The sequence below is a fragment of the Pyrus communis genome, chromosome 5, assembly GCF_041283825.1.
Source record: "Pyrus communis isolate YQ-2024b chromosome 5, ASM4128382v1, whole genome shotgun sequence".
In the NCBI taxonomy this organism is placed as follows: Eukaryota; Viridiplantae; Streptophyta; class Magnoliopsida; order Rosales; family Rosaceae; genus Pyrus; species Pyrus communis.
The window spans coordinates 10,973,024-11,184,308 of NC_142569.1; the positions used below are offsets into that span (position 1 = coordinate 10,973,024).

Here is a 211,285-nt window from a genome sequence, read left to right on the forward strand (position 1 = left end):
CCAATGGTTGCCGAAGATGGCTGGAAAATAGCCTGAAAGGTGACTAGTCCGCGGGAAAACTGGAAAACTCGCAGGAAACTAGGTAAACTTTAAACGTTCATAACTTCTTCAATACTCGACGAAATTAAGTGATTCAAAAATAAAAATCATACTTCCCGACGAGAAAAAGAGAATGGTACCTTTCTCGATGGCTAACTCACCGTGGTTTGGCCGAAAAAAAGCTCGAAATGGCTGTCTTGGTCTCGGGTTAGCCACTTTCGAGCTGTTTTTCAACCAAACCATGGCGAATTATCCATCAAGAAAGGTACCATTCTCTTTTTCTCGTTGAGAAGTATGATTTTCATTTTTGAATCACTCAATTTCGTTGAGTATTGAAGAAGTTATGAACATTTAAAGTTTACTCAGTTTCCAACGAGTTTTCCAGTTTTCCTGCAGACCAATCACCTTTCAGACTATTTTCCGGCCATCTCCGGCAGCCATTGGGCTTCCAAATAGGTATAATCTTGTTCTACACTTTCCTATCTTCATTTTGATATATTATGGGTCAAATTTGGTTAAGATCCGGTCAAGAGTTCTAGGACACTTAACTGAGTTTTTAATGAAATAACCAAAATAATGGATGGTGGACAATCTCATAGACCATTTTCTATTGATTTTCAATCTCAGGGACCAAAGTGACGTGTTATGCAAATCTCAGAAACCATGGCTAAGAAGCCATTCAGAAACGAAGACAATGTTGAAAACGTGTTTGGCTTTCCATCACTACGGAAACGGCAACAAACGAGGACAATAATGAACAAATTAAAACTAAGACAATTAGAAAAAGGAACCAATTCCAAACACTCCTTAATTTAGACAGGGCCGACGGCCAAATAATTAAACTTAACACACTGTCACTTTTTACCATGATTTATTGATAGTGAAAACTTTTGGGCTAGGATTCTCGTAAATGAATTAGTAAAGTTATCATTTTGTGATTTAACTCAAATTTCAAATTTTTTCGGTGTAAATATATCATAGTATAAATTAATAAATAAATAACCCAACCCTAATCTTGACTTTAGGAATAAGATCCTCTCTTGATCCTTTTTATGGGGATTCAGATAATCAATCAATTGTGTTTGTCATCGTACATTGTGCAGTTATAAATTATTTAAAATTTTTTAATTTAAAATTAAATAGAAATAGTATCTAACGAAAACTAACCGTACGATGTACAATGAACAAACATGATTGATTGATCTTTGAATTCCCATAAAGAGGATCCGGAGAAGATCTTTGTCCTCAACTTTACGGTCATGTATACGTGGCTGAACTCTCATCATCCTATGAAAAGGTTATAAAACACTAAACAGAGTAAATGTTAAGAGTAATACTAACTTTGTTGTAATTTAAATATCAAGTTCAAGTCCAAGTACAAGTAGTCACTTAATACTATGGTGTAGTAGTATTTATCTTTATTTGTAATTGAAAGGTCTTAAGTTTAATCTTTGTTAAAGATCAATTTAAATCATATTATTATTAGTCCATTGTAAGACTAAGCTTACTTCTTATCCGTTAATGTAGATAATATCGTAAATTCAACCTTAAGACTGAGTCTAAGTCCAAAAGTGTCTGCATGAACAATTAATGCAATCAATGACTATGTACGTAAATATTATATTCGTGTTGACCTACACTACCAGAAAACTTGTTTGGACCAGAGTACATAATCACTTTCGGACTTATTTCTGCCAAAGATAGCTCGATCAAACATGGATTTCCAACCCAGCTACCTGATACACATGCCTGCATGGACTATAACATCCAAAATAATCAGCAATCTACACCCTAAAAATGTGACATTCAGTTCAGGTCATGTTTGGGAGGAAGCTAGCTACTTAGCATGGGAGCCATGTCTGTTGTATCCAAGTCCACATCACAGCAACACATGTCCATAAATGAGAGGTTGGAGGGGAGAAATCACATCAGATGAACAACTTATCGTTATGTTATTGAGTCGAATCGAGATACGACTAACATAACATCCTTATTTCATGTTAATTATTATTCATATTTAAATTTCACTGTAGGTATAATAACTTATATGAAACGAGTTAGACAAAAGCTTAAAGAGAGGAGAGATAAAAAGAGGGTTGCATGCACGGTTCTCTTCTTCTTTTTAATGGGTCGTCATGTTGCTTTACTTCGTGTATGTTCTGTTTTTCTTACGTTTTTAGTATGAATTGCGATTCTCTTTAGGTATTGCGTTTTGCCATGCGTAGTGGTCATGTTATCTTCTTTGAGCCATCTAGCTCTAGGGTTTGTTAATAGCAATTATGTACTCAGAAGTCTTAATCTATAAGAAATTAATAATATATCTAAAAAGTGTCACATACATGTCAAAGATCTATCTTAAGGTAAGGTGTCCGATTATATATTCTGATTAATAATGGAACCGTGTTGTTAGTTTACTTGCATGACTAATTTTGCAGTTGAATAATTAAGCTAGAATATTGAGATTAATTAACAGATTAATTAATCACTTGAGTGTGCAGAAAACTATTGAAACGCTGCCAAGAGGAAGCTTGCATAAATACTCCTACAACGAATGTATCCCCAAATTGTGATTGAATACGACCCACTGATCAGAATCATTTCCTAACTCCTCATTAATATAACCCTGAGATTGCTAATTGGAAGATTCTCAATTATTTAATTAGTGATGTCAAGCGCTTTTAGCTTTGTGATTCGATTCTTTCAATTGGCATAATCCCCTAGCTATATTTGACCAATTTTCTCTTAAATTTATTTGTACACATGTCATTCTAACTTCAAATATTAAACTTTATAAGAGATTTTTTTTTAATAAATACAAGTGATATTGAGGGAGGAGAATTCAAAGATAGAACATTGGATACATGGATCAATACACTGAATTAGCCGAATAACAATTATATATATATATATATATATAATTTCTAACTAGTCAGAAGTTCTTTGTCAAACTATTTGATCACTAAGGGTGTGTTTGTTTCACCTTCTTAAGTGGGATTGGACTGGCTAGGATTATTGTCCCATGTTTGGTATGCTTGGGGACTAACTTAAATGAGACTAGCCTGGACTCCTGTGGACTCCGGGCCTCGTTAGGTCGTCCAAATTAGTCCCGCGTTAAACCATGGGATTGCTAAGAACTCATTCCTCACAACATTGCCTCATTCGCCGTTCCTCATCTCTCTGTCTCTCCCTCTCCCTCTGTCTCTGCTCTCGCGTCCTGTCTTTGCTCTCGTTCTTTGACTAATGCTTGCTTCCTTTCCTTCTCTCCTTGCCCCGAACCCAGATCACGTCCTCTCCCTCTCTCTCCTCATCTTGCTAGATGCCAAGCCGATCTGCACGACCCAACCCAGATCACGTCCTCTCCCTCTCTTTCCTCGTCCTGCTAGAATCAGAGTGTCGTTGGGTATACAAGGAACGCAATTGCAATTTCGATTTCGATTTCGATTGAAATTGAGTTTCTAATTGTTTGTGTTTTGGGAGCTTTATCGATTCAAATGGAGGAGAAAGATGTGGTTACAAGTAATGGAATTTGGACAGAGAGGTTTATCAATTGAAATGAAGGAAAAGCTATGATCGGAATCTATGGAGTTTGGACAGAAAAAAAAAAAAGAAAAAAAAAAAGAAAAAAAAAAGGAGAGGGAATAGAGGTTTCAGGCAGGAAAAAGAAATAGAAAAAGAAAAAAAAGAATTATTTTTATTATCCTACTTCTAATCCGATACTACACCAAACGCTTCACTAAGTTAGTCCTGCTTAGTCTAGTCCAAGCCAGTCCAGCTTAGTCCCTGAAGCTAGTCCAGTCTGAGATAGTTCGGTGCAACAAACGCACCCTAAGTGATTTATTTCCTAGTCCCTAAGATCTCCAAATCGTGGTTAGGGAAATAAATAATCATAATAATCTCCAAATTAAGACAAATACGAAGTAATTAGATGCAGATCTGTAGTCCAAACAATTCAACTTGAGGGTTAATCTTCTAACCAGAAGGGAACAAATAGGATGACAAGACGACAATGATCGGTTGACGTCCAAGTTTGCACTAAATCTCTCCAAAAGAATTTCCCATGTCGGCAATTCTGGCGGATTAGGTCCAACTCCAGGGGCTATAATCCAAACATAAATTGTTAAAGTAAAGATTAACCAAATAATTGCCTTGCCACAAGTAAACCAAAGATTCTGCTAGTTACTTGATTAAAGATATTTAATTAATTAAACATTGCATCCCAACATAAATAATCTCAATTGGACAATTCTTACCCAATTTGTTTTGTCAATGCCAAATGCAAAAGACATGAGCACCAATTAACTCTTTTTCTGGATTTGGAGGTGAACCAAAACCTGGCCCAACCAAATTAACCCTCTCCACACAATTTTGCATGGAAAAAGAGATATATGCTTTCCATTCTAGTTCTTGTGTCCTTCATGAAAATCGATCCTACTTTTTTTGGTTTTGGTCATCCTACATTACCAGTTATTTTTGTACAAGTTGTTTACGATATAGTACACGAGGAGAAATTTTTTCCTGTTACGTCACTTGTGGAGAAAGAAAGGGAGGGCGCACTAAATCCTGGTACATACGCTATTGGCCTGCATTTATGCACTAATACACAATCTTGTGGAATCCATCCACACATAATGGACACTAAATCGTATGAATATCAAATGCATCACGACTGCGTATCTAATAACGTTTTCCTTAAACTAGCATGGACACAATAATAGAACCTTGTGTATTTCGATCTTCGAACACGATTAACGATCAAGATTATATAATTGACCCTCTCAGATTACGTCGAGAATATCTCCATTCTGAAAGTTGAAGTAGCAACCGATGTTAACATGAGAAAAAGATTAGTTTAAATCTGATCTGTTCATGTCATAATCCGGACATAAATATTGATTTAACCGGCCGAAAGCAGCCCCAGAATACTGCAAGTTTGCAAGAACCCACTAAAACGCTAACTTGGTTTTTCTGTTTCCATGAAACGTTCATGTTTGATCACCAAACATGTATTAGTAAGTACAAAAAGCACACCTAACTGTTCAAAATTGTACAATCGCCTGACAAAGCTTGTTTCCCAAGAACTCTAAAGGCTCCTTGAGTGTCTAGGATCAGATTGGAAGTCACGTTAAAGGAAGAAATTAAATTTTTTTGCCTAATTCGAAAGTAGAGGATGAATTAAAGAACCACAAATCGGTGAATACTTTTAATACCTAATGTCAATCTATAGTATCTGATACATATTGTCGGTATTTTTATTGGTCCTACAACTAATATTAGTCCTTGTCCATTTGTTATGATTCACATCCAATTGGATAAAATGACAAATGAGATTCTTGGGAAAAGCCCAGATTTCAATTCCACAAAAGCAGGATATGGAAGGTCATCAGTTCACCTGCCCTAGCCTGCTAAGTCTAGCATGTTAAACTACTTGAAATATTAAACCGATGGAGTATGTCGCCAACTGTTGTATCTCGAAGTCGGACCAGGTGCTTTCAGATCATCTGCGACAGCTCCGCTGCCTCGACATCCCACATACTCTGAAGAAAGATGAGGTTTTGGTGAAAACTGAATAAGCACGTTGAGATTCAGAGAGGCACGGCGCGGCCTTTTCTTCCCGAACAAATTGACTTACAAACCTGGTGGTTCTATTTGGCCTCAAGCCTCACCAGAGATATGCAAGGGTTGGGATGGTGGCGGCATTGCAGTGGTTTATGGTGGAATTCCATGGAGAACGTGATGCCAATGTTCGATTGAGGTTTGCTGAAAATATAGCTCTCCGGAGCTTCAAAGAATAGAACTACTGGGATAAAGCATCGTAGGTAGTAGTTCGGTAATAGCAGCGAGATGTGTAACAAAAGGAGCTCCTGGTGTATTCTATTGTATTGCAGTAACCTACTGTGATGTCAAGTATGACGTATTACAGAATATCGATAATCAAATCAGAGGAAATGAATTAAGCATGAATTCACATGGATGCTGTAGAACTGAAGAAATAACAGATTAAAAGGAATAAAGCAAGACCTAGCAGATCTTCTATCCTTTATGCTTAGGCTCTTGGGTTGGGTCGGTTTGCTGATACGATGTCTTTGTTCGTCCACATCGGATGACCTGCAAAAATTCTGGTCATGTAACCAGTAGAACATATATTCGGCGCTGTAAGGCAATCACTTCAAAGCCTGCATTACTGTACCTATAATAAGATAGACAGCCAAAAGAAGCACAACAATCTTATGAATCAACGGGGCTGCTCTTATTATTCCTTTTTCTTCAATCTTTTGAGACTCGAACAACTAAGCCTGTCGGTGTCTTGGAAGTTTTGAGATGACCTGAGCCAATCAGATCACGGAGGTGAAATCTCATATCAAGCAGAGAAAATCGAAGAGCCTTCTTCTCTAAAGGGGCCATCATCATTTCTTTGTATCTCCTCCGGTTTAGAAGAGAGAGAACTTCCTTTCTTCCCTGAGCAAAGAGAACACTAGATTCAAAATTTGGACAATTTTCCTGTTCAAACTTAAAAATTTGCAGGAAAATGCCAGATAAAACTCAATCTCCCTAAGTGTTGAATGGCCATGGAAGCTAACATCCAATACTCATGTACCAAATGCTATGTCTCTAATCTACCAGCCTAAGAGTTTACAAAGTTAACCTTACATCAAGGGTGAAAACTTCCAGTCGGATAAAAACCTTGACTTTTACATGAGGTATAAATTGCAAAAGATGCATATATATCTTCAGTGAATTTAATCTACAAATATACAAAGTTAACCTTATATCAAGGGTGAAAACTTCCAGTCGGATAAATACCTTAACTTTTACATGAGGTACAAATTGCAAAAGATACATGTATGTCTTCAGTGAATTTAATCTACAAATATACAGTGAGAAATTGATTATATACCTGAGAGAGTCCTTTTAGTACTGAACCAATATTTGGAATTGCGAACCAGTAAACGTTTGGATCAATAAGTTGCCGAGTCTAGAAGTAGATTCCATAGTTAGAAAGCTGGACATCATAAAAGATATTCAAAAGGAACCCAATAAACATAACTATGGGGAAGCATTCCCTATAAAAGGAGCTGCATGATAAACCTTAAGAGGAAAGATATAATCAAATCATGTTTAGTGTAAACCATTTCACTAGTTTCCGACTAAGCAGACAACATTACCACAGAATGTACCATAATCAATGAGGGAATTAAAACAGCTGCATCATAATATACTAATGAATAAGTAAAAGTTCGCTTACCAGAAGGCCAGAATTGATCAAAAGGGAGATGTGTTCATCCTTCACCTTTCCTCCACCAGATAATAATGTACACTGTGGCAAACAATTTTTCAGTTGGATTGTAATTTATTGTATAGTATCTAAAGAGTGACTTGTTCAATCATTATCTTGTTTTAGCACGTTAAAGTGCCTCAAAAGAACCCTTCAACTCTGAGAAGTACATTGATACAGCACTATTTTAAGGGTAAAAAAAAAGCAATAAACAGAGATGAAAACAAATACAAGTTCCAGGTAGTTTGATATTCCAATCACTCACAAGATCTTGATGTCCAATACTGGGTTCGAGCTTGCAATCAATAACGTGTGATTTAAACCACTTAAAAACTTCAACAATATCTTCGTCCTTTTCTTCAAATCTTTTCACAACTTTTTCCATCTACATATATATACAGACAGAAGAAGTTCATCAACTTTTTCCATCTAACTTAGAAAATATATGACAAAATGCAATCATGCTTCTGAATAATCATCTAAAAACTCATGTAAACAAACCTGGCGAAAATAGTCATCCACAAACATTATTGCATGATCGTCTTGTCCAGTATTTAATTTAAAAACCCGTAGCACTTTCTCTCTTTTTAGAGTCTGCACAAGAAAATAAAAGTAACCAAGATTAGTCATAAGAAACTCCTGAACGCCGGAGGTGCCAACTATCTTAAAGCAACATTGTTTCAAGCACCTAGAATCAAATACTACCGTTGCTGAAGATAAAAAAAACAAAAAAAAGGTGTCCACTTTAAACTTGGGAATCACATGTTCTCCCTAAAAAATACAAATATATGACAAATTTTAGAATAACTTCCATATGTTCTGATCAATAACTAAGACCACTGATTCAATTCATGAGCAAAAGGGGTTCACAGCAACATAATTAACTCTTGTCAGAAAACACAGATTAAATATGTATTCAAACACATTTCCAGTTATCTTCTTTCAAGTTCTCACAGACCTCTAGATCCCGGTCCACTTGTGTTCGATCCTCCACACTGCTATACAGCTGTGACCGCAAAATGAAAGGCTGAACTGTTACCTGAACAAAAGTCATGAATCAAACTAACCGTATTCAGAAAACATAAATAAAATTATCTTAAACCTAGCCAAGCTGGCTAAAGCAGTATGCTCCCCCTCTATACCCAAGTTCGAATCCCCTGTATATTGGATTATAATATCGCTCGAATAAATCAAACAAAAATAAAATTACCCCCAACGAATATAACTGACTAACCACTACTATGAACAGTATCAAACACTCGGGAAACAAGAAAAACAACCACAAATTCACAACTATTCAATCAACTCAGCAGCTTGTGAACTCTGAAACTTGAAAAAATAATCATGTCAAAATAAGAAATTTACAATCCTAACCTTTTCGTTGTTTGGAAACTGAGCTCGCATTATCCGAAGCGCCACCAACGTGTCGCTGAATGTAAGATTTTCCTCTGCATTTCCCCAAAAATTAAAATTTCTGATTAATATTAACTACCCAAATGCAATAAAACATTTCCCAGATATTCATATACCGAAAAATCATCAATTAAAAGTGTAAATTATATAAATTTTCATTCCTTTTAGATACCTAGTGACAGAATCTGATCGAAATCGCCGGTTGGGGCTTCAGTGTCTGTCTCTCGCGGGCGTTTTTTACCTTTCAAAGAATCTGAAATATTCGCCATCTTTCTGCTTATGGGTAGGATTTGGGGAAAATTAGAAAAAAAAACCTAAATCGAATTTGTCTAATTTTGGGGGTTTGCGTAAAGTCTGAAGCTTTTTGGCGTGCTTGCTTATGTTATGTCCATTGGAAGAAGGTTCGTAAGCTCATGTCCAACCTAACGTTGAAAATAATTCGAAAATCGTCTTCAATCGAAGATTAGGTCAAAGAGCTTGTGGGACAAAAAAGCTACAGGGCCAACCAGCTAGCTCTCGTGGACCTCACTGGACAAAAAAAGGCCATAGGGCTAATCGGCTGGCCCAAAGTAGCCAGCTCCGGATCAGGCCAGAATTTTCATTATTTATATCGGTTATATCCGACAGGAATGATAAGCCAAAATTTCAAATACAACGGTTAATTACCGTTGGACTCTTTTTTTTTTTTTGGGCCAATTTTTTTTTTATGAATTTAATTTGTAGTTTTTGAATATAAGTTGTAGTTTTTAAATGTAAGTTGTTGTAGTTTTTAAATTTAAATAATAAATTATGTTTGGCCATTTGGCCCTCATTTGGAGACGGTTTTTTGTGACAAAGCTAAAACGAGCTCTATGGCCCTTTGGCCCTCGGTTGGAGATAGAGGCAAATATGGTCATGTATTGTTCATTAAAATATTAATTTCTTGAAGGGCCAGAGGGCTAAACGAGCCTTTCGGTTGGAGATGACCTAAGGTTCGGTTTTTTCTTTTTTTGACTGTTTTAACCTCGCGCAATATGACTAACTGTTTTTTTTTCTTTTCAAGTCGTATGATATTTATTGAATAGGGAATAAAATGTACAAACAGGGGCATAAACGGGCTTCGATAAAAATCTTGCCGGAGATTTCAACCCGGTCGAACGAAAAAAAGGCATCATGTACCTAACAACTTAACGGCTAATATTACCCTCTAATAAAAGATCTGAAATTACATCAGGAGGGTCCTCAAACTAAGACACGGGTGAGCTAAAGTTAGGCCTAATCTAGATAGGCGATGAGCCACTTTATTGGCATCCCTTGGGACGAAAGTAGTCTTCCATTCCAACATTTTGTAGAATCCTCCGTGTAGGTGTCCAAAAGGACCATTATTGGCCGTGACCTTGAGTTGGATTGCCAGATTGCCGAAACAACCATAAGGGCATCCCCCTCCATCTCCACATTTGCAGCGGGCCATTGTTGCAGAAACAAAGCTGCTTCACGAGCAGCAGTCACCTCGGCCAGTAACGGCGTTGTGATGCCATCGAACTTAGATGCAGAAGCTGCTAAGAATTCTCTTCCACATTCCTAACCACCATCCCAACGCCTCCCACATCCCCCATTTCATCCCAAGCACCACCGAAATTACATTTAATCCTACCTTCCTCAGGCCACTTCCATCTCTGAACTTCGGCTGGGATAGACTTAGGCTTTACCTCATTCCATTTCTTATATTCAAGCAGCCATGCTTGAGCTTGAAGTCGAATTTTCGGCAGTGGCAATGCCACTCCTTTCCATAAAAATTCATTCCGAGCCTTCCAAATATGCCACATCATATCTAAAATCAAATCAAAGATCTCCCTTGATAACAACTTCACCAAATGTGACAACCACCCAAGTAAACGTTCTTCAATACTCTGCAACGGATGAATATGCTGGAAATTTTGAGTAGAAATTTCATTGTCCCACATTAATCACTACCAAAATGTTCTCTCACTTTATAAGGCTTTGTCCCTTCTAGAAAGTGATTGAAGTGATGGACATAAAATTGAGTTCAACCCTGGAGTTGAGCTTTGAGGTGTATTGTTTAATTAATAATTAATATATAATTAATTATAAAAAATGGACCCTGGATTTTGGGGCTCGAACTCTAATAATTAAATTCTTTAACTAATTATTTTTAATTAATTTCGAATTTAATTAATTAATTATTTTTTATATCAGCATACCCATCTTTTTAGATGAAGTCATAAGTGATAAAAGAACGCAGAGAGCAAAGCACCCCTCTGAGAAGATGTCTCCCAACAGACACATCTCATTCTCATACATGTTGCGAATTGACAGAAACCTATTATATACACATCCATCTGCATGACATTTAGAACATAGAAAAATCAAATTCTTCTTCTACAATCCCAAACATTCTTGCTGAGAAAACCACAAAGAAATTCACCAGAAGTTAAGTTTTCTAGTGCCAGAATTCTTACTTAGATTGTTGAATCCTGATAAAGCAGACGTCCATAGAACTACAAGTATTGAGTAGGGATGAAATTTCTGTTTCAAGAACATTGCGATACGCAAGCCTCGATCTTCAATTTGTCTGTTTAATATTATTTCGTTTTGTTCATACTCTATTAATTATTTATTCACATTTATTATTTATTAGCATAAATAAATTTATCACAAATTGTTGATATATCTTCAACAGAATACACTAGAGCATGCTAGATTGTCTCTGGACCTTTATCACAAAACATACAATCCGCCTTCGCAAATTCACCTTGGAGGGCAATGCATTCCAACAACCTCACCAAATACAAATTTTAACCTTACCTGGGACCTTAGCTCGCCAAATAGCCTTCCAAAGAAATTTAATATCCGCATTCATTGAAGAACCAATCGGTTCTTCCCACAAATGTCACTATAAGAACGAACAAAGAAGTAAGCACTTTTAGTTACGACTAACTGTTAAATTGACCATAATCGAAATGTCACTTTTTATTTTATTTTTATAAATGATAGCGTAACTAGGTTAAATTGACCATCTCCTTGCCAGCTCCGCCGCTCTTCCGCTTCGTCTTCTTCTTTCCTAGCGACCTGCGACCTGTCTTGCACATCTCGCCGACGCGACGCCGTCTTACTCTCAGTCTCTCACCCCCGTGACCCGTGACCCGCGCATGACCCACAACTTCCTCTTGCCGTTTCAAGTCTTCAGTCTTGACCCACAAATTCCCTCATTTGCAAGGTTAGTTTCTCACCCAGTCACCCTACTATGAACTATGATGCGTTGTGCAGATTTTTTTTAAAAATTTTTTAATTTTTTATATTTCATTGGTTCTGATCTGTAGACATTTCTATTGGGTATGCTATATTGCTATAACCATTGTTTTAATTTTGGTTTATAAACATTGGGTATGCATGCACTGCAATAGACTTTGTGTAACCTTATTCAGACATTTCTAATTTTGGTTATAAACATTGGTTCTAATATGTAATTTTGGGTATGCATTGCAATAGATTTTTTAGACATTTCTATTGGGTATGCTATAAACATTGGGTAATTTCATTTCTAGACTATTCGTTGAGGTATTCATTGGTTCTGCACTGCAATTTGTTTCGGGTATTCATTGGTTCTACACTGCAATGTCTTTGTGCCTCTGTTTGTTAATGCCTGATGATCTGATATTTCTGTTAATAAGAAAGAAAAATCCCGCCAAGTGCCAGTATCTGATATTTCTGTTAATATGCCTAATGATCTGATATTGGTTCTACACTGCAATGTCTTTGTGCCTCAATCTCTCCCTCTGCTTTCTTTAATACATGCACAAATTCTTATACACCTTCATCAATTAAATTTTACGTCAATGCGCAGCTAGGGAATGGGACTTGTGCAATTGGCAACTTATATTTTTGTACCGCAATTTTTTAATGATGCTCCAGAATATATATTTCAAGTTTTGAATTATTTAAAAAATTATAATAAATAAATGTAAATTTAAGATATAAAAGTTGTATTTACATTTTACCTTTTTTTTTTTTTCAAAGAAGAATATTATTAGATACGGACATAAATGTTTACATCAATAGCTAGGGTATTAAATAACCACTCTGGCTCAAAACAATCTCACAAGTTTTGCATGTGCATCGTACCTTCGGTTTATTATGTGCATTCGTAGCTTTTGCATGTGCATCGTACCTTTGCTTATTATATGTTTTGTATCTTATAGATGAAGTCAAGTACATCAAAGGCCTTGAGCTCAAGCTCAAACTCAATGAGATCATCACATAGCTCCTGTGAAAAAATAAACTCATCTACTTCTACTCCATCGCAAGTAAGTTGTCATCTCTATATTTTCTCTATGGTTCTTATGTCTCAATTTATTTAATAATTAATTGTAATGATTCTTACTCTTATTTTTTAAGGACATTGTTGGTGAATCAACTCCACCTCAACCCCCCATGGTGGCAACTCAACAAACTCCTCTTACTCATGGTGGATCCACAAATTTATCCGATGCAACTCCAAAACAAGGTGGCTCAAGTGATCTAGTAAGTAAAGAAGACACTCTATTGGATTCACGAAAAAGTCATTCAAGATCTACAATTTGGGAGCATTTTGATAGGATAATTGAGGGAGGTAGAGTTAAAGGGGTGTGCAAGTATTGCAACAAATCGTATATGGCTGACACGGATAAAAATGGTACAACTAGCATAAGAAATCACTTAGCTAGATGTAGGAGCTATGGTCATAATAAAGAAATATTTGCCGCAAATAGGCAAAAGATCTTAACCTTTGCCGGCACAAAAGATAAGTTGGAAGTTATTGGTTTTTCTCTAGTGGAAGTTACTAAGGCTTGTGTTGAGATGATAATTATAGATGAGTTACCTTTTTCTTTCGTCGAGGGAGATGGTTTTCGTCATTTTTGCATGCATGCATGTCCTTTGTGGAGAGTACCTAGTCGTAAGACAATAGCTAAACATGTACTTGGCTTGTTTTACTCCGAAAATGAGAAATTGAAAAGTCAGTTGAAGACATTTAGGGTGTATCTAACAACGGATACATGGACTTCTATTCAACAAATAAATTACATGGTTCTCACCGCTCATTTTATTGATGATGATTGGATGTTACATAAAAAGATTTTGAACTTTTGTGTCATTCCAAATCATAAAGGATAATCCATTGCTCAACTTTTGGAGGAGTGTTTGATGGAGTGGGGCATAGAGAAGGTGTTAACTATTACGGTTGACAATGCTTCGGCAAATGATTCGGGCTTAAGGGATTCAGTGCACCGAATAAATGGGTGGGGATTCCTAATGCACTTTTGCATGATGGAAAATATTTGCACATGTGGTATGTTGCTCATATTCTTAATTTGATGGTGAATGATGGGATAAAGATGTTGAATACCTCCATACAAAGCATTCGTAATGCGGTTAGGTATGTAAGATCTTCCCCTCAAAGGTTGGAGAGATTTAAAAGGTGTGTTGAGAAAGTGACAATAGAAAGCAAAGGGCTTGTGATTTTAGATGTCCCTGCTAGGTGGAATTCCACATTTTTAATGTTAGAATCGGCTTTGAAGTTCAAGATGGCTTTTGATAGGTTGAAAGTAGATGATGGTCCTTACCTTCCTTACTTTACTAGAGAAAATCATGATAATATAAGGGAGGGGCTACCTTCGACTCATGATTGGAGTGAGGCGAGAATATTTGCATCCTTTTTGAGACCTTTCTATGAAGTCACTTTAAAAGTGTGTTGTTCCAATACTCCAACAATTCATACTACTTTTGGTGATTTGTTTAAGATCAAAAGTCTCCTCCTTAAAAACAAAGATAATGAATTCTTGTCTATGATCTCCATGTTGATGCAAGAAAAATATGACAAATATTGAGGTTCAATTGATAATATGAATCAATATGTTTTTATTGCACTTGTGCTTGATCCTCGCCATAAATTGGAGAAGGTGGTTGATTATTATGAGATACTATATGGCGAGGATGAGGAAAAAGTTGAAATTGCAACCAATGCGGTGAAAATTTTGTTGTTTGATCTTTACAAGATTCATGAAGAGTTGTCTTTTGATACACAACGAAGCACAAGTATTGGTGGTAGTTCTCAATCGGCAACTACAAGTGGAGATCCTTTATCAAACATGACAGAGATTGAAAAAAAGTTGAAAGAGAAAAGTGAAATGAGAAAAGCAAAGAGAGCCCGTATTGTGCACAATGATTTGGATAGGTATCTTTCGGATCCTAATGAAGGGGAAGAAGAGGCAAACTTTGATATCTTGAATTGGTGGAGGGTGAATGGGCTTTCTAAGTATCCTATTTTGGCACGAGTTGCAAAAGAGATTTTAGCTATTCCCGTATCAACCATTGCTTCGGAATCCTCCTTTAGCACAAGTGGACGAATAATTGATCCATATCGTAGTTCTTTGAGTCCAAAAATGGTGGAAGCTTTGATATGTATACAAAATTGGCTTAGGTCAATTCATGTAGCATTACATCATGAGCCAACCATTGAGGAGATTGAATTTTGTGAAGAAGTTGAGAAAGGTAATTTTACTTATTGCATTTGGTTTTGTTAGACTATTTTAATTACATGCTAAGTTGCATGCTTGCTTTACATCATGTTGTTTCATTTTTTATTTGTATGTAGAAATGGCAAGTGGAAACTCAAACAAAGGTGCTATGTTGCCTCCTAGGCCGTCTAAGCGTTGAGCTTGAGCTTGAGGACTTGGAAGATTTTATTTGTGCCAAGACATGAAATGGTGAAACCTTGAAGGTTTATTTGACTTGTGTGATGTTTATTTTAAATTTGGACTTTTTGAAGACTTAAACTTTGATGTTTATTTAAGTTTGGACTTTGGAAATTGGAAGACTTGATTGATGATTCTAGTTGGAACTTGGAAGACTTAAACTTTGGATTCTCATCGTGGTTTTGTTGTTGAATATAGTCTAAGGTTATGATAGCAGTACCACTTCTCAAATGACATATCTTTCCTTTTATGTCAAATGTAGATGTGTAAAATTGATTTCATACTTGTAGGCTTTCATGTGGATGACTCTGAAGAAGTGACTTTGAATGTGAACTTTCATATTTCCAATTTTTTTTTTTTTAAATTTTGGAGGAAGAAAAAAAAGAAAAAAAAACCGAAACCAAACCGGAAAAACTGAATTGAAAAAAAACCGAACCGAGAAAAAATCGAAAAAAAATTGAACTGAACCAAAATTCCGCTAAGAACCGAACCTAGCCCTAATAGCAATTATGTTTAAGCACACCGATTTAGAGAGAGAAAGTTGAAACATTGAATTTCTGATGAAAGATAACTTTCCATTCCATTCCGTCATGTCTACGTACCAAACATTGCCTAATAGTTAAGGGTATTAAGATAAAGTTGCGGTGAATTCTAATTTCATAATCATGTCATACATAAAACTATCAATTGATAATCCTACCACTTAAGCTTGATGGTAAATTACCTACCAACTTTAGTTTCTTGGTAAATTACCAAACCCACTTCATTTTAATGAAATCTATACACAATACGAGAAAAGTTTTCATGATAAATGATATATTGTTCGATTGGGATTTTGAGTGGGGTGCTTATAGTATATTAATTTTTTTAGTCGAGTGATAAAATTTATGAATTAGATAGTTAATTATTTAAAAAAGAAGAATCGGTGAAGATGGAATATGCACAAAATTATATGTGCATAACTGTTTTTCGCCGCTGTGATAAAGCATCATTCATAATTTCAATACAAATTATTATAGTGACTCTCTTTATAAACTATATTTATAATACATAGTTTAAAAAGATAATGTCGGTGACATTTTCTGATAAATAAACATATGAATTGGGTGAAAGTCTCGATTTACGCCATCAATCAACTTCCCATTTAAAATATTGCCACTTGAGTCTTGACACACACACCGTTTTCCAATCCCTCTTGCCAGCCACCGATGATTTGTCAAAGAGCAAGCAAAAAAGCAAGGGCTTTCACTTTCACGAGCGAAAATCTAACATTCCATGTGAAGTGGTTTTTTTTTTTTTTTTTTTCAAACGATTGATATCGTTTATGCAAATGAAAGAAATGAATTTAGCTTCACAATGAGTTAACAATAATATGATTTAAATTGAAAAGGAATCCGAAGTTGGGAGATTCGAACCATTAAAATTTGATCCAACGATTACAAACAGGAACCCACTTTAAAAGTTATAATAACTTTAATCGTTGGATCAAATTTCAATGGTCTGGATTCTCGAACTTAGTGAATTAAGAGGAAATGATTTGAAGATGATCTATTTCCATTTAAATTCGCCTTCGACAAGAATCCAACTTAAACATGTAGCTAAGTGAAGTACAGACTGTACAGTACCACACGGACCATATCGTAATGTGACGTGTTGATCCCGCGTATTCAGGGGGTCCCGTCCCTACAAACGACAACGTCGATCTGTAGTGTGCTTTCACCCTCACCGTCTCTCTTCTCTCTCCCTCTTCTGTGGTCTGTGGATCTCCCTCTTTGTTTATTACTCCAATAGATCTCTCTCCCAGACAGAGTCAAATTCTCAAATCCCATACCCTTGTTCAATATTCTTTTGTTTCCCCATTTATGCTTCCCACTCATCATTCATAAGAAGGACCCCATCTCTCTCTCTCTCTCACTCTCTCTTGCTCATTTGGGAAAAATCCATTGCAACCAGGTACGTCCTCTGCTCAATCCTCATCGAAAAACGAGCCCACATCTAACGGTTCCGATCGGTCCGCACTCTCCAATCGCACTCACTCACTCTGTTTCCCACTGCCCATGTGCAATTTTTGAGTCTTCATCCAAAAAGATCTGATTTTTTTTTGCTGTTTTTCCATGAATTTTCATCTGGGCAATTTCAAATCGGCACTTTCCAGCTCTGGGAATGAACACTGCGACGATTTTTTAGATTTCACGAGCTGGGTTGTATCAATCTCTGTCAATTCTTGTTTGTTGAACTTGAAGGTCTCCCATTTATTATATACATGTCAACTGTCGACTGTCGGTGCTTTTGCGTCTGTTAACTTGTGTTTCTCGCTTCCGATTTTACCCTCCTTCCTCTTCATTCTCACGCTTTGTATTGGTGCTAATCGTTTTTATATGCCATTTATTTCAGACATTTAAGCCGCATAGAGAAATCAGATAGTGGTACTTTTTTTTCCAGATTTGTTCCTCTTTGAAGGAACTGGGTCAGATTTGAATTCGCTTTATATTGCTGGGATTGAATTTTTGTTGCTTTTGTACTTGTTTCACTTGCTTTGGTTTGGTTTATGAGTTTCTTACACTAGCTTTTAGCTGTTAGTTTCTGGTTTTCCTTTTCTATTTTATTTAATGGCATTAAAGTATATCTTAAATCACAAGTTAATAACTTTTCCTTTATCGTATAATATTGACTGGATTAGGATTTCTTTGTTGTGAATCTTGTGATTATACTAAATTGAGTTATAAGGTTGCTTCCTTCATAGAAGGGAAATAAAGTAGAGCCGAATAGATATTTCATTTGGTTTAGTTGAAGTGATGAGTTGAATGGTCTTAATTTTATATGTTAATTTTCGATGTTTGAATTCGTAGTATCGCGGATCATTTTCTTTACTTACTGCCATTGTATCTGTATTCTATGGAACTAACTAGTTTAATCGCGTTTTGGTGACTGAAGCTGTTTCTGAAGTGAGACATCCACCGATCGTCGTACTGGAGTGAAACTGGAGCTTTATTTTGAACTCTGCATGTTGAAGTCGAAGTAGAAGGGTGATTGCTGTGTTGGTTTGTCAAAATGTCACGGGGAAGGGCTGACGGGATCCCAAAGAAACGTTTGGTCACCTCAGTTCTTGTTTTGGTGATCATTTGTGGTCTCCTATACTTGTATTCTAAGAAAAATGGTTCCTCCGGTCTCGAGTATGGCAGTAAGATAAGAAAATTCGGTTCTACTTACTTGGGTGCGGATGAAGATGTTGACGAGTCACCTCCCAAACTTGGTGAAGATGAAGAGGATGGTGTTATATTGAAGAGCATACCGGTGAGTTGCCTTGGCTAACATTTACTATGTCGTTTCACTTCATAGTATACTTATGAGTAATTCATCTGGGTTATCTATTTTTAAGGCTAATATAAGTATTTTTCAATGATGAAGGTTTGTGATGATAGACATTCAGAACTGATTCCTTGCTTAGACAGAAACCTTATTTATGAAACAAGGTTGAAGTTGGATCTGTCTGTGATGGAGCATTACGAGAGACACTGCCCAGTGCCTGAAAGGCGATTTAACTGTTTGATTCCACCTCCTCCTGGATATAAGGTGAGATCCTGCTTAAGTCTTTACATAAAATGGAACTTTGTACTAGAACTTCTGTTGAATTATAGTATGAAGTTTTCTGCTGTTTTTATGCTATAGATCCCAATTAAGTGGCCTAAAAGCCGAGACGAGGTATGGAAAGCAAATATACCTCATACGCACCTTGCGACTGAGAAGTCTGACCAAAAGTGGATGGTTGTCAAAGGTGAAAAGATTGGATTTCCTGGAGGAGGTACTCACTTCCATTATGGAGCTGACAAGTACATCGCATCAATGGCTAATGTAAGTCAGTGGCCCTTGACAGTGGAGGCAAAAATAATTAGTTAGTAGAAAGCTAGTAAATATGTCTTCTTTTTTTTCATGATTAAAGCACTGACTTTTCTTGGTTTGGATTGGCAGATGCTCAACTTTTCTAACAACATTTTGAATAATGGAGGAAGGCTCCGAACGGTCCTTGATGTTGGTTGTGGTGTTGCTAGTTTTGGAGGATACCTGCTTTCTTCTGATATTATCACAATGTCCTTGGCACCTAATGATGTTCATCAAAATCAGATCCAGTTTGCATTGGAGAGAGGAATTCCTGCGTATCTTGGTGTTTTGGGGACCAAGAGACTCCCGTACCCAAGTAGATCTTTTGAACTGGCACATTGTTCTCGCTGTAGGATCGATTGGCTTCAAAGGGATGGGATACTTCTCCTTGAGTTAGATAGGGTACTTAGACCAGGAGGTTATTTTGCCTACTCATCTCCTGAAGCATACGCACAGGATGAAGAGGATCTTAGAATTTGGAAAGCAATGAGTGCCCTTGTGGAACGGATGTGCTGGAAAATAGCTTCTAAAAGGAACCAAACTGTTATTTGGGTCAAGCCGCTGACTAATGATTGTTACATGGAAAGACCCCCTGGTACTCAACCACCCCTCTGCAGGTCTGATGATGATCCAGATGCTGTCTATAATGTGAAAATGGAGGCTTGTATCACACCATACTCTGAGCGTGAGTACTATTTCCTTCATTTTCTAAATAATTTTTATATTTCTGTGCTTTGGTAGTCACCTTGAGCAATCTCAAATTAACATGCCAGAACCCTTTTTTAAGTTGATCACATTGTTGATTTGAGTTAATTTAATTTTGAGAATTATTAATCTAGAAAATGGACGCACCTGGAAATATAGATTGCTAATACTTCTGCAGTATCTAAATAGCATTGAGAGTTGACAAAAGCACTTATATTTGTTGGTCTGTTATTTTCAGAAAACCATAGAGCAAGAGGAAGTGGTTTAGCTCCTTGGCCTGCTCGATTGACTGCACCTCCTCCTCGTCTTGGTGATTTTGGCTACTCCAGTGATATATTTGAGAAGGACATGGTAATTCTTAAAACAGACTGCATTTTTTTCCCCTTCTCTGCCGGGGTAATATTCGCCATTTAAGATTACAAACATACAAATACTTGGTGTATGACAGTATTAATGTGGTGCAGGAAGTTTGGCATCACAGAGTTGAAAATTACTGGAATCTTTTGAGCCCAAAGATTAGTTCCGACACAATAAGGAATGTGATGGACATGAAGGCAAACCTAGGTTCATTTGCAGGGGCTTTGAAGAACAAAGATGTTTGGGTTATGAATGTGGTGCCAGAAGATGGACCTAACACACTTAAAATAATATACGACAGAGGACTGATAGGCTCAGTACACAACTGGTACGTTGAACAATCTTTACGAGTTAATTTGCTTTTTTGTTTTTTTTTTGAGAATCAATCCCCATATGATTGGGACAAACAGAAAGATGACGCTGAGGATGGGACTCACTGGTGGTTAGGCAAACTAACCAACGAAAGAGTTCAATTAGAAACTTGTAGAACCTTGAACTGTTGATGGTCGTTGGTGTTTAGAATGAGAAATTCCCACCTATATAGTTATGCTGCCAAATATAGATTTTCTATTACGCTTAAAATGTTACTAGGCAAGACCTCAGGCTTACTTTCAATATCGGGAACGAGCAAAACCTTTCGTTGTATTGCATTAGGCAAAGTTCATGATGTAAAAACATGATATCAACTTTCTTTGCTATTGTAACATTGCATCAAATACTGATATATTTGTTTGGTGCAACTTGTGACAGGTGTGAAGCCTACTCAACCTACCCACGAACTTACGATCTACTTCACGCTTGGACTGTCTTCTCCGACATTGAAAGGAAAGAATGCAGCGGCGTTGATTTGTTGATTGAGATGGATCGCATCCTGAGGCCCAAGGGTTTCATCATTGTGCGGGATAAGCGGAAGGTGGTGGAGTTCATAAACAAATACATGAAGGCGTTGCACTGGGAAGCAGTGGCAACCGCTGATGCGGAGGGAGGCTCCGAGCTAGATGATGATGTGGTGTTTATTATCCAGAAAAAGATTTGGCGTACGAGCGAGAGCTTTAGAAATGTAGAATAACGCGATATGATCCCGGCATTTCACAGGGCTTAAGGTGGTGCTGGGTTTATTTATAATTTTGTTGCATTTGGTCATGTTGCATTTTTCTTCTCAGCTTTTCCAATTTTCTTTGTTCCTCTAATTGATCAGAACAGATCCTACGTTCTATTTATAATTCATTGGGAAATTGTAAGATAGTCACTTTCTGCTATTGATTGGAGAAAGGTGGAGGCACATTCCATCTGCCCATGAGAGGATTGAATCTGTAATCTTTAGCAGTATATATGAAAACTAAAACGGAAAAGTATACGCTTGTTTTTCCCTATGTGCTCGAGTTCAAAATTCCGTCATGCAGTTCAGATTAGTTTAAAATAGAATATCGTTTGTCCCTATGTGCTCGAGTTCAAAATTTCGTCATGCAGTTCAGATTAGTTTAAAATAGAATATCGTTTGTATAAAAGAATCGGAACTAGAGAACCGAATCATCATCGATCCTGCCGAAAAACATTTCAGAGGCATGGAAAAGCCAGAGTGAGAAGGAAAGGCACCTTGTGTTTTCAGGTCCTTTTCAAGATTTACAAATATAGCTCATTCATGCCTTGTTCAAGAACCCTTGAGGAAATGCTAGAACGGCCCTCAAGTGGCTTAAATTTGACTACGAGTCACGAAAGAGTAAAGATGTAAACTGATGCAGTTCCTTGCAAAGTTATGTACCCTTGATATGTCAAAGTTACACTAACGATGTGAAAGATCAAGCCCGTCCCGTAGGTACAACTTTCTCTTTCAATAATATGATTTACGGGTAAATAAAATTCTAAAGTTAGAAGCAAGGTATAACGTAACAAAGAGTCCTACAAAATTTGTTCTGAATAGTCCCACCCTCTGTTCTCTAAACGAAAATTTCCACATCCTTTCGATATCTCTTTTAAGGCCGAAAATTCTTTTGATCTTTCCAAATGGGAGATTGCTTGATTTCCAATTCAAGCAGATTTCAACTTAGATGACGTAGAGGCCAGGTGGGAAAGAATCCGGTGTCCAACAAACAGCAAGAAAACTCCCAACAATCCAAGCGTTTTGAGAGTTGTAAATAGATCCAACTGTACATGGAACAAACAAGTAAGCAGAGAATCCTTTGAAAAGCTTAATCCATGTGCAAGGAAACAAAAATGACGTTTACTAGTATGCCTAAACTTAACCAACAACTTTGTATGGCTACCTGAGAAACGGCATTGAAAAGCCAAAATCGTGTTCAATTAGCATGCACTATGTTACGAACAAAATATGGAATCTTTGAAATCGAACCATGAAAACTCGCCCTACTATATATCTTAGTGTTATTTTTTCGGTTACCCTATAATGCTTAAAAATGAGGTTGTCAGGATCATTGGGGATATGAAGCAGATGGGAACCTTCCCGACTGAAAGTGCAAGTAAACACAAATGAATGGCATACCTTCAACCAGAAAAGCACATAGAGCAAAAGAACTGCAGCAATCCCAACATGGAATAGGATACCAAAGGTGGCGGGTACTGCTGAAGTAGGGAAGTTCTTCAGATTCACCCCCAAACGTAATAGCTGTTTCAGACAAAGCACGGTTAATTAAAAATACAAAATGGGTAAGAACTTAAGAATGTTGACAGCCACCATCTCTTTTGGCCCTTTTGCACTCTAGAGAATGTCAGTTTATAAACTCATCACCTCAAACCGACTTGGACTTTCCAAGGGAGGGATACGAGCATAAACTGTAACTAATTTTCTGAGCCAAATGACAACAGATAAAGGATTCGCTTAACAAAGACTCACCCCAACCAAAAATCCAATCAATGGCAAAAGCACAAGGCCCAAGAAAACAAGAGATAGCTCCTGAGAAGGACGCTTTTCTGGAACCCTAAAGATATGGGCTATCTCAGCTTTGGGACCAAACTTTGAGTAAGGATCAACAGCCAGAGAAGGAGGGCGGGAGGCTTTCTCAGGTGCTTCTGGTAGATCCAAATCAATCTGGCCAATAGCCAGTAAGAAAGAGTTTTCCTGTAAAGGAAAAAAGTTTGCTTAGCCAATCGGAGAATAAAAACCAGAAACAATTTTAAAAACTTGAGGAAAGCTCATGCTTACCATTACAGCATCGCCAACAGTTAATTGAATGTCATAACTACCAGACAGATAGTAAAACTTCTCAACCAATCCAAGAAAATCCTGTAACAAGATACCAAAACCAATCAAAACAAAAAATTAAAGACCTCTCCATGGGGTAAAATCCCTCACCTAGGATGGTGAAAACTGCACCTTTATATTATTCATGTGTTCAGACAGTAATCATGGGTTTATCACAGTATCACCTAAATAGATAAATTAAAAAAGAAAACTCTAAAAGATCTAGTTTTCCAAAAGAGCGTTGAATGGCTCCACATAGAATGTTTGCAAAAATCAGAACATACATGCATAGTGCATCTATGCAGAAAAAAAAAAAGAACAAAAAAAGAAGCCATACGTAAGTTTGAGGATGAAATCAAAGAAACTTTACCAGTATTTTCTCAAACTTTTGGCCAGAGCTGCCCACCACAAAGATATGTTCAACCTTGGTCTCATGCGTCAATTTAAGAAATACCTGCGGCCCATCGAACACCTAAGAGAACTGAATAGAGAGCATTTACTCAAGAATAGACACAGAAAATTACAAACCTGATGAGGCTTAAAAGCATGCCCAGAAGGAGTGGTCAATTGAAAGGATAAACGCAGCTTTTGGAGGTGGTTTGCTGATAGCGAGACAGTATTTTCTCCAGCAAAATCTAGTCTGGTAAATCGGCAACATATAAGTAACTCAGATGTTTCAGAAAATTTCAGAAAAGAATAAGCACGGCCTTGGCCATGTACAATTGTAAGAAAAAAATTATAAATAATAACAAAAAGCCACATGGGCTATGTGATTACAAGCATCAACTTGCAAATGAAAATTCAGAAGAACAAATGATATAAGCAGGAAACATAAACCAAATAGAATTTGAGTACGTACTTTTTCTGGGTTTCTATGCTCCCAATATCACTATCAAGTACTGCAATCTCTGCATTTTCAATTTTGATAACTCCTGTGATAAATATCTGTACTTGAGTAGAACCTCCAGTTGCATAAACTTTTTCTTCTTCAGAATCACTATCTTCAGAATCATACAGAACCACCTACAAAAATTTGGTAAACTCAGAACAAATTGAGAGCAAATGGAAGTTTGTCCAAAAGAACTAACCAAAAAGAGAAAGGTACCTCAAAGACAAATGTGTAAGTTCCAACGTCGACACTTTCTGGCAAAACGTCCAAGAAATGGGACCCACTTTCTTTGTCAAACTTGAGTTCCTAAGTCACACACATGATAAAGCAGTGAACCAAAGGTCATTCATGCAATAAAATTGTGAGAGGAGGATATCCAAAACTAATCATGAGATAGGAGAATGTCTAAGACTAAAGAATTGCGCATAAACTAGATACACCAAGAAAACAACGGAAAAATAAAAAGTTATTACTTACCTGGCTTGCAATTTTGGAAGCAGCTTTTGAACCAGAACTGAATGCTTTCACCAACTTAACTGTCAGAGGTGGTGCACTTGAACCAAGCACGGTATTCACTTTCACCTGATTAAAATTTGCGGTGCAAAGAACACACGAATAAACCAAAGTATATTATTTGACATAAACAACATTACTTGTAACTATATCTTTTCCTCAGTAAAAAATCAATCCACAGCAGGCTGATTTAACATTGATTCTGTGCAGGTCAATTAAAAGCAATAAACGAATATGAGCATAACTTAGTACAGGACTTTATGTTTGAAAAAGAGAACAAAAAAGTCAGCTTGAGGGAAAAGGTAAGCAGTGAAGATTTCACAAGACAATACATATACACATAGATATATAGACATTTATATGTATATCAAAGAAAAGGTATCTCTTTTGGTAGTAACCTAGGAGATAGAAGCAGAACACAGTCGTGCATATATAGATATATATAAAATACCCCACAGCAATCAGTTTCAAAGAAGAAATGTTGTGTTGATAAATTGACAAACCTGGAGCTGATCTTTCTTGGTCAATGAAAGCACTGTAGCTGGAAGTGATAATATCAGTGGGATAGAAACCCTGCACCAGAAAAGAGTGAAATAAAACACAAATTAGGGCACAAAAAAGAAAATTCAACAATAAATGTTGCATTGCACGGTTACAAATGCAAAATAATTGGGGATTCAATTCAATAAAAGAAAAAGGTTTAGCACTTGCTTATTGCTTTCCAAAGAAGCTAATGAATCTATTTGGTTGAAGAAGTCTTTAGCATTGCCAGGAATGCCAACTCCAAGGAAGAATTTTGCCAGACCCAATATCTTGTCCCCTGGAACCTGCAAACTCTAAGCTAAAGCATTAGTATGAAAATAATACCAACCCCATTGTTCTCCAAAAAGAAACTGCATTGCAATGGGAGAGCAGGAAAGAAAGCGCCATTGAGTATGCTTCCAATCACCTTTATGTTTCCAGATGTCACAGTTGCAAATGCTGTCAATCCTCGAACAACTGATGCAGTAGTTGAAAGAGGACTCTGATGCTCACGCAGATCAACAACTTTTTCATCAAAGTAAATGGTCCCATCATCTACAAAACATAGGTATATGATTTCACAAAAATAACAGATATACCAGAAAATTAAATGACAAAACCAAACTGAAAGCAGGATCGGAAGAAATATGTGTTTTAATCATAGGAAAGATTGTGTTGTGCAATCAAATTTCAATGTCAAACGGTGTTTCATGAAAATGAAACAAACAACCTGTGCATACACATCAAAATGCAGGCAGGATAACAAGACCATCTCTATCATGCCAAACTTGCTTGGGTACCACTAAAATAACAGATATAAAGTACCATGATAACCTGGACAAAAGATACAATTAAAGGCACAATGACCCAAATTACCACCTAACATCACAAAAGTTTCTGCACCAAACTCCTAGTAAAATGTGATTACTATATATTATGAAAATACAGAAACTACATACAACCTAAAACCTACAACACCCAAAGTTCTAGCATAAGAAAGTGAAGGAGAAAAAAATAATAACCTTATAAGGAGACATCTGCTGGAAAAAAAAAGAAAAAAAAAAAAAAGAAAAAGAAAGAGGTACACATACCATATTTCTCAATGCTGTCAAAAAGCTTCAAAACATCACTTTTCAATGTATCAATCTGCACATAGACAACATTATCGAACATTAGCAAACAAATAAAACAGATAATGAATTACAGAGTAGAAGCGTGTTAAAAAAAGGTAAAAAATAACAATAACAGAGCAGAATCATATAATACTAATAACATCTACAGAATCTGACTAAAAAGCTAAAAAGAAAAGAAAAAATAGGTCCACGGATATTGGTAATGATTTGGTCAGTAAGTGAAGATTCCCAATTCAGACCAAAACCACAGAAGTTAAATTAGCATGGAATTTTCTCCTCCATATTTAAATGGCCCACAGTGGTTGAAGTTTAAATTTAGACACATTTAAAGCTTATTATGGGTGCTTAATGCTTATCCAAGTTTAAATTAACACACACATGGAAGCTATTTTACCTTAGACTGATCAATTTCAGAAGATGCTAATGAGATAACTCCAGAAAGTGCTTCAAGCGCTAAACCTGAAAGAGGGATGAGAAAAACAAGTAGTGAGTATAAGCCACTTATTAATCCCCCTCTAGTTGAATAAAGATCAAGGATTTAACTCATGGGAGCAGATTTAGGGTGTTGACGGAAAGTTCCAACTCACATCACCAACTGATTAGAAAAAGTTATCCATCAGAAAATAGACGCCATAACGTATAAATAATTCCTGAAAAGTCATTACCAGCAGCATAGGTACTAGCCTCAGGATTATCAGAACTGAAGCGCCACCTTCCATCACTCTGGCTGAGAGACTGTTCAAACATTCAAAAAAGCAATATTTTTCTTCTTTTAGGTGTGAAAAGAAATAGTGACTGCAAACAGCCACCCACCGGGGGGCGGGGGTGGGGGTGGTGGAGAACTGATTGAGAGGTCAGAATCAGAACACCCCATCGACATTACAAGAAAACGTTGTGACCAGATGCTAAGAATTATATGACATAGCAAGTTCTGCCAGCACCTGTAGATAGCAAAAACTGAAACTATTTCATCTACAAAACCACTAATTGTTGTGGGAATTACCTTGATAGAATGGAAAACTCCACCAGCATCAGCAAGAAGTACATCGACTTCAGAACTTTGATCCTGCAGCAAGAAAGAAAAAAGGCAAAAAATTTAGGGAAATAGTTCATAATCTATAGATGTAGGGGCTCAAAAAACACAAATGAGAGGCCCTTGCACAATAGTTAAATCAATTAAAATAGTAACAGTATTCAAAATATTTGTCTGCTTCCCTCAGAGTTGATATTATTTCATAAATCACCATTGATACATGTTGAATCTGCAGTCAAACTAAGACCTCAAACAAAAAAGAAGATCTAAACCTGAGTTGGACAGTGCAGCCAAAAGGTAGTTCTTCAACAATTTACCTTAACAAGTACCAAGCTTCCGACTGAGTAGTAGAAGTCGTGCAATGAACTTGCACTATTGACAATAGTTTTAAGTCTTGAAGCAATGCCCTAGACAAGGAAATAAGAATTAATCACCCACTTCATTATTCTTCCACATAACTCATAAGCAGTTAATTTCATGTTGAGAACAAAGCAAGGGTTCTAAAACTTAAACAAATACCTCCAAGACTTCATTTTTAACCTCGCAATCCAAAATGCTGTTAACCTTTAAGGCAAAGAACAAATCCTTTGGGGCAGAAGACGATGACCCAAGTTTGTCCACAACGGACTGACAAGTAGCCGCGCGTATATCGGACTTCTTATTGATCCGAAGAACCTCCAACGATCTTAGGGCTTCATATGCCTCTTCTAAACTGTCAACAATTTACCAAATCGAATAATTAGAATCAAATTTGCAACCAATATCCAAATAAATTACTCTAATCGTGCAAATGAAATCAAATTCCACCAGAATTGAAAGCTAACCGCGCATTACAAGTAAAATACAGGGAAAAAATAGAAACTTTAACTTCAAATCTCTCAGAAGGCGGCATCATATAAAAATGAAACAAATCCGTTTTAATTATTCAATTGGATCATCCAAATGCATCCACACCATTTTAACTTCCTCGGGAACGAAACAGAAAATACGATAAAAAAATCAAACAGACGGATCATTTCAAGGGTTTAATTAGGGGTTTAATTCACCTCCCGTACGATCCATCGGCGGGCGCGAAGAGCTCCGAAGCCGCAGATCGGTGAGAGTCGGAGATCGGCTGGAAGACAGAAGCAGCAGCATGGCAGATCGCAATCGCAAAAACCAGCACCAGAAATAACCCGAGGCTTATGGTAGCCATTCCTGCAACAGTAACAAATCAACAGCTTCAGATACGCAAATTCACTCGCACATTCGTGCACGGACGCGATCCGGAAGACGCTATGGTTTCAGATCGAGAGGAGGAACGTACCGAGAGGCGAGAGCGTTGGAGAGAGAGAGAGAGAGAGATGGTCAGTGGTGGTGAAGTCTCGGGGCGCGACGACTACTGCTCGAGTGAGTACCGAGGACAGTGAAGACTTGGGGCATCCAAGAACGAGGTCGTTTTAGTACGTTTGTTTGGCGTTTTTTGGAAGGGAATAGAGGCCCGCGCGTATAATTATTTTATTTTCTTTTTTCTTTTTTTTTTCAGTACTTGCTTGCGTATAAATAAACAATCCGGTTTTCTGATTGGTCAAGGGTTGTCATTGTATTTTGAGTAAATATAGAAAAATAAAAATTTGTGTTCACGTGTCAAATTAGGATGAATGTAAATAAAACAATGCAATTTGTGTTGCTAATACTATAGTCAATCGGTATTTATCTACACTAGTAAGTATGAGAACTCAAATTCGATTCACATGGATCGTAAATACGATAGTCAAGTTAACTCATTGTATAACTTAACCGAATCATTGTTGCATAAAAAAATTTCAATATTTTTTTAACCAATCGTGTGTAGACGAGGGTGTGATAGACTTGGGGATCATTTGGAAATACCTTTCAAATAACTACGAACGCTTTCAAAGAAAATGAATTTGGGTTCCAAAAGCACTTTAAATGTTTTTTCAAGATTCACTTGTATTTTTAGCATATATTGGTTCTAAAAACATTTTCATGAAAAGAGTTTTCAACTATTTTAAATGCACTTCCAAATGAGCCCACAAACGTTGGATAAAACAAATGTAACTACAAAAGCCCAAGTTCAATTCGAGAGGTCTCATTCAACTTATGAATAACAAACTCAATACTAGACCTATTGTGTAGCTTAATCTAATTATCGTTGTGTTTCAATCTTAATCTTTCATAAATGAGGGTGTTTTTTTTTTTTTTTTTTTTTGTCGAAAATAAATGAGGGGGTTAGACATGGCTCCAACAAATTTACGCACCCAAGTTCGATTCTCCCTCCCCGCAGTTTAGATTCATTTTTAAATAGACTCCAATTTAGGGTTTTAGTTGTGACAACCAAATATATGAGTAGATGAAGGCTGAAAGTAAATTATTAATAGAAATCTACTACACGAGCAAAAACTTAAACAGATTCAGTTACAGTCCTCAAACAAAAGGTCCAACTACACAACACACCTAGTAAAAACTACAAACTCCCAAGACACTTTAAACGACGACGTGAGAGCAGCTGAACCATGTCAAGTACTCAATGCTTTAGAGGTGACTGCTGGGTTGGCAACAATCCAAAGCGCTTCTTCAGAAGATATCTTTGCCTCGAATATTTGTCATCTGGGGAGAAGCGGGCTGCAGTTAAACACGGGAAAGAAACATATTAGTAACGAAAAGAACCGGGAACATTTTTCTACGGAACATTAAGTAGAGCAACAAACAACAGATCATCACAGAACTCAGTACTAGAAAACGACTCAAGGATTACAATTCATCCAACGAAAATCAGAAAACACCATATCGTGGCACAACCTCGTCCCCAATCTCAAAAGTTTGATGACCACTTGTAAACCAAATCATCAGCAACACAATCCATTTCAGAATGAGTTTGCACTTCGGGAGCGGACACACAACACACAAAACACAACCATTCAGAGCAAGACATTGATAATTTCAAAACAAACATGTACGTTGCAGCAATCTATCTTATAGTTTTGCATTTACAATAGCACCAGTAGGAAGAAAAAAAACCCGAGGAAGATTACAGCCTCATGCATCTAGAAACATCCAAAGATTCAACGAAAATGACCAGACAGGAACTTAGGACTACTTTTGATTCCGTCTCGTACCATCACACCAACAACAAACAACGAAGATCCCAAATACATTCTATATAGACAAGTTAAGCCTAAAATCATTATGCAAGAACGCGAAAACAACAGGGTATGATATCCTCACAAGTCACAACATAACAATCAATGCAAAAACCTACTCAGACAACTAACAACGCATCAAAGAGCAAAACCAGGTCGAAAAAAGAAAAAGACGGAAACATCTTTACCTGGATGGGCAGATTGTGTAGCTTCCCCAAGTGGCGATTCCTTCTGCATTCACAAAAGCAAATGAAAGGTTCAATGAGTACATCAAAAACCGAAAAACCGGCAACTCGCTACGTGTTCTAACAACGACCTAAAACATTGATCATCATCACATACCTTGGTAGTGTACACTTTGTTGCCATTCTCGTTTATGTAGTACTGAAGATACATGGTGCCTGCTTTTTTCTTCAACCTGCTGAAAATTAAAAGCAATTCTCCATAAAACCCTAGCATAAATTCTTACAAAAAAAAAAAAAAAAAAAAAACCCAATTGAAATCAATCCCTTAACTCCAATCAGTAAAAAGTACAAACCCTTGTGAAATTCTCAATTTTTTATTTTGCTGCTAAAAATTTTCGATTTTTATCAAAAAATTGTTTAGCAATCTTGAACTTGGAGGTAGAAAATACGAATTTTAAGCTAAAAAGATCAGAAATTGTTCTGAAATTCGTACCTGAGAGCTCCAAAAAGTAGGCGGAGGAGAAACTGCTGGGTGTTCGCGCTAGGGTTTAAGGTCAGCGAAGACTTGAGATTTTGCGGAGATATATGCTGGATTAGTTTCCGAAATTGCCCCTTAACTGTTGCTTTATGCCTAAACGAAGCCCAAACTCTTGACCCAGAACATAAAGCCCGAACTTAATCCAGTTTGCTTTTATTGAAAATGCTTAAAAACTGAAGCCCAATAGGCCCAATTTAATAGTAAGAGGCTAATAGCCATATTTTATGGAATTGTGAAAATTTGATGAAAATGTGAAAATTTTCTCAAAAATGTGAAAATTTGAATGAAATTTTAGGTCATGTCAAACAAAATATAAGACTTTCTCCAATATTTAACCGGTATGCATAATATATTGACGAATTTCGTTGATTTTTGCCGAAATTTAAGAGTTTCTCCAATATAAACTTTAGCCCTTATTTCCATATCTCTTTGAGTATTTTACAGAAATATCGACTGTATCTAAAAAAATTAACCACGTATATCACATTCACAAGTGAAAAGAATATCTTATTCCCTTAAAATATTTTTTAGTTTTATTAATCCATTTATCAAAGATATGCCTACCATTTGTATGACAGTTTTGACTGGTTGGCATGGATTTTGCCTAAAGGGGCAACTTTGGCCTTTTGCTTCGGCAAAAATACCGAGTGGAGTTGCTCTAAGTAGTCATAGAAAATGGCATATTTTTTAATTCGGATATGTTCATAGTTAAATCCGCCTCATGTAAACAAAACAAGACCTTGCCATTAATTTTTGCAAAACAATGAGCCCTGCTAATAGATGAAAAATGAAATTATCGATAGGCGGATTTCTCGTAATTTGTTGATTTTGTGTAGCAATTTAGGGTCATCAGGTATTTGATTCGATTGCCACCAAAGTCGATTGGCATCTCATGATCTCATATAACTTGTTTACTTTGTGAATCAGCTTAACGTTAGCAGGTCTTAAGTTCGAATCGACACAACAACAACAAAAAATTAAAAAAAATTGAGAGTGGGATAAAGGGGCAAGATGGTCATATCACGTCACCTCCATTGGACAAATTCCAGTTGACCTTTCAAGCAAACTGCCTCACCTTCGAACCCACGTCTCCGCAGACTCCCTCATTTGAAACCTTCCCCCCACCATTTTCCCATTTCTTCAAATTCACATCAAATTCTCCCCAATTTCAAGTCCCCAACTCCTTCACCAAAAATTTGATCCGAAAAAAAAAATCAAAATTTCGTAATTTTCTCGAATTATCAGCCGCATTGCGCGATCAGAATCCGGAAAAGCTCGAAGCTTTCTGCCCCCAATTCGATCCCGAAACGATGTCGTTCGAGGAGGAGGAGGAGGAGGCATTCGAGCACACGCTTCTCGTGGTCCGCGAGGTCGCGGTCTTCAAAATTCCGCCGCGGAGCACTTCCGGCGGGTACAAGTGCGGCGAGTGGCTCCAGTCCGATAAGATCTGGTCGGGTCGGCTCCGGGTCGTGTCGTGCAAGGACCGGTGCGAGATCCGGCTGGAGGATCCGAACTCCAGCGAGCTGTTCGCCGCCTGCTTCGTCCACCCGGGCCAGCGCGAGACCTCCGTCGAGACCGTGCTCGACTCGTCGCGCTACTTCGTGCTCAAGATCGAGGACGGCACCGGGAAGCACGCCTTCATCGGACTAGGATTCGCGGAGCGGAACGAGGCGTTCGATTTCAACGTGGCGCTTTCGGACCACGATAAGTACGTGAAGAGGGAGCACGAGAAGGAGAGCAACGGCGGCGAAACCAGCGACGACTGCCACATCGATATTCATCCCGCCGTCAATCACAGATTGAAAGTAAGAAAATTTTGAAAATTTTTACTTTAATATCATACTTTTAGTGAACATTTTCGTTTATTTATGTAAATCTTTGGGATCTGAAGGAAGGTGAGACGATAAGGATAAATGTGAAGCCGAAGCCGAAGCCGACGAGTGGGGCCGGGATGTTGTCCTCAGCCGGGCTATCCGGGACGGCCAAGGCGAAACCGATTAGTTTGGGGTTGGCTCCGCCGCCGGGGTCCGGGAAAGTTAGGCCGGCTCTGCCACCACCTCCCAATGACCCTGCTGCTGCTAGAATCAGCTCTGGTGGTGTTAAGTCGCCGGATAACACAAGACGTGGATCCGACCCGTTATCGGATCTTTCCCAGATTGAGGTAAGCAATTGCTACTCGTTGTTTCTATGGAATGGAATTGCATTCTTGTTCAGCCGAAATTGTTGTTCATCTGTAGAATTTGGAATGTCTGAGTTTTGGTAAATATTAGCTATAGCATTTGCCATAAAAAAACTAAAATGCTAGGAATTCCGTGGAGACTTTCAGCGTTTGTGTTTATGATTCGTGCAATATCCTAATCTGATCTAAATTACGGGAAGCGGGATTTGAACTTGAGTGCGTAGGAGGGCATGTTTTATTTTGATTGTATCCTTGTTGATTGTGTGGAGACCTTCAGCATTGATTGTTTGTTGATAGGCAGGAGGTCTCTGCTGTCTATGCATATTACTGACTTTTGATCGTATCTGTGTTGTTCGAATGGTAATATCGAAGTATATCTCGAGTGACTTATGGCGCATGTTTGTCATCAATGTCCCTAACTTATTTGATACTGGCCTTTGTCAGTTCCTTATTCCTGGTTTACCTGGAAAGTTGGTTCCGAGTCCTCTTAGAACGGCTAGCTGAGAATGAGAAGCTAGCCGACATTATTTTCTGCCCGCAAGTTATTGTCATGTGTGTTTCACAATCAGCTCACTTCTTGCACAATTGCTATTGTTTTTCTTTTTGTTTAAGCTGCTTTCTACTGCAATAATATGCGTCTTTGTTTTAATGTCGATCGATACAATTTTCACCCATATAAAGGAAAAAATTGCAAACTCTTTCAGTGCAAATATGAGTGGTTCATGGACATTTTACTTATCATTGCCTCTCGGAGAACCCTTTTTCCATAATTCCGATTACTGATGCGTTTTCTGATGATACATTTCCAGAGGAGTCTTCCTCCAGCGACCGGATCAGCGTCGGCAAAGACAAGTGCAGCAGGATGGGCAGCCTTCTGATTGTGTGAGCATCCGTTAATTATGATCGATGTCTTCGATTATTATTATTTTTTTTCTATTTTTTAGGGAAAAAATGTGAGAGGAAGGAATATGTGAGAAAAGAAAGAAAGCACAAGGTACCAAATACATCCATACGTGGAAAATAATGTTTCCGGGCAATATATTTTCGAGCTTCTTTTGTCCTTTGTGCCGGCACATTGTCAACTTACAGTTTCATGTTTTTGCCTCTATAAAATACAGAAATGTGTGCCTTGTCTATTTCATTTGCTTGTTCTTGGTTGGATGTTAATTCTTGCAGTATTTCAATTTGACATTCTGTTGTACTAAAATAAGTTGGTTCGTCGTTTTCCGTTCATTAATTTTGCAATGACAGCGCTGTCTTGCCCATTAACCAAGGGGAGGAGTGCGCGAGGAGAGAACGGAAGTGTGAAAATCACTCCCCTGTCGTTTTCGTTGAAATATTAAATATATATTGCCAAAAGCCCAAGTAATTGTCTTTATTCTCTACTTTATTAAGTGCTTTTTATTGTGGCCTCCTTTCCGCTAGTGTTGCGGGATATCAAAGCAAGAGTGCCTCGCAGGTTACTTCTAGAATTAAAGTCCATAGATTCTTCATGGCTCTTTCAGGTCAACAGTGTCCTTTTCACAAACAATATTTTAAACTAGCTTTTTAGCAAAAAATGATCCTAAGATTGTCATAACTAACTCACTTTGGTCCTTGAGATTTAAAATCGATAGAATTAGTCATTGAGATTGTCCAACGTCGACCATTTTGGTCTTTCTATGAAAAATATTAGTTCGATTGAAGAAACCACCTATTCAAGTAGAATGGTTGACAAAAATACCCTCAATTTAATATAAATTTTTCAAGAAATGATCAAAATGATTGACAGTAAACAACCTCAGGACCATTTTTATCAATATTAAATCCTCAGGGCTCAAAGTAAAGAATTATACCAATTTCAGTGACCGTTTTGGCTAAAAAAAAAACCTTCTAAATTATTCTAATGTACAGAAGAAGGATTCGAACTCAAGTCCTGGCCAGTTGACCTAACTTATATATGCTTCTGGGCAACGCTGTTAAATGGAACGAGTAAATTATCTAGAGAAAATGCATCTAATCAGTGTGGTTTTGTTCAAAATGGTGCCAGAACGTACCAGGAAAAAGAAACTATGAAATTTCTGGTCATCTTTGCCCTACGGAAGATATTAACAATGGTAACGGATGGAATTAATCGGCACACTCGAGCGATGACCCGATGGTTGAGATTACTAACGATCAAACTCTGGCTTTAGAACCCAAACTGCTCCGTTTTGGTTTTTCTCCAGTTTGGCTATTTCCTTCAACAGATTCTTAAACAAGGGAAGATCCTTTGATGGTATTCTGTCCTTAAAATGCTGCACTATGCTTGAAGAATCCGTACTTCCGCCTCTTTGTTGGATGAATGTACAGATCTGACGAATCACTACTTCAGGTTGCACTCCGCCTAAGTTGTGACCCGTCCTAGAAGGTCCAACATCAAGGGATTTTGCTCGGTTAAACTGATGCTCAATTCCGGCTTCCACAGCTCTTTCTTGGTTTCCTCTAATTTTTGCCAGTAATTCAGCAGAAGATAGTGCCTTCCCAGCAGGAGCCCCAGCCACAAAACCATTTGTGCCGTTGCTGGGGCCTTCATCTGATCGTTTGGTATTCTTGACCAACTGGGAGTTCAGAGTAGACCCGAATTTCCCACGGACAGCTGATGGTGCACCTGCCATTCCTGATTTCCCAGTCCATGTGGGGACAGACACGCCATCACGGCTTCGAAGCATCCGTGACTGGCGCAACGCTTCTGCTGCTCTTTGTGCAACTCGGGAAGCTTGCTCGTCAAGCTTCATCTTCTCTTCATCATGGGCATTCATGATTACATCATGGTTCATAGCACTCTGAAGTCAAAATTGGAACAGCATTTTAAAAATAACGACGGGAACACAAATTACGGAAGAAACCGAACAATTTCTTGATTATTTCAGACAAAAGTAATAACAAGTTTATTTCAACTTAAGTTCCACAGCTGGAATATCAATTAAAAAAAAATGTGTATGCAGTAAACAAAGTGAAGAAACTTACATGTATCCCTTGGGCGTCAAAAAGGCACCTCAAAATATTTGTCTCTTCATCTACTTCACCGTCACTCTGGTCAGCCTTTTCTTTCCCATTCCTCCTGGATGGTCCAGCCTCTGAGTTATTTGCCTTGTCAGCCACAACACCATTGGTAGACCGTACAGAACCTCTCTGAGAATCTTGCTTATCGGGTTTATCATTCTGCACACCAACGACGTTGGCATCTTCAGATAATTGACCGAACAGATTAGCTGTTTCAGTAGACCCATTCTCTCTGTCATCACTCAGAGTGAAAAGATCCTTCATGTCTCTAGCTTTAAAGATCCTTCTCTGTTGCGGGTTCTTCAATATCTTATTGGTCAGGAAATGCTTGTAAATTTGTCTATGATATACCTTCTCCTCTATGGTTCCGCGGGTGATCAATCTATATATGGTTACATCCCGCTTTTGACCAATACGCCAAGCCCGCTCTCTTGCCTGTTGAAAGCACCCACATTACAAGGTTTACAAAAATATCAACTGTTAAATCCTGTAGGCACTATTTCAATCAGAAATATCCTAGAAGGATCCATCCTCCTAAATGTTCATGATTTCGCAAAGGGGACATATCTATGATTCTATGGTAAACTTTTCAAGGAGAGAAGATAAGATTCCAAGTTCAAACATCTGCATCAAATTGAAAATTAAAAGAATAGTAAGTCCACAATATACCTGGATGTCAGTTGAAGGGTTCCAGTCGGGATCAAAGATGATCACCCTGTTTGCACCTGTCAGATTTGTTCCTAAACCACCCACTTTAGTTGTTAAAATGAAAACAAACACATCATTTGAGTTGTTAAATTCATCTATTAAAGCCATCCTCTGTTTGATGGGAGTAAGACCATCCATCCTCCGGTAACTATAACCATCAGCAACCAGAAAACTTTCAATAATGTCAAGCATTTGCTGAGTTTGTGTAAAAAGAAGAACACAATGCCCTTGATCCTTCCAAACTTTAAGCACTTGTGAAACAACTTTTAATTTCCCACTACGTTCTAGATTCCCATAATCTGGATTCTGGCCGCAGTGTTCCCTCTCAAGCAGATCAGGGTGGTTGCAGATCTTGCGCATGACATCAATTCCATAAAGTGAATTCCTATTACCATCCATAATCTGTTCCACCTCAGAACTAGCAAGAAATGCTCTATATGCAGATCTTTGCTCATCAGTGAGGCTGCAAAAGATGACATGTTCAGTCTTCTTAGGAAGCTGCGCGTCCACATCAGCCTTCATGCGCCGGAGGAGATACGGCATGATCAAGTCTCGCAAAACCACAGCACACCTGCCCAATGAAAACTTAGACTGGAAATACGAGAGTTTTCAAGAATATTTTATTTTACTTGTCTGCAAGGGTGAACCTAATCAACCTATAAACAATTTAAAACTAAGATAGTTATGGAATTTCTAATATTCAAGGGTATACAAATTAATACATAAGTACTCTGTACAAGTCTTGACATACAAATATAAGCATTCATCCAGGCCTGAGAATTTAAATATAAGTTGGGTCCTTTTGTATTTACAAGATATAAATGCAAACCTGTATGCAGTGGATACTTGTAATGGTGAAGCATTCGCATAGCCACCAACAGATATGGGAACTGCAAACTCAGCCTCAAATATGGGCAACACCCCCAACTTTCCAGGGAAAACAAAATCAAACAAGGACCACAGTTCAGTCAGCTTGTTCTGAATTGGTGCACCCGTCATTATAATACGATGTACTGTTTGTAACTGCTTACAAACTAGAGTAACTTCTGCATTTGGGTTCCTGATTCGGTGTCCTTCGTCCAGAACTGCATAACCCCAATCAACGTCAAGCAAACTTTCCCCTACAATACGGAGTTGCTCATAAGTTGTAACTAGCAACCCAGATTCCGACCTCAAAACACGGTTGATCAAGGAATCCCATTTTTTGGTGCTTTTAGATGATTCTGGTCTCTCATAATCACTGTCCGATGAACCTTCACTATCAGAATCACTTTCATCAGACTTTGATCCTTTATTTTTAATGGCAGGCTCCCGAGCTGAATCATGAAGTAGCTCCACATGAAAGCTCGGGTACCATTTTTTAGCCTCCCTTTTCCATTGGCGCAAAAGAGTAACTGGGCAGACAATAATGCTTGGTTTATACATATGACTGAAATGCAATGCACCGAGGAACGACAGAACCTGGATGGTTTTACCAAGACCCATCTCATCTCCAATAATTCCACCTGCTCTTTGGCAATGCAGTTCCCATAGCCACTGGACCCCTACCTTTTGATAGTCAAAGAGTTCGTTAAAAATGTACTCCGGAATTTTCAGCCCCCCTTCTAGGGTAACATGTGGATACTCATCATCATCTACATCTCCAACATCATCTTTGTTTTCTTCTTCACAGCTGGGAGTGTTTTCTGCAAGAAAAATAACACGTCTCATTACTTTACAGATTTCTATAGTCAAGCAAGGAGAAAACATTTAACAGTGCCACACATCTACCTAACACCACCATAAGCAATGACAACATTGAACATACCACTTTCAAGCAAATTATTTTCCTCAAGAGAAATGCGCTTTCTCCATCTTTTGTCCGGCAAAGGACGCTTCCTTTTCTTTCCTGAACTTTTAGTCCTCTGTGTACCATTTTCTAGGGATTGAGGAATTTTAAGCGGTTTCCTTAGCCTCTTAAAAGGATGAGTGGGTGGATCAAGCTTTGGTAGAGCTTCTGGATCAAGCAACTTGGTAGCTGGGCGAGCTTGAGCAGCCTCTGAAAGTGACTGAACTGCTCTAGCAACACTGGCTGAAACAAAATCATCACTCCTGCCTCCTTCCGCGGGAACATTACGGCCCCGAGATGGCCCTTGTTCTTGAAGGCCGCGCTCAAAGCCCTTTAGCTTATGGAAAGGAGTTAAAATTCCTTTCCGAACTAATTCATCCCTTTCCTGGCATATCAAAAGCGTCAACTTAGTTATCCTCGTAGTAGTTAATCACCGCACATTAAAAATCTTACAAAGCAACACAAGCTGAGAAATATTAAAGAACCCTATTCAGTTCAAGGGTGTCAACTCACTGTTTCAACAAAGCCTGCAGATGCTGCATCCAACACAGCATCAAAGTCATCATCCTCATCAAATGAGACCGTTTTGATCCTTTTCTTTAGCTTTTTTCCGGATATCTGAACTTGTTTCGACTTCCTCTTGGGTGCAGGCTTGTCCTTGACAATATCCAATAAGACTTTGTCACGCGCAATACCCTTGGATGGTCTTCCCTTGCCTAAATCCGAAAGCTCCTTCTCAAGTTGCGCCTTTGTTTTCTTTAGACTTCTTAACCGGTCAGTAGCCAGGGCATGCTGGAGGTTATCTTCCTTATTTCCCGCCTCTGTGCCATCACCACCATCACGATCACCCTCTTCACTCCCCGCTTGTTCTGGTTCAACAGTGGACTCAACGGCATCAATTTCAAACTCAACTGCCCTCAATTTGTTATACAATTTGACCCCACTGGTAACCGATGGATCAATACTTTCGGATTTCTCAAGGCGTTCCTCCTCCTCATTACTCCCTCCAACTTCACCAACATTACTACCATTGCCATTATTATGTACCTGCAGTTCAAAACAACCTACTGTCAAATCCTAACATCCAATTAACCATTCCATCACTCTCCCCATCTTTTCGGAGCTAAAAAAACACAATTTCGAAACTTTCGATCATCTACATGCAATGCAATGGGTAATCAAGATTAAAACGACGAAATTCAATCAATTCCACATACCCCTGATAAAATGTCCCTCTCGATATCCTCGGGATTCGCCGCCGTCGCCCCTTTCAAACTGTTGAGCAAAATTGCATCTTCGTCTTCCTCCATTCTATTGCAAATGTGAAGTACAGGGCAATTTTATCTGATAATTTCAATTAGCAGAAGCAATTAAGCATGCATTCGAATCAAATTAGGCAGAAAAATCATACACAAATCAACCACAAAACATCAAACGGAATTCGAATTCGATCAATTACGTACCGAATTCAGATATTACAGATTCGCAGAAGCGAAATCCTCTCTCTCTTTCTCTTTCCTTTTGTGAGAGGGTTTTGCAGCTACTGCTCGGTTGCGGTTTCTATGGCGCGTAAGGGGCACACGATTATTAACCTGCGCACCCTCGCAGTCGTCTCCGAGAAGTCAACTTCCTCGACTTTCTCACTTTCGCGGCGAGTGCGTGACTAGTAACTACCGGTCCCGCGGGTTTTTTAATGCATTGTAAATACACGACATGTCGTTCACTGCTGTTATAGTCCTTAAATCATCGCTTCAGTAAATATTATGTTCTTAAACTAATATTTTTTTCAATAAAATAAGTCCTTCAATTTATATAAACTGCTATTCTCAATCTACTATTATATTCAAAGATATTTTATTTAATTTTTCATCAACAAGTCATGTGATTTATACATAATACATTTTGAATTATTGTAATTTTCTCGCCTACAAGTCTTTAATGTTCTATATTGATGGCGAACTAATTTCTAATTTACATGTCAATGTTAAATCTGTACATATTTTTTAATGTAAGTCCTTAAAGTCATAAGAAAAAAACTATCAATGTATATGCTTCAAAGTATATCACATGTAATTCAAGTGGGATAGAACTTGGAGAATCAGCAACACTCCTTACTAATCATCAATCATGACTAGGCACATGTTCAAGTTGTGATTAAAAAATTCACAATTTTGACACATGTCCAGCCTTGATTGGTGATCAGCATGGATGCTGCTGAATCTTCAGCAGTCAAGTCTCGTTCATTTAAATGTCTTACATTGACGAAAAATTGAATTAAAATAATTTCGAATCTAACACTAGGGTTGCAATTGATAGATAAATTTTAATTAGTTTAGGACTGATTTTTTCAAAAAATTAGTTTAGAAACTCAATTTTCACTTGAATAATAATTAAGGGACTAATTCACTCTTTACTCTATTAAGAAGGCACAAGAATAAAGAATACTTACAAACCAAATAGGACAAGGAAAACTGGAAAACTTTTTTTTTTTTTAACAATATTTACATTACGAAATAGGAGAGTGAACTAAGTCTTACAATAAATTTACTATAATAATATAGTTCAATTTCATCTTAAACGATAATCAAACCTATAAAATTTTTATTTACAGATGAAAAGGATACTAAATACTATTAAGTGGCAAATACTATTTTGTTTGATTTTTAATTTTTATGACACTTTTTATTCAATACCTAACACGAAGAGTCAAAAGTCAACATAGTAAACTATGTCAAGTGGGCCCTTTCCAACCAGTTCTAGCCCAAATCTGGTTGGCCAATAAGTTCTGAGCTCGTGGCCGTTTACACACCAGATTTCTCCTCTCTCACGAGACTGACAATACGTGGTCACTTCTTTACTCGCCACGTGTGACCAAGGCCAGAACCAACTCCACCGTCGGCGCCTATTTATCGGCCAACTCGCATCCATAAAACGACCGCAGAAAATACCATCGCCTCTGTGCTACCTGATTTTGCAGAGCAAACATGGCGGAAGAGGCATCGAGCGGCATCAGAGTCCAGGGCATGCAATTTGCGTACGACCCGCAGCCCCCGCTCTTCTGCGATTTCAACCTCGAGATAACCCCTGGATCCCGATGCCTTCTCATCGGCGCCAATGGATCTGGTAATTGAAAAAACCGGGTTTTTGGGCTCGTTAAGGCTGCTTCCGGCTCATAAGTGCTTTTGTTAGAAGTGTTTTTTCACTAACATGTCGAAATTGTATTAAAATTCAAAACCCAAGTAGTGCTTCCTGGAAAAGCCTCGGAAGTGCTTCTAGTGTTAGAAAGTACTTTTGGAAATTCAATTTTCCAGGGATGCAGTGCGAATTGCACTTCGGAGCTGATTGGGTTTGGATACGGCGTGGTCTCGTTTTGCAGGTAAGACCACGTTGCTGAAGATTCTAGCTGGGAAGCAGATGGTGGGAGGGAGAGATGTGGTGCGAGTGTTGAATTGTTCAGCTTTTCATGACACGCATTTGGTTTGCAGTGGCGATTTGGCTTACTTGGGTGGCTCTTGGACCAAAACTGTTGGCTCTGCTGTAAGTCGTTAAACGAATTCTTCTACAATTTAAAGGATTTTGCTATTGGCTGAAATGAAAAGCACTTCAATTTTGCTTTTGTGGCTGAAAAGCACTTAATTTTATGAGCATACTGAAACTGAAAAGATTTCGTCTTTGCAAAATTTTCAGGGAGAACTTCCCTTGCAGGGGGATTTCTCAGCTGAGCATATGATTTTTGGAGGTGGGGTAATTATAATTTTGCTGAAATTAAAAGCACTTAAATTTTGGCTAAAATGATAAGCACTGAAATTTTACTTATTAGTTATTATGTTCTTGTTTTCTTTCAATTTATGAGCATGTAGATTGTTCTTCCTTGTCAATATTGTTGAAATTTTCGATTGAATTGCTGTGTTTGCTCATGATTTTTGGCAGTCGAAGGGACTGATCCTGTTAGGAGAGATAAGTTGATTGAGCTGCTTGATATAGACCTGCGGTGGAGAATGCATAAAGTATCTGACGGGCAACGGCGTCGAGTCCAAATCTGCATGGGACTTCTTCATCCCTTTAAGGTATAATGAGATCTCGAATATCGGTTTGTAACGTTAGATGACTGCTGCTTGTGTGCTTCATGTTTTATTCATGGTTACGTCTTGTGTCCGAGTCCGTCTGTGATTAAAAACTCAGTAGACTGTATTGACATTGTTCTGACTAGAGGAAGTTGACAAATCTGCAGGTTCTCTTGCTTGATGAGGTAACAGTCGACTTGGATGTCGTTGCTAGGATGGACTTACTCGATTTCTTCAAGGAAGAATGTGAGCAGGTACTGACATTATTTATCATCGACAAATTATATCATGCTTCTTGCTTGGAGTATTATCCAGGATCACCATTATGATCGTGCAAATTTTGATTGTCGGGTTAAGTAGTTTAAACATCGTTTACTGATTCATTCGACCTGATTGCTCTCTGTTGTGACATATTATTCATCCTTTTGTGTAAATTATAGAGAGGAGCTACAATTGTATATGCAACCCATATCTTTGATGGGTTGGAGACATGGGCAACGCATCTGGCTTACATCCAAGACGGTGAGCTAAAGAGGGCTGAGAAGTTGTCGGAGGTTAATGAGTTGAAGAGTTCGGTCAATCTGCTCTCTGTTGTTGAATCCTGGCTCCGCGCCGAGACCAAGTCTGACAAAAAGAAATCCTCAAATCCCCCTGCCCAAATGAAAAAGGCCTCTCCTTTCGCTAGTTCTCCATTCACGTCATCAAGGCACATGGCGTATTACCGCTGATCTCAAAGAAGCTGTGAGATAATATCAAATTCGAAGTCAGATGTACAAGTAAGAAAAGCAATTTCATTCATCAGCAATTATTTCCCCTTTTAGATTGTAGAAATAAGGTTGGCAGTAAGATGAAATCCCCAGTTGTAGCTTTCGGGTTTGTTTCTACAAGATCAGCCTGCAATCCCCTTCCTGATCTGGCTTTGCCTTCCGATGGTATAGAAAAAGCAGAAACAGATTCGTTCGACGAGAGGGGACGTGTGATAGGAGCATCAACATGCGAATGGCACATGGTTTATAGGATTTGATAGAGGACATTGTCTTAGACATTCTTCTTGTGTCTTTGAAAACATTCACTAAAGGGGTGACTTGTGTCACAAGTAAAACACATGCGATGTACAATGGCACAGTTTGCGATATAGAGAAATCTGAATGTGATACGGCTTCAATTTTTAGTTATTAGTCTCAGTTTTACTCTTTACTGAAGATTATTCTTTCCACCTTGGGCCTCACGATGCGAATTTTTCGCGGTTTTCTTTGGGAATAATAACTAAGTTATGTGATTGCGTTGCTTAAATTTCCAACAGTTGAGCTTTTCTAAGAAGCTATTAGGTTCATAAGAGGAGGAGCTGAACCACCTCACCCATCTCTCTACTACCTGAGCTTACAGGCATCATAAGCGACCAACTAGTAGCTTTCTTGGGTTTGAACAGGCACGAACCCAGCTAACGATTTGGGGTGGGCTACAGTACACCCTAGGCACCTGGGTCCGTGTTAGGGTTTAATGTAGTGATCGAGAGCACTGTACCTTGTTTTCTTTTTCTTTTTTTGGGTCAAACGTAATAAAATTCCTCCATAAGAGCAACTCCAGTGTTGGAGTCCTCCCCCAGGCTATGCACTATTCAATCCATCTTATGAACAGTAACTACCCTTAATGAATAGTAATAGCCCTGGCAATAGCATTTGCATCTCCACCGTTACACTTCAATAGCTCTGGCAATAGGCAATAAAATATTAGTATTTTTTTTTTTTATAAAATAATACAAAATAATTTTAATTGTAATATCGGATAAGATTTTTAATCGTTCTCGTTGCGCCACGTGTCATTATCCGAAGTATTATTAAATAATACAAAATAATTTTATTTGTAATTTCGGATAAGATTTTTAATCGTTGTCGTTGCGCCACTTGTCATAAAATCCGAAAAGACAATTATTGGGAATGGATTTTCGATAAATTTTTTAATCATACTCGTTATGCCACGTGCCATTATCCGAAAATACAATTATTGGTAATGGATTTATGATAAGATTATTAACCAATCACGTCGCGTCACATGTCATAACTTGTTTACAATCTTTGAGGATAGATTTCCATCATATTGTTAACGAATGACGGCATGCCACGTGGCATTATGTACAACCTAATCCTTTCTGAATCCTCCATATAATCCACCATTCATCCTCACAAATCTCACACCAATTTTATCAAGATCTCTATCATTATTCATAGTTTCTGCTTCCTTCTTCACAAAAATCTGTACCATTATTCATAGTTTCTGCTTCTTTCTTATAATGTCTTCTTCTTCCTCAAGGATGATGTGGGAACTTGATCAGGAAGAGGAAGAGGAAGAATTGTTTAACTAATCAGAAGCAATGTTCAATCACCAGGGGGCAAAAAATGAGAGGGAAGAGGATGAGGAGCGTAGAAGGAGAGATGACGAAGTAAGAATGGGCAGAGCCTCACATTCCCGTCGAGTCATCCAAGCTGTGGCTCAGATCTGCAGGCCCAGCCGTTCCGGAAACCTTGATAGAAGCAGGCAACGACAAGGTATGGAACTCTTGGATGATTATTTTGTCCCTAATAGTGCATTCCCTGATACGTACTTTAGACGTCGTTTTAGAATGGAACGACATTTGTTCAACAAAATCATGATTGCTGTTTGCAACCACGATTCTTACTTTGTGCAAAAGAATGATGCTTTTGGTGCTATGGATCTACTGCCTGAGCAAAAAATTATTGCTGCCTTGCGAATGCTTGCATATGGAGTATCTGCAGACCAAGTGGATGAGATAACGAGAATGGGGAAATCAACCATTCTTGAGTCCCTGATGAGGTTTTGCGGAGCAATCGAATCTATCTACACCGCTGAGTACCTCCGCAAACTTACAAACATGAACTTGGAACGGCTGTTGAAGAAGGCCGAGATGCGTGGTTTTTCTGGGATGATTGGAAGCATTGATTGTATGCACTGGACGTGGAAAAACTATCCAAGTGCATGACAAGACACGTATGGGGACAGAAAATGAGCAAAAAGTATCATTCTGGAGGTGGTGGCATCTTTTGATACATGGATTTAGCACGCCTTTTTCGGGGTCCCGGGAGCTCAAAATGACATCAACGTCCTTGCCCAATCCCCAGTGTTAAATGATGTCCTGCAAGGAAAGGCACCAAAAGTCACGTATGAGGTCAACGGACGTATGTACGACGGGCCATACTACCTAGCTGACGACATTTACCCGCGATGGTCAACATTTGTCAAAACAGTGCCACGTCCGCGAAGTGCAAAGGAAAAACACTTTGCAAGCTGTCAAGAAGGGTGCAGGAAGGATGTGGAGCGTTGTTTCGGTATCCTCCAAACTCGCTGGGCGATCGTCAAGGGTGCTGCCAGATTGTTTGATGTAGAGTCACTTCGATCCATCATGATGACGTGCATCATTCTTCATAACATGATTGTGGAAGATGAATACGATTATGAAGCCGTTGATGAATATGAGCCAGACACGATGAACAATTCAAGAACACGTATATATTGTGCTCATGACGCCACCGATGAGCCCGTGCAACATGAGTCATTACAAAGGGATGAACGTTACAATGAAAGGCTCATTCAACAATATACTGCATTTCAAATGCCAGACATGCACAATGCCCGGCAAATTGACTTGATAGAGCACCAGTGGGCATTGAAACAAGCTGAAGATAATTAAGTTCATTTAGTGTGTTTTTTTTAATTTGGTATGTTTATGTTATTTTATTTGGTGTGTTTTATTATTTGGTATGTTTATGTAATTTTATTTGGTGTGTTTTATTATTTAGTATGTTTATGTAATTTTTTTGGTGAGTTTTTTTATTATTCGGTATGCTTATGTAATTTTATTTGGTGTGTTTTTGTCATTTCAATAAATATTCTCTTAGTATAAATAACTTACCAAATTAATTTGAATAAATATTCAATAAATTGGAAACAACATAAATAATACAAACAATAAATAATAAATTACAACCCAAAGTGATTGGAAAATTATGGGCTCCGATTACAAAAACTACTATATTCATCATCACTTAACCAATTTGTGGTGCTAGGATGATCTTCTCTTGTGATGCTAGGACCATCTTGGCTTGCTATCGCTTCTCTTGCACGCCTCATTCGCACCACGTCCGCTTTCTCTGACTTCCAAAAAAATTTAGAATTTGGAGACTTCCCTTCTAAAGGCGTGTTCATAATCTCACGATCTCGTTGAGCCCGTCTTTCTTCTCTAACATGTTCCCTTTCTTGCCTAAGTAACTCTCTTTCTCTCTCATTAGCCTGAAATTCTCTCTCAATAGCTGCAGCTTTTGCGTCCTCTCTAGCCTTATCAGCCTCATATTTCGCCAGTTCCCTCGCCAAAGTCAATTCACCTTGGTGAGTAAGTTCTTCCATGAAGTTTGCATAATCATTCTTGGAAGCACTCCCTTTTCTCTTTGAAGCCTTCTTACCTTGAGGCCTAATTGGATAATGGGTCGAACCCGACGCTTGTTCAGGGATGGGTGTTTCGGGCACTTATTCTGCATCATCTTCATGAACATGCGAGACATAATCGGGTGTAGAGTGTAGAGGGGTGCTGTTCATGTGCACTTCTGGACCGACTGGCACAACTCTAAATTTAGGACAATCTTTGACAATATTCCAACATTCCCACTGGTTGAATGATTTATTTTTGCTTTTGGTTTTGGCAGCGTACCAAGCTTGTGCTTGAAGTTCCTACACAATGCGGGAGAAGAAATAATTATAATGAAAATAAGTAACAAATAAATAATACAAACAACATAATTATAATGTAAGTAGGTAACAAATAAATAATACAAACAATAAATAATAAATTATGTAGGTAACAAATAAATAATACAAACAAATAATTATAATATAAGTACGTAACAAATAATTATAATGTAAGTACGTAACAAATAAATAATACAAACAAATAATTATAATGTAATTTTGGGTATCAAATAAATAATATATTGTTACCTGATCCGAGTAATTTTCCCCACTTCGAATATTACTACTAGCTTGTGCCAATGCATCTCTCCACGTACTAAACGATTGGCTAGGTAATTTCGAACGACTGGGCATCGATTCTTTGGTTCTTTTCCCACCAATTTTCTCAAGATAATTGGTATGAATAAGACTCCACCTTTCTCGCAACTACATCTCATTACCTGTAAGCGAACTATGAGTAACTTCAACCCAGCTAGTACACAACGCAACATCTTCAAGAAGCGACCAATTCGTACCTGCACCAGTGGTCATTTTGTTGAAAAAAAAATGGATTGAAACTTTGAGACAAAGAAAGGAATGTGATTGAAAATAGTTGAGAAAATATGAAATTGTTGTGTAAGGTAGATGATAATAAGAAGGTATTTATAGAAAAGTAAAAACAATTTTTTTTAAAAAAATTTCAGATTTTTTTTTGAATTTTTTTGAATTTTTTTTAAAATTTTTATTCAATTAATTAATTTTTGCCGTTGGATATAAAAAAATTTGAATTCCAACACTCCAGATTATGCCACGTGTCACAACGGTAACTTTTCTTAATTTTAAAACTATTTTTTCTTTTATTTTTTATTTATAAAGCATATTAATATCCACCGTTGATCTCAGATCGAACGGTGGATATTAAATAAGACTTTTTTTTTTTGACAGTTGAGATCGAACGGTCCAAATTAAATATCCGTTGAGATCGAACGGACCGTGGGAAGCCATGTGGCTTCCTAACAGTAACTGAAAAAGCAAATTTTTTTTCTAATTTTGTGTCGGCGACGCGTCCCCACGCGTGAGTGAGGTGCACGCGCTTGACAGAAAAAAAATTAAATAAGGCCTGACGTCAGCACTGGCGTCACAGGGCCTCAGGCTCTCGGGCTGGCAATTCTCCACGGGCCCAGAGCTCGGGCCTTCACCTTTACTCAGGCTTGCCCACGCTGAAGCCGGTCCACAGGGCCTCGGGCCCCTTTTCTCTCCCCCGTCTCCTGAGCAACTACCCATGCTGGGCTTGCTCTAAAGATGGCTATTAGAGCATTTCCACGTCTAAAAAGCCCCCCGGGCAATAGGCTATTTAATCCTTTAAGCGAATAATAACTGCTTTTAGTGAATGAATAGTAAATATCCAATTGCGTCTTCACAATAGGCAATCTGTTTTAAAATATTATTAAAATTTTCTTATAAAATAATAAAAGATAATTTTTAATTTTTAATTTTGGATGATAATCAAAGGTTGGTTGAAAGTATTTTATAATATTTGAAAATATTGAAATGCGGTGTAAGGTGGAAGAACATGGTTAGGTATTTATAGAAAAAAAAAATTATTATTTTTTTATATTTTTGTATTTTTAATTATTTTTTATGATTTTTATTTGCATTTTTTATTAATTTTTTAATTGTAGCTGATATCAGCTTTGCATCACATGGCCTACGGGTTAGGTTAGTCGATTTTAGCCTAGATAAGCAACTAGACTCCCCCAGAGTCCAGTGGATAGGAATGGGGTGGAGGAATTTTGGGGGAGGGAGGGGATTTAATCCACTATCTTCTAGGAGATTTGACAGGGGTGAAAGTGCTCTTACGAGGTAAGGAAAACTCAAAAGAGAGGCACCCCAAAACAAACAAGTAAAAGCACAACTAAACTTAACAGAAAATACAATGAACATGCCCAAATAAGAGAGATCACAACAAATTTTAAAATAAAAACCCTAGAGCTGAAATAAGAAAAATGTCGCCTCCTCCCAACTGTTGTAGCATCAAGAAGAAGACCAATGAACTAAATGGATCAATGGAAAATAGGGTGGGCAAGTCACCCGAGCAATGAACACTGCCATAATCCTACCAGATAGTGTAAATTGTACTTTAAGAGCCACCAAACAATAGCAGAACACTCCGCCGAAGGAGATTCTTGGATGAAGCATTCGATGATTTGAGTGGCCAAGGTTGATGATTGAGGATTCGTGAGGAACAACAAATGGAGATGAATGATGCATACAAAACTGAGAGCAAATTTTTACTTGTAAGCTCAAAATAAACCAAACATAAAAGCTCAGAGCATAACACCACAAGATAAAAGAGGTTACTGAAATCAAGGAAGAGAAAGAAAACAAAAAAAGCTGAAGAGAAGGGCCTGCCACTGACCCACCAAAGGAAGGAGAAATTTTTAGTTCTGACGGGAACACGGGTGGTACACCACATGTTTTTATGCAAGTGGTGGAAAATTTTAATTTTTAAGTTATTAACCTTTTAACACACATAACCCATCATTTATATAAGGACATGTGATGTACCACCTCGTGTGACGGTCGCACTGAAAAATCTCTCGGAAGGAAGAGGTCGGCAACTATAGAGATAAAAAGGGTTTCTTTCCCTGAGTATTGTACCATGTTTAAAGGTAGCACCAAACATGGTAGGATTAAATCACACTAATTTTTCACTGCAAGAATACAAAGTATGATACTTCAGAAAAAACTCAAGAAAGCTTTTTTGCTTGAACCAAAAGTGCTTTTGTTACAATCACTTTCTGATGGCGATGCTTCGCCAACTTTCATCCGCATCCACAACCACCGGGAAAATGGTAGTAAGTTTGGAAGTAACTTGCACTCTGCTCTTCTTTGATGCACTGGTGGCCCTTAATGCAAGAAACCTTGTTGCACTTTACCCTTTTCGTACGGAAGGAAATATATGCTACCTTTTGTGATTTCCATTTGAAACCTTGAAAATACATCGTGTCATTCCTTGATATTGACAACAAAAATGAAACTAACGAGTGCTAAAGATTAGTCGTTCACACAGGTGATCGACCATTTATGCAACTAAGAGCCACTAGTGCATACTAGTTTCACATACATTAACTACTCACGGTTATTCGCTTGCATGAGCCGAGCATATATTTTTAGAATAAAAAATAAAAGAAAGAAAATTTTACCTAAATTTTGTTGCAACTTGCGACGAATATTCAATTTTGAAGTCTAAAGGGTTATATGTGCATGACAGAAGATTTTTCAAAACAAGTGTGTATGATATTTACAACGCTAAAATATACTACTGAAAAAGTTATATTCGAATTATTCATGTTTTTGGAATTGAAAAATAGACAAAATCAGAATATAAGTTATTGATTGAAACAAAATTTTAACTAAAATGTCACATTTGGAAATGAAAAATAGTGATTTTAGGGAATAAACACGAGACGTCAAAATATAAAAAGTAAATATTTTCGAACAACCGAGTTACAAATTCCTTGCAAATTCACATTTATTGTTTTTTGGGACAAAATAATTGGACTTTGAGCGTTTGAGAAATAAAAAAACCGCTGTCCGCGGGAAAACTTTGAACATAGACATATGGACAGAACCCGGCCCCCCCACGCGAATCTTAGCGGATCAATTTCTCGCGAGATCCAACGCAACAAAAGATAAAATAAAAAACTAAAAATTTGTTAAATAATTAATTAAATTTGAAAATTAAAAAGGAAAATTCGAAGGAAGGAGAAGCTATATATACCAATATAAAAATGGAGGGAAGAACAGAAGAAGATGTGTCTCCCTCTGCTGTCTACAACACACAAAAGAGAGAGAAAGTGAGAGGAGAGAGAGAGGGGAGAGAGTTTATTTAGGGTTTTCGCGGATCGCACCCGCCGCTTGTTTAACGCGGTAATCCGAATTCTCAGCCTCTTGTTTTTGTTCCCAAGAATATTTTCCCCAAATTTTCATTTTCAATTTTTTTTTTTCAAATTTTTTATTAGGATTTGCATGCAATCGATTGCATTTTGATGCGTTTCGTGATCGAAATTACAATGCAGATGGCTGGGGATTGAGAAATTCACGTTGCGAGTTTGGCATGGTGGTGGGCTGCATTGCGAGCAGGAGGAAATGGATTCGGCACGGAGTTGGCTGTCGAAGCTTCAGCCGCGTGAAAAGCTGAGGAGCTCGACGAGGAGGAAGGAGCCGTGCGCCGGCGGCGATGTAGGCGGAGAAGAGTCGAATATGGATGAGGAGGCGCTTTCCAATGTCACGAAGCAGAAGGCTGCAGCGGCGAAGCAGTATATTGAGAACCATTACAAGGAGCAAATGAAGAATCTCCAGGAGCGGAAGGAACGGTAGATATATAATTTGAATTGATGAATTTGCATTTTTGTTTTCGGAAATTGGGAAAATCATTGAATTTGTAATTGTAATGCTAAATAATGCAGCTTTGTGATGATTTCTTGTTGGATTTACTGATATAGGCAGAGAAGTTTAACCCAGTTTTTGTGGGTTTTTTCGATTTCGAATTAGTAATTATGCTTCTTTATGGCAGACGAAACATGTTAGAGAAAAAGTTGGCTGATGCCGACGTCTCTGAGGAAGATCAAAACAACCTTCTCAAGTTTCTTGAGAAGAAAGAAACCGAATACATGCGCCTTCAGAGGCATAAAATGGGTGTTGATGATTTCGAGCTGTTGACTATGATCGGCAAGGGCGCATTTGGTGAGGTATAAATTTTCTGAAAAGATCTTGTACTTTATTGTCTTCTTTAGTTCGAATAGCTTTACAAGTGTTTTGGGTCTCTCTATATATGGAGAACGCGGAGGTTGGTGACTAAATGACATGATTGAGCTACTCAAAGAAAAATGTTACATAAAGGAGAGTTTTGTAATGAAACAAAAAGTTCAGTTTCAGCCTCCTAGCTGGCACAGCATAGAGATCTTGTCTCATGGGATTGATATAAGTTTTTGACCAATGTTGCTTCATGGTGCAGGTTCGTGTATGCAGGGAAAAGACGTCTGGTTCTGTATATGCCATGAAAAAGCTTAAGAAATCAGAGATGCTTCGTAGAGGCCAGGTAATCAGTTTAGTGTCCTGCCACTTGAATTACTGAAGTAATTTGAACTGTATCTAATGCCAGTTGCTTTATATTATTTTTAGGTAGAGCATGTCAAGGCGGAAAGGAACTTACTTGCTGAGGTGGACAGCAATTGCATTGTCAAGCTGTACTGTTCATTTCAAGATGATGACTATCTTTATCTTATAATGGAATACTTACCTGGAGGAGATATGATGACATTGCTCATGAGAAAGGATATTTTGACTGAAGAGGAAGCTAGATTTTATGTTGCCGAAACAGTTTTGGCAATTGAGTCTATCCATAAACACAATTACATTCATAGGTTTGTGGTACAAATTCACTATTTACACTGATTTTTTGAAATAGATTTAAGTAAATCTAATTTTATTGGACTGCGAAATAGAGGTTAACCTAGTCTGTTTTGCATATTACAGGGATATTAAGCCTGACAATTTGCTACTCGATAGATATGGACACTTGAGACTGTCAGATTTTGGGTTGTGTAAACCTTTAGACTGCAGTACAATCCGAGAAGACTTTTCAGTAGCACCCAACGCTAATGGTGCTGCACAGAATGATGAACGTCCTGCAGCTCCAAAACGAACACAACAAGAGCAACTGCAACATTGGCAGAAGAATAGGAGAATGCTCGTAAGTTATATTGTAGATAAAAAAAGAACTGTTTATTTTTGGACGTACAACATTGTCATTCATGACATTTTGGTAGGATGTTGCAAAGTTATCGTTCGTTTAACTCTTGATATATGCCCATTGCAGGCTTATTCCACTGTTGGTACACCTGACTATATTGCTCCAGAAGTTCTGTTGAAAAAAGGTTATGGGATGGAATGTGATTGGTGAGTATTATGATTTTCAGCAAAAGGGTGTTTGAATGTTTAACACTGATGAATTAATAACAAGCAATTGGAGAATCATGTGGCATAACAATAACTATTTTTACTGCCTTTCATATTGTAATGGGATCATTTTGAAATTGCTGTACCATATCACCTTTATGGGCCATAAACTGAAGAGCCACTTTGTTTTTTGATGCCTGGATTGACCGAGTTGTGATTTTTGTTGATACACAGGTGGTCACTTGGTGCTATTATGTATGAAATGCTTGTGGGTTACCCGCCCTTCTATTCTGATGATCCAATGTCAACATGCAGGAAGGTAAAGTTTAGAAATATTGAAAGTTTTATTTTAAGTTCTCTTTTAAAAAGCCTCGAGCATAATTCCCTTGGGCTTTTATGTGTGTAGCTTGTGATGTCTCATGTCACCATTTATTCTCACCCGTTTGCCTGATAATGTTTGCTGTCTTGCTCGTCTCTTGTAGATTGTAAACTGGAAAACGCATTTGAAATTTCCAGAAGAAGCAAGGCTGTCTCCAGAAGCGAAAGATCTTATTAGTAAACTCTTGTGTAATGTCAACCAGAGGTTGGGAACAAATGGCACAGATGAATTAAAGGTGTTGTATGGTGTGTCCTGTTCTAAGTATTTTCGATTTGCTCATGAACTCGTTGCATATAATGGGAATTACCTTGCTGCTGATTCCTATTCCAGGTTCATCCTTGGTTCGATGGGACTGAGTGGGAAAAGCTTTACCAAATGGATGCTGCATTCATTCCTGAGGTCAATGATGATTTGGATACTCAAAATTTTGAAAAGTTCGATGAGGTATACATGGTCCTCAGTTTTTTGTGGATTTTGTGAGGCTATTTGCGGTGAGCATATCATGTTGCTCATAATTTGATGAATACTGATTTTTGGTATCCAGGCTGACAATCAAACTCAGAGTTCATCCAAAACTGGTCCCTGGAGAAAGGTAAGCTTATGAGTTTTGTTCATACTTAGCTATTGTCACTAATTTGTATATAGAATTTGTATCCATTGTTTGTTATTTAACTTGCCCTACAAGCTACCCCCCACCCCACCCCTAATTCATTCCAAAATTTCCCCTTATATTTTTCTCTCTCCATTTTGCAGATGCTCTCCTCCAAGGACATTAATTTTGTTGGCTATACGTATAAGAACTTCGAAATTGTTAACGATTATCAAGTGCCTGGGATGGGTATATCTCTATCTTCCATGAACTTGCAGGAGAACTTATCATTTGTTATATATTGGTATCATTTAAAAGTTTTTATATATACATGTGTGCATGGATTTGGATGGTTCATGCAATGTACGGGTAAACCCACAAAATGTTAAGGGGTCAAACTGGTAAACAAACAAAGCATCTACTGACTGGCTGGTTTCCAATTATTTTGAGTGCTCTTTAGTATGGCAATTTTCTGTTTTTTTGTAAACTTGGGTGCCTTCTTTCTGCGTAGCCTCGTTGAAGAAAAAAAGCACCAAATCAAAAAGACCATCTGTAAAAACACTTTTTGGTACGTACATCATTCATATCGTATCTGTCTTCTAACATATATTGCTGCCCAGCATTTAAACTAGGATTGGGCAAATGTCTTTGCACATGTCTTTACATTTCTTACCTTTTGTGTTCACTTGATGCAGATGAAGAGTCAGAGACGTTGGAGACATCAGAGACATCCGATAATGGTAGTCAACATGTGCAAGGGAGCTTTTTGAACCTCTTGCCTCCCCAATTAGCAGCATCCCAAAACCGGGAGGACTCTTCCTGACCTCGCCAATCCATCAGACGGACTAGGAGCTTGTTCCCATTTGCATTTCGGCTTTCAACTGACAAGGGATACAATTCTCGATGCTGCCTTCTGCGCCTGTATTTTTTTTTCATGGCTATACCGGCTGGAGCTTCGGGGTTTCGAATGAAAACTCAAGGGGCTCTTGGGGTCTGAAGAAAGGTAGTGAACTTTGAAGCCACTAATTCTAATTGAGCATCTTTCTTTGACAAAGCGTCCTCTAAGTTTCTGTCTTGAAAGATGAAAGTACAACTGAAGCGTAAATATTACCCAAACTCATTTTACCACTGAAGTGTAATTTTCTTCTTTCTTCTTCCTCTTCGATGTCATTCTACCGAAATATGTACAAAAAAACACACGAATTTGTTCGATGTATACACGTGTTATTCGCTTTATTAATTAACGATAGCAATACGATTTGTTCACTGTATATGCATGTTTTTTTATTATCAACAACTACCGTTCATAAAATTTGAATGTTTAACCTCGTCTAACATGGTCGAAACTTGGTACCATCATACCAAGCGGTTGTTAAGTTGATCTCTCTCTTTCCCTTTGTATTTTGTTCCAAATTGTTGGTTTTATAAATCAATTGGTCAAATAGGGAAGTATACTTCGACAAAAAAAAAAAAAGAAAAAAAAAAAGAAAAAGAAAAAAGGGAAGTATACCAATAGGGTTAGTTACGAACGTTTAATTAAGAGTCCGAGAGACATAACATGTCAATAAAAAAGTAGTGAACTGTGATTTATTGCAACTAGTTAAGTACCCTCTTATACTGTAAGATTGTAGCAGGTTTTATTTGTGGGTATTTTCCCAATCAATTCATTGCGAAGAATGATGCACAACTTTCATCATGCTTAGATAATTTCACATCATGCTAAAGTAAACAAAATACGTGTGACTACGTCGTGTACTATATATATATATATATATATATATATATATATATATATATATATATATTTAATTTCTTTTATTTAATTAATTTCATCTTTCAGTCGAAAACGTAGAGCGCAGGAAGATTCGGTCGAATGCAATGCACGTCAACCGTGAATCACATCCGAGGCCAAATGAAATTAGGGCATAATTTGAAAAATAATCTCCAAATAGGTATATTGTTATTATTCCTGCTGGTGGGTCCGCGTTTGCTCCAAGATTGCCATATGGCGACAATATAGACGATACAGTCACATCATTTAGCAACCATTTCTGTATTAATTAATTAAATCGATCAAACGTTTAAAAACCGTTTTACATTAAATCTCTTTTTTTTTTTTTTTTGTTTTTAGTCAAACATTAATCTCAATTGACTAGACAAAAAATGGCACACAAAGACCTTTTGATTTCCTGCTGAAGTGGGATGGAGTTCAACAAACTACAATTTTCCAAGGAGTTTACTATCCACACTCTTTTTTACTTTTTATATATTTTTTTATTAATTTTTATTTTTTGATCTTCTTTAATTCATTCGATCTGGTGGTCAAAAATTAAGAATGATGTGTGAGAAGTAAACAGAGGTATGTGGATAGAATATCCCTTTTCCAAATAGCATGATAAACTCAAATTATTTTTTGTAATATTATCTTATTAAATTTTACAAATAGCGCGATAAACTCAATTTTTTATCATGACCTAATTGTCCTATAAACAACATACTTAAAACTTCCAACAACAAAAAATAAACATAAAACTAGCTCTAGTACAACTTTTTTAATATTTTATGTTGGTTGTAACAGAAAAAAATGGTGACAGAAGTCCAATTTTGAACATGTTAAAGACATAAGTTTACCACATAAGGGAAACTTAAACATTTATCTTCCATCAATATTAAAATTGCTCAACTAATTCCTTAGTTTGATTCTGCAAAAACAAAGAAAATAAATCTAGCTAGGATGGATCCAAAGTGGTTGACTAGGACATGGATCCTGGATCTTGACAAGTTTGATGGCTTCTGATTGCTAGGGAAGTTTTGCCGAATTTCTAGTATATTTTATTAGTTGATAATTTTAGTTTCGTTTTTATGCATATTTGGCCTTCCTCATCTATCCGGTTGATGGCTAGCACGCTTTGGTTTCGGTGTTCACTAGATATCGGGGTTGGGGTGTGTTAGAGACTTTCCATTCAAGGTTTTTTTTAACGAACAAAGATGAGTAGAAACTCCTATTTAAAACTCTTAGTGTTTTAATCATAGAATTTTGTACTTATGATCAGAATCATTCATACTATGGATCACATTGTAAAGATCATCTATGCAAAAAATAAATTAAAAAACTAAGATTGTTTAGTCAATCTATTGTAGCAAATACATAGACGGTTTATAATGTTTTTATCAATATTGTTCATTTGTTTTTAAACAGTTTGATAACTAAACGACCTTAATTTTAATTGATTTTTTGCATAGCCGATCTTTATAGGATGATTTATAATATGAACTGTTCTGATTATAAAAACGAAGTTCTATAAATTGACAACAAATAATTTTGAGAAATTTTAAATATGAGTTCTTACTCATCTTTAAGTAGTCAAATATTATTCTTTTTTAACAATTATTTATCTTCACAGCGCAATAAAATTGATTTTAAAAAAGAAACACAGCATTCCCGAACTAGCCTCAATCCAATCCAGGAAAGCAAAAAAAATTCGATCCGTATATTGACCCATTCAAACTAAATTTTGCGAATAATTTAATTTAGGTCTGTCGCCAAAAATGTCATCATGTGGCCCAATATGCTCTACATATAAGGAACAATAAGAAACAAATTTTGAACATACATCTAAAACCTCAGGACCTGCAGTTGAGACAATCCAATTATTTGATAAATTATTTTAAAACAATTCAATTTAAAAAAAAAAAAATTAGGAATCTTAATTTATTCAGAGCAGCCATCGATCATTAACAACTACCTGATGCGTTTAGCGGGTCAGTTGTTTCTTTCCTCATCTTCTTGAATTGTAATTTATCTCCATATAATCGCATCTTAAATGTATTCCAAATCCTCGAGCAATATCTTTTTTCTTCATATAATTCACAACATATATATAACTTCGAGATGTAATGAACAAGGAGTGTGTTAGGTTTACGTATGATTTTCATAATTGCATGTTATTTCCAATTTTGAGATCAGAATTTCATAAACTCATGCTGAATTCGATATTTTATTGGATTATTTCATAATTTTAAAATTATGAGAGTTGTATGACTTCATCTATATACCAAGATGAAAAATTATATCATCTCCTTGGCTCTCTAGTTCTCAAATTCTCATTTTTTGTATGTAGTATATTCAAGGGAGTTGTAATTGACAAGATAGTTATCCATTGAGTACATTGTATTACATATCTAAAGTCAAGAAATATATTTTGACAAAAAAACAAGTTAAGAAGTATATATAAAGTTATGCAAGTTTCTGAATTTCGAGTTGGATTCAGATTATTAAACTAAAATATCCTTAATATAATTACATTAAATATTCTCCAAACCATTTAACTTGTAAACAAAGGAAAAACATTGATGGATAGTTGTTGACCCTAAAAACCATCAAGCCTATATGGTGTGCAGGGCGAGTAACTAATGAGCTAACTACGTCATTCGGTTATGTGCGGGGTGTGCCAACTCGACGATCGAGCTCTGCCGGGGAGCAAAATATGCTGATGTCACGTTGAGCGCGCTGCTGATTTCTTGATCTTACGACTATGGCCAAGGAAGGAACACGTCTCGACCTTCGGTTGCTAGAGTTTGAAGACAAGGCTACTAGTTTTGCGAAGTTCACAAATCGTCAGCGTCAGGTTCAGTCACGGTGATTATATTCGTAAGAGTATAAGCACATCGAATTGGTACCAGACTATATGGACACAAATACTCGAAAGAGATGTATGTCTTGATGGTAAATGTGGTTCGGCCGTCGGAATGCAGAACTCTAAAGTGTACTTGTGAATATCCAATTATAAAACAACTCGATGTTTAACGTGCCAAGCCTAGTAACCCGTAACATCTCACTTCGCCGAGAAGGCTGATGAGATGACCTCTACTAATAAAGACTCGAAAATCCTTGTCGACCGAGACTTGGATAAATAACCAATCGGTCTCGAAGCAGTGATGTTTATCCAAACTGAAGGTGCTCATTGATTGACTGATTCTACGGCTCCAGTGCTGTTTATCCAAACTGAAGATGTTACCGGTTGCCTTCACAGTGTTGTTTCTCCAAACTGAAGATGTGTTGGCGAGAAGAAAGGGGAAGAAGATAAAATCTCAAAGGTTGTTGAGAAGCTTTGTGCAGGGCAATTTGTGTGTTGAATTGGAGGGCCCCGAATGATGCACTTCATTCTCTATTTATAACAGCAAAACCCCTTATAACCGAACTAGAAATGTACTCGGATAAGAACTCCTCAACCCAATCTAATTAGGTTTCGACCATTCCTAGCTCCAATAGGACTTTGAACCAAGCTCCATAACAAACCAGATTCATCTCCTGATCCCAAGCACCTTCGGCTTCAAAACTCCTTGTTTCACAAGGAATCGACTACTTCACCTTTTATCTAAACTAATCCTCTTCGCAACAGGATTCGGCTGGCCCACAAGAAAATTCTAGATAAATGCCATTGGGCCGAGAATAATCCCAGGCTTGGCCCAAAATAACATTTTGGGCCCAAACAATAGTTTTCAAAATAATTAGGCTTTAATATAGTATAGTAAGAGTGATATTCTAGTAGTTTATACTAAAGCTAAGTGCTAACTAGCTGTTCTTGGTCTGGTATTAACTCTCTTTTTATTGTTAGAACTGGTCTTGAAGTTTTAATTTCTCCTACACCACTTATCAGTAAAAAAAAATACAAATCGTGAATAGTACTACCGAGAAATCATATGCCATCAAATGTATTTGCAGGGCGCCCTAGAACGTTGCTCTCCTTCCCTACACTCAAGTTTAAATTTTCATTCTTGTAATTTAAATAAATTAGAATATTGCTCAAATAAAGAGAAAATTTAGAAATCAAACAACCAAATCTCTATTAAATAGTTTTCATTAGTTTTTAAATATTCTTAAAGTCGTTTTTGTACTATTCCGCACGGCACATCCTGAGTTTGATTCATGACACTGATGAATCATACTATGGTGTAACACTTCGGTAGTGCTTCATGTGCGTGTCTAGTGTAAGACTTAGAAAACTAATATTCTGGCAAATAATATAGAAGAAAATCACTACCTGAATGACGTGGGGGGTTCTTGGCTTGTTGCATGTTAACTTTTTCTGTACGTCTTGGATATGCCGGCCATCCCTTCCATACCGAACAACTGCCAAAATTCTGCTCTGTAATGCGGCCACCCCCTTTAAAAACAAACTCTATCTCTTCATTACCACTCCCCTTCATTGTTTTCTTTCCCTACCAATCTTACTGAAACCAAAATTTCAAATGGCTGATGGGACTGTGAATATGATCCAATCCCACCAACCTTGGATTAATTACCCCAACCCTAATGTCAATGGCTTCCAAAATAATCCCAACTCCGATCCCAAGCCCGTCGAGAACCGGTTTGTAAACTTGGAGAGGAGCGAACTATCTCTGTGGGTGGAGCACATCACAAAACAGCTCATCGACGACTTGCCAGAACCCGCCACAGCCGCCAACACCGCCGCCAATGACACGTTACAGACGTCTGAGGACTATTTTGTCCCGTCATCACTTTCCACCGACTTAAATAGTCCGAGGAAAGTCCCACAGAGAAGCTATAGTGAGCATGAGCTTCATGAGGTTCAACTCCTTGCAGATAATAATAACGTACAAGCAAGAGGAGGGAATGATATGAGTAAGCTCGAAGAGCATGGCTTAACCCTAATCACCCTTCTCTTCGAATGCGCAGTTGCCATCTCCATTGACAACCTCCCCGAGGCCCATCGGATGCTCCTCGAGCTAACCCAAATGGCCTCTCCGTACGGGCCATCATGTGCTGAGCGCTTGGTGGCCTATTTCGCCAAGGCCATGGCTAGTAGGGTTATCAACTCATGGTTAGGCATTTCCTCTCCATTGGTCAATTACAAAAGCGTTCATGGTGCTTTTCAAGTCTTCAACACCATCTCCCCTTTCATCAAATTTGCCCACTTCACTTCCAACCAAGCCATCCTCGAGGCCTTTCACCACCACGATAGGGTTCACATTCTTGACCTCGACATCATGCAGGTATATATGTTCGAAATTTCGATAGTACTTTACGGATAATACTTGCCTCCTTCCATTAGAATTAGACATTCCTACAGTCCTACCAATCACAGTTTAATGTGCTCATAATATTTTATTTTTATAATCTAGAATGCACCCAAAGCAATTATTATTATTATTATTTTTTTATCAAAACCCATAAGCAATTTTGAATAATTAAATTGGTAGTGTAAATGAAAGCAAAAAAAAAAAAAAACGGTTTAGTCTTTCCTGGTATTTTTGCATTTCTTTTATTATTATGTCATTTACGTAGCATGAGAGGGACTTCAATAAAAAATCTAAAATGCATATGGTTTGAGTCTATAACAATTAGGGATCAAGAACCGCAACTAAACTATCCCTATATTTAATGAGTTATTTTTGCATATACGTCAAACTGTAATTTTGCATGAACGAGTTATATAATTTTAACCAACTTCGATGTACATTGTGTGCAGGGTTTGCAATGGCCAGCCTTGTTTCACATTCTTGCCACACGCATGGAGGGTCCTCCGCATGTGAGAATGACCGGCATGGGCACATCATCGGAAATCCTGCTGGAGACCGGAAAGCAACTCTCAAGTTTTGCAAGGAGACTCGGACTGTCATTCGAATTTCTTCCAATTGTCAGGAAAGTTGGTGCGGTAGATGCTTCCATGGTCCAAGTACAGCGAGGGGAGACCCTCGCCGTGCACTGGCTGCAACACTCGCTGTACGATGTAACTGGCCCCGATTGGAAAGCGATGAGTTTCATTGAAGAATTAGCACCAAGGATTATCACGCTAGTAGAGCAAGACATGTCACATAGTGGCTCATTTTTGGACCGTTTTGTTGGGTCGTTGCATTACTACTCGACGATGTTCGATTCACTAGAATCATACTTGCCTAGTGACCCTAACCGGCACAAGGTGGAGCACTGCCTGTTTTATAGAGAAATCAACAACATATTGGCGATTGGAGGGCCGGCGAGAAGCGGTGAAGACAAGTTCCGGCAGTGGAGGGGTGAGCTTGGGGCCAGAAGTGAGTTCATGCAAGTAGGGATGAGTGGGAATTCAATGGCACAAGCACAGTTGATATTAAATATGTTTCCTCCTACACATGGTTATAGCCTTGTGCAAGGAGATGGCACTATTAGGCTTGGGTGGAAGGATACTAGTTTGTATGTTGCTTCTGCATGGACATGCTCTCATGCTCCTAAGATATAATTACCTAATTTTTTTATACAAGCGATATTGGAGAGGGTCTGAAGGAATATCGAACGTAGGATTTATAAGGGTTTTTTTTTCCTTCTTGTGAAATGGTTGGTCATTGATTAATGACTTGCTTTTACCAGACAATCTGACATATTAAGCTGCAATATTTTCAACAAACTTGTTCAATAGTTAATTGAATGTAAATCACTTACTTATTTTAATTCGTTTCGTATTTAAAAAATCGTAGAAACCTGTTGTTAGGAGTCCATAAAAGGTCATTATGCACTGCTAGAATCCAATAACATCTCGCAATTGTTCAACATTCTTTTATTCTAATTAAATCGGTTAAATATTATTTATTTGGATGCAGGGTGCCCTGATGCCGGCAAAAAATGTTGCTCATGAAATGTAGTTCAGACAAGTGGTCCTTTATCACAATGGTGAAAAGAGTTGAGCCCTTACATGAGGACGTGGGCTCAAATTCCGTCGGTGGTTAAGCTAACTTCTAATCTAACAAAATCTATCATCTAAGAGGAAAAAAATGTAGTTCGGACAAGGCCAGTGTGCAAGATGTTGTGAAGATGGTGAGACACCACCAGCAGGTGTGCGTCCCATCGACATCGGTGCTTGAAAATTCGCTTCGCAATCGTTTTCGAAATAAAATCACGGCAGAGACAAAATTCGTGATGGTCGATAATTGAGAAGAAAACAATACAATGTAATACAATACCACATCCGAGGTGAATCTCAAAAGTGAAGGCTCACATTTGTTTGTGTTTTGTGCTTTGCTGCCCATGTAACCAGACAATGGCAGCTCACGGAAATGTTTCATTCAAAATCTTATATTCTATGAACCCTAGTAACTATGACTTTACAAAATATGACACCATGCTCGGTTTCTAGAGAGAGAGAGAGGGCTAGCTACAAAGAAAACATAACGAAAAAATGACCAAAAAATTGTAGCTGTTTGCCCGTGTCACCAACTCGCCATCGCTTGGGTGCAAAATTTCGATAAACAAGGTTGATACCCCAGGAAAACATCTATGACTTTACGGTCTGCAAGAGCAAAGGGAGAAGAAATCCTTCAGTTTCTAAATCAAGGAAAGAGCCTCCTCTACCATGCTCACTCCTCTAGAAATCTTTTCGAAGAAGCATTTATCTGGAATTTATTTTTGTGTTTTCTTTATCTGGAGAAGGGGAATTATAATCAAGTTTTCGAAAATCTCACAATCCCCAAATAAAACATATGCCCTGGTTATGCTTTGCTTTAGATGAACACATACCTTCAGGTACTTTTTGTGAATCCTCAATGCCTCATTACATGCCTTTCTAGCATCCAGATTTCCAGTTATGCCACCTAAGATCTGGAGACCAGTACAAGATTAGTTAACAGTGAACGAAAAAGTAACATGAATGTGCATTGGAACATGAGAGAGAGAGAGAGAGACCGAGACAACATCATCTAGACCCTTAGCCTCCTTTAAAAGTTGCTTATTTTTGGTCTCAAGAACACTTGCAACAAGAAAGACGGAAAGTGCACCATGTCGTTCTGTGTATCCCGTCTTCACAATGTTTCTCTCGAACTTGCCATATTGCTTTAGTTCTTTGTCATTTACATTTGGTGGTGTAGCACCCCCACTCGGACCTTCATACGATGAGAAAATGTTTGGGTTGTATTCCATGGCCCACATCAGCTGAAACCAATCTATATTACTGTCTTAAAACAAGCTTATGAAGGAAAGCAAAGAATGAAAAAAAAAATACCCCTCAATACATTAATTACATTGAGATCCACAGGACCTAAAGTTCGAATTCACATCAGAAATTGACAACGTGAACTCAAACTATATCTCATCCATCATCCTGGAAGTATCTATTTATCAATAAAAAATAATAAAAAAATCCAGTATGGCAAAAGTACAGTTTTCCTACTCACCTCCCAAAGATACAGTGCATCCACAAAGGAAAACTCTCTTCGGAACAGGACCATTAGCATGCGAAAAGCAAATAAATACTCCCCGCCATCTAGATCCTCTGTCAATTAGATGGAAATGGAGTTTTAGCTAAGTGTGAAGGACCTGTGTTGGTCGACATGCAGAGAGGAAATATTACCAAGGTGCTGATGAAGTTTAGGATCAATAGTTTTGATTACTTGGGAGAGTGTACCCAGCTGAGATTGCACCCCTATCGAACTCGCACTGCACCTAAAATTTTCTCGCTGTTTTCAAAACAAAAGCAGGAATCTGAATTATACCCTAACAGAAGCATATCACAAGCACAAATCATCTAACAAATCATTGAAAGAAAATTTGTCATTGGTAAATAATAAAAATGAACAATACAAATAATCAGCCTCAAGGCCCTCAAAAGACAACTTAACACTTCTTAGTTTCTTGTCATGCATGATCTCTATCAGAAGGGAATTAAACACACTGTCGATGAAACCAGATGAGTCTTTAGTAGATGTTGGAATCCGATCCAGTTCAGCAGAACAAAGTTAGAACTCCTTTTCCAGTATAATTTAAGGTTAAGTATGCCACATTTAACTTGACTATAAGTTTAAGAGTTGATTTAACCATTCAAACTTGCCTACTTGTAACTTGTATCTGACTTTTGACGCCTAATGCTGAATCATGTTGCCTTTATTTACTAGTGCAGCGCCTGACAGATTCAGCACAGCCAACATTCATGTATCTGTTGGCTAGAGAACTTCCGCTAATTATTTTTTAGGAATCCATTTACAATGTTTTATAGAGAGTCAATTTCCTAAATACTTTCTAGGTCTGCCAATCATCCATCTTAATTCTTAACACTCTCACATCCATTCTCGGTACACCTTTCTCAACTGTCCATTCTAGTCTACATGATCAATTTGAGTAGTCAGGACTCAGACTACAGAAAGAATAAGACAACCGAAATTGCTCTAGTCAAATACTAGATCCCAGTTTAAACTGGTCACACTATCCTACCAGTTCGGAATCACTCATAACAAGTTCATGGATAATGGACAGCAAAAAGTGGCAGTTAACACTGCTCTATCAAAACAAGCAACCAATAATAGTACCATCAAGGTAAGAAGAAAGACATACCAGCCTTCGCATAGCACGTTCGAAACACCAATAGGCATCTGCTTCATTTTCAATAAGAATTACCATTGGCGAGCATATATCATTCATTCCTGCTCAAAAGTGTCCATTATAAAATGTCACTTAATACTGTTCAACTTTGATAGAATATCACTTGAGATTCAGAGACATTCACCTTGAACATAACCAATATCATTGTCCACCCAAGCATAAATTGAAAGAATGTCCCAAAGTTTTGCCTGATTAGCTTGACTTTCATAAAAGACAAGTGATCGATCTGTGCGAACAACATCCAAACCTACAAGCCAAACCCCCCAGTTGAGTAACCACTTCTTATGGTTAACATAAGTTAAAATAACCATGAGATACCAAAATAGATAAAAGTTCAGAAAAAAGTATTGAAAAAGAAAAAATCTAAAAGTGAACACTTGGTAAAATAAGCATAAGATATTCAAACGTGTATGGTTCACAACTTATCCAAATTATGTAGTTTTGCAACACATATGCAGCAGATAAGTACCAATTTGATGCAAGAAAAGCTTCCACTGAATCACTTTCTTGTCTGAAGAAGCATGGTTTGCACCCCCTGTCATATTGCCATTTTCTGATTCTTCTGTTGGTTGGCCATCGTCCGTGATGATTGGTGTTGTAATAAATTTTCCACTGCCAATAACTGGAACCATCTTCTGGCATTCAGCTTTCAAACTGTTATACTGCTCCCTAAAATTGTATGTTATACATGAAGTCACCATATTAAATTAAAATAATGTAAGATGGAGTCGATGGACAGCATGCCAATGGGACTTTTTTGTTAAGGGAAATAATGTAAGGGGAAACTAGAATATTAAAAACCACCTAGTGATGCCAGACTAGAAATAAAATCTTTACCCCTTCCAAGCCTCACTAATCTCACATTTCACCCGCACCCCTCTTTATCTACCAAAAAACTACAACACAGACTTAGATCTAACACCCAAAACCAAGTGAAGACAAAAAAACCATAAAACCCCATCTCGTAACCATCCATGCTCCCAAAATATATTACTCTAGAGCAATTCAAACTTAAAGAACCAGGATCTTTCCATGGATCCAACATGATGAGGTTATGTTCAAATTGAGAGCCATCTTCTACATATTAGATTGCAAAAAACAAAAATGTATTACCTCCGGCGCTGCCTGAGCTGATTTCGTTCATCGAAGGTGCTATTTGGATCAAAGCAACCTAACAAGAACTCCCAAACTACACCTTTGATTGCAGGATGGACACCCTAGAATAACAAATGAAGTAAGAAGATATATACTATATATCTTACACATACAATTTGAAATTTGAGTGCACCAAAGGAGCATTATATGGTGTATCTAACATCAGCAACGCTAAAAATTATATATGATGTGTTTGCTATATCCTACATGCAGAATTTAACGTCTACTTTTTTTCTTTTGTTGGGGACACAACTCAATATCACAAGTGACGAAACGCACATGGAAACATAAAACAATCCCCCACCTCCAATAATAGATCCTAACTCAAAAAGAAGTTACAAATGAACGGATGGTTACCCCTCGTTGGATTCGTCTAAGCACTTTAGCTATATCCAAATGACCATCTTCAGAGAAGGCAGCATGCCATCTTCTTTCACTAAGAGTTTTCCCCGCCTGCAAAAGGCGATACTTATAAGCATAAATCACACGAGTTTATCACAAGTACAAGAAAGTAATCATGTTATGAATCTTGCGATTGAGCATTGGTGGTGCATAACCATATCTTTTCAATGGAAAAACACTAGAAATTATCTTAGCAGCAATAATTAAACTGTTGGTTGAACTCAATTCTGTTAGACAGAGCTAAAAGATAAATTAGCAACAAAATGAAGTGAAAAGGGCATACCCTGAGCCTAAAGCGCGTCTTCGGGATGTCAACTTGGCATTCTGGTTTAACAGGATAGAAAGCATCCAACTCAGCTGTTGAAGCTTTCTTCATAAAAAACAACGCCATTTTCCCTCGCAACCAAGCATCCAAGATACAACCAATTCAATAGCTTTTGCCTTTTCTTTGTCCGGGCACCTAAGTTCAAGTACAGCGTCGGTATCACTTAAACATAAACACTAAGAAGATCACATATACTCGAAAACGAAACGAAACAAACATATGGGATCATCCCACAAAATGTCATTGTCACATAACCAAAAATACCAAACTTCCCCAACATTATATCATTTTACATAATCTTACCTCCAATGGAAAGTTTTCACATTTCAATATCTCAAACCAATTATGATAAACCCAAAATCCCCATTGCCCTTCAATGATTCATAATTCGTTCGTGATGAATAAAAAACAATAAACATTTAAGCATCTCAAGATTAAAACTTTATGACAAAATCCCAGAAACAAGAGAAACCCAGATCCACAAATCATCTTCATGTTCATTCTACACATCAAATGCATTCAAAACATCAAAAAAAAAAAATGTAGTTTTCTAATACCTTCACTAACTGGAGTGTTAGAAATTCAAATTAGAATTGTAAACGCTGCGACCCGTTTGAGCTTTTCTTCAAGATGGTAAAAAAAATTCACAAAGATTGGAGAGAACGAGAGATGAGAGCGAAGAAGGCGCAGGAATATTATAGGAAAGGAAAGTTTTGCATCCATGTTTTTTTTTTCAACGGTAAAGGATACCTTCTATTCTTTTGAAGCGTACCACTTTTGCTTTATGTCAAATTTTTGATCAAATTTAAGTTATTAACGTTGTTTTGTTTATTTAGGTGGGAAAAAGTGAAAACTATCAGAAAATGTGACAAATTTTACGGGTCGAGTTTGTCAACGCAGAGGTTCAAAATTAAATTGAAAGTCAAAGGACAAATAAAGTGGTTATGAAATTTACAAAGCCTTAAATCTTTCTCTTAAACTAATTAAGGCTAGTTTGATTGTGTTTTAAAAAAAAAAATATTTCTGTTGTGTTGCGGAAGAATGTAATATTAAAATAAAACAGTTAAGTATTTGATAAATATTCTAATTTAAAAGTGCTTGTAGCGCAAAAAGAAAAAAAAAAAAACCATTTCCAAGTATTTGATAAATTTTCATGTAGATGTGATATTATTTCCTTTTTGTAACCCATTGATCCTGCAGGAAATTGAAGGTGGCTGTCTTTTTTCCCCTAGAGTGCAAGGGTATTATTTGATATTTAATTTTTTTTTATTAAATGATATTATTCACTAGCGTTAAAAAAAAAAAAGGTAGTTTTTTAAAGTTAGTTTGAGCTGCTTCTGCTTTTTAACTTTTAATGACTGTTGATTTTGAATAAAAAAAAAAAGGATTTTATTTTATTGTACCAAACATGTTTAACACCCCAGATTAATTGTTTTATAAAAAATTTAAGCAACCGAAAAAAAAAAATTTTGCTCGAAGTCAATGCCAAATTTTTATTTTATTTTTTTGGTAAACGAATCTACGCCAAACTTGTACTTATTAAAGTATATAAAAAATGTTAATAAATTTGACCAACCAAAGAAAATTGATACATTTTAAAACATTAGGGAACAGAAAAAAAAATCGAGGGTGCAAATAAAATGGTCTATATTCAACTAGTGCATACAGAAAGCACTTTAAGTGCTTTTAGAATTCTAAAATCGTTTTCAATTATTTTTCTCTTCAACTAGTTACTAAAGGTTAAGAATAAAGAAGCATTACTACTAGTACTACAGTTTAATGATATTTTTTTATTCTTCTATGGTGAGAGATCTATATTTGACTTATTTAATCAGTTTGATATCTAAATATGATTAGTTTATTGTGCAGTTAGCCAAAATACCTCTAATATCGTTGTATAAAAAAATAAAGTATAAAAGGACTTGATTGTAAAGAGAGGAATATGTAAGGACACAAATGAAAAAGGACCATTCTACTAATATTATAGCCAATAAAATTCACGAATGTAGAAATTCCCACCACAATCTCGACCGCAGCGGATCCCCGCTCAGCTTCAACAAAACCCTATTTCTTCACATCTCAAACCCTAGCTATCCCCTCTTGCCTCTCACTAATCTTGTCCGACTCCTCTGCCCCGATTTGTCCGATCGTCTGAGAAAATGCCGTTCAAGAGATACGTTGAGGTTGGACGAGTTGCTCTCGTCAACTACGGCAAAGACTACGGCAAGCTCGTCGTTATCGTCGATGTCATCGACCAAAACAGGGTAAGATCTTGCTTTTTTTATTTACGCAAAATGCCATTTTTCCTCAATGCATTTTGCTTCAAAGTTTTCTGCTTTACGATTAAAACGCCGAGTAAAGTAATGGGTATGTGTTTGTTTAAGAAGATGTTTCATGAATATATTGTAAGCAATAAATCAGATTTTGTGAAATATTATAGGCAGCATTTTGATGAAATTTTACAAGAAAATAAGCAGATTTTGAGTTTGTAAGTAGATTATTCAGTATTAATTATTTTGGCAAGGAATTGACAGACTTGCTGTTTGTTTTGCAGGCTCTGGTTGATGCACCTGACATGGTGAGGACCCAATTGAACTTCAAAAGGCTATCGCTCACCGATATCAAAATCGACATCAAAAGGGTTCCGAACAAGAAGACTCTGATTGCTGCAATGGAGGCTGCTGGTGAGTTTTGACTTTTGAATGAATATGGAAAGATGAGAAATTAAGATGTATCTAATTTTATTTTCTTGTTACCAACTGAATTGAGTTTTTTCGGAATGTGGTTGGTAGACGTAAAGAACAAATGGGAGAAGAGCTCGTGGGGCAGGAAGCTGATAGTGCAGAAGAGAAGAGCTGCACTCGACGATTTTGATAGGTTCAAGCTTATGTTGGCAAAGATCAAGGTGTGTTATTAATCTCACATTTTTCTTTTCAAAAAACTGAGTTTCCTCGTTCCTCTTATTTGTTTAATTTCTAGTTTTGTATGTTCATAAGATTTTCATTCAATGTGTGAGAAGTTGACAAAACCATTGAGGGTAGGCTTTCGGCGCTCACCTTCCCTTTTTTACACCTAATGTTAAGACACTGCCACTTAGGTATCGCTAGCTTTTAAATCTGGAAAGTCTGCCGGGATTGGCCTGTGCAATTTCTACCGGGAGCTAAATTATTTCTTCAGTTTCAATTGCATGGTAGTTGTTGCTCAAACCCCTCGTAAAAGGGACAGAGCTGATGCAAAGTAAAGGGATGAATCTTTTGATGCAAAGTAAATAATTGAAGTTTTAGGAAACCCGATCAGATGACCGCCTGATCGGGTTTGTACAGAGGGCTGGAATTCAACTGAACCCTCAGTTGTTGGTTCACTGGTTAATTTGTTTTTGTGAATGTTGTTTTGGTTTTCATGTTTTTACAGAGGGCTGGAATCATCAGGCAGGAGCTAACGAAGCTCAAAAAGGAGAGTGCAGTCTGAACGCAGTCCCGTCAACATATCTCGGCGTGTTTATGTTTCGATTCGTAGTTACGAGTGGAAATTTTGAACATTGTATGGATTTCTTTGAAATGAAACACATCCGACGAATTTTCGATCACAAATTAATCCTCCGTTATGTTAAATCATAGTTTTCATTTTCTAAGACCTGTTTGATCTCGTTTTTAGATGGAGGATGCGACTCCTCTGATGAGCCTTTGGTGGTGCAGAATTGGTGGCATGTTTCCCCTGCTGCTTTGTTTCCTTATAAAGACCTATCTATGAAATTGCCCTGATCTGAATGTGAAATTTCCAAATCAGTGGATTCTTCTTTGTCGGCGATTAAAGTTAGAACATTGCTTGGCTCCTTGTGTTAAAGTATGGTTCCTCCTTGCATGCAAATCACATCTTAACGCAAACAGCTACATTTGTAAATTGTGATTTCTGCAATGAGGAGTGGCTAATTACCAAGTGTTTTCCTAAAAATTATTTCCCCTAACGACGTGACTAATCATATCAAAACCAAAAAACCCATATTATAATTTATAAGCATGTTTGGCTAAACCTTGCAAAAATACTCAAACTTAGGGTTTAGGGTAACATTACACAGCCTACACCACCTTCTTTCCTTTCTCAATTATTTTAATTGAAAAAAAAAATTCAATATAAGAAATCTATAGACAAAGGTATAAAGCAAGAGAAAGCAAAGAACATAAAATGGTGAGGGGGATGTCGGACTGAAAACAGAGCATCTGAGCAAATGTTAGAAGGCACTTGGAAGTTTACTAACACCATAAGAAAAGCAACCGGCTGGTTCGAGCTGCTTGCAGAACAGCATGGACGACCGTTACCTCGACGACGATTGGTTTGTAGTACTCCATACTGATCCTCCTTGAGTTCCATGAAAGTGCAAACGAGTGCCAATCCTGCTTGAAATTTACCATTGATGAATGTTGCACGACCAAGCATGAAATTTAATGTTGAACAGGACTAGATCCACTGATGAGTGCCACGGAGCATCTTGACATAAATGGTTCTTTTCACTGGACGAGCGACTTTGACCAAGGATCGGAAGCTATCTCGTATGCAGCTGGATAAACAAAAAAGAGTCATAAATCAGTTAACAAGCATGATTTTGCTGCTCTGCACAACATAGTCAAGCAAAACCTCCCCTTTTCAACTATTATTCATCATCTCTAAGAAAATATTAGAGAAGCATAGACTCTACACAGCAAGTAACGGGCGGATTCACATTAGAACCATGTTTTGAGTCGGGAACAAAATATTTTTTGTCCTATAATTACAAAAGTTTCATGATGAACATAGTACTTTCAGATATTTACACTCTTTTCCACTGGAACTCCATGTAAACCTCTCACCTGGAACTTAAAAAGGAGCCTCGAGTGATTCATCCCAAACTTCTACACTTCCATTAGAGGCATTCTCACCATCTTCTTCCATTGACAACCGTATATATTCTCTGTGTGCAAAGCGGTCCCACTCAGTCAAAGTTGGATCCTCACGTTCCTGCATGCATCAAAATGCCAGAACACCATTATTGTACCTGAAAATCACCCAGTATTTCTCAATTTCTCATACATAACCCTTGCAAAAATACCTGACGAATAAGAAAAGGATCGCGACTTTCAAATGCTATGAATTTATTAAGGTTGAAAAGGATATTGAAGACATTCCCTGAAAGTTTGCAACCTTTCAAGTCAGCTAGAGTGAGATACTCTTCCCTCTGCAAGAAAGATGTCAAAATTAGTCATGTCCAATGTGTGACTGATAGTAAGATACAATTTAGTAATATAGTAAAAATAACAATGATGACGAGGAGGATGATATTTGACCTCTGGTGCAATCATGTCAACTATTTGGCACAAAATATCCTCGAATAGAACAGGCTCTTGGCCCATGCATTCCATACGATGCAGCTGCTCCTCATAAAAGAACTGCAACTCATTGGGCGTAAGGACTCCATTTCCATCCAAATCTATACATCTGAACCTACAATATGAGATTTGAGTAAATAAAAGGGGAAAAAAGCAGACAAAGTAAAAGATGAAAGAACACCAGGTTGTTGAATCAAGGCTTGTCCTCACAGCAATGTTTATGGTTACAGTTCACTATAGTATATGCATGACTTATCTTGAGACTTGACTCATGCTAAACATCTCATATATTGAGTTTTCGTTACAAAAAATGTCATCCTGCTCTCCTATACAAGATTTTCCGTGTTTTTGTAAATTTGGAGTGCAGGATGACTGTTTTGAAGTGCTAATAACAGCTTCAAAATGAAAAAGTGATTCATAATCTTTGAGCTTCAATGCATCTGATAATTTCCACAGAGAGTGGGAGGTTACAATTCAAGCACATGAGAAAAATTCGCAAAAAAAGGGGCAAGTTTCTTTTTCAATTTACAATTATAATCTTTCACTACTGAGACGTTTATTTTTAAATATACTGCTGAAGCGGACATTTCAGAGAGTTAGAATATTAAACCAACTTCCCAGATTTGGATTATTAAAATACAGATTTCACGCTTTTCATGTTTAGATGCATCTAACAATGACTACATCCACTTAAAAACAGAGCACTGACTGCACTTGTAAAAAATAAGAATTCCATGACAAAAAATTACAGAATGTCAGAATGGAAAAAAACAAAGAAACAAGAAATGTATACCAATACTCAAGGCTGGGCTCACACGACTTATCCTCCTCTGACAACATGAAGTAAACAAAATCTTCGTAACCCATCTTCCCTTCAACCTTGCTAGTAAACTTTCTCGGAATCTGGAATGGAATTGAGCAAATACACAATCAATGTGGAAACCTCATTCAGGTAAATAATTTGTTCCAGAAGTTTGAAGAGGAAGCTATAAGATACACCAACCTGTGAAAATATTCTATCAACAATCCTGTAGGTAAGAGCATGATTACCATATCTAACAAGATTCTCTTTGTCGATTAAGAAATCGTGGTCCGTGTCCAGCTCCCAAAATTTGCAATATATGACATAAAAATGTTCATAAGAGAAGTACCTGAAATTTGGTAGGAAAGAGAACATCAATAACATAGTTTAGAAGTTTAACACAATTTAGTAAAGAAAATGAAATCTGGGTTCCCTTTGGGAAATCTAGAAAAAATGCTGGTAGGCTGTTCTTATGTTCCTTCTAAATCTTTCATCCACTATAACATCTTTCAGGTTAAGTTAAACAGTCAAACCATTAAAACACAGCTAAGTTCAAAATCAAAGCTTCCAAGAGTACTATTTACTCCCCTACAAACCCCACATCATTATATAGACTATATTAGTAGGGGCACACGTGAAGTAATGAAACGCTAATCGGTACTTGAATATTGATGTTCCAATGACAATCAAACCTTAGAACTTTGTTAATGTCATCTTCCTCATCTGCATGTTGCATGGCAGCAATTAAATTTCCTCGTTTTAGCTCCCTGAGAGTAAGGCGACCATTTCCTGATCTGTTTATGTAGTAAAATATTCTGTACATTACAGTTTCAGCTGAGGCATTGAAAATGAAGCTTATGTAAGCAAATAGTAGTATGAAAAAAAAAGTGTGAGCGGTCAAAATAATCACTTAGAAAACTGAAAGGTCATCTCAAAATACAAAAAAAAAAAAAAAAAAAAATGTGCGCCTAATGCCACAATATAATTAACTACTTGAGTCAACCATATATTTTGTAACAAATTCAGTTAAACCCCTATTGTCACTTTTCAGATTTCTATCCTCACGATCTTAACTGGACATCTATCAATATTGCACCAACTTAGCAGTATAAAACAAATACCATATCTTTCTTGAAATTCAGGAGTTCCATGTAAAAATTCCAACCCTGGATGGGTTGCCACAAGCTCTAGAAGAATGGGTTTGAAGTCTAGCTGCATTGAGAATGAGGACAGACAATTGAGAATATAGAATACAAAGCCAATATGTGTGAAAACAATGGTACATAACTGAGAGAAATAGGCACTTAAGTAAGAAGAAAGGGCTTCAATCGAAATGCAATTTTCATAGACCATATAGAGAAAATAGCGTTCAATCGAACCTGAGTAAGGTAATTACGATCAGATTGCTTTAGAATTTTAAATATTTGAGTTGTTGTATCCATTGTCAGCATATTTCCATCGACCCAATATTTGATGAATGCATCCCTACAAACCAATTTTGTAGATCAACATATAATAAAAATATATAGAACAACAAGAAGTAAAAGATAGATAAATGTATGTGGCTTGTTGAATCATGGTTCTATAAGTAACAGAAGCTTGTCAACTAATGAATAAAAGAAATATAATAAAAGGTAGAAGGATCACAAATAAAATTTACACTGGGTATGGTGATACAACCGGCTGAAGGACCTAACTTCCCAACAAAAAAAGACATGACAAGAAGCATTTCATACTTTTAATTCACAACTCATATATTGGGGTCCCATTAAAACGAGATCTAATTGCGTTTAGTAAGCTTAATTACATTTTCTGCATACCTCGTCACTATCCCGCTGCAGCTAGTATCAATCTTTCTAAAGAGGGCAGAAGAGAAAAATGTTGGCAGCTTGCATAACTCCTTTGTAACCAACTTAAACTCTGCATAACCATAAAAATAAAATAAACTCCTTGCTTTGAAAATATTCAGTTTCACTAATCTCTGCTAGTGGATGGGTAAGGGGTGATAACGAGATGGAATTTGTGTTTTTTGCTTTTCTAAAGGTGAATTACAGATCAGATACACATCTCACCGTGCAGTTGCAATCCATCCATCTGACCAATGAAGAGGTCATCAATTCTAGAAAGACATTGCTCCTTAAGTTCCTTTGGTGGTGGTGGACCGTTTTGAAAATAGAACTGCAAATCATATTAAACTACAAAACTATGAGAATTAATTCTTCAATCTTGACATCATAAAAAGAACCCAGTATGTTCACAACTAAATTTCTACTTCAAAATATTTACAAATATAACAGCGGTACATTGGTACTAGTAGTAGTAGCAGTAGTAGGGCAATTAGAATGGAGTTTGACCTGAGGAATAGATTCTCGCACTGGTTCACTAACCAATTTTAGCGGAGAGCGAAGAGAAGAAGGACTAGTCTTCAGCTTTGAAAAGCGCGGAGAACCAGAGGAACTTCTCGGCGAAAGTGGAGGTGTACTTCCAGCCGGAAACATGGAAGGTAACGCATTGCTCCCAGCAGTATTTGCACTTGAAGAGTTCCCAAGGGCATTGATAGGAATTCCTGCTATTGCATCATCTACTAGAGACTTCACCTGTCAAATCCAACCGCAAAACACCATCAGATAAACATCAACTTTTCCAATACCTGAAATTACCCAATATACAGTTCTTCTGGTAATTATGTCTACCCGAATCACACATAAATACTACACAAAAACAAACCCTTGACTTCAATTACAAGAACTATTATGAGTAAGGGAAGAGTAATAACAGGCATGAGGCCATAACCAATAGCGACAGCTCTACCATAAATAAAGTACTAAAGCTAACAATGGAAACCATATAAATATCCAAACACGAGCTACAAGCTATAGCTTTGAGTCCCAGAAATGCACATTGATAACAAAAACTGCTGTACATGAAGACAGAAAAGTGAGCAAATTACCAAACGGCCGGTTTGCGGAAGCGAAAGCCACTGTGTGAACAAATCCTCAGCAATCTGGGGACTGGTTTTAAGTACGAACGGAGACAATTCCGGCAGCTGTAAGAGCTCAGGATCCAAAGAACCAACATCCCCTGCTACTGCGTCTATATCCATCGAGAATTCACCCCTTCAATTCCCAAAATCATCAGAATCACCGACTCTTCACCTCCTACCACAATCCCAACCCACTCGCTTTCGATCAATTTTCAAGCCGAAATTTTGAATAACCTTAGGTCGGAACCGAAACGAAACCGACAGTCGAAACAGCCACTGAGCTTTTGCTCTGAATTGAAACGGAAACCCTAGGCCGGAATCCCAATTGAGATAGAAAGATGGAAGAAGCAGTACCAGTATCTACTCTCCGATGCTCTGTGAGAACGAACGAGCGAATGGACGCCTTCTTCCGACTCTGAATTCTCACTGGTCACTGCAAGTGAACTCAGACACCGCCGCGAAACCTCGCGGTTTTGGGCGGTTCCGGGGAATCGGAAAACCGCGCTTTGAAGAAATCGTGTCTGAAGTGAAACTTCGGTAAGACTGAGAGGGTCTATCTTGGGCACAGAGAGAGAGAGAGAGAGAGAGAGAGAGAGAGAGAGAGAGGGCTGAAAAATAGAGGGGGCGGCGAGGAGCGAGAGGATGGGCGCCACGTGGGATTTTATGTAAACGGAAACTGCCGCCGGGACCCGGAGACTCGCTTGTCCACAGTCTGTTTGACTATTTAAGTTGCCGCGGGGTGAACCCAAAGATCTCTCTTTCTATTTTCTCAACTTAAAAGGAGAGAATAATTGGTTAATATTGTTTTTTTTTTTTTTTTTTTTGTTCATTTTTTGAGTTGTTTATAATGTTCACATAAACTAGAAGTATATTAAACACATAAGAATCTAGAATTGAAAGAAGTTTTATTGGTATTTTATTAGTACTAGATCAACGGGATTGAATTCATCAGCGGAGTCAAATTTTTATAAGAATAAGAGTAGGGGAAATTGAAGAGGAGATTTGGGAGTGGAGAAGAGAAGAGACGATATCATCCTAGTTCTTTAAGTGGCTTTGTGTCTATATTGGTGTACTACTAATAGAATGTTACTATAGTAAAATGTATGGCACGAAGACAAAGGAGGAGCATTGTAAAATGAGAAGAGAAAGATTGATGCCGTTCACATAGAAGCTGCAAAGAATAGGAAGGGAAAAACAATACGCAAGCTAATAAAAAGAGACGCTATAGGAAGCTAACTCAGTAGAGATAAAATTATATTCCAACTTGGTCTCCCCGCATCCAAATCACAACCTATTTATATAATAAAAGGAACTTAATTAGACTAGTACATGAAATAAATAAGGAAGCTCAATAGGTACTGCTGTTCCCAACGTTATTAATCTCCTTGGTCATGGAATCTGATGGGTTTAGTGATCATCCCCCTATGACATTCCTTGAAAAAAGAATATAGCACCTCAGACTTTAATTCTCTCAACGACTCTTCAGACTGTCCCCCATCAAAGATAGTCAAGCTAGCAATTTCAAACATAAAACATGAATTATGACAGTATAATGTAATTTGATTCTTGTGTCTGTCTCAAAGAAATGTATTTTCATGGAAATAAAGCTTTTAATATGACATAGCGCGCGAAATACAAATTTTGATGAAATATGATATTTATTTCCATAAGTATCGAAAATTTCATAAATGAAGAAGCTAATAGTAGAGTTATCATCTTCCAAATTATAATTGATATATTTATATATAAATATGGATAGGGAATTGTTATTAGCACTCCAAAAATCTAATTTCGCACTCCAAACTTTCTATAATTAGAAGAAAAAAAAATACATGTGTTAGGAATGAAAATTAAGATTTTTGGAGTGCTAATAACAGTTCCCATGTGGATAACCATATAATGGTTTGTCTATAAATGGCACCTCTACATTAATATAGAAAGATAGGCACACTTTTTTTATTTTTTTGAACAAATGATATTATCTATACTAAACGATCACGTACCTCGAAATTTGATTAGATTATTATTCATATGCCATGCCTCAAGCCTCTACATGTGGCTTTTATCATTGAGTAAAAGCATCTCCAATTGGCTTCCTAAACTAAACTTCTAACTAGAAATGAGGGAGATTAAAAAAAAATCAACTCTAATCATGTTTCCTGTCCACCTCCTAAAATAAAGATTCATCTACGGGAGACACAAAATGAGGAAATTTTTCAATGTGACCGGCACATTAGGTGGTACATCACATGTCACTATACAAATGGTGGGATTTGTGTGTTAAAAAGTTAATAATTTAAAAAAATAAAATTTCCCACCACTTACATAAAAACAGGTGGTGTACCACCCGTATTCCGATCATAATGAAAAATTTCTCCTCCTAGTGACTCTTTATAATTAATGCTAATTGATTTAATTTATTTTAAATAAATAATTAAATCCTATTGTCTAATTATTGACTCATAGTTATTATAACTCTATATTTATAATTAATTTTTGTTGGCTAATAATAATTCATTTAACATAATTTTTTGATAATTTAGCTAAAACTTTGGTATAAAATAGAGAGCATGATTGAACATGCTGTAACGTAATTAAATTAGAAGGAAGGTAAGCTACTAGTGAGAGAAAAAAAGGTCGGGAAATGTCATATATATACTTAGACGAGATTTATTAAGGAGACTTTCTCAAAAGTAAGACTCCATAAACTCTCTACCACCTATGTTTTTAGCATACCGTTTTATAATGTTAACATAAAAATTAACATTGAATTGTGAGATGACAGAAAGTTCATAAAAAATCTTACATTGAGAGAGTTTCCTTAGTATTTTTCGGTCCGCCATACCTAGATTTTCTAATCTTGCCGTGGAAATAGTAACATCATTATCATTTCGTCACTAATCTCCATTTGTGTCATTGACCTTTGTAAAATGTACGTAAATTACAAGGAACATCCCAAATATTAAGTTAATTAAAATAAATAAAATATGAATAAGTCCCCCAATGGACCAATCCACATGGACACATGGAGGGATGTGATTGAAATTTCAGAAACCATGGAGGGTCTACTTCGTTATTTTACCGCCAAGTCCCTACCTATATAACAAACAGGAAAACACACCGCAGAAACCTCCTCCCTCCTTGGACCTCTCTCTAAGCTCTGCAACTCGAAGAAGAAATCTCTGCGAGTCCGCGTGCTCTGATTCTTACAGCTTTTTGCACCATGAACATCTTCAGTAAGAAACCCACCGCCAAAGGTTCGTGCTTTCTTAATCTCTTGCTCAAATTATGTTTTTGATTAGGATTAAGCTGAAATTCAATTATTCAAGCGCTCTTAATTTTCGTATTAGGTCAGAATTATGGGTTTAATTCGTATTTTCTTAATTTGTTCGTATGGGTTTGCGTTTTTAATTGCAGAGGCTCTTCGGGAGAGCAAGAGAGAAATGACTCATGCTGCTAGAGGTAATTCATATATATATATATATATATATATATATATTCATTTCTCTACATTTGTGATCATAGTGATCATCACCATGATTCAAAGCTCCGGGCTTTACGGTCAAATACACAGCACATAAATTGTACTGTTTGTGTCTTGTACGTTATATTGATGGATTTTTCGGTAACTGATTTATGCTCCTTTTGGACTAATTGAGGCATTGGGGTTTAGTTTTGACTTTGATCTGTTTGAATAGACACTATAGACGGGCTATCGCTCACTCGTAATCTATATCCTATTTTGATCCAGCTGGCCTATAATTATACACCCGGTTGTTTGTCTTGTATCTCACCTTGTAATGAAGCAGCATTTCCTTGATTATAAATCTTTGATTGTGGTCCTTTTATTTATGTTTTTCTTCCACATTTTGCTTCAGGGATAGAGAAGGAAATCGGAGCATTGCAGTTAGAAGTATGTCAAGAGACTCCAGTCAACAACCCCTTTTCATTTTCGTGTTTTCATGAACTTTTTGTTAATATATTTTGCTGCCATGTCAGGAAAAGAAGCTTGTCGCTGAGATAAAAAGAACTGCTAAAACTGGGAATGAGGTATATTTTGTGTATTTGACCATTCTCGTTAGTCCATGAATATTCGAGTGACTGTTGCAATTGAATCTTATAAGAGGTAGTCAATTTCCTTTGCCTTTTATTCTGCAGGGAGCAACTAAAATACTAGCCAGGCAGCTAGTCAGGCTTAGGCAACAGATAGCTAACTTACAAGGAAGTCGAGCTCAAATGAGAGGAATCGCAACTCATACGCAGGTGAACTGTCAAATTTCTATCTCTATACGAGATTTCTTCTTTGAACTTTATATGTCGGATTTGCATGTTATGCTCTTGGTTAACTTTATTCTATCATGCAGGCAATGCATGCTCAGTCCTCGGTTGCTGTTGGCATGAAGGGTGCTAGTAATGCAATGGCAGCTATGAATAAGGTTTGATTGTAGCATTGAAACAGTATTTTTGTGTAGTTTACATGTTATAAATAAGATTTAAGATTGCATTTAATGACGAGCTTTAGTTTAAAAGGCATTTTGTTAACACTGGTACTTGTGTTAGATGCAAGTAAATTCTGATAGAAGTATACTTTGTTACGTTGCTTCATATTTTCATGGTTAGGAAATTCCAGGGCTTTTTTAGCTGCTGATTTTGTGTTACATTGCAGCAAATGGCTCCTGAAAAGCAAGCAAAGGTGATACGCGAGTTTCAGAAGCAATCTGCGCAAATGGATATGACTGTAAGATCGGTTCTATCTTTCAATATATTGGCACAGAATTAATTTCCTCTCTGCTTTTTGTTGCTTACACAGATCATAACTTAGAGCTTTGTTCATGCAGACTGAAATGATGTCCGACACCATAGATGATGCCGTGGATAATGATGAGGCGGAAGAGGAAACTGACGAGCTGACAAACCAGGTAAGTCCTACTTGCATTATATACTACTTTATCGTTGAGATGGATCTATTCACAGATGACGCCAAAGAAAAGGAAATGAAATCTATTTTAAGGATCTATACATGCTATGCATCTTTGATTAGATTAATTCTTATAGTTGAAGTTTTGTTAGAGGCTGTGGAACGAGTTCATATGAAACTGAGAAATTGTTTAGGATCTCATTCTTCATAGATATTGTTGACTATTGGTCTTCGGTACCAGGATTGACAGAATTTCTTTTGTTAAACTTATTCAAACAGGTGCTCGATGAAATTGGCGTTGATGTCGCCTCGCAGGTTGGTATCAATGGTTTTGCATTTTTGAGTTTTTGTTAGCATGTACTCTATTCCTGGCCATTCAATCTGATGTGCTTTGTATTTGATCTATTGACAGCTATCAGCAGCTCCCAAAGGAAAAATTGCATCAAAGAATGCCGCGGGTGTTAGCAGGTACAGCCTCCAATCCCTTTGTCCTTGTAATTAACTGTCTGAATATTTTCACGATACATTGCCAAAATTGTTGATGGTCTGCTGTAATTGCACGTAAAACCTATAATGTTGACTGCATGATTTATAAACACCAGCGGAAAGAGCACCTCAAACAAATTGATGTCATTCATGATACGCAGTCATCATTGCAGTTTCATCTTTTTGTTTTTAGTTTGGTTATAACTTATAACTAAAGAGTTCTTCAACTTCTTACAGTTCCAGCGTTGATCTCGAGAAAAGATTGGCAGCTCTTAGAAATCCATGAGCCGAAGATTGGAAAGCAGAAATCTCTTATTTTGTTTATCGCTGGAGTCCAATATTGGCTTCCCTCAAGGATGCACATTGTAAATATTTTGTTAATGATGGTCTCATTAGCGATTATCTGCTCCCACTGCGCCACTGCATACAGAGAAGCTAAGGTTACACAACGACTTTGAAAGAGGGACGATGCCAATGTATGAATTGATTCTTATGTCATGAATGGAAGAGTTTCTCTTCCATATATTTTTAAGTTTACAGGACTAGATGGTTTCGATAACTATTCCGATGTTACCGAACAATGAAACATCGATTTTTAAAGCATCATATTTCGTACATATGGGAGTCTTACCATACATTCAAGTGGCTGAGATTTAGCCGGCAAATATAGGTTCGATCAAGATTTGCTTCTCCGGAGTACCAAAAGCAAGCATGACATCATTGTGCACATAAAGTCCCAAAGTAGGGAACCCTAAAAAGAGACTGGCCTAACTTAAATGGGATACGATAGCTTCTTTATGGTTGAACATTCTTGCCAATACATTATCCTTATTCTGTTCCGGATTGTAATCTCTAATAAAAAATATTGCTCCACGAGCAAAAGCCCGTCATGATGAATCTTGCAATGTATTGGTGATGAGTATATATACGCAGTTTGAGTCGTCGGATTCTCTGAGCACAATTCCATCCGTTAGAAATACATCGATGTACTCTTAGAGTTTTCGTTTTCAATACCTTGCAAGTTGCCTTGAGCTCTCAAGTAAATAAGGTCAAACTAGTAAACAAGGTTGTTGGGCTAGTAGACCTAGGCTCAAAGGAAACACCTGTGCAATCTGGTTTGTGGAAGATAATGAACTGCAACAAATTTCCGACCGTTCAAGGTCGGGCTAACACTGTCGAGTAAGTTTTTGAAATGTTATGTCCATTACAAACAACAGAAACCGGTCTCAGAGCACGCGTATGATAAAAGAAATAGTAATTAGTACAGCTAAGAGGGAAAAAGTGTACGTTTCTGATACAGTTACAATGGCCGGAAACTCTTCGGAGAGGGGAAAAAGTGGGAGGAAAAGCCTGGAAATGCCGTCATTTGACATGCAATAGGATCTGTAACTGCGGTGCTCAAGTGATATCCCATGTACAGAAGGGAGCGAATTTGGTCTTTGTTTTTTGAATTTTTTTTTTCAGTACTCATCGACAGACAAGTATTATCCATTAGATGACTCAGCATAGATCTATAGTGAGATGCTTTCCATTACTTCCTGATTGAAAGGAGCTCAAAGCTCCGGAGAGGATCATCTCGGCTGCCTCTTGCAGCTGCAGAGCGCTTGGGTTCGTAACCTCTGTTCCCGGTAGATGGGCGGCTACTGCTTGAGACTAATCTGCTTGTGCGACCGTCACTGGGAGTGTGATCACCTGAGGAGCTTGGCTTACTGCTGGCCATAGCCTTTCTTGAAGTGCTGCCATACCGAGAGGAATTGCGTCCCCTTTCAGAATCATGGTGCTGAAAAAGCAACAATAGCTCTCCATAAGAATTTTTCTCACAAAAATTGCACGATTTCAACTCGAATACTTGGGATGAATAACATGCAAAATTAAGGGTGAGAAGCATATCATGCAAGTGAGAAGAGACGAAACATTATTCCAACGAATTTAAACTACCAGGACCAAACCAGAGATGACTCACGTAAACAAAGCACTAAATTTTATAGTTTGCAATTCTTCTAAACTTGGGACCTTTCACCTAACTAGGCCAGGATTCAACTTTGCTTTTGTTAAAATTTTAAAACAAAGAAAGGACGTAACAATTAGGTCATAGAAAATCGGTAAAAAATAAGTGTACGGGTAATAATTATGAAAATCAAGATATCAACTTTACATTTTGGACTTAGAAACTGATAAAGTTTTCAATGCGGCAGGACTAAGTTCTTTTACTTGGTGACTTCTCAAGATCCAATTTTCAGAATGAAAGCAAATCGGCAAGACTAAACTCATGTAGCTTAACACATTCACAAACTGTCCATGCACAAAGCAAGGGAATAATTAACAATAAAATACTGTCAGATATCAAGTCTTTACCGCATCTCTGGGTGAAGGTACATCGTCAAAAGACCTGTGTTTCAAATGATCCTGACGTGGACTAGAACCTGAGGTGTTTCTCCTTGAAAATGCTTCAACTGCACCCGAGAATCGATCTCGAATCTCTTTCCCAACTGGATAAGACAATTGCATAAAAGGGTTTAATAATTGTGGGAAACCAAAAAGGAGACTGCAGAGTGTAAAATTGTTGTGGAAAGTTAAACAACAGCTGAAGAAACACTGAAAAATCATAGAAAACTAAGTCCTCGAATACGAAATAAATCTTCAAGAGTAATTGGCATCTCCTAGTTCCAGAAATCAAAGCTTAGGACTTAGTAGTGATAAGTTTGAGATATAAGAGCTAAACAGGACATCAAAGTCAAAAGCACACAGCAAATCCATAACTTCTTAATTAAATCAAGGTCAATTATCCAATTTGGCACCTAAATGAAATATATTCTTTGAAGAGTGAGCAACACCTGATCCTCTTTCAGGTCTTTCCATAGATGGCCCTGCGCTTAAACCCGCTTTCCCACTGGCATGCTAAAAACAGAGAAAAAAACCAAGTAAATAACATTCATATCAGATCAACACTTGAACATAACATTTCCAAACACTAACCCATCCTCTAGAGCTGCCACCAATCTGAGGGTGCTTCAACACAGTCCAGTCAAATATATAGTCAAATTGATAACCTGCAAGTAATCATTATATTAACATCCTGACCCCAAACACAAATAAAGAAAACACTAACCATTACAAGAAAAAAAGTTTATGAATCTAAAACAAAATACCCAAATTTGTGAATATTACCTTCTCGAATAAATAAGTCTCTGAAAAGCCTCTTTAAATAAGAATAATCTGGCTTGTCTTCAAACCGCAATGATCGGCAGTAATGAAAGTAGGATACAAATTCAGCTGGATGAGATCTGCACAGCACCTGTTAAACATATCTGTGGCTATATTATCCATGTTGCAACGTTAACAAGAATTCCCAGCAGAAGAGGGTCAATAACAGCAGCATGTTGTGTGCGAATGTGCATCCACAAGGAAACATATGCTTGAATACATATGTATGAAGTTATAAACAAACATAAAGCGCTGAATTATCAGACTAGGCTTGGTTCAAGTAGCCTCTTAAACACATTTATTGTCCAAATCCATGCAAACATTGAGCCAGTCAAGAACCCAACGAAAATAAATGGAAGTGCCAGTCTTCCTGGTCGAGACTTTTTTCATATCTGCCCCATTTCTAATCTTTGGTCGATCTCAACCAAAATATATGTAAATACACACACACACACACACACATATATAATATAACACGTGTAGAATGTCCACTCTTGGAACATAAGAAGTTGTTAGCAATAAGAATGCAAGGAGAAAGTTGTTACCTCTATAGGAGTTGTCATTTTCTTTTCACTGATTTTGTCGTACTTTTGCTTCTTTGTACCAGCTTTTAAACCTTGCCAGGGAAGGCTGATTGGAGGAAAAAGACGAAAAAAACGAGGAATAAAAAAATAGAATAAGATACAATGTGGCATCAAATACCCAAAATCAGGTATCAAATGGCCAAAAAAAAAAAACACACATGAAAAACAAATGCCAAGGACTAACCTTCCTCTTAAGAAATACATCAGCACATAACCAAGAGATTCCAAATCATCTCTTCTGCTTTGCTCTGAATTTGAAATAAAACACAATGAGAATAAGTAGCTCATGGTAAGTTGGATATCCATTACTGATATAATTTACATAGCAATATATAATGAAATAAAATATCTCTCACCAATTCCAAGGTGGGTGTTAACACTTGCATAGCGAGCAGTTCCTGTGAGGTTCTTGTTCTCCCTAACAAATGAAAAAGAAACAAAAAGTAATGAACTTTCATAGCGACAACATCAAAGCCAACGGTGGCACAGAAGAATAAAAAGTACAAGAGTAAAATATTAAAGTCAAATCTAACAGAAATGGAAGCGGCACAGAGATATGTCGATAGTACATGAATCACGACAGACAACCCACAGAAGCATATTTGACACGAGCAGTGACTTTACAAAAAAAAACACTTTACGAAAAAATATTATCATAAGCTGCCACTTTACAAATAAAATTTACCTGTACGGTATGTGCTTATGAGTCTGAAGATCCCTATACTTCTTTGCAAGGCCAAAATCAATAGCATACACCTGTGACAAGAAATGTCAGATATATTACAGTTCTAAAGAAAAACGTGTGAATGGAGTGTTAAACAAAGAAAGATTTGAAATCTCAACCCTAATACCATATGAGATCCCCACTATCAAAAAAAATTCCAGCAGTAAGTGTTCCATTAGTGCAGTAATTGCTATAATTCGCACAGTAACTGCAATTAAACAAGAAAAATTACCTGATTGGCTTTACGCGCTAGGCCCACTAAAAAGTTGTCTGGCTTTATATCACGGTGAAGAAAACCTCTTGTGTGCATGTATTCAACCCTGTTAATCTGAAGGATGGCATAAAAAAAATAAGTAAAAACGAATATCCTGGCCATTTTAAACATATAAGTTGAACGATAGTTAGTAGCACTTACCAATTGATCTGCAAGCATCAGCACTGTTTTTAATGTGAACTTCCTATTGCAGTAGTTGAACAAATCTTCCAAACTGGGTCCAAGAAGGTCAATAACCATGATGTTGTAGTCACCCTCAACTCCAAACCACTTGAGGTGGGGTATTCCAGCTTCATCATAAAATGACAATGGTTAGTTGTTCACTATCAATTATTGGTAAGAAAACTTATCTGAGAGAGAGAGAGAGAGAGAGAGAGAGAGAGAGAGAGAGAGAGAGAGAGAGAGGACACTTACTTCCTCCTTGAAGAAGCATATACAATTTTGACTCATAATGAAGCTGGGGATGCTTGGTCTTCACAGGTTCCTGGAATTTGGAAAATAAACTAGCTCGTCAAATGCATACCCATTATGACTATTGAATTATATGTGCATGGTACAAATACGGGCCGTAACAAGGTTTTACTCGACTGGAACTTTTTGATATCAAAATGCATCCATGTTAAATCTAAATAATAAAAAAAGATATGCTTCCCATCCAGAATTTTCATCCATAACATAACTGAAAAGAAATGAAGAACATAAAGCATGAAGTAAGCTTCGAATGTAACTCGCATAGAACTTGTTCACTATGAAATCTAAAGTACCATTGCTACTCTTATTCACAAAGATTCGAAAGAGATTATTTACTTTGTTCTTTGACTTTCTCTAGTGATTAAAGAAATATTGAACAAAACATAATTTTAATCAACACGTTCATTAAACCGAATAAATCATACTGCTTCAAGAGCCAAACATAATGAATTACCAGAAGCTCACACTCAACATATTCTAGTAGATTAATGAAGCCGCCCATTTATAACTCAGGCACAAAAATATACAATGCTTGCAAACATTTAGCCATAAACCAAACATCAGAACTGAATCTACGATTTGAGGATCGATCACATACCAGCTTAACAGCCACCTCCTCCCCACTTTGTACATTTACACCTAACACCAGAACAGCAATTTCATTACAAAACACATAAAATTAACACAATGAATAATTTTCAAGAGGAAAAAAGGATATCAAGCACTGATTACCATACCTAAATAGAGTTCTCCGAAAGACCCACTCCCAATCTTCCTCCCCAGCTTAAACTTCCCCGCAATCACATGCTCCATTATGCAACAATGTCCAATACGATTCGACCCACAAGCTCAAACTGGCTTTATTTCACAGCAATTTGTGCAAAATTCAGCCTTTATTGTTTGCATAACCCCCAAATCTCCACCAAAAATTAAAACCAAAAGATTTTCAATTGACACCTCCGATCAAAACCTTCGATTTTTCCCCCAGTAACTCGGCCTAAGAACCACTCCGAGCATTAAATTACCATCAAATGGAAAATAAATAAGAAATCCCAGAAAATCCAACTGGGAAATCCGATTTTATCGACAACAACGACACAGAAAGAGGGCTACTTTTTCGAAAATCAAAGGACCCCCTTTTTCCCAGCTGCACATCCAGAACGCCTCCAATCCCAAATCGACGATTGCAGACGGCGAATTCGAATCTTGAATCACAAGACCATTGACCTACATTGACCTCGAAGCCCTCGAATCACAAGCCAAAACACAAAAAACTCTTCGAAAATTTGAAATCAGCTGCGAAATATGTAAAAGTAGCAAATCAAATAAGGATCAACTGGGAGGTTTTTTGTTGGATCGGACAGAGCTAGAAACAAATCATTTATACATATGAACAGAAAATAGGGACAATGGCGGAGGAAAATAATTTCTAGAGAGAGAAAGGAGAGAGAGAAATGGGGGAGGGCAGAATAAGGGAAAAGGAGGTTGGAGACGATTATATTTGTTTTTTTTTTTTTTTTTTTTGGTTTTGGAAATTGCAATTTCTTTCTCCATTTTATTTATGAAAAAAAAAAAGTAAGTTACAAGATAAAGAGGTAATAAAATATGAGGGGTGAAACAATCACCTTAGGTCAAAGGCAAAGTTTGAAAAGGAAATTCAAAGAATAATACAAGAAAAAGAAATTAAATATGTGATGCATAAAACGTAATTATACAATGTTACTATTCGATTGAATTATAACATGTGAATTTGTTTTTTTTATAAAAAACAATGTATTAAAATGGGACAAATAAACTTTGCCATCTCTTTTAAAATAATACATTACATGACTTATGTTTTTGAAAATTTTAAAAGTTTTCCTAATTTTTAACAAAAGTGTCTCTTAAAATAAAATAAATTTACAAAATCGCGCCTGCACTTTTTCTTATTTTCTGTCTGGTTTTTTTTTATATGTTTTTTGGGTAAAAATTAGTTTAGTTTAGATAAGATGGGATATTCTCTATCTTTCTCTCTCCATTTTCGCCTTGTTCTGATCTGGAAGAAGGCCAGTCTGATCTGATCTGGTATTTTGCCATTTTGTCTCTCTGGGTGTCACATATGGAGTTTATGGCCTTTTTTGGGTCAGAATTTTAGGCCATTTTGGTGTTGGATTGCTGCGTCTTCTATGTTGCATCTCCAAGTCCACCACCCAAAAATTAGACTACTTGATAGTCTGGACTACTGAAGATATTCCGTAAAACTAATCATTAAGCTTAATGAGAAAGGATAAGAGCATCTTTAAGAGAGTTGACCAAATTTATCATTAAAACATGAATTCTTCAATGGTGGTTGGGGATGAACGAAGTGTACACTTCTATGTACATTTCTTCTCCTTCATCCCATTCCTCTTTTCTCCTGTGTATTTGGCTCTTTTCTCCTATGTATTAACCCTATAGTTTTTGTTTGGTTTTTTTAATCAAAATTATGATATGAGACTGGTATAATTCTTCATTTTGGTGTCTAAGTTTGTTCACTTCAATCATTTTGGTCATTTGGTAGAATTTTTTTGTTAAATAAGAAATAATAATAATAATTCAATTTAATAAACAACGGACTTGAATGATTTGATAAAAAAAAAAAGAATATTTTTGTTATTTTATCCTTTTAACAGATTTTGCACGAAATGACCAAAATAATTGACAGTAGACAAACTCAGGACAAGTTTTATCGATTTTAAATATCAGAGAGCCTCCACCTTCGCCCTCTCCATTATTCCATATTCCTCATTTGCTCATGAATCTCCCAACTACTAAAGCAAAAAATTATAACCAAAAACTAAGAACCAAATAATTATAATTAAAAATTGAAAGCTAAAATAACTATCATGCAAGTCCTAAAAATTCGAGTGATTATAGAAAATAGTTAATCATATTATAATTTCTAGTATTTCGTAATTTTAACTTCCTCTATCCATGATTGATTTTTCTTGACAAACAAAAGTAACAATAAAAGAAAAGCTAACAAATGGTAAAGAAAATTCATGGCTAAATTGATTGATTTCTTTGTCATAATTTGAGGATGATGTGAGACACCAACAGGAGCCAGCCCACTCGCACTTCGCCCCTTCCGCCGACATAAAGCAAAATCAAATCAATTGACTTATGCTTTCGGTGCCCTTAAAATTTTCAGATCTTACTTTTACCTCAAAACTATTTTCCACCACGTTATGTACTTTTACTCTGGCTCTTCTTACGAATCTAGGATTTCATAAGAATTTAATCCAGACATAAAAGCATAAAAAAATTAAGCAAACCATCCGAGTTCTTTTACTTTGTCACCAAGTAATCCGGATATATATTATGCGTCTGAGTGTGTCCATACACACACGTGCGCGCGCGCGCACACACACATACATACCAATACCACAAGGACTTCTCTAGCTAATTTAGTTTCTTATCTCACAAGTAAGCACTTAGATGTGTTAGGAATCAATCCTTAGTAAAAATGTAAATAAATCCTAGAAAAGCACGTAAAATGTTTCCTGGAAGAAATATATAACTGGTGTTTCTTGCAAAAAAACACTTAAATGCTTCCTAAAAGAAGTACATAACTGATGCTTCTTGTAGAAAGCATTTAAAATGCTTTTGGAATCCAAAAATATTTTCTCTAAAAGCACTTTCAGTCATTTTAAAAGCACATTCCAACGAGCCTTTAATCTCAACGGGACAATAGCGTGAGCACAATCCTACAAGAAGACTTGAAAACCCTAACTTATTCTTTAACCTATAATAAATTCGTAACTTGATAAACTTTAACCTATACATTCATAAGTTCGTATATCAAAAGACCAAAACAAACAAGATCGTCTTTAGGCAGCAATGGATTCGAAAGCAAAACGCCAGACTCCAGGAGATAGGATCAGTAAATTACCGGACGCGATTCTCTGTCACTTACTTTCATTACTTCCAACTTTGCATGCTGTACGGAACCCGAGTTTGTCTACAAGATGGAACAACTTATGGTGTACCAGTGCTCCCATTAGCCTACAGTTTGATAGCAGAGATTTTTCTTATGCACCTCAGCAAGAAAGGAGGTTTATGAGGTTTGTTGACGGCGTAATGAAATTATGCGGCTCATCGTGCAACATTAGAAAACTATGTCTTCGTTGTCAGTCTTTCGCTTTTAAAGATGAAGATTTCTCTCGTATTCATAGATGGATATCCACTGCCATCAAGAACAATGTTATTGAACTTGATCTTTATTTTTTCAGTATTAATTATGATTTCGTCAAGAAGTTAGTTGAAATGCCTCCGAGCTTTTACGTGTGCAGATCATTGGTGTGTCTGAAGTTGGACACAAACTATATTACCTTTACATCAGGTTGTTTCCCAAGTCTCAAGTACCCCCATGTTACATCTCATAACAGTATTATCGGCGGAAGCGTAAAGATCTTTCTGAACTGCCCTGCGCTTGAAGATTTGACTGTAATTGGAAACATGGGAAGAGATGTTTTGGTAGTTAACATCTCTGCACCTCAACTGAAGACGTTAACAACAGATACTCTCGAGTGCGAGTTTTTCGTTGATGCCCAGAGACTTGAAAACCTCCATGTCAATATGAATTGGGCTTGTTTGTCGTCGAATTATGTTTCGGAGAATTCTAAATCCTTGGTCAAGGCCAAAATTCATCTCAAATATTATATGCCTCCAAAATATATGTATCAATATCCATCCTATGTTGACAATATATCTACGTTACTTGCAGGTACTTCAAGTGTTAAATATTTGACTCTTATAGTTCCTCAATATCTGGAGGCACACTATCTGCCTGAATTTGAGAATTTGAATCAACTGGAGCTAGATCTTCGTTGCTTTTGCTGGGAACTTGTAATAGATTTGCTCAAGAAATCTCCTAATCTGAAACACTTTCTCTTAAACCTTCATCGTACAGCATGGGATCGCGATTACAAGCCAGTCGATCCATCAATGCTTGTGCCAGTGTGTCTCTCGTCACACCTTAAGACTATCTCCATGCACGGATTCCACGGAGAACAGGAGGAGGTTGAAGTGCTGAAGTATTTGTTAAAGTACGGTGAGGTTTTGAATAAGATGACGATTTCTCCAAAGAATTTCGTAGGTAGTTCGGCATGTCATACAAAAGAGGAGTTGTGCAAGGAAATTTTGTTGTTTCAAAAGGGCTCAGAGACTTGCCAAGTTTAAGTTATCTAGAGTGGAAGCAGTTCTAGGTTTTTCTAGTAAATGGGTTCATATAGTTCTCGAAATTGTAATTTGACATCGTATTTTGTTATTTTGAATGCAATTATGGTCCAACATTTTTTTTTTTGAAAAAAAAAAAATTCTAATCAATGCATGTAAACTAGAGATTTAAATATCGTACCTGTTTTAAGAGTTCTGAATATTAGACAGATCATGTGTTTCTTCCTTTCTCATGTTACATATTTTACATTTTTACGTGGACGTGTTGTCATAACAAACATTATATGATGTCCTATTTAGTAAAAACTAAATTCTAAAAAATATTGATGGCAATTTGGAAAAGAATATAACGGCCGGCGTCATAATCTTCATCTTTATGTCAATGCTATCTGGATTGACATATCTGATTTTGGAATCTTCGTGTTTCAAGGTTTGTGTCCATTTACCACTTTTTGTTTTTTCTTGTTCTGTTTTTATCCCTTTTCAATCTTTTTATTATCGATCTCATTTTTTTTTACCTCTAAATTCGAATGATTTTTTTTTTCTTCTAAATTATATAAAGTTTCGTAGAATGAGAAACTTGTAGCTTTAATGGTAGAGCATTTTTTAATTCCCACGCGATCTTCGACAATTTGAAGGCATCTGAATGGAAAAATTTTATAACAAGAGAGTAAATCCTTAATGTTATTAGGTGATTAGATGCGATTAATTATTTAATTGAAAAGAAAAACAAATGTAGTTGGGCATCAATCATGGTATTAAAAGTTGGCGAAGTTCTTAACTTGCACGCATCGAACTATGAAATCAAACACAAATACAAATTGCCATGCTGACCAAAATATTCAGATTACCAAATCTGACTTGTGATGTTTGTGCAGATAACTAAATACAATAATGGCAGGATCAGGAACTGTTTTCTCTTCTGCTTTGGAAGGGATGAATCATGTTAAATCCGAATCCGGCGAGATGCTTGCCAAGCCTTTCTTGGATGTGTGCAAACACTTGCTGCCTGTTTTAGGTATGAGAGTTTGATTTTTAACCCGAAAGCGGATTGAATTTAATGTGTTTTGATGCTGACAAGACCATATTTTTCTCGATTCATTGTTTCGATTCCAGACAAGTTTGGAGCCGCCTTTACCCCTGTGAAATCTGATATTGGTAATAACATATCGGTAAGGTGCTGTCTTTTTTCTAGGAAAATAATGTAACTTTTTGGACAAGCAATCTGTTTTGGTTTTTTAATGTTTGCAAGGTTTTTGATGTTCTTCTGTACATTACAGAGGTTGGATTCTAAGTATTCATCGAGCCCGTCAGAATTTAACCTCTTGTATAGCATGGTTCGAGTTGAGATTGAAGCGAAAACTGCGAAATCCTCATCTAGTTGCACTAATGCTCTGCTCTGGCTAACAAGGTATGTCATGTTCATGTTGCATGCTTTCTGCCTGCCAGCCAAACCTTGTGTTTTTGAGAATTGAATGTGCTTAGGGCTATGGATTACTTGGTGGAGCTGTTTCGGAATCTACATGATAATCCAGACTGGCCAATGTCGAAGGCTTGTAGCGAAGCGTACGCCAAGACGCTGAAGAAATCGCATAACTGGCTAGCTAGCTCAAGTTTTAGTGTAAGAAATCTCATTCTCTTTTCAACTAGATATTCATGCTCTTGCAGTTAAGTTTATTGTCGATATATTGACAATTGTATTGACCGCATAGTGCCAACGTTGGCATCAAATTATCAACAATATCAATAATATTCGGAACATATCGGCATTTTTGAAAAGGTAGCGTAATTGTTCTGAGCTGTTGGATTGAAATGCAGGTTGGAATTAAGCTTGCTCCAGAGAGGACGAAATTTATGGACATATTAGGTGGTGAAACTCCTGAATTAAACTCTGATATGGAGAAATTCTGCACGAACTTCTCTCCACTCCTCGAAGAGAATCACAAGTTCTTGGTAGGGTTCTTCGTGTTCGGGCAACGTAGTTTCGTTCGAATTTGCATAATTTGGTTTAAGTTTTGCCTTTTTAATCTTTTTGCAGGACTCTGTTGGAATGGACGATTTGAAAGCTTGATGCATGTTCTAAATGAAATTTGTTTATGAATTGTATATGTATTTTAATGTATGACTAGATTGCATTTGTATTTGTATTCTTTGTAACCCTTGCTCACTTTTCTACGAAATACAGAGCTGCAAGGAGTTTGTAACTCAAGTGGTTAAAAGTAATCATCCTTCAACTAATGGTAGGCCAAACGGTCACACATACTCCATGTCATCCCATTGTGTTGTCCACGTGTTAGAATTGAAAATTCACTACACGTGAGAGGGCGTGTTGAGAATGAATATCATATTGGTGAAAGAAGGGATCTTACATGTGCTTATAAGTAAATTGGGCTACTCTCCATATATTCTCCCTCGCCACCATTGTTTGTATAAAAAAAATACAATATTATTAATTTGTTCAATTTACCACTAAGCTCAAATGTGACAATTTGATTCATTTCTTTCTAGTTCATGACAATGATCGAACAATCCTTAAAAACTAAAAACTAAAGAAATTAACTGTTTATTTTAAGATAATCTTATGGCTAACCAAAGTAAGAATTCTAGGCGAATTAAGTTATAACTATTAACTAATGCTATTGTCAAAACGTCTGGTGAAACTCGATTTGGGTCAACCTGAAATCGTCTGAATTCAACCTAAGTTTTAACTTGATTCTAAAAATTACAAAATCTTCGTGGTGCGTAGGTCGAGTAACTATTGAGCTAACTACGTCTTTCTTGTGATGTGTGCATGCCAACTCACAACTGAGCTCAGGCAAAGAGAATAGATGTGGTGGTGGTGGTGTTGAATGTGTTGCTTACTTCTGCACTTAAGCGATTACGGCCAAAGAAGGAACACGTCTCGGCCTTGGGTTCTAGAACCTAAAGACAAGGTTGCTAGTGTGGAAATTTTCAGGTCGACGGGCCGAGGGCCCACTCCAACAACACCGATACTGTCCCCACTTAACCACCTGCACAATCCTCAGGTGTGGGGTTTTATCACAAAAGGCCTCGGTGTTAATTAGAGAGGGGTATTTCTATTTAAAGCACTCTTCTCTTCTCCCTCTGTCCGATGTGGGACTGGGGGTTCCAACAGCTAGATCACTGCAAAATTCAATAACTGGTTTGACTTTTAATATGCCGAACATGAAGTAACCTAGTAACACCTCACTTTGAAGAGAAGCTAATAAAAACCTCTTCAAAATAATTAGAAACTCTTCGCACGTCGAAATCTGGATAGGTAACCAACCGACACATAAGTAGTGTTGTTAATCCAAATTGAATATGCTCTTCGATAGCTTGATCCTATGACTCCAGTGCTGTTAATTCAAATTGAAGATGTCGCCAATTGCTAACATACTACTATTAATCCAAACGTCTGCTGACGAGAGGGTTATGATAATTAGTATTTTTCTCAGGAGTGTGAGAAGGATTTCGCGTAAACGAGAGTTTTCGCATATAACTTTTGAGTTGTTTGTTGAGTTCAAGGGGTGTTTACGTTGCAATCCCTCATATTTATAGTTACAAATCCCTTGATACCCAAGTCTGATATACTCGATCACCACGTCACAAATCCCTTGCTAGTTCTGTTGAGTCTGTTGTGTTTGTTTTTACCCATAGGGTGAACAATCGTGCATATGAAGCAACTTACGTCTCAGATGTTGGTGGTTACCTTAAATGAGATTGTATGAAATCCGAATTTCTTTTCAATATTCTTGCGGAAAATATGAACTTATCTATTATAATCAAATAAATATATCATTTGAAAAACAAAAGAAAAACAAAAAAACAAAGAAACAAAAAAACCATCCTGGATGATTTTATCTTCCAACCCCACATGAAATGCTGGAGACCACATTCTCCAACAAGAATCATATTTCCCTCTAGAGACCACATGCAAAAAATCCAATTATCTTGGAATTATCTAATCTTTGTTATCAACTCAAAGGATAAACCTAACAGGTTGGCCTACCACATTGACTTTATCAATTCAATGGATAAAGCCTCTCACAGAGCATATTCGATGCATTTTGACCTCGTCAAATGTCTCCACAAGATAATTCCTAACGATAATCCAATAGTAGTATATAGTAAAAATATTGAAATCCAACGCCCTCACAGTTAAACAGGTCGATGGCGCAAAATCGGATTCAAACAGATCAACTTAGTGAAAAATAAAAACTGCCAACGTCAATGGTATTCACTTTCTTTACGATGACTGTAACTTCTAATGAAAGATGAACATGAGAAATGTGTGATTTGTAAAGCATATATAAAGTTTTGGGGGCTCATAACTTCTGTAGTACAAAATTTTACTGCTGCATTCATAACTATACTGTGACTCCTAAACATGGTCAACGTGCAAACCATTGAGCAAACTTTAAAAACGGGTAATGGACTTGAGTCTTGACCAAGTAAACACGAGGATGTTAGCATCAGGCGAACATAGAAACACACACGTGCCATCTCATTTTGATGCATTATAGGTCTCACATGTACTAATGACTAAAATTAGTTTACAAACGCATATTCGACTAATCATAGCACTTATCTTGCTCTAATTTTCTACAAATCCGCTATATATGCAAGTGTTATATATATCTAGATGTAGCCATTTCCTCCACAAGTAATTTCCACCCCAAAGAAATAGCTAACAAACAATGGAAATTCATAAGCTTCCACCATTCATTACAACCTCTAAACCTTCTATATTTAGCACGTCAAAGATTTTATTTTCACTCTAATTTTCTCACCGAAAAATACGACGTACTTCTGGTTGACAATCATGGAATTAGGGAAGAAAGAAGAATGCATTACCATCGAATCAACGAGATAAACGACAGGTTTACTTTAATTAAGCATAATTTGTTTTCCAGTTCATTCCTTTTCTCATCACTGCCACCCTCAATGCCACATTTGTCAAAAGCTGTTGTTAGTTTTTGAACACATTTTTCCTTTTCTTTCTAAAGTTTTCCCCATCTTGCAAATTAATACAAGAAAGTGAATATTCTTAGCTTCTTAGGGGAAAAAATTATAGTTCTGAATGCAGCCTCCTCCTGTATGGGCCTGTAAAATTCGGCCTTGCATCAAGGTATCGTAATCAAAATGCAAAAGAATATGATTTTTTTGTTGTTGTTCCTTTTATCAATAAATTGTCGTCTATTAGATTTGAACACAAAAAAGGACGAATTGCGGTCCTATTTGCATTAGCCCTTTCGTATTGTGTATTTTGATTTTCGATTATTAACTTCTTCTTCTATTGTCAATGTTACAGAATTGGAGGACAAATTTTGGATTCTACATCTAGTAGAGAATTTCCAAGAGTAGTTTTAATTAATTTGTTTAATTAGAATGGCGGCGAAAGATGCAAAGAATAGCAAGATGGTGGCGAAGGATGCAAATAATGGCAAGATGGTGATGAAAGATGCAAATAACAACAAGATGAAGGGCCTCTTGAAGGGCCTAAGATACATTTCTCAAATTTTTGGTACGTGTAAAATTGGAAGAAGGTTGCAATTAGAGTGATTTTTAGGGTCATTTTTATAAATTTCTCAAAGAAATGGCATTCCTTTCGGCAGATGATAACAAAAACCAAGAAATGCAGATTGGGCTTCCTACAGATGTAAAGCATGTGGCTCATATAGGATGGGATGGCCCTTCGACTGCTAGTTCTCCAAGCTGGGTAATTAACCATGTTTACTTTTCTTTTGACAACGTTTATCGTCTACGAGATTCAAATTCTGGTCGTAACCTATTTTTTGACAAAGTGGAGACTGAGAGCGGCTAGACGAGACCATCATGTGGGTTTTATTTTTCATGCAGATGAATGAGTTTCAAGCTCCACCAGGATTTCAACAGTCAGCACCTTTAGGCAATGGAGAGATGAAAGAAGATTATGGGGTCAAATGGGTCTCTGAAGGTACTTTTATTTATTTATTTATAAAAAAAACACGCAGTATTGACGTGTTTGCTTAGAGAGCGTCAGTAAATGCGAAGTTTTGTGTCTAAACACATTTCGTTTAACATGTTAATGTTGTAAATGTATGTAGATTCAAGCCAGAAAGGTTCAAGGGGTGCTAGGTCACCGGCACATGACATGCCGGATTTACCCAAGTCGTCAAGGCGGCATTCATCGAACGGCCACGGAGGTGGTGGAACGGATTCCCCCAAGAAGGAGAAATCAGATAAAGTTAAGCATACAAGGAGGTCTTCTAAAAATAGGGAGACATCGGATATTAGTACTAGGGGCATCCAGCAACCCACGGATCCAAGTCAAGGCAGCGAGTCGCCGCAAAACCGACCTGACATCCCTAAGAAAACGCGACGGAAGAAGTCGAAGGACTCGTCCATTGGGAGTTCATCAGGGTCAAGGAGATCTAAACACCATGCTAGTTCAGAAACATGTCCATCTCCTGGACACCAATCTGCAACCATTTCTCAGAGATCTTTTCAAGAGGGGGAGGACAAGGGATTTACATGAACTTCTTCACAACGTTGATTATTTTGTTGTAGCTAGAATCTTTAATCAGGCTAGCTATATAAAATGTATCAGGAAAGTGAAGCCAAAGAAATGTAATTTTCAGACTAATAACATCATTTCAATTTTTGAAACATTTTACTTTTTTTTTTCTCGGTCGAAAAACAACTTCATTAGAAAATCATACGATCTAACCAAATCATCCGTGGAACACCTCACAAAAGCATAAGTTCTTTATACTTGAGTCCAACTCGATCCCACGATAGTCCAACATAGTATATGAGAATTGATCTAGTCAGACAATCCTATCAAAATTTTTCTCCTACAACCTATGCTTGAAAATTTCAATGCAAACCATCTGTGTGCAATACAGTAAAAGGGTGATCTGCTTTTGTTGAGAGAACATGCCCACTAACCTAGACAGAAGGAATACTGCACATGGCTCGGCTCCAAGTGGAGTAATTTTCGTCATTCAAAAGGTGTGTGACGAGGATCGCTCCAGGCTGATCAGAGTGATGAAGATAAAGAGGATCGCTGGGATCTTCGTATTTGGTGTGTTTGCTGGAAGATTCAGTTGCCATGTCGGCAGGCAGTGTGCAGTGGCTGTGCTTGGCTGTGCTCTGCGACTGTGCTTAATGGCTGTGACAGGAAGAGCAGCGACGATGGCTGTGTAGCAGCTTTGCGACGGCAAGGCAGCGAGTGTGCAGCTTGCAGTGCACTGGTTGCTGCAGTAACAAATGTCGCTGTTCACAGTATAGCAGCGGAAGAGTGAAGGCAGAGCAGAGCAAAGGATTGCCTGTGCTCTGATACCATATTAAGTTTAATATTTTGGTTGTATTATTCATGATCTGCTCCAATGGCAGTTGGTTTAATATATACATCTTACACACACGCATGCAATAAACAAATGCATGCAATAAACAAATGTTGTAAAGGTGGCGTGCTTGCTGCCCATGCTGCAACACATCTGAGCTTGGTGAGCTGAAACCATGTGGTACCTGACAAGGAATATTCTACTACCTTGATAATGTGATGAAAACCAGGTGCAATTCAGTGTCAATTGTTGCCTCTTCTTCTTCTCAGCTTTGGCATCAACGCCTTGGCCATCTTTCCAACAAGACCTTACGGCATCTCTCTACTTGCATTAAAAATTTGAATTTTTGTAGCATTGATGATTGTTTGATCTGTCCATTAGCCAAACAAACACGTGCCCCTTTTCCTTTGAGTTCTATCACCACAAAGGCTCCTTTTGAGTTAATTCATGTTGACATTTGGGGAGGTTACCATGTTCCCACTATCACAGGGGCACAATATTTCTTAACTATTGTGGATGATTTCTCAAGATGCACATGGGTTTATTTAATGAATCACAAATCAGATGCACGATCTTATCTCAGCACTTTCATCCACCTTGTTGAAACACAATTTTCCAGACGAGTCAAGGTTCTTCGTAGTGATAACGGTCCAGAATTTTCTATGACCCATTTTTTTTCCAGAAAGGGGATTCTCCATCAAACAAGTTGTGTCTCTACTCCCCAACAAAACGGGGTAGCAGAGCGCAAACACCGCCACTTACTCAATGTTGCTAGAGCCTTACTTTTTCAATCTCATCTTCCTAAGAAATTTTGGGGTGATGCAATCCTCACTGCCACTTATCTCATAAATCGGACTCCCACTCCTCTTCTTCAAAGCAAATCACCCTATGAAATACTTCACCACAAACAGCCAGCGTATGCACATTTGCGAGTGTTTGGTTGCTTATGTTTTTCTTCCACCCACTACCATCGTCCCACCAAATTTGATGCAAGAGCCACACGGTGTCTTTTTCTTGGGTATCCATATGGCACAAAGGGATATCGAGTTTACGACCTTCACACCGGTAAAATCTTTATCTCCCGTGATGTTATTTTCCATGAACATGTGTTCCCTTTTTCATCTTCTGCTGCAGTTTCACCACTTGTGTTTCCACATACTCAAGATACTGCCTATGATGATCCCATCATTCATCCGTCCATTCTACTGGAGCTGGATTCCGTCGATCCATCCTCTTCTTCGCCGGTGAGTCCTGTTTCGGTTTCATCTCCTTTTCTTTCCACCTCACCACCTCGTCTTAAATGACCCACTCATGCACCTGGTTATCTTCAACAATATCACATCGACATCAACCTCCCTTCTCGGTCCGTCCCTTCATCTCACTCGGCGTTGACCAAAGTACCAGGTACTCCTTACCCTTTATCTGATGTCCTCACATACGATCGTTTATCTGCTCGACATCGTGCTTTCACCACTTCCATTTCAGCTGCCATAGAACCCAGCTCATTCTCCCAGGCTATACGCGACCCTCACTGGCGTTTCGCTATGGAAGAAGAACTGGCAGCCCTTGCTGCGAATAGGACATGGTCTCTGCAACCATTGCCTCCTGGCAAGAAGCCGGTTGGATGTAAATGGGTTTACAAAATCAAATTTCGATCCGATGGATCCATTGAGAGATATAAAGCATGCTTGGTTGCCAAAGGTTATAGCCAAATTGAAGGCTTAGACTATCGAGAAACTTTTGCTCCGGTTGCAAAATTTACTACAGTTCGTCTACTCCTTGCTATTGCCTCGGTCCAACAATGGCACCTCCACCAGCTTGATGTTAATAACGCTTTCCTCCATGGTGATCTTGAAGAAGATGTCTACATGTCTTTGCCTCTTGATTTCGGACGAAAGGGGGAGACACGAGTTTGTAAACTTCATAAATCTTTGTATGGGCTTAAGCAAGCCTCTCGTCAATGGTTTATCAAACTCTCTTGTGCTCTTAGAAAGGCCGGTTATCAACAATCCAAGGCTGATTATTCATTGTTTGTCCGAAACCATGATGGTAAATTCACTGCCCTCCTTGTCTATGTTGATGATATTATCTTGGCAGGAAATAACATACAAGGAATTGAAGATACCAAGTCTTTTCTTATGAAGCAATTCAAGTTGAAAGACCTTGGCCAATTAAGATATTTCTTGGGCATTGAAATTGCTCGCTCTAGCAAGGGGATCACCCTCTCACAACGAAAATATGCCCTTGAAATACTTGAGGATGCAGGTCATCTTGGCGCAAAACCAACCACCTCTCCTATGGAGCAAAACCTATCACTCAGAAAGGACGAAGGACAATGGGTTACTGATCCTTCCTCTTATCGACGACTTGTTGGGAGACTAATCTACCTGACAATCACGCGCCCTGATTTGGTGTATGCTGTCCATATTCTTAGTCAATTTATGGAGAAGCCTCGAACTCCACACTTGGAGGCAACCCAGCGAGTCTTACGATACGTTAAGCACACACCAGGGCAAGGTATTTTTCTTTCTGCAAGAAGTCCAATTCAATTGAATGCTTTTTGTGATGCGGATTGGGCCAGATGTCGAGACACACGACGTTCTACCACCGGATACTGTGTATTTCTTGGAGAATCCTTGATCTCCTGGAAAAGCAAGAAACAAAATACTGTGTCACGTTCTAGTGCAGAGGCGGAGTATCGTTCAATGGCAGCAACTTGTTGTGAAGTCACTTGGTTGAAATCTATTCTACAAGACTTGGGTATCAAACATAAACGTCCAATCAAGTTATATTGTGATAATCAAGCGGCACTTCACATCGCTTCGAATCCGGTCTTTCACGAAAGAACCAAACACATAGAAATTGACTGCCATCTTGTACGAGAAAGGGTTCAAAGTGGAATGATCGAGACATCTCACATCTCAACCATGAAACAACCAGCCGACATCTTCACAAAGCCACTGAGCTTATACCAGTTTACGACTTTGCTTTGCAAGTTAGGAATAATCAACATTCATTCCAAACTTGAGGGGGAGTGTTGAGAGAACATGCCCACTAACCTGGACAGAAGGAATACTGCACATGCAGTACAATATTCCTTGTCAGGTACCACATGGTTTCAGCTCACCAAGCTCAGATGTGTTGCAGCATGGGCAGCAAGCACGCCACCTTTACAACATTTGTTTATTGCATGCATTTGTTTATTGCATGCGTGTGTGTAAGATGTATATATTAAACCAACTGCCATTGGAGCAGATCATGAATAATACAACCAAAATATTAAACTTAATAGCTTTTGTCTCTCTTTCATGATTTGAGTTCAATTTTGCCCAGAATTAGACAACATTCCAAAACATGTTTGAGATCAATTTCACATGTATTTAGTATTGTCTATCGTACATTTACAACTTTCAACATACTTTGTACAGTTTTAAAATCCGCAATATCATGCGCGCAATTTTTGCTAGTTCATCACTAATTGACAGAAAATTTGTGGTAAAAAGAACAAAATAATAGTATGATGAAAGATAGTTATAATAATTTATATGCACTTTCCATTGACAAAAGGTCCATAATTACATTAACTTTCCCCAGTAAATCCTAGTGACTGCGCATATCTAAAAATTCATACTCCGTTTCAGTAATTATCACCTCTTATCTTCTCTGTTAGAAGACCTAATCCCAGTAAAAACAAAAAGAACTCCCAAATCCCTAGCTTAATCCTAATTAAACAAAGATTAACACAAACAAAACCCATGTGCCAAACATAACCAAAGAATTAGGAAGAAGAACAACCTGCACTGAAGAGTCCAGAGTGAGAGGGGAAGAATTGGGTTTCTGGATTTTCTTGCAGACCTTCAACTGGGTCTTGGAGGAGAAGATCAAAGCCTTATCATCGAGATTAGGGTTTCCAACCAGCTTCATTTTTTGCCCAAATTTTGATGAAAAATTACCAGCAGCAGCCAACGAGACGAGACTCTGCCATTGAGGCTATTGTTCTCCAAATTAATCTCACTCATAGATTCCAAGAGCCCTAACTCCTCAGGCACTGTCCCTTCAAGCTTCTCGTTCTCAAGCCCTAAATACATCCGATTTTTTAAATGCTCCCCCATTGAAGCTGGAATTTCACCAACCAGATCCATTTCTGAAAACCCGATTCCTACAATACCCCCTTGATTATCCCAAATTTCCAGAATCTACCCTCTCAGCAAGTTCCCACTCAAATCCAATTGCTTTAGCTTTGGCATCTCGGCCAGAAACAGAGGAACCTCGGAGTTGCTGAAATTGTTGCGGCTCAAGTCCAGAAGCTCCAAAGTTTTCAAGTTCTTCAAGCTCTCAGGGGTCGAGTTGGCTAGGTCTCATAAAATTGAGTAGAACATAAATGTTTTTAGCCATAAAAACCAGATCCCAAAGTAGGTGTCAAGTGATGGAATGATGATATGATTTGTTTTGTTTGCCCTAAAAAAACAAAAAAACCTAGCTATGGAGAATAACTGGTTTGTTACGATGACGCTACTATGTTAATTTTTTAATCTAATCAACACTATTATATGGTTTTAACGTTCCTAATGATAGTGTTGGATTGATTTAGAACTACTCACAATGATTTTCGAATTATAGATATATGTCCGAGCTGTGACTTGTGAAATTGTTTGTTAATTTTTTGTTTTCTTGAGTTCCCCCAACATTTGCATAACACAAGGTTGATGCTTCTCGTTTTTGTTAACTAAGACGAGTGTAACAATTGAAGCTAGTTTTTCAATTTGTCACATCATCTAGTATTCAAAACTGTGGAATTAAAACGGTGAAAAGCCCGTAATAATGGTGTCGGGGACTGTAACAAGAAATGGCGGTGAACAAACAGTTGATATGATGGTTCCCTCATGTCAAACCGATCCAAGAGCTTGTGTTCTTATTTTCAAGGTAGTTGCATAGGAATGCATCCGTCTACGGGCGATGTTCTAACAGTACATCTATTGGCTCTGCCTCGACAAACATGGTATGGACTATGGACTTAGAAAAGAGAAGCTACTGGCAGAAATCAATAGCCTTTGATCCAACTCACACATGTCTTTGATCCGATGAAGTTACGAAATATACTTCATATCATTACTTTGCAAAGATTAACATGAGTAGCGAAACAACTCATCAGAAACTTCACTTGTTTTGTTTACAAGAGAATCGTTCGAGGTTGAATCAAAACGACTTAATATTCATAACATAAACTTGAATCACGTAAAACCAAAGTACCTTACTCTTAGATTGAAAGCAGATCAAATGAAGGTAGTAGCGGTCCCATTCTGGGGACATGGCTTTTAAAGGCTGTGAGATGCAAGGCTTTTGCCACCATATTGAAAATGTCAATGTGTTCGTACATGTTCAAAACTCTCTCTTTTGTGTAAACATTGGTTTAGGTCATCAACACCGTCAATGCGGGAGAACATTGAAAGGAACCCAAAACTAAGTCCAAATCCAATATTTTAGGCACGGGCCACGCCCAATATCAAATTACTTTCAATGCCAAATATTTTGACATCACGGTTTAAAAGCATGTCAAAATCGCATTTTTATACCGCACTTGTAATATGATATATTATATACATATATATATATATATATATTTTTTTTTTCTTTTTTGTGGACAATCAAAGTAAATTTCATTGAAGAGAAAACTAATACAAGGTAAGAACAACTCAAAAAAAGAGTACAAAATGGCCAAGCAAAAGCCCAACTCCATAAACGAAAACTACAATGAGAAGGACCTAAGTGAGCAGCCCATAGCAACAACCAAACCGAAAAACCTAGATAACCACCTTTACCAAAACAGCCGCATCGCCACAGCAGATCCGTTGCCACCACCCGGAAGAAGGGCCAAAGAACCAAATGGATGAACGGAAAATGGGCATAGGCAAGCTACCCGATTTGCAACCGCTCCCATAATCCTACCAAATAGTGCAAAATACACTTTAAATGCTACGAACCACCAAAGTGAGCCTTTGGAGGAGATCCTAGGAGAAGACACCCAATGAAAAGAGCAGCAAGGGTAGATGATAGAAGATTCACGGTGAGGAGCGATGTTTGGAGAGGAACAAGGCAAAGAAAACAGATCTGAGATAAACTCAGGGATGACTGAGACCAAGCTCAGAACAACCTGAGACACAAAAATGATCAGAAAGAAAACAATCGAAAGCTAAATGCAAAAACTAATAATCTAAATCTCCATCCATGTTGGCTTGAAGAAGGGAAAAAACATGGTGGAGTCGGAGGAAAAGGGAAAGATGGGGAAATTGGGAGGAAAAAGAGGGAGAGAAGGGGAGAAAGTAAGGAAACATATGGTGGAAAAAGGAAAAGAGGAAGAAAGGCGAAAATTAGGGAGAGATGGGAGATATGGATATGAAATGGAGGGCAGAAGAAAGGGGAAAAGGGAGGAAGGCGAGGAGGGAAGGGCATTGGGTTGCCGCCGACCCTAAGCCGGAGCAAGAGGCCGACGACAGAGATGGTTTTAGAGATGTAGGCGCTTTGGGGGAGAGAGAGGGCACATAGAGGTCTCAAAAATATATAAGGATAGTCATCCCCTTTTGTTGATGGTTTAATGGGAGAAATTTGGTTCACTCCAACGCGGAATTTTTTAATATGATAAATAAGGTAATAAAAGTCAATGAGGTAAGTGAAAGACTTCTACTTAAGATTTCATTGCATATATGCTTTGATTTCAGATTAATTAGGTCAACCAACTCGGTTACAATACGATCTCTAAACTTAGATGGGTTTATCTTATTACTCAGTTGGTTAAGAGCATTTATCTTTACACTCAATGTCCCGTGTTTGATATTTTCTCCTCGTAATTTAAATGAATTTAGTGTCAATTATTCTATCATTTATATATAGAAAGAACTTAGACGAGATTGGGCTCATTAACGTAAAAACATGATAACTAATCCAAATTTAAGTATTCAATTCAACCATAAAAAACATAGCAACTATAACGAGAGACTTGTAGCTTATTTGGTTAAAGAACATTCATTCGTATATTCGACATCTTGAGTTTGATTCTCCCTCTTGGAAAAGGATTCTCTCTGGATCCCTTCCTCTTAATCCACCAAGTTCAGGGATCCGAACCATTGAAATTTGATCCAACGGCTACAAATAAGGGTCCACTTTAAAAGTTATAATAACTTTAGCCGTTGGATCAAATTTCAATGGCCCGGATCCTCGAACTTTGTGGATTAGGAAGAAGGGATCCGAAGAGGATCCATTTCCCTCCCTCTTTAATATAGAGGGATGATAGACCCACCCCATTGTCCTATTTTTTCACCCACATTATAATTTCACCCACTATAAAAAAAATAATAAACTAAAACCTTATTTTCCCACCCACTATTATTCCTAAAATAACCTTTATCACAACACCACACCTTCATTCTTTGCACCCCTTGTCCCTCCCTAAACTTCCTGTAGGTGTAGCAACCAAATGCGTTAATTGGTAGCCATGGTTGCAAGTCAAGAGGACAAAGTACGGAAGAAAGAGTAGCCCGTGAAGGACAACTAACCCTCTTCCCCCTTATCATCCCATCCCTCTTCTCCTTCTGCTATTCTCTTTCTCCTCTTCTCATTGCCCTTCCTCCACACCACAATCTCCCGTGCTTCCTCTGATCCTCTACCTCTGTTTTCAACCCAAAATCCCCAATCTTGGTATTGAAATGATACAAGGGCAAAATCTTAGACGAGCTCACTGTTTCCTTTGAAATTTGGATGGTCATTAGTCTTTTGCCTTGTCTAGCAATAGGTAACTATTGCGGTCTAGGCTACAAAAAAGTTTTAGACCAACAACAACTTTTGGGTGTGGCGGTTGAAGCCGAGGGAGAGATGAAACGGAAGAGAGAGAAAACCATAGGGGATGCACAAAGAGACGGTGGGGGGAGAGAAAAAGGGTAGGGTTTAAAAGTCTTTTTCTATAAGGATAAACATGTGACTAATATTTTCATTAAAATGTGGGTGAAAAAATAGGATAATGGGATGAATTTATCAGCTCTCTTAATAGATTGCTTGTCTCAATCGGATTTGACTTCATTTTTAACTTTTTCATCCTAAACTCACCTAAGCGTTTATTTTTGTCCCTTGGATGAAGATCATATGGTTATGATTTAATGTTGATTCTTACTTAGCAATTGTAATCCTTTAGGTTTTCCATCTCTCCCTCTCATCCAAGGCTGCTGAGTAATTGATGGGAGCATGCACTAGAAAATATTGAGACATAAAGAAAGATTTTTCAGTGCGATCAGAACACAGAGTGATACACTACGAAATATTTCTAGTAGAGAACAAGGGACAAGGGAAATATTTTATATATTAAATCATGACCATAGGATCTTCATCAAACGGACAAGAACAGAAGGTCGGGAAAGTGTACGAGGAAGAAAGTAGAAGAGAAATCAAACCCGCATCAATCGAGGTTAAACAATCTTAATTTCCACACCCCTTCCCTCTGTGTCAATCGTTGACCAAATCATCCTTGAACGTTTATCTATTAATTCCCAAAAGATTATCAAATCGGACATCTTTCTAATTCTCCATTTTTGTCCGTTACCCTAATAAAACAGAGATTTGCAGACAAATTACATCGATTAATTTTCCATCGTTGACGTCAATCACAATCACAACAATATAATATCTCATGTTTCAATTTCAAACATGTCGCAGTGCAGTTCAAGCGTCACAGATTGGAAAAGTCCACGTACTACTTCGTGCCATGCTCCTCATAAACTCCACAACCAAGTGATCGCAGGAAGCAAGTTTTCTTCCTTCCTTTCTCTCCTCCCAGTTTCTAAAGATTTTGTCACGGAAAACCGTAGCCATATTCTTCACAGGATAAACAGAATGGTGGGGTTGAACCAGAAGAAAAGTGAACAGATTTCCATGTGTAATGGGTTTTACAAACGACCTCTTCCTTCTCCTCCCGCGATTGAGTTCTCTTCTTCTGAGGGCAAGGTCAGTGTCACTTTATTAGTGTCTACTTCTTGCATAAATCGTGTTTTCGTGATTGAAGTTTGCGTTATGCTTTGACGTATCATGTAGCTCTTGCGATGGTTAAGAGTGTCTACCATTGCACAGAGATTTTGTGTTCAATTTCTTCCTCCAAAAGTATTGCTTGTTTAAAAAAAAAAAAAGGGTTAATTAATAGGTTTATTTGTGTCTGTGTTAAAACACATTAGGGTTATTATGTTGGGTTCCTTCTTATAATGGCTTTCATAGTTAAGAACCTCAGTACAAGTACGAGATGCGAACACAACACATTAGTGTTTGTGTGTTAGAACACATTAGTGTTAGAACCTCATTTTACATTTCTTAAAGGCTAGAGAGCTCTCCGAGGAATGAGATGTAAAATATTTATTTTGGTTGGGAAATGTAAATAAAAATATAGAAATATCGCTTGTTAAAATAAAAAAAAGATTTGCGCAAAATAAAATACATTTACTAACATTATTTTGAAACTTTATTGCATAATAATTCACACCGTAACATCGAGTGATCTCAACAGTACACATCGAGCTTGACACACCTTGACCCGGAATGTCCACTAGGATTCCGAATCAAGTTGTGCTGGCCAACACATGAAAGGTGATGAAGTCATAAAGTGTGATAGTGTGTAAACTATGAATAAATTTAGACCTGGAAGTGCCTAAATACACAAGTGCGCGGTGAGCGGGTATGGACCCATACACACGTGATACAGAGCATAAGTAGAGTACAGTAAGGTAAGATAACGATTATACCATCATAAGAAGTCACATGTACTGGGAAATGCCACGAATGCTCGTCGATAAAGAAACTTTACTACTAGAACCTGAAGGGGTGCAAAAATAGAAAATATGAGTGGGCGAAAACAAAGCTTTTCAAAAACCATTCACTATCAAAAGTAATAACCCCTCACTGTAACACCTGTATAATTTCCCAGAAAATCATACTACGTATAAGGATGAAATCAATTATATACTATCAGTAAATACAGAAGTATACCATGATACATCATCTCATCAGCAATATAAATAATCAGGTGCTTAATAATCCATGCTTGCACGTAAGTCGGAGTCACCTATAGTGACTTGTACGACTCACCCATATCTCATCAATCAATGCTAGTACGTAAGTCGGAGTCACTTATAGTGATCTATACGACTCACCCTTAGCTTATCAAATATCCCTGCACACGAGTCGGAACCACCTCTAGTGGTCTGTATGACAGGACTAGGTGTAAATAAGTACGCTCAAGTGCTACGATCACGTGAAGACTGTGCGAATAATTGCGGGTCACCTACGAGTTGGAACCACCTAATGTGGTATGTACGACAAGCCTGTGCACCTACCTTGGATTCAAGGTGAGTATAAGGTGCGGGAGGTGAACATCACGTGAAGGACTGTGCCCTGGCCACGGGCGGGAGCACTAATACCGGGGTGCAGGTTTATGAGCTCTAAATGCATCTAATATGGCATGTAAGACTCACAAGCAACCTGTACGACAATGTTGAAGTTGCCTATCATTGCAACTTGTACGATAAGGTCGGAGTTGCCTAAAACATAAATATAGTCATGCCATAACTCAATCATTTCAAATAAAATGTAATCATAACCATGCATCTCACATTTCACAACATATACTCACCTGAACTTACCTGTGCCCCCTGCGTTCACCTTCGTACTTCAAAACATTCACAATAATTATGCGCAATAATATACCTATTGATATGCCATGATGTAATCCAAAACTTAACCATATCATAGTGCTTTCAAATATATATATATGTACATATAATGTGGCGTAAAATGCACAATCTATAACGCTTTACTCCCGAACTATTTATTTTCGGGAATAATTATATGTGACAAGCCCAACTAAACACTAGCTTAATTGAATATCAATACTTATGATTCCTTACTTCAATTTCTCTATTCCTCACACACTGTTTTATGACCACATTCACCACCAAATCATAAAATTAAAACTCACATTTTCACCAATTCTTTCACGTTGCTTAATTTCCCAAACAATGCTTTTGTCTCAAATATTGTATGGCTTCATTTAACGTCTCGTTAACTGCCTACGTACCCTAAACAGAGATCAAGCCATTCGTAGTTCACAGATCCAGAATTCAAATCAAATCCAAATATATTCATTTAATCTAACATATACAACAATCACACTAATATTCAAACCACAACAATTAGGTCTCAAAAGCATAAATAGAATAACAAGTTCGCATAAAAAAACAATGTCGGCTTCTTGACCGTACGCCGCCGCACCAGCCGCCGCGGGTGGCGGTCGGCCGTCCCGGCTCGTCGGAAAACTCAACTATTTCTAAAAATTCTCAAAATTTACAGAAATAAAGATCTCAAAGAGTAAAGCAAACTTTATACCTGCGGCCAAGGCCAATTTGGCCGGAAAACTCCTGAAATTACCCACGAACCGTCGGAACCCTAGAATTGGGTGTGATTTCAATTCGACCTCCAAGCTTGCTCCGACGCCTCCACCATTGCTTGGGCTTTGCTCCTGGGTTCTAGGGAGGTGTTTTGGTAGTGGTAATTGAAGGAGATGGTTTCACAATTGGTAGATCATGAGCAAGGGTTCCCACGGCACCCATGGTGCGGATTTCCCAATTTCAAGGCCAAATTCTCTCCAATTAGGGGTGGAATAGGTAGAGGGAAGAATTCTAGGATGATTCCAAGTGATGAGGGGTCCTAATTGCCGGAGAACCATTGGAAAATGCATCGAAATCAATGATGCCGCTGGGTCGCCCCGAAATGGAGAAACCGGGTAAAGGGATCCGGTGTATCCCTCTCCCTCTTTTCCCCTCCTGTTTCCCTCTTCTGGTTGGTCACTCACCTTCCTCTCTCCACTCCCCATTCGACCACTCTCTCTCCAGGTTCCTAGGAGTACTCTCTTCCTTTCCTCTCCTTTTTTTTTTCTTCTTCTTCTTCTCCCACTTTAAAATAACTAAAAGATATTAATATAAAGATTATAAAAACATAAATAGTAATCAATACAAAAGTACTTCTCGGGTTCGCCACTCAACAAAACTTTAACCGTAACCCCAATTTCACTTGTACTTGTGCTTACATGTCTGTAGGATCGAGCTCTATCCGAATATATCAAGAATCATGACAAAATATACGAGAATCACATACGTCCTCGAAAAATCACGCTTTGCCCATAGAGCAATTCCGTAATTTCACGTATTAAAATTATAAAAACCATACTTTTTAAGGATGGGCTGTAAGAGAGCTTGTTTGATTTTGGTTTGTTTTATTCTCACTCTCCACTTAAACCCTACATCTAACTCTTCATTTGTTTAAAAAGAAAAAAAAAAGAACAACTTGTGTGTTTGTCTTTTCAATCACGAAAAAAACGCCTAAAAAAAAAAGTATACTAACCTAAAATAGATACGAATTAAAAATCCCTAATACTAAGAAATTGAAAAGCTTGACCCAACCCAATTTTTATACCAAAGAGTGGCTACATCTATCACTCTTTTCTCTCAGGGAGTGCATTCTATCCGTATTTCGATATGAATGGGTAAATTAGTCATTCACTTGTTTATCATAGATTGAGTTCATACAAATTTTGGATGATTAGGTATTACTAAACCAAATTTTAAATCCAATCTTGAAAGAAAATTCTAATCATTCACTTGTTTATCAATCAATACGTTTTGGAGATAATTTTGACTCATTGTCAACTTGATTTTTTGAATTTTTGCATCACATGCGAATATCAGTTGCAATAAGTTGGGAGTGAAACATTCTAACTGGTAAACGTACTCGTGTTATGATATTGTATTTAGAAAAATATTATATGTTTAAAAAGTTTATACATCTTAAATAATTATTTAATATCAGATCGTTTAAGTCAATCAATATTAATTTTTTTGCGTATACTATACGAGGAGTGCCAAATCCGTAATATTTCTTTTACAACATAATCTTTTGCCACTCCCCATTTGAGGTTGCATAAAAAAATTGAATCTTTCATTTATCTTTAACTCGATTTCCCTACTCTTTTAGAAGTGATTACATCAATCGAAGATCCCAGAAGGACAATGTCCTTAACTTATTAGACGTCACGTAATTCCTTTCACTTAATTAACATATTAATTCTAAGAGTACTATTATTAGCATTCCAAAAATTTCATTCTACACTTCTTATAAGCGTATTTTTCTTTATAATTATAGAAAGTTTGGAATGCCAAATGAAATTTTTGAAATACTAATAACAATTCTCAATTTTAAAGTCAAATAAAATCACAAATTGGGATATACCAAACTTGCAAAGGAAAACTAATGAAAATGGTTTGAAAACTTTGAGTTTTAATGATAAGGACAAAATAAAGGGTAAAATGAATAGCACCATGATTGATTTTTAGTGTAAAAATACGATTTTTCGTTAAAGTGAACATTACTGAGATTTTTTCGTTAAAATTTCCAATTTGCAATAGCAACCCCTTCCCAAGAAAACGACAATCTTATCCTTGCCGTTTGATTATTGATTGGAAGACTTAGGGTTGGTTTTGTATTGCTATGCTTTGAAAAAAAACTGTTTTTGCTGTGCTGTGAGAATAAGCTCATTTTTGCTGCTTCATATTTTCAGCTTTTTTTCACCAAAAACTATAAAAATAAACTATTTTTAAATATTTACCAAACATCTTTTTTAGCTTAGTTTTTTTTATAACCACTTTTTAACTTCAGTACTAAACCAGCCCGTACTTAAAAAGCTGTGGCATTTCGAAACACTTTATTACGCGGGTTTCCTTTCCCAATCGAACGCAACGGAGAATTTTCCAACCAAAACGACGCCGATCCGAACCAAAATCCAAAACCCAAAACCCTAGCAACGCACCAGACAAATCGAGAATTTGAAAATTCATTGACGTTGGCACTTCAATTTTCTCAGCCCTACCCAGATCTGATTTTCTTCCACAATTTTTTTCTTCGTTTTATTTGTTTAATTTTTAGTTAATTTTTTTTTTTTTTTTTTTAAAACATGGCTATGGCGGGGCTGTACAGACGAGTCCTTCCTTCTCCTCCGGCAGTCGAATTTGCTTCCTTACAGGGAAAGGTACAACCTTCAGATGCAGCTTCCTCACCCCTTTACTTACTTTTTCTTCGAAGCTTTCATTTTTTAATTTCCCCCAATATTTTAAAAATATTTTTTGGCGATGCTTAACATTTAGCATTACAGCTTAAAACTTTAATTTTTCTGTAGATACCCTTTCTATAATGCAATCTGAGTATGTCATTTTCCCCAATTTTTGTTTGCGGTTAAAGTTCTGTAAGAATTTTGAGTTCAGTGTATGTATGATCCAACATTTGTTTGGCTGCCTGTGTTTTTGGGAATGTAGCAGGTTGTTCATTAAGTCAAGTTATATTGTTTGTTCTTGTGTTTTTTCTAGGGAGTGGATGATTTTCCTGCTTGTGATGTGCTTCTGTTCTGAACCATTTTTTTCGGTTACTAAATTTGATGGTTTTTGAATTGCAGGAGCTTTTTCTTGAAGCCATTCAGAGGGGAACTATGGAGAACTTCTATAGGTTGATTTCTTATTTCCAGACACAATCCGAGCCCGCTTATTGCGGATTGGCGAGCCTGTCCATGGTTTTGAATGCCCTTGCTATTGATCCCGGAAGGAAATGGAAAGGTAAAGTTTTAAGTTTTATCAGCTAATATGATTGAGGGTATCATTTTGTTGAACCAGCTAGTGAATGGCATTTTAAAGTTCATCGACAAAGTCAAGTTTCGTTATATTCGTCATCCTGTTAATCGCATCCATTTAAGTTCTATTGGATAAATTCTGACTAGATTGACTTTCGAAATTGTCCAGGTCATTATAATCTGAGCTGTTGATGATAAAACTGTCTTAGACTAATTGCTTTATTGTCCCATCGAGTATATGTTTAGAATGATGAAGCATAGCTTTGGTGGATTTAAGAATTTGCTCTTGGTTAGCTCTTACAAGTGTGACACTTTAGTATTGTATGATGTTTTTCCTTGCTATTCTTTAAGCAGTATAAAATGCATTGCACATTATAGCAGTTGTTACATCTCATTATTGCCTCCATCGAGTTTGCAAACGCCCTGACTATAATAAATGTTTCTGTTTGGTGATTTTCTGTGGAGTGAGATCCTATAATCTATGTATTAACACTGAGTTCTTTTTTCACAGGACCCTGGAGATGGTTTGATGAATCTATGTTAGACTGCTGCGAGCCTTTGGAGACTGTCAAGGAAAAAGGCATCTCATTTGGGAAGCTTGTCTGCTTGGCTCACTGTGCTGGAGCAAAAGTTGAAGCCTTTCGCACAAATCATAGCACAATTGATGAGTTTCGTAAATATGTATTGAGATGTTCTACTTCTGATGATTGTCATGTGATCTCATCATACGATAGATCAGTTCTCAAACAGGTTATATTACTATTCTGCTCTACATTTTCTTTGGTGGAACCATTAGTCAATACTATTCTACTATACTGATGATTATCTCAGTTATGGATTCTGCTTATATGACCCCGCGTCACACTCCCCAGTTCTTCGAAAGCTGATCAGGTATTGACTAGTACGAATCAAATTTTTACTGCAGACAGGTACTGGTCATTTTTCACCAATTGGTGGCTATCATGCTGAAAGAGACATGGCGCTTATTTTGGATGTTGCACGTTTTAAGTATCCTCCCCATTGGGTACCCCTCAAAATTCTTTGGGACGCCATGAATAATGTTGATTCATCTACTGGACAACGCAGAGGGTATGCATTCGTGTGTGCTAGTGAATATTACCTTTATACTGGATACTATCCCAATTATATTGGATATGCATGTCAGAAGCAATTTCTATATATTTTTGCTAGATATGAGGTGCATTGTATGTTAACAACATTCTTAATTATTAAATTCCATTTTTTGCGCAGGTTCATGCTTATATCCAGGCCTCACAGTGAGCCAGGACAACTTTATACTCTGGTATGATTGGCAATTTGATCACTTCGAACCCAAACTGAACTCTCCGGACACTAGCACACAATTAATTTTGGTTGTCTGAGTGTGCATGTCTTTCTCTGCAGCTTATTAATTTGTTTATATACTTTTTCCTGTATTAATGAATATGACCTCTACCTGTATGATGTGTTTTGATTTGTTAAATTGTCATTATTGTATGCCATCTCTCTGATATGCTGTGTGTTTGTGTTTGACAAAAGTATTTATGTTTGTGTGCTGGAGTTATAAAAAATCTTGGATTGCTTACTTATTATATGATCGTTGGAGATTTTTATCTATTTCTCTTTGGGATCTGTTGCAGAGCTGCAAACATGAGAGTTGGGTTGGTGTTGCGAAATACTTAATGGATGATGTTCCTCTTCTTCTAAAGTCGGAGGAGGTGAAAGACATTCAAGAAGTTCTCTTTGTTGTTTTCATGTCACTTCCATCCTATTTTGGGCAGTTCATCAAGTGGGTTGCAGAAGTTCGGAGACGAGAGGATGGTGGCCAAAGCTTAAGCCCAGAGGAAAAAGCTAGGCTTGCTGTCAAGGTGATCTGTCTTCTAGAGCTTCACATTTACTTATTTTCAGTTTCTTTGTTTTCCCTTGTCCTGCATAAAATCATCCCATTTTTGTATCTTTAAGAACCCCAAACTATTCTCTAGTTTTAATCTCAATACCCAAGTTTTTACTTGCAGGAGGAGGTACTGAGACAAGTCCAGGACACTGGCCTTTTTAAACACGTGGCAGAATTATTATCTTCAGCACATTCATGCTGCGGAAACTTATATTCTGGTCATGAAGAAAACTTGCCCAACATTGCTGCGAGCGTTTGCTGCCAAGGCGCACAAATTTTGTCGGGGAACTCTGCCTTCACGGGGGTGTATTGCTGTCAGGAAACATGTGTGAAATGCTTCAAGGCAAATGGCGACAAGCCAGTTACGGTTGTGAGTGGGACAGTGGTAAATGGTGGAACCGAGGAGAAGATGGACATGCTTGTTCCTTCATCAAAAACAAATTCAGGATGTTCTTGTGCAATTGGGATTCATCCAGCTAGCAATGACGTTCTAACAGCACTTCTACTGGCCTTGCCCCCAGGTACATGGTCTGGGATCAAAGACGAAAAGCTTTCAAAAGAAATATCTAACCTTGTTTCCACTGTAAATCTTCCTACTTTGCTTCAAGAAGAGGTAAGTTTAAATATTTTGTAGTTTTCAGCTAATTTTTCCAGTTAATTTGTGTCTGATCAGATAATTTGAATCTGCGCCTACTTTCAAAGATTTTATAACATTACCTACTGGCTTGGCACAGGTTTTGCACTTGCGACGCCAGCTCCACCTTCTCAAGAAATGCCAGGAGGATAGGGTAGACGACGATCTTGGCTCTCCTCTCGCTTAGACTTCTCTCATGTTTACTCTGATTTTCCTATTATCGCCAACGGACATCAAGCCAAAAAAAGCTTACTTATCAAGTTACGGATAGATAGAGGCACTGCAGAAAGCTATATGTATTACAGAATTGAATGATCAAGAAGAGTCATGGTGAAGAGCCGGTTGTTTCCCTCAGATGAAGCCGCTGGCTGAATTGCGTGCTAACTGAAATACCGATGTTGGGATGTTTGCACTGTATTTTATGATCAAGATTCTTGATCACTGTGGTTTTTGGTTGAATTTAATCTAATGCCATCCAATTTTCTTGTGTCAGTTTGGTCTGACTCTCTACTCGCACAGTCACAGAGTTGTTGAGAATTGAGGTGCAAAGATGAATTGGATTGCAAATTCAATTGAAGCTATACATACTTTGTACTTGAAGAGCTCGTATAAATATAGTGGTGATATGTGAGGTAAATTATTTTCGCACGTATTTTGTCTGTGTACGTTCTTGTTTATTTTTTAAATTATTCTTATTTGATTAATTCAAATGCTAAAAGTGTGAGTCCTGTAATTGATTTGTTTACTTATTTCTATTATATCTTTAACCACGGTTGGCTATGATTACAACTGAAATGAAAATCGATAATTTTGTGGTTTAAAAACACCATATCTCATGTTAATCATCATATGTCATGACTATTCTGACCAATGATATGGTCACAATTGTAATAATGTGAATTTCTTCTGTTGCTCGTATCTTACAAGACAATCATAGTTAAAATCATCAACTTTCAAATAATTTAGTATCGAATTCTCCTTTTAACATTGGCGCATAAAAAAACCAAAGGGCTCCAATGTTGAAAACATGGGGCGATCACCAACGCAAACGGCACGTCGATCTGCATCGCGAAAAAAGCACAAAATTAGCTTTACGTTCTTGGAAGAGTCGTTTTTGAATTCAAAAAGGTTAAAGGAGGGAGAGAGAAAGAGGGGGGGAGAGATTCTTTTCAGATCTTTTCTACTAAAGTGATTCAGATTTTTTAAATTACATTTAATAATAAAAAATTATTATAATTTTTAAGAAATCAAAACAGATAAATCATTGAATAAAATTTTAAAGATTTAAATCACTTATCCGATAAATCTTGATGAAAGAGACCGGGGTTTTAGTCACCCTCCACAAATAAACGGTCAACGAATTACAACGGCGTTTTCAAAATTTAATAAAAAAAAGGGCGGAATATTATTTGCTTGCTGAAAGCCAGAAAGCTGAAGGAAAGCGCTTTTCCTCGAGAATAATCTCACTCTCCAAATCCCACTCACTCTCGCTTTCGTATTCGAATCCTGTTTCTGAATCGAATTCCCACCTCGAGACTAATGGCGGTGGTCGGCCTCTACCGCCGGGAGCTTCCCTCTCCTCCTGCAATCGAATTTGCTTCCCCAGACGGAAAGGTTCTCTGCCGCCCTCTCTCTCTAGAACAGAATGAATTGCATTTGGGTATTTTTGGTTGGTTCTGTGTGAATGTGAATTTTAATTTTATCATTTTACAGAAGTTATTTACTGAAGCTCTTGGAAATGGAACCATGGAGGGGTTTTTCAAGTTGATCTCTTACTACCAAACGCAGTCGGAGCCTGCTTATTGCGGGCTGTCCACCCTCGCCGTCGTCCTCAACGCCCTCGCCATTGATCCCGGAAGAAAATGGAAAGGTGATTGCTTTTCTCAATTTGCCCAATTTCCCTAATGTACTTTTTGATTTAGAGCTAAATTGGGATTTGGGTTTAGGGTTTAGTTCAATTCTGGTGCTCCAAATGCCCTTTGGATTATAAGGGCGTATACTTTGTGCTTGTTTGAGACTGCTTCTTGAATAGCTAAAAGTACTTTTTGACAATAAAAAACGTGTCTGACTAAGTTTGGCATAAAAACTTAAAAAGCAATTATTGGTTGTTGAACTAGCAGGTGCTGCATGAAACACTTTCAAGTTTTCAAGTGCTTTTCATAGAATCACATGGATTTGTAATAAATTTTTTGACATGTTTATGATAAAAGCACGGCAAAAGTGCTACCTAGATAAGCAGTCCCAACGAGTCTTTTGTTTATTTGCCTGATCTCCTGTGACTTTTTGTGAGCTTAGGCCCATGGAGATGGTTTGATGACTCAATGCTGGATTGCTGTGAGCCTTTGGCAAAGGTCAAAGCCGAAGGCATCACATTCGGGAAAGTTGCATGCTTGGCGCATTGCAACGGCGCTGAGGTCAAGGCATTACGAACCTATGAAAGTTCGGTGGATGAATTTCGTAACCATGTCATTTCGTGTACTTCTTCAGAGGATTGTCATGTCATCACATCTTACCACAGAGCTGCATTTAGCCAGGTTTTGTGAGACTCGTCCTTTCTACCACTGAGTTGTCTCCACATTGAAGTTTTGTCTTTGCATATCTAGGAAATTGAGTTAGTTTTTTTTATCTTTTATCATTGAGTTGTATTTGTGATCATTAGTGACATATTAGCACTGCTCTATCTGGTTACAGACTGGAAGTGGTCATTTTTCACCGATTGGTGGCTATCACGCTGGAACAGATATGGTACTCATTTTGGATGTTGCTCGATTCAAATATCCTCCTCATTGGGTTCCCCTTTCGCTTCTTTGGGAGGGAATGAATACTATTGATGAAGCAACTGGACATCATCGGGGGTATGCCCTTCACTTTTAAAGTTCCATATATTAAATTGTCGGGGTTAAAAGGGTTCAGGTCTTTATAATCATAGACTTTTAAAGTTCCATATATGAAATTATCGGGGTTAAAAGGGTTCAGGTCTTTATAATCATAGACTTTTGTTGTTCAAACTGCAGTAGCATTTCTTGCTCACTTTTTGTCTTTGTTTAATATCTTCCCTTAATTCGTAGTTGTTAGTGCACCTTTTCATATGGGTCATAGACTCATAGGCTGTAGTTTTTTGTATTAAATTCTACAGTGGGGACCTTATTGTTTTCCTATTGATTACTTCACTTGCAAACCATTTACATTCTAAAATTTGACTCTTTCAGGTACATGATCATTTCAAGGCTTAACAGAAGCCCGTCTATTCTCTACACTGTGGTATTGCTCTTGTAGGCCGATCTGTTTTATGTAACCTAGTTCCTGTGATATTTCATGTGAAAATTTCAGAATTACACTGGTATCCTTGTGGAAAAACTTAGATATGACTAAACTCGGATGAATGCAAATATACCTTCGGATGAACTTAGATATGATTACAATTGGATGAATACAAAATCCACGCTGTTTGTTTCTATATACATTGCTATTGCAAACTTTCTCCACGATAGATATTTGTTTACCCTTCGTGGTTACACATTTTTGGTTTATTATTCTATTTCCACTTGCCATAAAACATTAGATCTTATTGTAACTGTGAAATTGCCCCCAGAGTTGCAGACATGAAGGTTGGAGTAGTATTGCGAAGTACTTAACAGAAGATGTTCCTCTCATGTTGAAGTCGGAAGATATAAAAGATGTTCAGAATGTAATCTCTGTTGTCTTCAAATCACCACCTGCTGACTTGAGAGAGTTCATTAAATGGGTTGCCGAAGTTCGGAGACAAGAGGATGGGACTCTGAGCTTAGACAAAGAGGAAAAAGGAAGGCTCGCTATCAAGGTTTGTTATAGCCCTTTCTTTATTCATGTTTTCATGCATGCATTCTGGTTTTCTGCTTCTGTTCCCGTCTTCTTCTTCTTCCTTTTTTTTTTCTTTTTTCTTTTTTTTTTCCAGGTAAGCAAAAGAGAGTGTTAGATTTATGACATTCTATACCCGTCCATTTCTTCTTATACTTGAAATGAAAAGAAATACATAGTTGGGGATTTGTGATTTTGAGGTTCTAATTGGCATTTCAGGAAGAGGTATTAAAACAAGTAAGAGAAACGGAACTCTTCAGACATGTAAGCGAATGGTTGGCTTCTAAATCAATCTGTAAAGACATATCACAAGGTGGTAAAGATACATTGCCTGAAATTGCTGCCAATGTTTGTTGTCAAGGAGGACAAGTATTTTCCGGGAGTGTCAGTTCATTTGATCGAGCGTGCTGTAGGCAAACTGACATGAAACTCTTGAAATGCAATGGTGAAAAGCCCGTTACCGTGGTGTCGGGGACTGTAACAACAAATGGCGGTGAACAAGCAGTTGAGATGCTGGTTCCCTCATGTCAAACCAAACCAAGCAGCTTGTGTTCTTATTTTCAAGGTAGCTGCATAGGGATGCATCCATCTACGGGTGATGTTCTAACAGTACTTCTATTGGCTCTGCCTCAACAAACATGGTCTGGCCTTAGAGAAGAGAAGCTACTGGCAGAAATCAATTGCCTCATATCAACCGATTGTCTACCAACTTTGCTTCAAGAGGAGGTAAATTCTCTTTCTTTGGAGCCTCAACTAATTATTACCAGTCTGATTTTTCTCCATTGTTTGATCAGTTTAGCGCCCAAGACCTAATTTACCCAAAAGCACTCTTTTAGGGAGTAGCCTGGGGTTCTTTGAACCTAATTAATTTACGACACACACGGAGTAAGAAGCACAGACCTTACATTTGATAACTCAGGGTTTGAATGCCCGTTGCAGGTTTTCTACTTGCGACGGCAAATTCGCTTCCTCATGACTGATAAGTGATAATGGAGCTGTATCTCTTTCAAGATATGTATTCTCGTCTTACGCTTAAGTTCTTAAAGCATAAAACACACATACACCCAAAATCAAACACAAAAGGAGTGAAAATTTTCGGACGAAAATTTTCAGACGATTTGGTGAACATAATAATTTTTTTTTCATGTAATTGTACTATGATTTAATCCTAATTAACATTCAGTTGTAAGATTTACCAATAAACTTACATTGGCAATATCCAGAGCATAAACTGAAAGGTTATTTGCGATACTAGGGAGGGGAGGTTGTAAACCTAAAACAAGACATTGAATGAAATAAGCTAGAGAAAATCACAGCATTCTCGGGTTCGTGCTACTCGTAGCAGACGTGCTCAGGATGATAAGCCAGTCAGCAGTGCAGTGCGTTGTATGAAGGCCAGAAGAACGACCAAGAACTACGAGAAAACTTCCACCTTAGCGCCCATAGACTGCCGAACAGCACCTCATACTGCCCTATAGTCATGTTGTCGTCAAGTTCCTCATCACCATAAGTAAGGCTTTGTATCCCATATGGGATGCCACATATTTCTTCAATCTTCTCTTATGGGATGCCACATATTTCTTCAATCTTCTCTTTCACTGCCTTGATTATGTGAGAAGGGTTCGCATCCACCTTAGTGATTGTACCGTCTGGCCCCGTCACGTTGATCCGCACCAAACAGTCTAACAATAAATCCGCACCTGACTGTATGCCATACTGAGCTAGCGTTTTCGTGCCCATGAGGCGAGTGCCATCAAGGAAGAGACATGGCTGCCCGTTAACGTCTTCAGTCATTGGTGGGGGAATCCAAACATCGTCAATGATGTCCGAACTCTTAGCTGGAAGTCCCAGTGCGGTAACATCGGGTGTTCGGACATAGATTGTTAATGGAGAGCTGGAAAAGTACCAATTTGTAACGTTGCAATCCGATATAACTTCCCAATCTTTTAGCATTTCGTCGTGACAGTAAGGTTATTGGTCACAAATTGGGAGGTCTAACATGCTCTCAACTATTACCTTGACATCGAAAATCGTATGCGAAGTACTTAACTTGATTTCAAATGAATCCTCATCATACTCTGGTTTTGGGTCTGGTTTTCTTTCCGGTTCTTGGAAATGGGAGTGCTTCACTAGGTATTCTTTCGAGTTGCTCTCTGTCTTCCGAAATGTTAAGCTTATTTCGTGGGTTTCTTCAACTTCTTCAGCTGGATCGCCACACCGAAAAACTGCATAAACAACACAATTCCTTTCCATGTTGTAGGTTTTCAGGCACTCAGCATCATCAAGCAAGTGCCCCTTGTAAAAAAGTTTCTGACTTGTACATGGGATCCCCATCTTCTCACAAATATATTGCTTGATGTCCATTACGGAACTGACCTTGTAGATGCTAAGCGCGATCGTTTCTCCAACCTGCGGCATTTTGATGGACAGTTTCGAAGAAGAACCGAACACCCAAATTGTTGATCTCTTGTTCACATGGTAAAACCCTAGGGTTTTCTCATCATCATCATCATCAAGGTAAACCATATGGTCACCATGAAAAGGCCATAGTTTGTCAAGTTGCACTTCAGCAAACTTTCCAGCAATCTTCTTCAAATCACGAACAGTATCCGATTCACTCACCGAAATCAATTCTTCCCAACCGCAACCACGGGCGATAATCGGAAATCTATTTCCTACCGGCAACAACGTAAAAGGAAGGTTCTTATTGAGATTGCACTCACTAATCCTCGTGCAATCCTCTACAAACTCCTCACCGTGGCTCACCACGAAGTCGTCCAAACCAAACCCTACCACGCTCCCTGTCACTGCCTTAATCTCCCGGCCAGTAAACCACGGTTTTACGTCCACCAAAACAGGTCCCCAGCCAGGCACCTTGACATGGATACTCACACCATCAACTTTGGGATTAATTTTCTCAGAACAAAAGATTGCATGAACAGTAGACCAGCTTTCAACATTGCACGCTGCTAGGGTTTCGTTGTCACGATCCAGCACTTTGCCATTGTAAACTAGGGTTTGTCGCTCCACCGGCACCCCTTCCACGCACTGGATCACGGCCTTGAGATGCTTGATAGTATCTGAACTCTTCAATTTGAACATAATGATATCTTTGTCGGACGTTTTCTTGACCAGTATGTCGTAGGGTCTGAACTTCATCTTGTTTGTCATTAGACTGCATAGAATGTAGCCGAAAACAACCACTCTATGAATGGAGCGAGTTTGCAGGTCATTGATATTTATAATGCTACTTTATGAATTCGTGTATGACAAAGATTAAACTACAAGAGAAGGGATACAAGTATTATAATTCAAACAAGAGTATGACAACAACTCCCGATGAGATCTGGTTTAACGCAAAACAGCTAGGGTTTAGGATTTTATGCATGTAGTCCAATACCCTAGTGGATAGAGAGTTTGATAGAAGAGTTTGATTTCTATTTATTGCGTTCTGAAGTTGAAACTCCCCCTTTCCTAAATTATAGTAATAGTCTCAAACTCTTACCTCTTTCCCTAATGATAGTGGAAAAAAGGGGTTTAGGGTTGGATTGAGGCACATCAGCCAGGCTTGTTTTATCATCATTTACTTGGTGGGTCTAATAACCGTGGCACGACAAGCCCATTTTTCCTCCCAACACTGAGGTTTAGGGTTTGTTTGCGATATTTTGGAGGGGCTATAAGTGTTTTTCGACAACCAAATACGCTTTTATTTGTGTTTGACAAAAAAAGTTTCAGAAGCATCTCCCGAAAAAGTATTTATTGAAGGAAGTTGAGGTTTCACCATGATAAGTAGTCCACCTATTATAAGCACATGCAAGGTCGTTTTCGATTTGTGATGCATACTCTTAATGTCTCCTTATGTGTGATGAATTTTCAAACCTAACATGTGGTAAAAATAACACAAATTAAATAATGTGAAGCACGTGTGGCCATTTGCATAAGCCAACACGCTCTGATATGATAAAAAAAAAAACATAAGCTTTTATCTATTTGGCTGAACAAAATGATCTTAATTACATTGTGTAAGACAGGCTCAACTATTTATACTTTAGAACAATCTTTTATTAATTAAGATCAAACACAATAAACTCAACCAATCCTCTATCTGAGCTGGCTGCAATCGTATCTATTGCATATCGACATCTACATGCAAAGTTCTAAAAGACATTAGGTGTTGGTACGAGTAAGGACTTAGCACCTAGGAGGTGGCCTAGTTTTTTTTTTAAATTTTAACTTAATTTATTATATAACATATAAATAAATGTCTACTTACACCTAAAAAAAATACATAATTGTATTGGAATACATAAAGTGCAAAATAAAACGACATATAAATTAAAGGGAAATTTTATTGGAACCCAAACAACCTCAATTTACACCCAACTTAAATCTTAATTGTGAATTGTCTTCTTAGCCCTATTGTCTAATTATCATCAAATACAAGATGAAGTTAATTCAAAAATCAAAATGTTATCAATAAACCCACCTCCAATAATTAAACCTTATCATCACACAATAATTTTTTTACGTTCTGTTTTGGCTAAAATCCTAAGACGTTGTCAACGAGAGAAATAAACTCTTTTTGACGGATAGATAATAATTTTGAAGTTTTAAATCTTTCAAATAAAATATAATTTAATTTATGTTAATTTTTTATTTGATTTTCAATTCTTTTTGTTTAGGCTTTAGTAGCAGTTGTATAATGCCTACAAATAAGCTTGAAATCAAGGATAATAAAGGTGGATGATGTATTTCTTGGTAATTTGCTTCTCTGCCACCACATGTTCTGGGTTTTTCAAAGATCCATATATCTAATCATCTTTTTTAGTGATAGTGTCCCAATAAATATATGTCAGAACCAAACTTTTTTGTTTAGAGGAAATAGCCATAACTCGAGCATAAAATTGAAATTAAGGATTATTGAAGTCAATAATTGAACTGCGTAATTATACTTGGTAAAATCTCGTCGAAACAATAAACTTGTCTGGAGCACGAGGTGCAAAAGAAACCCACACGATAAAAAATATTCTGAATACCTCAACACGCTTGGGTTGGTTCGGTGAAGAAACAGAGCAACGAGAAATATGCAGCAAAAGAAGGATTAAGCGTGACACAAATATGTATGATATATTGTTCTCTTTACGTCTTGAATGAGTTGTAGAATACTCATTTTATGTTTTTATTTACTCAACGGGTGTAAAGATAAACTTACATACTGAATTGGGTTTATGAGGGTAGTGTAGATAGTAAATTTGGGTTCAAGGAGATATTGATGGTTTAATTAAAATTAATATGGGTGTAGAGAGTAAGTTAGATGTAGAAATAGGTTGTATGGGTTCAAATAAAATTTCCCTAAGTTAAAAAGTACTAGAACATATTAAAAACATGGGGAACAAACATATAGTAAGTGTTCATCTAAGTATCCAACAAACCCTTTTCAATGTATCGAAAAAATAAAGTACAAAATAAAAGTTGTCTATTTTTTATCTAAGAGAGTCGCGAAATAGACTGGAGCCTAGGCCAATCTAGGTGCCTTTCTTGTTTTTTAAATGCCTAGAAATTAATTATAACAGTGGTCAGTTGGCTAGCGCCGTCTAAACACGAACTTTTAGGACACTGCCTATATTTCCTTCTTCAAGATCTAAATTGTGGTTATCAAAACAACTGAAATTTGTTGATGCGCTTTAATAAAAGTGCTTTTAAAAAAGCACTTATCACCAAAAATGTTTACTATTAGAAGTACTCCGTAATATTTTATCAAAAAAAAAAAAAATCCATAATAAAGATCTGGTAAATGTTAGTACGGAGGTGTGTTCACCGGCAGAATCATACATAATGGGCCCGCCATGTCTACTATTTAATTAGATGTCGATAGAAGAGAAATAAAAAAGGCTGGAATTGGCAGTGATGTGTCATGAATAATAGGACATCAATTAATTTTGATAGTGATTCGGTGTCTACACACCACTCATGGTTCCAACGTATTTGGAACGGTCACACGGGACCAGTAGAGGACAGGAGGACAACCATGTCATATGTTGTATTTACTTGTTGGTCCATTTAGAAGGTAAGATATGATGCGGTTTTTAACTCATGGCAACCCTCTCCGTTGCGAACTGTGCTTGCCGCAGCTTGCTTGAGGGTTAGTGGTGGGCGGGTTTCATTGAGTCCACGCGTCCGTATCAATACCCCTTGGTCTCGTCCTGGACAAGGTGTAATTAAGGTTGCTAGTTGGAAACGGGTGAATGGGTACTACCATATTGGTGTTGTGATGCGGGATTCAGCCTCTTGTTGCTTGGCGGTGTGTAGGAAGAAGATCCGTGCATCAAGTGTTTTGGCTGCGGAGGTAAGGGGTCTTTTGGAGGGATGTGTGATGGCGAGACAGTGGGGCTTCCATAGTATTGTGGTGGAATCTGACTCCAAGGAGATAACATCATGGCTAAATGGATGCATTGACCATGGATCTTAAGAGGTCTTTTCGGTGTTATGTGATATTCGTGGGGTTGGCAAGGCCTTTAGTTCGTGTGTTTGGTCTTGGGTGCCAAGATCAACCAATGAAGCGGCGGATTATGTAGCGTTGCATGTTGGTGTGGAGATGAGCGACTTAGTCTAAGTTCAACGACCCCCATCTTCATTTGTCCATATTCTGAACAAAGATGGGCTACCATGCCCTCCAAGCTAGCTTTTGTTAACTGGGTCTTAGGGTGACACGTGTACTCCTTCATGTTGTAGTTTACTTCCTTTATTCTCTGCTTTCATGTCTGATGTTGTTAGCCCTATGTGGCTTTCTGTACTCTCTTTGGCTTAGGCCTGGTTAATGATATTTCCAGTTTCCAAAAAAAAAAAAATTGACAGTAATTCATTTGTAATTGATATGCTTTTTACCCACCTCATTAGTTATTGACGAGCCTCCCTTTTATTCAACTCTATGTAGTGACTAATGTTAATTTTATTTGTAGCGGATAGCTCTCGTTAGATCATTGTTTTAGCCCATTTTGGACGTTCGTGATTACTATAAGCTTTTTAGGTGCATTCGTCAATATTAGCTGCACAAAATGAGGTTAGCAAATGACTATTAGCCTTTCACGGATATGCATTTTACCCACGTCTTTAGCCAAGGATAAGTCCGCCTTTTATCCAATGTATTATGAACAACTAATGTTAATGAGTACTGTTAATTTTTCTCGTAGTAAATAGCTCTCAGTACTCTTAAACAAGAGCTGAAACCCTAAAATATCTATGCAGGCAATTAATGAAAGATGTTAAATAATCAAGTAGGAGTTGTGGAGTATGCTTCATGGATGGGAGGTTTTGAACCGTAAGTGCTTTTTCAAATTAAGAACTCTGTTGGAAAACGTAGAGCTGGAGTCAAAATTGCTAACCACCTACACAGATCGTAGGTCCCCAAAGACTGCAGTTGTGGGGTGCACAATGCGCCGGGAGGCAGATTGCCTGTCCTCCTGTTACCGTGTCCTTCCCATCCCCTCCTATTTGTACGATCACGGTTAAATCACGTCTATATTTTATATTAATTTTTTAATAGAGATAATAAGATAAAAAGTAATAGGAGTATAAAATGTTGACATGATTTAACCGTGACCGTACAAATAGAAGGGGATGTGAACAACACGGTAACAAAAGGGCAGACTATCTGCCTCTGATGCGCCATGCATCCTCATGGTCCTATTGAATGGACAGTTGAGAGAGAGAGAGAGAGAGAGAGAGAGAGAGCATAACCATTTAAATGCCATAGATTTAAGTTTGGAAGATGATTTTTTTTTAGAAAAAAAATGAAAAAGGTTTGAAAACTTTGAGTTTTAATCAAAATGACAAAAATGTGTTGTAAATGAATAGTACCATGAGTGCCTTTTTAGAGTAAAAATCTCATTTTCGTTAAAAGTGAATAGTATCGGGAGTATTTTGTTAAAACTCCCTCTTTTTTTTTTCGATTCCAATGGGTAGGAAGGAAAAAAATAGTAATCCAACTTATTTATGGAAAGAAAATTTATCTTGGAATTATGTATCACAAGTCTTTCATATTAGGCCGGAGAAAATGAGTCTAATATAAATATATTGAACTCAATACTCATATAGAAATCATTCTTATAGAGAGTTGGAAAGTTTGAGTTTGATACCAATATATTGAACTCATGTGCAATATATTAAATTCAGAGTGTTATATCAACATATTAAACTCACAATAGTGTAATAGTAGGGTTATAGAATCAAACTCATGTTGCAAGATTCTTATATATAGGTATCACACTCACTTAAATTAAACACCCTATTGGTCAACAATGCCAATTTGCATGTTTGAAAAACTTGTCAAGTGTTGTAAAATTGGTGGTATGTGGGCTGTGGAATATAAAGTAAATGAGACACAATATTTACGTGGTTCGGCAAGTGTGCGTACGTCCTTGGGATAGTAGCAGTACTTTCTCTCATTATCTAAAATAATAGAAGTATGAAGATAACTCTCACTATATCTCTTCTGTCTCTTTGATATTGAATTGTGTATATGCAATGAACGAATGAACCTCATTTTATAAAGGTTTTCATCCAACGAAATAATGTAGCAACACTATTCACTTTACAAAATTTCTTTAAATACATAGTGCATAAATAATAATTCATCTTATTTTTCTTCAGATGAATAGTAAAGAACTATTTATGTGGGCCATCCACATACGACATTACAACACTCTTCCTTGAATGGTCATATGTCAATTTCGGTTGCTTCGTTAAATCCTTGATCTGTTTTTTATTCTCCCCATGAAGTGTATCTCCTCTTGATTTCGAATTCATCAATATGATTGATTACTAAGTTGATATAATCTGATACCATGCATGATGGTTAAAGTGTTTGCTTCTGAATGTGGTTCACATGTGCTCCAAATTTTAATGGGCCGCAAGTATTAGTCAAACACATTTATGACTAGCTTCATCGAGAAATGTATTTCTCAAAGATATGAAGATGCAGTAAAGGATCCTTGCTTCCTTGATCGTTGCAGAATCAATCTATTTCCATATGTAAATATCAATCATTTCTGAGGGCGATTTGTATACAAGCTAGAGAGGTATTCAAATTTTGCTTGCCCAATAAGACTATGGCTATTAGTAAGTTCTTTGGAATAGAACAAGCACATACCCATAATTTTCTGGAGATATCAATAAATAAACTTTATTTCATCGCAATACCCATTTGTTGGTATTATGCTCCATAGGAAGTGTAACATCTGATTCAGTGTATTGTGCTAAATACGGTAAGGCACATACTTTACTGAGATATGGTACTTCTGGACCAAATATCAATGCATCATTTTCCTCACAATGATGAATGATCTTTCTTAGTGTCTAAATATTAAGGATAAAGTACAAAAAATACCTCAACTATTGGTGTCACGACACTTTCATACCTCATCTTTTAAAATTGACAATGTCATATCTTATCTTACGAATTTGTGCCAATGTTGTACCTTCCGTTAGATTGGCGTGAATTTCTCAGTTAAATGCTGACGTGGCTTGATTCAGGGCCTACTTTTTATTAAAAATTAATAAAATATCATTAAAAACTAAAAAAGTCATTTAATATTTTTTAAATATTAAAATAATAAAGAAAAGTAAAAAAAAAAAAAAAACACCAAACCTTTCGTCCCTTTCCCCCCTTTCTCCCTCCCTCACCCTCCTCCCCATCTACCTGCTGCAACCCAGAAAACAAAAGAAGAAGAAACAAAAAAAAAAACAAAACAAAACAAAACTTCATCCCTTCCCCCCTCCCCCTGCGTCTTTCTCTCTTCTCCCCCATCTCCCTCCTTCCACCCTCTTCTCCCCTACCTGCAACCCAGAAAAAAAAAATTCCCAGTTCATCTTCCCCTCGCATCCACCATCCGCACCCACCCTTGCGGAATCAGCCTGGCGAACAGGATCTGGGTTTTTTTTCTTCTTCTTCTTCTTCTTCTTCTTCTTCCTCCTCATTCTTTTTCTTTCTGGGTTGCAGGGGGTTGGATTTGTTTTTTTTTTTTTTTTGGGGGGGGGGGTTATGATGAACTGGGTTGGGGTTTTTTTTTTCTTCTTCTTCTTCTTCTTCCCCCGGGGGGAGGGGGGGGGTTGATGGGTTTTCAAATTTTTTTTTTTTTTTTGTTGAAGATTAAAAGTAGGGAAAAAGATGAAGATGGGGAAAGGGGGTAGAAGGGACGAAAGGTTTTGATTTTTGTTTGTTTGTTTGTTTTTTTTTTTTTTTTAGTTTTTTGAATATTTTATTGTTTTTTTTAATAGAAAGTGGGGTCTGGATCAAGCCACGTCAGCATTTAACTGACAAATTAACAGCAGGCTAATGAAAGGTATAACATTGACACAAATTTGTAAGATGAGGTATGGCATTGTTAATTTTAAAAGATGATGTATGAAAGTGTCGTGACACTAATAGTTGATGTAGTTTTTTGTACTTTACCCAAATATTAATTAACCACTTGAGTGTTCAACTCATGATTTTCAATCCGTATGGTTTTTTATTACCATAAACATCATGGATAAGATTTGCGCTGGCATATTATTCGATCTACAACTCAAGGCACTGTTCCTTTCAACACTTTATAATCTTTCTATACTCTTCAGGAGTCCCAATTTAATATCAACTCTTGTAAGAGATTTAGTATGTTGCAACAATATCATAATGATAGTAGTCACTAAGGCAATTTATACCATTTATTGATATTAAGTACATAATTTATGTTATACTCTTCCAAGGCTTTCTTCAAGCAAATTGAATCCTTCAGGGATTTTCTACACTTCATGACACATTCTCCTTTGAAATTTATATAGAGCAACTTGCTTTCATTCCATGTATACTTGAGGGATTTACTTATGGAGAAATGCTTCACACATCTCATAAAGTTTCGTGTAATATATAATTTTTCATTTAAATGAACAAGTTTCACAATAGGAAACCATGTTTACAGGAGTATATCACAATTTTAGGTTTCAACTAAGAACCTTGTGTCATGTCATGTAATTGTAGTTCACTGTATTAAAAATGCTCATATGTAATTTTTTGGGTTCAACATCATTTGACAATTTGTACTATAGGTCCATTTTTTCATGTTCTTAATAAATTGTAATGGAATTACCTTTCTCCATTTTGGCCAATAGTTTTGCCTTTTGTCGACGAAGAAAAGAACGTGGCTCAATATCAACATAGCTTATTGATGAATTTAGTAGCTGCTGTAAAACCAAAATTAACATTAGTAATCATCAATTCGTGATCCCATAAATCTCACATGCATGCGCATGCATATTTATAAGCATTTCATTACTTTGGATATCCTTGCCTCTTCAAGGGCTTTACATTGTCTCTTCTAGGACAGTCATCTCTGATTAGATGAGTTGCTTGAGAATTTGGATCATAACCTCCTCTAGAGTGTTATAGAGCTTAGATTTTGAATCTCCACTTCTAGGGAGTTGAATCATTGGAACCTACACATCGATCATGCTTCAAGCATGAGATATATTAAAATTGCCATGTCCATGGAGTATCCCTTTTGGAACTTGAATCCATGTGGCGACTGTCATGCTTTGGGCATGCAACAGTTAAGTAGTGCCAAGTCTATAGATAGTCTAACTGAGACTTCAATCCGTGCGGCATCTTTGTGACTTGTAATCAATTAGTAATTTTCAAATTTTGGATTACCTTTTTGTGCATCATGTGAATGATATAAACTGGTAGTGTTTGCTAGGGCTGTGGGTATGATTCCCATCATTGAACTTTGGTCTTCCATTAACTTAGTCAGCCATCAATCTTCTCCCTTTGGACTTTTATGGGCTCATCGTTGATCCTTCTGCTTTAGTCTCTTGCACAGTAGAAGTGGTGCGCAACCTTTGCCCTTGGATGGTCAATCACTTCTTGGTAACTCATCCATGCTCGGCAACTTTAGTGTAAAGAGCCAACATAAAAAACTGTTCTGTGACATTGGTGACTTGAACCCGGCTCCAACAACAGTTGAAGATGACTACTTGAGAGCAATGCAAGGTAAGCAACCAGGTAAAGGTTCCAAGGAATTAGTTCTAGACTAGAAGTTTGATTTTAGGTTCCAACTGATTGCTTTCTTTCTTCTTGTCTTGCAAGTAAAAGCAAGGACAAAGAAAAAAAACAGGAAAAAACCATGATATGAGATACTTTTGCTCTCAATCCTAATGATATAAGATACTTTTTTCTCTTTAAGGAAAATAGTAGAAAGATTTGATGCCGATGTAAACTTTTTCGATCAAAAGGGATTTCTTGCTGAGGAAATTAGTTTGGCATTTTGAGGGACTTGGTTAAATAGGTATTCGCAGGGAGGAGGAAGACTGAGTATTTTGTGAAGCTTGGTTGAAGATGCATTCTTTGCAAAGAAGAACAGTTAGACATTTTTGGAGGTGTGCCTTGCCATGGAGAATGAAGGTCGACATATATAAGGATTTCCCAATAGTAGGTAGTGATGCAGTTGTGACCTTGTCACCCATACTTGTCGGTAGCAGTGGTGTAGTTGGAATAGTGAACTTTACGTGTTTTAACTTTGCCAGAGACATTTCGACAGAGTTTTTCTTGATATCTAGAAAGCTGAGATTACGTCTGAGAAATGTTGACAAACTTTATTCAGGAAAATCCGGCTTTTAAAATTCGGAGAGCGGTGTCTCTTTGTTTTTTGAACAAGTGGATGTGTTGCCTCTCTTTTTATAAGGGTATTTATTGTATCTGAAATGCACACGTTGAAAATTGCCCGCTTGTGAAAATTGTTTCTGTTGTATTTCTGAGATTTCACTCTATCCAACCCTTTTTCTTTCATCATTTCTAAAAATGGCTTACCTATCTAACCATTGTCTAGATTTGAGTCTCGGGGGAGATGCACACATCTCGCTTCAGGATAAATATATGGCGCTCATCTTTCTTATCTTCTAATGGTCCTCTTATGATTAGAGACTCTGTGATGAGGGATGATATAACGCTACTTGCTCGAACTCGCCAAGTCGAAATATTAATGGTTGAGGTAGCAAGTCTTAGACAAGAGATCAAAAGGTTCAAGCACGAGAATAAAAGGTTGCACAAACTTGCAAATATTTACTCGACGAGCATGAAAAGAAAGCTCGACCAGCTGCAGGAATCCGAAAGTCAGATTCAAAGTGATCACCAGAGGTTCGTGGCTAGATTCCAAAGGCAACTGGTGTTTTCCCCTTCTAGTGTCTTGCCAAGTACTGGGGTGTCACATAATCAATCTCCAGTGCCTCCCCCTTCTAGGGTACTACCAAGTACTGAGGCTTCACATAAGCAACATTTGTGAAGGTTCCCCCATTTGTTTGTTTCTGTAGTTGTAACTCATGTGTATGAACGTGTATGTATAAAAAAAATTCTCCCATTTGATTGTATACATGTCTGAAAGCTTCTACTTTAGCTTGTTATATATGGGACCCATGAAAACTTCTGATTCCATAATTAATTAATTAATTAATTAATGAAGGGATAGTGGAAACTTCTGGTTCCATGAATAAGATTCAATGAGCCTTTAAGTATAGATGTTTTCTAATATCATATGCTTCCACATGAATTCTCGAGCATTATGAATTCATGAAAGTATCTCTTGTGTAAGATGTCAATGGTCACAAAATTGGGTTTTGCTAAGTTAGCTATTTTCTTATTCCCAAAAGGAAGAAATTCAGGTATGATAGAAATTGCTCCTAATTAACTCATACCACATATAACATATGTCTACACAAAATGTTAGAACTTCAAGTTCTTAACATTATTCATATATTAAACTTCAGGTCAAAATATTATTCATATGCACTCGTAATTTATTCTCAATATCGGCATCATTATAACCTTTAGGTTCATATTTTTGGAATTCATGCCCATACTTAATTTGTACATGGATTAAGGAACTTATGGTCCTCATTTACATGAATCAAGAAGCTTCTTACCCTCATTTAATAGTTTGTGGACTGAGGCGCTTATGGTTGTCACTTTAATTTAGATGAGTGACTGCTGCTATCTCAGTTGATTCAAAAATTTTAGGTTTTGATTTTGATCAAGGAACTTCAGGTTCGATCTTTTTATATAATGAGGATTAAGAAACTTCAGGTTCTAATCTGATCAAGGAACTTCAGGTCCTTGTTATACTCACCATAACAAAATGTAGCACAGTAAGTAAATTAAAGCAATAAGCGATAATTCCAACCATGTTAAATAAATAGCTTTATAGTAAATATCAAAACTTAAAGCAAAGGGTAATAATTTCACCAACTGTAAATAAATTGCTTTAAATGAATAAAACTAATGATATGATTTTAAACCAATATCATTTACATAATATGCCAAAACAAAAAAGACAATGAGTAAGTCTCCATCTTCTTCTCTTTTTTTCCCCTTCTTCTCACATGGTGCAATAAACCATTCCAAAAATCTAGCCCCATTTCCCCTTTTTTTATCTTTCCCACGTGAATGATTGATCATTCACTTTTTTTATTTCTTTTTCTGTGCATAACCAGAACCAAACTGATGAGTCCATATTTTACCATATATTTTACCCTAATCTTAGTATTAATTTATTAGTTATTTTGGTAGAATTTTGGTACTTTGTTATATATTTTCAATGTAGGACATTCGATTTCCTCTGGAGCAAAAAGTATTCAAACAGATGAATTTTGGAGTGATTCCAATTGGAGGATGTTCGTGAGTCTTTCAAGATGATTTTATCAAAATTTCAGATTTTTCTACTAAGCCGTTTGACCATAGCAATGAAATAAAGGCCCAGCGAGCAGCTTTCTCAGATTAATGTTTCTGAATATTTTGGATATTTTGGAGGTCAATGTGGCATATTTTGAGGAAGATTCATTCTGAGGATTTGTAGGGGACATCTTCAGCTTTCAAAAGAGATCTTTTGGGACCAAATCGGAGTTGATTTGGTCAGTCAAAAGACTAATTCTCTGAGAACTCCGAATTTAGTTCAAATAGGAAACCTTTTATTTTTTGTTTTATCATTTAATTATGTTTCCTAGTTTTATTCTAAGTCATTTTCAAGGTAGGGTTTTATTTTCTAGTAGTATAAATAAGACTTTTAGCCATTAGAAGAGGGGGGAACGTACTTGGAGAATTTAGCTAGGCTTTGACGTTTTGTATTTTCAAGGTGTTTTCTATCATTTTTCTATTCAATAAAATTCCTTGTGTTTTATGGTTGTTCGTAGCTAATTTTCGTTTGCTAGGGCGATGCCTTGAGTCTTAGCATGAATATGTAGTCTTTATTTAATTGCTTATGATATTATGCACGTTTATTTTGAATTATTAATCATTGTGTTTTAAACTGTCTATATATCTTAATGCTTAGCTACCATTAGGATGTTTAGATAAGTAATCGGATGCAATTTGGTCGGAATACCACCGGGGAATTGAGTATTGCTTCTTGTGATTAATAGTTGTAATTTCATCTAGGATGAATACCACGTCTTAGGGGTTGCATGGTTTTTCAAAGGGTTTTCACAAAGCGTAATGAGTCATGCATGTTTATATTTGATCTGAATACCACAGACGGATTGCATGTTTGATATACGTTCTAGCTTGAATACCACGAGTAGAATATGCATTAAGAAAACCTAACCTTCAAAGTTGCATGGGTAATTCATAAGTAATTAGTAAAATTGCATAGGATTGTTAAGGAGATGGTGGAACCCTAGGCTTTTACAATTTGATTTTCAAAACCTTTTCCTTTGTTTTTTTTTTTTTTTTTACTTTGCTAATTTCTTTAAGGGATCTTTTGATATAGGCGCTTCAGTTTTGAATTTTCTAGATCAAACATCCATGCCTTTTAGTTATTTGATTAAACTTTTTTTTGTCATAATTTTGGTGCTATATGCACATTATATTGTAACAAATTTCCTATAATCTAGCATTTTGATTACACTCTCATCCGTTAGAGATAATTGTAAAAAAAAAAGTTGGTTAGGTTCAATTTATTTTCACAATAATGCTACAATTTAGCAATAATTATCTACGATTTAAGATATTTTCTTTCCAAAATAGTTTAAAATATTTTTAAATCCCCCAAAATCAAACGTACCAAAATAAGTTTTTCTTTTAGTACGTTAAGAGAAATAAGATGAGAATAATATAAATGTACCAATACACAATGTGTACAAAATAAAACGTACCAAAATAAAAATAATTTACTAATATTAACAATATGTATCAAATCAAACGTACCAAAATTGCAAATAAACGTACCAATTAATGATTTTTGTAAATTCAAACGTACCCGCAGATAATATATACATAATGTATTGTACCTAATAATAATTCGTCAACAACTATACTTAAAAAAACAGCAAAAAAAATATAATTTCACAAAAAAATTGAAAAAATTACACGGAGCTTTTATGTTGATCACCATCTATTTGAAAAAGAAAAAACCATTTGGAAAAAAGAAATACTATTAAATGTTTGCATAACAAAAAAAAAAAAAAAAACTGTGATCGAAAAAACATATTTGGAAGAAGAGAAAATATAGTTTAATTACTAATATCTTCACTAAATAAGAAAAAGTGCATCATGCAGATAAAACAATAAATTTAAAAATTATTTTAATTTTAAAAAATAGATGTGACTATTAGTTAACGCACTTTAATCAAATTTTAAAAAGGCACAAATGTTTAATCTAAATGATATAAAAAAACTATTAAAAATTCTAATTTTCCTTTTCTTTAATCAGTTTAATTAAATTCGTTTTTATTATTTTTAAATTCAAAATCAACTTTTTCCAATCCTTGTTTTTAAATAATTAACTAAGAATTTGGTTTTGTACAAATTATTCAAACAATCCCTGCAGAAAACGACCTTACTTGAACCGTTTATACTACAACTACCTTGTTTTCTTGCAAGTATTTTGTGTGTTTTTATCCCTACTTTTGTAAGTGGTAAAAATCCTATCACACGCCTCTTAGGCTCCCCATTTTTATTCTTTTTATTTATTTAGGTATGGTAATGGGCTTTAAGCCCTTTGGTCAGCAAAGGCAATCCCAAAATTGGGGCTCACTGCTGGGATACGGGAATTTGCCAGCGGAGCAAAACCAAAAAAAAAAACCGTTGTCGTTGTTGATCTCTTCACCAAAAAAAAGGTGGTGATAACATTTCCGACGTTGGATATTAGACGAGGAGTCACAAAATTGGGGACGACAAAGATGTTGGCATGTACCAGAGGACTGCAACGCCATCAAAAGATGGCGGCCATAGGCATCAAGCAGCATAAAACTCAAAGCTAGAATTATTGTGAGTCCTTGAGATCCATCGAGAACGATGCGGTATGGGTTTCCAAGTCTGATGAGATTCTTCTGGATCTTTAGAAACCATTTGTCAAATACGAATTTTCTCATTTCATGACGACTACAGGTCATTGTAAATTTCAATTCTCACCAGGATTCAGAGGGACGCTTCTGGCGTGGTGGGAGAGACGAAAAATAGATAAAAAATGGACATACCTAAGAACGATGTTATCTTGAACCATTGTTTCGGGTTTGGATTATGTGTAGTGTTTTGCACTTAAGCGAGAGTTTCTCGTGCTGAAAACGTGTTGTAAAATCGGTGGTATGTGGGCTGTGGAATATAAAGTAAACGAGACACAATATTTACGAGGTTCAACAAGTGTGCCTACGTCCTCAGGTAGCAGCAGTACTTTCTCTCATTATCTAATATAATAGAAGTACAAAGATAACTCTCACTATTTTTTCTTCTCTCTAGCCCAGCTCACTGGTAATTTCTCCCACATCTCTCTTCTTTACTTTTCTCTTCTCTGTCTTTGATATTGAATTGTGTATATGCAATGAACGAATGAACCTCATTTTATAGAGGTTTTCATTCGACGAAATAATGTAGCAACGCTATTTACTTTACAAAATTTCTTCAAATAAATAGTGCATAAATAATAATTCTTTTAATTTTTTTACAGATAAATAGTAAAGAACTATTTATGTGGGTTATCTACATATGACATTACAACATCAAGATGATTCTTATTCTCAAATTTAAGAAAAGGGAAGGACGAGAGTCAAACTTTTTACGTAAATATTGAATTTTTAATATAATATACGATTTAGTTACAAATTTAGACTAGTATATTCTTGTCACACTGTATAATACATAAAATGAATTTGTTCATTGCTCAACAACTCAATCATTTTTTTTTTTTCAAAAAAAAAGGGACAATAAGTGGCAAACCACTGTTATTCACCCCACCCGTGTTCAGAGGAGGCTAGTTGGAAATTCACCCTACTCGTAATCACGATCAATCAGATTCACAACTTACAAAGTATCGAACTCATCACCTCCCTTTTTTTTTTCTTTAAGAAGTTGTTGTTCATACTTTTCTACTCAACCACTTGTCGTGGTTACTCAAATCTTTTTTTTTTCAATTCGAGAGATATTGCCTATCGTTAAATATGGTAACCTAACATTTTGGTTTACAATTAATATTCCTAACTATTTGATGAGTTTTTTTATTTCTAGAATGGGTTTGAGTGTTTGATTAATTGATTTAAACGTAGTTTCCAATTTGTTCTAGAGAGTATCACAAATTCTTATTTGTTTGTTTCCACACGGCAAATACTATCTCTCTCTCTCTCTCTGTCTCTCTCTCTCTCTATATATATATGTATATGTATGAAGCCAAAGAGGCAGACACCCCTAAGAGGACAAGACTGAAAAAACACCAAAGTAATCTTATTATTGAGAGAGAGAGAGAGAAGAGAGATATGGGGGGGAGAGAGAGCTGTTGTCATCCATTGTTGAGAGGAGGAAGGAGGGAAAGCAAATTCAGCCATGGTTTCTCTTCAGCTCAAATGCAATCACTGGCTGCCATCTGTGAATCTCTTATACCTCCTCTCTCATTGGAGGAAATCCCAGATGACCACCAAGCCCTTCATTCGTCCTCCTCCTCCGCCTCCTACCACACAGCTTCTGGCTCTCAGCCTCCCATCCCAGATGAGGTCATTTCCATATCTTGTTTCACTGTATTCTGTTAAAGTTCATTGGAAACCTTTTATCTCTTTTTGATTTGAAAAATATTCAATTTGTTATGTTTTATTATTTTCTTAGGTTAATCAGTAAACATTGTTTTGTAAGGAATCATTTATTCTTTTATCTCTACATTAGAGTATGACGTGTATGCAAAAGTAACTCAGTCTCGTTAAAATCACAAAAAAAAAAAAATTATGCACACGTATCAAACCATGATTTCCTCTATAATTAGAAATACATAGCCTAAGTATTTTCCTTAATTAATTGGTTCAGTATTTGGCAGGTAGCAGAAATGATAGTGAAGAGAGCTCTACCAGAAGGGGTGAATGCAATGAGGCTATTTCTGAAGATGCTATCATTGAGATTAGGAACATTTTTGCTTTGTGGAAAAATTTGCTTTGACTGGAAATGGCCGTTCATTCACAAATTCTCTGAAATGTCATTGGACAAAAGAGAACAAGTCCTCAACAAATGGTCAAGGGGAAAGCTTGTCATCACAATCAGATTGATGTTTATGGTGGTCAAAATGTGCTGCTTCTACACCTTCTTCTCCAGGGTAATGATCCATCTGAATATTTAGCACCGCAGCAAAAAAGATTTACTTATACTGAATACGACCCTGTGACAATATTTTGAATTAATAACAATGATGTGCGTGCGTGCGTTACTCAGTGGCTGAGCCACTTGAGGACCAAGAGAGGCCCGGGCCTATCCTGAAGTTTCTTTACTTTCTAGCTTCTGTTCGTGTGCTTTTTGTTGGATATTCTGCGTTCTTTGACTTGTGATTTTGTGATTTTACTCCCAACTAGCTTTATTATGTTTCTCTAATTGAAAAAAAAAAGTGCTTTATAGTAGTATTGTTATGAAACCAAAGCCTTATATCAACTAGCCTTCCTTAGTTCACCATTTTTTATGATAGAGTGTTGTTGTACAGTGAACCCCGCACATATAGAATAGAGGAGGACTATCTTGAAATACGATTTTCATAGCTGCAGTTTTGAGCCATGATTATTAACTTTTGCTCAACTTCAAGTAGGAACTAAGGTTCGCTGCTTATGATATAATTATCTCAATCTTTTTTTTTTCTTGACACCATTACTCTCTTTTGATTAAAACTTTTCATTCCACTACAAAAAGTGAACCTTTTCTCCCATTAGTTATATTATTTTTTGTCCAATTTCTTTCATATGACTCAGAGGCCTCTTCTAGCTTCGATTTCTGGCTTCTCCACTGGCATTAGTAGTTTGTTATACCAGTGTCGTAGCCGGTGTAGGTTAAGGCATGTCAGTTTTGACCTTTATCTTATGCCGTTGTTTTTCTTTGATAAATAATTTAATATAGATCAATTATGTTATCGGTTGCTTTCATCCCTCATGACTTTGAATAATGATAGGGCAAAGAAAAAGGACAATATTGTTAACTTTTATACTTTCATACTCACTCCGTTACTCCACTTCTGCTTCTTTAGTTGATGTACACTTTCAATTATTATATTGGTCCTTGTTTCATCTTTTCCTCTTTTTCCATTAGAAATTGAAGTTTTTGTTCCTCTTTTGCTGCTTGGTTTGCAGATTGATGAAAACTCAAGAAACCCAGCATGGAAAGCGATTGGATTTGAATTAGACAAGAAAGAAAAATTGATTAAAACCCCAAAGGAGAGACCTCTTGATAAGGGAATCATAGAAACCGTGTATGAAAGCGATTCTACGCTCGTCCAATCTCTCACGAAGAAAGGCCTCGAAGTGGTGGACGATGCAGCAAACAACTTCCACAGGATCAAATGTGATGTTGTCATTGTTGGTTCGGGTTGTGGTGGAGGAGTTGCAGCTGCAGTTCTTGCTCAATCTGGCCAAAAAGTGGTCGTTCTTGAGAAAGGGAACTATTTCGTGCCGAAAGATTACTCTTCTCTCGAAGGCCCTTCAATGAGTGAGCTATACGAATCTGGTGGAATTATGTCATCCGTAGATGCGATGGTAATGATTTTAGCCGGTTCAACAGTTGGAGGAGGCTCTGCGGTAAATTGGTCTGCATCTATCAGAACGCCAAATAATGTTCTTCGCGAGTGGTCTGTGGATCATAAGATTCCACTTTATGCAAGCGAGGATTACCAATCTGCCATGGATATTGTGTGTAAGAGGATCGGTGTCACAGAGAGTTGCACCAAAGAAAATTTCCAAAATCAAATTCTGCGAAAAGGGTGCGAAAATCTTGGATTGAAAGTTGAATCAGTTCCAAGGAACTCATCAGCAGATCATTACTGTGGTTTTTGCAATTATGGTTGTCCAACAGGGGACAAGAAGGGGACTGATTCGACTTGGCTAGTCGATGCTGTGGAATGTGGTGCGGTGATTTTAACTGGATGCAAAGCTGAGAAGTTTATACTCAAGAAGGAAAATGATGGAGGTAGAAGAAAGCGATGCCTTGGGGTGCAAGCAACATCTTTGAGCAAGAACATAAAAAGGAAGCTGGAAATCGAGGCAAAAGTAACAATTTCAGCATGTGGGTCTCTCTTGACTCCTCCTCTAATGATCTCCAGTGGACTCAAGAATCGGAATATTGGCCGGAACCTCCACCTCCACCCTGTTCTGTTGTGTTGGGGATACTTTCCTCAACACGAATCAGAGTTCAAAGGAAAAAAATATGAGGGAGGGATCATCACTTCAATCCACAAAGTGGTTTCTGAGACCGCAAATGCACGCGCGATTATAGAGACTGCTGTGCTAGGGCCGGCATCATTTGCTACATTGTCTCCATGGATTTCAAGGCTTGACATGAAGGACAGGATGGAGAAGTATGCAAGAACAGCTAACCTGTTTGCATTGGTGAGAGACCACAGTTCGGGCGTGGTTAAGCGTGAGGGGAGGATCCACTACACATTAGACCAATTAGACAAAGAAAATATTCTAGCAGGGCTAAGGCAGGCTCTGAGGATCATGATTGCAGCAGGAGCTGTTGAAGTGGGGACATATCGAAACGACGGGCAGAGGATAAAATGCAAGGGGGTTAAGGAGGAGGACTTGGAGGAGTTTTTGGACACGGTTGTCACCTCCGCAGGGCCGAGCGCGAGGGAGGAGCTGTGGACAATTTACTCATCTGCTCATCAGATGGGGAGTTGCAGAATGGGGGCTACTGAGGAGGAAGGAGGAGTTGATGAAAATGGTGAGAGCTGGGAGGCAAAAGGGTTGTTTGTTTGCGATGCAAGTTTGCTTCCGACTGCAGTTGGTGTGAATCCAATGATCACCGTTGAATCCACTGCTTATTGCATTGCCAAGAAGATTGCACAATCTTTGGACAAGCAAAAATATATATCTTGTTAGTAATTAAATTTTCTTCGTGTTGTGGTGCTTGTAAATTATAAACCATGAAAAATAATCTTGATATTGTACCTGAACAATACAAAATCGAGCGAATTTTTATTTAATCTAAACTACAATGAGATAAATTCGAACTAAGGTGCAGATGGAGAGCACGGCTCTGCCCAACTTAGACCAACAGCCTTTGAACTCAAATTAAAAAGGTTAGTGCTATTCACACTTTCATTTTTACTTCACATCCAAAAATCGAGAGGGGTGTGTGAAAGATACAAACAGATGTGTGAACAACGGCACCTTTATAAGATAAAAAGGTGGCAAACAAGTGTTCTGTTAAAATAATTAGTGCTGAAAGAAATTTGCTAATGATCCAGTGAGTTCTTTTGAAAACGACAATTTTACTTTAAATTAATCTAAACTACAGGAAGAAGGCATAAAACCCGGATGCATAGGAAAGTGCACAAACATAAACCGCAAAAAGAAAAAACTTGAATAAATTTGTAGAAAGCTGGATTATTGAAATTTCCTTGTTGACAACAGCTACAGCCTCAAAACTTCTCTTCAAACAATTTCAATTTTTTGCTCAAACTACGCAGATGGTGTTTTACGTAGTTTCAACTTTCATAACCCAAAAAAACACTAAACAGAGCACATCAGTGCCACCGCGAAAGTAAGAATCATATCGATATGTAACTAGAAAGAGAATCAAGGGATCTATTTCTTCAGCGCTTTAACAGCTTTATCAGCAGCATCATCCAAATCTTCTGCCGTAATCAGTGCCATTCCACTTTCCTGCATAGCCATTAACAGAGTAAGATTTCCATTTTATCTTGGATGATACCGACAGTTTTTAACTGTTTACTGATACATCAGGATTAAGTTTCTAATGGTACCTTGAGAATCCTCTTTCCTTGGTCAACGTTGGTGCCTTCTAGACGAACAACCACCGGCACTTCTAGTTTAACCTTGAACAAGGATGAACAAATGTTAATGCCTCAGAAAAACTAGATTGACGCCATATAATTACACGAAGCTGTTAAATTTAGAGTATGAGCTGAATTAACTAGAACAATTTCCACCTGTTCCCTCACGGGAAGGAAGCGCCAAATTGTATTTTCCCTCAGCAATTACTCAATCTCTTAAGCGTAATTCAAAATGATATTTCACTTTAGTGAAGGGAAAAAAACACAGAACAGTATTGCTAACCAGTTTAGCAGCATTGACAATTCCACTTGCAATCACATCACATTTCATTATTCCACCAAATATATTGACCAAAATGGCTTTCACCTTCTCATCAGAAGTCAATATCTTAAACGCCTCAACAACCTGTTTCACATAATCTAGAATTAGAAAAACAAAAGAAATCCAGGTTTCGTAAGGGCTTTAAGAAATTGCCATTTTATTCAACAGAAAAATGAACAAAAAAAAATAATTATTATTTCAAACATGAGTGAGCACTCAGATGTGCACGTGGCACTTCACAATCTAGTGAACCATCTTAAATCCAAAGGAAAACTAAAGTTGGATATACAATAGATACAGATAAAAAATGAGAAAATAAAACTAGAAATGAAAAGATTTGATGACGACAGTGGGAAACAAAAGGTCCAACAAGCAGTTCAACAAATCCTATCGGATGACTACATCCTTACCTGGTTTTCAGAAGCATTTCCGCCAACATCTAGAAAATTGGCGGGAGTTCCCCCTTGTAACTTAATGATATCCATTGTAGCCATAGCTAATCCTGCACCATTCACCATGCAACCAATCTCCCCATCTAAGCCAATATAATTCAAATCTGCTTTGGCAGCAGCCACCTGCCAAAAGGTAAAAGAGACCAGAGAAAAATAATTAAACAGAGGGTATACTGTTGTACGTGTATCAGAAAACCTACAACACCTAGACAAAGCATCTCCAACAAACAAGCCCATCAGTGGCATGTGGGCTTCATTATGATTTACGATATACTATATCCAGTAGACAATATGGGAACTTTATAATCCCTGTTAATGAGTCCCCACTTTCCTCCACACTTAATGGGGGTGGGAATCAGGAATACCTGTTAAAAGCTGACAGGGTTTTAAGAGGAGTGTACGAACCTACCCAACCCAGGTCATGATTAGAAACAGTAAATTCCATTTCAAATTAGTAAAATGTGTGCAAGACTTTTTGTTTACAACAGCAAAAATCCTCACTAAATTTTGAAACGGACATACTGCATATACATTATACATATAGGACAAAAATGAATTATGCCGACAAAAATTGTATACAGAAAATGGGATGATTAGCGGCAATGGAGAGCATAAGATGATAATACTAATCAGCTTAAAATGGGGTCAAACACAAGGATGACTGTCCACTGAAAAGGGCAACATACCTCTCGGGGATCCTCCTGCGATGGATCGCGAAGAGCAAATATCTCTTTCTGACGATAAGCAGCATTGTCGTCAAAGTTCAACTTGGCATCAGCAGCTACTAGTTGGTTATCAGCAGTTTCTGCAAGTGGATTGATCTGTCCAAAATCAAAGGTCAGACAAATGTGAAACAGAATAATTTGGAACTGGGAAGCTTACAGAGTAACATTACTAGAACCAAGAAGTTTATACTCACTTCCAGCAGTGTACAATCAGTCTCACTGAATAGCTTATATAATTTCTTCACTTGATCGATTGAACTATTCCTATCAGCCCCTTTTGGAGCCAAACCATCAACAACCTTTGCAGCATCTTCATCTGTAATTCCGGTGAAAACATCGATAGGTACCTATCAACAACGTAACCAAAAAATAAAGATAAACAAGAAACTAGTTAAATAACTATATAGAAAAGGAAAGAGTAGTGCTACAGCATCAAAACTAAAGATGAGGATGGCTACCTTAATTATCTGATCGGGGAATTTCTCAGCGAGGTCTTCAATGCTGGTTCCACCCTTTGCACAAGCAATTATAAGCTGGAAAATGGGATAAAAATTAAGCATCTTTAGTTTAGAGAGCTCAACTTTGATGAAAACTTATGTTATCAAAGACAGAGTAATATACAATAAGAAATTTGCAGCAAACATAAATAACTGAGTTTGAAAATATACCGGGCCAGCAGATTTGCGATCTAAAATAATAGAAAAGTACATCTCATTGACAAGCGACAACTTTTGGCACAAATAAACCTGTACAAGCAAAGGAAAGAGACCAAAGCCTGAGTAAAAATGAAGTTATGATTTACTAGTTCAAGAAAGTTTGTGGCTTAGGACTTCTTAGCATCAAGCATCATTTCATATAAAGTAAAAGTGAAAGTTTGGAATTCTCGGCCACAAAGATTCCAAATTTTAATAAAAGTGAAAGCTCAGAAACTATAATGCATGCATTGCTTCAAGCTAATATGAACGGACAACTTGAAACAAATTGCTATGCCAACCTTGCTGACAATTTTTCCCTGAGGACCTGTTTGCTTGGTAACAAGAATTTGCCCAAGCATCTTGCCTGCACAATTAGCATAAACGGAGATAAATAAGCATCACAAAATGACAAAGCAGAACCGCATTTACTAAGCTGCAATTGCCTGAATCATACAGAACACTAACTATACAGTAACAATATGACGGATTTATCGTAAACTAACATGCATGCATTGCTTGAGGGCCAATCAGGAGTGCAAATGAAACATATGCTAGTTATTTGTACGAAAGCCCAAGTTGATACTTTCGGTCCATAGTTAATGAAAAAACTATGAAAATCCGATCACATTTAGCAATGATGGCTTTAAATACCAGCAATATCTTCAACTTGGTTAGTCGGGACAATATGAACGCCACCCTTGAGACCATTTTTAAAGGTTCCCAACCCTCTTCCACCAGCCAAGACTTGGCTTTTAACCACCAACTGCACCAAAATTCAAGTTAGCATTTCTCCTTTAAGGCCACGACAGTAGTATTCTTAGAAAGTAAGATATAGCAATAAACAAATTTCGAACCTTCACATGTTTACCAATTGCAAGCTGGGGATTCATAAATCTGAAATATGAAAAGACTATGATCTCCAATGATTACCTCACTTTCCTTGGGAAATGCATCCTGAATTGCCTTTTTGACTTCATTGACGGAACCAGCCGCGACACCTTTCGGGACATTGACCCCGTATTTACTCATCAATTCAGCCCCCTGATCTCAACCGAAAATGAAAGGCATTCATCATCAAACTTCAAACAACATTCTCCCACAAATACAATCCAACCCAATTACTTGACTGATATGAACAACAGACATTCCGCATTAACACATACATCATATAAAACATAACACAATTTAAAGTTCTACTTTTTCACTGATCAGTACTGTTATCTTTGCAAATTTATATGAACTAATTGAAATTAAACAAAAGTATTTATTGAAACAAATGAATATTATCATAAAATCGAAAACAAAGTGTCCTTTTCAATTTTCCAGAATTTATGGAGGATTTAAAAAGAAACAGATCGGAGACTTTTAGATATGAGAGTTTGGTTGTGACTGTAAGTGCGAGTGAAACTTGCACACAGATAGAGACCTGATATTCGTGGATGTTGAGGCGGCGGAGCTGTTGCTGCTGCCATTTTCCGGCGACGGAGAGAGAGCGGGAGGTCAGCTGCTTCAGTAATCCTCTCACCATTGTTGCAAGCTCCCAAACCCTAAAACCCAAACAACAACTCCAGATAGATAGAGAGAGAGAGAGAGAGAGAGAGAGAGAGAGATAGATTGCCGGACGCAGAGGCGAATGGGTCTGAGAATTGAGAACGCGAAAGGGATCCCTAGTGCCTTTTCTTCTTCTATTTTTTTTTTTTAATTAAAACAAAATCAAAATTGCTTTTGACCCGTTTTAGGTATTTTCTTTTTATGATTTGGTTGTTTTATTATTTTGCGATTTTGAGTTTTCTTTTTCTTCTATTTTTTTCATTATTTTTATGAAAATTTTAAAAACTAGTCAAGTTTTGAAAAAGTGGTGTATTGTATGAGTATTTTTCTCCAACTTATTTCACTTACAGTTTAAATCACTTTTTTTTTTAGGCTGGAAGAATTGATTCGTTTTTAGATTCAAATCATGCACCAAGTTGCACATTACGATTTGCCTAAATTTTAAATCACAATGGATAATAATCCACGTACTTGAATCACTAGTGTTGTGATTTAATTTGGTCCAGTTTGCAATTTAAATCATTACAGAATGAAAAAAATTTAAAACTATATTGAAATTTGATCAAATAATAAAAAGTTATTTTCAAATTAACTCAACTCAAAGTTTCAGACTTTCAATCTCTTAATTTCAAAATGTTTATTGTTCCAAAAAGAAATCAAAATGTTTAATAAAATACAAAAATATATAATATTAATATTAATATATATTTTTCTTCAAAAAAAATATTATATTTTTATCCATTATATGTTATTTTATTTATTTTATTATAAAACAAAAAAATTAAGTAATCCCCTAACTTTTAGTAATATTCTAAATTGGTCTCAAAATTTTTAAACGTTCCAAACAAGTACCCAACTTATTAAAATGACACATTTTAAGTCCCAGTCATTTATTCGTTCAATGCCCAAGTGGCAACAATAAGTTCCACTTATTTGCTTATTTGGACACTAAAATAATAATCATAAAAATAGCTTCAAAAAAGACAAAAAAATGAAAAAGCAAAATAAATACACAAATTCATGAATAAAATGGAAAACAAAAATGAAAATCAGGAAATCTCCTAACAAATAATAGTGTTAAGAATCGATATAGGGTTTCAAGGAGCTTGTTATGCTCATCTGATTTCCTCGTTCGTTACTTTTTGGCTAGTGAAGCTTCCAATTATTATTTGTGGACAATGAAGATAGTGGTGGCTGCATCATAGCAATTCATACCATTTCAGCAACCCCTATGACCTTCTTCTCGATGTCAACACTCATTCAAGACCAATATCCAAGGGATCAACAGCTTTTACCTGCAAATGCAACCTACTTTCGATCACGCTCCATGCTTCAAACTTCTAAGTAAACCAATGATCTCACCAGCACATAATCCGTTGCCTGAGGCCAAAACTCATTAGGACCGACAATCAAGCATAAAGAAACAAAAACAAATCTAAATCGGTGCAAATTTGAGGTACCAGAATGCCATTAGCAAGGCGAAGATAACTCATTGGCATCAATCCAGCAGGGCCTCCTTGCATTGTAGTAAAAATGCGCGATCATCGGAACCAGTTCTTCTGCAGTCCGAATCTCTGCAAAAGCAAAACATACTTAACACCAAGAAAATATAGTAATTCTCGCAAACAACTGACAGAAACTGATCGGAACACACAAGTCCACTTCCAACCTTTCTTTCTGTACAAGATCCTGTTTCCTCGTACAAACAAAATCTGAGGACAGTCTCTAACTTTAAGAGCATAAGCCAAATCTCTCTCAATGTTGATGTCTATCTTAACGGACTGTCGAATGCAAATACACAAACTGAAGGTAAAGTTACTAAATTTAACAATGTTCATCGATCAAGAACATGAATTGGTGCTCAAGTTACTAAATTTAACAACATTCATCAATTAAATCATTGCAAAATTGGAAATTAACGATGTCGAAAACACGCATACCCGAGGAGGCAATCGATCTTTGGCATTCCAGTAGACCTTGACCGCCTTTTCGAGCTCTTTCAACGCCTTCCAATTCTCGCTTGCTCTGTTGTACCTCTTGAAAACAAGAACAAGAAGAGGACTTGGGTGAAAAGCAAAGCTCTCCGACTCCAAGCAGTTGATCTCCTTCACCCAATTGTCTTCGACCTCGCCTTCCCAATCAATTTCAACCCCATTGTCGCCCACCACGTTTCGAATTGGGTGCTTCTCGAAGTACTCCGAGGCCCGAATCCCCCACCCCACATCGGCATCGAACGGCCAATCCCTGCTCTCTTCCTCAACCACCATGCTCTTCTGCCTTCCAAAACCCTCCTCCTCCTCCTCCTCCTCCTCCTCACCATCGTCCACTTTCCTCTTCATTACTTCATCTTTCTTCTCAACAATTTCTGGGTTCTGCTCTCTGATCGACGCAAACGTCCGATCAAGCGACTCCCGCACGTAATCTTCAACCGCCGCCGCTTCGCTCCTGCGCCCGCGCCGCGGCTGTCTCGGAATCGTCGCTGGAAACGTCTCGCCTGGCTCTTCACCTTCGTGTTCAGAAGTTTCCGTTTTACGGCTTCAATATTTCGGTTTCGGACTGGAGCAAGCCTTGAGGTCGGGTTCCGAATCGGATTTTCTCGAAGTAGCATAGCAAGGAAGAGAGTTCAGAGTGCGGGTGCGGTGTAGAGGGGAAATATGTAGCATCGGCGGGAGACAAGTTTGAAGGCGCAGCATTTTATTGGTGGTTTCCGCAGCCCAAGTGTTTGTGGAAATGCCTCACCGAGCTCAACCGCTTTTTCCCTCTTCCCCTTTTTCCCTCCCTTTTATTACCAGCTTCCTGTCGGTTGTTATTTTATCAAAAGAACATCGCTTGCTTTTATTTTTTTAGTAACGACTTGTTATCATTTTTTTAAGCCTGATCGGATAAACGGTTCTCGTGATGGTAAGAAATCAAAAAATAGTCTTCGTGCTAAAGAAATTAGGATTTAAACCGTTGTGCTGTAATCCGTTTGCGGATTTAGTGTTCTAAATGTGGTAAAGTTTAAAAAAGTTGTGGTCTTTAAGTTGATTCCTGCTAGATTAGGGGGTTTAATTGGTGGGATATCTACTTGAATTTGTGGGATTTGGGATATAGCCGTAGGTTTGATTAATTAGATATGGAAGGTACTGAGGCATGCTTTGTAAGTTTTAGTAGTGAGTTTGGTGAAATGGATTCTAATCACAATGCCATCCGGGAGTGTGCTTTTAACGGGCAAAATGCAGCTTCCTAGTAGTGGCGGCAGTGCGGTCTGATCCCTAGCTTTCCCATCAGTGGTTCCCAGATGAGCGCGATGGGTTCATCTGTCATATAAGAGAGAGCAGAGAGACAAGGAAGAAGAAGATGCAGACATTAAAGTACATTTTTACCATTACATTAACCGATATTATACAAAAAAAATCACTTTTGCTAACAGATTACATCACAAGGGTTTAAATCCTAATTGTTTTACCACAAAAACTATCATCCAATTAGCTTATCACCACAAAAATTATTTATCCGATTAGGCTTTTTTTTTAACGTATTTAAAGTTATGATATTGTTGATGTGCAAAATTGATTCAGCCTTGGATCAACTTAGAAATGAAGTGGGCCTCCGCAGAGATGTTCCGGTCACCTGATACTGGTGTTTTAGCTGGCTGGCTTTGGTAAGAGGCGTGGAGCTTTAGTGCTGAGTGAGGGGGTGAGTTGATTCGGCATGTGTGCTTCGGAGGGCACGCCTCCGGCAGGTGTGCTTTGGTAGACTTGCCTCAGCACGTAGCAAAGACTTAGTAGTGCCAAGATTGATCACCTATGGTACAAACAGTGCTCCTTCAAGTTTTTCAAGAACTTCTTAGTTGACGTGAATTTTTTCTCTTTCAATGATGACGTGAAAGAAAAATTTAGAACAAGTGAGGGAGCCAAATTTTTAGAGAAAACATAGTTATTTTGAAGTATATCAGAATCCAAATGACGAAGTAAATTGATCTGATTGAAAGATGTAAATTTCGATAGTGAAAGTCAAGCATTGCATATTTGACCTCTATTATTTGATTTGTGCCCATGACTCATCACTTTTTTTTTTTTTTAGATCAAGGGTAACATTCATTACCAGCAACAACAAACTTTATAAGGACCAAAATTTACAACAAAAAGGCCCAAAAGCCAAAAACACAAACAAACAACAGTGGCCCAACTAGAAGTTGAGACCGAAACAAAAGAAAATTGAAAACAACCAATTCCGCTGCATCCTCTGCCATAACCACTGCTGGAACCACCAAAACAGCAGTCGTGCATGTCGATTCACAAAAATTCTTGCCTTAATTAAGCCTCGCCTCATCATCTAATCCCAAGCTTCACTCCTAGCACAGCTACAGACAATAAAGAACTTGCAGCCAATTGAAAGAAGCTCGTGGGAATCCACGAGCAACATTGCCAACAAAGGCAGACAGCAAAGAGAAGGTGGTGGTGCGAGGAACACCTGACCTAATAGAAGCACCAAATCTATACTCACCAACTCGAAACACCGCAACAAATTATGGGTTTTTTTAAGTCAACTTCCAACGTTTATACGTTTACTAGGTTTTATCAATTTTCTAAGGTTTTAAGGATTTTCTTTTTTTCTTCATATTTTGTTTCCTTAATTCTATTAGAATTGATGGCAAGCTAAGGGTTAAACACATTATAAAACATCTTTTCGTGATGCTAAAAATATTATCTTTCTAAAACAGTCTTTTGCTGATGAGGGATCCATTGGCAAATTTGCGCCAAATCACATGGATGTTGGGAGGATTCCTTGTTTTACGGAAATCAATACATGGAAGATGTTTTTTCAATTGGAAATGGATCGCGGTTGTGAGCGAATCCTTGAGGTAATAAAAATCTCAAAAGAGAAGGTGATGGAAGATAGAATTGACAAGATGAGAAAGTGTACGTTTCTCTCTTTTCTACAAGTCAATTTTTGGTGGAGCAAAGATGTTCCCAAATTGATACAAAAGATAAGATTTTGTTCATATTTCATGTTTGCTTATACATAAGGAGAAGGAGACGGTTAGGAGAAATTTTTAGTTGTGATGGGAATATAGATGGTACATCACGTGTTTTTATGTAAGTGGTGGGAAATTTTATTTTTTAAGTTATTAACTTTTTAACATACATATCTCACCATTTATATAACGACACGTGGTGTACCATCGCGTGTGATGATCACACTGAAAATTTTCTCAACAGTTAGGAAAGAGCATAAAAAAAATTAAAAAATTAAAAAAAAAATCTTGTTGGCCTAAACAAAAAGAGGTTAAAATCTTGATATACCGACAAGCCAGCGCAAGTTTATTTCGTTGGATTTCTTTAGGAAGATCAACCGGTCGACATGTAGGCACAACCAATTTTTTCTCCTTGTCCAACCACATTATGCACTCTCCTTCCCAACGTCCAGAAGTATGAGGAACAAGGTGGCGGCGACGAATCCGACCGCCTTGCTGGCCGGTCCTCGCAATGAGCTTCCTGGTAACAAACGCCAAATACGTAACAACAACAGAAGCCTCAATAATGTACATAGGATAATCACAACAATTACAGCATGTAGAAATCACAACCATACACTAATTATTTATGTTTGTTGGTTCTCCTCTGATTTATTCAATTCAAATTTTAAAAAATAAATAGAAGTACATGCAACTTTGGACGGCTAATATTGTTGGTGAACTAATGTTTGATGGATTAATGTATGGCGTCCGATTAATTTACTTCAACTGACTTTAAGTGTTTGGATGTAGATGTTATTTTAGGTGTGGGATTTCTAATATTGGTTTTTGTTACTGTTTAAGGTAAATTTCTATATTTATAAATGTTGCAAAATAATGCTTGTATTTGAGGTGTCGTATAAACGTACTTCTAAACAAGAAGATGCATTTTACACTAGAAAGAGGGGCAAGGAATTTGGAAGAGGAGAAGCTGACCGGGACCGTGTTGATCCTTGGGTTGCTCCGCCCCTATGCAGAGAGAAAATTTTGACTAGGGAGGGCGGACCACGTGTCTTCGACGGAACACTCACAAAACAGAAAGCGATTATTTCTGGATCCCTTCCATCAAATCTACCAAATTCATCAATTTGTGCCCTTGAAATTTGATCAAACGGTTAAAGTTATTATAACTTTTAAAAGGAACCCCTATTTGTAACCGTTGAATCAAATTTCAAGAATCCGAATTGTGAATTTGATAAATTTTGTGGAAGGGCCGGAGAGGATCCCTTTCCTCACAAAACACACTCTCTACCCCATCTATCTGATTTGTCAAGTCCATCGACTTCCAAATTTTGGTCCCACCCCCTCTAATAAAGGCTTTGTCCGGGTTCCGGACAGAAGAAACTCTCCTATGCAGGACCAAACCTCGAGGCTTAAGTACTGTGACTGAAAATGGAACTTTGTTTCATAAGATATAAATGTAATTTACATACAAATTTGTGATACTAATCTAACTAAAACGAACTGTAGACAACAAATTATTTTCTAAGAAGATTGTTAACAAATGGAAAGAAAGAGGCTAGATGTAGAAACACTTGTTCAAAGTTAAGATTAAATATTGACGCATCTCACCGTGTTCTGAATTCTTACCTATCAATACTCAATGATTAGCGATCTTGATACTCACAACAAAATTATAGGTCATTCATTTTGAAATGCAAGTAACCAAAAGATTGGAGTTAAGATTGTTACGTTATTCAATTTGAAACTAGAGAGTATAGCGATAGGTAACAAAAATAGGTGTCTATTATTTAGATAATAATGTACGGAATATAATTTTCACACTCTTGTTTTATGCACAACGCGCGCCTTTGGTTGTTTATGTCCCGTAATTCATCCTCGATTCATTCGATTTCGTGTGGCTAGAAATAGGAGAAGTGCAAGGGGATGGATAAATAATGAATGTGTAAACTATTTTTCGGGTAGTGTTATTTATACACTTTCTTTTATCTCACATATCTCTTGTTAATTTTTATCTTTTAATTTTCTCTAATTCATTCAATCCAACGGTTCAAAGTTGATAAGCGTATAGAAATTAAAAAACGATGTGTTAAATCGAAATGACATTTTATCATACATTTGGATGACTAGAGGACATTTTATAATACATTTGGATGACAAGAGAGACACACATTCATAAAGCAATGCCTACCTAAAAGCCCCTGCAACTACTAAACATTTTTTCTTTTGCATTTTGCATTTTGCCCCCTACAAAAATCCTAATTTCCATATTTGGAGCCAAAAATGCCAGATGCATTTTTAATCCTTGCACTCCACGCGTCCCCCACAAAGCTCTCCTTTGCCTCACAACTGTAAAAACCCAGCGAGCTGAGTTGGATTCACAACGCCAGCCAAGTGGGCCCCCTCCGTTTTCAGCAAATCAGCGACTTCCACGTATCTCTCCAAGCTCTCGAACTTCGGCTCGGCTTCGATCTTGCTGCTGCTGACTCCCGGTAGAGCCGGCTCGGCTCGGGAGGGGTCCCACGGCTGCCCGAGGAGGGTGCCCTTGGTGAGGAACTCGTGCGCCAGATAACCAGCCAGGAGCTGACCGGGCTGACCGGGCGGCGGGGCTGGCTCGGACGGCTTGGCTTGGGGCGGTGGGGCCAGCTTGAGCGTCTTGGTCTGCTGGAGCGCGTCGAAGTCACCCTCCTTCTCCTTGCGCTTGTTGTTGCTGTTGGCATTATTTGACGCATTGGTCGTCGAAATCCGACGAGGTGGCAAACGCATCGTTTTGGTATTCATATGATCGCTCTCTGTGTGCATGCCACGTGTGCAGCAGCAGTTCATAAAAAAATGGACCACAAATCCAACCCAAGAAGGATAGCAAATCCGATTAAAAATAAAATTTTTGGGGAGTAAAAAGCAAAACGTCACCGATCGAGGGGTAAAACGGTGACTTCACAACAAAAAGGAAACTGACTCTGGGACAAAAGAGGGAATTTAAAAAAATTCAGGACCCACCAAATAAATAAACAAAAATTTTAAATTAAAAGAAAAAAAGAAGATAAGATTTGGGTGGGAGAGGAGAGGCCGTACGGGAAAGTGGCCGGAAGTACGGGAAAGTGGCCGGAATCTGGAGAAAGATAGTATCAAAGAGAGAAGCTAGAGAGAGAAAGATTGAGGAGAGAGAGAAAGATTGAGAGAGGGGAAAAAATATGATTGAGGAATGGGAGAAGGAGTTGGGTTCTCTATATTTATCGATGTGGAGTTGAAGGATTGCCCATGATTGTATAAGAAACTACGACAATGCCCGGGATGTAGAGAAGGACGTAAATACCCCCATGTTTTCTATGGAGGCTAGGAGTTGGCAGGTCGAAAAAAGTTTGGATTAGATTCTGTTTAAGGAAAGGGATCCTCCGGATCCATTTTATGGGGATCATGATCCCCACATCCTAGCCGTTTATGATATATTGTGAAGTTAGTTTTCGTTAGATATTATTTGTATTTAATTTTAAATAAAATCATTCAAATGATTTCTAACAACATGATACATGATAAATGACTAAGATCTGAGGATGCCTAGAATCCCTACTAAGTGGATCCGGATGGGATCCAATTCCCCTGTTTAACCCCAATTTAATGTAAGTTTTTGTGCCACGTGCTTCATATTGTCTAAAAATGTTTTCGCTCACACCATTTGATGTGGCAAAGGATTGTCTTCGATTCGTGATACTACAATTGAATAAGATGAAAGGACAATGATAGTTTGGTTAAGTTCGATTAAATTTGACTTTTACAAAGAATATTGAGCTGTAATAATTAGAAATATTTACTGCTACACTCAAGATCAGAGTCTGAATCTCCTCTCGCCATTTGATCTCGCTTGTAACAAAATCTTAGGTGTAGGGTTGTTGTAGGCAAAAACATGAACTTTGTTATGACTTTTTCTAAGTGCAATGCACTCTTGAAAGTTTATACTTTGTGAAAGGGGTAGTCCAATTTGGAATATGATTAGTTGTCACATAAAAGTAATATTCCAAAAAGGATATGGAACTTGAGATATATTAACATAAATGAATTGAAATTAATAAAAATATAACATGCTAACACAAATAACGAATGGATTAGGTTACTCTCAAAAGAGAAATAACTTTGTTTTGATATGAGGAACATATATACTTAATTAGAATTAGAATCGTAAGTAGATTTTTATTTTAATTTCTCGATTCGAAATAAACAAAGTTGAGGGATTCAAACTTATAACCTCTTTTCAATATTTTCTATAAAATTTTATTTTATAAGTAGCAAATGAGCGAATTAAGTTTGGTTTGAAATGAAGAGAAAAAAACTATAGTCCTAACTTTATAGTGCTTGGAAGACAAAGTAGTGTTGCATGTAGTTAGGATGTTAATATACAGTAGTGTTGAAAATAAAAGGATTGATTTTCGCACTTTTTTTTTCTTTAATATTCGTTGCCCTACTCTTCTTGTTTGTAATCACAAGGATGAATAAATCAAAAGTGAATCAAATGACAAACAAACGGAGGCATGCAAGACCGAAGTGTTTAGCTTTAATGGCAGGTAATATTTGCCTCTATACTCAAGATCAGAGTTCGAATTCCCTCTCGCCCTTTGATCTCAGTTGTAACAAAGTCTTTGGTGTAGGTTGTTGTACAAAAAAAATATAAGCATATGGTCCAATATCCTAGTGGATAGGATGTTGGGTTTATATCCATGCGTCCCAGGTTCGAAACTCCTCATTCTTTAAATTATTGTAATAGTTTTGAGTCATCCCATTTCCCTTAATAAAATAATAGTTAAAAAAAATAAATAAATAATCAGATGCATGCAAGACGACAAAAAGAAATTCGGTATTGAAAATTCGAATTTGTGCTAATTAGTTACTACTTATGTGTAACGAGTATATGTTGCATACATTAGCAAATCCGACCATAGTTAAATATATTATTTACCTATTGATGAGATTCTTACTTTCAATATACTTCCTCACGTATCAAATTGTTTAAACATAACATGTTGAATGCATATATTGAGTTTCGTAAAAGTACATAGATTGTAAACTCAACACATTAATTGTCTACTATAAAACGATATTAAAATGCGACATTCAACCTAAAATTAATTTTATGTGTCTAAACAGTATATACGTTTGATAATTTGAGTTAGGACAAAGTGTCTAACCCTTCATCAACGTAATCTAGAAGATGTACGTAAACGTAAGAAAATTAGCGGGAAAGAATTTTAAGAACGAGAAATAACTGCCGACTTGGAATAGTGTAGTTAATCATGTTTAACGCCAACAACACGTCATAAAACGCCACCGTTTTTCCACGTGGCGAACAACGACCCTCAACCGTCGTGGTAAAAAGTAAATAGATTCTACACTGGGAGAAAATTTTCATTGTGACGGGAACACAGGTGGTACAGCACGTGTTTTTATGTAAGTGGTATGAAATTTTATTTTGGGTAAATTACACTTTACCACCTTAGGTTTGAGGTCTATTACAATCTCATACAACATCTTCAAAACATTTCACTTTCATACATCACGTACTATTTTATTTCAATATTATTTCATTTACATTTTCCATTCACGCACCAGAAGCAACGGCAGCAGCAGTGGGTCCTTCTTCGTTCCCTCTCTACCACAATCTCCTCTCTACTGATCTCTCCAGCTCCCACCTCCTCCTCCTCGTTGGCGACTGCCAAGGCCGCATCACCCTCCTTGACCTCCGCCTGAAATCATGGTCCTCTGGTTGCTGGGTTTTAAAGCTTGAAGCTTGCAGATTGTGGGTTTTTTTATCTGATTTGTGCTCAAATTTTGGGGTTTTGGTTGTTAAATTTGTTCTTTTGAGGGTTCTGTTAACTGGGTAGAAGACATTGGATTTTGCCTGAAAATTTTGAATTAGGGTTTTCTGACATTTGATTTGGGATTGTATTTTTGTAATGTAATGGTAGTAGGGGGAGGTGGGGGTGGGGTGGGATGGGAGGGGAGGTGAAGAGAGTGGAGGAGAGGGAGGTGTTCTGGGTTTATGGGCTTCAGTTTCAATTTGTGTTTGTGTTTTTTTATTATTTTTAATCTTTTTTTAGGGTAAATTATTATAATATTTTAAATGAATAAAAAATTATTTTTTTGCCACGTGGTCGTGTCAGCTCTTAATGGATTAATTGATGGAAAATGTAACTGAAGTATTATATTGAAATAAAATAGTATGTGCGGTATGAAAGTGAAATGTTTTGAAGATGTTGTATGAAATTATAATAAACTTGATATGGTAAAGTATAATTTACTTTTTAACATACATATTCCACTACGTGTGTAGAGGACACTGAAAAATTTCTCCTTACACCAACGGTCCCAAAAGGACGAAGAATTTCCCAACTTCCAAAAACCCCCAACTTTTTTTTATTTCTTTAATTCTAAATGCCTCAATTTCTTAACCCGTCAGCAAAATCTTCAGCCTCACGCTTCCAATTCAAAAAATTTCAATGCCCTTGTCTTCCCCAAATCACACTCCGAAGCAAGCAATCAGAAGGGTAGAAAGGGAATTGGAATCAAACTGAAGTAGTATGAGTAATGCATTGGCCTCCTCTGCTTTTCTGCTTTTGCAAAAACGAAAGGTGATTGGTGATTGATTGCTTTATTTTATTTTATTGGGGTTTTGTACAATTGAAGGTCGTTTTTGTCAGTTTCTTGGGTTTGGGATTATCGTTTTGGCTGTGGTGTTGGAAATTTATGGTGAAGTTTCGACTTTTGGATGGTGCCAATTGAGGGTTTTTGTTGGGTGGGGGGCCGGAATTGGATGATGTTGTTGGAGTTTCTGAATTGGGATAAATGGGGTTTTGTTTTTATTGGTGGTGTTATACGGTGATTGATAAAGTTAGGGTCTTGGTACTGAATTTTTTTAAATTTACGTGTTTATCGTTGCTCTTGAATTTTGTGTATGTTAATTTTGATTTGTAAATATGTTATTTTTCCAGTGTTGGAAATGTGGTCATATGCAGGATTAGTTAGTTGTGATTATCGTAATTATGTGTAAAAGTTCGAGATTTAGTGTTTGATTGCGTGATTGATTATTTATCTTAATTTGATCATGGTCTAATAGTTATAAGTTAACCGTTGTATTTCGATTTTACGTATAAAAGTTCCTGAGTTATTGTTGGTGGTGGTTGAAGATTTCGGAGCATAGTGAAGCATTATGAAGAGGAGGAGTAGTGAAACCGGGAAGAGGGGTAAACCTTCTTCGAAAGTTGGAAAGGTACTGAAGTGTTTCCGTTCAGGAGAGCAATTAAGAACGGCAGATGAAATGGTTCCTCCAGAAAATGAATCCCTTGCAACCAAGGATCATAAATCAAGTGAATCTTCATCGCGAGCTGGGGAGGCTACAAAGAAACTGAACGCTGGCAATATAGAAGAAGCTGAATCATCTCTGCGTGAGAGTGGTTGTTTGAACTATGAGGTTTGTTTTCTAGAACCTATCTGTAGCTATGTAATCTTTTTAACGGTGACCTTGGAAGTTGTTTGTTTAGTTTAAGGTATAAAATTTGAATTTTCAGGAAGCAAGAGCGCTATTAGGAAGATACAAATATCAGAAAGGAAACATAGAAGCTGCTTTACATGTATTTGGAGGAATAGATATTGGTGCATTGACTCCGAAGATTAAAATGACCCTTGCCAGAGGAGGTGAGCGTCATGAAAGGTGCTCTCAAAGTTTTTCTACTCCGCCGTTGTCTATGAATGCTGTCACTTTACTTCTTGAAGCGATATTTCTGAAGGCAAAATCATTGGAGGCTCGTGGGAGGTTTAAAGGTAATAAGCGGATTTACACATTTTCATTCTTGTTTGCATAATATAAATCTGTTTTTATGACATTTTGTAATGTTGTCACCGTCAAACCAATTCAGTTTAAAATAATGTTCTGTTATGCTTCACCATTATCTTGAGTGTTTTACCTAGGGGGGTAGGACGGGTAAAATGAACGAAGGAATCTGTGTACTTTGCTTGAAATCAGGCCATCACTGCATGGCTTATGTATATTTTTAATCATTCTTGCAGAAGCTGCTTAGTCTTGCAAAGTTGTTCTGGACATTGTTGAATCTTTATTTCCAGAAGGCTTGCCTCAAAACTTTGGCGCTGACTGTAAATTGCAGGAGATTATAAGCAAGAATGTTGAGTTGCTCCCAGAATTGTGGAAATTGTCTGATTGTCCGCATGAAGCTATCTTGTCTTACCGACAGACTCTGCTCCAGCACTGGAACCTTGAGGTAGAAACTACTGCAAGGAGTCAGAAGGACTTTGCTGTTTTGCTTCTGTATAGTGGGTGTGAAGCAAGCCTCCCAAACCTACGCTTCCAAATGGACGGTTTATTCATACCCAGAAACAGTTTAGAAGAAGCCATTCTTCTGCTAATGATACTACTTAGAAAAGCTTCTCTTCAAAAAATTCAATGGGATCCATCAATCTTAGATCATCTTTTGTTTGCTCTGTCTGTATCAGGGGATACCATGGCTTTAGCTTATCAAGTTGAAGAACTGCTACCTGGGTTTATGGATCGGAAAGAAAGGTTTTACAAGCTAGCTCTCTGCTACTATGGAGCAGGTGAGGATTCAGTTGCTTTAGATTTACTGAGGAAACTGTTAAGTAAGAGCGAGGATCCAATGTGTTTTCCAGCTTTGTTATTGGCATCGAAGATATGTGGGGAAAATCCCAGTCCCAGTCATGCAGAAGAAGGGGTAGGATTTGCCCGCAGAGCCCTTGAAAGTTTGGATGGTAAATGTGATCATTTGAAAAGTACCGCCACTTGTTTGTTGGGCATATCACTTTCTGTGCATTCTAAATCAGCGATTGCTGATTGTGAGAGAGTGACAAGACAGGATGAGGCACGTCAGGCCTTGGAAACTTCTGGGAGAATGACAACAATGAGTGACCCTGTTGTTCTTTACCATCTCAGCCTAGAATATGCTCAGCAGAGAGAGTTGGATGCTGCACATGTTGTGCAAAGAAAATGCTAAAGCTGGAAGGTGGTTGTAATGTTAGAGGTTGGTTATCATTGATCAGAATACTGTCAGCCAGAAACGGTTTGTGGATGCTGAAACGATCATAGAGGCTGCTTTGGATCAGACAGGGAAATGGGAACAAGGAGAACTACGGGGAACCAAAGCCAAACTTCAAATTGCCCAGGGTCAGTTTAAAAATGCCATTGCAACCTATACTCACATTCTCGCTTTTGTTCAAGTTGAGAATAAAAGCTTTGGTTATGGGAAGAAGCTTCCAAAGGTACATCATTTGATTAATTTTCACATTTATTTGAGTCAAAGTATTTGAAAGACAGGGTTTCCCTTCTTTTTATTTATTTTTTATCTGTACAACAGTTTAGGGAGTAGATATTTTTTTCATATACCTTAGATACTGAAATTATTCTTTGGAATGATCATCACTACTCATGAACCTCCGAGTCTCTGACCAAATGATAGTAATAAGGGTTTTAGAACCAGTTAGCATGCTGGAACCTTGATGTGATGAGAGAACGAAAGGGAATAACAACTAAGTTGAAATATCATATTCATACAAAATTTTATGAAGCTTTTGTTTTCATTGAAAGGAATAGGAGAAGTAGGCGTATAAATCATGTCCTCAGATTAGGATGTGAGTGTTTGGTCACAAAATTATCTTCTTTTGATACACTGACATTAACATTGGGACAATTATGCATCTGTTTTCTAAACACAGTTTTTGTTAGCTTAGACATCTCTCGTTGATATGATTTTACAGATAATATTGTTCGACCGCAATTAATCGTGTTTGTTTTGTTAATGACAGAGTACCAGAGATTTATCTGGAAGGTTGAACTTGGAAATATGGAATGACCTGGCATATTTCTATATAAATCTTTCACAATGGCGTGATGCTGAGGCTTGTCTGTCCAAATCTAAATCCAGAAGTGGTTACTCTGCTGACAGATGCCATGCCACAGGAATAATCAGACAATCACCGGGTTTGTGTTCTTTCGTAATCAATATCTTGATAAAGTGTTTTATTGTCCTTATCTAGGAAGGATTAGATCGCTCACTAATTAATTTGTTATCATGGTTTTAAAGCATTAACAATTGTGAAAGAAACATATGGATTTATGTTTATTTATGTACAATGACAAATTAAACGTAGAATTACAAACAAACAAACAAACAAACAAACAATTATTTATGTGTGCTATTTTATACAAGAATGCATAAATTACTTCACAATGCCCTTAATTATGAGCCCTAGTTTCTAACATCTTGGAGAGACAACTCCTTTGTAAGCAGGCTGAACATTGTTGCATTCAGCTCTTCCATTCTGCAGTTGAATATTTTGCAGCACAATCCCTTGACAAGGAAAACTTTGGCTGCAGTTAACCGTTATCGCGTCGCCGGAAGCACTTGTTCCTCTGATGTTTTGGTACAACACATTTTTCACTTGAACCGCCGATTTCTGCCGTAACAAAGTTAACAATCAAGAAAGTTGTTAGGGTTTCGTCGCCGGATAAGTTAACGAATGATCAGAAACTAATTAGTTAATTAACCACCTGTTGATTGCAGTCTTTGGTTTTGTGGTCACAGTAGTTCTGGTCGATCATGATGGGGTTGGTGACATTATTCATTTGCACATTCTGGAAAACAATGTTGGTTGCACTGCCTAAGCCACCCTGCCATGTCTTGATCCTGAGTCCATTGGTGGTTCCTGAAAGCTTAGCTCCATTCACAAGTACTCCTGAAACATAGTCTTTTGAGCCATCTTTTCCCAAGCTACCAATACTGATCACAAAATTAAAACAACCATTAATATATATCGAAATATTTACTTGTTAGCTGTTATTGACACTATAAGAAAGTCATCCCGCACTTCTCTCTACGAAAATAATTATTGATTATATGTTGATGAGAGAAATGCAGAATGACTTTTTGAAGAAGTTGGAGACTAGGGTCGTAAAATACCTGATTCCATGGCCTGGCCCACAAGTTATGTTTTTGGCTTGAACTCTTTGAGACCCACTCACAATAGAAATACAGTCATCACCTTCAAAACACAAATGAAGAAATTGTTGTTAAACTTATGTATAATATGGATTAATTTTTTTATCTTAATGTATTGATTGATCATATGTATTTTTCGAACGCGAAAGACCAAAATGATGACTTTGAAAGCATCACGAGCTATTGTCACACCTGTTCCTATAACCGAGCTCGAGATAGTGATGTTTTGGGTATTTGCAACATGAATTCCATCAGTATTGGGGCTATCCTCAGGTGCAGTTACTGTGAGACGGGAAGCTTGAACATTGAAGCAGTTTTGGAACATAACATGCATTTGTTGAGCGTCTTGGATCTTCAGATTCTTCACCACCAAGTTATTGCACCCGTTGAAGGTCACAGCCTGCAGATTGCATGTACAACTTTAATTAGTTCCAATCTTAATCGTGCTTAATTAATCAAAATTCGCATAAAAATTTAGATTAAAAGTATGTATATACGCATACCGTGGGGGCTTGTTTACCGCAAGGGGGCTGTAAATCAATGAAAGAGATTGTAATTAGTACATGATTAGAGCTAATAATTTGATTAATTAGTACATACGTACCTGAGGCTTTCTTTTGCATGAGTTTTTCCACCATATGTTTCCATTGCCATTGATGGTTCCGGGACCAACAACTAGTAAGTTTTGGACGTTGTCAAACATGAGCCAGCGGTCTAGGTCTTTGTAGATTGATCGGTCTTCTGATGCTTCTATGGTTCCATAAATCTGAAATTTTCCAAATATTTAATTAATATTAATTCATTATTATAATCTTCAAAATTTATGGTTCAAATTCACGTTCACATACAAATAAACACAAATTATCTGAATTAATTATTACCTGCATTGTAAGTCGAGATTTGCAGGGGCCTGAGAATTCAATTGGCCTAACAAGATAGCTTTTCTGTGGCACCACAAGAACTATTGCTCCACTGGAAGAACAAGCTACCTTCCATGCCTTCAAAAATGCCTAAACCAGTACATGCATACAAAGAATCAAATTAAACAATATTATACAAACTCATACGTAAACTTTAATTTTTTCAGTTCGACCAAATTAAACAGTTAAGTACTGCTAGTTGCATCACATTTACTGATCGGTAAATCGTTAATGGGTTAGATCCAAATTACACCTACGAAACTATTAATTTGTACCAAAACAGAAATGTGACCAGACGGTTGTTACAGTTAGCATCACCATATGAATATACTGATACCATTAAGCCTATGAGCCCATCATGTATTATGTATATACCTGTGTGTCATCATCAGCACCATTCCCTTTAGCTCCAAAATCGTCAACGCTAATCGTTTTGGCCGGAGCTGATGATGTCGCTATGCCACCGGCGATTTTGTTGATCTTCCTTGAACTGAAGAGCTGAGTTCTTGGTCTGATCAATTCCATGGACTTGAAACCTTCAGTGGTGTCCATGTAAGAAGGATAAGCCCTAGGATTGTAGCCAGACTCTTTATCAACATGGTCAATGTAACTATGAAGTGAGTTGACCTCCTGGAAACTACCGTAACATGAAGTAGTACTAAAGGAAACAACAAAAACAACAACAAATGACCATAACAAATGTGTTCGTGAAGCCATTGATGCCTTCTTTTTGGTGTAAAAGAGAGACAGAATGACTCAAGCTGGTAATAATTTTTTGGTGAGATACGGGACCACCAAAAGAAATTATAAGATGACACGAGGCTAAAAAAACACCTAATAAATCGTCTATCAAAGGGAACGGAATACAGACAGAAGGATCATGAAAGACAATAAACTCCAACTGAGGGCTGATAATATTTTTGAGGAATGCAATATCATGGGATGTTGGAAACTTAATTAGGTTTGTAGCTAGAAATGTATGGATTTTGATGTGTTCAAGTGACGATGATTTGAATTTGATGAGAATGTCCTGAGTTTTCCATTAGTATTTATAGGCAGCGGAAGAGAAGGGCATTGGCGGCGGTTGTTGTGTACTGTGTGTCGTCATGTATGAGGAAGGGCTCTTGAGGTATGGGTTCTCGGACATTGAGAGATTCAGACGAAATGATCTCTTGGCCGGACTATGACTTTCTGCGCCGTGCATCCCTTATGCTACAACCCAAGTCGTTGCAAGCATTAATTAATATATGAAAAATATAGATTAATTCGGTTCAACTTTGTGGATTTAAAAAACTAGTTTAAATGCATGTATGAAGGTTTGATGGAGTTTGAATGGACTCTATAGAAGCATGATTTGCTAAGGATTAAAATAAGGGAACTTTAACGAAAAGCTCCCGGTACTGTTCACTTTAACGAAAACCGCATTTTTACCCTAAAAAGTCAATTCTGGTATTATTCACTTTATCCTTTATTTTGTCCTTATCGTTAAACTCAAAGTTTTCAAGCCATTTTCATTAGTTTTCCTAAGAAATCCTTGGAAGATCTACCAAGATTTATTATTTTTTAAAAAATTTAGAATTAATTCATGATTGAATATACAACCAAACTTTCATACTCTTTTAAAATCCTCATTGAGCACTAGTCAGATTTTTAAGAACTTCTCAAAATCTCTTAAAATTCTAATTGATTAATGCACTTTGATTTGTATAGAGTTCTATAAACTCGTTTAAAATTCCGATTGAATACTTATAAAATTTTAAACGCCTTCAAAATCTCAATTGAATCCTTTTAAACTTTGTATTTGGAAAATTTTTTTTGAGTACCAGATATAATAATCCAGAACACCTAATACATTGTCGATGCTTTTTTAAGGGAAATGCATTGTTGGTATTTGAGTGGTTGATATATTGTCAATATAAAAGGTATTGTAAATTAATACTCGATCGGTATCAGTCAATCACTGATCACGTTTGAACTTTATATTGGAGAGGTAAAAATAGCTAGGATTGTGGTTTTGAATCAAGTACAATATAGTACACATCTCTTAATAAGAACAATGCCCTATATACGGACCGGAACATGATTTTCCCAACTTTTACTCTCTAACTTACGGGGCATATGCTCGGATTGAGATATGCACACTTATTTTATCCTTGCAATAATATAGCATGGTGCTATTTAGATATACATGCTCTGATTGGTCCAAATAGTTTAACTTAATAAAATATATATTTATCGTATGTTTTATGTGTTGATCATATATATATATTTGCACGTCACCCAATTAAAAGGGGATGGTCCATGCATATCACCATGCAAACGTACGTTATCCACTTTTGACATATAATATATATATATATATATATATATATATATGTATATATATATATGTATGTATGTATGTATGTATGTATGTATGTATGTATGCTTGCACCTTGCGTATTCATTTGAACACTCCACGATTTTTGAGAAAGAGTAATACTAGGAAAATTACGTTGTTATACTATATTAGCCAAGGTTCTAAAAATCGCTAAGCGCTAGTCGGATTGTGGGTAGGGGCCTAGCGGCTAGGCGGATTTATGTAAATTTATTATATATATTGTAAATAAGTGTCTATTTACACCTAAAAAAAATATACTTGTATGGATAATAAAAGAATGATAAAATGAAAAAATAGAAATAGAAGAATACACAAATTATATACATGCAAAAAGTTCAATATTTAAAAAACAGTAAGCATATAATCATAATGAGGAGGATTTGGATGATAGATTAAATTCTTCTTGTTCATGATTGTTACATCCCACATCGCCCAGAGGAGTGGATATTGTAAGCCTTATACGTATATTCTCATCTCTACCTAGCACAAGGTCTTTTGGGAGCTCACTTGCTTCGAAGTTCATCGGAACTCCGAAGTTAAGCGAGTAGCATGCGAGGTCAATCCCATGATGGGTGACCCACTGGGAAGTTCTCGTGTGAGCTCCCAGAAACAAAATCGTGAGGGCGTGGTCGGGGCCCAAAGCGGACAATATCGTGCTATGGTGGTGGAGCGGGCCCGGGATGTGGTGGGGGCCCGGGCCGGGATGTGACAATGATCCTTGCATTGGATTGGACATAGACTAAATTATTTAACCTTGTTGTATCTAGTTTATTTCTTTTCTTTGTATGTATCCCCTCAAAAGTGCTCCAATTCGTTTCACTATTGGATGAACTTGTAGTAAATCCATCATTTGCAAATTACATTTCCATAAGTATACCACCATGAAACCAAAAAAGAAAAAAAGCACACAATTAATAAAAAATAAAAATATATAAAAAAAACCGCCTAGGACCACCTAGGGCCGCCTAGCCCGCCTAGGCACCGCTTAGGGGGCTGCCTAGCTCCAGACCGATTTTTAGAACCGATTTGCCCAAAATCGGGGCCGGACATCACCGCCTATGTCGATTTTTAGAACACCGATATTAGCAAACAATATGATGTAGCAAATGATTTACATAACTAACATACGATGAGATAAATTCATTAATTGACATGATATGTACACATTACTTGTCAGTTTAAACTATATCTAATTAACGTTGTTCTTTGAGACAGTTTCGATGATTGTAATGTATATCTTGTCCTTTATTTCTAAAGTTTTGATTGGCCTAACGGTCACGTAAAGGATTTGATTGGCTTAAGGGTCACGTAAAGGATAAGATAATAGCCAAATTAATGTCATGCACCAGGACCAGTGGGATTAGATTACCAGTATGTTTGTTTGTCAATGACATCGAAGAAAATTTGTTTCACTGTATTTGTTAGGGTTTTTTGCCCTGTGTTAGGTTTTAATCCAAAAATTTTACGGGTTTAAGAACTATAACCCTAGAAGAGAGAGAAGCACTTTTGTTCATGGTGTCTACGTGTCCGTCTCTCGTTGAACATGCAGAAGCGTGCGGCTTAAGTAATGATATCCCCAATAAAATCCTTGAGTTGTCGTCAGATGTATACTAACTTGTTGGATTGTTGAGGGATGGGTTTTGATTAATTTGGAATAGAAAACACACCTGCCACATAATTTTGGCACTTTATTTTACTTTGAGCTTCAAAGTTTGTTCTTTTCTAGCGGCCAAGAAAACCTTAAGCAAATTTTTTTTCAGAGTTTTTCTCTTATTCGGAGAACAATTTTTCGGTCTATTCAGAATACTAATATTTGATGTTATTATTCGACTCAAATTATAATAAATAAATTAAATTTTTTTTGTTATTAAAATAAGATATATCAACTACGTCTTTTATTCTGATTAGAACACGTAAATATACTACATAACTTGTGTTACTCATAACCTCAATAGTTTATTCCGACGTTAAATGGTTTTAACCTTAATTTATTGGGAAGGCATGCCTAATATAATGTCATAAATTAGTGCAAAAGGTTTTTCAACTCAGGGTGGTTTGTACATTTTGTCATCCATCCCACATACGGCTGCCAAGTGTATTGTGTATTTGGCTACAAATCATCAGTAAATAGTCTGAGAAAACGTACTAAAATTGTTATCCTTGAGTTTAATCTTCTTGACCACACATCATGGTATGTAGCTAAAGATATTAAATTAGGTATTTAACTACTGCCTTATCGATATATATCATGTATTTATTTGGCAACTTAAGTAGGATGGTTGACAATTGTGGTTTAGGAATGGTTTAACTTAATCCATACATTCATTGCGAATCATTTCTGAGCATAAAATCTTTCAAAATAGTTAGGCCAACAAATGTTTGCTTATTGTTAACGGACACTCCAACTGCTATGTTCTATAATTTGTAACCCAAAAGGTCAAATATATATGCTTGTTCATTAATTATTTTGTGGTTCAAAACTTGATTCATCACTCAAAATTTGTGAGCATTAAAGAATTAGGTCGTCTTTAAATTTTTATGGTAATTAAAAATACAAAAATATATTACTTGTTGTAGTATTTTTCTCTACTTGTAACTGGTAGGTCTTAAGCTTAATTCTCACACATAGTCATAATGAGTTCACTAAAATGACTTTGTACATTGTATGCTTAGCCCAAACTCCCTACACCTTAGTTTTTTATTTTATTTTGTTTTAAAGGGGAGGGGAGGGTTCAAAACCATTACAATAATTCAGGAAAGGAAGAGTTTCAAATCCATGACGTATGAGTAGAAGCCCAATACCCTATCCACTAGGATATTTGACTACAAGCAAAATCCCTACACCTTAGTATAAATATTGTATAAGAAAAATACACCATGCAATATATTATGCGTGTATTGACAACACACAATCAATTTATTGATAAATATCATTGCATATTGACAAATATCGTTGCATAAACATTACTGTATAAGAAAAACACACATGACACACAAATACTATCGACAACACAGAATCATATTGATCTGTATTAACAAATAAACAATTCACTTCCAAATAAAATCTCGATACCAATATTACAATTAAGATCAATATATAAATTTCAATTAATTTTTTTGGTATTAGTTTTCCATCCTCTTTCACTTATATAAGTTTTATCTTATTTGATTTTATTTTGTAACTGTGATATGCATATGTAAATACAAAAGGAGAACGAACAACACAAAGTAAAAAACTAATTCATGTATACTTTTTTCTCGCATTACACAACTTTGTTTATCTTTGACATTTAAATGAAACTAAATATAAAAAAACCGAAGACGATGATAAACAATAGTGTACTGTGTACAAAAGAAGTGTGAAAACCATTTTCCAAAGCAAACAAGGTTAGAAGTCGGGTTGGTAGCTAAATCCTTCTAAAGATATCAAAGCCCCAATTGCCTGATCCTGTTCGGTATTGCAACCCATCTCAGATCCCTCCTCATTTGTTCTTGGGTATAGTATTGGAGTGGTTCTCGGTACATCAAATTTTGTCTTCAGACAACTTTTTTTCTTCTTCGGAAACTCAATTTACTTTCACACATTTCTTTAGACACTCAAAATAATTTACTAAACTTCTAAGAAGACTCGATTTGAAATTTGTTTCTTTATTTGATTCCTTTAAAAAAATGTCAATTTGATTGCAGAGCATACCATCTGGATTTGATGTATTAATCCAACAAAGTTCCTACAAACTATGGTGTATCCAACATCATCACAAAGAATATGAACTTAAGAATCGAATAAGTAAATGTGAAAAACTTTACTTTGTTGTTTTCAGGATTGTCGCTATGTTTTTCATTGTGCTATTTGAGTACACTTTCAAAGAAGCATGACAAAGTGAATTAGATAAGCACGATAAAGTAAAATTCAACAGTCGTGAAATTTGTCAGTCGTTTGGTGATCACGTTGTCCAAAGAAAAATAATTGTTTTCTTTAAGAAATCATTAAGCTCATTTTGGTAGTTTTATACAAGAGTATAAGAGTCCGTTTACTTTAAAATAAAATTAATGGGTGTCTGGTCTAGAGACGAAACTGGAGTACCACTCATAGTAATGCCAAGTCATTTATTTCTTTGAAGCCCATTAAACCCAAATATATATATTTTTTATTTTTGGTATATGCCTAATCATTTTTCTTTTAAACTCGGTTTTGTAGCATTTTTACTTATTTAAACTTAGATGAGTTATAAATAGATATAACGGACTCGTTTGATATTGTTTCTTTAAAAAACATGTTTAGAAGCAGTTCTAGTAAAAACTCTTTTATTAACATCATTTGTAGCAATATAATACATTGTTGTTTTAGTATAAAATAACTGATTTTAATGTGAAGCTTATTAGTCTTTTTAAGTATAAAATAATTGATCTTAATCTACACTACCTATTGATAAAATATTGTTTGTCAACCAAAACTCTAAGAAATTATCATTTTAATGCCCTCACCAAATTGAACTCAAGTAAAAAGTATGGGCAATTTAGTAATTATATGAACATAAATTTTGCTGTTTTTTACAGCAAACTTACTGTGAGGTAAGTATAACATGTCGTGTTTAAAAACTAAAAATAAAATAAAATAAAAGCTATTCCCATGTTAGACGAAACCACTCATCCTTATTCCAATTTTCATAACTGATTTTTTTTTTTTTTTTTATAATTTTATAAACTATTCCCACTTCATACTAAAAAACAAAATGAAATGAAATTGTTAACACACAATGTGTGTGGGCATCTGCTAGTTTAAATTTATCATAACACAACATAAATTATTGTGAAATAGAGTTATTGAAAGTACAAATCCTAACTAATGGAAAAAAGACATTTTAGCCGAACTAGTCTCTGAGATTGTTATAATTCCTCACTTTAATCTCAAAGATTTGAAATCGATAAAAGTGGTCCCTGAGTTTGTCTGTCATCAATCATTTTGGTTATTGCTTAAAAATCTATATTAAATAAAGACTAAAATGATAAAAATACCCTCAATTTAATAAACAATTGACCAAAATGATTTGATAATAATTGAGGGTGTTTTTGTCATTTTCTCTTTATTACATAGATGATTGACAGTGGACAAACTTAAGGACCACTTTTATCAATCTTAACTCACAGATCAAAATGAAGAGTTATGTCGCTCTCAAAGATCACTTTAGCTAAAAAAGTAAAAAAAAAGTGTAAATAGCGAATAGTGCCCTCACTCAGGTGGGTAAAATGGACTTTACGTGTTTAGGTTCATTACCGCATTGACGCCAAGGTTGTTTGTCCTATCCGAATTTATTGGGCAAATTAGTAATTAGACCTTGCAGTTAAAGACAATATTTACTACAGTATATCCGACATTATGCGTAATTATTGTCACCGTTTCAATCATAATCCCCTTCTTTTTTCTTTTTTTTTTTTTTTTCTGTCACTGTTTATCATTTGACTCTCTTTCCCTGTGTCTCAGTCTGGTTAGAGAGAGAGAGAGAGAGAGAAGAGAGAGGGGGAGAGAGAGAGAGAGAGAGAGAGAGATGGAGGGAGGGAAGAGGGGAGTTGAAGCAGGAGCATCATCGTCTGGTGGGTTTTCATCAGCTGGCGCTGTAAGTGATCAGGGAAGAGGAAGACAAGAAAAGCAGAAGGAAATGGCTGAAAAGCTGAGTGCTTTTTATGATGTTGGAGAAGAAGACGAGGAAGAAGATGATAACAGTAATGGGGTTGCTGCTGATGGTTTTATTCCTGGACCTTTGGTTTCTCTCAAGGAACAGATTGAGAAGGACAAGGTACTCTCTTGATTTTTCTCTCTTTTGATTTTTTTTTTTTTACTTATATTTGGAATTTGAGTTTGTTTTAATCTTGCTTAATTAATGGGATTTTGATTTGATTGAATATGTGCAATGGGTTGTTTGGATTTATCTTGGAACCCAAAAGATGTGTGTTTGGTTTCTCAGAAAATGCAGGAAAAGAAAAGAAAAGGGTTCTTTTCTGGTCCCATTTTCTGATCCTTCTGAATGTGTGACCCTGCCACTGCCCAAGCATTTGAATTTTTAATCTCAATTGTGTTCAGTTGCTTGATGCTAATGTGTTTTGCAACTAAAAAGTTACTTCTAGTTTTGTAATCCAATTAGATCAATTAGGTAGTTTGTGTGAAATGGAAAATCAAAGTGTTTGGAGTTTACCAATTCAATTTTGAAGCTACTTGTGTTTGACAGCATGATGAAAGCTTGAGGAGGTGGAAAGAGAAGCTGCTTGGTAGCTTGGAAGGCGATTTGAATGGTTTGTTTTCCGTGTTTTTTTTTTTTTTTTTGTATTCGGTTCTTTATTCCTCCTCTACTTTGTTGTGGTTTTTGAATCTGTTGTCTTATTTTTGCTAAGAGTTTTCCATTTCATTAGGCCAAATGGAACCTGAAGTCAAATTCCACTCCATCGGAATCATCTCTGAGGACTTTGGGGAAATCACTACTGCCTTGCCTGTCGTTGAAAATCAGATCGATCGTGTCCTGTTTACACTGCAAGAGGGATCTCAATATCGGCTTAAGATAACATTTAGTGTTCTGCACAACATTGTTTCTGGCCTTACTTACTCCAACACAGTGTGGAAAGGAGGACTCCAAGGTAGTTAATAGTGTTTTATCATCCTGTCTAGATGTTTTAAGCGCAATAGAGACAGTTGAAAGCTTATGAAAACTTTTGGCTAAACCTTAAAGGCAGTAATATAATTATACTACTGAAATATGTTAACATGTTAATGTAGAAGGAGGTAAGACTAGTAAAGCATAGAATGCTCTCATTTTAACCACCCGGGATTAGGTTTATGTTCTGTATGCTAACTGTTATACCAATTTTCTTTTTCGTTCTCTTATGCATCAGTCGATCAGAGCCAAGGAATGTTGGGTACGTTTGCTCCTAACAAAGAACTATATGTGCACACTTTGGAAGAGGAGACCACTCCATCTGGGCTGCTTGCAAGGGGCATTTATTCAGCAAAGCTTAAGGTGCGTGGCAGTTAGTACAGATGTTTATTCTGCAAAGTGTATTTTCATGCAGCGAGCTTAATTTGAGATTGAAAAGTGTATACATAATAGGGTACCCCGTTCCTTCTTTTATATCTCGATTAACAATCAACAGCTTGTTCATTCACATTTCGATCAGAAGGGGAAGATGCCTCTATTTTGAGATCTCCTAAGTTTGCAGTGGTGACATCCGTCGTAATATTGCTAGGGTTCGAGGAGTGTATCCGTGGCAACTTCCAAATTTACTTTTTGTGTGTATGCAAAATATGAATTGATGTTTCTTCTCGGTTTCAATTTTATGCAGTTCGAAGACGATGACAGGAGATGCCATATGGAACTTCAGTACACCTTCGAGATCAAAAAGGGCAGATAGCTGATTTTTTTTCGGAAGATCCAAGATCCTTAGATTTATTTCTTCCTCCATGAACCACACATCTTTGTTGTATAAGCTTTTCCTTGTAGGGGTGATTGATACAAATGTAAAATTGAATTCTCATTCTGTTTCCTTTGGCTTACCATTGCTGTTTGAACCCATCTTTGTTCTTCCCCGGATATCATGAAAGTGTCGTCGGAAATAGTGTCGAAGTTAAACGAAAAACGGCATTTGAGAATCTGTTTTCTTCACTTGAGTTGTTCTCAACTCAGCAGATGTTCAACAAGGATTTCTCAGTTATATGGATTCAAAGATACATAAGATGATTTATTCGTAACAAGTTCATTAATCTACAATCAATCGTCACTCCTCAAGAACATTTTCAACGCGTACGTACAAAATCTACAAGAACAACATCGTATTCTGTAAATGTGACAGTTTAATGCCTATTTCAGTTGGATCTCGAATATCAACAGACTCTAGTTCGACACATCTTTATCTTTGCGTCATTCAGTAGTTCCTTTAAGAGCTATACTAATCAAGTAAACAAGGTACACTACAGTGCGACACTGTTTGGGAGGGCTGAGCGGGAAGCAAATCAGATACAGCAGTGCTGTCCTCCAGCTGCAAAAATCGACTGCAGACAAAGCTGAGGCGTCGAGTAAGGTTTCTACCAACAAAATCATCAACCATTTTGAAGATCTGGGATGCAGTCTCGACTTTTTGCTTGATACAAAAGGGAATTGCTCAACCGTTAATGGTATGTGCCTCCAGTTCTTGAAAATATCTGCAAGGGACCTGAATGGTTCCGTGCTAGTACCTGAAGAGACAAACCCGAAATATCACCAGAACAGCATGGATCATAGATTCATAGTAGACAATTCATTCTAACAGTAGGATAATGATGATATTGTTGTATATTCCGATTTATGCAGAACTGGTGGAACTAAAATTTTAGTACGAAGATAATGAAGAAAGAGAGACCTTCTAATCTACAAATAATGCAAAAGAAGATCCGCTGAAGAATTCTTCAACCTACAGCTCTGTCCTAAATGAACATCTCCGAATAGGTATCTGCATCATCAAGCTTGAAAATTAAGGGGTGAAAAGGAAAACTTAAAACTTTTGGGAAAGACATTATTTTTAGAACAACAAACCTATATTCGCAGTGTTCTGCCCATGCACATCGAGCTTTTCCATAATCCCAATAACAGTCCTCATCCCTCAGAGGTCCACGCTTGGCTGTTTGCAGAATTTATATGTCATGTCGGCCAAAAGGAGGAGGAGATAGAAGACGAAGAAGAGAATAAAAATTCACCTTTAGTAACAAATTTTGATTTCGCATCGGGATGGATATCGTGCCACATTTCAAGCCACAACTCTCTCATTACAACTGGGGATCTAACAATGTTCCTATGATTCGCTACATTAAGATGGTGTTACCAAAGATGGTAAATTAAACAAGATCTCTTATTTATGTGCAACAAATAATTATAGGATAACTACAAGAGAGTGGAAAATGGAAACCTTTGTCTATCTCCCAGACTGCCGTCCTTTTTCCTGGTATACTTTCAGAATCTTCATAGAAAGTTATGTACTTGACCCTTGGCAACCTTGTCATGTTGGGCAGTATATCTTCTTCATGATGATGTTCCATGTTCAACTCCACTTGCACATCAGAACCATCATGCTCCGACTACAACATTGAGAAAACGAATAATCAAAACTCACATCAAGGGCACTTTTGCCGGTGAAGAAGCACATCAAACATACTGATGAAGATTCTCATTTTCGTTTCTTAAACAAATGAAATGAGTCACTTCAGACAAACTCATACACTATGTACTCAAAGGAGACACAAATACCTGAGGCGCCCTAGTTATGTTGACTTTTGGTCCAAGCCAATTCTTGCAATAAGAAAGAGAATGGTATGGGACCTGTTAAATAATGTGTTAATGAAGCAGGAGAATCGAACTTGAACCATGCTTGCATGAAATAATTTTTAACTCACAGTCTCATCCCCGCTTGAAGCTCCTGCATTTCCATCAACAAGATTTCCTGACCTACAAGAATATAATGGAATTATCAACTGTAGAGTTTCCAAAATGGACTGTAACACTTTGAACATATGCCAATTTTCAAAACGTCATTTGTACAACAATTAGGTAATTGATATATACAGAAATGATAATATGTTGATATCTATCTGCTTTGCTTACACGATAAAGTCAACACCTAGCGATGTTTTACCACATAGACCCATACAGAAGGAGAAAGAGACCTACCAGTTAAGTACATATCACATTTGATAATGCATTTGCAGTAAATGTATTCAAGTGACATACATGCACCAGCTATACTTGTGTAGTACGGAAAGTAAGGAGGAAACTTACCTTGAGAACAAGGAACCTTCAAGCTCATAAATCACATCGGTAATGATCCAATTATCAGGGTAGGGCTTGCCACTTGGTGCAAAATAGTAACCAACCTGTTCCATGCCAAGACACCAAAACTATCATTCACCACAACATCGTTAACAGCTAAATGTAGGACAGGCACCAAAAAATCCCTAGTCATAAGAAAAACATATCTTAGGATGAATAGAATCTAGCAGCTTTTATTTGTTGCTAAAACTTATTGACAAGTGAATCTGAAGAATAGCAGCAAGTGCATCTTATAAGCAAATATGACTTGGTAATGATAAAATATAATTATTTCAAGCATGGAAAATACTATGAAAGAAAGCAGACAAAAGTTATATTTCCAAATTCACTACTCTGGTAGAAAACCCGCAAAAAAAAAAAAAACAAACAAGAACGCCAATCATGTGAAGTTGCTTCAGTCATGATAAAAAGAAATATATCATTCGCTACCATGTTGCAAATATACCTCAGTTTTCAAGTCTGTTCCGTAGATACAAAATATATTTTTTAGAGGTGGCCTGTCCCATGGTGAAAGCGGATTTAAAACTGGATCATCATGATATAACCTGAAATAAACAGTCCAGTTGAAAAGCTGAGACAGACATCAACATCATATAGCTTGAAAAAGGTCAAAAAATATTTATTTATTTAAAAAAAAAATACAAGCAGAATGTTAAGGGACCACATGCATAGCACAGAACCTTTCTGTTTAAGATCATTTATCCATATACAACCTGGGAACTACAGTCAAGATAGCTTAATCTAATGTCCACCTGTAATAAATATACAATGAAAAAGAACGACACATTGTATGGGAAAAAGTGTCCTTTGCCACTGGCATTTAATGGTGTTGCTTACCCTAGGTAATGGAACACTAAGGTAACTAATCGATGAAAGTATAACAACAATTGAAGAAAGCTTGAAGTTCATGCCACTACTAGAAGTTGTAAAGGACTAAGTTTCGGCCCAGCAGCATGGACAAGAAACGTTGTCACATAAAGGCACCAATGCAGAAAAACAAGTGAGCGAAATGATACTTCATTATGATTCATATCAAAATCCTCACTTTTTTAATTGATGCAAAACCCTCTTCATGTCCGGGTCATAATCCTCTATTGCTTTGAAAAAGGTCCCATCTGATATTTCGCAACCAGAGAAAGATAATTGGGTAGGAAGTCCACATTCTATGCTAGACAAGTTGCCCTCAGCTACTTCTGTAACTGATGGATACGCTCCAAATCCTGTCAATATAAGATGCAAAGAGAACCTATGAAAAACAACATCGCAACCAAAAAAAGTGCATCATGATCAAAATTTTACCAGGAATTGAGGGAATTTCAATATTAATAATATTTGTTGGCCACCCAGAGAAGTTAAAGTGAAATTCCCTCTCATCACAGTGATAATTATGATGACTACTCTTGTCCCTGACATCCACAGAGAAATGTTTCCAGCATGTATTATCTGCCCTACAATACTTTGAAAATGGCAACATCCATAACGTGGAAGCAAAAGAATTGACCATCAACCGAGATGTCCCCTGATAATGGAAACACATATAATATGAACCATGTTACAACATGAATTTACATCTAAAAGATTATCATGAATATCCACTATTTCAAGACAAGATATTTAGGCATGGAAAGTGATTTTAAGTTTTAACTGATTGTCGTATGCATTTATTTTCTTGAGTTTACAGAGCATGATCAAGACAATATAAATTTAGGAATTCTACCAGTATTTACGTATCTGAAGTGTAATGACTTAAAAGACAAAACGATTGGTTTGTTCTATTTTTTTCATAAGCCATTAACAAATACTTAAACAAAATGAAAAACAAAAGCTACAATTGCATCTTGGAGGATTACGGAAAAGAACAATAAACAAACTATCACCTCAGAAATAGGAAGGCCAAATGTTAATCCAGAAAGTGTTCCCTTGACTGCCTCGACTGTACCGAGAAGTGGAGCTCCTTGAACCAAGTCAACAAAACAAACTAGATAAATACCACACACGATTCTAAGCAACAAAACTTTCAAGGTAAACAGATTTTGATGTAATCCAACTGTACCAACGGCAAAATAGGCATGAATGTGCTGATCCAGCCATTGGATATAATGTTTTGGTGCAATTTCCAGCTTCAACCACTCCAAAAAGTAGCGAAAAACATGATTCCCTAGTGAATGGGCAAACACTAACGAGGGCCCTCCTCGAAGTTTCAGCGCCGTTTCAAATGTTAATCTGCATTTTTTTTTCACATGATGGAAAGTCCAAGCATAATTAACATGTTAGCATATGAACATCATTTGACACTAACACTTCTAGTTATTGTATCAACATGGTAGTAACGAAACAATGAATTCGTGAATAACAGAAAATAATTAGCAACAACAGCATGAAAAGCAGATAAAAATACAAACTTTAGCTTGTGAAAGTAAAGGTCTCGTTCCTCGAGTTTAGATGGTGACAGCCTCCAGTCATACGGCACAGCAATAATTGCATTCGCCTCGATTCCGAATTCAACACACCATTTCAGCCATTCTTTCCACACCGAAGAAAGAGGACCTGTTTCAATTACGAAAAGAAAGGCAAAAACTTGAAAATATGATTCAGAAACACATGAAGTTCAGAGAAATGCAAATGTTACCCGTTATGTAGCCAGGATCGAGCTCCGTGATCGCCGAAAGGCCGCTATCGGGCCGGGACTTGCATTCCGGGTGATCCGTTTGGTTGTAAGGGTCAAGAAGCATGCATTTCAGCCAGCAGTTCACGGCGGAGAGCATCTGCAACGCACAAAATCATCAGAAATTTGAAAAATCGGAGCTTTTCGGATAATTGAAAGCAGAGAGAGAGAGACGGACTCTGGTGCTGTCGAGCCAGACCAAATCGAGAGGGTTGAAATCGAGAGGAGAGTAAGGGCAGTCGAGGATCGACCACGCGCGGAGCTGCGTGGAGGCCAAGCCAGGGATTATGATGCCGGAGAGTTTGGAGTAGTCGCCGGTCCAGTCCCCTCCGACGCCATTGAAGAGATGAGGAAGAAGGAGGAGGAGAAACGCCGTGACGTGGTGGTTGTACGACGGTGATCGCATTGCTGCTTGACCCGTTTGGAAAGAGGGAATTGCAACTCCCCGTAGTCTTATGGCCCCGTTGGATTTGGGGAGTTGGGAGTTGGAAAGACTCTTTATTTTTTTTTTGGAAAAAGTTGGAAAGACTCTTTGGCTATTGGCCCCAAGTCCCTTTCTATTTGACTTCCCAAAACGACGTCGGCCTTTGCGAACAACTTGTATGGCTACGGATTCATTGTCACATACTCTCAGTGATGTCTCGTACCAGTCTGAAAAGAAACTAACATGTTAATTACAGCAAGTGGCTCAGTGGTAAGAACGTAAATTGCAATTTCCTAACCAACAAAAAAATGTGGAAGGTTCTGATTTCGATGTTTCGAGCTAGTGAGTTTGTTTGACCTTAGCCACGAGTAAGGTAAAATTCTTTATACTCTTTCAGGGCCAAAAAAGATGGATAATTATAATTTACCATAATTTGTCATTCTTTTAGAAAAAGATAAAAAGACCTAACATGTTTGTATATAATTAGTACAGAACGCCATGTGACAGTATGCAAATCGTCACCTAAAATTTCCCATAAACAAAATGCTTGCTACACAAGCAGAAGGCCGGCAATGGAACTGGGAAGTACTTAACGAAGTCGTTTCAGCATATGAACGAAGAAACCAAAGCGCGCGCGCCAACAGAAGTAGGAAACGACAAGAGAGAGTCCAAGGGCAAAGGCTGGATTTTTGAGCAGCTTCCAATGGCTGCTGCTTCCTTTATATCCTCCATTGGAGAATACGGGGCCGTTTGGGTGATGGGAAGCCAGTTTCAATGGAATCTTCTTCCACTTCTTCCAGATTCCGATTCCGGGACCTGCCGGAAATGGAGAACTCCACGCAGTCCGACACCGCCTCTGACTTGTCCTCCGTGTCCAGCGATGGAGACGACGACGAGTCCGACCTTCAATCAATGACTGGAAAGGTCAGTTCTTTCTGTTCGTTTAATTGATTTAGTTGATTACTTTCTGTTTGGTTTCCGAGAAAATGTGAGGAAAAAGGTTCATCTAATATAATATGCTGTTGATTATAGGGAATTAAGCATCTGTGTTCAGAACTCCTGGAGCTAAAGGCTGCATCCGGCGAAGAATTTCACAAACACATCTTTTCGAATTATTCGGCCTTCGTCAGGTATAAACTTTTGTGGAGAAATTTTTGAGTTTGGCAGTCACGTGTGTTACCAATTCATGTGTTATAACGTTAATGAATTGGTAACCGTACGTGATAGTATGACAGCCACTCTAAAAAAGGTCTAGGTATACATCTTTTCTAATTATTCAGCAGAGTATAAATTATGTATTTTAGAGAAAGTTTTGAGTATGAAGGTTACATCGTCACATAATATTATCAATTCATGTATTATAAATTTATAAGATCATCTCCAATCCTTGGGCTAAAAACCAAATTTTTTAGCTCGGAAAATTTAGCTTTTTGCCCAGAAACAGTTTGTCTGCTCCAACTATTTTGGCCTAAAATTTTAGCCCAGGATTATTAAAGAATGAACTTAGGCTAATTTTTTTCTTAAATTAACTTTAAAAAAAATATATATGTAAACTATCGTAAATTAATTTTATGAACATTTTAATCTAAAAATATTTAAATTCTGATAAATATTGAAAAATCACTAAATCGATACATGAAACTCATGAAACACTATAGAAGAATATGAAAATCATGATAGAGATGTACAAACACAAAATACATAAAACACACAAGACACACATAACACATGTGAAGCACATACAAAACACATGTAAAGCACGTACACATGTGAAGGACATACAAAACACATGATAAAGATGAAGCACACACAAAACACATGTGAAACACACGACACACATGAAACACATACAAAATATATACAAAGCAAGCCTTCAACTTTCACCAAACTTTCACCAAACTTTCAACTTTTACCAATCGGTCAACTTTCACCAATCGACGGCAATGTACTCATATCATAACCTGTGGGTTGGTAGCACTAGGTGGCGGTGTGACAGTTCTATTGAAAATTCTCCTTTTTATTGTGCAATTATCTTTACTTATATGTAGTTTTTTCTTAAGTTTGAAGTCAATTGCAATAGTGAATTGAGGTGAATATTTGTCAGCAAAAATAAGTGGGAATGTGTTTTATTTTTCATTTTTGTAGAATATTTGAAGAAGTAGGGCTTGTTGAAAATGAGTTGAAGCAACTGAAGAACCATGTAGTGACCCAAAAGAGGCTTGTAAGTGAACTTGCAGATGGCATATATTTGAAGGTTTTATCAAAGGAGACTATAGACTTGGTAATTGAAGAACCCGAATATTCGGAATTTTCAGAACCAGTTACCATCACCAACTTGGGGGATCATGCAAATGATGTTTTAGCAACCTTGGACACTCTCTTGTCTGAAAACAGAATCGATGAAGCATTGACCATCCTCGAATTGGAGGACGAGAATTTCCAGAGGTTGCAGTTTGAGGAAGGTCGCCCGGTGGATGAGCTGAGGTTGTTTAGTACTGAAATTTCCGAGAGGAAGGCTTTGGTTACAATGCAGTTGACAATGGTGGCTCAAAATCCAAGAATAGCTGCGCCGGAACTTCAGAAAGCGCTGGTGGGGCTCTGCAGACTGGGTGACAGCCATCTCGCAACACAATTGTTGATCAAGTATTACCGTTCGCGCATTGCGTCTGGGACACTCAATTTGCAGGCTTCGAAATCGTTTTTGAATAGGGTTTATATCAGGGAGCTTTCAAAGTTTGTGTTCTCTATGATTTCTCAAGCAGCAAGAAGTTTTGTGATGTTATATGGGGAGACGTCTTCTTATGCATCAGAACTTATCCAGTGGGCTCGTAGAGAAACAAAATTGTTTGGTGCTTGTTTTGACAAGTATGTGAAATCCATATCAGAAATAAGTGGTGGACTGTCCACAGCAGTAGAAGCTGTGCAGTTTGCAATGTCTTTTTGCTTTTTGTTGGAAAGTCAGAGATTAGTGTTGCGGCCGTACTTGATCAAGTACATTCGCCCTTGTATTGAAGAGGTTCTGCGTAAACACCTAGACCATTTTAAGAAAGTCGTTGATATCTTTACAGCAACTGATGCTTGGGTTTTGGGAAGATATCTTGTATCTGGAATCATGAATGAAGGGTGCTCTTCCATGGTTGTAGGCCAACAACCAGAATATTGCTTGCTCACAAACAGCGGCAGGAAGTTTGTAACTCTGCTGCAGGTATCATTTTTTCTTTGAATTGATTTTCGACAAAATCCCAGCAAAGTTTAGCTTTCTTGTATGATGTTTTTCTCACTCAACTTTTTCTTTCCCTTCCAGTCTATCACTTTAGATGTCAACCCATTAGTTTCCCTTCAAATCGAAGGATCAATCATTAGCGGACTTATGAATCTCTTCAAAAAGTATGTAGACATCCTTGAGATAGCCATCAACTGCAAGGTGACTGTTACAGAAAAAAGTAATCCAAGAATATACTTGGCCGAGTCAGTGCAGCAACAGGTTTCAATACTAGCCAATCTGTCATCGCTCGAGCAACTCTTCTCCAACATGGTTAGAAGTATCTTCAAGGGTGTCAGTGACATCAACTCTGAGTTAATGAAAACCCTTCCAGACGGTTATCAAGCGAAGGAACTTGACAGTTGTATCTCATTGATTCAGGAGGCTTCTGGTCGTCTCAGAGATCTTTATTGTGAGCAATTTATATGTAAAATTATGTCCCTAAGAAATAGTGACAACCTTACTCCCGAAAATTGCATTGACGACCAGGGTGAGTCTTGTGTGTTCCAGGGAGTGATGCCCTCTCTTGCCTTTCAGGTGACTTTGCGAATCAGATAATTGTGCTGATTTTGTTTTCATTTAAATAACTTGAAGAGTGGTGTCACTATTCATTCACTGTTTCAGCAATTTTCTTTTGATTTCCCCCAGAGTTACCAACTCCTATTGGTACAAAACTTCTTGTTTGTGAACTAGATTATACGATGCTTATACGCCTTCGATTCTGATGTCTCATTATCAGGTCCTGTTTTTAGAACTTCGGAAACTGGAAAAGCTGTCCGAAGACAATGTCTTTGAAATTGATTGGTTAATGGAGCTACTAAGGGAGCTCATAGAGACCGCATTTGCTTGGATTCCAAACAACAAAGAGATCTGGGATACCGATAGCGAGAATATGATGGAAGAGCATCCTTTCAACTCGAAGCAGGTCTCTGGTTCCATTTTGCTTTGCCTTCCCTTATGCTTCGAGAAGTGCTATCAACCATGTGTACTAGTCCATTTTATCATCATCCTTGTTCATTCAATTTATTTCCCTTTGTTTATATTTCATGGAGCAGTTTGTTTTGGACGTGCAATTTCTGGTGGAAATCTCAGCGTATGGAGGATACTTCTCCAACAACCCTTTGTTTCTCATAAATCTCATGAAATCGGCCTTGCTTTCGGCTGGACTAGATCCAAAAAGGTATTGCTTGTGGCCATTTTTTCACATGTGCTAACTGCAAAAATCATCATTTAGCGTGCATCTGCAGCCATTCTAGAAAAGAATGCATTTTGGTTGATTTCTTAAAACAGTTTCATGACTCCTTTCGCGTAGAGATGTCAGCGAGGATGTATGGGCTATAGAGTCTGCTGCCGAAGCAATCCAAAAGCTGCTGGAGATTGAGAATTCAGAGTCACGTATGGACCAAGAGCCTCTTTCTGAACTAGAATCAGGGGAGGAGGAACCATGCAAGTTCGCTGCTGAATCTTTCCAGGATGATCGTAGTTCTTCAGAGGTGGATGCAGTAGTCACAGATGATTCAGAAGGCGTCTCCAATGCAGAATCGGAACCATTGAATGCAGAAGAACCATGCATGGAGAAGTTCAAGATTTCTACCGACTCTGTTCAGGATGATGCTTGTTCTTCAAATGAGAATTTAGTAGCCACATATGGTTCGGAAGATGCCCTTAACGCTGAATCAGAACCATTGGATACAGAACCATCTGCGGACCAATCCAAGAATCCGGCTGAGTCTTTTGCGGAAAATGTTATAAGCTCTTTAGAAGATTATGCAGAGCCGGAGGAGCACGAAGTAGCCACATATGATCCTGGATGCATGGAGAAGTCCGAAAATGCATCTGAATCTTTTCGGGAAGATGTTACAAGTTCTTTGGATGATTCTATGCAACCGGAAGTTGCCATTAATGCTGAAACAGAATCGTTTGCTGAACCACGCACTGTTGAATCACAGCGCGTAACTGAGTCTTTCAAGGATGATGCTTTAAGTCCTTCAGAGGATTGTGTGGTAGCCATGGACAAAGCTGAAGCTACCTCTAGTGCAGAAACAACACCATTGATTAAAGAACCATGTCCTCAAACTACGGTCTTCGAAAAAGCGTCTGACAATGTAGTTGATACATTACAGATCATTGAAGAAACTAATGAACCATCTGCACAGTTGGCTGCGACGGACATCTATGAGGCCGTGGAGAAAGAACGTTCCGGCGGAGGAAGGGAATGACAGTCAATGTGATGAACAGGCTATAAGAAAATAAAACAAATGACAGAAGCTTTTTTATTTATTTATGTATTGCATCAACAAATTGTGACAATGTTCAACCTAATTTGCTTTAGGATCAGATGAAATTTGTGTGTTTATATTCAAGTAATTAACAATAAATATTAATCACAATCTTTACATTTTAAAGACACAAATTTCATAGAATAAAATAGCTTGTAAGTAAAAAGTTTTATGTTCAAATATCGTAGATGATAAAATTGGATACTATTTTATTCTTCCACCTCTAGTGTAAATATTAATGTATTAAGAAAAAGCGTTTTGAAAAAGAAACTTCTCATAGGATAATACTTTACTCTTTACATATAAGAAGTCATTTCCTTTTTTTAATGATGGCGTGACAATGATTCTACCATACAAATGTTATAATCACAAGAGTTTATTGTCCTTATTAGTATTAGGGTAATGTCTGTTTTCCTACTATCAAGTATCTCGAAAAGCACACTTTACTACATTTTTTTTCTTATGTATCACCTTCATATCTAAAGTTTGAATTTTTTGTTAATTAATAGAATTGTAAATGGTTGGATGCATGAAAGTGGTAGAAAATTCAAATTTTAGAAATCCATATATATCAAATAAACCGACAATTATCATTGTGACGAACTGTCTATTCATTGAATTCATATAAATGACTATGGCAACCTTTAAATTAAATAAATATTTATATAAAAAAATAATCATTTTCAACTATGACGTTTTATTAATTTTTTTTTTTTTTCGATATTTTTAACTAAAGGGGAAGTTCGGCTAAACCACATAATAAGCAATCTAATTTGATGTCGAATTCGCCATCCACAAGATTTAAATATAAACATAAGATCACTGAGTTTCAAATGAAAAGAAATAAGTCATGACCATTACATGTCAGCGAAGCGTCCCACCGCATGCAATAAAAGCCAAGCTGAGAAATGAAATTACTCGCGAGATGTAGATATATCGGCGATATCTGACCAAAAATAGGAAAAGTCAAAATATCGGCAAGATCCAACCGCTTAGGCGGGAGTCTCTAAAAACCAAATCCGGAAAAGCGCGCGAGTTTGAAACGTTACCGTTCGACTCAAATCCATCACCCCGCCCATTTCCTCTTCCGCAGACAAATCACCACTGTACACGTGTCCTCCGCCGCTCCAACACACCATCTGCGAAGACATCTAAATACCCCAAGCTCCTCCCGAAGAACTCACTTTTTAGTTCTCCCTGCAACTCTCTCAGAGTTTCCGAAGCTCCGTTTCAATGGTGGATGCAATCCCTAACCGAAAATGCAGCGACAGTAGCAGTACCAGGTCGATGATGAACCCGTGGGTTCTCCATTTCCAGAAGCTGGGTCTCGAGCTCAAGTGCCCCCTCTGGTTCGATTCGCTCCCCTAAATTCCATTTCTTTTTTCAAGATTTCAAGTTTTCGAATTGAATTTTATTTTGATTTATTTAAAGCAAACAGGCTTTGCCTGAAATGGGTTTTGCATTTTTTGTGTTTTTATTGGTGGGTTCAGCTTGAATTTGCTTAATCGACCGACGTTGCTTCCATGCGATCACATTTTCTGCAAGTGCGTCTTCTCTCTCTCTCTCTTATTTTTTCTCCTAATAATTGATCAATTTCTGTCTCAAGATTCTTACTTTAGGGTTTTTTCTGTACTGGGTTTTTGAATTGCTTGCAGTTGCTGCATACCCAGTTCGAGTTGCCCGGTTTGTAAAGCTCAGGTTGCGGACCGAGGTATTTCTTTTTTAGTTGAAGAAATTATATTATTTATGGCTGAAATAATTGTTTTTTATGGATGTTCTTGCTAGGACATTATTTGATGAATTCCCAAAACAGTTTATTGTGGAAACAAGTAATTAAAGCCAATTAATTTTATTTCTGATGCATTGGTTTTGTGGGCTGGTAGATCTCAGGCCTGTGCCATTCATGGAAAACATAGTAGCGATCTACAAAAGCTTGGATGCGTCTTTCTGTGCCAATTTGTTCCAGCCTGTTTCTTCCGGTACAAGCTTAATGTGTAAATACCCTTATTTGGAAGTTACTATGGTGTCTAAACTCTATGCAGACAATAATGTTTTAGCTTTGTGTGTTGCTTTTGATCAATGCAGATGTTAGAACCATTCTGGAGCAAAACCCTGTTTTGCCTAATATCAGTTTTGCTGGGAAAATGACTATAGAACCATTTGACAATGACCAAGGAGGTAATTCAAACAGTGGGCAATCCATCTATTCATCGAGTGCTCATGAACGAGTTTGCGCTCCTTGTAGTTTGAATCGTTCTGTAGCTAATGGAGTTGGCAACAAGGACAAAGTAGATAAGTGTAGCATGCCAATAGATGCTAATGGCAAGGTATTAGATTTTGCTAGAAGCGGAGTGGGAAACCCCAATTCACAACTACCAAGTTCTCAAATAAGAGCTGGTGGACTCGACGAGTGCATGACTGTAGAAAGAGACATGAATCATGCAGCACAGTCATTGCCCAACAGTCCTCCTTCATTTGGTGATGCCAAATGTTCAGATAATGATAGCTGTGGTCGGCGCTGTGAGCAAGTAAGGATTTAATGGTTTCTTAATTTACTAATGCCATAAATTTTACTGTCTTATGATTAGATTAATTATATATATTTTTATGTAATGCTTTCTTCAGATTTCAGAAAATTCTTTGGTCAGGAGATCGATCAGCAAAATTGATGATGGTAGAGTAGGGCAGAAAAGACATGATAGTTGTGCAACTGAAATTGATGGTCATTTAAGAAAGAAAATAAAGTATGAGCCAGTTTTAGAGACTTATTCTGAGCTTGAACATAAGTTCAGTACACCACCTAATGAATCATTCACAAAGAGAACAATTTGTGTATTTTGTCAGTCTTCTACGATCTTGGAGGTTAGTTATGTTAATCTTTGTGTCTTTTTGCATACATGGTAAGTTGGTAACATATAACTCAGTTGAATTGATGAAATATTTCAGGTTACAGGGCCAATGTTGCATTATTCTAAAGAGAGACTGGTAGAGGGAGATGAGGCAAATGCTTCAAATGTCATACATGTTCACAGAATATGCATTGATTGGTATGTTCAAGCAGTAATGATGATAATTTTGGTCTAGTGTAGTTAGCGTTGTCTAGTCCATTTATGGATGTTTTCTCTTTCCGAAAGATACTCTTGATTTTCTGTGTACTTTTCAACTATACAGAAAATATTTTGTATTTTCAAAGACGGGCATATAATGTATGTTATGTTTCCTGTGCATATAAAATGAAACAAATTTTATATAAAAAAAACACAAAATCCTCTCTACTGAGCCTTTTGACTTTAGTGTTTCTGCTCAATGGCATTAAGTTACTATGTTAGCAATAATAATTTTCTTAGTTACTTTCTGTTTTTGGAATCTTTGTCTGATTTCTATAACTGTAAGAACATTATTGTCAGTTCACTTTTACCTATTCAATAACATGATTGCTATTTTACTTTGATCTATTTGTTGTTAATTACCTTATGTGCTACTAGCCTACTAGATAAACATACTATGGATTTTGAAATTCAGGGCACCGCAAGTGTATTTCGAAGGTGAAAATGTTAAGGGATTGAAGGCAGAAGTCTCAAGGGGTGCAAAACTAAGATGCACCAAATGTGGGCTAAAGGGAGCAGCTTTGGGATGCTTTGTAAAGTCCTGCCGAAGAAGCTATCATGTTACCTGTGCAACTGAAATTTCTAAATGTCGTTGGGACAAGGTATTTATTATCTTCTTTTACATGTAGTAGCATATATTTGTAATCAACTTGTTTCTCGTGTCCTTTTATTGTTATAGCCTTTTAGATTATTTAATACAAGTTGTTTTGGTGGCCAATGTCTGTTAAGCCTTAAATAATGGTTAACGTTGTCCTTTTGAACATTATATAGGAAAACTTTCTGCTGCTATGTCCAGCTCATCGTTCAACTAAATTTCCCGGTGAGAAGTCAAACTATGGGAAGCCCAAGTAAGACTTCATTCTCTTGTTGAAGCAAGTAGAATTCCTGTATTTTGGTCCCTATATTTAACTCTTGGCTCTTCAAGATGTTTTATTTACTACTGTTAGTCTGTACAAAGAAAAGGCTTGGAAACTACTTTTCTTTTCTTTGTAATATTGCCGTTGGATATTACTTCTTTCTTTCAATGTTTAATTTGATGTCTGATTTTCTCTCATTCTGCACACAGAATCTGTCTCCCGTCCAACAGTTTGGAAGCTCCAAATGAAATGAATCAATGGATCATATGCCCATCCGGTTTGTCTTCTGAAGAAAAGGTTAGTTCGAAAAGAATTTCTCCTTATTAGTCACTTGGTTCCATGTTGTCATGAAGACTTGGAAAGTTGTCTTTAGATAATCTTAGAAAACATCACTCCAACAACATTGATCCCTTCTTTTCTTGGCTTTCATTGACCTGGTTGTGGTCCAATTATCATTTTGTTTTCATTTTCTCTATATAATCTGCATGAAAACAAGAATTGTGGAAAATGGTAATCTGTGATTTAGTTTTAATAACATTATGCTGTTTGCAGTCTGTAAAGGCTTATCTCCAAATGGATAACATTTACAAGAACATTGTTGAGATGGACTGGAGAACTAAGGGCCTCGAGGTCTCCCAGTAGAATCAATTTGTCATGCCAACCCTTTTTTTTTTTTTTGTTTTTTGTTTTTTGTTTTTGTGGTGTACAGAACATGTTCTACTGTATAAACTTGCTGTATCAGAAACTTATATATTTTCTCTGGAGTGCAGCTTCTTTTAAACAAGTTTGCCAAGAAGACTGGGGCAACTGTGTCCAAGACCTGGAGACCAAATGTTACACATTTGATTGCAGCCGTGGATGGGGATGGTGCATATGTCAGGACATTCAAAACTTGCATGGCCATTTTGGCTGGAAGATGGATTCTGAAAATTGACTGTAAGCTATGCCCAGATATTCTGCCTTGTTGCTTTCATTACATTTTCTATGAATGACTATTGACTAAATTCCGACCTGTTTAAAAAAAGTGCACTTTTTTACCGAGGTGTTTTATAATTGTGTTTTATCACCTAACCTGTCTGTCCCTCTTTTTCTGTTTATTGATGGGTGTAGGGGTGAAAGCATGCATGGAAGCCACAGATCATGTGAATGAAGAACCGTATGAAGTTAGTCTTGATAACTATGGATGCTGTGATGGCCCAAAAACTGGCAGGCTTCGGGCAACAAACAATGTAAGTTCCTCTGATGAATACTTTGTGAAAATGCATTAACTTTAATCATCTTGAGCACATTCATTGATAATCTGTTCAACTAGAATGTCTGCCCAATAATCTATTTGCTTGTAAACGATACCATGTCATAAATATAAGACAACCATTTCATCAAGTCCTCGGTTGGCAGTTTATGCATTTAAAATTTAATGTTCATATCAGAAAAAGGAAATAAGAACACTCGAGGGCACAAAGTCAGATTGTATGAATTGAACTTAAATAATGTCATTGCGTGCTTCTCCATTACCATGCTTATGCTATATGGTCAACTTCGAGCACGTTTCCTTCTAGTTTTCTATTCAATTATGCAAATCTTTGGTAACTAACTGATCTTAGTTATTGGATTATTTCCTTTGCAGGATCCGAAACTCTTTAATGGTTTGAGTTTCTATTTTGCTGGTGATTTTGTACTGGATAGAAAGGAAGATCTTCAAGATTTGATCATTGTAGCAGGAGGCACTGTTTTCAACAGCTCAGAAGAAGTGATGGAACGAAGTTGTCTTGAACATACAGCTTCAAGGACACTAGTTGTATACAACCTCGACCCACCAGAAGGTTGCAAGTTGGGGGAAGAAGTTTCAATCCTTTGGCAACGGTCAAATGAGGCCCAGGATATAGCTGCAAAAATTGGATCACAAATCATCGGTCACACATGGCTCTTGGAATCAATTGCAAGATGCGAGTTACAGCCTTTTGTCTGTTGACAAAACATTCAATGCAATAGTCTGTGATAGATTGTACTAGTCGTATTGTGCTTGGATAGGGATCTGTTTGATAAGATGTTGACGTCCTGCATGTAGATTTTAGTTTGTAGCTAGGTTTATGCAATCTCTACGGCATTTTCTCCGATATCTCTACGTAAGTGATTCAGATGCCTTTAAAGATGTGTGTTCTCCTGCAGACTTAAAAATTTCAAAGTTCCTGAGAAGTTTTTTTTGTTCATATCAAGTATTATTTTGAATTATTTACTTCTAGCAATCGAATACTGTTGTGTTATCTGCCCAACAATAGCCTGTTTAGCTTGTGAAAGTTTTCTTCAAATTTATATTACATGAGAGCATGATAGCTTGGACATGAAGCTTGTCATCAGCTTATGAGTGAAGCATTTGAGGCTTCGGTAGAAGCTTGAGCCGAAGGTTTGCTCGGCGAAGTTTCCATGGCAAAGTTGCCTTTTGATTCTGTTGGGTCTGCGTTATAAGCAAAGTACTTTGCGACGAGCAGAAAGAAGAGCAAGTTGAGAGTGCTCAGGGCGGCCAAGAACAAGTAATAGTAATCGAAATGAGAGATGTTTAGGTTATTCAGAATCCAACCCCGACCATGTTTCTTGGTGATCTTCGAAACTGTCGAAAGAAGAAAACTACTGACAAAACTCCCAATTCCCAAGCTGGTAGTGAAGTATGCAGTCCCAAGGCTTTTCATTCCTTCTGGTGCTTGGTCATAGAACAGCTCTATCTTAGCCGTTTCAACGAAGGAATCAGCAATTCCCAGCAAAGCAAACTGAGGGAGGAGAACGAAAATTGTTAGGGGAAGTGTGTCCCTTGGCCCAAACAGTTTGTGTTCTCTTACGACACTCAGTCTCTTTCTTTCAGCTAACCAAGCTGTGATCATGATCAAAACGTGCAACACAAGGCCAATGCCTAGTCTTTGCAGCAATGTGATCCCTCTAGGGTTCTTCGTGTAGCGCCGGATCCATGGAACGAAGAAGCGATCATACACCACGAGGCTTATCAGCATGAAGATTGTTATGAATGCTGAGAGACACGCCGGAGGGATCTCGAAATGAGGCCCTATGTTTCTGTCTAGGGTTGTGCCTTGTTTGACAAATAATGTTCCTCCTTGAGCTAACATCATGCTTGGTACAATTGTTGCTACTAGAATTGGGATCATTTTGACCATTTGCTTGGTTTCTTCCACTTGTGTCACCGGACATAGCATCCACGGCGAGGTTGGTCCGCTCTTTACGGCCGCTTTGTCAAGAAATCTGCACTTAACGCAATGCTAGGGGTGATCACTAAGGCTTTTTGCCAGAAAATGAAACTATTTTTACCATTTTTACTAACTACATTATTGATTATATTGCTAATTAAGATCTTCTTCACGACTCGATCCATTTATGTTATACATATAAAGGACTATACGATCTTTAAATGGTTATTAAGAAAATAAACAGTTCCCATTATGACATGCGCATAGTAGGAATTCGTTAATCACAACTGGAATAACAAAGATGCGTCATTGAGTTTTTACCTCAAGGAAGTGGAGTGGTCAATTCTGAATTTCCGAGCCTTTGTGTACTCTTCCAACCTCAACTCATGAAGCTCCTTTTGGTCATCTGGGATTGCCACCCTCCACTTCCTTATGGCTGCCACAAGCACATGAGCTATCCTACTAAATGGACTCCCAGAAGGCAATTTGTGCCTGTAAAACTTAGTCCCCAACAAAAACACCACAACAGAGATTGCAAGGCCAAGTGTCGGGAGACCATATCCCAGGGCCCATCCAACTTTGTCTTGTATGTAAATCAAGAATGTGTTTGAGAAAAGGGTTCCAAAGAAGATGCTGAACATCCACCAGTTGAAAAATGAGAGCTTTTGGATCCTCTCTTGGGGCGCAAACTCATCAAACTGATCTGCTCCCATGGTGGAGATGTTGGGTTTGGTCCCACCAGTTCCAATGGCAATTACGTAAAGTGCACCATAGAATATGGCCACTTGGAATGGTGAGGCTCTTTTGTCACAGTCTTCATATTTGATTCCTTGGGCACATGAGGGTGGCCTTAGATCAGGTAGTGATACTGCTAGGGTTAACAGGGACATACCCTAATTGGTAACAAAAAGGAGATTATGACCCAAATTTGGTATTATGTTACAATAATGAGGAAATGCATTTATTGTTAAAGAAATAGTTATCATGATACGATCTCGTATCTACGAAGAAGATGATTTAAAATTGAAATCTCTTTCAATTTTCATGAGAGAAGAACCAGTAGACTAACAATTAGTTGGTTATAGTTGATTTGACATGAAAAAGCTAAAGAAGCGGTGAAACTTATCAACAACTGAAACGTCATAATGATAGTATACCAAGCTAATTATGCAATGTCATGCGTTTAAACTTGCATATGCGAAAGTGTGTGATTAATTTGAGGCTTTTTAGCCAAAATGGTCCCTAAGATTTGCACAACTCATCACTTTGGTCGCTATGATTTGAAATCAATAAAAGTGGTTCCTGAATTTGTCTACTATCAATCGTTTTGGTCCTTCCATAAAAATTTATATTAAATAAGGATCAAAATGATAAAAATACCCTCAATTTAATAAACAATGGGCCAAATGATTTGACAAAAATTGAGGATATTTTTATCATTTTAACCTTATTTAGTGGAGATTTTTCTTGGAATGACCAAAATGATTGACGATGGACAAACTCAGGGACTACTTCTATTGATTTCAAATCTCAAGGACCAAAATAAGGAGTTATGTAAATCTCAAGAACTATTTTAACTAAAAAAACCTTAATTTGAGAATAGACTGAAAAGCGAAAACTTTTAGTTTCCTCTCTCTTAGGAATGGTTATGAAATAATGAATTTTCTTAAAATGTAAAATTATTATAATCTCAGAACTTTCTAAAATAGGAAATTTCATTGCCCAACTAACCTCTTTATAATGTTATCATATTTATTTTTACTTTTCATATTTTTCTCAATTTCGATCGTCGAATCAAATTAATTGAAGAAAATCAATGACCAAAAATTAACAAACGTACATAAAAGGTAAAAAATGAGCGTATGAATAATTCTATCTTATAGCAATTGACAACTAGATAGGAAAAAGTTAGACATGCAGGCAAGGTGGGGCATGTGAAGCTTTGAGATGTGTGATCACACGACCAATTATTCCCAAAATATACTCTGACAAACACATTTTCTTGAAAAACATGGCAAAATAGTTGTCAATTAATGTGAATGTTTATCCTAACGGCCAAAAGTGTTTTTGTTAAAAAATTACAAGTAAAATTACAATTATTTTTTAATTAAAATGGTCTATGAGATGAACATAACTCTTCATTTTAGTCTTTAAAATTTGAAATCGATAGAATTGATTATTTAGTTTGTATACCGTTAATCATTTTGGTTATTCCACGAAAAATCTCTACTAAATAAGAATCAAAATAATAAAAATACCCTCGGCTTAATAAGGAATGGACCAAAATGACTTGACAAAAAATTAAGGGTATTTTGCCATTTTTTCCTTATTTAACGAAGATTTTTCATAGAAGGATCAAAATAATTGATGATGGACAAACTCAGGACCAATTCTATCGAGTTTAAATTTTAGGGACCAAAGTAAGAAGTTACGCCAATTTCAAATATCATTTTGGCTAAAAAGTCAGTTACAAAACCAAAAAAAGTTTATAGAAAGGAACAAAATTTGAGATGTTCATATATCATAAAGAAGCATATTATAGAAATCATCAACTAATGAAACTCAACTGATATAACCTTGGGATGAAGCAAAACACAAATCGTGTAAAGTTTAATCAAACTTCGGACTCATGAACGACTAATTTAAGTTTGCTCCTAGGAGTTTGTGACTGAAGTAGTTAATAATTTACTCATGCAAACGATATATTGTGTTTGAATCTCCTTCCCCACTTTTCAGAAAGAACAAAAGTTTGCTTGCACCTCACCAATGTGTGATCACAGTTGAGCAAACATGATCAAATAACAGTGTGATTACAATTACCATTTGGTTCATATGCAAGTTCTATCACGAAAAATGAGATAATATGTTTGTAGATTGAGTTAATTTTGTACCACAAGATATATGGCTGAAGCAATAACAAAAGTCCAATATCGACCAAGATAAGCATCTGCTATATAGGCTCCCAAAAGCGGTGTCATCCAAACAGTGCCAACCCAGTTGGTAACATTGTTTGCAGAGGTAACTGTGCCTTCATGCAGCTTCGTTGTCAAATAAATCACCAAGTTTGATGCAATTCCATAGTATGCCATCCTCTCAAACACTTCATACCCTAAAAAATCACCCATGCATGCACATATTGATTGGTCAAACATTGAAATGGAGGATCATTTTGTTGTTAGATCGGGAGAAAAAATTACATGTACTCCGTACTTGTGATCATACACACTTATTGAGTCTCTCTCTCTCTCTCTTGTCAAGTGACAGAAGGTTGAAGCGAAATAAACTCAGCACATGTGAAGCTTTAGAATATATAAAGAGGATATAAGTTATGAACATTATCACATACCTACAATGAAGGAACAAGCTCTCCATCTCCCAGTATTTGATCTTAAAACTGGTCTACCTTTGAGATCCACAGTCCCATCTTGTGTGTGATCGTCTTCTAAGCCTTTCTCTTCAACGGTCGCCATCAAGTGTTTGATGAAATTAATATGGACTTGGGGGCTTTGAAAGTTATGTGATCAGCTCATAGCTATTTATAAAGTTAATTTGGGACAGGTCAGTTAAGTATAAGGCTAACCAATAACCTTCCAACTCAGCTCCAACATTCTAGATTTATTTTCCTTTCACATTGATAGTCACAGCTGGTAATAGTTTTAATTTAGAATTATTAGTTTCTTATACAATGTTACTTTTAACAAATAAGTCCCTCAAAATTTAATCTCCCTTGAATCAGAAAATTACTTATTGAGCATTATTTTAAAGAAGAAAACAAAAATTCTAAAAACAACTCGATTCTATAGTTTGATTCTTTAAGTATTGTTTTTACTAGTATTATCAATTGGCAAAGAAGTTACATTACTTATTTTTTTAGAAAGGGATTAGCTGATGGTTAAGTCACGATAAAAATGACAAGAGGTGTTCTCTATGATGAATAGATGAACTTTGAACGCTAGTGGCAACTAGAATAATTGATTCATCATGGGTTGATTCGCAAGTCTGAATTGTTGATCAATTGGCCAGAACCAAGGGCGCCGCTTGACTTTTCTTGGAATCTAAAATAGAACACATATAGAAAGCACTACGTTTTTATCTAAGAAAAGCTCAGGAGTACAGGTGCTCAACGGACATTGTTCTTGGAACTTTTTCCTTTGGATATTATGATTCTGTTTGCTATATGTGCCTGATTGGACAATGATAAAAAATTCAATTTATCGATCAGTAAAAAAAATCTAATTTTTATATGACAAAATTTCAGCAACACACTAAAAAAATTCATGTAAATATTTGCATAGTTAGGTTGAGCAACTATGACACTTCTTTCTTTCTATTAGTGAAAGGCTAAGGCTCCATCCCCACTTTCGAATTCTTGCTAAGCCTCTTTCTGACTATTAGTGGCATTTCTTTAAGACTGCATTCCTTCACCTTCTACTATTCTTCCGGAGGTTGAGAAGACTCATAGAGGCATTTCATCATTTCTCTGCTAATATAGTATGGTTCATCTACGCCAGAAATTGAACCCATAATCAACCGTGTAAAATTCGCAAAGAAATTAAATTACTTAAATGTACATTTGATACTAAATTTATTATTAATTTCTGAAATGTATGTATATGATATTAAATTTATTATTGTTTGAGTCGAGTGAATAAATCAGCTGTTAGATTAAAAACGAATATTACTTTAAACTGACCCACATCATTTTCAACTCTAACATGTTAGACCTTTTGTCCTTTTAAACTAATGAAACCCTAAACAAGAAAACAAACGAGAAGGCCGACTTATGCTACAAATTAACAAGAACAAACTCACAACTACAAATTATCGAAAGATTTGGAACCTCTCTTTTGACATACAGCGTCATTTTTTTAATCTGGAAAACGATCCCAAGTTTGATAATTCCCATGCAAAATCAAAATTAACCAAAAAGTTAAATGGAGAAAAACAAAGATAATCATCATATCTTCGCCACGTGTTTGTAATTTCGTCCTAATTTTGGTAGGCCACATGCTATTAATCGTAGAATTAACCTCATGTTACTGTCATTCTTTGTTTTTTTATGGAATATCAGTTTCGTGGAATCATATAGTTAAGCCGTTCATGAAGATGCGAGTCCTATAAAATTGTTCATATTTTTATCTATCACTCCACATCAACGCGTCATCAAAATTGAAATGTATTATAAAATAGAGACCTAGATTAGCCATGGTGAAGATTCTGAAGATTTCAGGAGGGTGTTGGATAATTATGTTAGTAAGAATCTGACAGTATGGTGGGCAAACGTTGATCCATTTTTATAGCCTACAATCATAAATTTCCGTGTCTGCAACACTCATTATGTGACTAATAAAAGGATAATTGTTGTTGACACATACGAAGCATATTTTCAGCATGTTTTCTTTAAATAAGACATGTTCGCATGGATGAGTTTTAGATGGATCTCACTTCCATAACATATGTCCGTAGTCTAAATACTAAGAGTTTCACAAGAGAAAGTGGTTTCTTGCGCCATGAAAATCTTAATAGGGTTTTCATTGACCAAAAATAAATGATCTGTTTTAAACATCTCCTTATCCATGATCAGATTTTGGAATCAAAGCCAACTGTGGCAGCAGAATGAAAATTTGTGATTCTGCGAGAGGCACTTTTTGAGTTCAAATGATCTACATTAATTTTGTGTGTAGTGGCTTCTACCATTGATTAATACGTGTTAATAAATTAGTTCTTTTTAACTTGGTTATTATAAACTTAATACGTGTCAATCAATGATAGAAATCACACACAAAATGGATGCAGAAGATTTGGCGCCTGTCCTGAAGATGATGCTGATCAGCCTTTTCATTTCGGACAAACAAGCAATGAACAAAAGATCATGATGTACATCACAACCCAACTCCCATTCTTTTCGGCTGTGTGATTCCTCTAGGGGTTTTCGTGTAACGCCGGACTAACAGACCGAAGAGGCGGTCATAGATTAGGAGGCTGATGACCATGATAGTGTTAGGAATCTGAAGGGGTGACTTTGAAATGTGATTAGTGTTGCTTGATGATTACTAATGTGGCGCCTTGCTTGATGAAAACTAAGAAATTATATGATTAGGGTTATCCAAAACCAGTTAAAACATGGGTTTGCGTTATTTAATCCGTTACTATTACTATAACAAGAATTACTTAATAAATTAGTTCAGATTGATATAATAGAGGTATTACAAAACGCCAACTAAGGCGATAAAGTATCCTCAACAAGTAAATCAACGATTACACTTGGGGGGAATCTAACCATTTGTTAAATTGACTAGAAGCAACACCAATTCGAGCAAGCCGGTGAGCAACTCCATTGGTATGGTGAGCTGTATGGGTGAATGAAGCTTCATATTGAAGAGAGAAAGGCCTTGATATCTTCGACAACCTGGCCAACCAAGGACAGGTTGGTGGAAGTATGTTTCAAGTTGTCCACAATCCGAAGCAAGTCGGACTCAAATAAAATGTTTTGATATCCCCGAGATAACGCCCAAACCAACCTTCTCTAATTGCCATGGCTTCCGCTTGTAGGGGAGAGAAGACATCAACAAAGTGACCGCATTTTGCAGCCAAGAAACAGCCCATTTCATCACGCACAATTCCCCCGAAGCCACCCAGATCCTTGGCCATAATCCAAGCTCCGTCGATATTCATTTTCAAATGATTCGGCAAGGTATTAATAGTTTGGGTCTATTTTTTTTAGCACATGATCGCTGATTTCAAAGCTCTAGAAATTGGGGTTTATCTGTTCTTCCTTTGAATAATGAATTACGAGTGGAAATTTACTTGTTAGGTGACGCAACATATTTTGAACTTCACCTTGTGTTTGGATGGTTTCATCTTTTTTCGGGTGATTAGTGTGCTTGATGTGTTGTTAATTGTGAGTTTTCTAGATTATGGTGTATTTCTTCTTCGTTTTCTTAATAAAAGCTTCAATTTAAGTAGCTCGTTTCATATTCACCTATGTTGCAGCTGAGTATTCAGAAAGAATCTTTTCAAGTACGACTAAGCATTATACAATCAATGAGAAACACTGAATGCTTCAGAATTCGTAGTCTTGAATGGTGAAAATATATATATGTTCATAGCTCTTGTGATTCCAATTGTTTATTTAAATGGAAATTTGGACTACTTTTCTAAATGATCATTCAGGGATGTATTTTTATTCTCAGGTGAAGGTTTTGCTTCTGGAAGAATCAATCTCGGAGAAATAGAGGTTTCCAAGGTAACCCAATTTAAGTTTATCTGGGCCTGCACTCCATCAGAGGACAAGAAAAAAAAGTGTAAGATTTTATAAGCCCGCAGAAATACCTGATGGATTCCATAGCGTTGGTCACTATTGCCAATCCAAGGATAAGGCTTGACATGGTTTTGTCCTTGTGGTTAAAGAGGCAGAGTTTTCTGAAACAGCTGATGTTGGGGAGAGTGTCAAGTTGCCGGGTCTTCAAGATTTACTTGGTTACACGTTAGTATGGAGTCCTGATGACGGGAATGGGGACAATTATGGTGCATATGGTTGTCTTGGGATAATCGTTGAATCTTTCTCCAACGATATTGATCCCTTCTTTGCTTGGCTTTCATTGACCTGGTAGTGGTAAAATTATTATTTTGTTTTCACTTTCTGTATATATATCTGCATGAAAACAAGAATTGTGGAAAATAGTAATCACTGATTTAATTTTAATAACATTATGCTGGTTGTAGTCCGCAAAGGCTCATCTCAAGATGGAAAACATTTACGAGAACATTGTTGAGATGTTCTACTGTATAAACTTAATATCTTGGTTGCTGTATCAGAAACTTATATATTTTATCTGAATGGTGCAGCTTCTTTTAAACAAGTTTGCTGAGAAGACCGGTGCAACTGTATCAAAGACCTGGAGACTAGATGTTACTCATGTGATTGCAGCCCTGGATGGAGACGATGCATATGCCAGGACATTCAAAACTTGCATGGCCATTTTTGCTGGAAGATGGATTCTGAAAATTGACTGTAAGCTATTCCCAGATATTCTACCTTGTTGCTTCAGTTACATTTTCTATGAATGACTATTTGACTAAATTACGACCTGTGTTAAAAAAAATTTGCACTTTGTAAAGGATAAATATTTCATCTCTTATACTAAGTAGTCTATTTATGGCATGAAATGAAAATTATATCGTTGGTTTTATTAAAAAAAAAAAAAAAAAAAATTTATGTGCGCTTTTTTGACCGAGGTGTTTTATAATTGTGTACCTAACCTGTCTTTCCCTTGTTTTCAGTGTATTGACGGGTGTAGGGGTAAAACTGTAAAAGCATGCATGGAAGCCACAGGCCATGTGAATGAAGAACCATACGAAGCTGGTCTTGATAACTATGGATGCTGCGATGTCCCAAAATCTGGCAGGCTTCAGGCAACAAACAACGTAAGTTCCTCTGGTGATTACTTTGTGCAAATGCATTAACTTTAATCTTCTTGTGCACCTCCATTGATACATCTGTCCAACTAAATTGTCTGCCTGATGATCTATTTTTTTGTTCACCGTACCATGTCATAAACATAACACAATTATTTCATCAAGTCCTCGGTTGGCAGTTTATGCATTTTTAAATTTTAATGTTCCGATTAGAAGAAAGGAAATATGAACGCTCAAGGGCACAAAGTAAGATTGTATGAATTGATCTTAAATAATGTCATTGTGTGCTTCTCCATTGCCATGCTCCCGTTATACGGTCAACTTCGAGCACCTTTCGTTTTAGTTTTCGATTTGATTATGCAAGTCTTTGTTAACTACTTGATCTTAGTTATTGGATTATTTCCTTTGCAGGATCCAAAGCTCATTAATGGTTTGAATTTCTATTTTGCTGGTGATTTTGTACTTGATAGAAAGGAAGATCTTCAAGATTTGAGCATTGCAGCAGGAGGCACTGTTTCAACAACTCAGAAGGAAGTGGTGGAACGAAGTTGTCTTGAACAGACAGCTTCAAGGACGCTAGTTGTATACAACCTCGATCAACCAGAAGGATGCAAGTTGGGGCCGGGGAAGAAGTTTCAATCCTTTGGCAACGGTCCAATGAGGCTCAGGATATAGCTGCAAAAATTGGATCACAAATCATCGGTCACACATGGCTCTTGGAATCAATTGCGAGATGCCAGTTAGAGCCTTTTCTCAGTTGACAAAAATGCAATGCAATAGTCTGATAGATTGTATTAATAGTATTGTACGTGCTTGATAGGGACTTGTTAATGTTGACGTCCCACATGTAGATTTCAGTTTGTAGCTAGGTTTATGCATTCTCAACGGCATTTTCTCCAATGTCTCTACCAAAGTGATTCAGATCCCTTTAAAAATGTGTATTCTTCTGCAGACATAAAATTTCAAAGTTCATGAGAAGTTTTTGTTGTTCATGTCAAGTATTATTTTGAATTATTTACTTCTAGCAATCGAATACCATTGCGTTACCTACCTGACAATAGCCTGTTTAGTTTTTGAAAGTCTTCTTCAAATTATATTACATGAGTACATGATAGCTTGGACATGAAGCTTGTCATCAGCTTACTCGTCAAGCATTTGAGGCTTCGGTAGAAGCTTGAGCCGAAGGCTTGCTCGGGGAAGTTTCCATGGCAAAGTCACCTTTTGATTCTGTCGCGTCTGCGTTATAAACAAAGTACTTTGCGACGAGTAGAAAGAAGAGCAAGTTGAGAGTGCTCAGGGCATCCCAGAACAAGTAGTAGTAATCGAAATGAGAGACGTTTAAGTTATCCAGAATCCAACCCCGGCCACGTTGCTTGGTGATCTTCCAAACTGTAGAAAGAAGAAAACTGATGCGGGAGGAAGACTTGGAGAAAACAATTTGAATGGATGTCATGGAAACTTGAGGTCTATTAATTTGTAAACGCTTATAAATATTGTACTAGAAAGCCTTGAAGGAGAGATTTGAATGAATTAAAATATATTTTGCTTTGTGCATTGAAATAAGTGATTTCTCCTTCCCCAATCAAGCATTGAGCTTGGTCGTGTGAGCGAATCCACGATTAGCGACGTGAGCGAGCTCCGTTGCCCCTGGTTGAGTGAATCCCAGGTTATCTATCCCCCTCTCCTCGATACCCTTGGTTCTGTCATACATCAAAAACTACTGAGAAAACTCCCAATTCCCAAGCTGGCAGTGAAGTATGAAGTCCCAAGGCTTTTCACTCCTTCTGGTGCTTGGTCATAGAACAGCTCTATCTTAGCCGTTTCGACGAAGGAATCAGCAATTCCCAGCACAGCGAACTGAAGGAGGAGAACGAAAATTGTGAGCGGAAGTGTATCCCTTTGCCCAAATAGTTATCGTGATACAGAGAAAGATGATTCGAACTTGAGATCTCCTTCAATGTTCATAAGAGAAGGACTAGTAGACTAACAATTAGTTGGTTTATGGTTATAGTTGATTTGACATGAGAAAGCTAAAGAAGCAGATAAAATTATCAATAACTGAAATATCATTGTGATAGTTTACAAAGATAAGCATGCATTGTCATGTTTTAAACTTGCAGTGTGTGACTGACTTAATAGTAGACTGAAAAGCAAAAACTTCTAGTTTCCTCTCTCTTAGGAATGGTGGTGAAATTATGAATCTTCTTAATATGTAAAATTATTATGATCTCATAACTTTCTCAAGTAGGAAATTTCATTGCCCACTTAATCTCTTTACAGTATTTGACAACTAGATAGGAAAAAGTTACAGAGGCAGCTGGTAAGGGGGGACATGAGGAGGCTTTGAGATGTGTGATCAAACCACCAATTATTCCCAAAATATACTTGACAAATTCATTTTCTTGGAAACATGGCAAAATAGTTGTCAATTAATGTGAATGTTTATGCTAATGGCCACTCTTTTTGTCAAAAAATTACAAAACCAAAAAAAATTGTAGAGGGGAACAAAGTTTGAGAGGTATTTTTGCTCCTCATTCTTAAGTGAAGGTGATGCTCACCACCCAATTTATTATCGTTGGATGAGTTTAAATTTCGAGATCTGTATAGTGGATAGACACAAATCTCAAAAATTAAACTCATTAAAGGGTAATGAGTATTAGCGCCACTTGAGGGTGGTGAGTAACACTGCATCCGTTCATTTATCATATAGAAGCATATTATACAAATCATCAATTAATGAAACTCAACTGATATAACCTTGGAATGAAGCAAAACACAAATCATGTAAAGTTTAATAAGAGTTCGGACTCATGAACGATTAATTAAAGTTTGCTCGCTGAGAGTTTATAATTTAAATAATTAAGAATTAACTCCTGCAAACGATATGTTGTGTCACAGTTAACAAACATGATCGCATAATAGTTGTTGATTGTTGGCTCAAACAAAGTAGAAAGTAGTCTAAAACCAACAAATAATGTTGGCTACTTTTGTGGTCAAAATTGATGGTTGGCATGCTACATGTGGGAAATAAAATGGATGCTCTTATGCCTAATTTGTGGTCAAAGAATGGATGCACTTATGCCTAATTCTTTTGACTTGATGAGAGGCCTTTGGCCTATAAAAGGAGGTGTAGGCATAACTCAAACACATCAAGGAAACAAGGAAGAAAGAAAAATAGCAAGAAGCCATTCGGCATAGAGAAGAATTTTCTCAAATTGTCTTGCTTTGTATTTTTGGTTTTCTCTTCCTATTGTAAGTGTGTGAGCTTGGGTTATTCGGGTCTTTGGGAAATTGAGTGATAAACACTATTGTATGTTCTCATTGATTATAGTGGACTACTCCGTCGTCTCCAAACTGGATGTAGGCATTGCCGAACCAGTATAAATCTTGGTGTTCTTGTTGGTATTGTTCCATTTATCTTTTGTCAGTTATTGTGGTTTATTTTCACTCACACTTGGTTGACGCTTCCGCACAACAAGTGGTATCAGAGCCTAGTGTTTCGACTAGGCATTCTCGTGGGAGTGAAAAATTTGCTGGCGCTACAGTCCCGTGAATAGTGCTGAGTAGATGGCTGGAGATAAAGATGAATCTGTGAAGGGGAAGGAGTCGGCATCGTCTTCGTCGGCATCTACATCCAATAGACATCAAATTGCTACTACAAGGTTAGAGGTTGATAAATTCAATGGCTCTAATAATTTTGGTATGTGGCAATGTGAAGTTATGGATGTGTTGTATCAACAAGAGTTGGATATGGTTCTGGAAGATAAACCAGAAGATATTGATGACAAGCAGTGGACACGAATTAATCTTCATGTTTGTGCTGCTATTCGATCGTTCCTTGATAAGGAGTTGAAATACCCGTATATGAAGGAAACTTCTGCTAAGGAGTTATGGACAAAATTGGAGGAGAAGTATATGACCAAGAGCGCAGAAAATCGGCTCTTCTTGAAGAAACGACTCTTCCGATTTCAGTATCGTCCAGGTATTTCTATGCATGAACACCTCAATGATTATAATAAAATACTTGCTGATTTAGCAAACCTTGATGTGAAAATTCCTGACGAGGATAAGGCACTATGTTTGTTAAATTCATTGCCTGATGATTATGATCATTTGACAACTACTCTGTTGTATGGAAAATCCGAGGTGAAACTTGATGAGGTGTCTGCGGCATTGGTGAATCATGAGTGTCGTAAGAAGGAACTGAAGACTCACAATTCACAAACCGAGGCATTTTTTGCAAGGGGTCGAACAAAGGAAAGAAAATCTGGGAAGCGGGGAAAATCTCGTTCAAAGTCACGAGGGAAGTTTCCTGCTAAAGATGAATGTGCCTTTTGCCGCCAAAAGGGTCATTGGAAGAAAGACTGCCCCAAATTGAAGAACAAAGAGAAGGAGAAAGCGGGTTCTGAAGCAAATATTGCAAAATCTGGAGATGATGATTTCGAGTTTGCTTTGGCTAGTTCATCTGCTGATGGTCACTCCAAGGAGTGGATTTTGGATTCAGGTTGCACCTATCATATATGTCCCATTCGAGAATGGTTTTCTAGCTTCGAGGAGCTGGATGGTGGAGTTGTTTTGATGGGTAATGATAATGCCTGCAAAACACAAGGGATAGGCAAAATCTGTTTGAAGATGCATGATGGAACAGTCAGAGAATTAAGTGATGTTCGGTATGTACCAGATATGAAGAAAAATCTTATCTCACTAGGTGCATTGGAATCCAAGGGTCTCAAGATCACCATGAAGGGTGGAGTTCTTAAAGCTGTTTACGGGGCACTGGTGGTGATGAAAGGTACAAGACGAAATAACTTATATTTCTTGAAGGGGAGTACAGTTATTGGTGAAGCAGCTGTCACCGAAGCTGCTGACGCAGATAGCACAGACACCACGAGGTTATGGCATATGCGTCTTGGGCATGCTGGTGAAAAAGCGTTGCAAGGATTGGTGAAGCAAGGCTTATTGAAAGGTGCAAAGGCATGCAAATTGGAATTCTGTGAGCATTGTGTGTTGGGTAAGCAAACTAGAGTAAAATTTGGCACTGTTATTCACCACACTAAAGGCATTCTCGATTATGTTCACACTGATGTTTGGGGACCTTCCAAGAATGCATCTTGGGGAGGTAGCCATTATTTTGTCTCTTTTGTTGATGACTTCTCTAGAAGAATATGGGTGTACACCATGAAGCGTAAAGATGAAGTCTTGAAGATATTCCTGAAGTGGAAAAAGATGATTGAAACGCAAAGCGGTCGAAAGATCAAGACTCTCAGATCAGACAATGGGGGTGAATATAAGTCTGATCCTTTCTTGAAATTTTGTCAAGATGAGGGTATTGTGAGGCACTTCACGGTTAGGGAGACACCGCAACAGAATGGGGTGGCGGAGCGCATGAACCGTACTTTGCTTGAGAAAGTTCGGTGTATGTTGTCTAATGCTGGATTAGGCAAGGCATTTTGGGCTGAGGCAATTACTTATGCAAGCCATCTCATTAATCGATTGCCAGCTGTTGCGAATGAGGGCAAAACGCCCATGGAGGTATGGTCTGGTAAACCTTGTACTGATTACAAGTTCTTACACATATTTGGTTGTCCTGCTTACTATCATGTCAGAGAAAGCAAGTTGGATCCAAGAGCAAAGAAAGCTCTATTTATGGGCTTTAGCACTGGCGTGAAGGGATACCGACTCTGGTGTCCAGATGAGAAGAAATTTGTTGTAAGCAGAGATGTGACCTTTGATGAGGCTGCTATGGTTAATCAGAACAAGCATGAAGGTGAAACTGAAACAACCGAGACCATGAGTAGCTCAAAGCAGGTGGAGTTACTGAAGACTCCAGTTGTTCCAGTAAGGTCTGATGTTACAGACACTAGTCCTACAGTTAATCATGATGATGAGGACGAGGATGATGAAGAGGAGGCACCTACCCAAGAGCCTCCACAGCAACAAGACTATATTGCAACCAGAAGATCGAGAAGGGAAATTCGAAAGCCTGCTCGATTTACTGATATTGTGGCATATGCACTTCCCGTTATTGAAGATGATATTCCATCCACCTACAAAGAAGCTGTCATGAGTTCATAGTACGAGTTGTGGAAGAAATCTATGGATGAGGAGATGAAATCTCTTCATAAAAATAAGACTTGGAAGCTGGTTCAGTTACCAAAGGGGAAGAAAGAAATTGGTTGTAAATGGGTGTATGCCAAAAAGATGGAATCTTTGGGAAAAGACAATGTAAGATTCAAAGCCAGATTGGTAGCTAAAGGCTATGCTCAGAAAGAAGGCATTGACTATAATGAGGTATTTTCTCCTGTAGTAAAACATTCTTCTATTCGTATTCTGTTGGCTTTGGTTGTGCAGTTTGATCTTGAGTTGGCCCAACTTGATGTCAAGACTGCGTTCTTACATGGTGATTTGGAGGAAGAGATTTATATGTCTCAGCCAGAAGGTTTTAAGGTTGCTGGAAAGGAAAATTGGGTTTGCAAATTGGAAAAATCATGGTATGGCTTGAAGCAGTCTCCAAGACAATGGTACAAGCGATTTGATCGATTTACGATCGGGCTTAAGTTGCTCAAGTTTAAGCACTGCTTAGACTTGATTGGCATTTGTAAAATTTGTTGATTGCCCCATGGGGGAGTGGGAGACGACTATTGGAAGTTCTACTTAGAGGGTTTGCGCCAAGGTGGAGATTGTTGATTGTTGGCTCAAACAAAGTAGAAAGTAGTCTAAAACCAACAAATAATGTTGGCTACTTTTGTGGTCAAAATTGATGGTTGGCATGCTACATGTGGGAAATAAAATGGATGTTCTTATGCCTAATTTGTGGTCAAAGAATGGATGCACTTATGCCTAATTCTTTTGACTTGATGAGAGGCCTTTGGCCTATAAAAGGAGGTGTAGGCATAACTCAAACACATCAAGGAAACAAGGAAGAAAGAAAAATAGCAAGAAGCCATTCGGCATAGAGAAGAATTTTCTCAAATTGTCTTGCTTTGTATTTTTGGTTTTCTCTTCCTATTGTAAGTGTGTGAGCTTGGGTTATTTGGGTCTTTGGGAAATTGAGTGATAAACACTATTGTATGTTCTCATTGATTATAGTGGAATACTCCGTCGTCTCCAAACTGGATGTAGGCATTACCGAACCAGTGTAAATCTTGGTGTTCTTGTTGGTATTGTTCCATTTATCTTTTGTCAGTTATTGTGGTTTATTTTCACTCACACTTGGTTGACGCTTCCACACAACAATAGTGTGATTGAGTTAATTTTGTACCACAAGATATATGGCAGAAGCAATAACAAAAGTCCAATATCGACCAAGATAAGCATCTGCAATATAAGCTCCCAAAAGTGGTGTCATCCAAACAGTGTCAACCCAGTTGGTAACATTGTTTGCAGAGGTAACTGTGCCTTCATGCAGCTTCTTTGTCACATATATCACAAAGTTTGATGCAATTCCAAAGTATGCCATCCTCTCAAACACTTCATACCCTAAATAATCACAAATGCATGCGTATGTTGATTGGTCAAATAGTGAAATGGAGGATCATTTCGTTTTATCAAACTGGAAGAAAAACTTACATGTACTCCATACTCTTAATCATACACAATGTTTAAGTCCATCTCCCTTGTCAAGTGACAGAAGGTCGAAGCAAGATAAACTCAGCATGTGTATACAATGGAGATATGCTAGTTTTTCTCGTAGCTAGCTACGTGACTCTTAGAATATATAAAGAACATATAAGTTATGAAAATTTTTATACACCTACGATGAAGGAACAAGCTCTCCATCTCCCAGTATTTCATCTTAAAATTGGTCTACCTTTGAGATCCACAGTCCCATCTTGCGTGTGATCGTCTTCTGAGCCTTTCTCTTCAACCTCTGCCATCAAGTGCTTGATGAAATGAATATGGACTTGGGGCTTTGAAAGTCTTGTGATCAGTTCATACCTATTTGTAAAGTTCTGGGGACAGGTCAGTTAAGTATAAGGTTAACCAATAACCTGCCAACTCAAGCTCCAACAATCTAGATTTATTTTCTTTCACATTGATGGTCACTTATTTTAAAATTTTTTAGAGACTGGCCAACTTCGTTTTCAACCCTAACTTGTTGGGCCTTTTGTCCTCTTAAACTAATGAAATTCTTCAACAAGAAAACAAAAGAAAAGGCCGAATTATTGAACAAATAAACAAGAACAAACTCAGTACAGCAAATTATCGAAGGATCTGGAACCTCTCTTTTGACAAGCAACCTCATTTTTTTTAATCTGGAAAACGATCCCAAGTTTGTTAATTCCCATGCAAAATCAAAATTAACCAAAAGGTTAAATTGAGAAAAAAACAAAGATAATCACCATCAACTTCGCCACTTGTCTCTAATTCCCTCCTAATTTTGAAAGGCCACATGCTATTAATCGTAATTTATATGTTGGAATTAACCTCATGGCTCATGCACTACAAAAAAATATGGGCACAGTGCACAATAAATTATTTGTGCCCTTTGAGACCAAGGAGCACCAACATATGTGCCCATAGACCAACAACAACAGTGCAACAACTGTAATATTGTTTGTCTTCTATAGGCGTGCCCTTTGGTAATAACGCACAATATTGCTTTTGTGCCCCTAGAGAAGGCACAAATAACAGCCTATTTGTGCCCTAATTCTGAAAAGCATGTCAGATGACATACAATCATGCGCAAAATTTTCAAATCGTGCCTAAGAGGTTCTATTTAAAAATAAAATAAAATTTTGAAACAAAAGAAAAAATTCTAAATTTTCATAAGATAAACAAAGCCCACAACATACATGTATTATTTACAACAAATCCCACACATTTACAACCAAGCCCTTCTTCAGAATCCCATCCTCCCCCACCGCAGTCGTTGGACCCAAGTTCTTCATGCAATGTAACTTAACCGCATTCGCTTCTTGCCTACAAGGAATCTTAGTAAATAGCATAGATTAAGAAATATTTATGCCTTACAAATAGCATCCATTTCATCAAGATTATCACATGCAAACCACTGTCGTCTCCCAGGGAATTAAGGACATAATGACATTAGCAATTATTGAAAAACCAACCTAAGTGCACTTGACATATATATTTCCCTTCCCTGTTAGCCATTTGATCATTCTCAGCATCAACAAATAGATCCCTAACATTTTTCTTAGTTTCACCAACGAACTTGCTTGAAACTTCAGGGCCATTAACAATTAGCACGGTTCACAAAAATAGAAATCTCATCAATCACTAATGCAAATAACAACTAACTTATATAAGGATAAGTTGCATAACCAAA

At 37.2% G+C, this 211,285-nt stretch overlaps 28 protein-coding genes and 4 pseudogenes across 46 annotated transcripts; 18 read left to right on the forward strand and 14 right to left on the reverse strand.

The window, feature by feature from the left end:
- Positions 1-5,883: 5,883 nt before the first annotated feature.
- Positions 5,884-9,127, reverse strand: LOC137726128 (Serine/Threonine-kinase). 2 transcript variants are annotated; one of them, XR_011067594.2, is made up of 9 exons: positions 8,898-9,127; positions 8,687-8,760; positions 8,271-8,351; positions 7,814-7,906; positions 7,578-7,697; positions 7,283-7,354; positions 6,935-7,012; positions 6,227-6,495; positions 5,884-6,144 (listed from the first exon to the last, which is right to left on the reverse strand). XR_011067594.2 is itself a non-coding variant. In XM_068465003.2 (8 exons), the coding sequence occupies exons 1-8, from the start codon at positions 8,992-8,994 to the stop codon at positions 6,304-6,306; spliced, it is 807 nt and encodes a 268-aa protein (XP_068321104.2). In that variant the 5' UTR covers positions 8,995-9,127; the 3' UTR covers positions 5,884-6,303. The 2 variants fall into 2 exon arrangements, 1 of the variants encoding a protein (XP_068321104.2); XM_068465003.2 differs by having other exon boundaries at positions 5,884-6,495.
- A 4,970-nt stretch (positions 9,128-14,097) lies between these two features.
- LOC148696739 (zinc finger BED domain-containing protein RICESLEEPER 2-like) lies at positions 14,098-15,664 on the forward strand (annotated as a pseudogene). The gene is made up of 2 exons (XR_015962130.1): positions 14,098-15,253; positions 15,357-15,664. The product of XR_015962130.1 is annotated as a zinc finger BED domain-containing protein RICESLEEPER 2-like (transcript).
- A 1,444-nt stretch (positions 15,665-17,108) lies between these two features.
- Positions 17,109-21,770, forward strand: LOC137725926 (putative methyltransferase PMT3). Of its 3 annotated transcripts, XM_088694264.1 has the most exons (9): positions 17,601-17,699; positions 17,851-17,882; positions 18,391-18,750; positions 18,865-19,029; positions 19,126-19,308; positions 19,426-20,020; positions 20,279-20,391; positions 20,505-20,725; positions 21,148-21,770. In XM_088694264.1, exons 3-9 carry the CDS (start codon positions 18,508-18,510, stop codon positions 21,464-21,466), a joined length of 1,839 nt encoding a protein of 612 aa, XP_088550390.1. In that variant the 5' UTR covers positions 17,601-17,699; positions 17,851-17,882; positions 18,391-18,507; the 3' UTR covers positions 21,467-21,770. The 3 variants fall into 3 exon arrangements, with proteins under 3 accessions (XP_068320868.2, XP_068320869.2, XP_088550390.1); XM_068464767.2 differs by lacking the exons at positions 17,601-17,699; positions 17,851-17,882 and adding an exon at positions 17,109-17,409; XM_068464768.2 differs by lacking the exon at positions 17,851-17,882 and having other exon boundaries at positions 17,398-17,699.
- A 348-nt stretch (positions 21,771-22,118) lies between these two features.
- LOC137725924 (dolichyl-diphosphooligosaccharide--protein glycosyltransferase subunit 2) lies at positions 22,119-29,198 on the reverse strand. 2 transcript variants are annotated; one of them, XM_068464766.2, is made up of 20 exons: positions 28,993-29,198; positions 28,733-28,883; positions 28,206-28,398; positions 28,004-28,093; positions 27,657-27,719; positions 27,319-27,388; positions 27,048-27,112; positions 26,612-26,666; positions 25,948-26,075; positions 25,710-25,825; positions 25,502-25,571; positions 24,963-25,067; positions 24,702-24,791; positions 24,456-24,619; positions 24,125-24,236; positions 23,967-24,050; positions 23,558-23,638; positions 23,249-23,473; positions 22,898-23,020; positions 22,119-22,542 (listed from the first exon to the last, which is right to left on the reverse strand). In XM_068464766.2, exons 2-20 carry the CDS (start codon positions 28,879-28,881, stop codon positions 22,426-22,428), a joined length of 2,100 nt encoding a protein of 699 aa, XP_068320867.2. In that variant the 5' UTR covers positions 28,882-28,883; positions 28,993-29,198; the 3' UTR covers positions 22,119-22,425. The 2 variants fall into 2 exon arrangements, with proteins under 2 accessions (XP_068320867.2, XP_068320866.2); XM_068464765.2 differs by having other exon boundaries at positions 25,710-25,834; positions 28,993-29,142.
- An 838-nt stretch (positions 29,199-30,036) lies between these two features.
- Positions 30,037-31,603, reverse strand: LOC137726360 (H/ACA ribonucleoprotein complex subunit 3-like protein). 2 transcript variants are annotated; one of them, XM_068465279.2, is made up of 4 exons: positions 31,508-31,603; positions 31,172-31,247; positions 31,018-31,060; positions 30,037-30,311 (listed from the first exon to the last, which is right to left on the reverse strand). In XM_068465279.2, the coding sequence occupies exons 2-4, from the start codon at positions 31,223-31,225 to the stop codon at positions 30,214-30,216; spliced, it is 195 nt and encodes a 64-aa protein (XP_068321380.2). In that variant the 5' UTR covers positions 31,226-31,247; positions 31,508-31,603; the 3' UTR covers positions 30,037-30,213. The 2 variants fall into 2 exon arrangements, with proteins under 2 accessions (XP_068321380.2, XP_068321379.2); XM_068465278.2 differs by having other exon boundaries at positions 31,172-31,250; positions 31,508-31,596.
- A 982-nt stretch (positions 31,604-32,585) lies between these two features.
- Positions 32,586-34,872, forward strand: LOC137726190 (uncharacterized protein At1g03900). Its single transcript, XM_068465073.2, has 3 exons — positions 32,586-33,357; positions 33,444-33,713; positions 34,541-34,872. The coding sequence occupies exons 1-3, from the start codon at positions 32,863-32,865 to the stop codon at positions 34,607-34,609; spliced, it is 834 nt and encodes a 277-aa protein (XP_068321174.2). The 5' UTR covers positions 32,586-32,862; the 3' UTR covers positions 34,610-34,872.
- Positions 34,873-35,495: 623 nt separating this feature from the next.
- On the reverse strand, positions 35,496-40,956 carry CHR8 (chromatin remodeling 8). Its single transcript, XM_068463976.2, has 8 exons — positions 40,755-40,956; positions 40,509-40,635; positions 39,805-40,338; positions 39,271-39,676; positions 38,293-39,148; positions 37,425-38,034; positions 36,720-37,190; positions 35,496-36,535 (listed from the first exon to the last, which is right to left on the reverse strand). The coding sequence occupies exons 2-8, from the start codon at positions 40,599-40,601 to the stop codon at positions 35,882-35,884; spliced, it is 3,624 nt and encodes a 1,207-aa protein (XP_068320077.2). The 5' UTR covers positions 40,602-40,635; positions 40,755-40,956; the 3' UTR covers positions 35,496-35,881.
- Positions 40,957-42,161: 1,205 nt separating this feature from the next.
- LOC137725784 (ABC transporter I family member 19) lies at positions 42,162-44,526 on the forward strand. The gene is made up of 6 exons (XM_068464568.2): positions 42,162-42,414; positions 42,668-42,828; positions 42,979-43,030; positions 43,222-43,358; positions 43,523-43,609; positions 43,796-44,526. The coding sequence occupies exons 1-6, from the start codon at positions 42,276-42,278 to the stop codon at positions 44,081-44,083; spliced, it is 864 nt and encodes a 287-aa protein (XP_068320669.2). The 5' UTR covers positions 42,162-42,275; the 3' UTR covers positions 44,084-44,526.
- A 7,299-nt stretch (positions 44,527-51,825) lies between these two features.
- On the forward strand, positions 51,826-56,295 carry LOC137726570 (uncharacterized). 2 transcript variants are annotated; one of them, XM_088694265.1, is made up of 14 exons: positions 51,826-52,025; positions 52,175-52,471; positions 52,672-52,846; positions 53,113-53,196; positions 53,280-53,521; positions 53,634-53,850; positions 53,977-54,056; positions 54,291-54,375; positions 54,539-54,670; positions 54,766-54,879; positions 54,980-55,027; positions 55,189-55,273; positions 55,536-55,592; positions 55,720-56,295. In XM_088694265.1, the coding sequence occupies exons 2-14, from the start codon at positions 52,245-52,247 to the stop codon at positions 55,845-55,847; spliced, it is 1,674 nt and encodes a 557-aa protein (XP_088550391.1). In that variant the 5' UTR covers positions 51,826-52,025; positions 52,175-52,244; the 3' UTR covers positions 55,848-56,295. The 2 variants fall into 2 exon arrangements, with proteins under 2 accessions (XP_088550391.1, XP_088550392.1); XM_088694266.1 differs by lacking the exon at positions 55,536-55,592 and having other exon boundaries at positions 51,900-52,025.
- A 4,969-nt stretch (positions 56,296-61,264) lies between these two features.
- LOC137724749 (protein SCARECROW pseudogene) lies at positions 61,265-63,264 on the forward strand (annotated as a pseudogene).
- Positions 63,265-63,923: 659 nt separating this feature from the next.
- Positions 63,924-69,072, reverse strand: LOC137726462 (uncharacterized). Of its 2 annotated transcripts, none has more exons than XM_068465396.2 (12): positions 68,829-69,072; positions 68,230-68,406; positions 67,902-67,997; positions 67,503-67,606; positions 66,859-67,058; positions 66,514-66,636; positions 66,342-66,430; positions 65,365-65,470; positions 65,189-65,286; positions 64,701-64,946; positions 64,536-64,616; positions 63,924-64,308 (listed from the first exon to the last, which is right to left on the reverse strand). In XM_068465396.2, exons 2-12 carry the CDS (start codon positions 68,335-68,337, stop codon positions 64,294-64,296), a joined length of 1,266 nt encoding a protein of 421 aa, XP_068321497.2. In that variant the 5' UTR covers positions 68,338-68,406; positions 68,829-69,072; the 3' UTR covers positions 63,924-64,293. The 2 variants fall into 2 exon arrangements, with proteins under 2 accessions (XP_068321497.2, XP_068321496.2); XM_068465395.2 differs by having other exon boundaries at positions 63,924-64,439; positions 68,829-69,057.
- Positions 69,073-70,276: 1,204 nt separating this feature from the next.
- Positions 70,277-72,069, forward strand: LOC137724536 (large ribosomal subunit protein eL14z). The gene is made up of 4 exons (XM_068463296.2): positions 70,277-70,535; positions 70,826-70,955; positions 71,064-71,176; positions 71,683-72,069. Exons 1-4 carry the CDS (start codon positions 70,431-70,433, stop codon positions 71,737-71,739), a joined length of 405 nt encoding a protein of 134 aa, XP_068319397.1. The 5' UTR covers positions 70,277-70,430; the 3' UTR covers positions 71,740-72,069.
- A 181-nt stretch (positions 72,070-72,250) lies between these two features.
- Positions 72,251-78,260, reverse strand: LOC137724535 (serine/threonine protein phosphatase 2A regulatory subunit B''beta). Of its 2 annotated transcripts, none has more exons than XM_068463294.2 (13): positions 77,384-78,260; positions 76,788-77,030; positions 76,506-76,611; positions 76,254-76,353; positions 75,813-75,918; positions 75,555-75,645; positions 75,126-75,267; positions 74,635-74,782; positions 74,425-74,534; positions 73,590-73,746; positions 73,355-73,480; positions 73,116-73,263; positions 72,251-72,826 (listed from the first exon to the last, which is right to left on the reverse strand). In XM_068463294.2, exons 1-12 carry the CDS (start codon positions 77,534-77,536, stop codon positions 73,123-73,125), a joined length of 1,623 nt encoding a protein of 540 aa, XP_068319395.2. In that variant the 5' UTR covers positions 77,537-78,260; the 3' UTR covers positions 72,251-72,826; positions 73,116-73,122. The 2 variants fall into 2 exon arrangements, with proteins under 2 accessions (XP_068319395.2, XP_068319396.2); XM_068463295.2 differs by having other exon boundaries at positions 76,821-77,030; positions 77,384-78,187.
- A 2,179-nt stretch (positions 78,261-80,439) lies between these two features.
- Positions 80,440-83,437, forward strand: LOC137724538 (vacuolar protein sorting-associated protein 2 homolog 3). Its single transcript, XM_068463299.2, has 11 exons — positions 80,440-80,673; positions 80,834-80,878; positions 81,295-81,329; positions 81,416-81,466; positions 81,575-81,679; positions 81,781-81,852; positions 82,083-82,154; positions 82,255-82,335; positions 82,614-82,649; positions 82,747-82,802; positions 83,058-83,437. The coding sequence occupies exons 1-11, from the start codon at positions 80,640-80,642 to the stop codon at positions 83,104-83,106; spliced, it is 636 nt and encodes a 211-aa protein (XP_068319400.1). The 5' UTR covers positions 80,440-80,639; the 3' UTR covers positions 83,107-83,437.
- Positions 83,438-83,955: 518 nt separating this feature from the next.
- On the reverse strand, positions 83,956-89,994 carry LOC137724537 (casein kinase 1-like protein 6). Of its 2 annotated transcripts, none has more exons than XM_068463298.2 (14): positions 88,815-89,994; positions 88,676-88,716; positions 88,021-88,090; positions 87,748-87,896; positions 87,565-87,660; positions 87,294-87,364; positions 86,965-87,026; positions 86,793-86,856; positions 86,570-86,654; positions 85,989-86,115; positions 85,797-85,870; positions 85,655-85,718; positions 85,176-85,309; positions 83,956-84,600 (listed from the first exon to the last, which is right to left on the reverse strand). In XM_068463298.2, the coding sequence occupies exons 1-14, from the start codon at positions 88,888-88,890 to the stop codon at positions 84,352-84,354; spliced, it is 1,362 nt and encodes a 453-aa protein (XP_068319399.1). In that variant the 5' UTR covers positions 88,891-89,994; the 3' UTR covers positions 83,956-84,351. The 2 variants fall into 2 exon arrangements, with proteins under 2 accessions (XP_068319399.1, XP_068319398.1); XM_068463297.2 differs by having other exon boundaries at positions 85,619-85,718; positions 88,815-89,548.
- A 1,941-nt stretch (positions 89,995-91,935) lies between these two features.
- LOC137724750 (F-box/FBD/LRR-repeat protein At5g22660-like) lies at positions 91,936-93,276 on the forward strand. The gene has a single exon (XM_088693354.1). The coding sequence runs from the start codon at positions 91,936-91,938 to the stop codon at positions 93,274-93,276; it is 1,341 nt and encodes a 446-aa protein (XP_088549480.1).
- Positions 93,277-93,707: 431 nt separating this feature from the next.
- On the forward strand, positions 93,708-95,511 carry LOC137726851 (glycolipid transfer protein 1). The gene is made up of 6 exons (XM_068465808.2): positions 93,708-94,291; positions 94,390-94,445; positions 94,554-94,684; positions 94,759-94,894; positions 95,092-95,226; positions 95,312-95,511. The coding sequence occupies exons 1-6, from the start codon at positions 94,168-94,170 to the stop codon at positions 95,342-95,344; spliced, it is 615 nt and encodes a 204-aa protein (XP_068321909.2). The 5' UTR covers positions 93,708-94,167; the 3' UTR covers positions 95,345-95,511.
- A 2,685-nt stretch (positions 95,512-98,196) lies between these two features.
- Positions 98,197-99,926, forward strand: LOC137721005 (uncharacterized). Its single transcript, XM_068460135.2, has 5 exons — positions 98,197-98,404; positions 98,588-98,800; positions 98,892-98,995; positions 99,136-99,232; positions 99,363-99,926. The coding sequence occupies exons 2-5, from the start codon at positions 98,665-98,667 to the stop codon at positions 99,791-99,793; spliced, it is 768 nt and encodes a 255-aa protein (XP_068316236.2). The 5' UTR covers positions 98,197-98,404; positions 98,588-98,664; the 3' UTR covers positions 99,794-99,926.
- Positions 99,927-109,404: 9,478 nt separating this feature from the next.
- LOC137725758 (glutathione gamma-glutamylcysteinyltransferase 1-like) lies at positions 109,405-118,482 on the forward strand. 3 transcript variants are annotated; one of them, XM_068464539.2, is made up of 8 exons: positions 109,405-109,592; positions 115,132-115,288; positions 115,814-116,052; positions 116,228-116,391; positions 116,554-116,605; positions 116,943-117,170; positions 117,318-117,809; positions 117,931-118,482. In XM_068464539.2, the coding sequence occupies exons 1-8, from the start codon at positions 109,482-109,484 to the stop codon at positions 118,015-118,017; spliced, it is 1,530 nt and encodes a 509-aa protein (XP_068320640.2). In that variant the 5' UTR covers positions 109,405-109,481; the 3' UTR covers positions 118,018-118,482. The 3 variants fall into 3 exon arrangements, with proteins under 3 accessions (XP_068320640.2, XP_068320641.2, XP_088550393.1); XM_068464540.2 differs by lacking the exon at positions 109,405-109,592 and adding an exon at positions 114,346-114,711; XM_088694267.1 differs by lacking the exon at positions 109,405-109,592 and adding an exon at positions 114,833-114,997.
- Positions 118,483-119,161: 679 nt separating this feature from the next.
- On the forward strand, positions 119,162-123,721 carry LOC137725775 (glutathione gamma-glutamylcysteinyltransferase 3). 2 transcript variants are annotated; one of them, XM_068464557.2, is made up of 8 exons: positions 119,162-119,444; positions 119,544-119,700; positions 120,126-120,364; positions 120,522-120,685; positions 121,040-121,091; positions 121,423-121,650; positions 121,887-122,393; positions 122,607-122,883. In XM_068464557.2, exons 1-8 carry the CDS (start codon positions 119,370-119,372, stop codon positions 122,652-122,654), a joined length of 1,470 nt encoding a protein of 489 aa, XP_068320658.2. In that variant the 5' UTR covers positions 119,162-119,369; the 3' UTR covers positions 122,655-122,883. The 2 variants fall into 2 exon arrangements, with proteins under 2 accessions (XP_068320658.2, XP_088550394.1); XM_088694268.1 differs by lacking the exon at positions 122,607-122,883 and adding an exon at positions 122,923-123,721 and having other exon boundaries at positions 119,218-119,444.
- LOC137724752 (uncharacterized) lies at positions 123,228-124,838 on the reverse strand. Its single transcript, XM_088693355.1, has 2 exons — positions 123,667-124,838; positions 123,228-123,561 (listed from the first exon to the last, which is right to left on the reverse strand). Exons 1-2 carry the CDS (start codon positions 124,836-124,838, stop codon positions 123,228-123,230), a joined length of 1,506 nt encoding a protein of 501 aa, XP_088549481.1.
- Positions 124,839-140,352: 15,514 nt separating this feature from the next.
- On the forward strand, positions 140,353-144,118 carry LOC137727079 (long-chain-alcohol oxidase FAO2). Its single transcript, XM_068466018.2, has 3 exons — positions 140,353-140,666; positions 140,981-141,253; positions 142,269-144,118. The coding sequence occupies exons 1-3, from the start codon at positions 140,433-140,435 to the stop codon at positions 144,012-144,014; spliced, it is 2,253 nt and encodes a 750-aa protein (XP_068322119.2). The 5' UTR covers positions 140,353-140,432; the 3' UTR covers positions 144,015-144,118.
- Positions 144,119-144,496: 378 nt separating this feature from the next.
- LOC137725373 (succinate--CoA ligase [ADP-forming] subunit beta, mitochondrial) lies at positions 144,497-148,866 on the reverse strand. Its single transcript, XM_068464033.2, has 12 exons — positions 148,552-148,866; positions 148,056-148,166; positions 147,777-147,888; positions 147,425-147,489; positions 147,099-147,176; positions 146,889-146,963; positions 146,625-146,777; positions 146,392-146,526; positions 145,664-145,828; positions 145,215-145,337; positions 144,902-144,973; positions 144,497-144,800 (listed from the first exon to the last, which is right to left on the reverse strand). Exons 1-12 carry the CDS (start codon positions 148,651-148,653, stop codon positions 144,723-144,725), a joined length of 1,269 nt encoding a protein of 422 aa, XP_068320134.2. The 5' UTR covers positions 148,654-148,866; the 3' UTR covers positions 144,497-144,722.
- A 667-nt stretch (positions 148,867-149,533) lies between these two features.
- Positions 149,534-151,774, reverse strand: LOC137727161 (thioredoxin-like fold domain-containing protein MRL7, chloroplastic; annotated as a pseudogene). The gene is made up of 4 exons (XR_015962560.1): positions 150,617-151,774; positions 150,346-150,457; positions 150,137-150,250; positions 149,534-150,056 (listed from the first exon to the last, which is right to left on the reverse strand). The product of XR_015962560.1 is annotated as a thioredoxin-like fold domain-containing protein MRL7, chloroplastic (transcript).
- Positions 151,775-155,725: 3,951 nt separating this feature from the next.
- Positions 155,726-156,848, reverse strand: LOC137726422 (uncharacterized). The gene has a single exon (XM_068465350.2). It carries the CDS (start codon positions 156,460-156,462, stop codon positions 155,980-155,982), a length of 483 nt encoding a protein of 160 aa, XP_068321451.2. The 5' UTR covers positions 156,463-156,848; the 3' UTR covers positions 155,726-155,979.
- A 3,267-nt stretch (positions 156,849-160,115) lies between these two features.
- On the forward strand, positions 160,116-163,889 carry LOC137725764 (protein NPGR2-like; annotated as a pseudogene). The gene is made up of 5 exons (XR_015962561.1): positions 160,116-160,256; positions 160,812-161,095; positions 161,193-161,445; positions 161,692-162,912; positions 163,456-163,889. The product of XR_015962561.1 is annotated as a protein NPGR2-like (transcript).
- LOC137725765 (polygalacturonase) lies at positions 163,743-166,591 on the reverse strand. The gene is made up of 8 exons (XM_068464546.2): positions 165,944-166,591; positions 165,530-165,658; positions 165,253-165,414; positions 165,152-165,178; positions 164,841-165,048; positions 164,610-164,691; positions 164,201-164,429; positions 163,743-164,106 (listed from the first exon to the last, which is right to left on the reverse strand). Exons 1-8 carry the CDS (start codon positions 166,283-166,285, stop codon positions 163,906-163,908), a joined length of 1,380 nt encoding a protein of 459 aa, XP_068320647.2. The 5' UTR covers positions 166,286-166,591; the 3' UTR covers positions 163,743-163,905.
- A 6,810-nt stretch (positions 166,592-173,401) lies between these two features.
- LOC137725869 (rho GDP-dissociation inhibitor 1) lies at positions 173,402-175,584 on the forward strand. The gene is made up of 5 exons (XM_068464693.2): positions 173,402-173,743; positions 174,173-174,236; positions 174,354-174,575; positions 174,831-174,955; positions 175,278-175,584. The coding sequence occupies exons 1-5, from the start codon at positions 173,495-173,497 to the stop codon at positions 175,344-175,346; spliced, it is 729 nt and encodes a 242-aa protein (XP_068320794.2). The 5' UTR covers positions 173,402-173,494; the 3' UTR covers positions 175,347-175,584.
- Positions 175,585-175,660: 76 nt separating this feature from the next.
- Positions 175,661-180,981, reverse strand: LOC137725868 (phospholipid--sterol O-acyltransferase). Of its 3 annotated transcripts, none has more exons than XR_011067548.2 (16): positions 180,634-180,970; positions 180,420-180,555; positions 180,193-180,337; positions 179,844-180,013; positions 179,668-179,744; positions 179,090-179,309; positions 178,836-179,010; positions 178,236-178,335; positions 177,740-177,834; positions 177,358-177,409; positions 177,212-177,283; positions 176,874-177,042; positions 176,665-176,759; positions 176,504-176,588; positions 176,331-176,420; positions 175,661-176,166 (listed from the first exon to the last, which is right to left on the reverse strand). XR_011067548.2 is itself a non-coding variant. In XM_068464690.2 (16 exons), exons 1-15 carry the CDS (start codon positions 180,859-180,861, stop codon positions 176,339-176,341), a joined length of 1,911 nt encoding a protein of 636 aa, XP_068320791.1. In that variant the 5' UTR covers positions 180,862-180,981; the 3' UTR covers positions 175,661-176,166; positions 176,331-176,338. The 3 variants fall into 3 exon arrangements, 2 of the variants coding, with proteins under 2 accessions (XP_068320791.1, XP_068320793.1); XM_068464690.2 differs by having other exon boundaries at positions 176,665-176,769; positions 180,634-180,981; XM_068464692.2 differs by having other exon boundaries at positions 176,665-176,769; positions 177,212-177,253; positions 180,634-180,946.
- Positions 180,982-181,501: 520 nt separating this feature from the next.
- On the forward strand, positions 181,502-186,531 carry LOC137724463 (exocyst complex component EXO84B-like). The gene is made up of 7 exons (XM_068463203.2): positions 181,502-181,803; positions 181,912-182,009; positions 183,025-184,084; positions 184,184-184,678; positions 184,881-185,066; positions 185,197-185,321; positions 185,454-186,531. The coding sequence occupies exons 1-7, from the start codon at positions 181,654-181,656 to the stop codon at positions 186,358-186,360; spliced, it is 3,021 nt and encodes a 1,006-aa protein (XP_068319304.2). The 5' UTR covers positions 181,502-181,653; the 3' UTR covers positions 186,361-186,531.
- A 928-nt stretch (positions 186,532-187,459) lies between these two features.
- Positions 187,460-192,594, forward strand: LOC137726934 (BRCA1-associated RING domain protein 1). Of its 2 annotated transcripts, XM_088694269.1 has the most exons (14): positions 187,568-187,769; positions 187,911-187,964; positions 188,076-188,131; positions 188,304-188,399; positions 188,506-188,948; positions 189,046-189,282; positions 189,367-189,467; positions 189,943-190,129; positions 190,299-190,375; positions 190,594-190,681; positions 190,937-191,014; positions 191,155-191,320; positions 191,495-191,613; positions 192,012-192,594. In XM_088694269.1, the coding sequence occupies exons 1-14, from the start codon at positions 187,654-187,656 to the stop codon at positions 192,354-192,356; spliced, it is 2,163 nt and encodes a 720-aa protein (XP_088550395.1). In that variant the 5' UTR covers positions 187,568-187,653; the 3' UTR covers positions 192,357-192,594. The 2 variants fall into 2 exon arrangements, with proteins under 2 accessions (XP_068321989.2, XP_088550395.1); XM_068465888.2 differs by lacking the exon at positions 190,937-191,014 and having other exon boundaries at positions 187,460-187,769.
- Positions 192,595-192,738: 144 nt separating this feature from the next.
- On the reverse strand, positions 192,739-197,048 carry LOC137724083 (protein NRT1/ PTR FAMILY 5.2-like). Its single transcript, XM_068463019.2, has 4 exons — positions 196,925-197,048; positions 196,470-196,687; positions 193,900-194,471; positions 192,739-193,633 (listed from the first exon to the last, which is right to left on the reverse strand). Exons 1-4 carry the CDS (start codon positions 197,046-197,048, stop codon positions 192,739-192,741), a joined length of 1,809 nt encoding a protein of 602 aa, XP_068319120.2.
- Positions 197,049-211,285: the final 14,237 nt, after the last annotated feature.

Excerpts from the sequence above, each read along its gene's own strand:
- LOC137726128 (XM_068465003.2), bottom strand. The coding sequence starts at position 8,994 with ATGGCGAATATTTCAGATTCTTTGAAAGGTAAAAAACGCCCGCGAGAG. Across the intron at positions 7,013-7,282 it reads TGATCAATTCTGGCCTTCTG|ACTCGGCAACTTATTGATCC; the intron begins GTAAGCGAACTT and ends ATCTACTTCTAG. Across the intron at positions 6,496-6,934 it reads TACTAAAAGGACTCTCTCAG|GGAAGAAAGGAAGTTCTCTC; the intron begins GTATATAATCAA and ends CTCTTTGCTCAG.
- LOC137725926 (XM_068464767.2), top strand. The coding sequence starts at position 18,508 with ATGTCACGGGGAAGGGCTGACGGGATCCCAAAGAAACGTTTGGTCACC. Across the intron at positions 18,751-18,864 it reads TTATATTGAAGAGCATACCG|GTTTGTGATGATAGACATTC; the intron begins GTGAGTTGCCTT and ends TCAATGATGAAG. Across the intron at positions 20,021-20,278 it reads TATCACACCATACTCTGAGC|AAAACCATAGAGCAAGAGGA; the intron begins GTGAGTACTATT and ends TGTTATTTTCAG.
- LOC137725924 (XM_068464765.2), bottom strand. The coding sequence starts at position 28,881 with ATGGCTACCATAAGCCTCGGGTTATTTCTGGTGCTGGTTTTTGCGATT. Across the intron at positions 25,835-25,947 it reads TGACATCTGGAAACATAAAG|AGTTTGCAGGTTCCAGGGGA; the intron begins GTGATTGGAAGC and ends GCTTTAGCTTAG. Across the intron at positions 25,572-25,709 it reads GCTTCTTTGGAAAGCAATAA|GGTTTCTATCCCACTGATAT; the intron begins GCAAGTGCTAAA and ends TTTCTGGTGCAG.
- LOC137726360 (XM_068465279.2), bottom strand. The coding sequence starts at position 31,225 with ATGTATCTTCAGTACTACATAAACGAGAATGGCAACAAAGTGTACACT. Across the intron at positions 31,061-31,171 it reads ACAAAGTGTACACTACCAAG|AAGGAATCGCCACTTGGGGA; the intron begins GTATGTGATGAT and ends TTGTGAATGCAG. Across the intron at positions 30,312-31,017 it reads TACACAATCTGCCCATCCAG|CCCGCTTCTCCCCAGATGAC; the intron begins GTAAAGATGTTT and ends GTTTAACTGCAG.
- LOC137726190 (XM_068465073.2), top strand. The coding sequence starts at position 32,863 with ATGTCGTTCGAGGAGGAGGAGGAGGAGGCATTCGAGCACACGCTTCTC. Across the intron at positions 33,358-33,443 it reads CCGTCAATCACAGATTGAAA|GAAGGTGAGACGATAAGGAT; the intron begins GTAAGAAAATTT and ends TGGGATCTGAAG. Across the intron at positions 33,714-34,540 it reads CGGATCTTTCCCAGATTGAG|AGGAGTCTTCCTCCAGCGAC; the intron begins GTAAGCAATTGC and ends ATACATTTCCAG.
- CHR8 (XM_068463976.2), bottom strand. The coding sequence starts at position 40,601 with ATGGAGGAAGACGAAGATGCAATTTTGCTCAACAGTTTGAAAGGGGCG. Across the intron at positions 38,035-38,292 it reads CAAGTATCCACTGCATACAG|GTGTGCTGTGGTTTTGCGAG; the intron begins GTTTGCATTTAT and ends TTCATTGGGCAG. Across the intron at positions 37,191-37,424 it reads ACCCTTCAACTGACATCCAG|GCAAGAGAGCGGGCTTGGCG; the intron begins GTATATTGTGGA and ends TGCTTTCAACAG.
- LOC137725784 (XM_068464568.2), top strand. The coding sequence starts at position 42,276 with ATGGCGGAAGAGGCATCGAGCGGCATCAGAGTCCAGGGCATGCAATTT. Across the intron at positions 42,415-42,667 it reads CATCGGCGCCAATGGATCTG|GTAAGACCACGTTGCTGAAG; the intron begins GTAATTGAAAAA and ends CTCGTTTTGCAG. Across the intron at positions 43,031-43,221 it reads TGAGCATATGATTTTTGGAG|TCGAAGGGACTGATCCTGTT; the intron begins GTGGGGTAATTA and ends GATTTTTGGCAG.
- LOC137726570 (XM_088694265.1), top strand. The coding sequence starts at position 52,245 with ATGGATTCGGCACGGAGTTGGCTGTCGAAGCTTCAGCCGCGTGAAAAG. Across the intron at positions 52,472-52,671 it reads CTCCAGGAGCGGAAGGAACG|ACGAAACATGTTAGAGAAAA; the intron begins GTAGATATATAA and ends TCTTTATGGCAG. Across the intron at positions 54,057-54,290 it reads TATGGGATGGAATGTGATTG|GTGGTCACTTGGTGCTATTA; the intron begins GTGAGTATTATG and ends GTTGATACACAG.
- LOC137726462 (XM_068465395.2), bottom strand. The coding sequence starts at position 68,337 with ATGGCGTTGTTTTTTATGAAGAAAGCTTCAACAGCTGAGTTGGATGCT. Across the intron at positions 66,431-66,513 it reads TGATATTGGTTATGTTCAAG|GAATGAATGATATATGCTCG; the intron begins GTGAATGTCTCT and ends ACTTTTGAGCAG. Across the intron at positions 65,287-65,364 it reads TAAACTTCATCAGCACCTTG|AGGATCTAGATGGCGGGGAG; the intron begins GTAATATTTCCT and ends TCTAATTGACAG.
- LOC137724536 (XM_068463296.2), top strand. The coding sequence starts at position 70,431 with ATGCCGTTCAAGAGATACGTTGAGGTTGGACGAGTTGCTCTCGTCAAC. Across the intron at positions 70,536-70,825 it reads ATGTCATCGACCAAAACAGG|GCTCTGGTTGATGCACCTGA; the intron begins GTAAGATCTTGC and ends TTTGTTTTGCAG. Across the intron at positions 71,177-71,682 it reads TTATGTTGGCAAAGATCAAG|AGGGCTGGAATCATCAGGCA; the intron begins GTGTGTTATTAA and ends ATGTTTTTACAG.
- LOC137724535 (XM_068463294.2), bottom strand. The coding sequence starts at position 77,536 with ATGGATATAGACGCAGTAGCAGGGGATGTTGGTTCTTTGGATCCTGAG. Across the intron at positions 75,646-75,812 it reads ATCGTAATTACCTTACTCAG|CTAGACTTCAAACCCATTCT; the intron begins GTTCGATTGAAC and ends TTCTCAATGCAG. Across the intron at positions 73,747-74,424 it reads GAGCCCAGCCTTGAGTATTG|GTTCAGATGTATAGATTTGG; the intron begins GTATACATTTCT and ends CTCATATTGTAG.
- LOC137724538 (XM_068463299.2), top strand. The coding sequence starts at position 80,640 with ATGAACATCTTCAGTAAGAAACCCACCGCCAAAG. Across the intron at positions 80,879-81,294 it reads AATGACTCATGCTGCTAGAG|GGATAGAGAAGGAAATCGGA; the intron begins GTAATTCATATA and ends ATTTTGCTTCAG. Across the intron at positions 82,155-82,254 it reads CTGCGCAAATGGATATGACT|ACTGAAATGATGTCCGACAC; the intron begins GTAAGATCGGTT and ends TTGTTCATGCAG.
- LOC137724537 (XM_068463297.2), bottom strand. The coding sequence starts at position 88,890 with ATGGAGCATGTGATTGCGGGGAAGTTTAAGCTGGGGAGGAAGATTGGG. Across the intron at positions 87,897-88,020 it reads TATGCTTCTTCAAGGAGGAA|CTGGAATACCCCACCTCAAG; the intron begins GTAAGTGTCCTC and ends TTTATGATGAAG. Across the intron at positions 87,365-87,564 it reads TAGCGCGTAAAGCCAATCAG|GTGTATGCTATTGATTTTGG; the intron begins GTAATTTTTCTT and ends TTCTTGTCACAG.
- LOC137724750 (XM_088693354.1), top strand. The coding sequence starts at position 91,936 with ATGGATTCGAAAGCAAAACGCCAGACTCCAGGAGATAGGATCAGTAAA.
- LOC137726851 (XM_068465808.2), top strand. The coding sequence starts at position 94,168 with ATGGCAGGATCAGGAACTGTTTTCTCTTCTGCTTTGGAAGGGATGAAT. Across the intron at positions 94,292-94,389 it reads ACACTTGCTGCCTGTTTTAG|ACAAGTTTGGAGCCGCCTTT; the intron begins GTATGAGAGTTT and ends TTTCGATTCCAG. Across the intron at positions 94,685-94,758 it reads GCTCTGCTCTGGCTAACAAG|GGCTATGGATTACTTGGTGG; the intron begins GTATGTCATGTT and ends GAATGTGCTTAG.
- LOC137721005 (XM_068460135.2), top strand. The coding sequence starts at position 98,665 with ATGGCGGCGAAAGATGCAAAGAATAGCAAGATGGTGGCGAAGGATGCA. Across the intron at positions 98,801-98,891 it reads ATACATTTCTCAAATTTTTG|ATGATAACAAAAACCAAGAA; the intron begins GTACGTGTAAAA and ends TCCTTTCGGCAG. Across the intron at positions 99,233-99,362 it reads GGTCAAATGGGTCTCTGAAG|ATTCAAGCCAGAAAGGTTCA; the intron begins GTACTTTTATTT and ends AAATGTATGTAG.
- LOC137725758 (XM_068464539.2), top strand. The coding sequence starts at position 109,482 with ATGGTGGGGTTGAACCAGAAGAAAAGTGAACAGATTTCCATGTGTAAT. Across the intron at positions 115,289-115,813 it reads TCCCGGAAGGAAATGGAAAG|GACCCTGGAGATGGTTTGAT; the intron begins GTAAAGTTTTAA and ends CTTTTTTCACAG. Across the intron at positions 117,810-117,930 it reads CTACTTTGCTTCAAGAAGAG|GTTTTGCACTTGCGACGCCA; the intron begins GTAAGTTTAAAT and ends GGCTTGGCACAG.
- LOC137725775 (XM_068464557.2), top strand. The coding sequence starts at position 119,370 with ATGGCGGTGGTCGGCCTCTACCGCCGGGAGCTTCCCTCTCCTCCTGCA. Across the intron at positions 120,365-120,521 it reads ACAGAGCTGCATTTAGCCAG|ACTGGAAGTGGTCATTTTTC; the intron begins GTTTTGTGAGAC and ends ATCTGGTTACAG. Across the intron at positions 121,092-121,422 it reads CGTCTATTCTCTACACTGTG|AGTTGCAGACATGAAGGTTG; the intron begins GTATTGCTCTTG and ends AATTGCCCCCAG.
- LOC137724752 (XM_088693355.1), bottom strand. The coding sequence starts at position 124,838 with ATGACAAACAAGATGAAGTTCAGACCCTACGACATACTGGTCAAGAAA. Across the intron at positions 123,562-123,666 it reads AAGGTAATAGTTGAGAGCAT|CTCTCCATTAACAATCTATG; the intron begins GTTAGACCTCCC and ends GTACTTTTCCAG.
- LOC137727079 (XM_068466018.2), top strand. The coding sequence starts at position 140,433 with ATGGGGGGGAGAGAGAGCTGTTGTCATCCATTGTTGAGAGGAGGAAGG. Across the intron at positions 140,667-140,980 it reads AGCCTCCCATCCCAGATGAG|GTAGCAGAAATGATAGTGAA; the intron begins GTCATTTCCATA and ends AGTATTTGGCAG. Across the intron at positions 141,254-142,268 it reads TCTACACCTTCTTCTCCAGG|ATTGATGAAAACTCAAGAAA; the intron begins GTAATGATCCAT and ends CTTGGTTTGCAG.
- LOC137725373 (XM_068464033.2), bottom strand. The coding sequence starts at position 148,653 with ATGGTGAGAGGATTACTGAAGCAGCTGACCTCCCGCTCTCTCTCCGTC. Across the intron at positions 147,889-148,055 it reads CATTTCCCAAGGAAAGTGAG|TTGGTGGTTAAAAGCCAAGT; the intron begins GTAATCATTGGA and ends ATTTTGGTGCAG. Across the intron at positions 147,490-147,776 it reads CCAAGTTGAAGATATTGCTG|GCAAGATGCTTGGGCAAATT; the intron begins GTATTTAAAGCC and ends CTAATTGTGCAG.
- LOC137726422 (XM_068465350.2), bottom strand. The coding sequence starts at position 156,462 with ATGAACTGCTGCTGCACACGTGGCATGCACACAGAGAGCGATCATATG.
- LOC137725765 (XM_068464546.2), bottom strand. The coding sequence starts at position 166,285 with ATGGCTTCACGAACACATTTGTTATGGTCATTTGTTGTTGTTTTTGTT. Across the intron at positions 164,692-164,840 it reads GAGCTCGGTTATAGGAACAG|GTGATGACTGTATTTCTATT; the intron begins GTGTGACAATAG and ends TGTGTTTTGAAG. Across the intron at positions 164,107-164,200 it reads CCAAAGACTGCAATCAACAG|AAATCGGCGGTTCAAGTGAA; the intron begins GTGGTTAATTAA and ends TTGTTACGGCAG.
- LOC137725869 (XM_068464693.2), top strand. The coding sequence starts at position 173,495 with ATGGAGGGAGGGAAGAGGGGAGTTGAAGCAGGAGCATCATCGTCTGGT. Across the intron at positions 174,576-174,830 it reads GTGGAAAGGAGGACTCCAAG|TCGATCAGAGCCAAGGAATG; the intron begins GTAGTTAATAGT and ends CTTATGCATCAG. Across the intron at positions 174,956-175,277 it reads TTTATTCAGCAAAGCTTAAG|TTCGAAGACGATGACAGGAG; the intron begins GTGCGTGGCAGT and ends AATTTTATGCAG.
- LOC137725868 (XM_068464690.2), bottom strand. The coding sequence starts at position 180,861 with ATGCGATCACCGTCGTACAACCACCACGTCACGGCGTTTCTCCTCCTC. Across the intron at positions 177,284-177,357 it reads CTTCAAGCGGGGATGAGACT|GTCCCATACCATTCTCTTTC; the intron begins GTGAGTTAAAAA and ends ATTATTTAACAG. Across the intron at positions 176,421-176,503 it reads GCAGAACACTGCGAATATAG|ATACCTATTCGGAGATGTTC; the intron begins GTTTGTTGTTCT and ends TTGATGATGCAG.
- LOC137724463 (XM_068463203.2), top strand. The coding sequence starts at position 181,654 with ATGGAATCTTCTTCCACTTCTTCCAGATTCCGATTCCGGGACCTGCCG. Across the intron at positions 182,010-183,024 it reads AATTATTCGGCCTTCGTCAG|AATATTTGAAGAAGTAGGGC; the intron begins GTATAAACTTTT and ends TCATTTTTGTAG. Across the intron at positions 185,322-185,453 it reads GCTGGACTAGATCCAAAAAG|AGATGTCAGCGAGGATGTAT; the intron begins GTATTGCTTGTG and ends CCTTTCGCGTAG.
- LOC137726934 (XM_088694269.1), top strand. The coding sequence starts at position 187,654 with ATGGTGGATGCAATCCCTAACCGAAAATGCAGCGACAGTAGCAGTACC. Across the intron at positions 188,949-189,045 it reads GTGGTCGGCGCTGTGAGCAA|ATTTCAGAAAATTCTTTGGT; the intron begins GTAAGGATTTAA and ends TGCTTTCTTCAG. Across the intron at positions 191,015-191,154 it reads GGAGAACTAAGGGCCTCGAG|CTTCTTTTAAACAAGTTTGC; the intron begins GTCTCCCAGTAG and ends TCTGGAGTGCAG.
- LOC137724083 (XM_068463019.2), bottom strand. The coding sequence starts at position 197,048 with ATGGCGACCGTTGAAGAGAAAGGCTTAGAAGACGATCACACACAAGAT. Across the intron at positions 196,688-196,924 it reads AGCTTGTTCCTTCATTGTAG|GGTATGAAGTGTTTGAGAGG; the intron begins GTATGTGATAAT and ends GTGATTTTTTAG. Across the intron at positions 193,634-193,899 it reads GACCACTCCACTTCCTTGAG|ATTTCTTGACAAAGCGGCCG; the intron begins GTAAAAACTCAA and ends CGTTAAGTGCAG.